Below are 288,358 nucleotides of genomic sequence, written 5' to 3'. Positions count from 1 at the left end.
ATATACAACTCTGAGGTTAATTTCCTTACAGGCATTCCCAGTAGTACAAAGAAATACAACAGAATCAACAAAAAATAAACACTGACAAAAGAAGGCAAACTCTTTAACATAATTCACAAAACAAAATAATAACAAATAAATAAATAATACTGTGAACTGGAATTAGATAGTCCTTGGAAGTGAGTCCATAGGTTGTGGAATCAGTTCAGTTTTGAGGTGGTAAAGTTGTCCACACTGGTTCAAGAGTCTGATGGTTGAAGGGTAATAACTGTTTCTGAACCTAGTGATGTGGAGCCTAAGGCTCATGTACCTCCTATCCAATGGCAGCAGAGAGAAGAGAGCATGGCTTGGATAGCCTTGAAGATGGATGCTGCTTTCTTGTGCCAGTACTCCTTGTAGATGGAGTGGGCTTCTCCTGTAATGGACTGAGCTGTATCCATTATTTTTGTAAACTTTTCCATTCTTGGACATTGGTCTTTCAGTACCAGGCCATGATGCAATAAGTCAGAATATTCTCTGCTGTGCATCTATCGAGGTTTGTCAAATTTTTAGCTGACATGCTGAATCTGTGCAAACTTTCAAGATAGTAAAGAGGCTGCCATGCTTTCTTTGTAATGGCACTTACATGCTGGGCACAAAACAAATCCTGTGAAAAGATAACACCAAGGAATTTGGAGTTACTGACCCTCTCCACTTTTGATCCCCTATTCAGAACTGGCACATGGGCCTAGGGTTTCTTCCTCCTGCAGTCAACAATCAGCTGTTTAGTTCTGCTGAAGTTGTTGATGTGGCACCATTCAACTAGATTTTGAATTTTTGTCCTGTATGGCAATTCATCGCCACCTTTGATTCGGCCAACAACAATGGTGTCATCAGCAAGCTTAAATATGACATAGGAGCTGTACTTAGCCTCACAGTCATAAAGCCAGTAGAGCAGGGGGCTATGCACATAGCCTTGTGGTGCTCCTGCCTTTAAATCCCTCCGCCACAGTGCTGTTGGATAAAAGGTTTTAGCATTTCGGTATTGCAACAATGAATAATATTTTCAGGCTGCATTAACTATTAGTAACATTTTCATCTTGTCTTTAGAGTATTGGGAAACATGCACAAAAATATGCTACACCAGACAGCATTAGTCACACTATCACACCATTAATTGGCACTAATAACTTATGACTGCTAAACTAATGCCAGACAGTTAAAGAAAATGGCTAAACTTTCCCTGGAGATTTGGTTGATTTCCTGCCATAATTTCACAGGAGTTCAGTGGAAACTATGGGAAACAATGAAAATAAGAATTCATTTTCTGATTTTACTTACATTTGAGTAACGAAATGAATGACTACCAGAAAAGAAAGATGTGCGCACCATCTTTCAGTGCCAAAGCATTTATTTTCTATGATGTAGAAAGTGATTGGCTGAGCTAAGTCCAGTTTTTATGACCTGTTCTTAAAAGTGATGGTAAAGTAGCCTCTTGAAAAACTACATTTCAAGTAGTGACAGTACGCTTAATGATCTTGCCCAATGCTTTTCCTGAATGGTGTTGGAGCTCTTATTCCAAGTATCCCATCATACCTCCAAGTTCTGTTCTGCAGATGGTTGAAGTTCTTTGGTGGAGTGGTGAGGAAGAGGTGATAGGAAAGCTGGAGGGTGGGTTAAGTAGGTGTTGTTGGGGATCAGGAAGTAAGCCACTTACTTCAAGGTACTCAAACTCTGGCTGGGTTTTGGAGCCACAGATTTTACACTGTTGTTTTATTTAAGACCTGTAACAAATATGCCCATCCCTCCTTCTCCTGTACATTAATGGTGAAATGTCTACTGAGTCCTTATGGGTGGAGCTGAGAAACAGGAAAGGTATGGCCACATTAGTGGGATTGTATTACAGACCACCCAATAGTCAACGAGACTTGGAAGAGCAAATCTGCAGAGAGATAGCAGGCAACTGCAGGAAACATAAAGTTGTGGTGGTAGGGGATTTTAATTTTCCATACATTGATTGGGACTCCCATACTGTTAGGGGTCTAGATGGTTTAGAGTTTGTAAAATGTGTTCAGGAAAGTTTTCTAAATCAGTATATAGAGGGACCAACTAGAGGGGATGCAATATTGGATCTCCTGTTAGGAAACGAATTAGGGCAAGTGACGGAAGTCTGTGTAGGGGAGCACTTTGGTTCCAGTGATCATAACACCATTAGTTTCAATTTGATCATGGACAAGGATAGATCTAGTCCTAGGGTTGAGGTTCTGAACTGAAAGAAGGCCAAATTTGAAGAAATGAGAAAGGATGTAAAAAGCGTGGATTGGGACAGGTTGTTCTCTGGCAAAGATGTGATTGGTAGGTGGGAAGCCTTCAAAGGGGAAACTTTGAGAGTGCAGAGTTTGTATGTTCCTGTCAGGATTAAAGGCAAATTGAATAGGAATAAAGAACCTTGGTTCTCAAGGGATATTGCAACTCTGAGAAAGAAGAAGAGGGAGTTGTATGAAATGTATAGGAAACAGGGGGTAAATCAGGTGCTTGAGGAGTATAAGAAGTGCAAGAAAATACTTAAGAAAGAAATCAGGAGGGCAAAAAGAAGACATGAGGTTGCCTTGGCAGCCAAAGTGAAGGATAATCCAAAGAGCTTTTACAAGTATATTAAGAGCAAAAGGATTGTAAGGGATAAAATTGGTCCTCTTGAAGATCAGAGTGGTCGGCTATGTGCAGAACCAAAGGAAATGGGGGAGATCTTAAATAGGTTTTTTGCGTCTGTACTTACTAAGGAAGCTGGCATGAAATCTATGGAATTGAGGGAATCAAGTAGTGAGACCATGGAAACTGTACAGATTGAAAAGGAGGAGGTGCTTGCTGTCTTGAGGAAAATTAAAGTGGATAAATCCCCGGGACCTGACAGAGTGTTCCCTCGGACCTTGAAGGAGACTAGTGTTGAAATTGCGGGGGCCCTGGCAGAAATATTTAAACTGTCGCTGTCTACGGGTGAAGTGCCGGAGGATTGGAGAGTGGCTCATGTTGTTCCGTTGTTTAAAAAAGGATCGAAAAGTAATCCGGGAAATTATAGGCCAGTGAGTTTAACGTCAGTAGTAGGTAAGTTAATGGAGGGAGTACTAAGAGACAGAATCGACAAGCATTTGGATAGACAGGGGCTTATTAGGGAGAGTCAACATGGCTTTGTGCGTGGTAGGTCATGTTTAACCAATCTATTGGAGTTTTTCGAGGAGGTTACCAGGAAAGTGGATGAAGGGAAGGCAGTGGATATTGTCTACATGGACTTCAGTAAGGCCTTTGACAAGGTCCCGCATGGGAGGTTAGTTAGGAAAATTCAGTCGCTAGGTATACATGGAGAGGTGGTAAATTGGATTGGACATTGGCTCGATGGAAGAAGCCAGAGAGTGGTGGTAGAAAATTGCTTCTCTGAGTGGAGGCCTGTGACTAGTGGTGTGCCACAGGGATCAGTGCTGGGTCCATTGTTATTTGTCATCTATATCAATCATCTGGATGATAATGTGGTAAATTGGATCAGCAAGTTTGCTGATGATACAAAGATTGGAGGTGTAGTAGGCAGTGAGGAAGGTTTTCAGAGCCTGCAGAGGGACTTGGACCATCTGGAAAAATGGGCCGAAGAATGGCAGATGGAGTTTAATACTGACAAGGGTGAGGTATTGCACGTTGGAAGGACAAACTAACGTAGAACATATAGGGTTAATGGTAAGGCACTGAGGAGTGCAGTGGAACAGAGGGATCTGGGAATACAGATACAAAATTCCCTAAAAGTGTTGTCACAGGTAGATAGGGTCGTAAAGAGAGCTTTTGGTACATTGGCCTTTATTAATCGAAGTATTGAGTATAAGAGCTGGAATGTTATGATGAGGTTGTATAAGGCATTGGTGAGGCCGAATCTGGAGTATTGTGTTCAGTTTTGGTCACCAATTTACAGGAAGGATATAAATAAGGTTGAAAGAGTGCAGAGAAGGTTTACAAGGATGTTGCCGGGACTTGAGAAACTCAGTTACAGACAAAGGTTGAATAGGCTAGGACTTTATTCCCTGGAGCGTGGAAGAATGAGGGGAGATTTGACAGAGGTATATAAAATTATGATGAGTATAGATAGAGTGAATGCAAGCAGGCTTTTTCCACTGAGGCAAGGGGAGAAAAAAACTAGAGGACATGGATTAAGAGTGAGGGGGGAAAAGTTTAAAGGGAACATTAGGGGGGGGGGCTTCTTCACACAGAGAGTGGTGAGAGTATGGAATGAGCTGCCAGACGAGGTGGTAAATGCGGGTTCTTTTTTAACATTTAAGAATAAATTGGACAGATACATGGATGGGAGGTGTATGGAGGGATATGGTCCGTGTGCAGGTCAGTGGGACTAGGCAGAAAATGGCTCGGCACAGCCAAGAAGGGCCAAAGGGCTTGTTTCTGTGCTGTAGTTTCTATAGTTCTATGGTCTAAAGATTCAGTAATTGCAGTGCTTTTAATTTCTAAGAAATGCAGCTATGTTATTAAAACCCATCTATCCATGAGCCTTATGTAGTCTGCCTGTTGCTTGCCACTTATCAAACCAAATCCAAGTCCTTTTAGCAGTGGGGTTAAAACTGCTTAACATTTGAGAAGTTCAATATGAAAAATAAGCATATCAAATTGGCAAACATCCCTACCTCTGAACCTACAGTAAATCATGAAAACAACAGGAAAACTTCACTTTAAAGAAGTTCTCCAGAATAGACCTGGGATGAGATGACTGATCTCCAAAGTCACCTATTTGTATTAAATATGATACCAGTGAGTAGAATGTTTTCCATTGACTTCAATTTACTAAATTTCTTTAATGTCACATATGATGAAATGCTGTCTCAATGTCAATAATAGTCACTTCCACCTAGTTGTTGAATTCAACTTTATGTTTATATTGTTGGACCAAGAAGATAAAGTCATCTGGATCTGTGAGGTATTCGTGGATTCAAACAAGTTTTAATGATCAGGCTATTGGAACATATATAATATTTGATAGCACAATACTCTCCATTACTTAATAATAAAAAGTGGGTTAACTTTTTTATTAAATTGGTTTAAATTAACATTGCTTTTTGTAAATGCCATGCCTGGACAATTTATAACATTTGGAAGTAATTATTTGCTGTGGAATACAGTTTTGCCATTTCTTATGTCACAGGAACTTAATAAATGCTAACTGGAACTGCTCTGAATCCATCCTCTTTGCAGTGGTAGTAAGACTATTATTTAAGTAGGTCCTCACAATGGACACAGGACTTTTTCCACTCACAAACTTTGTGACTGACACTGCTTCTGTCATGGAGATATGATCTGTGACAGGTACATTGATAATATTTGAGATTAAGTGGCCTTTCACTCTTAGCAATTTCATGACTACATATCTGTCATAAACCTGGTCTGCCAACTACGTTTTTCAGTGGTAAAAATCAAGAAAAGGCCGACACATAGTTTTTAGGCTCCTTTGTCTGTGTTCTCTCTTCAACTAACTATCTCCATTCACCCCTGAACCAGATCATATTGTTCACAGCTTTTCTTCATGGCAGTCATGGCCTCATCTTATCAGAGACTGTTCCCTTTGTTCTTTCCATTTTTCCTGACCCTCTCTGTAATTTAAAACAATCTTGTTTTTTTTGTACTTTGACACAGAAGCATTGTCCTCCTTCAAAGAATTTTGTTTTCTTCCTCCACCATTGACGCTGCCCTCACCCGCATCTCCTTCATTTCCCGGACATCTGTATTCACCCATCTTCAAATCACTTTAACAGTGAAAGAGTTCCTCACCCACCACCCCATGAACCTCTGTATCTAACACATAATTCTCCACAAATTCCACTATCTTCAATGGGAACCTACCAGCAAACATATCTTTATCTCCCCCTCCCCAATCCCCCACTTTCCACAGCGATCGCTTTCTCCATGATTCTCTTGTTCATTCCTCACTCCCCACTAATCTCGCTCCTGGCTTATATCTCTGCAAGCGACAGAAATGCTCTACCTGCATATTCACCTCCCTTACCTCCATTCAGGTTCACACCCAGTCACAAGATCACGAGACAAAGGAGCAGAAGTAGGCCATTGGGCCCATCGAGTCTGCTCCGCAGCTCCCCCATGAGCTAAACTATTCACCCATCTAGTTCCAATTTCCGGCTTTTTCCCCATATCCCTTGATACCCTGACTAATTAGACACCTGTCAATCTCCTCCTTAAACACCCTCAATGATCGGGCCTCCACAGCTGTATGTGGCAACGAATTCCACAAATCCACGACCCTCTGGATAAAAAAGTTTCTCCTCATCTCTGTTTTAACTGGGTACCCTCTAATTCTAAGACTATGGCCTCTTGTCCTGGACTCACCCACCAAGGGAAACAACCTTTCCACATCTACTCTGTCCAACCCTTTCAACATTCGAAATGTTCCTATGAGATCCCTTCTCATTCTTCTATACTCTAATGAATACAGTCCAAGAGCCGACAAACGCTCCTCATATGTTAGCCCCTGCATTCCAGGAATCATCCTCGTAAGTCTTCTCTGAACTCTCTCCAACATCAGTACATCCTTTCTAAGATAGGGGGCCCAAAACTGCACACATTATTCCAAATGAGGTCTCACTAATTCCCCATAGAGCCTCATCAACACCTCCTTACTCTTATACACTATTCCTCTTGAAATGAATGCCAACATAGCATTTGCTTTCCTTACCGCTGATCCAACTTGGTGGTTAACCTTTAGGGTATCCTGCACGAGGACCCCCAAGTCCCTTTGCACTTCCGATTTTTGAATTTTCTCCCCATCTAAATAATAATCAGCCCGATTATTTCTTCTTCCAAAATGTACAACCGTACATTTGTCAACATTGTATCTCATTTGCCACTTCTTTTCCCACTCTCCTAAATTGACTAAGTCTCTCTGCAACCTTTCCGTTTCTTCAACATTTCCTGCTCCTCCACCTATCTTGGTGTCATCCGCAAACATAGGCACAAAACCATTTAATCCATTATCCAAATCATCGATATACATCGTAAAAAGAAACAGCCCCAAGTCCAACACCTGCGGAACACCACTAGTAACCGACAACCAATCAGAATAGGATCCCTTTATTCCCACCCTTTGCTTTCTGCCTATCAGCCAATGCTCCACCCATTTCAATAACTTTCCTATAATTCCATGGGCTCTCATCTTATTAAGCAGCCTCATATGCAGAACCTTATCGAAGGCCTTTTGAAAATCCAAATACACAACAGCCACAGCCTCTCCCTTGTCAATCTTATTCGAGATTACCTCAAAAAATTCCAATAGGTTGGTGAGGCAGGATCTTCCCTTCATGAAACCATGCTGGCTTCGGCCTATCTTGTCATGCACCTCGAGGTATTTCATAACCTCGTCCTTGAGGATTGACTCCAATATCTTTCCAACTACCGATGTCAGACTAATAGGTCTGTAATTTTCTTTTTGCTGCCTCCTTCCTTTCTTAAATAGCGGAACTACATTTGCGACCTTCCAGTCCTCCAGAACCATGCCAGAGTCTATTGATTCCTGGAAGATCATTTCCAATGCTTCCACAATCTCCAAAGCCACCTCCTTCAGAACCCTTGGGTGCACCTCATCCGGACCGGGAGACTTATCTATTCTTAGGCCACTTAGCTTCCCAAACACTTTCTCTCTAGTAAACTTGACTGTACCTAATTCTATTCCCTGATACCTCTGGCTATCAGGTATATTGCTCATGTCTTCCACTGTGAAGACTGATGCAAAATACTCATTCAGTTCCTCCGCCATCTCTTTGTTATACATTATAATTTCTCCAGCATCATTTTCAATCGGTCCCGTATCTACCCTTGTCACTCTTTTACTTTTCATATATTTAAAAAAACTTTTAGTATCCTTTTTTATGTTAATTGCCAACTTCCTTTCATAATTCATCTTTTCTTTCCTGATGACTTTCTTAGTTTCCTTCTGTAAGTTTTTAAAAGTCTTCCAGTCCTCATTTTTCCCACTAATTTTTGCTTCCTTGTACGCCGTTTCTTTTGCTTTTTTTTTTGCTTTAACCTCTCTCGTTAGCCACATTTGTGCCATTTTTCCATTCGTGATTTTGTTTTTTCTTGAAATATATTTTTCCTGCATTTACCTTATTTCTTGTAGGAATTTCATCCAATTCTGCTCCGCCGTCCCTCCATTTAGCTTACTTTTCCAATCGACTTGGGCCAGTTCCTCTCTCATACCACTGTAATTTCCCCTGTTCCACTGAAATATCGATACACCTGATACCAGCTTCTCCTTTTCAAATTTGAAACTGAACTCAATCATATTATGATCACTACTTCCAAGGGGTTCCTTTACCTCCAGCTCCCTAATCGCCTCAGGTTCATTACACAGCACCCAATTCAAAACAGCCAGTCCCCTGGTGGGCTTCTGGACAAGCTGCTCCAAAAAGCCATCCTGTAGGCATTCTACAAACTCCCTCTCCTGAGATCCATTACCTTCCTGACTTTCCCAATCCACTTTCATATTAAAATCCCCCATAATTATCTTGACATTTTCCTTCTGACACACTTTTTCTATTTCCAGCTGCAACTTGTAGTCCACATCCCGGCTGCTGTTTGGAGGCCTGTATATAACTGCTGTTAGTGTCTTTTTACCCTTGCCATTTCTTAATTCTACCCATAAGGATTCTACCTCTTCTGATCCTATGTCCCTTCTTTCTATTGATTTGATATTGTTACTTACCATCAGGGCCACGTCATCCCCTTTACCTACCTTCCTATCTTTCCTATACACTGTGTATCTTGGATATTCAGCTCCCAATCACATCCATCATTTAGCCATGACTCGGTGATGGCCACAATGTCATATCTTTTAACCTGCAGCTGTGCAGCAAGGTCATCCACTTTATTTCTAATACTGCGTGCATTTAAGTACAGTACATTTAGATCAGTATCTGTTGCCGATTTTGCTATATTTCTATTTTGCAGCAAATTATCCTGTATATTCACCAGCCTGTCCTTCTTGCCATCTTTGCTGCACAGTATTTTTGACTTATTTCTATTTTCCTCTTCCTCGACCCCAGCACCTTGGTTTCCTTCCCCTTGCCAACTTAGTTTAAACCCTCCCTAACAGCTATATTAAACAATCCTGCCAGGATATTAGTACCTTTTGAGTTCAGCTGTAATCCATCTTTTTTGTATAAGTCATACCCTCCCCAAAATAGATCCCAATGATTCAAGAATTTGAAGCCCTGCCCCCTGCACCAGTTACTTAGCCACACATTCATCTGCTTAATTCTGCTATTCTTACCATCATTAGTGTGCAGCTCAGGCAGCAATCCTGATATTATTACTCTGGAGGTCCGGCTTTTCAATTTTCTTCCTAGCTCCCAGTAATCTTTCTTCAGGACCTCCTCTCTTTTTCTGTCTATGTCATTGGTACCAACATGTACCAAGACTTCCAGCTGCTCGCCGTCTCTCCTCAGAACACTCTAGACTCGGTCTGAGACATCCCGTACCTTGGCACCAGGGAGGCAACACACCATCCGGGTATCCTTGTCTGGCTCGCAGAATCTCTTGTCCGTCCCCCTTACGATGGAATCCCCTATAACTACCGCATTTCTTCTTGCTCTCTTGATTTCGGCACTGGGCAGAATGCCAGAGTCTCGTTCACTGTGGTCCTCCTCTGTCAGGTCTGCCTCTTCAACAGTACCCAAAACGATATACCGATTTCTGAGGGGGACTATCACAGAGGTGCTATCCACTACCTCTCTATAGGTAGTATCTATCACCTCCTCACTTTCCCTAATTAGCCGAAGGTCATCAATTTCCATCCCCAGCTCCTTAACACGGTCCTTCAGGAGCCTCATCTCAGTGCACCTGGTGCAGATGTAATCCTTGGGGAGGCTGGGAGTCTCCCAGGGTCCCTACATCTGGCACTCCAAGCACAACACTAATCCTAGATGCATACCTCTAATGCTACTGTTTGTACTAAATACCAAAAAACTGTAACTTACTCCATTACTATGAGACTCAACGGTCGCAGGAAGCCTCTTCCCGTCTCCGCCAAAACCCGTTGAGCCAAGGCCCTTTCACTCTGCACCCTCTCACTCCGCAGCCCGCTCTGACGCTGCCCACTGGATATGGCGGTTTTCTTTTAAAACTTTTTAAACAGTCCTTTCAGGTGAGGCGACTCTTCACCCGCATATCCGTTAGGGATCTCTATTGTATCTGATGCTCCCAAGGCGGCCTGCTCTAAACTGGTAGGACCCGACGTAAATTGTGGAACTGCTTTATCAAGCTCCTCTGCTCCATCCAAAGAAAAAGTGGAATTTCCCGGTGGCCAACCACTTGAATTCCTATTCCTATTTCTGTTCTCACATCTTGATCCATGGCCTCCTCTTCTGCCACAATAAGGCCACTGTCAGGGTAGAGGAGCAACACCTAATATTCCGTTTGACATCTTCCTCCTTCCTTTCTGGTCCTGAAGGGTTTTGGCCTGAATTATTGACTGTTTATTCATTTTCATGGATGCTGCCTAGCTTGCTGAGTTCCTCCAGCTTTATGTATGTGTTAACCTTAAGTATTAACTCTGTTTGTCTTTCCAGGTGCTGTCTGACCTGCTGTGCATTTCCAGAATTTTTTCTTTACCTACTGTGGTGATGGTTCAGAACCATTGAATGAGAGAGATTTTGAAGACTTCCACCATCTAACACTACATGGTAGGAGAAGTCACTACTAATTCCTGCGCCCACACTTGATAACCCAAGCAAGGCTGCAGGACCGGATGGTGTCAGTACCAGGGTGCTCAAAGCCTGTGCCTCTCAGCTATGTGGAGTACTTCGCCATGTCTTCAACCTGAGCCTGAGGCTCTGGAGAGTTCCTGTACTGTGGAAGACATCCTGCCTCGTCCCTGTGCCGAAGACGACGCACCCCAGCAGCCTCAATGACTACAGACTGGTGGCATTGACCTCCCACATCATGAAGACCCTGGAGAGACTTGTTCTGGAGCTGCTCCGGCCTATGCTCAGGCCACACTTAGATCCCCTCCAGTTCGCTTACCAGCCCCGACTAGGAGTTGAGGATGCCATCGTCTACCTGCTGAACGGTGTCTACGCCCATCTGGACAAGCCAGCAAGCACTGTGAGGGTCATGTTTTTTGACTTCTCCAGTGCGTTCAACACCATCTGCCCTGCTCTACTGGGGGAGAAGCTGACAATGATGCAGGTGGATGCTTCCCTGGTGTCATGGATTCTTGATTACCTGACTGGCAGACCACAGTACGTGCGCTTGCAACACTGTGTGTCCAACAGAGTGATCAGCAGCACTGGGGCTCCACAGGGGACTGTCTTGTCTCCCTTTCTCTTCACCATTTACACCTCAGACTTCAACTACTGCACAGAGTCTTGTCATCTTCAGAAGTTTTCGGATAACTCTGCCATAGTTGTATGCATCAGCAAGGGAGATGAGGCTGAGTACAGGGCTACGGTAGGAAACTTTGTCACATGGTGTGAGCAGAATTATCTGCAGCTTAACGTGAAAAAAACTAAGGAGCTGATGTTAGACCTGAGGAGAGCTAAGGTACCGGTGACCCCTGTTTCCATCCAGGGGGTCAGTGTGGACATGGTGGAGGATTACAAATACCTGGGGATACGAATTGACAATAAACTAGACTGGTCAAAGAACACTGAGGCTGTCTACAAGAAGGGACAGAGCCGTCTCTATTTCCTGAGGAGACTGAGGTCCTTTAACATCTACCGGACAATGCTGAGGATGTTCTATGAGTCTGTGGTGGCCAGTGCTATTATGTTTGCTGTTGTGTGCTGGGGCAGCAGGCTGAGGGTAACAGACACCAACAGAATCAACAAACTCATTCGTAAGGCTAGTGATGTTGTGGGGATGGAACTGGACTCTCTCACATTGGTGTCTGAAAAGAGGATGCTGTCTAAGTTGCGTGCCATCTTGGTCAATGTCTCACATCCACTACATAATGTACTGGGTGGGCACCGGAGTACATTCAGCCAGAGGCTCATTCCACCGAGATGCAGCACAGAGCGTCATAGGAAGTCATTCCTGCCTGCGGCCATCAAACTTTACAACTCCTGCCCTGGCGGGTCAGACACCCTGAGCCAATAGGCTGGTCCTGGACTTATTTCATAATTTACTGGCATAATTTACATATTACTATTTAACTGTTTATGGTTCTATTACTATTTATTATTTATGGTGCAACTGTAACGAAAACCAATTTCCCCCGGGATCAATAAAGTATGACTACTACTATGTATGACTATGATAATATTAGGAGTTTTTGCAGAGTTTAATCTCATTGTTGAAGGCATATATGATCATTCACTCCCAACTATATACTGCTGTGTCAACACCATTGCTATTGGTACAGATACCCTTCAGATGTCATGGCCAAGTTCGTGGAAAATTTTATCCAGATGGTCTTCCTTTGACATGATACTTAGTGCTATTTTTGATGAAGAACTTTGCACTTTGTAACAATTGCTGACCACCCATGAAAATCATCCCCTTCTCACAATTCCTCCGTCTCCGCTGCATCTGCTCTCAGGATGAGGCTTTTCATTCCAGGACAAGGGAGGTGTCCTCCTTTTTTAAAGAAAGGGGCTTCCCTTCCTTCACCATCAACTCTGCTCTCAAATGCACCCCACCCATTTCACGCACATCTGCTCTCACTCCATCCTCCCGCCACTCCACTAGGAATAGGGTTCCCCTGGTCCTCACCTACCACCCCACCAGCCTCCGGGTCCAACATATTATTCTCCGTAACTTCCGCCACCTCCAATGGGATCCCACCACTAAGCACATCTTTCCCTCCCCACCTCTGCTTTCCACAGGGATCGCTCCCTACACGACTCTTTTGTCTATTCATCCCCCCTCCCCATCTCTCCCCACCAATCTCCCACCTGGCACTTATCCTTGTAAGCGGAACAAGTGCGACACATGCCCTTACACTTCCTCCCTCACCACCAAGACAGTCCTTCCAGGTGAGGCGACACTTCACCTGTGAGTTGGCTGGGGTGATATACTGCATCCAGTGCTCCCGCTGTGGCCTTCTATATATTGGTGAGACCTGTCGCAGACTGGGAGATTCTTTCACTGAACACCTACACTCTGTCCGCCAGAGAAAGCAGGACCTCCCAGTGGCCACACCTTTTAATTCCATATCCCATTCCCATTCTGATATGTCTATCCACTGCCTCCTCTACTATCAAGATGAAACCACACTCAGGTTAGAGGAACAACACCTTATAATCTGTTTGGGTAGCCTCCAACCTGAACATTGACTTCTCAAACTTCCGCTAATGCCCCACCTCCCCCTCGTCCTCCAGCCATTATTTATTTATTTATATACACACATTCTTTTTCTCTCTCTCTCCTTTTTCTCCCTCTGTCCCTCTCACTATACCCCTTGCCCATCCTCTGGGCTTCCCCCCTCCTCCTTTCTTTCTCCCCGGACCTCCTGTCCCATGATCCTCTCATAGCCCCTTTGCCAATCACCTGTCCAGCTCTTGGCTCCATCCCTCCCCCTCCCGTCTTCTCCTATCATTCCGGATCTCCCCCTCCCCCTCCCACTTTCAAATCTCTTACTATCTCTTCTGTCAGTTAGTCCTGACGAAGAGTCTCAGCCTGAAACGTCGACTGTACCTCTTCCTAGAGATGCTGCCTGGCCTGCTGCGTTCACCAGCAATTTTTATGTGTGTTGCTATTGTATGTAAAATATTGGAGGAAAACATTCTCTGACTTTGCAGTTTTCAGTTCTACATTTCTATGAGTACAAACACAGGATATTGAGGTTTATAATGCAATAGAAACTTCTGCAAACTATTGAGCACTGAAAACTTTCAAATCTGGGCTACACATGAAATACCTGAAATACATTAACATCCAACAAAGAAGAAACTCCACTATGAATGTCAGTAATACTAATATGAAGCACTCCTCCTACACTTGATAGAAGGATTCACTGAGATCGTGGACCTGCAGTGGTCACACAGAAGCACTTCAAATTCATGAAGGCTGTGATGCTTGGTTCCTAATGGAGCATGCAGTTGCCCTGAAGTTCTGTGACCATTACCCTAATTCCCCACTTCAGAGAAAGATTGGCAGAATACCAGCACAGGCTGATATACAGCTGTTCATTATTTTCTCACAGGCATCTACCAGTTTCCTATAAGTTATGGCCTAAAGTGCAGAACCAGCTCTAGGGAAATCCCCAGATTTCCTTCCATTTCAGAAAAAGCAAGTTACTATTGACTTCTCATTCACTCTGCCATATTGAGGTAAAATGGTTGAGTTTCCAAAGGGATTCTTCTGACCATTGACTAGACCTTAGCAGATGGTCTATCGAGTGGAGTTGCGAGGAGGGTGGTGGGGTCTATGGATTTTCCATTATTGTTCTGATGGATCATCAGATTAAACCTTGCCGAAATCATCTCTAAAGATTATTATTGGAATGGTACCAATTATGAGGTAGTTTGCACAGTTGTTCTAAACTGCAGCACAAAATCAATTCCATGTGCCAATTAGAAGTTTTTCAGAAAATACATCTGAGCCTTCAGGTCTAATCAGTGAGACAAGTGCTCTCACAGTCTGGTTAAAACCAGCGAGGCAGGAGATATGCAGGTTTGTATAATTCTTTTTACATTATTTCCAGATTACAGTTGGCCCTAATATGTTTTAACATCTGTACCGGAACCAGTAATTTATGAAAATATAAACAAAAGATGATTTCTGCTTAAAATTTTCTCTTTGAATTCCTGAATTTCTAAAACTTTTTTTTTGTACTTTGTCATTAGCCTCTTTGAGAATATGGTGTGTTCATTTAGCAGATTAAATTTCACAGTTGTATATTTTGTATCGCTTACATTACCAAAGGTTCAGGGACAATGTAAGTCAGGCAGAGTGATACTTTTTGCTCCAGTCAAACAAAAGCGAAATATCTTAATATGTTGGTGAATAAAAGGGAAATTATCCATATTTACAGATATTTCAAGGCTGGCTGTTAAGACTGTCTTCAATATCAGTTGTGCCTTTTGCACTTGGGAAGCAAACTGCATTTTAGTGCAGTGACATCTGAAACCCAGATAATATGCTTGGCATTGACTGAGACTTGGACTGGCATATAATGATACAAGTGATTTGGGCTATCTTTACCTACTGAGGCAAACTCTCCAGGAATGATGTAGGTAAAGTCTGTTATGGACCACACCTGGTAATGATATACAGAAGGAGAGAGTGTATCCTTGTAAGCGGAACAAGTGCTACACATGCCCTTACACTTCCTCCCTTACCACCATCCAGGGCCCCAAACAGTCCTTCCAGGTGAGGCGACACTTCACCTGTGAGTTGGCTGGGGTGATATACTGCGTCCGGTGCACCCGATGTGGCCTTCTATATATTGGTGAGACCCAATGCAGACTGGGAGATCGTTTTGCTGAACACCTACGCTCTGTCTGCCTGAGAAAGCAGGATCTCCCAGTGGCCACACATTTTAATTCCACATCCCATTCCCATTTTGATATGTCTATCTACGGCCTCCTCTACTGTAAAGATGAAGCCACACTCAGGTTGGAGGAACAACACCTTATATTCCGTCTGGGTAGCCTCCAACCTGATGGCATGAACATTGACTTCCCTAACTTCCGCTAATGCCCCACCTCCCCCTCGTACTCCATCTATTATCTATTTATATACACACATTCTTTCTCTCACTCTCCTTTTTCTCCCTCTGTCCCTCTGACTATACCCCTTGCCCATTCTCTGTTCCCCCCCCCCTTTCCTTCTCCCTGGGCCTCCTGTCCCATGATCCTCTCATATCCCTTTTGCCAATCACCTGTCCGGCTCTTGGCTCCATCCCTCCCCCTCCTGTCTTCTCCTATCATTTTGGATCTCCCCCTCCCCCTCCCACTTTCGAATTTCTTACTAGCTCTTCCGTCAGTTAGTCCTGACGAAGGGTCTTGGCCTGAAACATCAACTGTACCTCTTCCTAGAGATGCTGCCTGGCCTGCTGCGTTCACCAGCAACTTTGATGTGTGTTGCCTGAATTTCCAGCATCTGCAGAATTCCTCGTGTTTGAGTGTGCAATGGTATTGGATTTGCTTTCCGTGAAGTTCTAAACTCAAGCAGAGATCTTAAGCCCTTTCTGAAAAGATAGCTATGGGTACCCTCACCAAAGTGAGATTCTGTAGCCACGTACTTATCAAATGCAAGATCCTCATAGTGAGTTTAGCTGCCAATACAGTACCCACTATTTGAGAGGTGGGTCCTCCCTCCCTACCAAGGAGGATATACTTCTAGATAACAAAGTAATACAGTTCATTTATTTCTAGTAATACACACTTCAATTTAAATAAAATTCTTAAAACACATTTAAAACTCCCTGAATATTTCTATCTAGTGCAAAGTAACTTTATTATCAAAGTACATATATGTCACCATATACAACACTGAGATTCAATAAATACTCAATAAATCCATAATCGAATCAAGGAAAGACTGTACTAACTTGGGCATTCAGCCAAAAGACAACAAACTGTGCAAATAAAAAAGGAAGAAATAATAATGATAAGCATTAAATATCAAAAACATGAGATGAAGAAACCTTGAAAGTGAGTCCATAGGTTGTGGGAATATTTCAGTGACAGGGCAAGAGAAGTTGATTGAAGTTATCCCCTTTGGTTCAAGAGCCTGATGTTGAGGGGAATTAACTGTTCCTGAACCTGGTGGTGTGAGTCCTGAGGCTCTTGTACTTTCTTCTTGATGGCAGCAGCAAGAAGACAGCATGTCCTGAGTGGTTAGGCTCCCTGAAAATAGAAAAACATAATTATGAAATAATTATCATTATAATTGTAAAAGAATTCCAAATTTAAAACTATTTCTAAAACACAAAGGGATTTTCAAAAAAAAAGACATACTGACGAGTTGCAGATGAGCAAGTTCTCCATTGCAGAAATCGAAGGCAGATGAATAAATTCTGGTCGCCCCATCTTTCTTTCGTTCCTTGACTGCTTGACTGCTCTCTAACACTTATACTGTTTTTGCTACTTTGTAGCTTCACATACATGTGATATTTTCAGTTACATTCATCATAGCAGGTGAATGCATTGCTTACTGGCGCCGAAGTGGACCCCATTGTTTTCTCTTGATTGAATAACGGGTCAATGAGGAATCTATTGTCCACTTGTTTATGACAAGAGGCTGAATCCATCAAAACCCACTAGCTACAGACCAATAGCATTTACATCAAATATATGCAAGATAATGGAAAGGATGATAACAGAAAGATTATCATATGAGCTTGAGAAAAGGGAAATGCTGGCAAGTTATCAGTGTGGTTTTAGGAAGGGAAGGAATTCCATGGACTCAGTGATAAGGTTAGAGACTGAAATAAGAGAGCCCCAGGCAAATGAAGAGTCAGTAGTTGCAGTGTTTTTTGACATAGAAAAAGCCTATGATGCGATGTGGAAGGAAGGATTGTTAATTAAACTGCACAAGATGGGGATTGTTTGGAGCGTTTTTAATTGTATAAAAGGTTTTTTGTTTGGTAGAAAAATTCAAGTTTGGATTGGATCAGAATTATCAAATCAGTACATAGTGGGAAATGGCACACCTCAAGGTAGTGTGATTAGCCCATTACTTTTCATCATTATGATCAATGATGTCTTCACGAAGGTACCAGTAGATATAGGTAGGTCACTGTTTGCAGATGATGGGGCCTTGTGGAAAAGAGGCAGGAACATGGAGCATATAATCAGGAAACTACAAGGAGCAATTGATGAAGTGGTGGAGTGGGGTTATGATTGGGGATGTAGATTTTCAGTAGAAAAAACTCAAACTGTATTTTTCACCAGGAAAATAATTGAGGTAGGGAAGAAGTTAAGGATGTATGGGATTGAATTAGAAAGGGTTGGATCATGTAAATTTCTAGGAGTTATATTTGACTCATGATTAACATGGGCTGACCATATCAGGAAAGTTGAGGAGAAATGTAAAAAAGTAATAAATGTGATGAGATGTTTGACTGGTAGGGAATGGGGAGCAAGTTGTTCAGCATTGAAGAGAATGTATTTGGCTTTAGTAAGATCTGTGTTGGACTATGAAAATATAGCATATGGATCAGCATCTAGGTCTCTTATCAAGAAACTGGATGTGATTCAGGCTCAGGCTTTGAGAGTGTGCAGTGGGGCTTTTAACACATCACCAGTATCAACCCTACAGGTAGAAATGGGATTAATGCCTTTGGAACTAAGAAGGATGCAATTGATGGCAAACTACTGCGCTAACTTGCAGGGGCACAGTGATTCTCACCCTGCAAAAGGAGTGTTGCAGGAGTGCTGGGATAGTGGGAGGTTTCAGAGGGATAACTTTAGTCTGGTAGGGAATGATATTGCTAAAGAATATGGAGTGCTTGATCTAAGGATAAGTCCTTTAGTAGTTTATTCAGTTGTAGCTCCATGGAAGATTGTATGGCCTGACATAGACTGGCATTTGTCAGAGGTAAAAAGGAAAGGAAAATATAAAATTGATTTGATAAGTGCATTTAACTGTCATGTGATGGAAGAGTACAGTGATTATACTCAGATTTATACGGATGGTGAAACAGGAGTAACAGGGTTTGGGGTGGCTATACCAGCAAAAGAAATTGGAATCAGCAGAAGAACATCTAATAAGTTAGGGGTGTATACAGTGGAGATGCTGGCAGTGTTGGTTGTGTTGTGATGGGTGGAGAAATCTAGACAAGTCAAATTGTTGCTATGCTCTGATTCATCCTCAGTTCTAGCAAGTTTAAGGTCTTTTCACTCAAACAGTCAGCAAGATGTACTTTATGAAGTCCTTCAGTCAGTCACAAGAATTGCAAATCAGGGAGGTCAGGTAAAATTTCTATGGGTTCCAGCACATGTAGGAGTGAAGGGAATGAGAGGGTGGATGAGTTGGCAAAGAGGGTGTTAAAGAAAGAAAATATAGAAATGCACATTAGTATCAGTAAAGCAGAGGTTGAGTGTGTAATCTGGGAAAAAAATCAACTAAATGTGACAAGAAAGATGGATCAGGGAGAGGAAAGGGAAGCATTTATATCAAATACAAAAAGGTGTTGCAGGTACTAGGGTAGGTAGTGGATACAGAAGAGAGGAAGCTGTGTGGACTAGGTTAAGGCTGGGGCACTGTGCATTAAACAAAACATTGAAAATGATAGGGAAACACCAGACAGGATTGTGTGAGCAATGTCAGGAAGAGGAGTCAGTAGAACATGTAGTTCTGAGTTGCAGGAAGTATAGGATACAGAGATGATGAGAATTAATCTAAGGGAATTGGGGATGCAGGAATTCACATTGAAATGGTTGCTGGGCATGGGTGAGAGAGCACAGGTCAGGGTATTTTTAGCTTTCTTAAGGGATACAGGGATTTTTAATAGGATATGATGGATAAGCAGGAATAGGGTACTAGGATAGCCGAAGATGGGAGGAAGAAGTATAGGTTAGGGTGTGTGTGTGTGTGTGTGTGTGTGTGTGTCTGTGAGATTGGGTGAAGGGATTTAGAATGTAAGTCTATTGCACACTCTGGAGCAGAAGGTGGCAGTAATGCACCATCAAGCTGGGTGCCAACCACCGTAAAACAAGACGGAGAAGAAGCAGAGGACAAGAGGCTGAACAAAGAATATGGTTGGAAGCTTAACTTACTCAAAAACAACTCTTTGACCCCTGGAAGAATCAACTGCTGTGTTAGAAAGCTGAACTTGACTTGTAGGGACAGACAGAAAGTTGAGCTTAGTTTGTAAAGACAGACAGAGCTACAGTGAGAGGAGAGTTGATAGTTATGGGGACAGTCAGGAGATTCTCTAACCTCAGTTGAGACACTTCTCAGTTGAGACCCAGGTGCCAGGGTCTAGCATGTATCTGAGCAAGTAGCAGAAAATTCTCAAGGGGAATGGTAGACAGCCAGATGTCATTGTATGTATGACTTAGGTAGTAAAAGGGATGATGTCCTGCAGAATGAATGTAGGGAGTTAGCAGGATGTTAAAAGCAACTGTACGTTAGTAATCTTTGGATTACTCCTGGTGCTTCACACTATTGAGAGGAGGATAGCACAAATTGATGCATGGCTGAGCAGCTAGTGCAGAGTTTTGAACCAATGGGATTTCTTCTGGGGCAGAGGTGACTTGTGCAAGAGGCAGGGGTTACACCTGGTCTGAACAGGGAGCAACATCCTGGAAGAGAGATTTGTTAGAGCTGCTTGAGAGGGTTTAAATGAGTGTGGCAGGGACTTGGGACCCAAAATAATAGCAAAACTGTTCAGAAAGTTGGAATGAATATGGAAGATAAAGAGAGAAAGTTCAGTGGACAGGATATGAAGGAGCACACCAGAGAATGACAGAAGACTAATGTAAACTGCAAAGTGCAAATGGCCTGACAAGTAAAGCAGATGAACTCAGAGCATGAATGGGTATATATGTATATGGAACTGAGATATTGTTGTTATTACAGAAATGTGACTGAGGGAGGGACAGCATAGAAGTGGGGGTAAGGGGAATATTAGTGAGAACGTCATAACAGTATTTAGGGTGCATATTCCTAAAGTGTCATCCTGAGAGGCTATAAAGGTAGAACTGAGAAATAAGAAGCAGTTGATCACTTTGATGGGATTGAACTATAGTCCCCCAGTTGGCAATTTGAAGTTCTGGAGCAAATATATAGGAAGGTCACACATAGCTCTAAGAATAACAGGGTTGTAAAAATATTGCTTCAAAGAGGAAAAAAAACTATCTTGCTTCAACCGATCTGCGTAAGACATATTCTCTAATCCAGGCAACATCAGTTAAGATTGAGCACTTAAAGATATGATCAAGAAGATGGATGAGGACAACGGGGTAGACATGCATGGATTTTAACAAGGATCTTCACAAAGAACTACATGATAGGCATGGTAGGCTAGTCTGGCTGTATTAAATCACATATGATCAAGATCAAGCAAGCTAATTAGATGCAAAATTGGTTTAATGACAGGAGATAGTAGAAAGTTGTTTGTCAGATTGGAAGATTCATTTTCCACAGTGTTGTGTATTTATTATTTCAGTAATATTTGATTCATATGTAAGGGGGTTTCGTCTTTTATGTTACTGCGTAGGCTAATTAAAATGGCTTTTTTGTTATGTTATACTTGGGAATGCTTCATTGTTATGTTAAACGCTGAGAAAGTTCTTGCGCTGGCAGTTTGTTTTGGGTTAGAGTGTGATAAGAATATGTTACGAACCATTTGGGATAGTTGTTATGTTTTTGGTATATTTGAAGATACTGTGTGCGCGGGGTTTTGGGGGAGAAGGCGGGAGAGAGAGACAGAGGATGGACCAGGTGCTGTGATATCCACTAATGGGGTCGGACCCCGAGCAGGGCGTTCAGCGAGGAGAGGAGATGGAGACGGACTCATGTGAAGCATCTGGTCGACCACTGTTGTTGGTCTCAGGCGGCCGGTTGAGGTGGTCCGAGGGGTTGCAGGGTGAAGAAGAAGGGTCCTGAGCTCCAATTGTTTGTGCACGAAGAGACTGAACTTTCATACGTGCGGCACCTTTTATTTTCCTTTTATATTTGATTCTCTATTAATTATATAGTTCCAGTAATATCTATAAACTGTAAATCATTTAATCATATCTGGTGTATTGTCTGTTATTTGGGCGGGGTAGGGTACATCACACAGCATCCACACAAACTAATTACCCAGTTTGGCGGGGCCGAGGGCTGTTTCCCTAGATGACAGCGAGCCGAGCGACCCTAAGGTTGGCCGGGGGAGGGCTACACATATTGTAAATGTATTGTTTGATTAAGTGTTCTTTGTTTAAATAATTCATTAAATATTATATGTAAAAGTAAATGAAATGCATACATCATAACACCACGACATCATATTTACGCGCCTCACTAAAATAAGGAAGAAGTAGATACATTATCCCTGACTCCATGTTTTTCTTTCGATTAGATATGTGTTTTGGAGATGTAGCACACAGAGATCCGTGATGTTCATTATTACTGTTGTTCATCATTTATATTAACAATTTGGATAAGAACGTAGGCACTATTGTTAATAAGTTTGCAGATAACACTAAAATTGCTGGTAATTGGGCCAATGAGCTGAGGAATGGCAGGTGGAGTTTAATTCAGAGAAATGTGCAGTATTGCACTTTGGTAATGTAAAACAAGGCAGGACTTGCATAGTAAATAGTAGGACTCTGGAGAATGATGTAGTACGAAGGATTAGGGATGCCATAGCTCCTTACAAGTCATGATAAAGGTAGACAGATTGATGAAGAAATCATTTGGCAGGCTTGTTTTCATCTGTCGGAATACAGATGTTTGCTTGCTGTAATGCAGCTGTACAAGAGATTACCAGGCCACATTTAGAGCACTGCATACAGTTTTTGTCACCCTGCTATCGCTAGAATGTCATGAAACTGGAGGAGGGTGCAAACAAGATTTACATCAATGTTATTAAGACTGGAGGACATGGGTTATAGGGAGAGGGTAGATAGATTAAGACCTTACTCTCTGGACTGTATGAGGTTAAGATTAATAAAATTGGGGGGGGGCAGAGGTTTGTATCGAGAGGGGAAAGAATTAAAAGTGACCTTAAGAAATTAGAATTAGAATTAGATTTAGAATTTTATTTCTTACATTCATCTCAAAACATGGAGTAAAAATCTTTGTCGCTTCTCCGTCACAATGTACAAGCAATAAGGAAGGGAAAAGTGTGAGGATATTACCCAAACGCTAAGATTGTATACATACTTGTTTTGTATACATGTATGTACAGTCAGATCTGCAATCAGATCAATGTGTATTGGTCAATCTGATAGCCCAGTGAAAGAAGCTGTTCTGGAGCCTGTTGGTCCTGGTCTTAACTTGCGGTACTGTTTGCCAGATGGAAGCAGCAGAAACAGTTTGTGGTTGGGGTGGCTGGAGTCCCTGATGATCCTCTGCGCCATTTTTACGCACCTGCTTGGATACTTTTGGGAGGTATGACCTTTCAGAGCACAGCAGCAACAGCAAGGCCAGTGGCACTGTGGCCGCCTCTGAGGCTCAGCAGGGAAGGCTAAAGCCAGGCAGAGTGATAGTGATAGGAGACTCGATACTTATGAAGACAGAAAGAGATTCTGTGGCTGCAAAAGAGACACCAGGACAGTGTGTTGCCTCCGAGGTGCTAGCGTTCCGGATGTTTGAGAACAGCTGCAAAATATTCTCAAAGGGGAGGGTGAGCAGCCAAAAGTCATGATGCACATAAGCACCAATGACATAGGTAGAAAGGGGAAAGCGGTCCTGCACGGAAAGTGTAGAGAGTTGGAAAGAGGCTGAGGAGCAGGACCTCTGAGCTCTTAATCTCTGGATTACACAGAATGTCACATGCTAGTCAGGGCAGGAATATGACGTCAGTACAGGTGAATGAATGGCTGAGGAACTGGTGCAGGGTACAGGGTTTTAGGTTCTTGGATGATTTAACCTTCTAGGCAAAGGTTGAGCTGTACTGGAGGGCCAGGTTGCACCAGAACTGGAGGGGAACCAATGTCCTGGCTGGGAGGTTCGCAAGTGCTCCTCAGGAGGGTTTAAACTAACTTGGCAGGAGGATGGGAACCAGAGCACCAGGTCAGAAAGTGGAGAGATGGAGAGGAAGGTAGACATCAAGGTCAACAAAAACAAGCAGAAGCAAACAATAGATATGATGGGATGGATAGTTTGAAGTGTGTGTACTGTTAATGTTGAAAGTATTATGGGTAAAGCTGATGAAAGCTGATGGGAGTTGAACTACTTATCAGGGACAATATCACAGCTGCACTCAGGGGACATATTGGAGGACTTGGTCACTGAGTCTACACGGGTAGAATTCAAAAATAGGAAGGTTGCAATCACTCTGGTGGGATTGAACTACAGACTCTCCAACAGCCACCGGGACTTTGAAGAACAAATATGCAAGTCAATTAAGTAAAGGTGTAAAAACAATAGGGTTCTTGTCATGGGGGACTTCAATTTCCCGAATACAAACTAGGATTTTCTTAATGCAAGAGTTTTAGGTGGAGCAGAATTTGTTAGGTGCATCCAGGAGTGTTTCTTAAATCAATATGCAGATAGTCCAACAAGATGAGGGGCTGTACTGGACCTAACATTGGGTAATGAGCATAGCCTGGTGACTGACTTTTTAGTGGCTGAGCATTTAGGGACCAGTGAGCAAAGTTTTTAAGGTAATTATTGATCAGGATAAGTATGGACCTACTAACAGATTATTAAATTGGAGCAGGGCAAATTATGAGAACATTAGGCTGGAACTATGGAGAGTTAATTGGGAAGGTCAATATCCAACATGTGGAGCATGTTTAAAGAACAACTGCATAGAGTACAGGATAGATACTGTATGTTCCAATCAGATGAAAGTTCAAGGATGCCAAGGTAACAGAACCTTGGATGTCAAGAGAGGTGAAGAATTTAGTCAAGAAGAAAAAGGAAAAGTATGTACATTTTAGGAAGCTAAAATCAAACAGAGCCCTTGAGAATTATAAAGAAACCAGAAAAGAACTCAGTAAGGGAACTAGGAAAATCAGGAAGGACTATGAAAAGTCCTTGGCATGTAAGATTTAAGAGAATCCCAAGGCGTTCTATACATCATCAGGAGCACAGGAGAGGTGGGGACTCAAAGATAAAGGAGGAAACATTTGACTGAATGCAGAGGATGTGGGTGACGTCCTTAATGGATATCTTACATCAGTATTTACCAAGGGGAAGTATATGGAGGATATAGAGATTAATGCCAAGAATATTAAGATGCCAGGGCATATCAAAATAAAGAACGAGCAGGGAGTGTTGGGTCTCATAAAAAGTATTATCATTATTATCATTTACTTTGATTGTGGAACTTAGGCTTGAGAAGTTGAAGCCAAATATATAACAATCTCAGCAAGAAGAGGCTGAGTAAGTGACCCAGGTGAGTGTTAAGCTCAAAGGTTTTGGAGAGAAGGCAATGTTAAGAATAGATAACCTTTGTAAAAAATTGACAGGAAATTTGTTGTCCTTAATTCAATGTAGACAGGATGGCTAAGGCAGTGGAATACTCCTCCTGTGAGATGTGGGATTTCAGGGTACCTGACAGTTTCTCTCATGACTGTCAGGAAGTGCATCTAACTTTAGTTCCTGACTGACAAAGTCAAGGAACTGGAGCTGGAGCTGAGTGTATTCAGGACCATCCAGGAGGCTGAAAACCTCAGCGATGATTTTTTTTACTGACGTGGTCACACCCAAAGTACAGGCTTCAGATAGTAGATGGGTGACCACAAGGAGAAGTTAGTGTTGAGTCTCTTAAAGACTATTATGGTCCCTAAGGCCTGATGGGATATATCCCAGGTTATTGAGAGAGGCAAGTGAACAGATTGCTGATACCTTGACCAATATCTTTAAGTGACAGGCGAGATCCCAGACAACTGGCAAGTAGCTAATGTATTCCATTATTCAAGAAGAGAAACTATAGACCAGTGAGTCTCATGTTAGTGGTACTGGAGAGAATTTTTAGGGATAGGATTTATGACTATGGCCTAATTAAGGAGATCCAGCATGGCTTTGTGGCTCATGGTAAAATCATGTCTTACATGGATTTTAGTAAGGAGCTTGACAAGGTCCTTCATGGGAGCCTTATCCAGATGATTAAGATGCATGAGATCAATAATGAATTGGCCATTTGGATTCAAAAATTATTTGCCCATAGATGACAGAAGGTTGTGGTCGAAGGGTCTTATTCTAGCTGGAGGTTTGTGTTTTGTGGTGTTCTACAGGGATCTGTACTGAGACATCTGCTGTTTGTGATGTATATAAATGCCCTGGATGAAAGTGTAGATGGGTGCACAAAGATTGGTGGTGGTAAGCTTAGCTTTTGACCGGTAAAGAATGCAGTAGTGTTTAGATCAGTTGTAGATATGGGGGGAGAAATAGAAGGCAGAGGTTAACCTAGCCAAATGTGAAGTGTTGCACCTTGGTAGGTCAAATATAAAGAGAAAATATACTGTACTATCTCTTAACAGGGGTTGATGTGCAGAGGGACCTTGGGATCCAAGTTCATAGCTCCCTGAAACTGGCTACACAGGTTGACGGGGTGGTTAAGAGGGCATATGGCATGCTTGCCTTTATTAGTCAAGACATTGAGTTCAAAAGTCAGGAAGTTGTGTTGCAGCTTTATAAAACTCTAGTTAGGTCACATCTGGAGTATTGCATACAGTTCTGGTTGCTCCACTATGGAAAGAATTTTGATGCTTTGGAGAGGGCACAGAAGAGGTTTATCAGGATTGTGCCTGGATTAGAAGGCATGTGCTATAACAAGAGGATAGATAAACTTGGGTTGGTTTCTCTGGAGAGGCAGAAGTTGAGGCGAGATCTGATAGAGGTTTATAAGATTGTGAGAACCATAGATAGAGTAGACAGTATTTTTTATCGAAAGCTTGAAATATCTAAAACCAGAGGCCATGAATTTAAGATGAGGGAGTAATCTCAAAGGAGATATGAGAGTCAAGTTTGTTACACAGAGAGTGGTGGGTGCCTGGGCTGCTGGTGGATGTTTAGATAGGCAAATGTATGTGAGGAAAATGGAAGATAATGGATATTATGTAGACAGAGGAGATTAGTTTAGTTGGCTGTTTGATTATTAATTTATTTGGTTCAACCCAAAATTGTGGGCCAAAGGGCACATTCCTGTACTGTACTATATTCTATGTTCTATGTTTCTTTGATCCAAAGAGAAAAGCCCTAGCTCACTCAATCCATCCTCATGAGACAGTGATCAGTAATCCAGGCAGGGTCTTGATAAGTCTTCTCTGCACCCTCTCTAAATATTCCATATACTTTCTATAATGAGGCAAGCAGAACTGAACACAATATTCCAAGTGTAGTCGAACCAACATTTTATAGAGCTGCAACATTACCTTGCAGCTCTTAAACTCAATCCCCAACTTGCTACACACCATCTAATAAACCTATCAACTCACACGGCATTAATTTGTTTATGTATCATATAATAAAAAAGTGCCATATAATTTCCATGCAGATCTCTCTATATTCCAATAGATTCCTTTAAATAAAAGATGGTGCTAAATAGCGATACCTGACCGTACACAAAAGCAGATAACTAGAGCCCATTCCAGCATTCATTTATTTCAATGAGCACAGAATTTTGAAAGTTTTGTGAGAAAATTTGAATCTCCGCCCTTTCTGCAGTACTAAATTCATCAGGCAACACCTATTTTGTAAGAACTGGAGATGACATTTAACCGGCACCCGCCACCAAGCACTCAAGCGTGAGCAAAGCAATAGCAAAGACACAGACTTGCAGTTACGCCGAAGACTTCGCATTTCACCTGGTATGCGATGCACCACAGGCTTTTTCTCTCTCTCGCTCTCTCTCGCCCTCCCTCCCTCTCCCTCTCCCTCTCCCTCCCCCTTCCCCTCTCCCTCTCCCTCTCCCTCTCCGTTTTCACAGCCGGGAGACAAAGCAAACAACTCGCTGCTTTACGATGTTAAAAATCCTCCACATCGCTTTTTTTTAGCATTCTGCCCAAAGATCACAAATCTCTGTGCACACAGCCGCAGATATTCCGACTGCCCCGACGACACACGGGTCTCCTGCAATGACACTGACACTTGATCCACCCGTCTCCAGGGCTCCGAGATCCTAGGCTTCCAAAGCCAAGCCAAATACTTGGGCTGAGCCCTTGACATGCTGAACAATAATGGCCGGTTATGAAACCCCGAGAACGGGTCCTATTTCCACAAAGAACCGTAGTCAGCATGTAACTCCCGGTCAGGGTCTTGAGAAGAACCCTGAAAGGGAAAATAAAGATATTAAAGTTGGAAGTAGAGCTGTTTCCGAAGATACAAGCAAAGGAGTTACCGTTTAGCGCCATCTTCACTCCGCTCCGCCTTCACGTCTAAACCAATCTTTTCGATATATTTTCAAGCAAGTTACCAGGGAAACTCATGAAGGAAAGGCCATGGATATTGTCTACATGGGCTTTAGCAATGCCTTTGACAAGGTCCCGCATCGAGTTGTTCAAGAAGTTTATGCCCCTTGGCATTCAGGAATTCAGGATGAAGTAGTAAATTGGATTAGAAATTGGCTTCATTGGAGAAGCCAGAGAGTGATAGTAGACGATTGCCTCTCTGACTGGAGCCCTGTGCCTAGTGGAGTGCCACAGGGATAGGTGTTGGGTCTGCTCTTGTTTCTCATCTATAACAATGATCTGGATGATAATAATTGTGTACTTAATATTTCAGTACTATTTGAGTAATATTGTAAATCTATTCTTATATAATATATATAAAAGCATTTGTTTGTTTACATAATTTATTACCGGTTATATGTAAAAATACATGAATAGCATATGTCATCACGCCACCATGTCACAAGTGCTCACCTCATTAAAGGCAAAAATAAAGTCAACTCTTGTCTCCCAGCTATATGTTTTCCTCTTGATTAGTTTATGGAGTTATAAAACATAACAGCGGTGATGAGTAAGTTTTCAAATGAACTGGAGATGACTATCTACCTGATGAAGAACAGTGAAACTTTCAAAAAAAAAAGTACAGCAGGTTTTTTCCTCTGCCAGAGTCGAAGACAATCAAAATGGCAGAAAAGGACCAAATTCATGGGTTCATAAACAATGAGTGCAGGGTGATAATACAAGTTGAGTACCCTTTATCCAAAATGCATGGGTCCAGTAGTGTTTTGGATACTGGATTCTTTTGGACTTTATAATATATAATGAGATAGCTTGGGATCGGCATCACTTCTGACTCTGAATTTATGTGCTACTGGTAAGCAGTCTTTGCCTTACACTTGTTCATCACACATATGTACTTAACAGTAGAAATTATTACATACCATTAATATAATGAAAATATAATGTGTGCAGGGAAACAAAAGCAGTACAGCAGCATTGGGAGAATACCTGAATCAGTTGCTGAACAACAATACCAACGACAGAATTTCTGACTCCACCTATGATACTGTGTTTTGATAAAAAGGTTACAGCATTTGTATTTTTTTTAGGTTTTATGTAAGGTATATAAACAATCGGCAAAGCAGGCTTGTTCTGGTGTTAGATTTTCATCGGTGACACATTAAAAATTTAATATCGTTAAGTAAGGTATAAAAACAACAAGCGTCATAGACTTGTTCTGGTGCTAGGTTTTCATGACTAGCAGACACTTTAAAAATTTAATGCCATACTTTTTCTAAAATTTCTGCAACTAGCCTATGAATATTCACAATTACATTCAATTTTCAGTTCATCATGATAGATCTTTGCTTGATCAGTATACCATTAAGTGGCATATGTTCACTTCAATGCAGACAATACATGATTCAGATCTTCATTTTGCTCTTTATGCAGTGATTTTCTATTTTTCATTCACTTCTGTTCATTACATAGGTGATGTCATATCTCAGAACTGACTGTGATGTGTAGGGACCTGCCCACCGTCTGGCGACCTTCCCAGAGTCTTGTGGAATTTTCAATTTGTGATGTCATGACAGTACTCAAAGAAAATTCAGATTTCAGAGGTTTCCAATTTTGGAATTTCGATAAGGGGTACTGAACCTGTAATAATAAATCTAATCAAACATAAATGGCTGTATACAGAGTCGGCTGGAGACGCAACAACATCAGCGCCGGACCTTGAAGCAGAGGTTCTTGGGTTCGAAACTAGTCGGGTCCACCACCGAGTAGGCTTTCCATCTGTGCCGGGTTGAATGTCAAGAATGCAACAAGACCTTGAAAAAATAAAAGGGAAAATACTGCGAAAATGCCTGTGTGAGGAGTGGTGCGCCACACAGTCTCTTTCTCTCTCTCTCTCGCACCGCGTCTTGTAAAAGCCATGAAAAAGACATTATCATGGACACACGGACGGACACGCAGATGCAGACACAAAGACGCGCATGCACAGACTTGCACGCACGCAGGCACACGCCAAAAAAAAATGGCTGTATACATTGGAAAGATGGACCGAATGGTTAAAGGCCTTAGTAGAGTGGATGTGGAGAGGATGTTTCCTATGGTGGGAGAGTCTAAGACCATAGGACACAGGATCAAAATGGAGGGGTGTCCTTTTAGAATGGAGATGAGGGGGAATTGCTTTATCCAGGGAGTAGTGAATCTGTGGAATTTGATGCCACACAGGAAGCTGTGGAGGTCAAGTCTTTAGGACTTAAGACAGAGGTTGATAGATTCTTGATTGGTCAGGGCATGAAGGGATATGGGGTGAAGGCAGGAGACTGGGGCTGAGAGGAAAAATTGAAGCAGCCATGATGAAATGGCGGAGTAGAATCGATGAACCAAATGACCTAATTCTGCTCCTATATTTTATGGTTTTATTGACCATTTAGATTGCTGAAGCGATAATTTGATTTTGTATACTGAGCAAATGAACAGAATTTTAAATCAAATGAAAAGCAAGTGTCAGTTTTCCTGAGTGCATTAGGTGGAAAGGCATTCAGTTTGATTTGAAGCTTGACTGCTCTGACCAAATCAGCCAGCTGAGCTTTGCTGATATTATGAAAGTCATACAGGAGTATTCGGAACCAAAACCATTGTCGATTGCAGAACATTTTAGGTTTCATAAGCAGAATCAAAAGGAAGCCCATTTCAGCTTACTTGGCTAATTGAAAAAGTTGTCTGAGCATTGTCTGTTCAGTAATGGGCTTAATGATGCACTGAGAGATGGTTTACTTTGTGGAATCTTAGAAGAAATCATTCAAAAAGGGCTCCTAGCTGAAGCAGAACCGATATTTAAATGAGCAGTTGAAATTGCCGTATCAATAGAGACAACAGACAGAGACAGCTGGAAAGACTAAGGACAGAACTGAACCACTCTCCTACACAGTGGAGATGGTGTCTAATGTCATCTGGAGACAACACATGGAAATGTTGATGAGACAGAGTTAATTGTAAGATGAGAAAGGTGTCCAGGTCTGTCTTCAATCCCAGAGTCATCTTCTACAACCACCACGGAGGACGTCTCTGAATCTGAGATTGTTTCACAGCCACAAGTCTCACCTGCTGAGCAGTGACACCCCCTTTGTCGGGAAAGATGTAGTCTCACTAAACAACACACATCAAAGTTGCTGGTGAACGCAGCAGGCCAGGCAGCATCTCTAGGAAGAGGTACAGTCGACGTTTCAGGCCGAGACCCTTCGTCAGGACTAACTGAAGGAAAAGCTAGTAAGAGATTTGAAAGTGGGAGGGGGAGGGGGAGATCCAAAATGATAGGAGAAGACAGGAGGGGGAGGGATGGAGCCAAGAGCTGGACAGGTGATTGGCAAAGGGGATATGAGAGGATCATGGGACAGGAGGTCCAGGGAGAAAGACAAGGGGGTGGGGGGAAAACCCAGAGGATGGGCAAGGGGTATAGTCAGAGGAACAGAGGAAGAAAAAGGAGAGTGAGAGAAAGAATGTGTGTATAAAAATAAATAATGGATGGGGTACGAGGGGGAGGTGGGGCATTAGCGGAAGTTCACCAGCAACTTTGATGTGTGTTGCTTGAACTTCCAGCATCTGCAGAATTCCTGTTGTTTGTAATCTCACTAGAGTGTATATAATATTTGAATACTGTCATTTGATTAAGCATTATTTGTTCATCTAAATAATTCATTACAGATTATAAGTAAAAGTAAGTGAATCGCAAACGTCATTACTCCACCACACCAGGAGTGCACACCTCATAAAAGTAAAAACGAACCAGGCATGCATCTCCCAGCTCCGTGTTTTTCTTTCAATTTGTTTATGGAATCACAAAACATAACAATAATATGCCTAACTGGATCAGCAAATTTGTGGATGACACCAAGATGGGGGATGCAGTGAACAGCAAGAAAGGTTATCAAGGCTTGCAACAGGATCTGGACCAGCTGCAAAAATGGGCAGAAAAATGGCAGGTGGAGTTTAATGCAGACATTTGCAAAGTGTTGCATTTTGGGAAGACAGACCAGGGTAGAACTTACACAGTGCGTGTTTGGTCTCTGAGAGCTGCAGTAGAACAGTGAGATCTGGGTATATAGATCCGTAATTCCTTGAAAGTGACATCACAGGTAGATGGGATCGTAAAGAAAGCTCTTTGCACATCAGCCTTCAAAAATCTTGTATTGAGTACAAGAGTAGGAAAGTTGCATAAGACATTGGTAAGGCCTAATATGGAGTATTGTATGTAGTTCTGATCACTTACTTACAGGAAAGATATCCATAAGATTGAAAGAGTGCGGAGAAAATTTATAGGATGTTGCCCGGGCTTGAGAAACTCAGAACATGGTCGGGGGGTGGGGGGGGCGGGGGGGAGCTTCTTCACTCCAAGAGTGGAGAGAGTGTGGAACAAGCTCCCATTGGAAGTGGTGGATGTGGATTTGATTTCAACATTTAAGACTCATTTGGATATGTGCATGGTATGAGGGGTATAGAGGGTTATAGACCCGGTGCAGGTTGATGGGACTAGGTAGAATAAGAGTTTGACAATGATTAGATAAGCTGAAGGGCCTGTTTCTGTGCTGTAGCATTCTAAGACTCTATGACTATGTTTCTAAAAGAGCATTAATACACACACACACTCATACATACAAACTTTTGTACATATATACATATATATGAAGTAAATTATTAAACAGAGATGAGATCATGGACAGAATGAGAATTGAGGGTTAATGGAAGCAGAATAGATATCGACAGATGTCCTTAACCAAGCATTAGTGCTTATGATAGTGAATTCTGGCCCTATAGGCACAATATTTGTACAGACCTAGAGAATCAGCTGGTGGAATCCTATCTGGGCCTTTTCCTCGACTACCATCAGTCATCATTTTTAGCTACATATCACATAGCACAAATAGGCAATATATAGATGATATATACCTTCCTATTTGTAACCCAAAAATTCCTTATAGCATTCTGTGGACTACTTCCCCAGCTTACCTGAGAATTCTACTTGTGTTCAATGGATTGGCCAAGTCTCTTTCACAGCCACAAAATCTCTTGACATATTTCTTGAAATAGAGATAATTTTATTGCTCATATTTCATAATTTAAAATAAATCCATAAAGATACAGTATTTCTCCTGCTGTGATCTACAACATCGGTAACAACCAGCCCCAATATTTAGACAAAGCATTAAAATTACTAATACTGTATATGCTGTTTACTGGCAGTTTTTATGCTGCACAGATGCTTGAGCTACATCCAACAGTTAATCTTTTATTATTTGTTCAGTGATGCCTACAGAGAAGCTGGTACGTCCTAGATTGCTTCACCGCATATATATACCGTTAAGGAAAGTAAGAAAGATGATAACGAACTTGGATCAGTTCACTATGGACTTCTAGCCATCTGAGACTGTGTTTTGCCATGGTAGTTTTCTCATTATTATTGAAGGTGCTGTCTGGTGGCTTACAAGTACTTAATAAATTATGCAAAGCTCCACTGCTGTAATTTTAATCAGATATTAGATGAAAGTCTGAGCTCTTAAAAAGTAATTTACTCTATTATCACCAAAGGAGCAATGAAATAAATTCTAATGCTGGAAAAAAATTGGCACTGGAGTGTGCAATACATCAAAAAGATTTCTCCTACAATTACAGAAACATGGAATTTGCAGCTAAATAAAAATATGGAAATACTAATGCATTATATTGCGATGATGTACAATGTTAGTTTTAAAAACATTTTTTCCTGTTCATGCTACCTGATAGGCATGGTGTTAATTTTAATCAACAGAACACTGAGCGCCATAAGCTAATGCTTTTAGAATATGTACAGCTGATTGGCTCCACAAAAAGATCAATGGGAGAATTTCCTTCTCATATTCCTCTAGACTGTAGCTCGCTGAAAGAAAATAGATCTCAGATTCAGGCCACAGATGACCATTACTGTCATTGGATGTGGCAGACCTTATATTATGTGACTGCAGCATAGAATGGCTCATTTGTACTACATTTCCATCCTTAAAGACAGACACTAAGAATGATTTATGATAATCAAATGGTAGAAATAATGATTATTTTTGGCAAATATGAATAACTGAGGTCCACTGAATCCTAAGACCCTGCTATATCTTCCTTAACGCCAGACTTAGGTAGAAACCTAATTTTTGTATGAGGCGAGGAGTTAAGACGGCACCAAAGGGTGACTTCTTTAAGCTCATCTGTGAAATAGCTTAAATTGTTCTCTTGAATGTAGCTTGTTTCCTTTCAAGATGATTGGGTCCTGTCAGAGTCCATGATCTATAGCTGCACTCAAACTGCGGTTCTATATGACGTCAGATCCTGCTCCTGGAGCTCGCCAACTGGTTATTTTCGCTATATTCAGGAGTGGCCTAAAAGACTGGTGCCTTTGAGGCCTTTGGGGTGTGGCCTCGTGTGGCTCTGTGGATGAAATGATCTATAGGTCTCCCTCTTCTCTGTCCCTTGTTAACGAGAGAGAGAGAGAGAGCCAACCTGTGGCACGTTGAATTGTCAGGTGAACAATAGTTTTTGTTGCACTGTAGATCATGGTCTCGCTTTGGGTGCTTGCTATTACTCGCTTGGTGGGTGATGCACACCAATGCTTCCTGCTGGAACAAGTAGGGGAGGGTTGATGCTTTGCTGCTGCTTGTGCATGGGAGGGGGTGGTGGGGCTTTGGGGTTCTAATATTTTCTGCCATTCATTCTTTGGGTTTTTTTCCTGTTTTGTGGATGTCTGCATAGAGTAAGAATTTCAGGTTGTATACTTCATTCTCTGATACTAAATGGAACCATTGAACTACCAAAACCATCCACAAGTATGGGTTGTCAGGTATGATCCTGCTTTAGTGCTGTCATCTCATTTGACATCCTAACTTCCTTTCAAAAAGTGACTGCCAAGCTACCTGTTACAGTGGCACATGCATCCTCCTGCCTTCATTGTTCAGTTGCTGGCAGAAGGTCACAAAGCAGTCCAGCAGTGGCTAGACCCCTTTTGAAGTCACTCTACAAGTCATTTCTCCAGTACATTCAGAGAGGAAGAACTGAACTGAAAAATCCATTACTGAAAGTTATGGTATTTGTGGCAAAAGTAAGTCATTTTTAATTACATACCACAAAGACAATGAGAATCATAGAGTCAGAGCAAGATAGCTTGAATACATGACCTTCAGCCCATCAAGTCTGTGCCAAATATGGCACCCACTCAGCTATCACCAATTTCCTTCATTCAGCCCATATCCCTCAAGCCCCATCCCTGCATGTACCTATCCAAGTGCTTCTTAAATTATACTATTGTACTTCCATCAACCACTTCCTCTGGTAGCTTAACCCATATATTCACCACCCGCTGTGTGAAAATATTGTCCCTCAAATCCCTCTTAAATCTTGCCTCTTAGTTTTGGACTCTCCTACCCTGGAGAAAAATCTCCTACCATACCTACCATATCCTACCATCCTGTTGCACTCACATCCATCATCATGAAGTGTTTCGAGAGGCTTGTCATGAGGCACATCAAGTCCCTGCTGCCCACCCCCCCCCCCCACACTGGACCCCCTGCAGTTCGCATGCCATCCCAACCGTTCAACAGACGATGCCATTGCCATCACCCTCCACCTGGCCTTAACCCACCAGGACAAAAAAAGACATGTACTTTCGAACACTGTTCATAGACCAGTTCAGCATTCAACACAATCATTCCTCAGAAACTGATTGGAAAGCTGAGCCTACTGGGCCTGAACACCTCCCTCTGCAACTGGATCCTAGACTTCCTGACTGGGAGACCTCAGTCAGTCCAAATTGGTAGCAGCATCTCCAATACCATCACACTGAGCATGGGGGCCCCCAGGGCTGTGTGCTCAGTCCACTGCTGTTCACTCTGCTGACCCACGACTGTGCTACAACACACAGCTCGAACCACATCATCAAGTTCACCGATGACACAACTGTGGTGGGTCTCATCAGCAAGGGTGAAGACTCAGCATACAGAGAGGAGGTGCAGTGGCTAACGGACTGGTGCAGAGCCAACAACCTGTCTCTGAATGTAAACAAAACAAAAGAGATGGTTGTTGATTTCAGGAGGACACGGAACAACCACTCTCCGCTGAACATCAACTCCTCCGTAGAGATCGTTAAGAGCACCAAATTTCTTGGTGTTCACCTGGTGGAGAATCTCACCTGGTCCCTCAACACCAGCTCCATAGCAAAGAAAGCCAGCAGCGTCTCTACTTTCTGCAAAGGCTGAGAAAAGTCCATCCCCTATCTCCCCCATCCTCACCACATTCTACAGACGTTGTATTGAGAGCATCCTGAGCAGCTGCATCACGGCCTGTTAAGAAATTGTACCGTCTTGGATCGCAAGACCCTGCAGCGGATAGTGAGGTCAGCTGAGAAGATCATCGGGGTCTCTCTTCCCATCATTACAGACAATGACACCACACGCTGCATCCGCAAAGCAAACAGCATTATGAAGGACCCCATGCACCCCACATATAAGCTCTTCTCCATCCTGCCATCTGGAAAAAGGCACTGAAGCATTTGGACTCTCACGACCAGACTAAGTAACAGTTTCTTCCCCCAAGCCATCAGACTCCTCAATACCCAGAGCCTGGACTGATACCAACCTACTATACCCTCTACTGTGCCTACTGTCTTGTTTATTATTTATTGTAGTGCCTGCACTGTTTTGTGCACTTTATGCAGTCCTGGATAGGTCTGTAGTCTCGTGTAGTTTTATGTGTTTTTTCTTACGTAGTTCAGTATAATTTTTGTATTGTTTCACGTAGCACATGGTCCTGGAAAATGTTGTCTCATTTTTACTATGTTCTGTACCAGCAGTTATGGTTGAAATGACAATAAAAAGTGACTTGACTTGACTTAATGAGTGTAATAGAGCAAAGTATAAGATGCATAGTTAGTTGCAGCTGACTAATAAAGGCTTTTTTCACCAGCCTATCTACCTGCAACTAACTATGCATCTTATACTTTGCTCTATTACACTCATTAATGCCTTACTATTCATACTATAAATCCTATGCTAGTTTGACTTTCCAAAATGAATCACCTCACACTTTCCTGTATTGAAATCCATTTGCCACTCTTTGGCCCACTTCCCTAACTGCAATGTATGATAACCTTCTTCACTATCAACAACACTTCCGAATTCTGTGTCATCTGCAAATTTACTATTCAAACATTGTGCATTTTCATCAATATAATTTTATAAATAATGAATAGCAAGGGCCCCAACATTGACCCCTTCAGCACATCACTATTCACTGGCCTCCATTGTGAGAAACAATCTTCAACCACCAATGCTGCTTCCAACCTGCAAGCACCTAACCAGCTCTCCATGGATTCCATGAGATCTGACCTTCTAGATGAGCCTAACCATATGGGACCTTGTCAATGGCTTTACTAAAGCCTAAATAGATAACACCCACTACCTTATCCTCATCTACCCTTTCAGTTAACACTTGAAAAATTCTGAAGGGTTCACCAAGGAAGACTTTCCATGAACAATGCCTTGCTGACTCCTCCTAATCAGATTCTGTGTATCCAAATGCTGATAGATCCTAACTCTCAGAATTCCCTGAGGTAATGCCCCCTCTACTGATGTCAGAACATTACATGGTGGGATATTCGCCACAGAGAAAAGGGAAATGGTAATGGAATAGCTGAAACATGTACAATGTTGTTTTGACTTTCCTGTTCTGAAGGCTCATTGTTGTCTGAACACCCATTTATTTCTTTTTAAGCCAATCAGAAACGATTCACTGAGCTAGTTGCTCGGATGAACGGGTTGGCTTCAATGGAACACTTGAACAGGTTGAGCTGTATGCACCAAGAATTGGAATTGACAATGAAACATAAAATTGTGAAGAGGCTTCAAATGAGAGATACCGAGAAGATACTTCTCTTCATAAAAAAACCTTGAACTAGAAGATATATTTTCAGAACAATGAATCATCCATTACAGAGGGCAATAAAGATGAATTTCATCTCTCAGAGCGTTATGGATCTAATCTAGAGGGTTGAGATGGCTACATTATTGATTATATTCAAGGTCAATCTATATATTTTTGTTCTAATGGGGAATTGAAAGTTCTGGGGAACAACCCAGATCAATATCAGATTACTTAGATCTTCATGAATAGCAGAACAAGTTTTATAAACACAGAAACATGCAGAACTCATCAATTTTATTAACTTCACTACCAACTTCCATTCTGCTCTCTAATTCTTTTGGAGTATTTCCAACACCTCCTTCTGTTTCTCGATCTTCATCTCAAGGGACAAGCTATCTATTGATGTTCACTACAATGCCATTGACTCCAACAGCTGCCTACATTACTCCTCTCTCCAGCCATTCCTTTTCCTCAGTTTATCTGCCTCCACTGTTTCCATTCTTTAAATGAGGCCTTCCATTCCAGGGTGTTTGAGATGTACAATTTTTTTTCAGAAATGGGTCTTCCTATCCCACCTTCCATCACCTTAGTTAATGGAGCTGTCATTTGTACTTCCTCAATTTCCTGTTCTTCTGCAATTACCCCACCTTCCTCCAGACAGATCAGGGATATAGATCCCTTGGTTTTTAGCTTTTACCACAGCAGCCTACACAACCAGCAGATCATTCTTCACAACTCCCACCAGCTTAACATGATTCCATCATGAGCCACGTCTTCCCCTCCCCCACCCCTTTCTGCTTTTGACAGTGACCACTCTCTCTGTGAGTCCTGGTTTGTTTGTCCCTCCCCAGGCACTTTCCCTGCAACTGCAGGAGATGTAACACCTGTCCCTACTCCTCCCCCCTCTTCACCATCTACTGCCCCAAACAGCCCTTCCAGAGTGGCAAAGATTTACATACAACTCCTCCAATCTTATCTATTTCACTTACATCAGTGAGACCAAACACAGACCAGGCAACTGCTTTGCGGAGCACCTGCGTTCAATCCGTAATAGCCCCCTCGTTACTAGCCTCGTTCCTACGGTAATCTGTCTGCTCTCCGTCTGCAATGGTAAGGCTAAATGCAAACTGAAAGAACACAGTCTCATACTCCACTTGGGTGATCAATAGCCCCAGGGCATAAACATTGAATTCTCCAATTTGAGGTAACCTACTCCCCCTCTGTCCCTCTTCCCCTCTCCTAATCTAAGCAGTTCCTCCAATAGTTGTCCCTTATCACCCAGTTTCTTTTCCCTTCTCCACTTTCTTCATCTGCACATCATCTACACATTCCTCCTATTGGGTTCCCCTCTAAACCTTTCTTCCACTATCGACGACATCTTGGTGATGGTGACATCTCAACAAGTGACATTAATCATTCAAGATCCTCACTATCTCGTATATGCCCTGTACGCTACTACATTGGAGAATAAGTACAGGAGCCAGACAGCTTCTTCCCCTCGTTGTCAGATTTATGAATCTTGCATGAACACTACCTTATTATTCATCTTTTGCACCATTTATTTAGTTCTATAACTTATCGTAATGTTTAATGTTTTGCTGCCGCTGAAAAGCAACACATTCATTGACATATATCAATGATAGTAAATTTTATTCTGTTATTTCATGCTGCTGAACCTCTGTTCCTGTGACGTCGCTGCAAACAAGTTTTCATTGTACCCGTACCTCACCATTTGACAATAAATTGTCATGGACTGAAACGAATGATAAAAACATTTATGACAGTTATTTCACATTGACCACAATAGCTGTACAATGGAGATAGTCTTGAAGATATAGTGGAGAAGAAGTCCGCAAGTCCATACTCTGTTTTTATTGATTGATATAATACATGCAAGAGATACTGGAGCCAAATGACTTTTCAGTGTCATCCACGCATTATCCCCAATTGAGAGAGACAAGAAACAAAATCCTCACCAATCTGGACACATTCAGTTGCCAAATCCTGACGAACCCGAAGTGAGAAGTAGTGTAGACATTACCTTCTATGGCATTAACTCATGTACTGTTGGATAAATATCCTCATCCCAGCATCTGATTATAGGTATACATTATCTCCCAATACATTGTTACTAAGTATTTCATCTAAGTGCCCATGTCAGATCCATGTTTTAACTCAGGCTCTTAGTTACCATAGAGATAGCCTTGAAGTTATCCTTGCAGTCATCCTTGCAGTCAGAGAGACAATCCAAGAGCTACTCCATTATCTCATCATACGCTAACACAAAGGTTGTCACTGTCTTGTAGCTTTCTGTGTTGACAGGGATATCTCTAACAGGTTCCATACTGCTGAACCTGCCAGTCTAGCTACATAGAGTGGCACAGGTATCATCGGTTGTGTTAATTTTAATTGGCAGAAATAAAATATATTCCTATTTAACTATATACCTGATAAAATGTATGTTAAACCACATAGTCTATCCACATCTGCCATGTCACACTTCAGAAAGGAAATGATTTTCAGTCATTTTAATAGAGCTGGGTAGCGATACAATAATTTGCAGGTCATTAGGGATAGTAAAACAGACATAAATACAACTTGATAAACAATAGTACAGAATACAAAGTAAAACATGTATAATTTATACAAACTGAATTCACATTAGCATGTGCACAATTATTCATTCCATAATATAAATGACAAAGAAAATAAAAGCATTTCATGCCAATTCACTAAAAAGCTACAGTTATAAACAGACTCTTAAGTTACGGTATTGTTCATTAGACATGAAAAGCTTAAAGGGCCACAGAATTTTGAAAGTACATGATAAACAGATAATGATCAAATTTTAAATCAGCTGCTCAGTGTGTTTGTGCTAACATATAGCAATTGTTAAGGAAATGGAAATGAAGTTTGGAAGATAATGTGTATTAAAGATGGAAGGTTAGCAGGTTAGAATGCATCAATGGAGAGGAATAAATAGTAAACTTCCAGTAAAATGACAGCAGTTCATATGCAGCAGCCTCTCTGGGGCCAACCAAAGATACACTTCACTTTTTATAACGTGTGTTTTTTATGATCGTAAGACCATACTAAACTTCAAGAACAATGGGTACAGCAGATCTACTACATCAGTGATCTGCTCATTGTTTGGAGCAGGTGGCCAGGGTGTCGAAGGTGCCAGCAGACAAGTTCGAGAAGGGGAAGTCAGTGCTCAGCTTGGAGAGGGTGAAGCCAGCACTCAGCTCAGCGCAAGAGGGGCCGACAGATGGGCCGGAGAAGGAGAAGCTGGCAGTTGGGTCGGAGAAGGAGAAGCTGCTGTTGGGGTCAGAGAAGGAGAAGTCACCGGTTGACCAGGAGAAGGAGAAGCCAGCGGATGGGCCGAAGAAGATTGATACAGACTGTGCTGCTACCTGCTACTTGAAGACATCGGAGTTGGTGCACGAAAGAAGCATGCAATGTAACTGAGTGACTGTCTTCAAAGTTTCTCTTCTGATCACAAGACCCTGTTGGACACTGACATTGTAAGGTGTTGCAGGCCTGTTTCCCTTGTTTGGTGGAGAGACAGGTGACAAAGCAGCAGCGTGGCCTCGATTGTAGTGAGAACTAGGGGCTGCAGTTCAGGTGAGTGATGTTGGAGGCAGTGTAGTGTGACGACCGTGCTCAGTTGGGAGCTCGCCTCGTTCTTTGGTGCTGTCCTCTAGTGCTCTGTCAGAGGACTGACAGGCTGGATTGTGGGATCTGTACCATCAACTTGCATGTCGCCCACGGACTTGGACTGTACATGTGTTTTATAGCGTAACTATGTTTTTTTTCTCTCGCTATTTTGAATGTATATTATGTACTTTGGTCCCAGAGGAATGCTGTCTTATTCGACTGTATCCATGTCTGGTTTAAATAATAATTAAACTTGATTTGATTTGATTTGACATTTCGAGCTGAGACTCTTCATCAGAACTGGAAGTAGGCAGAAGATCAGTCAGTATGAATGAAAAAGAAACGTATCATGAGCTACTTTTATATCCTGAAAACATTTAGAAAACAAGTATCTTTAAGTTGTATAGAAGACAGGAGGATGTAAAGAACGATGAGGTTATCTGCAAATAGAGAAATACCAAGAAAGAGATAGAGATTGGTGTTAGCTGAGAATAATGAATGCTCATTAATTGAGATGGTTTAAATAGGAGAGAGGAACAAACCAACTACATGCTAGAACTGTAAGAGACAGAACCTAACAGTTTTACCAATTCTGATAAAAATTCACTAACCCAAAATATTACACAATTTTTTTTCTCCACAATTTTGCCCTGTCCTGCTGATTTTACATTTTATTTCAGTTTGACAGCATCTGCAATTTCTTGCTTGACAAGGATAAGCAGAGTAAGTCACATTCAATTAATGACTCTTTGAAAACAGACGCCAATTCTGACTTAATAGGATAATTAGTCTAGTTTGGTGATGTAATTGTAAATGATATTATTTTCTACATTGTATCTCTCTTGCTTAAATGCATAATGGTGGATTTATGCTCACAATTGAAATCACATAAAGACAGAAATCTGTCGTTTCTAGTAACCGCCTAAAGAGGTTGAAAACAGATTTTAGATGACTGTAATGAAAATATTTTAAAATTCACTCTTACCTGATTCAGCAAAGTCACATACAGTATACATTCACAATCAAACGAGTAACTCTGCATTTGTTAAAACACAAGAAATCACTTTATTAGAATTATATAAAACATGCAATGCAAAAGGGAAACAAATGGTTAATAATGTAGCAGTGCAGAAAACAAACTAATACTTAACATCCACAGAATGAGCTGATCTGCACAATGCCCAAGGGGAACCACAGAGCGAGCAATATCTCACACAGCCTTCTCTCTCTTGCTCTCACCCTTTTGACATACTCTCACCCTTCCCACTGTATTTGTTCCTATCTTCTCCAACTCTTAGCACTAGAGCTTCCCTTGCACAAACAAAGTGCCCCTTTTAGACTCTTCAAGATCCCTACAAAACTCAAAAATAACTCTTATCCCAGTACTTTCCCATAATGAGGCATTAAGGTACTTGCACCTGCACAATGAACTCACCTTCTCTAGACAAATATGTTTTCATCATTATCTATTCTCAATGCTGTAGACTAGTACTCCTTTAACTTTCCCAATACAATCCCACTCCACGTTAAAACCAGACTTTTATTTTAGCATATGCCAAGCAGGAATCACATGTAACTCTTCTCCTACATTCCATCCCTTGATTCTGCATTGGTATATCATATAAAAGATTACAAGAAGCACAAGTTAATTATTAAATTTTAATTGCTAAGCAGTGGGATTATATTGTGAATTTCATATAGGCAATAAACTAAAGTAAACTGCACAAAAGCACAATTAATATTATGATTCATTCACATCCACTCTTTATTCCCCAGTACCATATTTTTATTTTGAATAATGAAATCCTGGTTACAATTAACCATGGTTAAACTTCAAGGATATTTGGAGGGTTTTATTGCATCAGTGGACATCTCCCTCTTCCATAGTAGGTTTTTTTGTGTTTTCTCCGCATGTCCATGTCATTGACAAAATTAATTCCAGCATTCTCATTTTACCAGGAAGAAAATAAAGCATCAGTTGTCACCAGTTTAACAGAGATCTTAAATCATTCTCTTTTGGTCAATATCTCCCTGTTGCTACACACCAGATGGCCTTTCCCTTGCCCTGATACCCAGTATATGTTACTGTCTCTATTTACAACCACCTCTCCCCTCGCAAACCAGAGAGTTCGGAATGTGTACTCATGCTTTCCCTCCCACTATGGGGCCCCTTTCTTCAGTGCCTGTTTGCTCTTCCATTTCCAGGGTACACTTGAACATCCTGGGCATCGGCAATGCTTGGGGTAGAGGTCTGTTGTTCAACTTGTATGAGGCTTGCGATAGTACAGTTAGCCACCCCGTAAGGTGTGAGTTAGCATTACAACTGGTGGGGAATCTCAAGTGAAGGTACATAGTCACAAGATGATGGTGGTTAGGTAAAACTGAGGTGCATAGGAACAACATCCTGCAGAGAATGGTGAACTTCTCAAATTCTTTACCTAAAAAGGTGGTGTAGGCTAGATCACTGGCTACACAACCCTTATTTCAAGATATTTCGAGACAAAGTTGATATACCTTTCCTCCAAGAGGACCACAGTCTTGTTGTAAGTTTTGGAGGTTTGTGCGCCGGAGAGCTATTTTAATTCCTATCCTCATTCCTGTACTGACATGCCAGTCCATGGCCTCCTCTTTTGTCACGATGAGACCACTCCCAGGGTGGAAAAGCAAAACTTCATGCTCTGTCTATGTAGCCTAAACCTGATGGCATAAGACCATAAGACCATAAGACAAAGGAGCAGAAGTTGGCCATTCGGCCCATCGAGTCTGCTCCGCCATTTTATAATGAGCTGATCCATTCTCCCATTTAGTCCCACTGCCCCGCCTTCTCACCATAACCTTTGATGCCCTGGCTACTCAGATACCTATCAATCTCTGCCTTAAATACACCCAATGACTGGGCCTCCACTGCTGCCCGTCTCAACAAATTCCATAGATTCACCACCCTCTGACTGAAAAAATTTCTTTGCATTTCTGCTCTGCATGGGCGCCCTTCAATCCTTAAGTCATGCCCTCTCATAATAGACTCCCCCATCATGGGAAACAACTTTGCCACATCCACTCTCTCCATGCCTTTCAACATTCGAAATGTTTCTATGAGGTCTCCCCTCATTCTTCTAAGCTCCAAGGAATACAGTCCAAGAGCAGACAAATGTTCCTCATATGTTAACCCTCTCATTCCCAGAATCATTCTAGTGAATCTTCTCTGTACCCTCTCCAACGTCAGCACATCCTGTCTTAAATAAGGAGACCAAAACTGCCAAGTGAGGTCTCACCAGCGCCTTATAGAGCCTCAGCATCACATCCCTGCTCCTATACTCTATTCCTCTAGAAATGAATGCCAACATTGCATTCGCCTTCTTCACTACTGACTCAACCTGGAGGTTAACCTTAAGGGTATCCTGCACGAGGACTCCCAAGTCCCGTTGCATCTCAGAACTTTGAATTCTTTCCCCATTTAAATAATAGTCTGCCCGTTTATTTCTTCTGCCAAAGTGCATAACCATACACTTTCCAACATTGTACTTCATCTGCCACTTCTCTGCCCATTCTTCCAATCTATCCAAGTCTCTCTGCAGACTCTCCGTTTCCTCAGCACTACCAGCCCCTCCACCTATCTTCGTATCATCAGCAAACTTAGCCACAAAGCCATCTATTCCATAATCCAAATCGTTGATGTACAATGTAAAAAGAAGCGACCCCAACACGGACCCCTGTGGAATACCACTGGTAACCGGCAGCCAACCAGAATAGGATCCCTTTATTCCCACTCTCTGTTTCCTGCCAATCAGCCAACACTCTATCGACGTATGTAACTTTCCCGTAGTTCCATGGGCTCTTATCTTGTTAAGTAGCCTCATGTGTGGCACCTTGTCAAAGGCCTTCTGAAAATCCAAATATACAACATCCACAGCATCTCCCTTGTCTAGCCTACTGGTAATTTCCTCAAAAAATTGTAATAAGTTTGTCAGCCAGGATTTTCCTTTAAGGAATCCATGCTGAGTTCTGCCTATCTTGTCATATGCCTCCAGGTACTCTGTAACCTCATCCTTGACAATCGACTCCAACAACTTCCCAACCACCGATGTCAAGCTAACAGGTCTATAATTTCCTTCTTGCCTCCTTGCCCCCTTCTTAAATAGCGAAGTGACATTTGCAATCTTCCAGTCCTCCATAACCTTGCCAGAATCTATCGACTTCTGAAAGATCATCGCTAATGCCTCCACAATCTCCACAGCTACTTCCTTCAGAACACGTGGGTGCATTCCATCTGGTCCAGGAGATTTATCTACCTTTAGACTATTCAGCTTCCTGAGTACTTTCTCTGTCGTAATTGTGACTGCGCACACTTCTCTTCCCTGTCACTCTTGAGTGTCTGGTATACTGCTGATGTCTTCCTCAATGAAAACTGATGCAAAATACTCATTCAGTTCCTCTGCCATCTCCTTATCTCCCATTACAATTTCTCCAGCATCATTTTCTATCGGTCCTATATCTACTCTCACCTGTCTTTTACTCTTTATATACTTGAAAAAGCTTTTAGTATCCTCTTTGATATTATTTGCTGGCTTCCTTTCATAGTTAATCTTTTCCCTCTTAATGACCTTCTTAGTTTCCTTTTGTAAGGTTTTAAAAACTTCCCAATCCTCTGTCTTCCCACTAATTTTTGCTTCCTTGTATGCCCTCTCCTTTGCTTTAACTTTGGCTTTGACTTCTCTTGTCAACCACGGTTGCATCCTTTTTCCACTTCAAAATTTCTTCTTTTTTGGAATATACCTGTCTTGCACCTTCCTCATTTCTCGCATAAGCTCCAGTCACTGCTGCTCTGCTGTCTTTCCCACCAGTGTCCCTTTCCAGTCAACTTTGGCCAGTTCCTCTCTCATGCCACTGTTATTTCCTTTACTCCACTGAAATACCGACACATCAGATTTCAGCTTCTCTTTTTCTAATTTCACAGTGAACTCAACCATGTTACGATCACTGCCTCCTAAGGGTTCCTTCACCTCAATCTCTCCAATCACCTCCGGTTCATTACACAATACCCAATCCAGTACAGCTGATCCTCTAGTGGGCTAAACAACAAGCTGTTCTAAAAAGCCATCTCGCAGACATTCTACAAATTCTCTCTCTTGAGATCTAGTGCCGACCTGATTTTCCCAATCCACTTGCATGTTAAAATCCCCCACAATTATCATAACACTGCCCTTCTGACAAGCCTTTTCTATTTCCTGTTGTAATTTGTCGTCCACATCCCTGCAGCTGTTTGGAGGCCTATAAATAACTGCCATCAGGGTCCTTTTACCCCTGCTATTCCTTAGCTCAACCCATAAAGATTCTGCACCTTCCGATCCTATATCACCGCTTTCTAATGATTTAATATCATTTCTTACCAATAAAGCCACGCCTCCCACTCTGCCTACCTTCCTATCCTTCCGATACACCATGTGTCCTTGGATGTTCGGCTCCAGAGACATGCATCCTTTAGCCAGGTCTCAGTGATGGCCACAATATCATACCTGCCAATCTGTAGCTGTACGACAAGATCATCCACCTTATTCCTTATGCTGCGTGCATTTAAGTACAACACCTTAAGACCAGTATTTGATACTTTTTGCTTTGATTTCACTGCAACTTTATTGCACTGCAACTCATCCCAATGGCTACAAATTTGCCCCATCACCTGCCTGTCTTTCCTGACATCTTTACTGCTCACTATCTTAGATTTATTTCTGTTTTCCCCTTCCTCTGCACTGTCATTCCGGTTCCCATCCCCCTGCCAAATTAGTTTAAACCCTCCCTAACAGCTCTATTAAACTTTCCCGCCAGTATATTGGTCCCCTTCGGGTTCAGGTGTAACCTGTCTTTTTTGAACAGGTCATACTTCCCCCAGAAGAGATCCCAATTATCCAAGAATCTGAAGCTCTGCCCCCTACACCAGTCTTTCAGCCACACAGTCATCTGCCTGATCCTACTATTCTTACCCTCGCTAGCACGTGGCACAGCTAGCAATCCCGAGATTACTGCCCTGGAGGTCCTGCTTCTCAGTTTCCTTCCTAAGTCCTAGAAATCTCTCTTCAGGACCTCCTCCTTTGTCCTATCTATGTCATTGGTACCAACATGTACCAAGAAAACTGGCTGCTCACCCTCCCCTTGTGGAATATTCTGGACCCGATCCAAGACATCCCGTACCCTGGCACCTGGGAGGCAACACACCATGAGGGTATCTCTATCAGGCTCACAGAATCTCCTGTCTGTTCCTCTTTTGGATCGGGACTACAGAACATTGTGGGAGCTGAATTCTGAAGGAAGGCAGTTTTTTAAAAACTTCTTCGAGTGCAAGAAGAGCATAAATATTGAATACACTTTCTGTTTTTTTTTCTTCCTCCCCCTTCCCTCATCTTCTATTCCCCACTGTGGTCTGTTACCTCTTCTCCACACCTGCCTATCTCCTCCCCCAGATGTCCCTCCTTCTTCCCTATCTCCCATGGTCCACTCTCCTCTCCTATCAGATTCCTTCTTCTCCAGCCTTTTACCTTTCTCACCTACCTGTCTTCAACTATCATCTTCTAGCTAGTCTTCCTTCTCCTCCCTCCACCTACCTTTTTATTCTGGCATCTTCTCCCTTCCTTTCCAGTCCTGAAGAAGGGTCTTGGCCCAAAATGTCAACTGTTTACATACTCATTTCCACAGATGCTGCCTGACCTGCTGAATTCCTCCAGCATTTTGTATATGTTGCTCTTGCTCAGTTCTCTGGTTGGTACATAGCTTTGCTGCGATATACCAGAGTTGATTAACTGTTCATTTACAATTTGCTGCAGAATATGTGCTAAAAAATAGTATTGGACTTCAGTCTATAGGTTATACAAACATATCCTTCCAGTGTGATTTTCTCTCCTTCTTGTCAGTGGGTGAACATGTGAGTTCATTGGGACCTTATGGTTTGCCACCTTTCACATTGAGCACTTCTGAACCATTGTTTCATCTGATCGCCAGTGACTTTTATGAGTTCAACAGACTGAAACTTATCAAGTTACATCCTCATTCAGCTGTTTTTAACATCACTATTCCATCTGGTCTTTATTATCTCTGGAGATTTGTGATTTTTACCATCTGTACATTTCTTGCAGGATGTCATGCTTTAGTGTTTTGCCTCTTTTCCCAAAGTCTGATAGCTCATAATATGCTTTTCTTTTACTCTTACACATACTGTTCATATCTGCAAGCTTAAAATACCAGCGGGAATTTGGGAATAAACATATTGTATAGTTAGACTTCCTCGGTTTAATGAGTCTCTTTAATTGAAGAGATAAAAAAAGTTATCATCATTATCATTCCGTGTTGATTTGCTTTGACTCAGAACTCCTGACAGTCGTCATGCTAGGTTATTCATTTTTCAAATTTGCTTCCTGTTTTTCTCAGTAAGGCACAAAGTTTGTCACAGCATTCAGAGACTCTGATGCCTCAGCTAAGTAGCAATTCTTCTCCTTTTTCAACTGATACTCAGTTGGAGGAGGTGTTACCTTGAGTCAGAAGCTTGTGAGTTTAAGTGCTACTCCAGGGACTGAGCACAAAAATATAGGTTGAATGTCAAATACAGAACTCTTCAAATACTGCACCACTGGAGGTTGTAGCTTCTGTTGAGAATTAAACTGAGCTGCCAGAGATTTTTATCCCTGTGTCTTAGCCTATATTATCCTTCAATCAGTATCTATGAACAGTTTATCGGTTTGTCATAATAATAGTATTTAGGAGGAATTGATATGTTCATATTAGGTACTATGGAGCCAATTTTACAATGCTTTAAAATTCCAATCTTGTGAAGAATTTACATTCTTGAAATACAGTATGAATCTTCCCTTTTCTAATGTTGGAAGAATCGCTCTATTTCTCCTTGTGAAATTTGGTCTCTAGTAACTAGCATGACAAAGCTGACCAGATACGGATTGTTCCACATATATGATTTTTCCAGAGAAACAGCTGAATGAGGATGTAACTTGATAAATTTCAGTCCGTTGACAGGGACTTATTAGGGAGAGTCAACATGGCTTTGTGCGTGGTAGGTCATGTTTGACCAATCTATTGGAATTTTTCGAGGAGGTTACCAGAAAAGTGGATGAAGGGAAGGCAGTGGATATTGCCTACATGGACTTCAGTAAGGCCTTTGACAAGGTCCCACATGGGAGGTTAGTTAGGAAAATTCAGTCGCTAGGTATACATGGAGAGGTGGTAAATTGGATTAGACATTGGCTCAATGGAAGAAGCCAAAGAGTGGTAATAGAGAATTGCTTCTCTGAGTGGAGGCCTGTGACTAGTGGTGTGCCACAGGGATCAGTGCTGGGTCCATTGTTATTTGTCATCTATATCAATGACCTGGATGATAATGTAGTAAACTGGATCAGCAAATTTGCTGATGATACAAAGATTGGAGGTGTAGTAGACAGTGAGGAAGGTTTTCAGAGCCTGCAGAGGGACTTGGACCAGCTGGAAAAATGGGCTGAAAAATGGCAGATGGAGTTTAATACAGACAAGTGTGAGGTATTGCATGTTGGAAGGACAAACCAAAGTAGAACATACAGGGTTAATGGTAAGGCACTGAGGAGTGCAGTGGAACAGAGGGATCTGGGAATACAGGTACAAAATTCCGTAAAAGTGGCGTCACAGGTTGATAGGGTCATAAAGAGAGCTTTTGGTACATTGGCCTTTATTAATCAAAGTATTGAGTATAAGAGCTGGAATGTTATGATGAGGTTGTATAAGGCATTGGTGAGGCCGAATCTGGAGTATTGTGTTCAGTTTTGGTCACCAAATTACAGGAAAGATATTAATAAGGTTGAAAGAGTGCAGAGAAGGTTTGCAAGGATGTTGCTGGGACTTGAGAAACTCAGTTACAGAGAAAGGTTGAAAAGGTTAGAACTTTATTCCCTGGAGCGTAGAAGAATGAGGAGAGATTTGATAGAGGTATATAAAATTATGATGGGTATAGATAGAGTGAATGCATGCAGGCTTTTTCCACTGAGGCAAGGGGAGAAAAAAAACCAGAGGACATGGGTTAAGGGTGAGGGGGGAAAAGTTTAAAGGGAACATTAGGAGGGGCTTCTTCATGCAGAGAGTGGTGAGAGTATGGAATGAGCTGCCAGACGAGGTGGTAAATGCGGGTTCTTTTTTAACATTTAAGAATAAATTGGACAGATACATGGATGGGAGGTGTATGGAGGGATATGGTCTGTGTGCAGGTCAGTGGGACTCAGCAGAAAATGGTCCGGCACAGCCAAGAAGGGCCAAAAGGCCTGTTTCTGTGCTGTAGTTTTTCTATGGTTTCTATGGTTTCTAAAAATAGTTTAATTCTGTGCTGCTTTAGCACTGCATAAGGAGATAGCAACATTTAGAACATAGAACACAAAACAGTACAGCCACTTTGGCCACAATTCTGTGCTGACTTTTTAACCTACTCCAAGCTCACTCCCATATCGCCATCCATGTGCCTGTCTAAGAGTCTCTTAAGTTTAAGAGAAAGGGAAAGGGTATATTGCAGAAGGTAAAATCTAAAGGAAATTAAAATATAAATTAAATTGAGTAGAAAATACGTGTAGGCATTACCATCAGTAATTCATTAATATCTGTTGATTATAGAGTCAGCACTGTGCTGACTTCATGCTGTCAGGATAGTTACCTGTTTCTGTACACAGCCAGCTTAACCTTATTGTTGATTGGCAGCACATATGATCAGGGGCCTAAAATTCTAACTTAATAGCACATGCGAAACAAGGAATTACACAACGCAGGAGAACACGGGCTTCAAGATCAGAGGTTGCAGGGAGGTCTTGATGGACAAAGAAGTCCTATATGTGCAAGAAGCTGTCTAAATGTGTAGCAAAGAAGGCTACAGGCCAAATGCTGGAAGATGGGATTAAAACTAATAATGGGATAAATTCCTTCTGGTTGATGTTGGAGTGGTGTGACAAATGGCCCTTTCCATGCTGTGTGACTCTGTGATTCCATGAGACTTCCTACCTACTCTCTCAGCTATATTCTGAAAGGGCATGGGAACAAAGAAAGGAAGTCAATGCCAGGAATCGAAACTCCTGGAAACTCTTCCATATTAGGGATAAAAACAGAAAATGGAATATTAAAACTAATCTCTTTCGACTGAATTGCTACATTTCAATTTGCTGCCTTTGCAGGATTTACATATATGTTATCTCCCACAGCTTATTCAGACAAAAAAAGCAATCAATTATTTTTGGTTTCTGTGATACTAATTTTGGATTTTTTAATCTGCTACAACATTGTATATATTCAATTGTTAATCGGATTTATTTCCACCTTGCATCACCTATTGTTGAGTACATCTTTTTAAGAACATTATTGTGGAATTGAGAAGTGATTGCCAACCACATAACAGACTTGGTCCAATATTACATTCCAACACAAAGGCGAATTACCATTGTCTATCTCATTTTGCAACTTGAATATATAAATCCATCTTTTCTGTGATTCGTTAGAGGTAATGATGACTCTTTCCATAAAAGCTACATGTTAACCATATACTACACATACAAAATGAACATAAGAACATAAGAAATAGGAGCAGGAGTAGGCCATCTGGCCCATCGAGCCTGCCCCGCCATTCAATAAGATCATGGCTGATCTGTCCGTAAACTCATCCTCATCTATCTGCCTTTTCCCCATAGCCCTTAATTCCCTTACTATGTAAAAACCTAACTAACTGTTTCTTAAATATATTTAGTGAAGAAGCCTCAACTGCTTCCCTGGGCAGAGAATTCCACAGATTCACCACTCTCTGGGAAAATAGTTTCTCCTCATCTCTGTCCTAAATCTTCTCCCCTGAATTTTGAGACAATGTCCCCTAGTTCTAGTCTCACCTACCAATGGAAACAACTTTCCTACTTCTATCTTATCTACCCCTTTCAAATTTTTTTATGTTTCTATAAGATCCGCTCTCAGTATAGTCCCAGGTGACTCAATCTCGCCTCATAGGTTAACCATTCATCCCTGGAACCAACCTGGTGAACCTCCTCTGCACTGCCTCCAAAGCCAGTATATCCTTCCTCAAGTATGGAGACCAGAAATGCACACAGTACTCCAGGTGTGACCTCACCAGTACCCCGTATAGTTGCAGCATGACCTCCCTGCTCTTGAATTCAATCCCTCTAGCAGTGAAGGCCAAAATTCCATTTGCCTTCTTAATAACCTGTTGTACCTGCAAGCCAATTTTTTGCAATTCATGAACAAGCACTCCCAAGTCCCTCTGCACAACAGCATGCTGCAATCTTTCACCATTTAAATAATAATCTGCTCTTCTATTATTCCTTCCAAAGTGGATTAACTTGCATTTACCAAAGTTGTATTCCATCTGCCAGACCTTGGCCCACTCACTTAACCTATCTATATCCCTCTGCAGACTCTCCACATCCTCTGTACAATTTGCTTTTCCACTCAGTTTAGTGTCATCAGCAAATTTTGCTACCCTCTTCCAAATCATCAATGTAAATGGTAAACAGTTGCAGGCCCAGCACCGACCCCTGCAGCACCCGACTCACCACTGACTGCCAACTGGAGAAACACCCATTTCTACCAACTCTCTGCCTTCTATTGGTTAACCAATCCACTATCCATGCCAATACACTTCCTCCGACTCCATGCATCCGTATCTTATTTATAAGTCTCTTGTGTGGCACCTTATCGAACACCTTCTGGAAATCCAAGTATACGACATCCACCTGTTCCCCTCTATCTACTGCACACATATGTTCTCAAAGAACTCCAGTAAGTTTGTCAAACATGACCTGCCCTTTCTGAATCCATGCTGCGTCTGGCTAATGGAAACACTCCTTTCTAAATGTTTTGCCATTTCTTCCTTAATGACAGCTTCAAGCATTTTCCCGACCACAGATGTTAAGCTAACTAGCCTATAGTTACCCATCTTTTGCCTAGATCCTTTTTTAAAAAGTGCCGTGACATTTGCTGTCTTCTAACCCACTAGGACCTTCCCAGAGTCTAGAGAGTTTTGATAAATGATTACTAACGTGTTTACTATAACCTCCACCAATTCCTTTAACACCTTGGAATGCATCCCATCAGGACCAGGGGACTTATCTACCTTCAGGCCCTCTAGTTTGCTCATCACTATCTCTTTAGTGACAGTGATTTTATTGAGGTCCTCACCTTCCATTTCATCCATAACATCCTTCTTTGGCATAATAGATGTGTCCTCCACCATGAAGACCAACACAAAATAGTCGTTCAATGCCTCAGCCATTTCCTTTTCACTCAATATCAATTTCCCCTTATCGTCTTCCAAGAGACCTACGTTGACTTTAGCCACTCTTTTCCACTTTATATATTTATAAAAACTTTTGCTATCTGTTTTTATGTTTTGTGCTAATTTACTTTCATACTCTATCTTCCCTTCCTTATTTTTTGTTTAGTTGTTCGGAGCACCAGGCCATTGTCTCCCACACCATCACCAATTTTACCCGCTCAGGGGATCTCCCATCCACTGCTACCAACCGTATAGTTCCCACACCCCGCACTTCCCATTTCTACCTCCTACCCAAGATCCACAAACCTGCCTGTCCAGGTAGACCCATTGTCCCAGCTTGCTCCTGCCCCACTGAACTAATTTCTGCATACCTCGACACTGTTTTATCCCCCTTTGTTCAATCCCTTCCTACCTATGTTCGTGACACTTCTCACGCTCTGAAACTTTTCAATGATTTTAAGTTCACTGGCCCCCACTGTTTTATTCTCACCATGGATGTCCAATCCCTATATACTTCCATCCCCCATCAGGAAGGTCTCAAAGCTCTACGCTTTATTTTGGATTCCAGACCTAACCAGTTCCCCTCTACACCACTCTGCTCCGTCTAGTGGAATTAGTCCTTACTCTTAATACTTTCTTCTTTGGCTCCTCCCACTTCCTCCAAACTAAAGGTGTAGCCATGGGCACCCATATCAGTCCCGGCTATGCCTGCATTTTGTTGGTTTTGTGGAACAATCTATGTTCCAAACCTATTCTGGTATCTGTCCTCCACTTTTCCTTCGCTACATCGATGACTGCATTGGCGCTGCTTCCCGCACGCATGCTGAGCTCGTTGACTTCATTAACTTTGCCTCCAACTTTCACCCTGCCCTCAAGTTTACCTGGTCCATTTCTGACACCTCCTTCCCCTTTCTACATCTTTCTGTCTCTGTCTCTGGAGACAGCTTATCCACTGATGTCTACTATAAGCCTACTGACTCTCACAGCTGTCTGGACTATTCCCCTTCTCACCCTGTCACTTGCAAAAATGCCATCCCCTTCTCGCAATTCCTCCGTCTCCACTACATCTGTTCTCAGGATGAGGCTTTTCATTCCAGGATGAAGGAGGTCTCCTCCTTTTTTAAAGAAAGGGGCTTCCTTCCTCCACTGTCAACTCTGCTCTCAAACACATCTCCCCCATTTCACGCACATCTGCTCTCACTCCATCCTCCCGCCACTCCACTAGGAATAGGGTTCCCCTAGTCTTCACCTACCATCCCACCAGCCTCTGGGTCCAACATATAATTCTCCGTAACTTCCGCCACCTCCAATGGGATCCCACTACTAAGCACATCTTTCCCTCCCCCCCCCCCCACTTTCTGCAGGGATCGCTCCCTAAGCGACTCCCTTGTCCGTTCATCCCCCCATCCCTCCCCACCAATCTCCCTCCTGGCACTTATCCTTGTAAGCGGAACAAGTGCTCCACATGCCCTTGCATTTCCTCCCTCACTACCATTCAGGGCCCCAGACAGTCCTTCCAGGTGAGGTGACACTTCACCTGTGAGTCGGCCGGGGTGATATACTGTGTCCGGGGCTCCCGATGCGGCCTTCTATATATTGGCGAGACCCGACGCAGAATGGGAGATCGTTTCGCTGAACACCTACACTCTGTCCGCCAGTGAAAGCAGGATCTCCCAGTGGCCACACATTTTAATTCCACATCCCATTCCCATTCTGATATGTCTATCCACGGCCTCCTCTACTGTAAAGATGAAGCCACACTCAGGTTGGAGGAACAACACCTTATATTCCGTCTGGGTAGCCTCCAACCTAATGGCATGAACATTGACTTCTCAAACTTCCGCTAATGCCCCACCTCCCCTCGTACCCCATCCAATATTTATTTATTTACATACACACATTATTTTCCTGTCTCTCCTTTTTCTCCCTCTGTCCCTCTCACTATACCCCTTGCCCAAATGCTTCACTTCCCCCCCCCTTTTCTTTCTCCTTATGCCTCTTGTCCCATGATCCTCTCATATCCCTTTTGCCATTCAACTGTCCAGTTCTTGGCTCCATCCCTCCCCCTCCTGTCTTTTCCTATCATTTCCTATCACTCCTATCATTTCTAATCTTACCTGTCTCATTGCACAGGACTAGATCTAAGATCACATTTTTCCTTGTAGGTTTACTAACATGCTGCTCAAGAAAGCCATCACGGATGCATTCCATGAAGTCCTCCTCAAGACTTCCTTGACCAACCTGATTCACCCAATCCATGTGGAAGTTAAAATCCCCCATAACAACTGCCATTCCATTCTTATGGGCCTCAGTTATTTCTTGGTTAATCACCTCTGCCACTGCAACATTTTCATTAGGTGGCCTATAGACAATACCCACCAGTGAGTTTTTTCCTTTTACTATTCTTAATCTCTACCCAGACGGACTCAACATTCTGCTCCGTAGATCTTATATCATCTCTCACAATCGCCCTGATCTCATCCCTAATCAAGAGCACCACCCCACCTCCTCTGCCCTCCCGTCTACCTTTCCATATTACCTGATACCCTTGGATATTTAATTCCCAGTCGTCTCCACCTTGCAACCAGGTTTCTATAATGGCTACTAAATCATATGCCTTGGTACGGATCTGTGCCACAAGTTCACTAACCTTGTTTCTAATACTATGGGCATTTAGACAAAGTGCTTTTATACTCATTGTCCTTTTAGAATCTAGTGACCTTTGCGATTTTCACTTTTTACTTTTATGCACTCTATTCTTACTTTTATCTTCACTAACTCTAGCTTTGGTCTCTGCATCACTTCCCTCTTCTTTTCTGTGTGGGTTCCTGTCCCCCTGCCATATTAGTTTAAGGCCTCCTCAACAGCACTAGCAAACAATCTCCCTAGGACATTGATCCCAATGTAGACCATCTGGATGGTACTGGCCCCACCTCCCCCAGAAGCGGTTCCAAAGCCCCAAGAATCTGAAACCCTCCCTCCTGCACCACTGCTCAAGCCACATATTCATTCTAGCTATCCCGCTATTCCAACTCTGGCTAGCACGTGCCATCAGTAATAATCCTGAGATTATTACCTTTGAGGTCCTACTCTTTAATTTATCTCCTAGCTCCTTAAATTCAGTTTGTATGACCTCATTCTGCTTTCTTTCTATATCGTCAGTACCTACATGCACCACGACAGCTGGCTGCTCACCCTGCCCTTTCAGAATGCCCTGCAGCCTCTCCGAGACATCTCTGACCCTTGCACCTGGGAGGCAACACACCATACGGGAGTCCCGTTTGCAGCCACAGAAGCTCCTCTCTATTCCCCTTACCATGGAATCCCCTACCACAACAGCTCTGCCACTCTTTTTCTGGCAGAACCCAGCATGAATTTCATATATATATCTCCATATATACAGTAATTAGACAAATCTTTAGCTATGATGAGAACAGATTCAGTAGCATGCATATGGAGATGCCTTGTGATGTTGAAGACATTTCATTAATATTACTAGTCCAACCATTTTCTTGATAAACATACCTTATTCCGATAGGTCATATCATAAAATAATGTTAAAATACAAACTCTCCACAGTATAACTACAGGCATTCAAATCTGTACAATATTTTCCACATCATACATCTAATCTATGAAAACATGAATCCAGAGAAATGTAGAAATTGTCCATTCATCCCTCACCCCTGTTTCAATATTTAAATAAGATCAGAACTGCTTAAGTATCTCAGTACCACTTTCCTGCACTAAACTTATATCCTTTGTTTCCATTACTATTGACCTCAACATTGAAGACACTCAGTGAATGAGCCTCTAGTATACACTTGAGTAAGAATTTTAAAGGTTCACTATTCTCTTGGTAAAAACATTTCTTCTCAACTTAGTCCAGAAAAGCTAATCCCTTACTTTGAGACTGTGATCATTGGCTATAGGCAAACATCATCCCCATATTTCCTTTATCCAACCATAAGAATTTGCCATCACCTTCTACAAATAAAATTATATTCTTGATATTACCTCACCTGTGCTCAGAGGAACTGAGACAAAATATCCAACCAGAAGAGATTCTGTAGGTGCTAGAAATCCAGAGTAACACACACCAAATGCTGGAGGAGCTCAGCCTGATGAAGGGCCTCGGCCTGGAATGTTGACTGTTTATTTATTTCCATAGATACTGCCTGGCCTGCTGAATTCCTCCAGTATTTTGTGTGTGAGATAAAATGTCTCTGCTCTGTGCTCAAACTTTCCAAATGGAATCTTAGAAATGTAGCACTTGGTTTCCCAATTACTTCGTAAACCTTAATATCAACTTTCAGTGATTTGCAGACAGGCACATCCATGTCTCTCTGAACACCAGCACCTTTCAGTTTCTCACCATTAACAAAATACTCTGCACTTCCACCCTTTTCTTCAAAGTGGATGATCTAACATGATTCCAACACAAAATGCCAGAGGAACTGAGCAGGTCAGGCAGCATCTATAGAAAGCAATAAACAGTCAACACTTCCGGCCGAGACCCTTCTTTAGCCTCTTGTGTTTATAACGTTTCCAAATTAGATTCCATCTGCCGTGCCCTCACCCGTTCACCTAGCCTTCCTTCAGCTCTCGTACCTTCTACACATCCTCCTCACAATCCACACTAACAAACAACATAGTTTCAGTGGCAAATTTGTGTAACACTTGATCCCCTCATCCAAATCAATGATATTGATTGTAAACAGCTGACACTGGCACTGTCCGAAGTTTCCAACGATGATGTAAAACCTGTGCGGGAGGAGTTTTATAGTGAAAAAGCTGTTGCACTGGGACAGTTCCACTCTCTCAGCCTCAAAAACCTTGGTCCAATGGTACGAAAAATCATTACGACTGGAAACGTCCTCAGCTGCAGTGGATAGCCATGACGCCTTCTGTGCCTTATCATGCCCCTTTCTCCCCATGGAGCATTGCAGCACCATCTTCTTGACCATCAGATCCTGTACCTGATCTCATCAGCCCTGTCCACTGGAACTGGTTTTGCATGCCGAGGTAGGCATATCCCTATCTCACCAGGGTTGGAGGTTCCTGGTAACCCTTACCTGGTTTAGCCCACCCGTCAGAGTGGTGTACCAGGGTGCAGTCACTCTCACATGCAAACAGTTACTTGGAACCACAGGTGACAGCTGCGTGGCAAGTGGGGACCAAAGGTGGATGAGCTGCCCCTGGGCAGAGCATGACAAGCCTGCTACTGGAGGTGCTACCCCTCTCTGGAACCCCCATACACCGCAGGATACAGCTGTCTGTGGTAACCCCAGGGTATAGCTTCCCAACTCAAAAATGGCCGATTTTCCCAACTCACTGTCCATTTTTCTGTCCATTATCCAGTCCTTAATAAACATCTGTATATGACCCCAACAGTATGCCCTCCAATTTTGCTTTGTAGTTTTCCTATGGCACTGAATCAAAGCCTCTCTTTCCCACAATGCCGGCTTTCATTAACTTAATATACAACTCGACACACTTCAGTAAAAGTCTTGATTGTGCAACACCTTTTGCACAGCCACTTTACTCACAAAATGTTACATAGCTCTCACTTTTTTATTTGATTATTTAGTAAGGGAAATAGCAATGAAAATCCACCCAGATTAACACATTCAATTTCCTACTTGACTTCACATTTTACTTATTCAGAATTAGCTGCACCACATGCATTGCCATGAAAAAGGGATCTCATTATCAGTGAATGAGCTCTTCAATTTAACCACTTCAAGACCACCATTTGAACAGCAGAACAATATATCTCTGCCTACCATATTTTGTAGAATTGACTTACCTGGGCATGCTTATCCAGTCTCAGAATTTACCAAAAATAAGTTGAGTTACCCACCTGCCCCAAAGGGCAATGCAATATTGCTGAGGGGTGGATTAGTGCTTACCATCGATCCCATCCATACAGATTGGCAACAACATCCCCTCCACAATCATCATCATCACAGGTTCGCCACAAGGTTGTGCGCATAGCTCCCTGTTCTACTCGCTTTATATTTATGACTGTGTGGCTAAGCACAGTTCCAATGCTATATTTAAGTTTGCTCGGAGGAGGGAGATTGAACATTTGGTTGAATGGAGCCACAACAGCAACCTCTCACTCAATGTCGGCAAACCCAGAATGGCTGATTATTGACAACAAGAGGTAGGAACCAGAAGTCCATGAGTCAGTCTTCATTAGAGGATTGGAGGTGGAAAGGTTTGGTAACTTTAAATTCCTCGGCATAATCATATCAGAGGATTTGTCCTGGGACCAGCATGTAAGTGCCATCACAAAGATGGCACAAATTTCCTTGAAGTTTGCGCAGATTCTGCATCTAATCTAAAACTTTGGCAAACTTCTATTGATGCACAGTGGAGAGTATCGTAGTTGCATCACAACCTGCTATGAAAACAACACTGCCGATGATTGGAAAAGCCTACAAAAAGTGGTGGACACAGCACAGGCAAAGTTCTTCCCTCTACTGAGCACATGTACAAGAAGGGCTGCCATCATCATCCAGGCCATGTTTTCATCTCGATGCTGTCGTTGGTAAGGGGATACAGGAACCTTAGGGCCCACATCACCAGGTTCAGGAACAGTTATTACCTTTCAACCATCAGACTCCTGACCAGGAGTGGATAAGTTCACTCACCTTAACTCTGAAGTGATTCCACAACCTATAGACTCACTTTCAAGGAGTCTACAGCTCATCTTCTCTGAACTATTTATTTATTATTTTCATTTGCATAGTTTGTTTGCCCTTGCATATTCACTCTTTGTCAGTCTTTGCATGTAGTTTTTCATCAATTTTATTGTATTTCTCTGTTCTCGTGAGAATGCCTGCAAGAAAATGAATCTCAAGGTAGTATATGGTGATAAGCAAATATATATATACACACACACCTTGATAATAAATTTACTTTGAACTTAATGTTGAGATGCTGTTGTGTTCTTGTAACAGAGGTTTTTTACCTTTTTTTCTGAAGTTGGTTCAATCAACAATGTTGATTTATGTATCATTTAAATTTTGAACAGGTAAATCAGCATCATCTGTAACATTAACCTGTTTTTCACTCTCAACAAGAATTACCTGATTCACAGATTTGTTTCTGTCCTGCACAACTCTATGAATCTGTTTTATAGGATATGGGAGAAAAAGCCCACATAGTAACAGGGGTTACATGCAAACTCCACTCAGAGAGCTCTGGAGATTATGACTGAACCAGAGTCTCTGGAGTCCCGAGGCAGCACCTCTGCAAGCTACACCATTGTGTGAGTAGTGTATATCCCAGATGTCCACAGTTATCATGGATGAAGCATACAGATGGAGAAACAGGCAACAGTGAGCAGCAGTATGGAGAGGGAAGAGGGGTGGGGGGTGGGTAATATTGGGTGAGGGGATAGGGGAGCGTGTTAAGTGGATCAGAAGGAGGGAGAAAGAAGCACAGCGTTGCCTGAAACTGGAATGTTCAATGAACAAACATTAACAATTCATGTTTAAACTACAATATTTGAAGCTTCTTATGTCTCCACTTAACTACTTCCACTCTGCCCACCCCATGTTCCCCACCTGATCCTTTTATCCTCTCTCCTTATCTGTGTCCACTTATCACCAACCTACTATTGTCTTCAACTCCACATCTCCCCTAACCCCACCTGGTTCCATCTGCCTATCTTCTCTCCCTCATCTGGTTCTACTTGTCACACTCTAGACTCTACAACAACCCCCCCCCCACCACCACCAACCCTCTCATCATCCAACTCCTCCTGCTTAACACACTTCCTTCCCTTATTTATCTTTCATTTGTTTCAGCGGTCACCCACTCTCCTCTGAACTCCTCTCTCAGCCCCTGATTTCAACTGTCATTGACTAGCTCTTGTTTCATTCCTCCTTCTCAACTCTTTATGCTGGCTATCCTCCATCTGTAATCCCAGTTCTGATGCTTCTTGACCCAAAATCTCGCAAGTACCTTTACCTCCACAGATCTTGCATGACCCATTGAGTTCCTCCAGCTGTTTTTGCACCAGTCTATCTCATTAAGACCTTGCACCTTATTGTCTGTCTACACTGCAGCAATCTGTTATTGCTTTCCTTTGTACTACCTCAATGCATTGATGTGATGAATTGATCTGTATGGATGAGATGCAGTATCTTGGTACATGTGACAATGCTAATAAACTAGCAAACCAAACATTTCCAGTCTGAGCTGTACCTATGATGAAAACATAAGCTATAGAATCATGTTACTGCAATAAATAGGTAAAGGGCAGTTTTTCTTCTTTATATTTAGTTACAAATGGTTTCCTGAGGAGAGGAAGATCAGATAAGTAAAATCATGCCCCTCGAAAGAAGCTTGACCAATTTTCTCACCCTCCAGGTCCAATTATTGCACTTGACCAAGCAAATATTTGCACTCACAGGGACACAACAGATGCTGGAAATCTAGAGCAACACACAAAAAAGGTCATGTACAGCCTTTAGTCATGCATGTCTGACCTGCAGAAATTGCGACTGGTTTCAGAGTATAATGACAGCAAACACTGAGCATTTCACCACCTCAATATCTGGGTCCTTCTATTTTGATCAAAGAGCCAAGATGATTGTGCTACTCTTGCAGTTGAAAGCAGCCAGCGAAAAAAAAGGTTGTTGAAATAAAGTTATTCTCAATAAAACAACATTCTAAGATCAGTATCGATATAAATATCCCACCCCACATTCAGACCTTTGACGTGACAGTAGACACTGATACCATTATGTTCTAATTGATTTTAGCTGTTTGCCTTATCATGAATTTAATTATTGATTGTCTGTGCATTGGTGTATTGTCTTAACTAGGTAGCGTTGCATGCATAATTTTCAAGTAATGAATTCCAGGTTACATGAGTCCTTTATGTAGAAGTAAATATTCTTTACCATGCTACCTCCATGCATTCAATCATATTTTAATACATCACGGAAAACAAAGTGAAATGCCTGCTTTTCAAGCACAGTGACTACTCTCAGTAATGAAACCTTAGGGAATATTTTGGTTGTTCTGTAGAAGATTATTTAACCACAGATGTTCAGATTTGGAAATGAACACATTCTCATTTTAAAAATAAGAATAGGAATGCAGAGCCTCCTTATCTGAAAATTGTTGATTTTCTTATATGAACCTGCATTTTCTTTTTACCACAGAGTATAAGCATAATTTACCACAGAGATTGGGAAGAAGGTTTTGGCATCTCAATCATCCCTTCTGGTGCTTTAGGGCAATGAGTAGTCTCTGGTAGCAGCTAATATTTCAGTCTATGCTATTATATTGCTATGCAGTTCAATTGTAAAGTTATCCCTAAAGCATATGAGCAGAAAAGTACTTTAACACTACAAACGTAATGGATCAAATCTTAGTCACCAGACTCACTGACCATGGCCCCCAAATGCATACTTTGAAAGTTTTCATGCATAGGGCCTATTTTGTTTGTCCAGAGTATCCAGGAACCCAATGGTTAATCCTGGGTGGTAGCAGGATCTACAGTGGAGCACCGAGCAAGCTCCACCTTCAAGCCATATCTCTGCGCTCTGCTGACTATCAAAGCTGTGAATGAGCTACATTTAAAAATATTTTAAAATCATTGAAGTTGGAGTAGATAAATAAAGTATCAAAAATGTTAAAATATTAATCAAGAATATCCACATTTACCAAAAATATCAAAAACGCCATTAGACAAATTTCTAACTTGTCTAACTTTTTAAAAACAAAGGAAATTATGTTCCCATTTGTTTCATATCTGGACTATAAACTCCATAGTAGTCAATGGGATCCCTTTGAGAAATAGAAACATCCAAGTTCTTTTGTGACCAAAAGACCTCAGGCCAAGAAAGAAGGTGTTGAGTGAAAAAAAGGTTAACTGTTATATAACAAAGTACAGTCATAAGCTATATTTTGCATTCATATTTCCGTAAGTGTACTTCCTACAAAAAACTGTCTCCTACTTTGACTGCTGTATTATTTTAAATTGCAATGGTAGCTTTTTATATTGTTTCAGTACATTTTCCTGGCATGCTTTATTTACTTCATGTTCAGTTTTACCTCACTTACACCTCTGCTGCTAACCCAGACACCAGGTAGCAGGAGGGACTAGGTAGTAACAAAAATGTGCTTCATTCTGATACCAGATCCTCCAGAGGGCAGATCTAAAATGGATAAATAAAATCCAAAACAGACTGCCAACCACTTGGTAGTACAAGGAGTTAATGTGCATTTTCTAACAGTCAGTCCTTTAATGCTCGGCCAACTCTTTTAAGAAATTGATATTAAATGTCAGTTGAGTGAAGAGTGCTTTGATATGTGAGATTACTTGGAAATAAAGCAATTTACATTTCAGAGATCAAGCATATGCTAGACATTTAATCCTACTGAAAATCTATCATAACTATAAAGAAATACTCTGCCAATCTCTTGCAACTTTTTCAATAAGAACTGATTTCTAATCATACCACAGATCCAGACTTATAGTGTTTAAGATGTCACAATTTTCCCTCTATTTTGATATGAATTAATTTATCTATATTTATGTTAGAACATCAAGTGAATAAATGGTGAATTTCTCAACAGTGTCTGAATTAACTTTATATTAAAAATAGTGTATACTCTATACTAGCTGAAATGATCCTGCCTTGTGGTATCAGTGTTAAATCATTATTAGAGGTAATTTTATACAGGTTTGACCACTCTAATGATCATTTGTGTTGAAATAGAGTATGTTGGGAATATAGGAATCTGGACTCATCTGTGAGCAGCTGACATTAGTCAGTCTGACATCTAATGATGTCATAAGTCAAGCAGCAAACATCTCCTCAGTACTAGCATAAACTGGAGCTTTTAGACACAACATACAATTTTCATGTACACTCATAAAAAGTCTAGAGAACAGAATGCTGAGATCAGCAGTGAACAGTCAATTAAAAAGTCGCCACACTGGCTTCAAAGTCTTACACATGGGAATTTATGAGCTTTAACTTCCAATCCTTGAAATAATGGAAGCTATGCAGCTCACTGTCCCTTCATTGTTCACAGACCTTTTATAAACTCACATCAGAGCTGTCTGCTGCGATCTCTGCTCCCTTGATTATTTCCCACTTTGCAACAGTATGCAGCACAGGATTCGATCAAACAGACCATGTTGTCCAAGAGCTGCTGTTACATACAGGTGATCACCACATCCCTTTTCTTTTCTGCAATTTATCGATTTGTCCTGTGGCTGCCATGAGGTGAGTTTCTCCAAATCTGACAATTTTCCCAGTAATCAGCACAACAAAGGATTGGTGATTGACAGATTTACCAGCAGGAATCACATAGCTCTAGTTTTGTTCTCTGTCAATAATTCACCAAAAAAGTGTTTATAACATATTATTGTCCATTTTCAAAATATTTTGCAGTGCATCTGCTTTGTTGTTAGCACGATAAGCAGTATACGATTAACACACCAAAACAGGATAAAGGATAACTTCAACTTCTAGGCACTCCTCTTTGTATACTGGAATTCTACAGCAACCCCCCACCCCACCTCCCTGGCAGCCATCCACAAAAGAGACCAGCAGAATCAACAAAGCTTGCCTAAAACTGTTCCATTTACGCATTTTGGAGTTAGAATCATAGAGTTATACTGTACAGAAACAGGTCTGTTGGCCCAACTCACCCGTAACAACCAAGTTGCTGAATTGAACTAGACTTGCTTGCCTATATTTGGTTCATACATTTCTGCATATTTGTGCAACTGCCTAAATGCCTTTTATCTCCACTTCTACCACTGCCTCTGGTAGCTTGTTCCATATACTGATATCTTCTGTGTGAAATGGCTGCCCTTTGGTCACTTCCAAACATTTCCAGTCTCACTTGGAACCTACGCTTTCTAGTTTTGGACTTCCTTACCCTGGGGAAATTATTTTTCCTGTTCATCTTATCTATGCCCCACCTGATTTGATTATAAGGTCACCCCCAGCCTCCTTCCTTCTAGGGAAATAAATGTCAGCCTGTTCAGACTCTCCTTATACCCTAAGCCCTCTAGCCCTAGTAACATGGCTCTTGCACCCTTTTCAGTTTAATTACATCCTTTGTAGAGCAGGGTGACCTGAACTGTAAGTGGAATTTCAAATAAGACTTCTTGTACAGTCTGATTTCTGGAAAAGGTGGGAGATATTTTCAGTGATCCCAATCAGGATAGTTTGGGGAATCTACCTGTGTTTATCCAGAGGTATTATTTATTCATAAAATGGCAAATGCACCACACAGGGCATTTTTATGTTACAGCAGAAGATACATTACTAACAAAATTCCCACATCAGTGCGACGTAAATTTTCCTTTCACAGACATTAAATGAGTGGTAAGTCAAAGAGCTTTTCCCAAGGTACGAGGCACTTAGTGTACAGAGGAGGGAGCTGAAGTAATAGAGTTCCCATAATGGCAGTCTCAGCCTTTGGTTTGCCACTCAGCGTATAGTCCCTTGCCTTAGAATGTGCCAATTTGTAACATTTGAAGCTTTAAGCCCCTTGCAGAGAGAAACCAATGAGTTTTGCAAATCTAAATGCAGTAGTTGATATTTTCATTAGTGAGCATCTCAGAAATGGCTTGTAGATGAAAGTTCTATAAGACCATAAGACAAAGGAGCAGAAGTCCGCAATTTGGCCCATCGAGTCTGCTCCGCCATTTTATCATGAGCTGATCCACTCTCCCATTTAGTCCCACTCCCCCGCCTTCTCACCATAACCTTTGATGCCCTGGCTACTCAGATACCTTTCAATCTCTTCCTTAAATACACCCAATGACTTGGCCTCCACTGCTGCCCGTGGCAACAAATTCCATAGATTCATCACCCTCTGGCTAAAAAAATTCCTTTGCATCTCTGTTCTGAATGGACGCTCTTCAATCCTTAAGTCATGCCCTCTCATACTAGACTCCCCAACTATGAGAAACAATTTGCAACATCCACTCTATCCATACCTTTCAACATTCGAAATGTTTCTATGAGGTCCCCCCTCATTTTTCTAAACTCCAAGGAATACAGTCCAAGAGCAGACAAATGTTTCTCATATGTTAACCCTCTCATTCCCAGAATCATTCTAGTGAATCTTCTCTGAACCCTCTCCAACACCAGCACATCCTTTCTTAAATAAGGAGCCCAAAACTGCACACAGTATCCGAGTGAGGTCTTTCCAGCGCCTTAGAGCCTCAACATCACATCCCTGCTCCAATACACTATTCCTTTAGAAATGAATGTCAACATTGCATTCGCCTTCTTCACCACCAACTCAACCTGGAGGTTAACCTTAAGGGTATCCTGCACGAGGACTCCCAAGTCCTGTTGCATCTCATAACTTTGAATTCTCTCCCCATCGGGAGGCGGGAGAAGAAGATGGCAGCGCGCCTATGTGTGCTCAGCCTTCCGGTGAAAAATGATATCGTATCTGTTAAGTAAGGGCCGTGGACAATTCTGATTTGATGGAGAATGGACATAGAAGCACAGAGGAATATCTGGAGAAATTTCTGAAACTCCCGTCCGCTGCTGTTGTTACTGTGTGGTCGGGAATCTTTCGGAGAGTAGGTCTCAAAATCCCCGGCCTTGTCTGCTTTTGGCGACCAAGAAGGAAGTCGAATCATTCGGACAGAGATGCCGCTCAATACTTGGTGTCGGAGAGCTGATCAGAGCTCGAAGTTTTCGGATGACTCAGAGTCGGATTGTGGTCGGTATGGCAGGGAGAGTTTTTTCTTCCTTCTCCCGTCTGTGTGAGATGTGGGTCATTTGAGAAACTTTGAACTTTACTGTGCTCATGGACTTCTTCATCAAGTTATGGTATTGTTACACTGTTTGTAACTATATGTTATAATTGTGTGGTTTTGTCAGTTTTTTCAGTCTTGGATTGTCCTGTGTTTTGTGATATCACACCAGAGGAAATAATGTATCATTTCTCAATGCATGCATTACTAAATGACAATAAAAGAGGACTACGTGTCTTCAAAATCATTTAAATAATAGTCTGCCCATTTATTTCTTCTGCCAAAATGCATAACCATACACTGTATTTCATTTGTCACTTCTTTGCCCATTCTTCCAATCTATCCAAGTCTCTCTGCAGACTCTCTGTTTCCTCAGCACTACCGGACCCTTCACCTATCTTTGTATCATCAGCAAACTTAGCTACAAAGCCATCGATTTCATAATCCAAATCGTTGATGTACAATGTAAAAAACAGTGGCCCCAACATGGACCCCTGCGGAACACCACTGGTAACCAGCAGCCAACCAGAATAGGATCCCTTTATTCCCACTCTCTGTTTCCTGCCAATCAGCCAATGCTCTATCCATGTATGTAACTTTCCTGTAATTCCATGGGCTCTTATCTTGTTAAGCAGCCTCATGTGTGGCTCCTTGTCAATGGCTTTCTGAAAATCCAAATATACAACATCCACAGCATCTTCCTTGTCTAGCCTACTTGTAATTTCCTCAAAAAATTGCAATAGGTTTGTCAGGCAGGATTTTCTTTTAAAAAAAAATCATACTGAGTTCTGCCTAGCTTGTCATATGCCTCCAGGTACTCTGTAACCTCATCCTTGACAATCGACTCCAAAAACTTCCCAACCACCGATGTCAAGCTAACAGGTCGATAGTTTCCTTTTTGCTTCCTTGCCCACTTCTTAAATAGCAGAGTGACATTTGCAATCTCCAGTCCTCCAGAACCATGTCAGAGTCTATTGACTCCGCAATCTTCACAGCTACTTAATTCAGAACACGAGGGTGTATTCCATCTGGTCTGGGAGATTTATCCACACTTAGACTATTCAGCTTCCTGAATACTTTCTCTGTCGTAATTGTGACTGCGCACACTTCTCTTCCCCGACACCCTTGAATGTCCGATATACTGCTCCAGCATCACTTTCTATCGGTCCTATATCTACTGTCACCTGTCTTTTACTCTTTATATACTTGAAAAAGCTTTTAGTATCCTCTTTGATATTATTTGCTAGCTTCCTTTCATAGTTCATCTTTTCCCTCTTAATGACCTTCTTAGTTTCCTTTTGTAAGCTTTTGAAAACTTCCCAATCCTCTGTCTACCCACTAATTTTTGCTTCTTTGTCTGTCCTCTCCTTTGCTTTAACTCTGGCTTTGACTTCTCTTGTCCGCCATGGCTGCATCCTTTTTCCATTAGAAAATTCCTTCTTTTTTGGAATATATCTGTCTTGCACCTTCCTCACTTCTCGCATAATCTCCAGCCACTGCTGCTCTGCCGTCCTTCCTGCCAGTGTCCCTTTCCAGTCAGCTCTGGCCAGTTCCTTGCTCATGCCACTGTATAAGTCAAAGACAGTTGTGAATGGACCTTAATATACAATATTGCCTCGCTTTAGAGATTTTTTTTGCTCAAAAACACAATACAAGAGAAGATGAATTATGACTTCATCCACTGCTTCAAAAGCAAAGTATGTTGGCACTAAGTCTCTGCAAATTTCTACAGATGAACCTTGGAAAGCATTCTAACTGGTTGCGTTATTGTTTTGTATGGAGTGGCCACAACACAGGATCGGAAAAAAGTTACAGAGGGATGTAAACTTAGCCAGCTCCATCATGGGCACCAGCCTCTCCACCTTCAAGTATATCTTCAAATGGTGATGCCTGATAAAGTTGGTATCCATCACCAAGAACACCCACCACCCAGGACATGCCTTCTTCTCATTGCTACCATCAGATTTCTGAATGAACAATGAATTCATGAACACTAACTCTCTATTTTTGCTCTATTTTTGTTCTACATGTTTAATTTTATATATTTCTTATTGTAATTTATAGTATACTTTATGTATTGTACTGAACTGCTTGCTACAAAACAACAAATCTCATGACTGTAAAAGCTTTTATAGATATGTAAAAAGGAAAAGACTGGTAAAGACAAATGTAGGTCCCCTACAGACAGAAACAGGTGAATTGATTATGGGGAGCAAGGACATGGCAGATCAATTGAATAATTACTTTGGTTCTGTCTTCACTAAGGAGGACATAAATAATCTTCCAGAAATAGTAGGGGACAGAGGGTCCAGTGAGATGGGGGAACTGAGCGAAATACATGTTAGTAGGGAAGTGGTGTTAGGTAAATTGAAGGGATTAAAGGCAGATAAATCCCCAGGGCCAGATGGTCTGCATCCCAGAGTGCTTAAGGAAGTAGCCCAAGAAATATTGGATGCATTAGTGATAATTTTTCAAAACTCGTTAGATTCTGGACTAGTTCCTGAGGATTGGAGGGTGGCTAATGTAACCCCACTTTTTAAAAAAGGAGGGAGAGAGAAACCGTGGAATTATAGACCGGTTAGCCTGACGTCGGTGGTGGGGAAACTGCTGGAGTCAGTTATCAAAGATGTGATAACAGCACATTTGGAAAGCGGTGAAATCATCGGACAAAGTCAGCATGGATTTGTGAAAGAAAAATCATGTCTGACGAATCTCATAGAATTTTTTGAGGATGTAACTAGTAGAGTGGATAGGGGAGAACCAGTGGATGTGGTATATTTGGATTTTCAAAAGGCTTTTGACAAGGTCCCACACAGGAGATTAGTGTGCAAACTTAAAGCACACGGTATTGGGAGTAAGGTATTGATGTGGATAGAGAATTGGTTAGCAGACAGGAAGCAAAGAGTGGGAATAAATGGGACCTTTTCAGAATGGCAGGCAGTGACTAGTGGGGTACCGCAAGGCTCAGTGCTGGGACCCCAGTTGTTTACAATATATATTAATGACTTGGATGAGGGAATTAAATACAGCATCTCCAAGTTTGCGGATGATACGAAGCTGGGCGGCAGTGTTAGCTGTGAGGAGGATGCTAAGAGGATGCAGGGTGACTTGGATAGGTTGGGTGAGTGGGCAAATTCATGGCAGATGCAATTTAATGTGGATAAATGTGAAGTTATCCACTTTGGTGGCAAAAATAGGAAAACAGATTATTATCTGAATGGTGGCCGATTAGGAAAAGGGGAGGTGCAACGAGACCTGGGTGTCATTATACACCAGTCATTGAAAGTGGGCATGCAGGTACAGCAGGCGGTGAAAAAGGCGAATGGTATGCTGGCATTTATAGCAAGAGGATTCGAGTACAGGAGCAGGGAGGTACTACTGCAGTTGTACAAGGCCTTGGTGAGACCACACCTGGAGTATTGTGTGCAGTTTTGGTCCCCTAATCTGAGGAAGGACATCCTTGCCATAGAGGGAGTACAAAGAAGGTTCACCAGATTGATTCCCGGGATGGCAGGACTTTCATATGAAGAAAGACTGGATGAACTAGGCTTGTACTTGTTGGAATTTAGAAGATTGAGGGGGGATCTGATTGAAACGTATAAAATCCTAAAGGGATTGGACAGGCTAGATGCAAGAAGGTTGTTCCCGATGTTGGGGAAGTCCAGAACGAGGGGTCACAGTTTGAGGATAAAGGCGAAGCCTTTTAGGACTGAGATTAGGAAAAACTTCTTCACACAGAGAGTGGTGAATCTGTGGAATTCTCTGCCACAGGAAACAGTTGAGGCCAGTTCATTGGCTATATTTAAGAGGGAGTTAGATATGGCCCTTGTGGCTAGGGGGATCAGAGTGTATGGAGGGAAGGCTGGTGCAGGGTTCTGAGTTGGATAATCAGCCATGATCATAATAAATGGCGATGCAGGCTCGAAGGGCCGAATGGCCTACTCCTGCACCTATTTTCTATGTTTTCTATGTTTTCTATGACATATGTACTTGATATTAAACCGGATTCTGATCCTGACTGTGAAACAAGATTCTGTCAAGGAAGATCTTTCTTTCTACCAGCCAGGCCAGGTATTGGTGATCCTTTGAAAATGCTAATAATGAAAATTTCTGCCAAATTATATTTGCTGTCCTTTTAGGGAACTGTCTGGCAGAATCCATTACTACCTTTTCTTCTCTGAAGGACTTTGTGGACTTTTTTTGAAGATCATTGCCTGATTGACTTGTGGTCTAAGGTATTCAACTGCATAAATTTTCTATAAGGGACAGATGATGTGCCCTAAAGAAATATTCTTCAGTGACATGGCCTGTCCCATCATCTACAGTACTGGGAAATGATAGAATGGCAGTATGTGAGGTTTGTGTGCCAGGGTGTATGCAGAACTTAATGCTACCATACACAAAAACATCTCCAGAGTGAGAGTCACATTTTCCTGGAAACCTGCAACACAATCCTCTTTCAAGTTCTTTCAGAATGCATGAAGGGAGTTCTGTTCCCACAATCTCACTGGCTCTCCAATCAGGTTTGGACAACAGCAATAACTGCACCAGGCTGCTGTTTATTGATTTCAGTTCAGGTCATCACCATCATCCCTTCAATACAAATCAACAAGCTTCAGAATCTGAGCCTCTGTACCTTCCTCTGCAACTGGATCCTTAACTTCCTCAACAGGCGGCTACAATCAGTACAGATTGGTAATGACATCTCCTCTTCACTGACAATTAACACAACACACCTCAAGGATGTGTGCTTAGCCCACTGCTCTATTCTCTCTTAACTCAGGACTGTGGGGCTAGGCACAGCTCAAAGTGCATCTATGTTTTTGGCAGAACCCCAGACTAGCTGGTTGAGTGATATTACAATAACAAACTTGCACTCAGTATCAGAAAGACTAAGGAATTAATTGTGAACTTCAGGAATGGAAAATATGGAAAATGACACACCTGTCCTCACTGAAGGGTCGCCAGTGGAAAGGGCAAGCAGCTTCAAGTCCCTGGACTCCGAGGATCGAGTCCAAAATTTTGGTGAAATCACAAACTAGGCTATTTTCAACAGGAGTTTGAGGAGATTTAGTATGTCACAAAGACTCTTGGAAACGCCTTAAGATGTACCATGGAGAGCATTCTGTCTTGTTGCATCATTGCCAGATGTGGAGGCTCCAATGTGCTGAACTGAAAGAGGTTTGCAGGGTTGTAAGATGATAAGACCACAAGACATAGGAGCAGATTTAGGCCATTCAGTCTATTTGAATCTGTTCCGCTATTTCATCATGGCTGTTCCATTTTTGCTCCACCATTTCATCATGGCTGATCCATTTTACCAGCGGCCCAGCCAAATCGAGAGCAAGAAATGAGGCAAATCACAGGTTCTTGAGTGAGATTTAAAAAGTAGCTCTCATGGGCTTTCAACATTTTCCAGTGGCCCCATCAAATCACAATTCATTAGCAAGGACAAATAAAAATAAGGCAAGGACAAGTGGAGTGGCCATTGTGTGAGTGGACTAGTGTTGGAGTGGGGAGATTTGGGTAAGGTAAGTATCTGATAAGTTTCTACTTCTTCATTCTTCATCTTTTATTCCTCGCCTGTTCATACATAGATAAAGCAGTGAGGATGGCTCCAGGGGCTGTCTTGTTTTCTTTGTGTGAGATGTGGAAAGTCTGGGAGATCTCCAGCTTCCCAGATAATCACATCTGCACCAGGTGCACCCAGCTGCAGCTCCTCAGAGAATATGTTAAGGAACTGGAGCTGCAGCTCGTTGACCTTTGGTTCATACAGGAACCTGAGGAGGCGATAGACAGGAGATACAGCTGTAGGAGGCAGGATAACTGTTAGGTGAGGGAAGGGGAATAAGCAACCATTGCAGAGTAGCCCTGTGGCCGTTCCCCTCAATAATAAGTATACTGCTTTGGATACTGTTGGGAGGGACAACCTACTGGGGGAAAAAACAGCAATTGGCTCTCTGGCACAGAGTCTGGTGATGTGGCTCATTAGAGAAGGGGAGAAGAAGAGGACTGCAGTAGTGATAGGGGATTCCATAGTTAGAGAAATAGACACAAGATTCTGTGAACATGATAGAGACACCCAGATGGTCTGTTGCCTGCCAAGCGCCAGAGCCAGGTATGACTCTGATTGAGTCCACGTCATTCTAAAGAGGGCGGGTGAGCAGCCAAAAGTCTCAGTACATATTGGTGCCAATGACATAGGTAGAAAAAGGGAAGAAGTCCTGATGAGAGAATTTAGGGAGCTAGATAGAAAGCTGAAAAGCAAGACCTCCAGGGTAGTAATCTCTGAATTGCTGCCTATGCCACGAACCAATGAGAGTAAGAATAGGATGACTTGGCAGATGAATGAGTGGCTGAGGATCTAGAGCAGGTAACAGGGATTCAGATTTCTGGATCATTGGGATCTCTTCTGTACAAAAGGGGCGGATTACACCTAAACTCAAGAGGGACCAATATCCTTGAGGTCAGGTTCTCTGGAGCTGTAAGAGGGTTTAAACTAATTTGGTAGGGGGATGTGAAGCCAAGTGATAAGGCTGAGGATGGGGCAATAGATATTCAAGCAGAGACAGTGTGTAGTGAGACTGTCAGGAAGAACAGGTAGATGATAGGCCAAAATTGCAGTTAGTGCAGTGTAACAGGGAGAGAAAATCATAAAGTATGATGAATATAGGGCTAAAGGTGTTATATTTGAATGCATCCAGTATATGAAATATGGTAGATGATCTTGTATCATAGTTAGAGATTGGCAAGTATGACATTACAGGTATCACTGATTCATGGCTGAAAGAAGGTTATAGTCGGTTGGCTACCCTCCAAGGATATACATAAAGGACAGTGTTACATACACCATGGGTATCTTGTGACTGTCATCGCAGCATGAGGTAATGGTCTTGCAGAGGTCACATGATGTAATTTTCCCGCCAGTGTGAGGTCACATGATGACCTGTTCTCAACAGGTAAAAAGGAGACCCCTAGTGTGACGCAGTTAGTTTGTAGTTTAGTTTTGTGTTAGTTCGTCAGTTACTCCATTATACTGCGTATTTGTCATGACGCAGTTTTGTTTTAAAATGGAGTTTTCCTTTCTATTTTAAGGTGCAAAGATTGGTGCTGGCAGTTTCGCCAATTGCTGCCAGGTTTGTGTGTTGCATCTATAATTTTCCCTTTTCTGTAGTATTGGAGAGTGAAGACTTTATTAAAGGACCGGAACCTGAAGGATCAGAATAAAGTTGGAGTCGTTTGACGGCTTTATAAAGGATCGACCTTATTGAGGATTCATTCATAATATAGTGACCTGTATCCGAGATAATTCCTGCAAGAGCGGGGAAGTTGTGCAGTGTTCACTCGCCAGGTAAAGGTCAGTTCCTTTAAGCCATATTATTTCCTTCGTCGTGAACCTTTTGGAGAATCAGCAGTAACATCACGTCTTCGAAGAAATCCGTTTTCAGAGAAGTCTCTCCTTATTGACTGTGTGAATCACTTGGACTTTCGAATTTACCATTTTAAGACTGGGCTCGAATTTACCACTTTAAGAACTGTTTTTGCATTTACCCTTTTAAGAACTGTTCCAGAGTTGCCATATAGCAGTTAACTTCCAGTTATGTTAGTTATTTGAATACTTTTTGCTATTTGTTAAGCAGAGTTTAATGAATGTTTGTTTGTTTTTATGAAACCTGCCTCAATTGATAATTCATTGTTGCTGGTCACGTGACATAAACTGGGGGCTCATCCGGGATTGTTCCAATTTTGATCTTAAGTGCTTGTTTAATTAACAATCTGATTTGGAAAAGGAAAATACCCGATTCTTTTGTTTGATTGGTCTGTGGGTGGTATTCGGCAGCAATGAATTTTGACGAGTTTATGGCATCGCCGGACCCAGAGTTATTAGCGAAGGCGAAAAAGGGTGATGTATCTGAGATTGCTAGAAGGCTGGATCTTAAAGAAATTACGAAGGTTACAACAAAGCCCATAATTCAGAGAAAAACCGCGGATCACTATATAAATTCGGGACATTTTGATGAAGATGTGTTAGATATATTTCCAATGGGTAAACTGGAGATGCAGTTACATATTGAACAGATAAAGTTAGAGCAATTTAAAGTGGAAGCAGCAGCTAAAAAAAAAGATAAACAGAGGGAGTTTGAGCTAGCAATGGAGAAATTGAAGTCCGAGAATCAGGCTTCTGGTTCTAGGAAACAGTTTGTAGCTAATCGAGAAGTTATTTTGGCTCCTCCATTTAATGGGACAGAGGTAGATAAATATTTCCAACATTTTGAACCATTGCTATGATTTCAGGGTGGCTGAAAGATAAATGGCTAGTGATGTTACAAAGTGTAATTAGAGGTAAGGCACAGCAAGTTTATACAGCTTTAACTGCTGAACGAGCACTTGATTATGATATTGTGAAACAGCATATACTGAAAGAGTATGAACTGGTTTCAGAAGCTTATAGAGAAAGATTCAGAAATTTGAAGAAATCTGTGGACAAAACTTACGTAGAAATTGCCTACGATAAATCTGTGTGTTTTGAGAGATGGGTTTCCTCTAAAAATGTGAATCGGGAGTATAATAAGTTAAAAGAGTTGATTTTATTGGAGGAATTTAAAAGGAGCCTTCCTGTTGAAGTAAGGACATACTGCTACATTGGACACTGCTACATTGCAGGAGTCAGCTAAATTAGCTGATGAGTATGCTTCAATTCATAAGAGTAAATTTTCTCCAGGTAGAACTTTTAAAAGGAAAAATAGCACAGAGTGTCAGGGTAAACCAGAAATTAAATCTGAAGTTAGTGAGAATGGTAAAGATGAAGGGAGACATGTGAAGGAAAGACATTTTGGTCCTATTTGTAATTATTGTGAAACCTGGACATGTAATAGCTAACTGTTTTTGATTGAAAAAGAAAGAGAAGGAAGCAGTCCCAGATGCTTGTGTGCAGCATATTGAAACACCAGTAAATCCACAGAGTTTGATAAATACAAATGAAGTTTTGTTAGAGTCTGACCAAGTTCAGAGGGGATATGAACATTTTATAAAAGAGGGATTTGTATCCTGACAAGAGGGATCCTCTCCTGTGCCAATAAAAATACTCAGGGATACTGGAGCTTCTCAATCATTTATGTTAGACAGTGTTCTAAAGTTTAGTGATGAGTCTGACATTGATGAGGTAAACTATATACGCGGAGTTGGGAGTGCCCTTATGCCGGTACATTTACATAAAGTAAATTTAAGGTCAGGGTTAGTTACGGGTCCTGTTAAAGTAGGGCTGCAACCCAGTTTGCCCATGAATGATGTTTCTTTATTGTTGGGAAATGGTTTAGCAGATGGACAAGTTTTTCCCGAAGGACATTTGACAATTAAGCCTTTTTCTGATGAACCAAAGATGGATTCTAACACGGATTCCTCCTGTGTTGTAACCCGAGCTATGGCTAAAAAGATTAATGTGCAGGATGGGTCTGTTACCCATGACTGTTCAACTTGGGATTCAAATTTTGAGGATGTGTCAGAAACTTTCTTACCTTCATTGTTTGAACAAGATTATTGTAATAAGTCTGACCATGAAGATTTGTCCTTATCTCAGAAGGAGATGATAGCAGAGCAGAGTAGAGACCCTGAGATTATCAAATTAAAGGAACAAGCTCTTCCAGATAGCGAAATTAAGAAGGTGCCAGTAGGATATTATTTTGAAAATGGAGTATTAAAGAGGAAGTGGAGATCACCTACAATTCTTGCAAGTGAGGAATGGGAAGTTAATCACCAGGTAGTAGTTCCTAAAGTTTATCGAAATGAGATTTTAACTATGGCTCATAGTATACCTTTGGGTGGCCATCAAGGTGTAAAGAAAATTATGAATAAGGTTTTTAAACATTTTTACTGGCCCAGTTTTAAGAAAAGATGTAGCAACATTTTGCAGAACGTGTCATACTTGTCAAATTGTGGGTAAACCTAGTCAAGTTACTCCAGTGGCCCCACTGCAACCGATTCCAGCATTTGGTGAGCTGTTTTCCAAAATTATTATAGATTGTGTAGGCCCATTGCCAAAAACTAAAGCTGGACATCAATATTTGCCGACCATCATGTGCACAGTGTCTAGGTTTCCAGAGGCCATACCACTCAGGAATATAATAGCTAAAACTGTAATAAAGGCTCTTATAAAATTCTTTACTTATTTTGGCTTACCTAAGGAAATACAATCTGATCAAGGTAATAATTTTATGTCTGGATTATTTCAGCAGGTAATTTATAAACTGGGAGCAAAACAGATTACCTCATCTGCATATTATCCAGAATCACAAGGAGCCTTGGAGAGGTTCCATTCTACCCTTAAAACTATGATTAGGATATATTATGTGGAACATGAAAATGACTGGCATGAGGGCATACATTTACTACTTTTTGCAGTATGGGAGGCAGTGCAGGAATCATTAGGTTTTAGCCCTTTTGAACTTGTGTTTGGGCATAGAGCTCGAGGACGTTTGGTCTTGTTGAAAGAACTGTGGATTAATAAAGAGGTACACACTGATTTCTTGGATTATGTTTTAAAATTTAAAGAAAGATTACATACAGCTTGTAGCTTAGCTAAGAACAATTTAAAATTGTCTCAGGAGAAACTGAAGACTTGGTATGATAAGGAAGCTAGAATGAGGTTATTTAAGCCTCGAGATAAGGTGTTGGTTCTTTTCCCAGTGCAATTGAACCCATTACAAGCTAAATTTCATGGTCCTTATGAGATTAAATCTAAAGTTAATGATGTGGAATATGTGGTAAAAACCCCAGGTCAAAGAAAGCCAACACAGCTGTGTCATATAAATATGATAAAACCGTATTATGAGAAACAGTCTGCTACTATGACTGTTGTGGTCAGCAATAATGAATCTGATCCCACTGGGAACTTAATGGATGATTCATCTGAAACGCATTTCAAACCCAACATTATTCCTACCAGATTACCAAACTCAAAAATTTTGGAAAATATTGATGAGAAATTAGCTGATTTACAGCCAGAGCAGAGAGAGCAGATGAAACAGTTAATTTTTAAATATAGGGATTTATTTCCAGACGTTTCTAAAAGAACCATAGTAGCTTCACATGATGTAGATCAAAACCCATAAAACAACATCCATATCTGATGGACAGGGAAAAATGTGAACTTGCTGAACAAGAAATTAAGTATATGTTAGAGAATAATATTATTAGACCTTCTAATTTCGAATTGGAGTTCACCATATGTTATGGTGCCTAAGCCAAACAATAGTATTTGGTTTTGTACAGATTGCAGGAAGGTGAATGTTATGACAAAAACTGACGCATATCCAATCCCTAGGGTAGATGATTGTGTGGACAAAGTTGGACAAATAAACTTCCTTACAAAGATTGATTGTTAAAAGGTTATTGGTGTGTTCCACTGATGGATAGAGGTAGAGAGATTTCTGCATCTGTAACCCCATCCGGTTTGTATGAATATAATGTTCTTCCCTTTGGGATGAAATAGGCACCAGGTACTTTCCAGTGGATGATTAATACTGTGATTCATGGGTTAAAAGATACAGGTGCCTATATTGATGATTTAGTTACAGGAAATGATACTTGGAAAGCACATATAACTGTGGTGGAGAAACTATTTGAAAGACATTTAAAAGCTAACTTAAATATTAACTTAGCTAAAAGTGAATTTAGCCACGGTGACCTACCTTGGATATGTTGTGGGTCAAGGAAAATTAGCTCCTGTTCAGGCAATTTTAGAGGTACACACTCCAACTGGAAAAAAAAAATTGTCAGAAGATTCTTGGGAATGGTAGGATATTACCGTAAATTTTGTAAGAATTTTGCTAACATTGCTCTTCCATTAACTAACCTCTTGAAGAAAAATGAAAAGTTTGTTTGGACAGAGCCTTGTCAAGAGGCCTTTGATAAATTGAAAACTATAATCTGTAGTCAACCTGGGCTTAAATTCCCTGACTTTGAAAAACCATTTTCATTAGCTGTAGATGCTAGTGATGAAGCTGCAGGAGCAGTGTTGCTTCAAAGGGATGAGGGTGATAAAGTTGATCGTCCAGTAGCTTACTTTTCCAAGAAATTTAATGCCCATCAAAGAAATTATTCAACTATAGAAAAAGAATTATTATCTCTTGTTTTGGCTTTGCAACATTTTGAAGTGTATGTTGGTACTACTCAGAAACCACTCATAGTTTATACTGATCATAATCCATTAGTGTTTTTGAGTAAAAGATGTTACAGGAGTATAATATTTGATAACTCATATTAAAGGTAAAGAGAACGTGATCGCTGACTGTCTATCTAGATGTTAAATGCACAATGTAAAATTTTTTTATGGAGTGGTATTTTAACATTTGTAACACTCCTACTGTATATTAGTTTGCAAGATGCTATATGATAATACTGTGTATATCGTGTATGTTGCAGGTTTTATACATTTGTATTTTTTTGTGTAAATAGTTGTTAAAATTTTGCTCCTAAAAGACCAAAATTTTTTTTTGGAGGGAGGTGTTACATACCCCATGGGTATCTTGTGACTGTCTTATCAGCATAAGGTAATGGTCTTGTGGCAGTCACGTGATGTAATTTTCCCGACAGTGTGAGGTCACATGATGACCTGTTCTTTACAGGTAAAAAGGAGACCCCTGGTGTGACACAGTTAGTTTTCAGTTTAGTTTTGTGTTAGTTTGTCAGTTACTCCGTTATGCTGCATATTTGTCATGACACAGTTTCGTTTTAAAACAGAGTTTTCCTTTCTATTTTAAGGTGCAAAGATTGGCGCTGGCAGTTTCTCCAATTGCTGCCAGGTTTGTGTGCATCTATAACTTTCCCTTTTCAGCAGTATTGTAGAGTGAAGACTTTATTAAAGGACGGGAGCCTGAATCATTTTGAGAGGACTAGAATAGAAAATCAAGGATATAATGCTAAGGGTTTATAAGACACTGATGAGGCCTCACTTGGAATATTGTGAGCAGTTTTAAGCCCCTTATTGAAGAAAAGATGCACTCCCTTTAGAGAGGGTTCAAAGGAGGTTCACAAGAATGATTCCAGGATTGAAAGGCTTATCATATGAGAAGGCTTGATGGCTCTGGGCCTGTACTCAATGGAATTTAGAAGAGTAAGGGTGGATCTCATTGAAATCCTTCAAATGTTGAAAGGCCTAGATAGAGTGAATGTGGAGAGGGTGCTTCCTATAGTGGGAGAGTCTCAGACAAGGGGGCACAACCTTAGGATAGAGGGAAGTGCATTTAGAACAGCAATGAAGAGGAATTTCTTTAGTCAGACAGCGGTGAATCTGTGAAATTCATTACCACAGGCAGCTGTGGAGACCAGGTCACTGAGTGTAGTTAAGACTGAGGTTGATAGATTCTTGATAAGTCAGGACTTATGAAAGGTAATGGACAGAAATCAGGAGAATGGGCTTTGTAATGTAGTGGATAAGCCATGATTAAATGGTGGAGCAGATTTGATGGCCCATAAGAACTAATTCTGCTTCAATGTCTAATGGTTCATTACTGACTCAACCCCATTCTCCTGCCTTCTCCCGTAGCCTTTGACACCTTATTGATCAAGAAACTATCAACCTCTACTTCAAATATACCCAGTGACTTGGCCTCCATAGCCATCTGTGGCAATGAATTCCACAAATTCACCACCCTGTGGTTAAAGAAATTCCTCCTCATCTCTGTTCTGAAGGAACAACCCTCCATTCTGAGGATGTGCCTCTGGTGCTACACTCCCCCACTATAGGAAACATCCTCTCCACATCCACTCTGTCTAGGCCTTTCAATATTTGATAGGTTTCAAGGAGATCACCTCTTAGTTTTGAAAATTCCAGTGAGTATAAGCCCAGAGCTATCAAACACTCCTCATATGTTAACCCTTTGGTTCTCAGAATCATTTTCATGAACCTCCTGAGGATCCTCTCCAATGCCAGCATATAATTTCTTAGATAAGGGGCCCAAATCTGTTCAGAATTCTCCAAGATCAATCTGTACAATGCCTTATAAAGCTGCAGCTTTACATCCTTGCTTTTATATTCTATTCCTCTCAGAATGAATGTTAACATTGTATTTTCCTTCCCTACTACTGACTCACTTGCAAGTTAATTTTAGGGAATATTGCACGAGAAATCCCAAGTCCTCTTGCACAACTGATATTTGAATTTTCTCCTTATTTATAAAATAGCCTTTGCCTTTATTCCTTCTACCAAAATGCATGATCATGTACTTCCCAAAACTCTATTCCATCTGCCACTTCTTTGCCCATTCTCCAAATCTGTCTGAACCCTCCTTCAGATTCTTTGCTTCGTCAATAAAACTTGCCCCTCCACCTGTCTTGGTCGCATCTTCAAACCTGGCCACAAAACCATTATTCAAATTATTGACATATAGCATGAAAAGTCGTGGTCCCAACATCGACCCCTGTGAAACACCACTAGTCTCTGGCAGCCATCTAGAAAAAGCCCAATTTATTCCAACTCTTTGTCCCCTACCAGTGAGCCACTCTTCACAAGCCTCCCCACTATCGAGGACATCTTCAAAAGCCGGTGCCTCAAGGAGACAACATCTATCATTAAAAACTGTCACCATCTAGGACATGCTCTCTTCTCATTATGACCATCAGGGAGGAGGTACACATACTCAACATTTTAGGAACCACTTTTTCCCGTCCACCAGATTTCTGAATGTTCCATGATCACTAACGTACTATTCCCCTTGTTCACCCTTTATTTATTTTATTTCCCATTGTAACAGATTCATTTTTATATCTACTGTACTGCTGCTGCAAAATAACAAATTTCATGACATATGTCAGTGATGATAAACCGAATTCTGATCCTGACGATTGTAGTTTTAGTTTCACCTTGGCTTCTCTTAACTATGTTTCTAACATTTTATGGTAATAGTCCTATAAAGTGAAGTGGGCATAGCATTAATTGAACCAAGAACAAGGCTCTGTTTCTTTCTCTGATTAACTCTTCCCATCACCAACCAAATGCCCACCCAGCCACACCCTTTGGGGTCACTGACAATTATCAACCTGCAACACAAACAGAAAGTTCAGCAGGTCAGTATTTCAAGCCAATGATCTTCTATGAGGGTGGTAGGTGGAATGCACCTATTTTTCCAGAGGGTTTTTTTATAGTCATAAAATTTGCAAATGCATAATATTGGAATACTTGGACAGCTATTGCCTGTGTAATATTGTTATATGCAATTGTGGCTTCCCTCTCCAAAACCTGCTCTAGGAACTAGATTCAAGACCTTACGTTATCCCTTGTGCTGCATATAGGTGATTATATCCCTGAGTGAATCCATGTTAATACGGGGAACGGGCAATTTTTTTCCAGTTTCCCAACAAGCTACAAGTTCAAGCTCCTTCCCTCATTATCATCTAACTACAGACAAACCTTTTCTAACTCAATGTTCTGCTCCCTGCATGCACTGTGTAATTTAAATGAGTTTATATCTGAAGAGGAGACAGAGCTTCGAGGCATGGCTAGAAATAATCTTGCTTGAAAAATTAAGTGATCTCAATCTGTGGCATGGAAAGTGAAGTTACTGAAGTGAAATGAAGCCATTTGTATAATGATAAAATGCTGGAAACAGCAGGTAAATTCAAGAACACAGCAGCTACAATTTATCACTGGGAACTGTAGCTGGATAGAATTCGATTGACAGCTGTTCAGCAAAACAAGTAGGCAAATTGCTGACATGTCTGTATCTAATCTCTTCCACAGATGAGAAATTCTCATGACCCAGACAACCTCACTAGCTTCAACATTGCTGCTTTCATCTTACACTGTTCTTGGGATTCCAGTAATCTTACACTGAATTCGATTGGAGGAAGAGCAACTTTGTTCATTATAGATTTATGGAAATTAACAACCAGCAATTTATAATTAGTTTGTAGTTTCCATATTTCAATCTCATTGGAGAATATTTCCCTCTACTCTACTCTACTATAATTGAGGTAAAAATGTAAAAAGTTCTGATATGTCCTGTTTCAGCCCTGATCTTCTCCTTTGTGCCATACTCTGTGGTCATTTCCTCAATAGGAAACTTACTCTCTTCTAAAGTTTGATTCTAAGCATTGTTCCAATACAACATTAACACGTCTCAAAATGTTAATACAGATTGATATGTCTTTTAAATATAAGTAGTAATCTGACCTGATATAAGACAATATAGTGAATTTTTTGCAGAACGTTATGACCAGGTTCCATTTCAGTCTGATTGTCCTTGATTATATGCTCCAACTACCTGAGCTCCTCTGAATCAGGTTTGCTTCAGATAATCTGTTTTAACAGTTAAAGGGACAAATCATAATTTATACCTGTTTCCAGGAACAGAATTTTGCTTTTCCTGTGATTCACTCTCAGCAACCTGTGACCTGACTTTGAATCCAAGCAGCATGCATTGATGCTGCTCATATATGGGAAGGATATTGCCTGTGTGTCTCTGCTGGCTGAGGTTTTAACAATTCCTGACCCCCACTCCCATGTCCTATCTGATGGGCTCAGCAAAGGGCTCGAGACACAATGCAAACAAGAAAGAGAAAAACGTCAGTCTTACCTTCAATGGATTAGGTCAGAAAACTTTCTTATTTTCACAGATTAAAATAGTGTTGAAATGTTATGTAAAGCAGTCTTATCCAGTTGGAAATTCTCTGCCCTAACCTTACTTTGGAGAGCCTATCCATCATCCATATGTGAGATGTTCTGCCGAAGGCTTTCTCCTGATCTAGGCTAATTAAATAAGTGTCTATCACAACATCAGCTTCCCAGCACATAAAGCAGAGAAGAACAAGGGTGTCCATTATAGATTAGATCCAAGTACTATAAGAACCTAAGCCTCTCTGTCCCTCAAGCTTTCTAGTTATTCAATATATTTTACTTAGAGATACGTCACAGGTAAGGGCCCCACAGCCCAATGAAGCCACCGTGTTCAATTACATCTAAATAACTAATTTATCTACTAACCCATTTGTCTTTGAAATGTGGTAGGAAACTCGAGCATCCTCAGGAAACCCACATGGTCACAGGAAGAATGTACAAACTGCTTACAGACAGCAGCCGGAATTGAACCCAAGTCGGATCACGATGTAATGCAGCTGTAAGATCAGAGTTTGAGTCCCACACTGTCCAGGCTGACTAAGGGTTTCCTCCAGGAGCTACCATATTCCAGAGATGTATGGTTAGGGTTAGTGAGTTGTGGGCATGCAATGTTGACACCAGAAGCCTGGCATGCTCCTTGCTAATTTAATGCAAATGACACATTTCTCTGTATGTTTCAATGTACATGTGACAAATAAAGCTGATCTCCTAAATTGGAGCAGGGCTAGTTTTGTAGGAATTAGACAGTATCTAGTAGAGCTTTAAAGGGTGGCTGGAGAGAGAGTAAGTAGCCTCAGAGATCAGCAGGTCTTCTGAGGTCTTGAGCCATGGGATATGGGTGGCATTTTTAATGACTATTTCTCATGTTTTCTAAGGAAAAAAACCATGGTTTCTGAAGAGATAATGGAAAAAGTGCAGATGTTTTAGAGAACATTCATATTACCAAGGAGGATGTATTTGCATACTTATAGTACATTAATGTGGATAAGTTCCCCAGTCTTGATCAAGTGCATCCTCTGAGTTCATGGGAGGCTACAGGAAATTACAAAGACCCTTGCAAAGATATCTGCTTTTATTGTTAGTCACTGGTGAAGTTCCCAAAGACTGGAAGCTGGCAAATACTGTTCTGTTGTTTTAAGATGGGTTGCAAGGACAAACAGGCTAGTCAGCCTGACATCGCTTGTGGAAAACTAATGGAGGAAATTGAGGGGGATGATATAACAGCATTCGGACAGCCTGATTAGGAGGAGTCAGTGTGGCTTTGTGTGTGGAAAGTCATGCTTGAAGAACCTTCTTCTCTTTGAAGTGGTAACAAAAACGGTAGATGAGGGCAGGCCAGTGGATGTTGTCTATTTAGACTTCAACAAATTCCTGCATGGTTAAGCTGGTCTGGCAGTTTAGGTCACATGGAATCCAAGGAGAGATAGTTCGATAGATCAAAATTGGTTCAGAGGTAGGTTGTTGAAGGTTACTTCTTGGAATGGACATTGGTGATTTGTGATGTGTAGTAAGGGTGGGTGTTGGGACTCTTGTTCATTAGTTATTTAAATAACTTGTATACAGATGCTCAAGGCTTGATCAATAAGTTTGTGGATGACATAAAATTAGGAATTATTGATAGTACGGAAGATTATCACAGATTAAAGGAAAGCTTGATCAGTTAGCAAAGTGGGTCAAGGAATGACAAATGAATTTCAATAGTGATAAGTGTGAGAAGATGCTCATTGGAAAGTTAAACCAGTGTTGGACTCGTACTATAAATGATAGGGCACTGGGCAGCGTAATGGAACAGAGGGATTTCGGTGTAATGACATAGTTTGTTGAAAGCTATTCAGGGTGGTGCTGACCTTCATCAGTCAAGCATTTGAACACAAGAGTTGGGAAATGTTGTTATTGTTATTCCTTTCCATGCCTTATAGCATATCGGGTGGCAGCCTTGCCACTTGTCTGCTTTTACGAGGGCTAGTTGCTACTTGACACTCAACCCAGCATGCAGAGAGCCAGCCCGATTCAAACCCGGGGCCACATCTCTTGAAGTCCAGTGCAGGTGCCACTACACCACTGGCTGGCTAGAATTGGGAAATGTTGCAGTTATACAAGTCATTCTTGAGATTGCACTTGAATACTATGCACAGTTTTGATCAGTCTTTTATAGGAAATATGTGATTAAACCAGAAAGAGTGCAGGAAAGATCTCCAAGAATGTTACCAGGTCTAGAAGGCCTGACTGGGAGGTTGGATAGGTCTTTTCCTTGGAACATAGGAGAAAAAGGGGTGACTTTATAGAAATGTTTGAAACTACTTTATGAAAGATATAGATAAGCTGGATGGTATTCCCCAGCCTGGAGAGTTCAAAATTAGGGGGAATATATCAGAGGGTGAGAGAGGAAAGCTTTTCATGCAGGGGATGTTGAGTGGATGGAATGTGCTGCCAGAAGAAGCGGATGAGGCAGATATAATATTATCAGTTAAGAACTTGGAGAGTGCATGGAGGGATGAGGCTTAGCAAGATATGGGCTGAATGCAGGTGATTGGGACTAGCTAGGTGGGCACCATGGTTGGCACAGCTTCAGTGGGCTGAGCCTATCTTCACGCTATATTGTTCTGTCTATAGTGTTAGGTTGGACTCACCTTGTGAGTTTCTCCACACACAACTAGTCTCATCACTATCGCATTTTCTTCCAGAATGGCTGAGTTGTGGGTGTCTGGAATGTGTGTTTGCTAAGAAGCTCTGGAAGAGAAGTTTCAGTCATAATCGAGATTCATCCCACCTAGCTGTGTGACACAGGACAGTGCTCCATGGTATGTTTGTGGGGACATGCATTGAGACAAACATGACCTGCTACTGTAACATAACTCAGTGAAAGTTACCTTTAATGTCAAACTTCCTGCTCTTCCATACAAGATGCCATCAATATCTGAATGTGTAGACTGGCACATTCCACTGTCAGATTCAAAACTGACATATGCCAGTGATATTAACATTTTTTGTTAATATCACTGGCATCTGTCATGAAATCTGTTGTTTTGCAACAGCAGTACATTACAATACATAATAATAAAAAAACTATAAATACAATAAAAAATATGTATAAAATACATTAAATAAGTAGTGCAAAAAGAGAGCAAAAGAAAGAGAAAAATATAATGAAGTGGTGTACATAGGTTCACTGCCCATTCAGAAAGCAATGCATTGTGCAAAGGGATGTACTGAAGCTGGGTATAGCCGCCACAAACACTTCGTGGAACGGTCACGATTTAAAGCCTTGCCACCATACCTCACTGCAGGGAAGAAACCCACATGAAATCATTTAACATATTTTTGAAGGAATATATGTAAGTAATAGTTGATACTATTGTTAAAATGTTAATTTTACAAGTAACTAGACTGATATGGCTTGTGTAGGGAATGGCAAATTGGAGTGCCTATACTGTATGTGGTGACATCTATGTACTCTGATGATAAATTTTATTTTGACTTTGTTATAGCTTCAAATTGCAGCAACAATGTATTTTTAAAATAATAATTCTCAGTTAAAAATAATTAGGATGCTTGACTTAGAATAGGTGTATTGTTGTCTTACTGTTTCCTCTGGTTCAATTGCTATTTTCTGTCTTCACAATAAAAGCTGAAGTAGTAGGTTTAAGCTTTGTGACTCTTCACATATTTTATTGCAATCATCAAACTTCTGCTCATATTATTCCAAATGCAGTTGATATGAAACTCTGAAGATTACTGCAAACAATCAATTCATGCTGATCTGTTTCAATCCTACCCAAAAAAACACTTGAATTACTGTATCTACATTCAAAACACCTGTGACTGGGTTAATACAAAGACTGCCACATATGGTGAAACATGAACAAAATGTTATGAAATACTATATTAACATCTCCACAATGTATACAATCCGTTCTTTCAGCAGGAACAAAACTTGGTAGAACAATCATTTTTAATTGGAAAATTTGTCATTGAGTTTTATAGTGCATATTTCTCCCCTCCCGTTGTTATGGTGAAGAACCTCTATGCAGGTATTGTAGAAACAAAACCAACTTGAGAATGAGAGCCCTTACTATTGTTCATTTGGCACTTTGCTGGATAAGCTGGAAGATGTTAACATAATTGACGTGCAGGCTCTTTCCCCACCTCCTCAAGGTTTAGAATGGTTCTTTTTATCTGTATTTCAAACTCCTCTCGCAGTCCTACTCCCACCTAAAGCCAATGATTTAACGGTCTAAGCAGTATGGTTTGATCAGTTTTGCAATACCAGCAAATGCAACCTGTTTAGAACCTGCAACCATCTTAGATTGCAATGTAATTTAAAATGAAATAATTGTTTGAAATACAAATCACTGAATTCTGAAGTGTATTTTTAGATATTATTTTTAGTCTTAACAGTCCAGGTTATGAAGGTAATGTTCTGAGGTTATGATCTATGCCTCTTGGAAAGAGTTTTTCATACATTTTACTAATTAAAAGTTTATTCAATCACACTGAATATCTCAGAAAAGTAACTCTAGTGCCCTCACAAAGCTAGGCAGGAAGTTTAACATCTTCTCAAAAATCATCCAGCCAGAAGCTTTCTTCAGTCCTCTTAATGAGAAAAAACTTGTGAAACTTCAGAAAGTTAAGTAAAACACATATTAAATTCAATGCAGAATCATCATGCACTTGAATATACAAATACTCTTGATTATTCTCATGATCAGAGTTAACCACTGTGTGTACCTACACCTCAGGGACTGAAGCAGTTCAAGAAGGCAGCTCATCACCACATTCTTAAGGGCAACTGGGGATGGGCAATAAATGCTGGCTTAGCTGGTGACACCCACATTACATAAATGACTAAATTTAAAAAAAATAATACACACATGCAACATCCCATGCCTACGCCATGTAGACCAAAGTGAACTCGTGGTGCCATGACAATACAGATAAATGATAAACATAATACTTCCTTCAAACTACATCTACTAAATCAACATTCATAGAACATTCATAGAATAGTGCAGCACAGTACAGGCCCTTCGGCCCACAATGTTGTGCTGACCCTCAAACCCTGCCTCCCATATAGCCCCCCACCTTAAATTCCTCCATATACCTGTCTAGTAGTCTCTTAAACTTCACGAGTGTATCTGCCTCCACCATTGACTCAGGCAGTGCATTCCAGGCACCAACCACTCTCTGAATGAAAAACCTTCCTCTAATATCCCCCTTGAACTTCCCACCCCTTACCTTAAAGCCATGTCCTCTTGTATTGAGCAGTGGTGCCCTGGGGAAGAGGTGCTGGCTATCCACTCTATCTATTCCTCTTATTATCTTGTACACCTTTATCATGTCCCTTCTCATCCTCCTTCTCTCCAAAGAGTAAAGCCTTAGCTCCCTTAATCTCTGATCATAATGCATACTCTGTAAACCAGGCAGCATCCTAGTAAATCTCCTCTGTACCCTTTCCAATGCTTCCACATCTTTCCTATAGTGAGGCGACTAGAACTGGACCCAGTACTCCAATTGTGGCCTAACCAGAGTTTTATAGAGCTGCATCATTACATCGCGACTCTTAAACTCTATCCCTCGACTTATGAAAGCTAACACCCCATAAGCTTTCTTAACTACCCTATCCACCTGTGAGGCAACTTTCAGGGATCTGTGGACATGTAACCCCAGATCCCTCTACTCCTCCACACTACCAAGTATCCTGCCATTTACTTTGTACTCTGCCTTGGAGTTTGTCCTTCCAAAGTGTCCCACCTCACACTTCTCCGGCTTGAACTCCATCTGCCACTTCTCAGCCCACTTCTGCATCCTATCAATGTCTCTCTGCAATCTTTGACAATCCTCTACACTATCTACAACACCACCAACCTTTTTGTCATCTGAAAACTTGCCAACCAACCCTTCTACTCCAACATCCAGGTCGTTAATAAAAATCACGAAAAGTAGGGGTCCCAGAACAGATCCTTGTGGGACACCACTAGTCACAATCCTCCAATCTGAATGTACTCCCTCCACCACAACCCTCTGCCTTCTGCAGGCAAGCCAATTCTGAATCCACCTGGCCAAATTCCCTGGATCCCATGCCTTCTAACTTTCTGAATAAGCCTACCGTGTGGAACCTTGTCAAATGCCTTACTGAAATCCATATAGATCACATCCACTGCACTACTCTCATCTATATGCCTGGTCACCTCCTCAAAGAACTCTATCAGGCTTGTTAGACACGATCTGCCCTTCACAAAGCCATGCTGACTGTCCCTGATCAGACCATGATTCTCTAAATGCCTATAGATCCTATCTCTAAGAACCTTTTCCAATAGCTTTCCCACCACAGACGTAAGGCTCACTGATCTATAATTACCAAGACTATCCCTACTACCTTTTTTGAACAAGAGGACAACATTCGCCTCCCTCCAATCCTCTGGTACCATTCCCGTGGACAACGAAGACATAAAGATACTAGCCAGATGCTCAGTAATCTCTTCCCTCGCTTTGCGGAGCAGCCTGGGGAATATTCCGTCAGGCCCCGGGGACTTATCCGTCCTAATGTATTTTAACAACTCCGACACCTCCTCTCCCTTAATATCAACATGCTCCAGAACATCAACCTCACTCATATTGTCCTCACCATCATCAAGTTCCCTCTCATTGGTGAATACCGAAGAGAAGTATTTATTGAGGACCTCGCTCACTTCCACAGCCTCCAGGCACATCTTCCCACCTTTATCTCTAATCGGTTCTACCTTCACTCCTGTCATCCTTTTTTTCTTCACAGAATTAAAGAATGCCTTGGGGTTTTCCTTTACCCTACTCACCAAGGCCTTCTCATGCCCCCTTCTTGCTCTTCTTAGCTCCTTCTTAAGCTCCTTTCTTGCTTCCCCATATTCCTCAATAGACCCATCTGATCCTTGCTTCCTAAACCTCATGTATGCTGCCTTCTTCCACCTGACTAGATTTTCCACCTCACTTGTCACTCATGGTTCCTTCACCCTACCATTCTTTATCTTCCTCACCGGGACAAATTTATCCCTAACATCCTGCAAGAGATCTCTAAACATCGACCACATGTCCATAGTACATTTCCCTGCAAAAACATCGTCCCAATTCACACCCGCAAGTTCTAGCCTTATGGCCTCATAATTTGCCTTTCCCCAATTAAAAATTTTCCTGTCCTCTCTGATTCTATCCTTTTCCATGATAATGCTAAAGGCCAGGGAGCAGTGGTTACTGTCCCCCAGATGCTCATCCACTGAGAGATCTGTGACCTGACCCGGTTCATTACCTACTACTAGATCTAGTATGGCATTCCCCCTGGTCGGCCTGTCCACATACTGTGATAGGAATCCATCCTGGACACACTTAACAAACTCTGCCCCATCTAAACCCTTGGAACTAATCAGGTGCCAATCAATATTAGGGAAATTAAAGTCACCCATGATAACAACCCTGTTATTTTTGTACCTTTCTAAAATCTGCCTCCCAATCTGCTCCTCTGTATCTCTGCTGCTACCAGGGGGCCTATAGAATACCCCCAACAGAGTAACTGCTCCCTTCTTGTTCCTGACTTCCACCCAGACAGACTCAAAAGAAGATCCTGCTACATTACCCACCCTTTCTGTAGCTGTAATAGTATCCTTGACCAGTAATGCCACCCCTCCTCCCCTTTTCCCCTCTCTCTATCCCTTTTAAAGCACTGAAATCCAGGAATATTGAGAATCCATTCCTGCCCTAGTGCCAGCCAAGTCTCTGTAATGGCCACTACATCATAATTCCATGTACGTATCCAAGCTCTCAGTTCATCACCTTTGTTCCTGATGCTTCTTGCATTGAGGTACACACATTTCAGCCCTTCTACCTTGCTGTCTTTACACCATTTATTCTGCTTCTCTTTCCTCAAAGCCTCTCTGTATGTTAGATCTGGCTTTACTCCATGCACTTCTTTCACTGCTCTATCGCTCTGGGTCCCATCCCTCTTCTAATTAGTTTAAACCCTCCCGAACCATGCTAGCAAACCTACCTGCAAGGATATTGCTCCCCCTCGAGTTCAGGTGCAACCCATCCAATCTGTACAGGTCCTACCTTCCCCAGAAGAGATCCCAATGATCCAAAAATCTAAAACCTTACTCCCTGCACCAACTCCTCAGCCACGCATTCAACTGCCACCTCCTTCAATTCTTACCATCACTGTCACATAGCACTGGCAGCAATCCTGAGAACGCCACCCTTGAGGTCCTGTTCTTCAGCCTTCTGCCTAGTTCCCGAAACTCACACTTCAGGACCTCATCCCTCTTCCTGCCAATGTCATTGGTCCCAACATGTATCACAACTTCTGGTTGCTTTCCCTCTCGTACCAGGATGTCGTGCACCTTGTCAGAGACATCCCGGACCCTGGCCCCCGGGAGGCAACAAACCATACGGGTGTCCTTCTCATGTCCACAAAATCTCCTGTCTGCTCTCCTGACTATAGAGTCTCCAATGACGACAGCTCTCCTCTTTTCCGTCCCACCATTCTGCACCACCGGCTCAGACTCAGTGCCGGAGGACCTGCCACTGTGGCTCACACCTGGTCGGTCGTCCCTGCCAACAGTATCCAGGATGGTATATTTATTATTCAGGGGAATGGCTACAGGGGTGCTCTGCACTACCTGTCTGCTCACCTTTTCTTTCCCCCTCTGACTGTCCAAAATGATAGGAGAAGACAGGAGGGGGAGGGATGGAGCCAAGAGCTGGACAGTTGATTGGCAAAAGGGATATGAGAGGATCATGGGACAGGAGGCCTAGGGAGGAAGAAAAGGGGGGGGGGAACCCAGAGGATGGGCAAGGGGTATAGTGAGAGGGACAGAGGTAGAAAAAGGGGAGAGAGAAAAAGAATGTGTGTTTATAAATAATTAATGGATGTGGTATGAGAGGGAGGTGGGGCATTAGCGGAAGTTTGAGAAGTCAATGTTCATGCCATCAGGTTGGAGGCTACCCAGACGGAATATAAGGTGTTGTTCCTCCAACCTGAGTGTGGCTTCATCTTTACAGTAGAGGAGGCTGTGGATAGACATATCAGAATGGGAATGGGATGTGGAATTAAAATGTGTGGCCACTGGGAGATCCTGCTTTCTCTAGACAGAGCGTAGGTGCTCAGCAAAACGATCTCCCAGTCTGCGTCAGGTCTCGCCAATATATAGAAGGCAATATCGGGAGCACCGGACGCAGTATATCACCCCAGCCGACTCACAGGTGAAGTGTCACCTCACCTGGAAGGACTGTCTGGGGCCCTGAATGGTGGTAAAGGAGGAAGTGTGCTACACATACCCTCTCACTTTCAAATCTCTTACTATCTCTTCTTTCAGTTAGTCCTGACGAAAGGTCTCGGCCGGAAACGTCGACTGTACCTCTTCCTAGAGATGCTGCCTGGCCTGCTGCGTTCAACAACAACTTTGATGTGTTTTGCTTGAATTTCCAGCATCTGCAGATTTCCTCATGTTTACGTCTACTAAATATCCACCAATATTAAAAAAAAACTAAATACTCACAGATATTCCTATTTCAAGGGCAAATGAAGGATGGTTGGAGATAGATGGCTTTCTACCACGTACTTGAAGTCAAAATCCAAACTAACTCATGCAGAAAATTATATAAAACACAGCTTACATACAGGAAGAGACGGCATACAAAATAAACATCACCACAACAGTAATATTGGGTGGCTTTTAAGTGAAAAGCTTTATCACCCACCATAACGGTATAAGTGAACTAGGGTAAAATCACAATCAAGTGTGGGTTGTGTTTTTGAAAACCCAATAACTGATTTGCTGATAATAAATGAGTAATGAGTAACAATGGGAATTTCAGATTCTGCAAACACCACTAGATGTTCTATCTACATTTGAAGTGCATGGTTGTTGTAAATGATAAAATGAAGAATTGGTAAGCAACATGAAGTTATTTAGTTAATGCATCATTTCAACAGTGAAGGTTATTGTATCCATGAATACCAGTCTTTATCCTAAGGAAGAGCAAAAGTTTAAATTACTAAATTGATTGCAAATGAAATTTTCATCAAAAATAATAAATGATTTTTCTTTGTGGTTATCAACAGTAAATTAATTTAAAAAAACAAACAAGATCCAAACTTAAATTAGTTTATTTAAATAGGTTCAAAATTAATCTCATTTTATTGTATGATTTAATGGATGAAAATTTAATGTAAAATGAACCTAGTGTTACATTATTTTACAGTGCATTAAGCATTCACAATTATGCAGATAAAGTGTTTGCAATATAAATGTGTTAAATGAATCTTACTCATAACTGTTATAATACAATTTTATGCCAATTCTCCAGAAAATGGTTGGAACTCTCTGGCCTTAAATAAGATACCATTTGTTCACTTGAGTGCAAATAAATTAATGGGAAATGTAAGAAGATCTTTTTATATGGTGTAAACATTATGTCATTGCAAGACTAAAACCTTGTTAACTTTTTTCAGGATAAATTCAGCTTGTGCTCTAGATGTGCTGTAAATAGAAAAGTGGAGTTTTTAAATGATGAGAGATTGAAAGGTATTCATGTTGTCAGGGATCTGAGTGTCCTTGTGCATGAATTAATGAAAAATAACATGCAGTTATAGGAAGCAATTAGGAAAGAGAACAGGAAGTGAATTGAACTTTAAGCTGGAAGAAAAGATATAATATGATGCTTGAGGAGTAGAGCTACTCATCACATCACCATCAGACCTACAAGAGTGCAGATGTTCTGGTCCAAATTTATAGGCCTACTGTATACCAAATCTGCATCTAAAAAATTAGTCCCTACATAAGGAATATCATAGTAACAGAGGGAAGTCAGAGAATGAATACCAAATGGAAACTTGGTTTGGTGCTCTTGCTGCTTGAGAAGAGATTCAGCTATTTGCTCCTATACTCTAATGTTTAAAAAATACAAAGCAATGAAAGCACACTCAGCAGGTCAAATGCACCAGAGGGGATACAAGTAGAGATAACTTCTTAGGTCCTGGACCCTCCCTCAGAACTAGAAAGGTGATTTTTTTTGTTATTTATTCACTTACAGGATGTGGGCGTTGTTAGATAATCCAGCATTTATTGCCCATCCCTAGTTTCCCTTGAGAAGGTGGTGAAGAGCTGCCTTCTTGAACCTCTGCAGTCCCTAATGTGTGAAAGTGAGAAGACCAAAGTGCTTTAAGTAGCAGAAAGGGTTGGAAACAGAGGCCATATCTATTATATTGTGTAGACAAAAGGTAAAAATTACCTTAAACCATCAGTTAAAGTAAAACAATAATATATATGAAAGGAATTGAAACAGGGAGTTGCAGCCACATCTGCGATCAGAGATACAAAATTCATTATTTTTAATTTTAATATTAAGAATGTCATGCTATTGTCGTACTTTTGATCTTATGATATTCCCTTAGTGTGTAGTGTATTTAAATTATGATTTCATATATGATTTGTAATGCCATAAGTCTACTGTATATCCAAAGAGTTTCATATTGTAGCTTTCACATTGGTTACCATGAGATTTGAATTACTATTCTGAAGGAGTTAGAACTTCTGGATTTTAGAATAGCTTGCCACAGAGCAGAAAACTGTGTAAACCACCTCCTTTGTGAAATAGATACGATGCTGTAACAGAGTGGACAATTTTAATTTCTAAAAAGATGTTTTTGGATTGAATGTAAAAATCTCAATCTCTAAACCAACACCAATTTGCAATGGGCTGAACTGTTCTAGTTTTAAGGGAGACAGGATGTTGAGGAGGGAGGAATTCTAGAGCAATTGGAAGCAGCTAACCAACACATTCTTAGGAAGTTGGTTCTCATCTCAGAATTTATTTCTCATATAGCTTTAAATTAGGTAGCCTGGGTTTCAGAGGCTTCGGGAAACCTGGTGTGTAAAGGAGACAAGGCACTGTGGATGAAGAGCCAAAACCAATATAAGGGCCTGTCCATTCCCAGTCAGTTAAGACAACCTGCTTCCCAGCTGACTGGAACAACACTCCTTTTTTATTGTTACTAATGATCATACTCTGATATTACAAGCCACAGTGCAATCCACCAGACCCTCACATATCCATCTTTGACTTGTATTCCAGCAAAGAAACATCCCCATATTTGGGCTGCTTTTACTGTCTGGGTGGGAGGAACTCAAACCTTGCAATCAAGCTTATTGGAGACAAATTTCCTGCTGGAAGAAAAGCTAAAACATGGTGCTTAAGAAGTAGAGCTAGTCATCAAATCACCAGCAATCCAATATTTGTAAACCTGTCCTGATAGAGATTAGAGCAAATGTCTCCTATAGAAGAATAAAAATGCTATTGCTATGCAAGATTGTGTTTCACCTTGGAATAATGTTCAATTCAAAAATCGACATGGAATGCAGAATTTTGAGAGTGGTCATATCCGTGCCCTTAGCTGATAGAGATTGAGTAAAGCATTGAAATCTCCATGTTATGTTTTCCAATTAAATCAGGCTATTTAAAAAATTTGTTTATGAGCTGATAATTTATCTATCATTCTACTACTATATGAAAACTTATATTTTTAAACACAATTTGGTTTAATAATTTTATTTTATTGTGGTGTATTGGGATGATTTTTAAAATATGCCAGGCTGAACAATATTGGTTTGAAACTGTTAAAATATCAGATGAGACACTACAACCACTGTGCATCAGTGTCGGAGGGAGTGATTGTCTGCAGTGGTGATTAGGATGTCAAACAAGCACACAAGTTAGTCATTGATTATGCTCACCTTCTTGAGAGTTGTTAAAGCTGAATGTATCTGGGCATGTGAAGAGTATTGAGACACAAGGGGCTGCAGATGTATGAACCTAAAGCAAAATATAAACTGCAGAGGAAACTCAGCAGGTCAAACAGCATCTGTAGAACCAAAGAGATGATCTCTATTTTGAGCTGAGCCTCCATATCTGGACTGAGTGTATACAGCAAGGGTTCCCAACCTTTTTTATACCATGGACCCCTACCATTAGCTGAGGTATCTGTAAACATCAGGTTAGGGACCCCTGTTATAGAGGGAAGATGGCCAGTATATAAAAAAAATGAGAGGTGAGAGAGAGAGAATGAACAGTAATAAGTAGAAATACAAGAGGAAGAAGAAATATATTTTGGAAACATGGAACTGGGGTGTTCTCCCTGTGACTGCATGGGTTTCCTCTGGGTGCTCCAGTTTCCTCCCATACTGCAAAGACATGCAGTTCAGTAGGTTAATTGGTCATACGAGTGTATTTGGGCAGTACATGCTCGTTGGCCCAGAAGGCCTGTTACTCTATCTGCGCCTCTAAATAAAATTAACGCACTGTATATTTAAAAGGATAGTCTAAATTAGTATCCTTAGAGACACTAAAATTTTAGCCCTCATTGGACACCACTGTTTTGAAGAAACACATTCCAAAATCTACACACAGTACAAAACAACAAACAACTATCAATGACTATAGTTTAAGCTCATAAATTACTAGAATTTTATTTTATGCACAATAGAAATGAACATATTCCAGATTCAATTTATTGCTATAAAAACATTTGATTGACCATAATTTAATGTATTCTTGGTTCTTAGATTACTAAACAAATTTGTTATTTCTCTGAAAATAAACATTGAAAAAACTACAAATTACAGATAGTAGAAGCAAAAATAAGGATTTATATTATGTTGCAGCTCTCACAACACTTTCAACGCATCCCAAAGTGCTTTACAGCCAATTAGTATCTTTGACATGTTGAATTATAGCAACCACTTTGTCCACAGCAGGCTTCCACAAACAGCAATATGATAATGATCAAATAATCTGTATCACTGATCTTAATTAAGATATTTGCTATGACTCTGAGGACAACCCACTAGCAGAGAGGTACAGAATCTTAAAACCTAAGAGAACAGATGGGGTTATATTTTTAGCAAGTTGTCCTAAAGGCTGCACCCACAAGGTTGCATTTGGATATGTGATTGAATGTTATGCTCAACTTTAAGACCTATGCATTCTTTTCACACTTGACTATTAGGGAATAAGTATTTGGAATATTTCCACTTATAGTTGCCTTAATTTTTCTTTATCTGAGATAAAACTTAAAATTTCTTTCCAATCTTGATTTCTTTGCCAACTATAGTCATAATATGACACTAACCATGCAAATTCATAACTCACTGTTAGATGGAAACAAATGAAATGGAGAGAAATAAATTGCTATTTTTTATAATAGAACCTCCACCTGCTGAGATAAATTGGTATCACAGCATCCTGTCAATCCGTAACTAGCTTTTCATTGTCAACAGTTGCAATCTCTCTTGAAATTTAGGAAAATCTTTGGAGAATACCAACAGAGAAAAGACATGTTGAATTTCCACAAAATGGGATCAAATATCTAATAAAAAGATAGTATTTCATGATTATTTTGTATTACTGGTATTTCTCTTATTTAAAACTCAAGGAGTTCTTGATGCTATATATACACTGAGGACATAAAGAGTGCATTAAATCAATGTCTGCCTTTTTCATTCCATCTATAGAAATGCCTGACTTTATTCTGTGTAAATTCTAGAAGCCCAGATGCTTTAGGGTTCTCCAAACATAACACAGAATGATTTGCAAATATTCTCCTTCAAGTACCTAATCAGGCATTAAATGTCAAATAACATGGGTATTACTCTGCAGCATAGACCAATCAAGGTGTCATTGCACAATTTCTGAGAAAAAAATATTTTCAGCTCTGAGATTTGCAGAGATATGACAAGATTTTCTCATTTCAATGGACTACATTCATGTTTCACAATCCCAAGAATTCAATTGTCTATCAGCCTGCTAACTGACAATATTACTGATAAGACTGATACAAAGAAAAGAAAATAGATATTTGCTGCGTGGTTAAATAGGTACTTAGCCTATTAATTACCAAGCGTTTGTGGCATTTAATGGAAAATTAATGAACACATTGAGTAGCTTCTTAAAAATAAGGACACTCATCATGGAATGCTGTTTGTATTAAATTAAATGGTGTGATTGCTTTAATTAAACAACTAATCAGTTATTTCTTCACCAGACAAATCTTTCCCTCTAGCACTTTCATCTTCATCCTTCCACCTCTATCAATACTTATCATCGAATCTTCACATTGCAAGCACTGGAGATGCAATACCTGCCTTTTTAATCTCCTCCCTTCCCATCATCTAGTGACCAAAACACTCATTTCAAGCAACACAGCAAATTATTTATTCATTTTAAGTTAGTACAGGTGCACATTCCTTTATCCGAAATTCTGAAATCCAAAAAGCTCCGAAAACCGAAGTTTTTTCGCCAACAGCTGACGTGGCAGCACTAGCGGAGGCCGCTAGATGTCAGTTGTGGCTCAGCGCTCGTACTGGTTACACATGCATTTGATGTTCACTGACATTTTGCATTCACTGTTGACCTTGTGTTTAATTTCACTGTGAAAATATCAAAAAGAGCTGCAGATACCCCTATGGGTAACAATGAAAAAAAGAGAAGGAAACATCTATCATTATCAATAACGCAGAAAGTGGAGTTATTGCAGAAGCTTGATTGCGGTGTGTCTGTGTGGCGTTTTACTGAAGAAAATAGTGTCGGAACTACCACTGTATATGATTTAAATAGACAGAGAGTCAAGTTACTTAAGTTTTATAGTGACAGTGACAGTGATGTTCTACCTTATATTCTAATAAGTCATTTACCCTTGATTGTTTGATTCGGTTCGTTTGAAGCTGTATATTTTTATGTTTTATTGAATGTTTTTGTTGGAAATAAATTTTTTTCTTGTCATTGTTCCCTAAACAATACAGTATAACAACTATTTACATTACATTTACATTGTATTAGCTATTATAAGTAATCTAGGGATGATTTAAAGTATCTGGGAGGATGTGTGTAGGTTTGGTGTGCCGCCGGGTCCTAAAGTCCACCGCACTGAGACAAGTTAAATCAGGGACTTGAGCATACGTGTTTTTTGGTATCAGCGGCCGGGGGGGGGGGGGGAGGGTCTGAAAACCGAAAAATTCTCAATTCCGAAATGCAACTGGCCCTAAGGATTTCGGATAAGGGATTGTGGACCCGTAGTCTCTTTCAGGTTAAGTTAACAAAACACAGGTTAGGTGATTATTTTGTTGAATATTTCTGAACATTCACCAGCAGTGAATGGCAAATCAATTAACATGGAATTGGATTATGGCTCAGCTGTTTCAGTCATTCCACAAAATGAGTTTGAACAGCTTTTCTAAGATACTAAACTGAAGCCTGTGGAAATGACATTTGAAACAGTGAAATACAATAATGAACAAGCCACATTGATGTGTGGTAAAATCAGGAGGGCCAGCATGGTGGAGCAAAGTAAATGACTGAGACAGCTACAACTTGATTGGAGATCCATCCACCATTTGCATGCTACATCCCCCTGCAATAGAATCAACTGAAAGTGAATTAAGAAAGCAGTGTTCAAGGATGGTATTGGAAAACTCAAACATATCAATGATAAAATTGTGTTAAATGAAAATGCCACACCCAAGTTTTACAAAGCCCATCCAGTTCCTTATACCTTCTGTGATAAAGTAGCCAAGAAACATCTCCAAAATCTCAAGGTACTTTTAAAAGGACTAGAAGATTATGGGCTCAGAGCATGATGCAGCAAAAGGGATATGAGAGGATCATGAGACAGGAGGCCCAGGGAGAAGGAAAAGGGGGAGGGGTGGAACCCCGAGGATGGGCAAGGGGTATAGTCAGAGGGACAGAGAGAGAGAAAGGGATACGAGAGGATCATGGGACAGGAGGTCCGGGTATCCCTTTTGCCTATCACCTGTCCAGCTCCTGGCTCTATCCCTCCCCCTCCTGTCTTCTCCTATCATTTTGGATCTCCCCCTCCCCCTCCAACTTTCAAATCCCTTACTCACTCTTCCTTCAGTTAGTCCTGACGAAGGGTCTCGGCCTGAAACGTCGACTGCACCTCCTCCTAGAGATGCTGCTTGGCCTGCTGCGTTCACCAGCAACTTTTATGTGTGTAGCACCAATTTGCTGCGTTAGTTTAGTATTCCTCTATGTCTTGTTCATTCAAGTACCTGTTCAGATGCCTCTTAACTGCTTTCATTCTTCCTTCTTCCACCATCTCCTCTGGCAGCTCATTCCAGATATCAGCTACTGTATATTTCTGTGAAAGGTTTATCCCTCAAGTTCCCTTTAAACCCACCCGTCACACCTTAAAGCCATGGGCATTTGTTTTAAATGTTCCTGTCATGGGAAATTCACTCCAACTCTTTACCTCTATCATGTCACCTTTCAGCCTCTTTTGCTCCAGGAAAAACAAACCCACCCTATCCAATGGTGGTGTGATGAAAAGTATGCTTTCCTTATTCATGTATTGAGCATTGCTCACAGGGTGGCATTTATTTATCCACTCCAAAGGCCATTGAGAAAATATTGCCTTATTGACCTGTTAGGGTGCTTGAGGTGATGAGGTCCACAGTGCTATTAAAGGAGGGATTTACTGAATTTTGGCATGGAGTCTATAGATACATGCAGATAAATTTCCAAGTCAGTTTGGTATGTAATGGTTGTGGACTTAGAGAATATGGTGTGCTCAAACATTTGTTGCCCTTGGAGATAGAAATCATGGATATTTCTCATGTGTTTAAGGAAGACATGATAAATTATTATTGTAATTATAATGAAGTGACTCTTTAGGGTGATTACTAGCTATCCTATCAAGTAGGAACTTATGTGGGATAGTGTCAAAATGCAATTGCAGTTTGTTTGCAGCAGGTAAGATCATCACAATGACAACTTTCTTGGAGAATCGCAGGTGTTACTGCTTGGAGACATGCACAACAGACAGATGTTTCTTAAGTATTCTTGGAGAATACACCCCCACCTCCAAGTACAATCAAATTTCCCTTTCCTTCTTATGAATCTTCTGGGTTCTGAGCTGTCTTTTGCCCTCATATACTCTGGCCTATCATGCTGGGGTCCAAATTTCTGAAAGAATCCCCTTTGCTCCAGATTCAAACAAAAAAGACTTGCCTTTTATAAAATAGACTCAGGATTCTTACCTGAAATCATGAACTTCCCTATACATTTCCCAAAAAAGCTAAAAGCCACTGAGTACTCCTTAAAGTACCACAGGGGTTTGAAGGGATCGGTCTTCTTGCTGTTATAGCTTGGTTTCCTATGCATGGTTATACAGTGTGTTAGCTGAATACTTATGGCAAGTTTTGCCAGGCTACTATCTGATCAGTATTATACAAAAAGAACAGCAACAATCAGTGTTAGTAAGACCAAGGAACTGATTGTGGATTTCAGGGAAGGGAAGTCAGATATACACCAGTGCTCATCGAGGGTAAGCAGGTTTAAGTTCCTGAATGTCATTATCTCTGAAGATATATCCTGGGCCCAATATATTGATGCAATCATGAAGGCCAGCTTCTCTATTTCATTATGGGTTTGAGCTTTGGTATGTCACCAAAGACTTTAGCAAATTTCTACAGAGGTACTATGGATAGCAGACTCGACTGGAAAACCAACACCAAGGCCGTTTACAAGAAAGGGATGAGCAAACTCTATTTTCTAAGAAAGCTGAGATCCTTCAATATGGCCAGCAGGATGTTGGAGACCTTTTACCAGTCTGTTGTAGTGAGTGCGGTCTTCTTTGTGGCTTTTTGTTGGGGGAGCAGCATTGGTGCCAGTGATGCAAAAGGAAACATATAAAAGCTACAGCACTATACAGGCCCTTCAGACCACAATGCTGTGCCGAACATGTACTTACTTTAGAAATTACCTAGGATTACCCATAGCCCTCTATTTTTCTAAGCTCCATGTACCTATCCAGGAGCCTCTTAAAAGACCCTATTGTATCTTTATTGTAGAAGACTAAATACACTCATCAAAAAGGCTTGATCCGTCCTTGGCCTCTTTTATTATTATTATTATTGCGTATATTATTATTCTGTACTTTATTACTAGTTAAGTCTGCACATTGCTAAGTGTGTTTTTAAATGTTGCTGCTGTAGCGAAAGAATTTCCCATTCAGGATCAATAAAGTACTTATTGTTATAGCATTCTGAGTGGTTGCATCAGTCTAATTTGGAGATGCCAATGCAGAAGATCAGAAAAAGCTTCATAGGGTTGCAAATTCAGTCAACCTCACCATCGAAGCCATCTTCCACAGATATCCTCAATAAGATAACATCTATCATTTAGGACCCTCACCACCCAGGACTTGTCCTCTTCTCATTACTACCATCAGAGAGGAGGTACAAGAGGCTGAAGACACACACTCACCACTTTAGGAATACCTTCTTCTCCCTTGCCACCCGATTTCTGAATGGTTCATGAACACCACTTATTGCGCTCTTTTTGAACGACCTAATTATTTTTATATTTCTTATAGTAACAGCGTTTTTATGTATTGCACTGTATTACTGCTGCAATAAATTTATGACATATGTCAGTGAAAATCAACCTGATTCTGATTCCAATATAACCATCAGTCTGTACTACTTCCGATATGCAAGTGGGGTAAATGCCTGAATTGTGATCAAAATGGAAGCAAATCAATATACGCAGCATTTGGAGAAAAACACAATTTTATAAATGATATATTTTACAGTAATTATAAAAGTTGTGTTTCATAACTAATCAAAAACAATCATGATCAGTCATGATTTTATCAAAGAACAATACAAATTTGAGAAACCATGTGACTTCCTCCAGCACGTAAGTTCTACATTTGTACGTAGTTCATAATTGGCATTGGTCTGGTACAGTATTTGCATCAGCTATGTTCTTACTGATGCTAGTAAAATTTGTATGATTGTGGTTATTAGACCTTTTGTTTGCAATGAGATTAGCCTAAAAGCTTTGTGATCATGTGTCATGTAGCTTTACATTTAAGATTTTCCAGAGTAAGCATTCTAAATAAATAATACCAAATACAAAAATATAACTCTAATGAGGAAATCTAAATTTAATTGACATATCCGTTTGCATATGTCATTCATTGAAGGTTTATTTGCTGGAGAAAAATAAGTTAATTGAATCCCCTTGTAGTCGACAAATAAAGTATTTTTCAGTATGTGAAGTGAAAGTGGGAAAACAATACAGTAATACACTATGAAAGATCATACCATGTACATTGTTTATAAGACACAGCAGTCTTAAATAATGAAAATAAATAAAGGAAATACTGAAAATAATATTTAGTTTCCTGTTCTACGGCAATATACTTTTTTTAAGAGACACAAGAGGTGGGAAATGGGAGCACAAATAGTGAACTCCAATTGTTAGTGAGAATTAGATGATTAAAGATCCATCCTGTTGTTTCAATCAGGTCGTAGACTTAAACGAAGGACACAGTTTTGTCTTTGATCGTTCATTTCTACTCCAGCTTTGGTTCCATTTTCCAACATCAAATTTTATTCCTCTGTACAAAATGGTTTCTTTGATCACTTTTTCCTATTAGAAATGACAGCAAAATTAATCAAAGTTCTTCATTCTCAAATAGGACAAGTAACCTATCTCTTGTAATATTACTACAGAATTTTACTTGAGCACACAGGACTCATTCCAAACTGCAGTAAATAAATCTGCAGCACACCTTTTTAAAAAATTTAAACACAGGATGAGGGCAATGCTGGCTGGTTCACTCTTTATTCCCATCCCCAATTCCCGTTGTGAACTGTCTTCCTGACCTGCTACATCTATTTGTTGAAGATTCTCAATGTTGCTGTTAGAAATCAGGTACCAGGATATGGATTTCTGTAGTAATGAAGAATTAGCATGTAATGTCCGTCAGTGCAGTTTATGACCTGGAAGGAAATCTGATGGTAGTGGCATGTTGTGCTCGTCTTTCTGAGTGATGGAATACAAGATTTTGAAAGCATCTGTCAAAGAAGTCTTGGTAAGTTGCTGCAATTCTTGGCAGTTATAGTGTATTGATGGCGAGTCAAACAAATGCTTGAATATTTATCAACTGATTACCTTTCCTGTATTGTTCTCCATTTATTTCTGGGACTCTTCATCAGTGTCAAATTAGCTTTGGGAAGTATTTCAGATTGGGTAATTACCCATTTTGCCTTAAGTGGCAAAAAATATTGCAATCAATATGATCCCAGGTGATTTATTTTGTGGAACTCAAGGTAAATGACCAGTTAGGACTCTAGGGTCCTATTATCAACTGAGCACCATATTTACCAGATGGGATCATCAGATGACATTTCCTTCATTGTTTATAAACAGACCAGAATAAAATAATATTTTATCTTTTACTCATCCCACATCTAATTAATGACTTCAAGGTAGCAATGAATCTGAATTTTCATTCTTAATTATTCTTTTCAAATGAAAATAATATCTATATAATTCAGAATCCCTAAAACAATAAGACTGTTCATCCCAAAATTTTAAAAAAAAGCTTTCCAGAATTGACTCATTTTCTTCACTTGTTTAGAAGACAAGAGTTCAATACTACTCCAACAGATCTGACATGTTCTGTTGAGAAGTACCATCTTTCTTGTGAGTGCACATAAATCGTCCCGTGGCATTATTTCAAAGAAGAACAAATAGGTTCTCTTCAGCTTCCTGGACGGCATTTACTACTCAGCCTCTTTCACTGACTCAAAAAATATGGTCATTATCTCATTACTGTTAGTGATACCTTACTTGTTGCTAAGCAGCTGCTGCATTTATTTACCAGAATTCTAAATACCTCATTCGCTCTTATTTGCTGAACTGCTTTATAAGATGCTATCAATGATCATGTGGGTCATTACAGAAATGCATGTTCATTCTTCATTCAATCCTAGATCCAAGTATCTAATTCTTAGAAAAACTTTTGAGTTTAGTTTGTTATTTAAGAACAATTGTTTATGAATTTGCATGTTGGCAAATACAACCAAAATGTAGTTTAATAGTTGGCAATTGGTAACTGGTTTATTGTGTACTGAGAGACAGTGCAAAGCTTTTGGTTGCATGCCATCTAGATAAATCATTCTATACACAAGGACTTTGATGGTCCCAACAGACTCACAGGTGGAGTGTTGCCTCGCCTGGAAGGGCTGTTTGATGCCCTGAATGGTAGTGAAGGATGAGGGGTAGGGGCAGGTGTAGCACTTGTTCTGCTTGCAAGGATAAGTGCTACTGTATCAGGTGCTCCTGGTGTGGCCTCCTGTATATTGGATTGGGATGTAGATTGGGAGACTGCTTCACTGAGCACCTACGCTCCGTCAGCCAGATAAAGCAGGGTCTCCCATTGGCCACCCATTTTAATTCTACTTCCCATTCCCATTTTGACATGTCGGTCCATGACCTTCTGTACTGCCGTGAAGAGGCCACACTCAAGTTGAAGGAGCAACACCTTATATTCCATCTGGGTAGTCTCCAACCTGATGGCATGAACAATTTCTCGAACATCTGGTGATGGCCCCCCACTCTCATTTACCATTCCCCATTCCCATTTCCCTCTCTCACCTTATCTGCTTACCTGCCTATCACCTCTCTCTGGTGGTCCTCCTCCTTCCCTTTCTTCCATGGTCTTTTGTCCAGTCCTATCAGATTCCCCCTTCTATAGTCCTTTATCTCTTTCACCAATCCACTTTCCTCTCTTTACTTCACCACTCCCCCTTCCCGATTTCAAGCAACACCTACAACATTGTAGTTCTTCCTCCTTTCCCCCCATCTTCTTATTCTGACTGCTCATCTTTTTTCTCCAGTCCCGATGAAGAGTCTCGGCCCAAAAGGTCGACTGGTTACTCTTTTCCATTGATGCTGCCTGACCTGCTGAGATCCCCCAACATTTTGTGAGGGTTGCTTGTATTTCCAGCATCTGCAGATTTTCTCTTATTTATATACTTAATTTAACTGTGTTTTTCCTCTATATTTATTTATCGTGTATTTCATTGTACTGCTGCCATAAAGTCTACAAATTTCACAACATTGGGAGGCTTTAATCGTAACTACAATTGCTGTTCAAGTGGACTGCAAAATCATTCATCAACTAGAAGCCCTGGATGAACCATGAAATCAGCAGTCTGCTGAGGGCCAGTTCAGAAGTATCAAGTCTGACGCCCAAGAAAGTTACAAGAGGTCCAGGTACGATTTCTGGAAAGCCAGTGATATTAAACTTGATTCTAATTCTAATTCTGATCCTGAACTGCCACTTTGCCTGTGAGATGGCTTTCCAGAAATTGTACCTGAACCTCTTGTAACCTAATTTCTCTCCTTGGTATTTAAAACCTTTAAAATAGAAAACAATTGGCCTTTGTGATCTCAAAGTTTCCAAGCACACCATTTTGGAGTTCTCACTTCTGCAGATATCACAAACCTGCATCTTCCATTATTTAATTTTGATATGGCAAGGAGTTAGAGAAGAAGAGTCCAATTAGTGAGCCACCTAATTCTCCTTGTGTTGGTTTAGAATGTAGAAAAATATTTAATGAAGATTAAGATTCTAGTCAAGGTGGTGCCTGTGTACAATGCCCCTTTGGTCGACATCTTCTGGATTGATCATAAAACAGTATATTTCAATGCCTTTACGTCTTCTATGTTTGTTTTTCATCTTGAATATAATTCTGGAACTACGGGAGCCTGCAATTTGCAGCTTGGACGTCATCTTGAGGGAATTCACAGAGGCAGCTTGTGGGAACCTAGTGGCAAGAAGGCTGTGAGCTGATGTTTGACTCTATTTCGCTGATTAAAGCAATGAGGGTGATTGAAACGTCAGCTGTCTGGCTTTTTATCGCTGGGGGATCACTCTGCTGCCAGAGAGGGGGGACAGCCTTTTTATTACTGGTGAGATCACTCTGCTACAGAGAGAGAGAATGATGCCCTGATTTTCTGCATTTTGGATGTGGACTTTTTTTTCAGTCTCATGATATTTTTGTACTCTATGTTTTTCACACGATCTTTCTCCATTTTTGTATGAAAGGGAGGGGGATTTGGGGGTTGATATACCCGTTCCATTTTTGTTTGTTTTTTTTGTGTGGGGCGGAGAGATTTGGGGGTGAACATACATGCTGCTGTTCTTTTCTTTCTTGGTTTTGTGGCTATCTGAAGAAGAAGAATTCCGGAGTTGTATACTTTGATAATAAATGAAGCTTTGATTACAATTAGTTTTATTTATCACATATACATCGAAACATCAAAGCATACAGTGAAATCCGTCATTTGCATTGATGACCAACAGTCTGAGCATGTGCTGGGGACAGTCCACAAGTTTGCCAAGCTTCTGGTGACAACATAGCAGGTCCACAACTTACTAAACCTAACCTAAAAAGTCTTTAGGAAATGGGAGGAAACTGGACTGTCCACAGGAATCTCATCCGCTCACAAGAAGAACATACAAACGTCTTAAGATGGCGACAGGAAATGATCCCTGATATTCTGACTGCTGTAAAGCATTTCACTAATCGCTACGCTACCATGCTAACTTTGGTGGATGAATTGGAAGAAGATAAAATTATTTAAAACTGTTTCCCCCAAAACATGCTCTGCGAATTTCTTCTTTGAAACACAGCATTACAGGATACCCATTAATTTCTGATTTTATCATTCCCGCAGTTGTGGGGTGTCTTGCAATTTTTTAACCTCAGGTTTGTAAATGCATTCATAGCGGACTGCATACACCAGGTCAAAGAGAGGACATACAGTCTATTCATTGCCTCCTTTTAAAGATAAAATGGAATTTTGGCACAGCAAAGTTTTACATTAATCTGAGGGTTATAATTTCCCTACATTGTACTTTTAATATTTAACTAATCAAAGGAGGATTGTGTGAGATCCAGAATGCACCCCTGCAACAGACAGAAACTGCAACTCACAATCTAGAGATGTAGCCTCATTAACTGAAGACAATTTAGGCTAAGTATTATAGGACAAGCTTAATTAGAGAGAACATAAAATCAATGCTGAGTTAGCATACCATATGGATAACATTTCTGACTTTGCTATTTAAGGTAATGACCAGAAAATCAGAATTACTTTTATACGATTGAATGTACTTATCTTCATGCACAATTGCCAAATCTGTATCCCTAGCCTATTAGAGCCCCATTTCATTAATCCAGCAATGCAAAACATACCTTCATACAGCCACCTTTATCATACTATAGTATTTCAAAATATTTCTGAGAAAAAGCAAGTTGATGAAAGGACAATGGCGATTACTGAAGGGCTTTGACCCCAAAATGGTCAGTATTTCAGTTAGGTTATGAAAGCCAACAATGGATCTACAAACAAGTTGAGTTCAGCAATAGCAGGAATGAGAGAACGCAGAAGTTATAAGGACAAGGCAAGAATCAGGTGGGATAAGACTACATTTGGATTATAGGTAATGTGTAAGGGAGAGAAGAGGCAATTGAGTGGGGCAGAACTATTGCCAGTGTTTATTTTTGCTTTAATAATGCTCCTATAATAGTTGTAATTATTGACAGAGAAAAGTGAGAACTGATAGCACTGATGTGATCCAACAGGAGCTGGAATTAGATAACTAAACTGATCGTATGGGAGGTACACTTAAATTTTTGTTCTTGAACTTCAGAGAACATACAAAATGGGATCAGGCAGGGACAACATGTTTCATTGCTGGCAAGAACAATTACATTAGTAATGAAGAACTGATTTAGTAGGACTGATATTAATATAAAAATCAATATACTATATATGCTAGAAATCTAAAACAAAAAAATATAAGACAGGAATCAATCAGCAGATTATGTAGCATCTGTGGAAAGAGAAACAATGTTTCAAATCAACAACTCTTCATCAGCACAGAGAAAGAGAGAAATCAACATGCAGAAGGCAAGGCATCGATAGATAAAAACAAGTTTGATGTCAGCATTGCTATTTGAGATAAATCGTTGAAGTGATCTTGTTGATGGGTTATTGAAGGCAGATAATGAGGGAAAACACAAGCAGAGAAATGTTGGAGCTATGAAAATCTGGGAATATTAAGCAAATAATAGAAAGAGAGAGAGGAAATAAGAAAATATTACAGCATAGATGACCTAAGGTTGAATTGACCAGTTCCGAAGCAGAGAGAGTGAGTTAGTTGAGAATGTTGTACTTATTACAAAGTAAGACAGGCTGCAATGTTTTCAGATAGAAAATAAAGGTGCTGTTCTTCAAGCTTATATTGGACGTTGAATCATGAAGAAGATAAGGCAGATAGATCAGAATGGAAATGGGCTAGAGGATTAAAGTAACAGGCAACCACAAGCTTGAGGTCTTTTCTATCATTAGAAAACATGGACTTTTGTAGAAATCAATTTGAAATAGTTTAGGTTGGATCCAGATCCAATACATTTTCCAGAGCCGTCTGACTCCTAGCATTTTGAAGCTTTCAAATTTCTTCTCTGATATCACTTTCTTGTTTCCTTTTACAAAACTGCCTAGCTACTTTCCACAGTTCTAAAATCTGATAGTATTTTGTTCAAGGAATATTGGCACCTTACCTAGGATCCCAAGATTAAGCAACACACATAAAAAATGCTGGTGAACGCAGCAGGCCAGGCAGCAACTATTGGAAGAGGTATAGCATCTATAGATGCTGCCTAGCCTGCTGCATTTACCAGCATTTTTTATGTGTGTTGCTCGAGTTTCCAGTATCTGCAGATTTCTTCGTGTTTGTGATCCCAAGATTAATGTTATTTGAAGTCACAAAACTTAGAAGGTTAAAGTAGGCACGTTAAACATACCAACGTTAGCAGGATTTATAATATTAAATGTGCTAACCCAAGTCAGTCAATGAAACCTTTTGTATTAAATGCATTTACCTTAAACTTTCTCCACTTTTTCTCCTTTTCCAGAAAAACATATCTATTACTGATTTCTTCCTGCATAATCAAAAAAACTCAATTAAAAAATGTCTTTATGAACAAATAATGCAAGGTTTGTAATTAAAACCTAGTTTAATTTTTTATATGTGGTTTTGAAATTTTAAGAAAAACTGTCTCTACTCCAACAATTAATTTAGTGTTAAGAGGATGATAGATTCTAAACTACCAGGGTGTGAGCAATTGAGGAACCACCAATCAGCAAGAGGTGGTGCATAAAAAGAGCTACCTTTCAGTCAGGTCTGCGTTCAGGATCTATAAAGGTAGAGTTTTGTGGTAGTTCCTGTGAGTTGAGGAATGACCAGTCAACAAGAGAGATTCATTAGGAAGGGCCACAGCGCAAGCCGAGCAGCCACTCTTTGAGTGTGCCAGTGTTTAGAGTGGCTTTGGGGTATCAGGCTTGGGTGAAGTAAAGTATTTGGTAGGTTTATCACTTCTGTTCTTATTTGTTCATCCTTATCTGTTAGGGCAGTGTTTTGTACTGTGTGTGGGATGAGGGAAGTCTGAGAGGCCTCGAGTCTCCAAGATAAACACCAGGTGCAACATCTGCAACTCCTGAGAGAACGTATTAAGGAACTGAAGCTGCAGCTCAATGACCTTCAATTCATATAGGAGAACAAGGAGGTGATAGATAGGAACTACAGTGAGGTTCTCACCCCTAGATTGCAAGATACAGTTAACTGGGTGACTGTCAGGAGAAGGAGAGGAAATGCACAGCCAGTGCAGAGTACACCTGTGGCTGTTTCCCTCAATAATAACTAAACAACTTTAGATACTTTGAGAGGGGTGGCTAAATGGGGGAAGCCACTGTGAGCAGGTCTCTGGCAGAACAGCAGAGAGGTAAAGAGGACTGCAGTGTTGATAGGAGATTCCATATTCAGAGGAACAGAGACGAGATTCTGTGGACGCAATAGACACCCGGATGGTATTTTGCCTCCCAAGTGTAGGATCAGGGATGTCTCAGATCGGGTCCATGGCATTCTTAAAGGTGAGGGAAAGCAGTCAGAAGTCTTGGTACATATTGGCATCAATGACAGAGGTAGATAAGGTGAAGAAGTCCTGAAGAGAGATTTTAGGGAGCAAGGTAGAAAGCTGAAAGCAGGACCTCCAGGATAGTAATCTTTAAATTGCTGCCAATGAGGGTAAGAACAGGTTGAACTTTAGGTATTCTACTCCAAGAAAATTAGGTACTGCAGGGCTACTCCATCAGTGAGCTCTTCATTGATTGGAGTAACTGGACTGGTGTCAGCGGCAGAGTCGGCTGAGGTGTTGAAGGGATCGACCAGGATATCGGAGGAACCAGTCAGGATATCGGATATTGCTGATACGTCAGAGGAGAAAGTTTGGGTACGAAAGAGTTGACCTGTCTGTAGACCGTGTTGTCCGCTATGCGAAAGCATCAGAGTTGGTGCGGTATGACCGTGGGAAGTTGTCTCAGACATTTCACTTGCAATCGCGAGACTCTGTTGAACAGTGATAATGTAAGTTGCTACAGGTGTGTAACCCTTTTCTGGTGGCGGGTCAGTCGACACAGGCGCGGTGTTTCCTCAGTGGTAGAAAGAACTAGGCCTCAAGCTGTAGGGTTGCCTCTGCTGCAGACCAGGTGGAGGTGGAGATGCAGAAGCACTACAGCATAGTTGAGTTCAGCTGGGGCCTAGCCTCACCCGTCAATGCTGCCCTCCCACGTTCAAGCGGTGGAATGACAGGCTGGATTGCATGCGTCTGTACACTACTGGGAGACTGTACCATTGCAGGACATTGTCGCACAGGGTCTTGTATTATATATGATTTTTTTTTACAATGAATGTGCCTCTTTGCTAGATATTTTGAATTATGTTACTTGCTATTTTTGAATGTTTGCTTGCTATTTTGAATGATTTCCACCTTGGCCCTGGAGAAACACTGTCTCACTCAGATGTATGGTTTGAATGATAATTAAACTTGATTTGATTTTTTTAAATTTGAGATAAATGAACCCTTAGTGGCAAGTAATCATAATGTGATTGAATTCACCCTGAAATTTGAGAAGGAGAAGATAAAGTCAGATGTATCAGCATTACAGTGGAATAAAGGGAATTACAGAGGCTTGAAAGAGGAGTTGGCCAGAATTGACTGGAAAAGTACACTGGCAGGAATGATAGAACAGCAGCAATGCCTAGAATTTCTGGAAACAATTTGAAAGACACAGGATATGTACATGCCAAAGAGTAAGAAGTATTCTAAAGGCAAGATGACACAACCGTGGCTAACAGAAGTCAAAGCCAACATAGAAGCCAAAAAGAGGGCATACAATAGAGCAAAAAATAGTGTTAAATTAGAGAATTAGGAATGAACAGAAGGCAACTAAAAAGTCATTAAGAAGGAAAGTAAGCTAGCCAATAATACTAAAAGTTTCTTCAGATACAAAAAGTGTAAAGGAGGGGTGAAAGTGGATATCAGACCATTGGAAAAGGATGCTTAAGAGATTGTAATAGTAAACAAGGAAATGGTGGATGAACTGAATAAGCTTTTTTGAATAAGTTTTTTGCATCAGTCTTCACTGAGAAAGACACTAGCAGAATGCTGGAAGTTTGAGAGTGTCAGCAGAGTGTGTGAAGTTGCCATAACTAAGGAAAAGGTTCTAGGGGAAACTGAAAGGTCTGAAAGTAGATAAGTCACCTGGACCAGACAGTGTGCACTCCAGGGTTCTGAAAGAGGTAGCTGAAGAGATTGTGGAGGCGTTAGTAATGATCTTTCAAGAATGTCTAGATTCTGGCATGGGTCGGAATACTGTAAAATTGTATACGTTACTCCACTCATCAAGAGGGAAGAGAGGCAGAAGAAAGGAAATTTTAGGCCAGTTAGTCTGACCTCAGTGGTTGGGAAGATGCTGGAGTCAATTGTTAAGGATGTAGTTTCAGGGTACTTGGAGGCACAATAAAATAGGCCACAGTCATCATATTTTCCTCAAGAGAAAATCCTGCCTGATAAATCATTTGGCATTTTTTGAAGAAATAACAAGCAAGATAGACAAAGGAGAATCAGTTCATGTTGTGCACTTGGACTTTCAGTAAGCCTCTGACAAGATGCCACACTTGAGACTGCTTAACAAGCTATGAGCCCATGGTATTACAGGAAAGATTCTAGCATGGATAAGGCAGTGGCTGATTGGCAGGAGGCAAAGAATAGAAATAAAGGAAGCCTTTTCTGGTTGGTTGCCAGTGACTAGTGGTGTTCCATAGGAGTCTGAGCTAGTACTGATTCTTTTTACATTGCATGTCATTGATTTGGATGACAGAATTGATGGCTTTGTTGCAAAGTTTGCAGACAATATGAAGATAGGTGGAGGGGCAGGTAGTTCTGAGAAAGTAGAGAGGCTACAGAAGGACTTAAACAGATTAGGAAAATGGACAAAGAAGTGGCAGATGGAAAACAGTATCGTGAAATGTATGGTCATGCACTTTGGTAGAAGAAATGAAAGGGTTGACTATTTTCTAAATGGAGATAAAATACAAAAAAAAACTGAGGTGCAAAGGGACTTGAGAGTCCTTGTGCAGGATTCCCTACAGGATAAATTGCAGGTTGAATCCGTTGTGAGGAAGGCAAATTTGATGTTAGCATTCATTTCAAGAGGACCAGAGTATAAAAGCAAGGATATAAAGTTGAGACTTTACAAAACATTGGTGAAGCTTCACCTGGAGTACTGTGAGTAGTTTTGGGCCCCTTATCTTAGAAAGGACATGCTGAAACATGAGATGGTTCAAAGAAGGTTCATAAAAATGATTCCAGGATTGAACAGCTTGTCATATGAAGAGCATTTGATGGCTCTGGGACTGTATTCATTGGAATTCAGCAGAATAAGGGGTGACCTAATTGAAACTTACTGAATGGTGAAAGGCCTTGATAGAATGGATGTAGAGAGGATGCTTTCTATGGGGGAGAGTCTAAGACCAGAGGACACAGCCTCAGAATAGAGGGGCATCCATTTAGAAGAGAGTTGAAGAGCAATTTCTTTAGCCACGGAGTAGTGATTATGTGGAATTCGTTGCCACAGGCAGCTGTGAAAGCCAAGACTTTTTGTATATTTAAGGAAGAGGTTGATAGATTCTTGATTGGTGAGTGCGTTAAATGACACGGGGGGCAGGGGGTGGGAAGGCAGGAGATTGGGGCTGAGGGAGAAAAATTGATCAGCCATGATGAAATCGCAGAACAGACTCGATAGCCCAATTCTGCTCTTATATCTTATGGTCTTAGGATGGTCAACTACAAAGAAAAATCCTCTGAAAAGAGAAATATAATTAATGCTTCAGGTAAAAATCCCTTTCCAATTTTTAATAAACAGAGCAAGGATCCTAAACTGAAAGAAAAAAAAAATAAGAATAATTCCAGTTCTAACTATATCATCCACAAATTTTCAGATGCATCAACTAATGCCGTCTTTTAAAATTCCCAGCTACTGTAACAAGGCTTGCACAATTCATCTTGCAATATCTTATTCTAAACATTTACGGTTCATACTTGTGTCCTATAAACTTATACTCAGGCAATTTCAATTACCAATATCATTTGTCTAGTGTAGTTTAGGAATGAGAAAAAACACTTGCTTGTTGTATGATACTGTTACTGGAGATATTTAGGTGTTTGGCTGATGCACATGTAATTCTAAAGGTTACCCTAAAATAAGACACAAGGTGTACAGGGAAAAACGGTTATTAACTTTTCACTGGGGCTATTATTATTAAAACCACTTTTGTAGATAGATAAAATAAAAATGATCCTAGTTTCTTTTTAATCAAACCTTAAAATCTTTAAGCATTAATTTTATAAGACCATGATACATCAGAGCAGAATTAGACCATTTGGCCCATCAAGTCTGCTCTGCTATTCCATCATGGCTGATTTATTTTCCCCCCTCAACCCTTTTCTCCTGCCTTCTTCACGTAACCTTTGACATTCTTGCTAATAAAGAAGCTATTAACCTCCATTTTAAATATATCCAATGATATATCGATATTGTCATTACATTTTACAATATTTTTAAGTTTGGATTTTTTAATAGCTTTCTTCCATCTCAAAGTTCAAAATAAGTTTAATATCAAAGTATGTATATATTATCATATACTACCTTGAGATTCATATTCTTTCATGCTTTTACAGGGGAAAAAGAAATATAATAGAATTTAATGAGAAACTTTACATAAACAAAGACTGACAAACACCAATGTACAAAAGAAGACAAACTCTGCAAATAAAAATAATACTGAGAACGTGAGTTGTAAGAGTCCGTAAATGAAGTTACCCACACAGATTTAGGAGCCTGATGATTATAGGGTAATGACCTAGCAGTGTAGGATCTAAGACTTTAGTACCTCTGTTCCTTTGATGATGGATGCCACTTTTTTGTGGAAATTATATTGTCAAATTAAAAATATAATTTGCAGACCCAGCGCATGGACATTTAAATTTTTCTGCTGTACCAATTATTCTTTTCATCCATTTTAGTGAGGCCCAATAATGTATTGAAACAATTTCCTACATTTAATATGCAGCTTCACTCACCTGAGTGAGGTTACCCAGGATTGGTTCTGCTGTATGCTGAAGAAGCATTTGAATTACCGAATCAAGTTCTGCATGGAAAAAAAGCAATATGAAAGAAGTTTAAAAATTAATTTTATTAAAATAATATAGATCCTGCAAATGTATAATGAAAACGTTTACATATAAGTAAGTTTCCACCTGCAAAGTAGGAAGCATTCAAAGGTGAAATAAAGGCCCTTACACTCATGTAAAGGTGAATGCCAAGGAAAGCAAATAGAGGGAATCCTGGATGACATGGAATATCAAAGGTTGGTTAAACATAAAAAAGGAAGGATGTAGCAGATATAAAGAAGTAAAGATAGGGAAGATTTATCAAGAGAATCAAAGTGTACGAAGGTGCTTAACAAGGAAATTAGGAAAGCAAGCAACACACACAAACTGCTGGGGTAACTCAACAGGCCAGACAACATGGAAAAGAATAAACCGTTGACGATTCGGGCCGAGACTTTGCATCAAAACTGGAGAAAAAAAAGATGGGAAGTCAGGGTAAGAAGGTGGGGGAAGGGAGGGAGAAATATAAGGTAGTAGGTGATAGGTGAAACTGGGAGGGGGAGGGGTGAAGTAAAGAGCTGGAATGTCAGTTGGTGAAACAGATAAAGGGCTGGAGAAGGGGGAATCTGATAGAAAAGGACAGAAGGCTATGGAAGAAAGGGAAGGGGGAGGTGCACCAGAGGAAGGTGATGGGCAGGTAAGGAGATAATGTGAGAGAGGCAAATGGGAATGGTGACCCAAAGTTCGAGAAATTGATGTTCATGCTATCAGGTTGGAGGCTACCCAGACAGAGTACAAGGTGTTGCTCCTCCACCCTGTGTGTGGCCTCATTGTGGGAGTAGAGGAGGCCATGGACTGACATGTTGGAACGGGAATGGTAAGTCGAATTAAAATGGATGGCCACTTGGAGATCCCACTTTTTCTGGCAGATGGAGCGTAGGTACTCGGTGACGTGGCCTCCCAATTTACGTCAGTCTCATCAATATACAGGAGGCCATACTGAGAGCACCAGATACAATAGATGACACCAAAAGACGCACAAGTGAAGTGTCGCCTCACCTGGAAGGACTGTTTGGGGCCTTGAATGGTAGTGAGGGTGGAGGCGTAGGGGCAGATTTAACACTTTTTCCGTTTGCAAGGATAAGCACCAGGAGGGAGATCAGTGGGGAGGATGAATGGACAAGTCGCGTAGGGAGCAATCCCTATGGAAGGCAGAAAGTGGGGAAGAACGAAAGATGTGCTTGGTGGTGGGATTCTATTGGAGATGGCAGAAGTCATGGAGAATTATGTGCTGGACGTGATGGTTGGTGGGGTGGTAGTGAGGACAAGAGGAACCCTACCCCTGGTGGGGTGGCAGGTGGATGGGGCAAGGTAAACATGCACAAAATGGACAGTGTTGATGGTGGGGGAAAGGAAGCCTCTTCCTTTGAAGGAGGAGGACATCTCCTACATTCTAGAATGAAAAGCCTCATCCTGCAAGAAGCTGCGGTGGAAGTGGAGGAATTGAGAGAAGGAGATGGCATTTTTACAAGTAACAGGATGCAAAGAGGTATAGTCTAAGTAGCTGTGAGAGTCAGTGGGTTTATAAAAGATATCAGTAGATAAGCTGTCTCCAGAGGTAAAGACAGAAAGATCAAGAAAGTGGAGGGAGGTGTTGGAAATAGACCAGGTAAATTTGGTAACAGGCTGGAAGTTGGAGGCAAAGTTGATGTCAACAAGCTCCACATGGGTGCAAGAAGCAGCACCGATGCAGTCAGTGATGTAGCGCAGGAAAAGTTGAGGATTGATGCTACTGCAGGCTTGGAACATAGACTGTTCCATGTAGCTGACAAAAAGGCTGGCATAGCTGGGACCCATGGAAAGCAAAGAAGGGTCACTGATACACAATAGTATCGTAAGGTATTTTCTAATTATTTTAGGAATAGTTAGAGAAAGATTTGTACCTATTAAGAATAACAGGGCAATCTACTGTAAGGCCAGAAGGTGAGGTCCTAAATGAATCCTTAGCTGGAATGGTTGGTCTCTTGTGTCTGGTAAACAGGGATTTATTCAGGCGACAAGCAGGTGGACCAGCAGAGAGGGGAGTCACACACTCATGTGGACTAACAATTGGTAAACGATGGAAAATAAATCAAATGGATCATGTTGATGGGTGTCATCCAAAGGGATCAATGCCTGTGCCCTGGTTATTCACTATCCAGAGAAACAATTTGCCCGAGAATCCAAATCTCATTTGTTTCCCATTGAAGGGTGGAGAGCAGAGCAACAATCATGGAAAAATGACCACAAGAGGGAGGACACTGAAAAGGAAAAGGAATCTGTGGTTTCATCCAACCAATCGAAGACAGCGGAGGGTACTACCATTCCCCAGACACTCAATGGAGGCGGGCATTAAGCTTCATGATCATTTGCACAAACTAATACTGGGTAGTAGATCAAGGTGGGGCAGTGTGGGGGTGCGGAGAATGCACTCTGTCAGTGTACTAGGAAGTGGAAATGATGTTATTTTCAGTGCGTGGTGGGTGGAAGAGAGGAAGAGCACCTTATTTTGCCGTTTTAAAGTTTTATTGTTGTTTTCGTTGTTATGTTGTTCTGTTGAACATGATGGGCATGCTACGTTGGTGCGAAATATGTGGCGATATTGCGGCACTACATCCTTAGCTTGTTAACGCAAGTGACATATTTCACTGGATAGGTTGATATATACATGATAAATAAATTAATCTGAATACTTCCATTGCTATTCACAGAGTGGAAATTGAAATTCTAGTGCAAGTCTCCATAAGCATAGAACCATAGAAACTACAGCACAGAAACAGGCCTTTTGGCCCTTCTTGGCTGTGCCAAACCATTTTCTGCCTAGTCCCACTGACCTGCACACGGACCATATTCCTTCATACACCTCCCATCCATGTATCTGTCCAATTTATTCTTAAATGTTAAAAAAGAACCCGCATTTACCACCTCGTCTGGCAGCTCATTCCATACTCCCACCACTCTCTGTGTGAAGAAGCCCCCGCTAATGTTCCCTTTAAACTTTTCCCTCCTCACCCTTAACCCATGTCCTCTGGTTTTTTTCTCCCCTTGCCTCAGTGGAAAAAGCCTGCTTGCATTCACTCTATCTATACCCATCATAATTTTATATACCTCTATCAAATCTCCCCTCATTCTTCTACGCTCTAGGGAATAAAGTTCTAACCTTTTCAACCTTTCTCTGTAACTGAGTTTCTCAAGTCCCGGCAACATCCTTGTAAACCTTCTCTGCACTCTTTCAACCTTATTTATATCCTTCCTGTAATTTGGTGACCAAAACTGAACACAATACTCCAGATTCGGCCTCACCAATGTCTTATACAACCTCATCATAACATTCCAGCTCTTATACTCAATACTTTGATTAATAAAGGCCAATGTACCAAAAGCTCTCTTTACGACCCTATCTCCCTGTGACGCCACTTTTAGGGAATTTTGTGTCTGTATTCCCAGATCCCTGTGTTCCACTGCACTCCTCAGTGCCTTACCATTAACCCTGTATGTTCTACCTTGGTTTGTCCTTCCAATGTGCAATACCTCACACTTGTCTGTATTAAATTCCATCTGCCATTTTTCAGCCCATTTTTCCAGCTGGTCCAAGTCCCTCTGCAGGCTCTGAAAACCTTCCTCACTGTCTACTACACCTCCAATCTTTGTATCATCAGCAAATTTTCTGATTCAATTTAGCACATTATCATCCAGATCATTGATATAGATGACAAATAACAATGGACCCAGCACTGATCCCTGTGGCACACCACTAGTCACAGGCCTCCACTCGGAGAAGCAATTCTCTACTACCACTCTTTGGCTTCTTCCATTGAGCCAATGTCTAATCCAATTTACCACCTCTCCATGTATACCTAGCGACTGAATTTTCCTAACTAATCTCCCATGGGGGACCTTGTCAAAGGCCTTACTGAAGTGCATGTAGACAATATCCACTGCCTTCCCTTCATCCACTTTCCTGGTAACCTCCTCGAAAAACTCCAATAGATTGGTCAAACATGACCTACCACACAGAAAGCCATGTTGACTCTCCCTAATAAGTCCCTGTCTATCCAAATGCTTGTAGATTCTGTCTCTTAGTACTCACTCCAATAACTTACCTACTACCGATGTTAAATTTACTGGCCTATAATTTCCCGGATTACTTTTCGATCCTTTTTTAAACAACGGAACAACATGAACCACTCTCCAATCCTCCGGCACCTCACCTGTAGACAGCAACATTTTAAATATTTCTGCCAGGGCCCCCGCAATTTCAACACTAGTCTCCTTCAAGGTCCGAGGGAACACCCTGTCAGGTCCCGGGGATTTATCCACTTTAATTTTCCTCAAGACAGCAAGGACCTCCTCCTTTTCGATCTGTACAGTTTCCATGATCTCACTACTTGTTTCCCTTAATTCCATAGACTTCATGCCAGTTTCCTTAGTAAATACAGGCACAAAAAACCTATTTAAGATCTCCCCAATTTCCTTTGGTTCCACACATAGCCGACCACTCTGATCTTCAAGAGGACCAATTTTATCCCTTACAATCCTTTTGCTCTTAATATACCTGTAAAAGCTCTTTGGATTATCCTTCACCTTGACTGCCAAGGCAACCTCATGTCTTCTTTTAGCCCTCCTGATTTCTTTCTTAAGTATTTTCTTGCACTTCTTATACTCCTCAAGCACCTTATTTACTCCCTGCTTCCTATACATGTCATACAACTCCCTCTTCTTCTTTATCAGAGTTGCAATATCCCTTGAGAACCAAGGTTCCTTATTCCTATTCACTTTGCCTTTAATCCTGACAGGAACATACAAATTCTGCATTCTCAAAATTTCTCCTTTGAAGGCTTCCCACTTACCAATCACATCCTTGCCAGAGAACAACCTATCCCAATCCATGCTTTTTAGATCCTTTCTCATTTCTTCAAATTTGACCTTCTTCCAGTTAAGAACCTCAACCCTAGGACCAGATCTATCCTTGTCCATGATCAAGTTGAAACTAATGGTGTTATGATCACTGGAACCAAAGTGCTCCCCTACACAGACTTCTGTCACTTGTCCTAACTCGTTTCCTAACAGGAGATCCAATATTGCATCCCCTCTAGTTGGTCCCTCTATATATTGATTTAGAAAACTCTCCTGAACATATTTTACAAACTCTAAACCATCTAGACCCCTAACAGTATGGGAGTTCCAATCAATATATGGAAAATTAAAATCCCCTACCACCACAACTTTATGTTTCCTGCAGTTGCCCGCTATCTTTCTGCAGATTTGCTCTTCCAATTCTCGTTGACTATTGGGTGGTCTATAATACAATCCCACTAATGTGAAACAATGGAAGTACTCAATACTTTACTGGACTTAAAGGAGATTTATCCCAGGGTGCTGAAGGAGGCAAGTAAAGAGACTGATTATTTATTTCTATCCATATATAATGCCTGATCTGCTGAGTCCTTCCAGCATTTTGACCGTGTGTTACAAGAGATTGCTGGTGTTCTGGCTGAAATTTTTTAATCTTTTCTGATCACAAGTGAGGTGCCAGATGACTAGAAAACTGTTAATGTGATCTGCCTTTTTAACGGCAGCAGAAAAAAAAACCCGAACAATTATGGATTTGTGAGCCCAACATTAGTAGAAGAGAAGTTATTGGAAAAACTTCTGAGGAACAAGATTTACATCTCCTTGGAAAGATAAGGTGAGTCAGAAATAGACAGCATAGCTTTGTTAAAGGTAAGTACTGTCTAACAAACTGATTTAAACTCTTGAGGTAGCTGCAAAGTGTATTAATGAAGACACCTCATTAGATCTGGTTTACTTGGAATTCAGTAAGGTCTTCAACAAGATCCTGAATGGAAGACTGGTCCACAAGATTAGGGACCAGAGAAAGTTGGCAAATTGAATCCAAAATTGGCTTGGCAATAGGAGAGAGTGGGTGATGTTAGAGGGTTGTTTTTTGACTCACTGTCGGTGATGAGTGGTGTTCAATATGGATTGATGCTGGAATCCTTGTTTGTAATATGCAGTATGTGAATGATGTGGATGTAGGCAGCTTTATTAGTAAGCTAGCAGATGCCACTAAAATTGCTGGAGTTGTTGACAGTGTGGATGGCAGCCTTAGACATAGGGTTCAAAGTTCAAAGTAAATTTATGATCAAAGTATATATAAAATCCTGAGATGCATTTTCTTACGGATAAACTCAATAAATCTATAAAAGAATAATGACCATAATAGAAAGGTTTTTTTGATGGTCAAATGACCTGAGAAACAGCAGTTCTTGATAAGTGTGACAATGCATTTTGTGAGTACTAATGTAGCTAAGGTGTGTGCCATGAATGGTATGGTCCTGGGGCATACTGAGGAACAAAGGGATCTTGCTTGCAAGTTCAAAGATTTTTAAGGTTGACAGTATAGTTAGATAGTGAAGTTAAGGAGGAGTATGGGCTGTTGCACATCATTAATCATGGCACTGACTATGAGAGCAAGGAGGCTATGCTCCAACAGTAGTCAGACCTCATGCCGTTGCTCTGGTCACCACATTATAGGAAAGATATGATGGTGCTGGAGAGGATGTGGAGAAGATTAACCAGGATGTTTTCCGAGATGGAACATTTTATGATGAGAGATCGAAGACGCTGAGTTTGCTTCTTCTAGACCACAGGAGATTAAGAAGGGTATTGAGGTTTTTAAATAATGAAAGACTGCATAGGTGAATAAAACTAGAGAACATAGATTTAGGGGTAGGGTAAAAGATTTATCATGAATTTGAAGGGGGTTCCTTTTCACTGAGAGAGTGGTGAGTATTTGGAATGCACTGACAGAGAGGAGATGGAAGTGGCATTTAAGAGGTGACTAAATGATCATTCAAATCACCTGAGCATTGAAGGCTATGGGCCAGATGCTCCAAGATGGGATTAATACATATGGGTCCCACTGGTCTGTTTGGACATGGTGGGCTGAATTAGCCTGTTTCCATGCTCTACGAGTTGTAAATAAATAAATTTCAGAGGACATTTCACTGATATGCAGCTATAAATTTCCAAAACAAGATGATGATTTGTATTAAATAATCTTTGCTATGTACATGAGCAATACAAATAGGAGACATCTGGTCCCATGAATTGCTCCACTATGCTGTAAAGATAATGGCTAATTTTCCACCTGAATGCTGTTTCCCAGCACCATATCCTTGATGTCCAGAAATCTCTCATCTGTGTTTTGAATGATCATAATAACTGGGCTTCTGGTGAAGAGCATTCCAAAGGTTCACCACCCTCTAAGTGAAGAAATATCTTCACACCTCAGTCCTAAAGGGTTAATTCCTTATTCTCAACTGTGCCACCTTGTCTTAGGCTTCTAAGCAATGGAAATAACTTCCCTGCATTTAGCTTGTCAAACGCTTCAAGAATTGTTTCAATGAGATCTCCTCTCATTCTTCTAAACTCCAATAAATCGACCCAATCTCTCTTCATATAACAGCTATCCCAAAAGTCAGTCCAGAGATTATAGAGTTCCAGTCTACTCATTCTCTGTTTGTAAGGCAAACTAATTGAATGAATCTTCATTGCTTTCAATATATGCAAAGTGAACCCTTATTTCAATAAGAATATCAAAACTATCCACAATCTAGCTGGTAGTGTCTTGCCAAAGCAATACATCAGTGTATTCAGTAAATTAAGGTAAAGAGTTTTTGACCATTACCTAACAAATCATGATCTGAAATAACTCCAAGTTCAACTTTCGTTGCTGTGATAATTGAACAGGTGAAGGGTTTTTTAAGAAGAATGCTGATCTCTCCAAAAGATTCATTTTCTCCAAGTTTTCCCATGATAACTTGCTTCAATTCACTTACCTAGCAAGAAAATGATGTAAAAATCAACTTAAATGACACAAAACAAGTGACATTTCAAGCTGAAACTGAGTGAATAAAATGTCAGAAATAAAGCCCAACACTGATAAGACATCCAGGACTGCCAGCCCAAAATACACAGAAATGAGCCTCTATTAGCTCCATTAAAAGAAATTGAAGTTTTATAGAGGTCAGCCAAATTACACATCTGGTGTCCTAACTGGGCTACACTTCAAGCAATACACATCAAAGTTGCTGGTGAACGCAGCAGGCCAGGCAGCATCTCTAGGAAGAGGTACAGTCGACATTTCAGGCCGAGACCCTTCGTGAGTCCCGGAGGAGGAACTCCGCAGGCCAGGCAGCATCTATGGAAAAGACTATAGTCGATGTTTCAGGCCAAGACCCTCCATCAGGACTGGTGGAAAAAAGATGTGAGTCAGAGTTAGAAGGTGGGGGGAAGGTGATAGGTGAAACCTGGAGGGGGAGAGGTGAAGTAACGAGCCGGGAGGTTGATTGGTGAGAGAGGTACAGGGCTGCAGAAGGGGGAATCTAATAGGAGAGGACAGAAGGCCATGGAAGGAAGAAAAAGGGGAGGAATATCAGAGGGAGGCAATAGGCAGGCAAGGAGATAAGGTGAGAGAGGGTAAAGGGGATGGAGAATGAAGAAGGGGTGGGGGGGATCATTACCGTAAGTTCGAGAAATCAATTTTCATGCTATCAGGTTGGAGGCTACCTAGATGGAAGACAAGGTGTTGCTCCTCCAACCGGAGTATGGCCTCATCGCAATAGTAGAGGAGGCCATGGATTGACATGTTGGAATGGGAAGGGATATTCAGTGACTTGGAAATTTTCTTGCATCCATCTCCTGACTTGTGCTTTTCAATAGCCTTTTCCACGAAGTTGATTGGAGTATTCTTTTGTCTTTATGGTGTAATTTTTGCCAGGATACAGACTCAGCAGCAGCTGGACCTTCTAGATACAGGTGTATTTTTACTACAATCAATTGAAAAACCTTGACTGCACACAGTGATCTCAGTTTAACTAATTATGTGACTTCTAAAACCAAATGGCTGCACCAGCCAAGGGGGTGAATACTTACGCAATCAATTATTTTGGTGTCTTATATTTGTAATTAATTTTGATTACTTTGTTAAGATCAGTTTTCACTTTGACATGAAAATGTCTTTTCTGTTGATCGGTGTCAAAAAAAGCCAAATTAAATCCACTGTGACTCAATGTTGTGAAACAATATTTTTTGGGGGGATACTTTTTCTAGGCACTGTATATATGATGTGTAGATATTACTAAAGTGATCTACATTTATTAAAAGCAGAATTATTTACTCTGCACTCTGATCACAGATGTGCTGAGTAAATAAGCAGAACATAGTGGATAAAGATATGCTGGTTAGTGGGGAAATAATAAATAGTGGTCTAGTAAATGTGGTAATGGGAGAAATTGCCCATTTTAACAGGAAAAAAAGTATAATATCCAAATGGAGAGAGAATGCAGAACTCTGAGATGCAGAGGGATCTGGAGATCTGGTATCCTGATGCACACTTTGCAAAAGACTATAATACAAGCACAGCAAGTAATTAGGAAAGCTGCAAAATGTTATAGTTTATTACTAGGGGACTTGAACTCAAAGATGGGGAGGCAGTGCTCAACTTATATAGGGTATTGTGAGACCTCATCTGAAATATTATAAATGGAATTGATTTCCTTATTTGGGTAAACAATGTAAGCAATTCAATACCTGGAAAAAGGGATGTACTATATGAGGAAAGGCCAGAAAACTGAGAGAACTTGAATGGAATTTTCAACATCTTGATGGGTAAAATGAAGAATATGTTTCCAGGGAACACTGTTGAAACATATATGGGTCATCATTAAATAATTGATGAAGTAGTTTTCTTTCCCCTCTTTGAGAGAGTCAACAGTCTTCAGAATTCTGGTTCTCAAGTGGTGATGGAAATAGAACCCTTGAATACTTTTAAGGCAGAGTGAAATAGATTCTTGATTGGTGAGGCTGTGGAAGTTATAACAGGTTGAAAGGAATGCAGGGTTGAGATATAATCATTTCAGTCATGATCTCATTAAAGAGCAGAGCTGGGGTTGAGTAATCTATTCTTGCTCCTAATTCATATATTGCTTTATTTGAATTTAACTAAAATGTTCTGTTTCACTGTGTGCACTATAAAACTTTGCTGTTGCATCTTAACAATCTATCATATTTAACTTTCTTGACCAGAAGAGGCAAGATGACCAGGCTCTGAAGAACTATATACCTGTAGTTGATACATTAGATACATCCAAAGCTGAGGTATTAATATGCGTAATTCCTACTAAATCCAGCCATTGTGCTAAATTAAAAATTGGAGGCTGATTTAAACTATCAATAGAAAATCTAACAGTTGTTCAAGATGTCATGATTGATTCTTTAGACCATATTTTGGCCCAAGCATGGGAACTTACAATCATTCCTAAGCAATGTAACATCATGGGATAAATCTACCAAGGCGTGACAACAAAAAAAAGTTACTGTTAAGGCATCAAGCTGATTGCTATAACAGGAAATCAGTTTGCTCACAACCTTACAAGATTATGACTACTTCGGAAGAAATCTAAAGGGAAAGAATTTCACTACAACAGATGCAAAATGCTGGAGGAATTCAGCAGGTCGAGCAGCATCTATGGAAAATAGTAAACAGTCAACATTTCAGGTCAAGACCTTTCTTCAGGACTTGCATTTTAATTACCATAACTTCTGTTTTCATTTCACTTAAGTTAATTTGTATCCAGATTTTTTCTGGCATATCTTTTTACAATAGTAAAAAAAATTGCTGTAGGAACTCAGTGAGTCAAGCAGCATCAATGGCTGGAAATGAGTAGTTGACGTTTCTGACTCGAAGCACAGCTTCAATTCGAAATGTCATCAATTGCTTTCCTCCTACAGATGTTGCCTGACCAACTGCGTTCACCCAGCAGATTGTTTGTTGCTCCAGAGTACAGTTTCTACAGTCTCTTCTGTCTTCCTGGGTTTGCATGCATTTGATTCCTGTAATATTTGGAAATACTAAGTGAAATAATTACAGATCTTACAATGTATATCCATTACATAGAGTGAATAATAATAATAATAAAATGCACTCGAGTTTGTATACCCGACTTAATAAATTACAATTTATCAAATGTTTTACCGTTTTTCCAAGTGGAATGTTCACCAGGCCTTCTATGTCTTTGAAAATGTTGCACTGGCCAGACTTTATGTATCCTACAAGTGAACTGATTTCACCTTCTTTTACTATAACTGAAAGTAAAGGTAAAAGATAAGAGTATTAAGCAGTTCAGATACTTTATTTTCCAGCAGGTAGAATTATTACTAAAAGATATATGAAACAATAGTGCAGAATCTTCAAATCCGCAAGAAAGGTAAAAAGTGTTGGAGGTACTTTTTAAGATCAGGTGGCACTTGTAGGAGACAGAGTTAACAACCTTACAAGTCAATGACCTCTCATCATTACTCATTCAAAGTCAAACTTGAAATATTCACTGTTTCTTTCTCCACAACTGCAACTCCACCTACTGATAATGAAAAGTCTTTTCTGTTCTATTTATACCTGGAGAGTTTTTTTTAATTGCCTTTAGCTCTATGAACTATTTTCATGAAACTTCAGGTAACTGGGGAAAAATATACTGGTTCCAATGTGTCCGAAATAACTGGAATCCACTGTTTTACATGCTTATAAAAAGATGAGTTTGTAAAATTAGCTTTAAATATTTAATCAATTGTTATAATTATCTGAAGAGATTAATAATTTTAATATATTGTGAATAATTTTGCATGCTTCACCAGCAGTTTAATTTAATATTTGTTTTAATACTGAGAACTATCATTTAAAATAAGTGAGTTAACATTTCAGTCCTCCCCAGGATGTGAATTTCTAACTGTGGTACAGTCTGTACATATGAAACAAGTATTTGGAGACCAATGACATAGATTTGCCAGGTGCTGCAGGTCTGAAGGCATCTTCCTACCACTGGGATTTTGACTTGTGGACACATTTCCAATTTGCAAACTGTGTGGAGTTACAAACAGTTCACAGAAATGGAACTTCGCCCTAACCTGGGAGGACCTGTACATTGACAGATAAAATTATAAATCCATAGCCATGCATGAGCATAAATACTAAAATTTTATGGATGCACAGGTAATGTGGCACCAACAGGTTTAAAGGTTGCATGAAAGAACCTGAAGATAGAGACTTTTCACTCCAATGCAAAATCTTGGTGAGTAGAATGATAAGCACAACTAAGTGGCCACCCAGGGCTTAGTGAAGTGTGGAGCAACCAGGTGTATTGCCATCCTCATTAATGCATTCCACAATTTTTAAAGGGGAGGTGACCACTGAACCCAACCAAGCATTACTGGAATTACTGCACAATATGTAGAGTACAGGAAATGATGATAGAATAGAAATGGGAAAATGCATTCTGCTTCATTCACTGTAGGTTTTCACTGCAGTTTCACATTTGAGCAATATGTTCATGATGTGCTATTCTCAACCAAATGAGAGTAATTTATAAAAGCAGTCACTTTATCAGTGGGTGGAGAAGAATTCCTGCCTGCTGTTAAATCATGGACTCCTGTGCAAACTGAACAAAGTACCAGTGCATAATTGATCTGATTTGACACTGCAAGCACTAAATCATGATTACAATGAGACTAATGTCACAATCCGGTTACTCCACATATGTGATGGTAGGATATCTGCCTGAGCTACAGTCCATTAATTGCACCATAAATGTGCAAGGCTACATCACACTCAAAAATTTGAAACAAATCAACACCTTTATCATCCTTACAATGAGTGCTACAGGACCAAATTACAGGTTTCTTCAAACTAATAAATCAAAAGTAAGAAAAGGAGGTTACCTCAGGGACCAAAGACCTATATGGGGCCAAGGAAATATGTGATGTCACTGTGATAAAAACCTTCATCGCACATGGTTATAAAAAGCCATGGATGACAACAGAGGTGCGTTCACTACTGCAGGCCCGTGACACAGCCTACAGATCGGGGGGACAGGAGTGCGCTTTGCTCAGCCAGGTCTGCGCTTTCACTAGGGATCAGAAAAGCGAAAAGGGCCTATGCGGGCAAAATACATGGACACTTCTGTGACACAGGTGACACCAGACGGATGTGGCAGGGAATTAAAGCTCTGACAGACTACAAGATCAGGCAGAAAACTGACGACAGCGACACTTCTCTACCAGACAGGCTTAACAATTTCTTTGCCCGCTTCGAAGCATCAAACACTACAGCAAGGGGGAGAGCCAGTCCCTTTTTACCATCTGACCAGCCGGCTCCAATCATTGATCCAGAGCAAACACGGAGGACCCTTGCCAGGGTCGACCCAAGAAAGCAGGAGGTCCCAACAACAACCCTGGATGTGTGCTCAAGGAATGTGCTGATGTATTAGCAGATGTCCTGACAGACACTTTCAACATCTCCCTTAGTCAAGCCATTGTCCCCAGATGTTTCAAAACCTCCACAATCATCTCTGTAGCAAAGAAATCAGTTGTAGCCTGTCTGAATGATTACCATCCCGTTGCCCTGACCCCCATAGTGATGAAATGTTTTGACTGGTTTGTCAAGCCTCATATCACAGCCAGCCTCCCTTCATCGCTGGAACCTCTACAGTTTGCTTATTGTCCAAATCGCTCTGCGGAGGACTCAGTATCCACCACACTGCACACAGTTCTCTCTCACTTGGACAACAAAGACACTTATGCCAGAATCCTGTACATTGATTTCAGTTCAGCGTTCAATACCATCATCCTGCAGAGACTAGTGGAGAAACTGTCGCTGCTTAGCCTTAGCACTGCGATGTGTCGCTCGATTCTGGATTTCTTGACAGAGAGACCACAGTCAGTCCATGTTGGCAGGAACATCTCTGACTCCATCACACTGAGCACTGGATCTCCACAAGGCTGTGTGCTTAGCCCATTGCTGTTTACACTGCTAACACATGACTGTGCAGCCAGATTCAAGGAGAACCTGATCATTAAATTTGCTGACAATACCACAGTGGTGGAGTTCATCAGCAAAAATGATGAAACAATGTACAGGGAGGAGGTCAAACACCTAGAGAGCTGGTGCAGGGATAACAACTTGATGCTTAATGTCACCAAAACCAAGGAGATGATCATCGATTTCAGACAATCTCAGCCTGAGCACACACCCCTCAGCATCAGCAGCTCTACAGTGGAGAGAGTGGAAAACATCAAGTTCCTTGGGGTGCAGATCTCGGACAATCTCACCTGGTCCAGGAACACCACTGGGATTGTGAAATGGGCCCAGCAGAGATTGCACTTTCTGAGGAAGCTTAAACAAGCATCACTCCCCACTAACATTTTAACTACATTCTACAGAGGCATGGTTGAGAGTGTGCTGACCTTTTGCATCACAACCTGGTACTGCAGCTGCAGTGCTGTGGACAAAAAAGCCTTGCAGAGGGTGGTTAGGGGAGCAGAGAAGGTTATTGGGGTCTCCCTACCTTCTGTCCAAGACCTCTTTCAGAGTCGATGCCTCCAGAAGACATGGTACATCATTAAAGACCCCTCACACCCTCTCCATGAACTGTTTGTTCTTCTGCCATCAGGCAAACGTTACCGGAGCACCAAAACTAAAACCACAAGGCTACTAAACAGCTTCCTCCCACAGGCAGTCAGACTGCTAAATAGCTGCTCCACCTGACTCTGCTTTGGACACTTTTAACTTGTACTGGACACTTATAACTGATTTTAACTGACATGTGGCTGTTGTGTTTTACTATTTATTGTTATGTTTATTATTTAGTGTTGCGTTTGTTATGTTATGATTACACTGCCCCTGAGAAACGCTGTCTCATTCTGCCTTGCAGAGCTGATGTATGGTTAGAATAACAATAAAGTTTTTTGAATCTTGAATCTTGAATCTTGAAGATAGAAGTAGAAAAGTTGTTTCCACTGGTAGGTGAGACTAGAACTAGGGGACATTGCCTCAAGATCCGGGGAGAAGATTTAGGATGGAGATGAGGAGAAACTGTTTTTCCCAGAGAGTGGTGAATCTGTGGAATTCTCTACCCAGGGAAGCAGTTGAGGCTTCTTCACTGAATATAGTTAAGATACAGTTATATAGATTTTTGCATAGTAGGGGAATTAAAAGTTATGAGGAAAAGGCGGGTAGATGGAGCTGAGTTTACGGACAGATCATCCATGATCTTATTGAATAGCGGGGCAGGCTCGATGGGCCAGATGGCCTACTCCTGCTCCTATTTCTTATGTTCTTATGAGATGGGAGCACGGTTTTGTACAAGGGAGACTATACCTCATAAATGTAACTGAGTATTTAAGAGGTAAACTGAAAAAATTGATTAAGACGCCACAGTAGATGAGGTTGACATAGATTTCACTAAGGTTTTTGCCAAGGTAGGCCAGTCCAGAAGTGTGCTGCAAAATGGATCCAAAATTGTGAAAAGGGGCTGAGTGTTTTCTTGACAAGAAGTCTCTAATAGTAGCATTCTGCAAATATCGATGCTGGATCTTTGTTATAGAATTACAGAGTACTACATCACCAAAACAAGCACACCTACTCTGTGCCAAACTGTTATTCTGCCTAGTCCCATTGACCTGCACCTGGTCCATATCCCTCCATGCCTCTCCCATCCAAACATTTGCATCCACCACTTCTGCTAGCAGATCATTCCACTCTCGCACCACCCTCTGAGTGAAGAAGATCAGGTTCACCTTAAATATTTCAACTTTCATCTCTAAAACCTGTTTGCATTTGCTCTGTCTATATCCCTCATAACTCTGTATACCTCTATCAAATCTCCCCTCAGTCTCCTATGCTCCAGGGAATAAAGTCCTTCAATCATTCCATATAACTCCAGATCCTCCAAATCAAGAATCATCCTTGTAAATTTTCAATATTGCTTGTAATATGTACAGATTACTTGGATAAGAATGTAAATTGTCTGCTTAGTAAGTTTGCAGATGACACAAATTGATGGAGTGATAGATAGCAAAGAAGATTGAATTAGGATAAAGCAAAACATAGATCAGCAGGAGAATTAGTAGAGCATAGCAAGTTGAATATAATCTGGACAAGTGTGAGGTAATGTACTTTGGGAAGTCAAATTCTGGTAGAACATATAGCAAGATCCTTAGGCATGTTAATGCAGAGATGCACTTTGGAATACAGTTCATAGTGGTGACACAGGGCAGCGAAGAAGGCTTTTGGTATGTCTGCCTTCGTAGGCTGAGGCATTGAGTTAGGATGTCACTTTTCAGCTGTACAGAAGTCTGGCTAGACTGCACTTGGAAAGTATTGTATACAGTTTTGATGCCTATATATTAGAATACATGTAGTAGCAACAGAGGGTGAAGAAGAGATTCACCAGGATGTTGCCTAGAATGGAAGGCTGTACAAATAAGTAGAGACTGGATAGGCTGGGTTATTCTCATTGGAATATAGGAAGCTGAGTCTGACTTTATGGAGATGTATAATATTATAAGTGGCATAGATAGCATAGATAGTCAAAATATTTTCTTCCCGGGGAAAAGGGTCTAGAACTGAAGAACACAAGTTTAATATAAGAGTGGAAAAATTTCAAGAAGATCTGGGTGGCATGTTTTACCACACATTACGTGGTAGTTACTTGGAATGAGATGTCAGAGGAGTAGCAGAGGCAGATACAATGACAACATTTAAAGGGGTTTTGGACAGATTCTTAGATTGTTAAAGCATAGTTAGATACAGGCCTCACAAAGACAAATGGGATTTAATTCAGTTGAATGCACTTGTCTCAAATAAATATATTGTATATTAAACAATTAAAGACACCTACCATAATCTTTTGGAAAATTCTTCCACTTGATTAACTCAATCAGTTTATGAAGAGACAGTTTTGGCCATTGCTGATAAAATGGACATGCTTGGACCAGCTCTTCTTTCAATGCATAATTATGCACCAATATTTCCTTCAATATAGGTAGAAGAAAATTTGAGTCTTACCAACTTTGTTATTCAGATAGCTAACTTAGAAAACACATTTGTAGCCCAACAATTGTCAGTGAGTGAAACATTCACCTTTTTCACATTTTCATATTGTCCGACGGATATTTTGACAAGTTCACAGTTGGCCTGCGTAAGTACTGACAAAACCCTGTGAGCGGTGTCATTTGGAATAGGTATCAAAGAACCAAAGCTGTCTCCAAAAGACAACTAGAAATAAAAATAAGAATTAATACTCTTCTGAATTATTGATTCAAATCTAAATAATTTGGGCTTCACCACATTGATTAATCTAGGTTTACATTTTCAACTGGAAATAAACATCATCATAGATATATACCTCTTGCTATTGCTGAATACTCATAGAGCCATAGAACCATAGAACATCATAGAGAGTTACCATAATCATCAATAATCAAATCTGTTTCAAGCCACTCAAAGAGCATAACTTTCCAATTTCAGTATGGTGAACAATTCTATTAACTCAAGAGATACTGCAGATGCTGGAAATCTCAGTGCTGGAGGAACTGAGCATCTATGAAGGGCAATAAACAAGTCAACATTTCAGGACAAGACCCTGCATCTAGACTGGAAAGGAAAGGGGAAGAAGTCAGAATAAGGTGGAAGAAGGGACAGAGTACAAGCTTCAACTGATAGGTGAAACCAGGTGAGTGGGTGGAGAAGGGGGGGGTGGAATGAAGTGAGAAGCTGGGAAGTGATAGGTGGAAGAGGTAAAGTGCTGAAGAAGGAGGAATCTGATAGGAGAGGAGAGTGGACAATGGAGAAGGGGAAGGAGGAGGTGTTTCAAAGAGGAGATAAAGGACTGATGAGGAGAAGGGTGAGAGGCAGGACCAAAATAAGGAATTGAAAAAAAAAGAAGGGTATGGGAAGAGAACTTACCAAAAGTTAGAGAAAGCAATATTCATGTCATCAGGTTCAGCTGCACAGACGGAATATACGGTGTTGCTCCTCCAACCTGAATGTGGCCACATTGCGGCAATAGAGGAGGCCATGGAACAACATGTTGGGGTGGGAATGGGACGTTGAATTGAAATGGGTAGCCACCGGGAAATCCCACCTTTTGTGGTAGGCGGAACAAATGTGCTTGACAAGGTCGTTCCCTCAATCTACATTAGGTCTCAGAGATGTACAGGGAGCCACACCAGGAGCACCAGATACAGCAGGTGTCCCCAACAGACTCACGGATGAAGTGACACCTCAGCTAGGAGGACTTTGAAATCCTGAATGATGCTGAGGGAGGCGGTTTAGGGGCAGGTGGAGCGCTTGTGCTTGCGGGGATAAGTGCCCGGAAGGCATGACTGGACAAGGGAGACAAGTACAGAGTGATCCCCATGGAAAACCCGTGGGGGGGGGGTGGAGATACGCTTAGTGGTAGAATCCTATTGCAGATGGCAGAAGTTATGAAGAATGATGTGTTTGATGCCGACTTTTGTAAGGTGGTAGGTAACCATTCTATTTCTAGAAATCAAGAAAAGGCCCCATAAATTTTGTCTTCATGCCATAAAAGTCTGCAAATCGAAAAAATGTCAGCTGAGCTGAACTATTCTGGATCTGATGATCTAAAGTTGTACATTAAGATTTGTGAATACTTCAACATATCAGTTACTAACAACTATTGTAGGCCTTACGATATCCTACTATAGCATCACTCACTGTACAACAATCTGCATTAATTAATATTCCTTCTAAACAAATGGCGTCAGTCAAAATTCCTACTGCACCACAACATCAAACATTTATTACCACTGTAAAACCCATCGCAGATATGCTTATGGAGCAAGAACTCATCTTCCAATCTGGGAGGCATTTTGAAGTTTTCACCTTAGATAGTTTACACATTCTATTTCAAAGTCAAAGAATATGTATTATCAAAGTGTGTGTATATCAGCATACACTGTACTACCTTAAATTCCTTTAAGTAGATGGGTCAAATCCCATAAGCCTATTCAAAATAACTCAGACAAATCTTGTCCCGACTTTTAAGACCCGTTTTTCTGTTAGTGGTCCATACTGAATATTAACTATATCTCTATTATTCAACTTCACAGACAAATCTTCACTAGAATATTGCAGGGGACTAAATCATCCACGCACACTCCAGATACATAATTTCTTATCATTCAATTGTTACACAAATTCTTCCACATCTATTCATTTATTTCTAAAACATGACATCAATTGGATGTTTCTCCATCTTCAACAATTCTAAAAGTTTCTAATCAAATCAGCTCATGAATGTCTGAAAAGTCAGTTTTAATGTGAAACCTTGTTACATGTTCAGCTGATATTTCTTTATATAATGTTTCCCCTTCATAATTCTTTGAAATCTACTATTTCATTTTCTCAACGTGCTATTTTTACAGCATAAAATAGCTGCTTGGTTGAAGTTGAGGTTCTGCTGGTCGTTAATGCTTAAAACAAACCTGCAGCAACTAATGGCAGTTTAATAGCACTCATTGTTTCGTACCTCATGCCACTAGTGAAAACAATAAATCCTTGCTCTATGAATCCCTTTAAATAACTCAGAGTTCTCTTAAATACATGGGATGATTGTTTTGTCTATGTAGATGTGTTGGTGACGTGTGTCACTGTATTATTTTCCAATGCATATACCTACAGAATGAATAAATACTCACAAAAGAAATCAATGATCTTAGCATGATTTACCAATGACATACCTGAGAGTGTAAGGTCTTAATATTTATAATAACAGGATTTTCATATATGTATCTTGGCACTTGTAATGCCAGTACACTTTCCCCCCCTCATTTGCTCCCAGCACAGGCATGCGTGGGAAAAAGTATTGATTCAGTCAACGTTTTTTCCATGCAGATAGCTTTTATTGAGCTTAGCAGCAAACGGTATCAATCTTTATCATTTCATCCTTAACAGAAGAACCACTAGAAATATCATTTACCTAAGATACATGTTTAATGTTGCATTTGTCACACATTTGTTTAAATCAGTTGCAGCTGTAGTTAATTTGGTCTTAGAAGCCTGAAGTATCCTTAATTATAGCAGATTCATAAACTTAGGATTGGATGCTTATTGTAGCATATATACTGTATATTACATACTTCTTAGCCAAGCAATTTAATTTTATCATATTAGCAACACATTAGGGGAACTGGGATTGTAAGAAATTTAGAACAGTTTTATCTTGTCATTGCTAATTTTAATTTATTCGAGATATATTTCTGAAATTTTGTAGAATTTGGGAATTTCATTATAGTCATTTTCAGTAGCTATGATGAAGAGAAAGACTTCAGTCCATTTATTTCTCTTAATTTGACTTGTATATATATCTCATTTGTTATTTTGATTTAATACCACTCTTCAATTGTAGTACATATGTTTGCCTTCAACTCATATAAAAAAATCCTTGTAGGAACCTTGTATGAACCTTGTATGATCCTTGTCGGAACCGTGTGCTTGCAACACTGTGTGTCCGACAGACTGATCAGCAGCACTGGGGCTGCACAGGGGACTGTCTTGTCTCCCTTTCTCTTCGCTATTTACACCTCGGACTTCAAGTACTGCACAGAATCTTGTCATCTTCAGAAGTTTTCCGATGACTCTGCCATAGTTGGATGCATCAGCAAGGGAGATGAGGTTGAGTACAGGACTACGGTAGGAAACTTTGTCACATGGTGTGAGCAGAATTATCTGCAGCTTAATGTGAAAGAGACTAACGAGCTGGTGGTAGACCTCAGGAGAGCTAAGGTACCAGTGACCCCTGTTTCCATCCAGGGGGTCAGTGTGGACATGGTGGAGGATTACAAGTACCTGGGGACACGAATTGACAATAAACTGGACTGGTCAAAGAACACTAAGGCTGTCTACAAGAAGGGTCAGAGCCATCTCTATTTCCTGAGGAGACTGAGGTCCTTTAACATCTGCTGGACGATGCTGAGGATGTTCTACGAGTCTGCGGTGGCCAGTGCTATCATGTTTGCTGTTGTGTGCTGGGGCAACAGGCTGAGGGTGGCAGACACCAACAGAATCAACAAACTCATTCGTAAGGCCAGTGATGTTGTGGGGATGGAACTGGACTCTCTCATGGTGCTGTCTGAAAAGAGGATGCTGTCTAAGTTGCATGCCATTTTGGTCAATGTCTCCCATCCACTACATAATGGACTGGGTGGGCACAGGAGTACTTTCAGCCAGAGGCTCATTCCACCAAGATGCAGCACAGAGCGTCATAGGAAGTCATTCCTGCCTGTGGCCATCAAACTTTACAACTCCTCGCTTGGAGGGTTAGACACCCTGAGCCAATAGGCTGGTCCTGGACTTATTTCATAATTTACTGGCATAATTTACATATTACGATTTAACTATTTATGGTTCTATTACTATTTATTATCTATGGAGCAACCGTAACGAAAACCAATTTCTCCCAGGATTAATAAAGTATGACTATGACTATGACTATTTGTATCTATTTTCTGTCTGTCCATATTGAATTTAGTGTTGTGTGTTTATTATGGATAATTTGTCATGTGAGTGGGGGTGTGGTAGAAGCATATTAAGATAGTTACATATTACGCTTTGTCTTAGTTTAGTCTTGTTGAGTGTTAGAGGCAACCAGGTAATGATTTTTTTTGTTGACTAATTAATTTTGTTTATTTCATTACTTTGCTAATTATGTTTAATTACTCTAAATGAATGCTTATTATTCTTATTTCATTATATTATATTAAGATTGTTCGACTTTGCTGGTTTCGTAATAAAGGATTGAATGTACTTTTTTTTCAACTTAGTACTCAGTTATTTGGAAGCCCATCATACAGTGTCAGCCCCCATACTCAGCTTCACAGCAGTTTTGGTTTTTTTCAAGTAACTGCTCCAATCGTCATGGAGAAATCTAGTATTGTTAGCTAAAATCTTCCATTTGTGATTCTTCTTCAGGGTTTCTGCCAATAAAGTTGCAAGGAAATAATATAACTCCTTCTTTCATCCTACATCCTATGTGAGCTTTCTCCATTAGTTCCCTTGGGTTTCCTAATTTCAGTTTCTCTTATTTCCTCTACATTTCAAACCTCTTCCAATGTTCATTCTGGTTTCTTTTACTTTCTCACTCCTTTTCTAGTTTAACTGATCATTCATCTTTCTATTTATCCATTTTGTCAGAATATTGGTGTCCTCTTTTTCATCTGTTGTTTTTCCTTCCAGAAATCCCATTTCCTTGGAAATGATCCTTTGTAGACAAATTTAAATTGTTTCCTGGTTACTCTTCTTTTGCTACATGATGATGTACATAAGTGCAAACATTGTTCTGCGTAATATAATATAATTCAACAACTGAAGTTTGTGTAACCATGATTTGGATGTGTCATCATAGTATGATGTACAACTAACATTATTTCGGAATATAAGCTCCAGTTCTGCCGGCGATACATTGGAGGAGAGATGCAACATTATACACAGAAGTATGATAAAAGTGTTGGGACAATGGTGTGGTCTTGTTTAACACTAGTCTTTTCTTCATTGATAATGGTTCTACTGCAAAATCTTTGAAAGGATAAGAAAACCAACATCACCATCTTTTCCAACCCAAAAGCACCAATGCCTTGGCCCTAGTTACACTAAGTCAGCTATATTTGACAGCCCACGTCTTTCGCACGCTCAATATCACTTCCAAAGCAGACACCCTTTTCCAGGTTCTCGCATTTAAATAGATTACCAAGTCGACCGAGGAAATTTTTGGGATGTGGTCCTTGAAAAATGCAACATCTCCACTGAAATTTGGGAGTATGTGGCCAATAAAAGCTCAAAGCAGAGAACTATTCATTGGAACAACACACATCAAAGTTGCTGGTGAACACAGCAGACCAGACAGCATCTCTAGGAAGAGGTGCAGTCGACGTTTCAGGCCGAGACCCTTCGTCAGGACTAACTGAAGGAAGAGTGAGTAAGGGAAACGTCGACTGCACCTCTTCCTACAGATGCTGCCTGGCCTGCTGCATTCACCAGCAACTTTGATGTGTGTTGCTTGAATTTCCAGCATCTGCAGAATTCCTGTTGTTAACTATTCATTGGAATGCTTACAATATCGGAAGCACATAGAAGCAGATAGGGCACAAAACCTCACAAGCTACCAACTTACCTATCACCAGTACCTTCCCCATCCGTGGAAGAGCCTGTAGGTCTACAACAGTCATGTTAGCCAGCTCAGAATTTCACAAAACCAGAGTGGAAGCAAGTCATCTTTGATCCCGAAAGAATATAAGTATTATTCTCCATTATTTTATATTCTGTAGTCTTAGATACAACTGACCATATCCTTCTCTTCAAATGTCCCTTCATTGTTCATCACAATGGTTAATATCTTTGCTTGGTTCCATTCCTAACTCTATAGCACCATCTCTTGACACTAATCAGATGGATACAATGAAAAACATATCTACTCATTTTATTCCAGAACTACCTGTAATTCATTGTTACATGCCTGGAGTCTGTTAATAAAGAAGTAGAAATTTCCTTCTATTATTTATTGTGAACACTGAAGTTACTTTCTTTAAACACAACTGTAGGTGCCATGCACCAATTCTCTAACTGCATTGTATTCTGTGTTGCACGTTTATTATGAATGGGGGTGTGGTAAAAGTGAAGGGAATAAGTCACGTATTCATGCTTTTTTCATCACAGTTTGTAGCTGCTGTTAATAGATAGATATCGTATCTCTTACTGACTGTTCAACAACACTCAAATATGCTTTGCTTACACTAGGGTGCATGTAAGTTTCATCACTTCAAGATTATATGCCCTGACGAAGGGTCTCGGACCGAAACGTCGACTGTACCTCTTCCTAGAGATGCTGCCTCGCCTGCTGCATTGACCAGCAACTTTGATGTGTGTTGCTTATATGTTTGCCAATTGCTAATAAAAGATCAATCACTGAAGCAATCATTATAGGAGTGAGGGCATGTCATGCAAGTATAACAAATCTGTATGATCGCTAGTAGTGGCAACTGTTTTGGTTTTGGTTTGCTACAACAACCACAAATTTCCAACTGAGCTACCAACTTCACATTTATCCTGACCACTGTTTAAGCCTGAACCAATCTGTTTGCAATTTTGGTATTTTGTCTGAAGCTGAAATATGCTTCAAACAAAAATAAAAACCATAAATTAGCAGGTGCAGGCCATTTGGCCCATCAGAACTGCTGTGTCATTTAATTAGATTTTTTGACTGTAACCTCAACTTTACATACCTATGCGGCCATGATTTTCTTTCACCCTCTTTATAATCTATCAATTTCTGCCATAAAATAATTCAAATGCTATGCTCCCATTAACCTTTGAAGAAGAGTTCCAAAGTCTCACAAACATCTATCAGAAACAAAAAATCACCTCATCCCAGTGTTCTACTTGCCCCGGTTACATGAATGGACTCTGAGGACAGAAGAGCTATTAATGTTGCCCAATTACTTAAAAAGAGGAAAAAGATTCACCCAATAATGACAAGTCATTTATTTTAACTCACTGTAAAGTTATTGAAATCCATTTTAGGAGGAGCACATCTTTCAATATTAAAAAGAGAAACCAATCAGGGATGGTCAGCATGGCCTAGTTGATGGAATCACCTGTCAACTGAATCTTTTGAGGAGACAGCAAGAAGGGTCAATGTGGGCAATGGTTTGGGTGCAGTCTCTATGGATTTTAGCAAGGCTTTTGACATTTTTGGACTGCCTGCCATGACAGGCAAGTAAAAAAAAAACATGGGACTCAATAAACAGTGCCAAATTGGATCGAACAATGGCTTATTGACAGCAGGCAAGCATAATACTTGATGTGTGATTTTGTGATGGAAGCCTGCAGTGCAGCTCATAGGATTCAGTAACTAGTCACTTGCTTTTGCGATACATTACTTATTTAGACCTTAATATAAGGGGCATGATAAAGATATTAACAGATGTTATAAAAATTGTCCGTATGGTTGACAGAGAGGAGAAAACTTCAAATATGGATGGTTCTGGTTGGTTCAATAAGTCCTGCTGAAGGGTCTCAGCCCAAAACATTGTTTGCATTCTTCTCCATAGATGCTGTCTGGCCTGCCGAGTTCTTCCAGCATTTTGTGTGTGTTGCTTGGATTTCCAGAATTTGCAGCTTTCCTCGTGTTTGTGATACGACTACTATGTACAGTTCTATTCACAGTCCTGGAGAACTATGATTGCAGTGAATAGGAGGCAGAAAAAAAAATTTCTTTAAAACGCAGACAGTGAAGACAAACATCATTGAAATGTATAAAATTATTTGGGGGTTATGGTGCTGGATGGAGTAAATAGGAAACTCTTAGTGTATTTCCTATATAACAGAAGAGTCCTAAAACCAGAGGGAAAAGGTTTAAGTAATTAAAAGGATTAGATAAGATATGAGGTTTCTAAATCACAGACAGCAATAATAAACCAATAAAATCAAGAGTGGATTACATTGCAATAGAAAAGTCAGCATTACATGACCTAATTTATCAGCTATAATATCTCATTGTTCCCTGGGTAGCATAATAATTTCTGTGTATTTAACAGATGTTGCTCACAGTAATATTGTTGGAGTGGCTAGTGTTAAAGTGGTTATTTGAGAGTTTAGATCTTCGAGGCTTCAGCGAGGAGAGCCTTGAGTAAGAGAAGGGGAAAAAAAGCTGTCGATGGATTCATTTTTTCCAGTTTATTTATTGGTTCCTTCTTTATATTTGCACAGTAGGGATACCAGGCAGGATAGCTGAAGGCTCCTTTTGTGGGATGTAGGAAAGCAAGGAGACCTCCAGTGTCCCTGAAGACTTCAACAGCAAAAATTGCATTCAGCTGCAGCTTCTAACACTCCACATTATGGAGCTGAAGCTGGAATTGGATGAACTCTGGATCATTTGGGAGGCTGAGGGAGTGATAGATATGACATATAGAGAGGTAGTTATACCCAAGGTGCAGGACACTGGGTGACAGTCAGGAAGGGGGTAAACAGCCAATGCAGAGTACCCTTGTGATCATCCTTCTCAACAACAGGTATACCACTTTGGATACTGTTGGGGGGCTGGGGCATGAACTAGCAAATGAAAGTCACAGTGGTCTGGTCTCTGGCACTGAGTCTAGCTTTGTGACGCAGAAGGGAAGGTTAGAGAAGAGACGAGCTGTGGTGATAGGGGATTCATTAGTTAGGAGAACAGAAAGGAGGCTCTGTTGATAACGATGAGATTCCTGGGCAGCATGTTGCCTCTTGGGTGCCAGGCCCAATATATCTCGGATCGAGTCCTCAGCATTCATAAGTGAGAGGCTGAGCAGCCAGAAGTTGTGGTCTATGTAAATACCAATGATATAGGTAGAAAGGGGCAAAGCGAAATGATGATGGCGCTAAACAGTGACTCCTTTGCTTACATCTTCGGAAACAGCTCCATATTTTTTCTCTTTCAGGGTTTTTTTTTTGAAGACCCTGACCTGGAGTTACAAGCTGACTATGGTTCTTTGCAGGAATGGGACCCACTCTCGGGGTTTCACAACTGGCCATTGTTCACACGCTAAGGGCTTGGCGTAAGAGTTTGGCTTGACTTTGGAGGCCTAGAATCTCAGGGCTCTGGAGACGGGCGGATTGAAGGTTGGTGTCATGGCAGGAGATCTGTGCGTCATTGGGAAAGTCGGAATATCTACTCTGCATGCCAGAGACCCGAGACCTTTGGGCACAGAGCTCGGAAAAAGCAACGTAACAGACCTTTAACATCGTAAACCAGCGACTTGTCTGTTATGTCTCCCTGCTCACTGTGAAACGGAGACATCTCTTTCTCCCTTATTAGGGAGAGAGAGCCTATAGTATGTTGAATAACAGGTAAAATGCAAAGTCTTTGGGGTAACTGTAAGTCTGTGTCTTTGCTGTTGCTTTGCTCACGCTTGAGTGCTCAGTGGCGGGTACCGATGCTTTTTTTTGCTGGTAGGAAGAAGGGAAATCGTTGCTTGTTGCCACTTACATGTGGGAGGGAGGGAAGCTGGGAGGGGTTTGGGGTTCTAACATTTAACTGTCGTTCATTCTTGGAGCGCTCCTCCGTTTTTGTTTATGTTTGCTGTCACGTACCCCGTGACGGGGATAAAGAAACCAGCAGAAATAGAAAACCACTTTGGAGTCTCGTATTGCTAACAACTAATAATATTTATTAGTAACTACGCAATACAGTAATATCAATGTAAATAAATCACACAGGTTAGCAATGATTATATATAAAAGTAAGTGTGGAATATATATGTATGAAAAAACCAAGCTTCTTTAAGTCTAGGGATAAAAAGATACAGTCTTACGATGTTGAATAAAGTTCAGTTCAGTTCAGTTTGTGGTACTTAGTTGAGTAGTGATGGAGAGAGAGAGAGAGAGAGAGAGAAAAAAAGAGTGAATTGAGTCTTCACGTGAGCTGATGCCGTTGATCTTCTCGTCGTCCTTCGAAATCCTTTACAAGTCACCGACTGTGACTTTAACCAGGGAGACCAGTTTTCCTGTGGTGGAGCTATCACCCCGGCAAGGGTGGACATATAGACAACTCCCCACCAGTCAACCCCTTCTCCTACGTTGGAATAGCAATTTGGATCAATCCGCCTGATTGATCCTCCAAAACCCACTTTTCCTGCAGGCACAATAATGTTCATTCAGTGTCCGGATCATGTGTCTGAGGTCTGTATTATCTGACCTCCTATTTATCTCACCAGGCTGAGCATCACCTGTCATTCAAACAGTCCCTCCTTCCTTTGTCTGTAAAGGAAATGCACAAGCAGGCAACAAGTCCTTGAAGAAATATCAACAACCTGCTGAAAATCATAACATCGAGTGTCCATTAAATAACACCGCCTTTGGTCACCATAGCAACTTACGAGCTGCTCGGTGCTGTCTACAACTCCAAACTCAGTAAAAATCCAAAGTTACTTCCAATGACTTAAAGTGACAGTCCAACCGTTAATCTTCATCTCTCTCTCTCCTTTCCAAACAAACCATCAATGATGAATGTCTCTCTCTGTTTCTCTTCAAACAGTTAAAAGGGGCACTCCTGAATCCCCTCACATTGCAAACAGAAAGCATTTCAGGATGTATATTGCATACATTTCTCTGACATTAAATGTACCTTTGAAACCTTGAAGAGTAATGAGGATCGGCAAAGTGAGTCCATGGAGTTAGGTGCTAAGTTAAAGAACAGGACCTCCAGGGTTTTGATCTCAGGATTGTGACCCATGTCATGACGAATGAGGCCAGAAATAGGAAGATCATGCAGTTTAATCTGCGGCTAAAATGTTGGTGTGGAAGGGAAGGCATTAGATTTTGGATTATTGGGCTCTCTTGCAGAGAAGGTGGGAATTGTACAGATCAGAAGGTTTGCACCTAAAATGAAAGAGAACTAATATCCTAGTGGGAAGGTTTGCTTGTGCTGCATGGGGGTTGGAGTTAAACTAGAGTTGTAGGACCATGGGAACTAGAGTTCCAGAATAGATGGTGGAGAGGTTATGGAGACAGATGCTGTTAAGACCTCAGACAAAGTCAGGAATCAAAACTTTGAGCCACAGTGTGACGAATGTTCTGAGCTGCGTATATTTCAATGTAAGAATTGGAGGAAAGGCAGATAAGCCAAGGGCATGGATCAACACATGGAATTATGATATTGTAGCCATTAGTGAAACTTGGTTGCAGGAGGGGCAGGACTGGCAGCTCAATATTCCGGTGTTCCGCTGTATTAGACGCTACAGAGTGGGAGGGATTGGAGTGGGAAGGGTGGCGTTGCTAGTCAGGGAAAATGTCATGACAGCGCTCAGTCAGGACAGATGACAGAACTCGTCTAGTGAGGCTTTATGTGGGGAATTGACGAATAAGAAGGGCGTGACCACATTATACTTTATTGCCTCCAAACAACTGATACTAGAACATACAATCATCACAGCGATATTTGATTCTGCACTTCCCACTCCCTGGATTACAAATATTAAATATTAAAAATAGTAAAAATTAGTAAATATTAAAAATTTAAATTATAAATCATAAATAGAAAATAGAAAAATGGCAAGTAAGGCAGTGCAAAAAAAACGAGAGGCAGGTCCGGATATTTGGAGGGTACGGCCTAGATCCGGGTCAGGATCCGTTCAGCAGTCATATCACAGTTGGAAAAAAGCTGTTCCCAAATCTGGCCGTACGAGTCTTCAAGCTCCTGAGCCTTCTCCCGAAGGGAAGAGGGACAAAAGGTTAAGGGCTACATTATAGACCACCCAACAGTCTGCAGGACTTAGAGGAACAAATTTGTAGAGAGATCACAGACTGTCGCAAGAAACATAAGGTTGTTATAGTTGGTGATTTTAACTTTTCACATATTGACTGGGACTCCCGTACTAAAAGGACTAGATGGGCTAGAGTTTATCAAATATGTTCAGGAAAGTTTCCTTAATCAGTACATAGAAGTCCCAATGAGAGTTTGTGCGATACTTGATCTACTATTAGAGAATGAGGAAGGCAGGTGACAGAAGTTTGTGTAGGGAACACTTTGCACCTAGTGGCTATAATAGTATTAGCTTCAAAGTAAATATAGAAAAATATATTTCTAGTCCACAGGTTGAGATTCTAAATTGCAGTAAGGCCAATTTTGATGGTATCAGAAAGGATCTGGCAAGGGTAGATTGGGACAGGCTGTTTTCCAGCAAAGGTGTACTTGGTAAGTGGGAGGCCTTCAAAAATGAAATTTTGAGAGTTAGAAGCTTGGATGTGCCTGTCAGAATAAAAGGTAAAGATAGAAAGTTTAGGGAACCTTGGGTTTCAAGAGATATTGTGGTTCTGGTTAAGAAAAAAAATGAAGTGCATCGCAGGCATAGGCAGTCCCAAACAAATGAGTTATGGAAACTTATGGAGTATAAAAAATGCAAGAGAACGCTTCAGAAAGAAACCAGGAGTGTTAAAAGAAGGCATGACGTTGCCCAGTCAGACAAGGTGAAGGAGAAGTCTAAGGACTTCTACAGCTATATTAAGAGTAAAACAATTACAAGGGACAAAATTGGTCTCCTGGAAGATCAGAACTGTCATCTATACGTGGAGCCAAAAGAGATGGGGCAGATCTTAAATGGACTTCTTTTGCATCTGTATTTACTCGGAAGGCAGACACAAAGCCTATAGAAGTGAGGTAATGCAGCGGCCAGATCATAGACCCTATACAGATTACAGAAGAAGGATGTTCACTGTTTTGAAGCAAATTAGGGTGGATAAATCCTCAAGGCCTGTCAAGATGTTCCCTCAGACCCTATGGGAGGCAAGTGCAGAAACTGCAGGGCCATAGCAGAGATAATCAGATCATCCTGTGAGGACAATATGAGTGAGGTTGATGTTCTGGAGCATGTTGATATTAAGGGAGAGGAGGTGTTGGAGTTGTTAAAATACATTAGGACAGATAAGTCCTCGGGGCCTAATGGAATATTCCCCAGGCTGCTCCACGAGGCGAGAAAAGAGATTGCTGAGCCTCTGGTTAGGATTTTTATGTCCTCGTTGTCCACGGGAATGGTACCAGAGGATTGGAGGGAGGCAAATGTTGTTCCCTTGTTCAAAAAAGGTAGTAGGGGTAGTCCGGGTAATTATAGACCAGTGAGCCTTACGTCTGTGGTGGGAAAGCTGTTGGAAAAGATTCTTAGAGATAGGATCTATAGGCATTTAGAGAATCATGGTCTGATCAGGGACAGTCAGCATGGCTTTGTGAAGGGCAGATCATGTCTAACAAGCCTGATAGAGTTCTTTGAGGAGGTCACCAGGCATATAGATGAGGGTAGTGCAGTAGATGTGATCTATATGGATTTTAGTAAGGCATTTGACAAGGTTCCACACGGTAGGCTTATTCAGAAAGTTAGAAGGCATGGGATCCAGGGAAGTTTGGCCAGGTGGATTCAGAATGGGCTTGCCTGCAGAAGGCAGAGGGTGGTGGTGGAGGGAGTACATTCAGATTGGAGGATTGTGACTAGTGGTGTCCCACAAGGATCTGTTCTGGGACCTCTACTTTTCGTGATTTTTATTAACCACCTGGATGTGGTTTTAGAAGGGTGGGTTGGCAAGTTTGCAGATGACACAAAGGTTGGTGGTGTTGTAGATAGTGTAGAGGATTGTCGAAGATTGCAGAGAGACATTGATAGCATGCAGAAGTGGGCTGAGAAGTGGCAGATGGAGTTCAACCCAGAGAAGTATGAGGTGGTACACTTTGGAAGGACAAACTCCAAGGCAAAGTACAAAGTAAATGGCAAGATACTTGGTAGTGTGGAGGAGCAGAGGGATCTGGGGGTACATATCCACAGATCCCTGAAAGTTGCCTCACAGGTGGATAGGGTAGTTAAGAAAGCTTATGGGGTGTTAGCTTTCATAAGTCGAGGGATAGAGTTTAAGAGTCACGATGTAATGATGCAGCTCTATAAAACTCTGGTTAGGCCACACTTGGAGTACTGTGTCCAGTTCTGGTCACCTCACTATAGGAAGGATGTGGAAGCATTGGAAAGGGTACAGAGGAGATTTACCAGGATGCTGCCAGGACTTCAACTTGACCATCAGCCAGAAGAAAACCAACGTGTTGGGCCAAGGCGTTGAGCACCCCCCTGCCATTACCATCAACAACTACGAGCTGGAGGTAGTTCACGAGTTTACATACCTTGGCTCCACCATCACAGACAGCCTCTTCCTAGACCCTGAAATCAACAGATGGATTGGATGAGCAGCCTCAACATTCGCCAGGCTGACAAAGAGAGTCTGGGAGAATAGAAAGCTGACGATGCACACCAAGGTTGCAGTCTACAGTGTCTGCATCCTCAGCACACTGCTTTATGGCAGTGAGACCTGGTGCCTCTTCTACAGACAAGAGCGGCGTCTCAACGCCTTCCACCTTCGCAGCCTGAGACGCATCCTGGACATCACGTGGACTGACCGAGTCACCAACAATGAGGTCCTGGCCCGCGCCCAGATACCCAGCCCCTTCACTCTGCTCCAACAACGCCGTCTCCGCTGGCTGGGCCACGTACACTGCATGTCAGATGGGAGGATCCCGAAAGACCTGCTGTACGGGGAACTGGCCTCCGGCAAGAGAGCACAAGGGCGGCCCCATCTTCGTTTCAAAGAAGTTTGCAAGAGAGACATGAAGTCGAGAGGTGGGAGGACATCGCAAGCGATCACTCTCACTGGAGGCTGGAACTACGCAGAGGTCTGAAAAGAGGAGAAGAGAAGCTGAGGCTTGCTGCTGACGAAAAGCACACTCGTCAGAAAAACAGCACCAAGACAACACTGGAGGAGAGCGCCTTCAAGTGCAGTCGCTGCAGCCGAGACTGTCACTCCCGCGTGGGCCTCTACAGCCACAAAAGACGCTGCTCTAACACAGACTGAAGCAAGACTTTCCAGGCACAGATCCGTGGCCTCGCGAGACTAATGGATGCCACCACATAATTTGGAGTACTGTGTGCAATTTTGATCACCTATCTACAGGAAATATGTAAATAAGGTTGAAAGTGTAAGAGAAAATTTACAAGGATAGAATGAATAGGTTAGGACTTTACTCTTTGGAACATAGAAGATTGAGGGGAGGTTTGATAGTGGTATACAAAGTTATGAGGGCTACAGATCAGGTTATAGAGCAAGAAGGCTATATCTGCTGAGGTTGGGTGAGACTATAACTAGAGGTCATGGGTTAAGGGTGAAGGTGAAATGTTTAAGGGAAATTGAAGGGAAACTTCTTCATTCAGAGGGTGGTGAGAATGTGGAACAAGCTGCCAGCGCAAGTGGTGCATGCAAGCTCAATTTCAACATTTAAGCGAAGTTTAGATAGGTACATGGATGGAAGGGGTATGGGAGGCTATGGTCCGGGTGCAAATCGTTGGGTCTTGGCAATTTAAATGGTTTGGCACAGACTAGATGTTCCAAAGGGCTTGTTTCTGTGTTGTACGTTGCTATGACTCTATGACTCTAAACGATAGTGTTGAATTGTGCCGTTTGTGGCCATTGGTTCTGAACCAATCAGGTGTTCAAATGCTCAAAATGAAATACATTTAGACCTGCTCAACTCTGCAGTGCATTCAAAAATAATGACAGATTTGGGAGTTGAACCTATCAACTTGCTCAATTACCTCATGGGCCAATGTTGCTGTGATTCTGCAGCACAATAGCAAGGAATCACCAATTGGATCCTTTGTCCACACATAGCATAGGACCTGAAACTGTAGAAATTTTATTGGGGAATGTTGGTCTGCAAATCAGGAGGCAAAATATATGTATTTTTAAAGACATGCAGAACAAATCTTTCTGGTCCAATGGACTGCAACCTATAGCAACCCATCTATGTAACCCTGATCTAATCACAAGACAATTTACGATGACTAATTAACCTAGTACTCTGTCCATCCATGCACTCACAGGAAGGATGTACAAACTTCTTACAGACTGCATTGGCATTGAAGTCCAAACTCCAACATCCTGAGATGTAAGAGCGTTGCGCTAATCACCACACTACCGCAGATCCCCAAGTAAAACTGTTATTTTAGTTTACTTTAACACTTATAATTATGTTGTAATGTTTTATGTGTTTAATCAATTACATTTCATTTTAATAGTTTATAAGTTTTTATTTTTATTCATTATCATTTCATTTTTAATAGTTAGATACCACTGAAGTTAGAAATGTCTCAGAATGTTAGAGTATTGTAAATCACGTTCAATTATAATCCTAGCTCTGTCTTTTGAAATAATCTCTACTGTATTAGAATACTCATTTCGAATTCTCTCCCCATCTAAATAATAGTCTACCCATTTATTTCTTCCACCAAAGTGCATGACTATACATTTTCCAACATTCTATTTCATTTGTCACTTCTTTGCCCATTCCCCTAAACTATCTAAGTCTCTCTGCAGGCTCTGTTTCCTCAACACTACCTGCTCCTCCACCTACCTCTGTATCATCGGCAAATTTAGCCATTAATCCATTAATCCCGTAGTCCAAACCATTGACTTACATCATAAAAAGCAGTGGTCCCAACACCGACCCCTGTGGAACTCCACTGGTAACCAGCAGCCAGCCAGAACAGGATCTCTTTATTCCCACTCTGTTTTCTGCCGATCAGCCAATGCTTCACACATGTTAGTAACTCCCTTGTAATTCCATAGGCTCTTATCTTGCTAAGCAGCTCGTCTGTGGCACCTTGTCAAAGACCTTCTGAAAATCCAAGTACACCACATCTACTACATTTCCTTTGTCTACTCTGCTTGTAATTTTCTCAAAAAATTGCGGTAGGTTAGTCAGGCAGGATTTTCCTTTCAGGAAACCATGCTGGCTTTGACCTATCTTGTCATGTGCCTCAGCTATTCCGGAATCTCATCCCTAACAATCGATTCCAACAACTTCCCAACCATTGATGTCAGGCTGACAGGTCTATAGTTTCCTTTCTACTGCCTCTGACCCTTCTTAAATAGCGGAATAACATTTGCAATTTTCCAGTCATCCAGTAGAATGTCAGAATCTATCAATTCTTGAAAGATTTGCTTTTAGTAATTGTGCACATATGCAGTGAATTGAATTGTATAAACCATTGAAACTGATACAGCTGTAGCATCTGCAAAATTCACAGAGCAATTCAAACTTTTCTATGTATCCAGTTTTCTTGCATCATCAAGAAAGTATGTAAATTCTTTTATTATTGGATTTTATCTAGCTAAAGTATACATAATATAACAAGTGCATACCAATTTTATTGTTGGATCAAGCCAAGAATGTAGATCTTTAGAGTTTACTGTGTTTCCAAGCATTTCATAGGGCTTGGCACAGCCTTTTAGGATCACATAGAATGCTTGGTATCCAAATACTGCACAAAATAAAATGATGTTGTTAAAAATAAGGTTTTTTAAACTTGGCAAAATAATTTTGCAGAGAAAATTGAAGAAAAACTTAACATTTCTCAAATATAATGATATTAGGAGTTAAACTGAACTCACAAGGAAATATTTCTTGATAAAAAAAATACAGCAAAATCTTCAGATCTCCAAGCCATTCCTTAGAAATACATCTTGATTGGGCACTGTTGAATCTCTGTTATTTTTCTGTTCCTTAAGGTTCTTCCAGGCATCAAGAATGGTGAGGAATTTTAATTTTTAATAATCAATTATTTTAAAGTTTAAACAAAGATACAGACATTTGAAACTAAGTGAAGAGCAAAGCAGAAATTCAGCAGATCCAATAAGAAGAAAAGAAAAAAAGATGGCTCCTCAGAAAAATCCATCATCTTTATAATCCAGGCAACAGAAATTCCTTAGATAAGAATAAACCAATCAATGGTTGCACAATTACATCACGTGGGTAATATGCTAACACTTAGCCAATGAAAATGGTGATAAACCATTATGTAACTACTATACTGCTTTCTGCCAATAATTGGGGACAAACACTACATCCTGTGGAAAATAACATGAGTTTGTTCAAAAAAAGAACAAATTATGATTGAATTATGACTTTAGTCTTACATCAATTCATCTAAAATCTTATAAAAATACTAAAATCCAGTGGATTCCAATAGTACTAAGGTATTATGTCTCTTTTCACCTATGTACTGAGTTCCTAAAGTCAAAGAAATACCTCATCATGACAATGACTTCGCCAATAATCTTGCTGATTGGAATGAGCAAAGTTCCCACCATAAATTACTATTTGTTGCTGCACCTAAGATAACAAAAAAAGCCTTCCTGCCCAATGTGTCAGATGTCAGATCTCTCAGTGGGAAAGCATTTTGGAGATAGTGAACATAGTTCTATCTCCTTTACAATAGTATTGGAGAGAGATAGGAACAGACAAGTTAGAAAAGGGTTTAATTGAAGTAAGGGGAATTATGAGGCTATCAGGCAGGCTTAAATTGGGAACAGATGTTCTCAGGGAAAGGTACAGAAGAAATGAGGCAAATGTTCGGGGAATATTTGTGTGGAGTTCTGCATAGGTACATTCCAATGAGACAGGGAAGTTATGGTAGGGTGCAGGAACCGTGGTGTACAAAGGCTGTTGTAAATCTAGTCAAGAAGAAAAGAAAGCTTATGAAAGGTTCAGAGAGCTAGGTAATGTTAGAGATCTAGAAGATTATAAGGCTAACAGGAAAGAACTTAAGAAGGAAATTAGGAGAGCCAGAAGGAGCCATGAGAAGGCCTTGGCGGGCAGGATTAAGGAAAACCCCAAAGCATTCTACAAGTATGTGAAGAGCAAGAGGATAAGGTGTGAAAGAATAGGACCAAAAAGGATGGAGGTCTTGCTTTGCCTAATCTAAGAATGTATTATTGGGCTGTTAATGTGCGATATATGTCTTTTTGGTCATACTGGATTGATAAGAGTGATCGGCCAATTTGGGTACACCTGGAACTGAAAATTGTGAAATAGTTTTATTCAACCTCATTATTGGGAGCTCCTTTACCTATGCAATTAGTTAAAGTTGTTAATTTAAACCAATATCCTGTGATTAAGTATTCTTTACAAATTTGGCTCCAATTCCGCAATTTTTTTAATCTTAAAAAATTTAAACTTTGTAGTTTAATTTACCGAAATTACTTTTTTAAGCCTTCTTTGAGTGATCCAATTTTTTTACTTTGGAAAAATAAAGGTATTAATTCTTTTTTGGATTTATTTAAAGAAGATAGATTGATGTCTTTTGAATAATTAAATGATAAATATTCTCTTTCATACTCACACTTTCTGCAATACCTTCAAGTTAGACATCTTTTACAAAAATATTTAAGTAATTTTCTTTACATATTGGAGGCTGGCCTGTTAGATACTATTATGAGTATGAATCTTTTCATTAAGGGTTCTATTGCAAGAATTTATAATTTATTATTACAATGGGATAAGTGTCCTTTACCTAAGATAAAACAGGATTGGGAAAAGGAACTTAATTTGACTTTTATGACGGATATTGAAGTTGGTTAACTCTTCTTCAATTTGTGTGAGCCATTCATTGATTTCAATTTAAAATTGTGCATCGTTTGACAAAGGAGAGACTTTTTTAAATCTTTCCTAATGTTGATAGTCATTGTGATAGATGTAAAACTGAGATAGCTACGCTGACACATATGTTTTGGTCTTGTTCTATATTGGAACAGTTCTCGAAGTCGGTTTTCTGAACAATTTCTAAAGCACTTAAAATTAATTTACAACCTAATAAATTAACTGTGCTTTTTGGAATAGTTCTTCAAAATATTCATGGTATTTCTGTGCCTGCCCAACATGTTATTACATTTGTTACATTGATAGCTAGGAGGGCCATTTTGTTGAAGTGGAAGGATACATCAGCTCCCACTTTGTCACAATGGTTCTCTCAAGTGATGCTATGTCTTAGTTTGGAGAAAATTAGAAGTCGAACCTTTGAACCTTTATTTGATTTTGAGAAAAGATGGGGCTCATTTGCTCGTTATTATCATTTGAGTTAATTGATATAATTTTTCCACGATCTAATTGTAAATTTTTTAGTATATTTTCTTTTCTTGCTGGCGGTTTGATGTTTATTTTTAGAAGCGTTTTGTATGATGCATGACTCCGGGGTTGTACACCTAATGGGTTCTTTTTTTCTCTCACTTTTCTGCTTAGTAGGTTTTTTTGTTATCACAAAATTTTTTTTTCAATCTTTAAGATAATGTTTCTTTTGAGGCATTGTAAGTGTTGTTGCTTCAATGTACTCATGTTATTTTTCCTGTATAATATAACAATAAAAAGATTTGAAAAGAAAGAAAGAATAGGACCTATCAAGTATGACAGTGGGAAAGTGTGTATGGAACTGGAGGAAATAGCACAGGTACTTAATGAATACTTTACTTCAGTATTCACTATGGAAAAGGATCTTGGTGATTGTAGTGATGACTTGCAGCGGACTGAAAAGCTTGAGCATGTAGGTATTAAGAAAGAGGATGTGCTGGAGCTTTTGGAAAGCATCAAGTTGGATAAATCGCCGGGACCGGATGAGATGTACCCCAGGCTACTGTGGGAGGTGAGGGAAGAGATTGCTGAGCTTCTGGTGATGAACTTTGCATCATCAATGGGGATGAGAGAGGTTCCGGAGTATTGGAGGGTTGCGGGTGTTGTCCCCTTATTCAAGAAAGGAAGTAGAGATAGCCCAGGAAATTATAGACCAGTGCATCTTACCTCAGTGATTGGTAATTTGATGGAGAAGATCCTGAGAGGCAGGATTTATGAACATTTGGAGAGGCATAATATGATTAGGAATAGTCAGCATGGCTTTGTCAAGGGCAGGTCGTGCCTTATGAACCTGATTGTATTTTTTGAGGATGTGACTAAACACATTGATGAAGGAAGAGCAGTAGATGTAGTGTACATGGATTTCAGCAAGGCATTTGATAAGGTACCCCATGCAAGGCTTATTGAGAAAGTATGTAGGCATGGGATCCAAGGGGACATTGCTCTGTGGATCCAGAACCAGCTTGTTCACAGAAGGCTAAGAGTGGTTGTAGACGGGTCACATTCTGCATGGAGGTCGGTGACCAGTGGTGTGCCTCAGGGGTCTGTTCTGGGACCCCTGCTCTTTGTGATATTTATAAATGACCTGGATGAGGAAGTGGAGGAATGGGTTAGTAAGTTAGCTGATGATGCAAAGGTTGGGGGTGTTGTGGATAGTGTGGAGGGTTGTCAGAGGTTACAGCGGGACATTGATAGGATGCAAAACTGGGCTGAGAAGTGGCAGATGGAGTTCAACCCAGATAATTGTGAAGTGGTTCATTTTGGTAGGTCAAATATGATGGCAGAATATAGTATTAATGGTAAGGCTCTCGGCAGTGTGGAGGATCAGAGGGATCTTAGGGTCCAAGTCCATAGGATGCTCAAAGCAGCTGTGCAGGTTGACTCTGTAGTTAAGAAGGCATACAGTGTATTGGCCTTCATCAATCGTGGAATTGAATTTAGGAGCCAAGAGGTAATGTTGCAGCTATGTAGGACCCTGGTCAGACCCCAGTTGAAATACTGTGCTTATTTCTGGTTGCCTCACTACAGGAAGGATGTGGAAACCATAGAAAGGGTGCAGATGAGATTTACAAGGATGTTTCCTGGATTGGGGACCATGCCTTATGAAAATAGGTTGAGTGAACTCGACCTTTACTCCTTGGAGCGATGGACGATGAGAGGTGACCTGATAGAGGTGTATAAGATGATGAGAGGTGTTTATCGTGTGGATAGTCAGAGGCTTTTTCCCAGGGAATAAAATGGCTGTTACAAGAGAACACAGGTTTAAGGTGCTTGGGAGGAGGTGCAGAGGAGATGTCAGGAGTAAGTTTTTTTACGCAGAGAGTGGTGAGTGCGTGAAATGGGCTGCCAGCAATGGCGGTGGAGGCAGATATGATAGGGTCTTTTAAGAGACTCCTGGACAGATACATGGAGCTTAGAAAAATTGAGGGCTATGGGTAACCCTAGTAATTTCTAAGGTAGGGACATGTTTGGCACAACTTTGTGAGCCCTGAAGGGCCTGTATTGTGCTGTAGGTTTTCTAATGTATTACAGAGATGCTATGGAAGTACAAGGGCATAGTTTCTCTCCTGATTCTATCATGTTTTGTAAAATGATGGATTATTAAATATTGTTACACGCTTGGAATTTATTACATTGCTGGAAAACTAATGATAAATTTGATTAATATTTTTGGAAACAAGAGATGCCAGAAATCTAAACAAGACACACAAAATGCTGGAGGAACTCAACAGGCCAGGAGGCATCTATGGAAAAGAGAATAGTCGATGCTTCAGGCTGAGACCCTTCATCAGGACTGGAGAAAAAAGACTGGAGTCAGGGTAAAAAGGCGGGGAAAGGGGAGGAAGAAACACAAGGTGATAGGTGAAACCAGGAGGTGGGGAAGAGTGAAGCAAAGAGCTGGGAAGTCGATTAGTGAAAGAGATACGTGGCTGGAGAAGGGGGAATCTGATAGTAGATGACAGAGGGGCATGGAAGAAAAAAAGTGGGAGGAGCACCAGAGGGAGGTGATGGGCAGGTAAGGTGAGAGAGGAAAATAGGAGTGGGGGCATAGTGAATGAGCGGGGAGGAGGGGCATCACCAGGGGCATCACCTTATATTCCAGCTGGGTAGCCTCCAATCAAGATGGCATGAACATCGATTTTCAAACTTCCGGTAATCCCCACACCCTCCTGCTTCCTCACCATTCCCCATTCCCCTCTCTCACCTTATTGCATTACCTGTCTATCATCTCCCTCTGGTGGTCCTCCCCCTCTTCTTTCTTCCATGGCCTTCTGTCATCTCTGATCAGATTCCCCCTTCTCCAGCCCTGTATCTCTTTCATCAATCAAATTTCCAGCTCTTTATTTCTCCCCTCCACCACCCCCCTTCCAGTTTTCACCTATCACCTTCTGTTTCTTTCTCCCCTCTCCCCCACCTTCTTAATCTGACTCCAGTCTTTTCTTCTCCAGTCCTGATGAATGGTCTTGGCCCTAAATGTTGGTTGTAAGCAAGGAAATAATGCTGACCCTTTTTTAAGACAACAGTCATGCCACATTTAGAGAATCATCAACAGTTTTGCCCATATCTCATAAAGGATTGTCATTTGAGAGAGTCCAGAGAAGGTTCACGAGGATAATTCCGGGAATGAAGGGGTTAACATATGAAAAATGTTTGGCAACTTTGGGCCTGCACTCATTGGAATTTAGAAGAATGCAGGGGAGGGGGGGTGAAATTGAAAGGACTAGATATGGTGGACGTGGGGAGGATGTTTCCTACGGTGTGGGTATCCAGAACTAGAGGGCATAGCCTCAAAATTGAGGGGAGACCCTTTAGAACAGAGGTAAGGAGGAATTTATTTTAGCCAGAGAGTAGTAAATCTATGGAATGCTCTGCCACAGACTGGTGGAAACCAAGTCCGTGCGTATATTTAGGCAGAAGTTGATCGTTTCCTGACCGGTCAGGGCATCAAAAGATATGGCGAGAAGGCAGTCGTATGGGTTGAGTGGGATCTGGGATCCACCATGATGGAATAGTGGAGCAGACTCAATGGGCTGAATGGCCTAATTCTGCTTCTATGTCTTATGGTCTTACTTTTTTTCCATAGATGCTGCGTGGCCTGCTGAGTTCCCCCAGTATTTTGTGTCTTGCTTAATATTTTTGGAAGAAGGTTTAGCTACTTATATAAACTCCAATTCAAATGAAGCAAGCAACATTGACAATCCATACTTGCAGGAACAATTTTGAAATTAGTAACAAATGTCGAGTTCCCACAAACTATTTGTACTTGGGTACAAAAGTGAATTTTCTGATAAAAATCAGGGAATTTTAGGAATCAGAATAGCATACAGATTAATGCTATCTGTTAGATCCAGGAGAGGAATACATAGCATGTTTACTTTTGATAGAGTTGAATGCAATGAGCAACAGCAACTAATGAGTTTGCTGCTTATATATTGGCAGATAAAAGCTGTTAGAGAAAAATCAGTTTAATTTTATACTGCATATTACTTCTGCTATAGAAAGCTCTGCCATAGGCTTTAAGGAGCCCTGAATGCTGAAGGCTGTACCAGGCAATAAGCTTGTGTACAATGGCTCTGTATACAGTTAAGTCCTATTCAAATTTATACTAGAGATTTAAGCTGACTGACCAGCCTCCAAGCTTCAAAACCTGCCTTGATAGAGTACTGGTCTATAATCCAAAGTTCATACGGCTGCCATGTGAGGATAACTTCAGCAGATTCTTCTGCCCTAGCTATTTTCAAATGAAATGATCATGTTTCTTATTTAAAATGAGAGGAAGGATAGTAGATTAGAGTACCCACTTGTAAGGTTACTGACTTTCACTTTGCTCACTCATTTCTATATTTAAGATTTATTTTATAGCATCTGTCTTGTTCCCTGCTTCGGTCATAAAAACGAAAGTAAGTGAATGCAACCCTGAATAATTTGAAACATTTGCATTTATACTTAATGTAATTGGAACAAAAAGACCACACATTAAAATAGTCAATTCAAACATATTATATCTAATCAACATTCCAGCAAAGTACAACAGATATACCTATGCAACCTCTGTCCCATGATTCCATGATTATCCGTCCACTTAGATCTTTCAGCTCTGGGTCTGTAAACTGTGTGTTGATTGCTGGAAATAATCTCAGTATTTTATAAATAAACAGATGCTCGGAGCGTGTTCTGTAATAGGGACTGAAAGAAATTGAAAAGCATTTGTAAAACAATATTCTGATTTGTCCGATATTCCAAATCAACAGCATTCTTGCTTTATCTCCTTGGTTTATTTTATAGATTACCTAGAGAATCTTAAGATGCATTTGTACTCCTGTCATATCTATGACTAAACATATTTTCTTCTATCAATTATAGAAATATCTCTAATCATTTGCAGGATCAGACTGCTTTTCCCCTGAGATTATCCTTAACTTAAATGCTTGGGTTCAGATATTTCAATAATAGGCACAAGTTATGAAGAAGTGGAGGCTAAACTGGATACCCCTGCTGATCATGTGTTGGAATCATAATTTGCCAGAGTAAACAAGACACGACGTTCACTCCTCTTGCCAGCTATCCTGATTTCAGTGCTCAGTTAACAACAGCTATGTTGTTGATTGCTTAGTACATCAGTACACGGCTAATTTCATGAAAGGCAAATCTTAACTGATTAAAGCTAGCATCCACTTCTTAAAGGACAGCTGTACTAGGGTGGTGTAACACACTGTAAGGTTTCACTGCTAAGGCTAATGTAATGGCCTCTATGCAATCTTCCACTGTTAAGGTAATGGTTTCTCTGTAGCAGCAATGTTTGGGTTATGACTAGAGATAACAGGACTTTGGAATTCAGTGGCTATCCAATGGGAGAAATGTTGTTTTTTCTTGTGTGTCTGGGAGCCAGGTTTTTCGCAGTCTTTCTACAAGGAGTGATGAAGAGGGAAGACACGTGTGGAGAGAACTAGTAGACCACCAGACAGAGTGGACTGGGATCTGAGGGTCCAAAGGTCAGCAATGCTCAGAGGAGACCAATGGTGGAAGAATGACTACTGAGTGAGCTCCAATGTAATTTTGACTTTGACTTGGACCCTTTGTTTTGTTTATTTTCAATACTAACCCTATATTCAGATTAAGATTCATAAATGCTATCATTTAATTGCATATGGGGTACTGTCTGATATTTTGCATTGTGGGTTTGTAACTGGGGGTACGTTACACAGCATCCACACAAACGTGATTACCCAGATTGGCGGGGCCGAAAGCTGATTCCCCTAGACAAACACGAGCTGAGTGAGCCTGAGGGTCACAGTGGCAATAAGTTTGAAAGTCACCTTTGAACCTGTAGAAATGTCACACAAGTTGTAACAGAGGAAGCTGTAAAATTTTCAGATGCTACAGTGGACACAGACTGGTGGAGTATCTTCTACCAGCAGGGACCTGGAGACCATCCACACATTGCAAAGATAGCAGGAGTAGATAGCTATGAAAGCGTGCCAGCCATGTTGTCAATAAAGAGGCTCAAAAAGTTCAATGACCTCAGAGTACAGTCAACGCCATTCAGTTATCATCAAATATCTTCTTCCATTAACTGCAACTCTAGGTTCACATTTTGCTTAGCAAACCACATAACCAACATTGACCTACTGATTATCTCTTTCAATTAGGATTTGGGTTTAACAGCCATGCACTTCATTACACTGACATGTACATTTACCACTACACTAAGACTCACACATCTCAACTTGCAGTCAAAGACCAGTTGCTTCGAACTATGGTAGAAGCATCATAGAAACATAGAAAATAGGTGGAGTAGGCCATTCGGCCCTTCGAGCCTGCAGCGCCATTTATTATGATCATGGCTGATCATCCAACTCAGAACCCTGCACCAGCCTTCCCTCCATACCCCGATCCCCGTAGCCACAAGGCCCATATCTAACTCCCTCTTAAATATAGCCAATGAACTGGCCTCAACTGTTTCCTGTGGCAGAGAATTCCACAGATTCATCACTCTCTGTGTGAAGAAGTTTTTCCTCATCTCGGTCCTAAAAGGCTTCCCCTTTATCCTCAAACTGTGACCCCTCGTTCTGGACTTCCCCAACATCGGGAACAATCCCCCTGCATCTAGCCTGTCCAATCCCTTTAGGATTTTATACGTTTCAATCAGATCCCCCCTCAATCTTCTAAATTCCAACGAGTACAAGCCTAGTTCATCCAGTCTTTCTTCATATGAAAGTACTGCCATCCCAGGAATCAATCTGGTGAACCTTCTTTGTACTCCCTCTATGGCAAGGATGTCTTTCCTCAGATTAGGGGACCAAAACTGCACACAATACTCCAGGTGTGGTCTCACCAAGGCTTGTACAACTGCAGTAGTACCTCCCTACTCCTGTACTCGAATCCTCTCGCTATAAATGCCAGCATACCATTTGCCTTTTTCACCACCTGCTGTACCTGCATGCCCACTTTCAATGACTGGTGTATAATAACACCCAGGTCTCGTTGCACCTCCCCTTTTCCTAATCGGCCACCATTCAGATAATAATCTGTTTTCCTATTTTTGCCACCAAAGTGGATAACTTCACATTTATCCACATTAAATTGCATCTGCCATGAATTTGCCCACTCACCCAACCTATCCAAGTCACCCTGCGTCCTCTTAGCATCCTCCTCACAGCTAACACTGCCGCCCAGCTTCGTGTCATCCGCAAACTTGGAGATGCTGCATTTAATTCCCTCATCCAAGTCATTAATATATATTGTAAACAACTGGGGTCCCAGCACTGAGCCTTGCGGTACCCCACTAGTCACTGCCTGCCATTCTGAAAAGGTCCCATTTATTCCTACTCTTTGCTTCCTGTCTGCTAACCAATTCTCTATCCACATCAATACCTTACCCCCAATACCGTGTGCTTTAAGTTTGCACACTAATCTCCTGTGTGGGACCTTGTCAAAAGCCTTTTGAAAATCCAAATATACCACATCCACTGGTTCTCCCCTATCCACTCTACTAGTTACATCCTCAAAAAATTCTATGAGATTCGTCAGACATGATTTTCCTTTCACATCATGTAATATCATTCAATAATTTATTTTCCTCTTCTTCTAAAGAAATAGTGTGTAATCAGCATAAGCATTATCAAATTAGAAAGTTTACAAGAAATTCATAATACTGAAAAAAAGAATGATTATCATAAATGAAGCAGCCATGACTAGTGTCCTTGGCCAGCAAAAGGGCTGAAACTAGTGAAAATCAATTATTTACTTACCTAAACATGTACCCTACTTCTCACTCCTAGATGGATTAAGCAGCTATCTCACTTTTAAAAAATCTCCCCTTACACTATGCCTTTCCCCTTTCAAGTAGCCAAGCATTGCCACTTAGCCAGATGGCAATAAGGGAGTACGATGATATCAAGATACAAAATCTCCTGATATGAAACTCATTATTATCAACTCGTATTGATATATATTTTATGCTTTATTGTCATCAAACAATTGGTACTAGAACGTACAATCATCACAGTGATATTTGATTCTGCGCTTCACACTCCCTGGATTACAAATATTAAATATTAAAGATATTAAAATAGTTTAAATTATTAAATATTAAAAATTTAAATTATAAATCATAAATAGAAAATAGAAAAATGGGAAGTAAGGTAGTGCAAAAAAACCGAGAGGCAGGTCCGGATATTTGGAGGGTACGGCCCTGAATCCTGACATTGGTCAGGAGTCACCATACAGTGACCTATGTGTATGAGTGACCTGAAACAACAGCAGGGTGAATAAATATTATTATCACAGATTCATAGAAATGTACAGCACAGAAATGGACCCTATTGACCCACCTCATCCATTCAGTTCAAAGTTCAAAGTGAATTCATTATCAAAGTACATATATGTTACCATATACAATCCTGAGATGCATTTTCTTGTGGGCAATCACAGAAAATACAAAGAAACACAATGGATTTAATGAAGGACCATACCCAACAAGAAAAACAAACAACTAATTGAGCAAGTAGAAAAAGAGAAATAATAATAATAAATAAAAATGCAATAAATATCAAGAACATGAGTTGAAGAGTCCACAAGAGAGCCCATAGGTTGTGGGAATATTCAGTGATGGGGTGAGTAAGCTGAATGAAGTTATCCTCTCTAGTTCAAGAGGGTAACAACTGTTCCTGAACATAGGATCTGTTGGGTCTTGAGGCTGCTGCACCTCCTTCCTGATGGCAACAGCAAGAAAAGAGCATAGCCTTAACCTGAGAAAAAGACTGATCTTATCAATGTCTCTCATGATTTGATAAACCTCTTATAAGGTCACCCTATAAGCCTCCTTCATCTCAGGAATAAAACAGTTTCAGCCTAACCAGTCTCTCTTTGTAGCTCAAATGCTCTAGATCTGGCTACATCCTTATGAATCTTCTTTATACCCTCTCTAGCTTAATTACATCCTTCCTAATAGTATGGTGATCAGAACTGCATATAATATTCCAGATATAGTCTCACCAATGTCCTATACAGCTGTAACATGATGCCCTAATTCTTATATTCAATGCCCTTCCTTCCAATACTGCGTGATGTCCTGACCATTTCCAGCATTTCTTGCCTTTGTAATCACTCTAATTTGTATTTCACAACTCATATGATTTTGCTTTGCTTTCTCACTTACTACTTCATTAATTTATCAAGCAGACAATTCTGCAAACAGCATTAATCTCAGCAATCCAAGGGTGAAGCCTTCTACAGATAATACATTTGCCCTACCATCACATCTCACTCTCTCTGCAACACAAAAAAAAATCATTTTATTTGGAAAAGAGTACAGTCAACATCTCAGGCCGAGATCCTTCAGCAGGAATGGAGAAAAAAAGATGAGGAGTAGAGTTAAAAGGTGGGGGTAGTGGGATAAGAAACACAAGGTGATAGGTGAAATGGGGGAGTGAAATAAAGAGCTGGGAAGTTGATTGGTGAAAGAGATACAGGGCTGGAGAACAGGAAATCTAATAGGAGAGATCAGTAGGCCATGAAAGAAAGAAAAAGGGGGAGGAGCCCCAGAGGCAGGCAAGGAGATAAGGTAAGGGGGGGGAAAAAGGGATGGGGAGGTTTGTGAAATCAATGTTCGTGCTATCAGGTTGGAGTCCACCCAGATGGAATACAAGGTTTTACTCCTCCAACCCGGATGTGGCCTCATCGTAACAGTTAAGCAGGCCATGGATGGCCATGTCAGAATGGTAATGGGAAGTGGAATTAAAATGGGCAGCCACTGGGGGATCCCGCTTCTAACTCTGACTCCTCATCTTTTTTTCTCCAGTCCTGCTGAAAGGTCTCATACAGAAATGTGACTGTACTCTTTTCCATAGATGCTACCTGGCCTGTTGAGTTCCTTCAGCATTTTGTGTGTGTTGTTTTGGATTTCCAGCATCTGCAGATTTTCTCTTGTTTATAATTATGTTTACTCATTTTCCCAAATCTGATAAAAGATCTTTGACGTCACATATTGTGTTACTTCTCCCATTGATGATGCCGAACCCTTTGAATACTTCCAGCATTTTTGTTTTCATTTTCTATTTCAGATTAGCAGCATCTGCAGAAAGTCTTACAACTGCAGAGGATATGTTACATACCTACATCATATAAGCAAGTGTTACTCTGTAAATATAAGTTACAGTCTGTGTGTAAGAAAGAGAAAAAGAGTAAGAGAATGTCTGTGTATTGTATATTTGTTTGTGTGCAAGTGAGTGACAGATGTGGAATGAAGGAGAGTATATGTCAATGATAGAGTGTGAGATAGGGAGACTATTAACAGAGTTAAAACAGAAAACTGCAAATGCAATGAAGCTGTGCTTTCACATAGTGAGTGTGGTCATGACACTTTGCACCTCTCAAATAGTCTCTATGCTCCGCTAACATTCTCTCTCTCTTTCCAAAGCTTTGATATCCTTTCTAGAGCATGAATGAACCAGTATTTTATAATAAAATGTTTATCATAATTTCCCAGTTTTTATAATCTAGTATGCAAATGCTCATATAATATCAAACTATGTTTACATTATACAACCTGAAATTTGTCGTCTTCACAGCTATCCACAAAACAAAGAAACCCCCCATCGAATGATAGAAACATTGATGCCCCAAAACACCCCTCTTTGCACAAGCAACAGCAAAAGCATTGCCCCACTCCTCCCTAAACCGCGCTAGCAGAAGCACCAACCCCCCTTCAACACCCCCACAACCTCCACCATGCAAACAGCAGAAGTATCCAAAAGATGTTACAATCTCCAAGCACACTCCCCACCCCATTTCGAGGACCGACAAGCTCGAGAGACAGAGAGACACTGACTTCCAACCTCCCAGCCCCAAGAGCACACACCTTCCAGGTCACTCTCAGAGAGAGCGAAGTGTCAGACTGCACAGTCAGTCCAAAAACCGCACTGCTTGTGAAGAACCATAGTTTGAACTGTAGTTCACGGACTCTAAAAGAACCACAACTACCTTGAAAAGAAAAGAAGGACATAAGAGAAGTAAACTGTTACATGGATGAATTCAGAAAAGTTGTCTGGGTTTGCTGGGTCTGCAGGATCCAATGGCACCAGTTTCTATGAATTGCCTTTTGAGGCTGAGGAGGTCCACCTTATCATCAATCACTTTAGTACACTTCTACAGATACATTGCTGAAAGTATCCTGACTGTTTTCATCGTGGTCTAGTAACGCAATTTGAATGCACAGGAACATAAGAAGCTGCAGAGATTAATGGATTCTGCCTAATACCTGACAGGCACATCCCTCACTACCATTGATGGTATATCTACAGGAGGTGCTGCCTCAAGAAGGCAACGTTAATCATCAAATATCCCCACCGGCCAAGCCATGCATCCTTTTGCAGCTTCTAATCAGGCAGGAGGTACAAAATCCTGAAGTCACACACCACCTGGTTCAAGAACAGCTACTTCCCTTCAATCACTTGATTCTTGAACCAACTGGCAAAACCCTAATCGCTATAATTTAGTGACACTGAGCATTTTGACCAATTAACTTTTGTTCTAATTGCTTTCTTGTAATAAAAATGTATAATTTATGCTTTTTTTTAAAATGAATGCTGCTGATATGATGTTATATGTCTGTGACGCTGCTTCAAGCAAGTTTTTCATTACACCTGTGCATACATACAATTGTGAATATGTCAATAAACTCGGCCATGACTTTGTCCTGCTCTCTTGAAAGAATTGTCTATTTACATTCACAGGTCCATCTGTACTTGCATCCTTTCAAAATGTTATTATCTAATTAATATTTTCACTTGTCATAAATACTAAATGTTGATAAACAAAATAAAAGCAAAATAATGCAGGTGCTGACTGAACTGAAATAAAACAGAAAATTAGTAAATTTGCTGATGACACAAAGGTTGGGGGTGTTGTGGATAGTGTGGAGGGCTGTCAGAGGTTACAGCGGGACATTGATAGGATGCAAAACTGGGCTGAGAAGTGGAAGATAGAGTTCAACCCAGATAAATGTGAGGTGGTTCATTTTGGTAGGTCAAATATGATGGCAGAATATAGTATTAATGGCAAGGCAAGACTCTTGGCAGTATGGAGGATCAGAGGGATCTTGGGTCCGAGTCTATAGAACACTCAAACATGCTATGCAAGTTGAATCTGTGGTTAAGAAAGCACACGGAGCATTGGTCTTCATCAATTGTGAGATTGAGTTTAAGAGCTGAGAGGTAATGTTGCAGCTGTATAGGACCCTGGTCAGATCCCACTTGGAGTACTGTGCTCAATTCAGGACACCTCACTACAGGAAGGACATGGAAACCATAGAAAAGGTGCAGAGGAGATTTACAAGGAAGTTGCCTGGATTGGGGAGCATGCCTTATGAGAATAGGTTGAGTGAACTCAGCCTTTTTTCCTTGGAGTGACAAAGGATGAGAGGTGACCTGATAGAGGTGTACAAGATAATCAGAGGCATTGATAGTGTGGATAGTCAGAGGCTTTTTCCCAGGGCTGAGAGGGCATAGTTTTAAGGTGCTTGGGAGTAGGTACAGAGGTGTCAGAGGTAATCTTTTTTTTTTAAACGCAGAGTGTGGTGAGTGCGTAGAATGGGCTGCCAGTGGTGGTGGTGGAGGCGGAAATGATAGGGTCTGGATGGCTATATGGAACTTAGAAAAATAGAGGATTACAGGTAAGCCTAGGTAGTTCTAAGGTAAGGACATGTTCAGCATAGCTTTGTGGGCCGAAGGGCCTGTATTGTGCTGTAGGTTTTCTATGTTTCTAGAAAATACTGCAAAAACTTAGCTGGTGAAGCATCATCTGTGGAAGGTCTGCCTGACCTGCTGAGTATTTCTAGCATTTCCTGTTTGATTTCAAAAAAGAGCTTTTAGCACTCCTATGCATTAAATTTTATAAGCCTCCCCATTTGAAAGGTATATCAGTTGTCCTAAGTTTATTACCATCATTAGCTAAGGGCAGCATGGTAGCATCAGGGTGGCACAGTAGTAAAGCAGCTCATGTAATTCTTTATATGGTGCCAGCAGCCAGGGTTCCATTGCTGCCGTTATCTGTAAGGAGTTTGTACTATCTCCCTGTGACCACATGGCTTTCCTCTGGGTGCTCTGGTTTCCTTACACGTTCCAAAGATGAACAGGTTCATAAGCGTTAGCATGTTGTGAGGATGGAAGCACAGTGACACTTGCAAGCTGCCCCCAGCATATTCTTGGATCAGGTAGGTCATTGATGCAAACAACACATTTCACCCTATGTTTTGTTGTTTAAATGTACATGTGACAAAGCTAATTATCTCTATCTTTATCTTTACCATCTTAAACATTGTTTGTTATTTTTCAAAATTTTGTGTCATTATAACCAAAAGTACTTACTTTAAATGAAACAGTTTAATAATACTGAATATATTCTTATGCTTCACTCTAGTTTGGTGAACACTCCTGTCTGCTTTCCGTTCCCAAGTCATTCTTGTAAAAAATGCTGTCACCTCTTACTTAATCCCAAGGTCATTATTTTTGCCAATTGCTCTACTGGCTGCCACTTTAAAACACATATCAAATAATAATTTACACTTGTCACCACATCTACTACTTAAAATCAATCATCCATTAGACATGAATTGTCTTTACTTGATCTTTCCAAACATTAATTTATTATCCTGCAGTTTTCCAAGAGACAATTAATTTTGTTGTGGGTTATTACAACCCTTAACATTTACACTTCACAGATCTCAAGTTGTCCAATCTGTAACTGCCTTCATACTTTAATCAGTTCCTCGGGACGCACAAATCCCCACTTGAGTGCTAAAACTGCCGGTGAGTCCTGTTAGTGTGCTGTCTGATGCTGCAGACAATTTGAATGGCAAAGTCATCCTTCAAACGTCAATGAATCCCAGTCATTAAAATGTCACACCTCACACAAGCAGTGGCCAAGGACATAGTCTGCAGGATTCTTACCATGAGTTAAAAGGATTGTTGGTGCATATGAATCAGTTCCAAATTTTGTATGTTACTGTCAATAGCATCTGTGTTTGCATAATGGATTAAATCCTGTTAGTTGGATTTTACTCACAAAATCCAGTCATTATAAAGTTTACATATGCATTGTCTACAGTTAAATTATTTAATTAGTCTAAACTGAATTGAAACTCAGATTACAGGCATGAATAACGATATATAAATTTACTACAACAGCAATCTTGTGTAATTTAAAAGCAATAAAGACTATTGTTTTTGAAATCCTTCAATACTTTGATAAAGGCATCTATGAACTTAACTTGCTATTTTCTCCCCTAATAATTATGTTCCTGTTCTTGAACTTGTTCATAAAGAATCATAAGTAGGTGGGGTTAGTTTCAAGCTTTGCACAAAAGTTTATCGTCATGTGCTATGTTATATGGCTCATTCGATCATGGTCTCGTGGCCATGATTGTTCTTAGCAAGTTTTTCTACAGAAGTGGCTTGTGGGCAATGTCTTTACTATGTTATGTGCCAGCAGCAGCAGATCAAACTCAGTTTTTAATGTTAAACAACTATATTTTCAGTGTCTACCCAAAATACAAACAATTAAGCAAATTAAACAAAAATTAACAGTGCTATGCATTTGTAGCTCACAAACGGTGTCAGGTTTGGGAACAGTTCTTCTTAAATCTTACTCAAACACAGTCCCAGAAATGGCAATCCAGATGACTCCAGAAATCCACGGAAACAGGTGAGGGAAAGAAACTTGTAAATCCACACTAAGATGACACCAGGTGGCGATCACAGAAAATTCCAGAGGATCCACACTGGGAAAACAAGATAGCAGTCACAGCAGATTCCAGACATTGAGTAGCATTCCAAAATCCACCTAGGGATATCACAAGGTGACAGTCACGAAATATTTCCTAAACACAAGTGGTCAACTCTTCAACTATCTCCACCCAGCTCGCTCTCCTGCTGGTAGCTCGCAGTCCGCTGTTCCTTCTCTGCTGAATGTCCCAGAAACCTGTTTGCATTTTGTTATAATGATGTCATCCACCAACCTTGTTCAGGTGCTTAAAATGACGCTCACAGTAAAAAAAATGTTGACACGTAACAAGATGGGTGACCGCAGCCATTATCAATACTCTTCAGATTGTCTGTCAGTAATTTCATAACCAGCACTTGTGATATGCACCAGCTACTCATACGACCATCCACCACGTGCTCCCAAGGTTTCATGTGACCCTGATCGGGGGGGGGGGGGGGGGGGGAGGGACTAAGCAAGTGCTAGACCTTGCTCAAGGGTGACCTGCAGAATAGAGAAGGAGAACTTGCATCTCCTTTGGTAGAGATTTTTCTCCACCACACCACCCAAGAAGTTACCAAAATTACCATTGATAAATCTAGCAGCAACAGCAATGTGTAATCTTGGAAAAAACTTATGATAACACTCTACATATAATTAACATCAAAGTTAGTTTTCTACAAACCAATGGCAATTTTTCTAGTGCAAGAATAACATAAGTTTCTAACAAAGAACTATACTAACAATCTCTAAATTTTAAAGAATAACCTATCCATTTTCATCTAAAAGCACAAAAGCTTCTGATTGCAATTAACTGAAAGTCAGTCAGCCCTTCTTTGACACTAAAGTCATTGGGTTCAACAGGAAGGTGAGAACTTCAGCTAGACGCCTCCAACATTTAAACTACAAACTTGCCAGAAAGTTTAAGGTTGAATATCAATTTCTCCTTCCAGTAAATGAATCTCCTCCACCCCCATTGTTCAAAATTTTTAGTCCTTTTAAAGCGCCAGATGTTTTTGAATTTCTCAGAAACATTCAGTGCGTTTTTTTTAAAGAAACATGATTTCAATATTTGAGGCTAAAACTTAAATGACTGTTAAGTTATGGCTTAATTAACTGTCAATTATTTTCTCCCATTTTGATTTTGTGAAAAGGATGAGGCTCAACCTTCCTTTATGTCATTAGACTCCTGTCTAATGCTTTGCTAGCGAGAACATTCTCAAGCTCCGCTGGGGGGAGACATAGAAATTAATGCAATACTTTTTCAGCAAGGTCAGTGACAAGTGCTATTAGCTTACAAAACCCACCTTAATGTACTACATTCCAGTTAAAAATGAAAACATCATGGAAATAAGAAGTCTCATTTATTTTAGTTAGACTGCCTTTTAAGACAATATGAGATACCACAGATAAATTAGCTGGTGCTTTAACATGATGACATTATTTATTTATGAAACTAATTAAACTGAAAGAATATGAAGAGTTTCGCAGATCATATGTCACCTTGCAAAAACAGCTGTGAATAGAATTTAATGAGCTATATGTAATTTGTCATATTTCGGCATTTTAGCACTCCCAATCATGCTAAGATGTAACAATATGATTTGTGTACTGAAGGTCCTGCTTATATAATATCTAAGATAATCTGCATAATTATAGTAGTCATCCTGACACCCTTAATAAGTCATTGCAAGTAATATAGAACCAGTAAAGCGAAAATTTGGTGGACAAGTACAGATGGTATGGAAGCAGGTGCATACATTCTAAGAAAAAGTAATTTTCAGCACCAACCCAGACTTGGTTGCTTCACTAAGGAACATTAGGTGGCACAGAAGAAAACTGTTGAACAGAACTAAGAGATTATTAGTGCAAGGGGGTGATCAATGAAAATATCATTTAAGGTGACAGGTGTTTCCCACAAGACTTTGCATTTCATCAGATCTAACACTACCACTTCAAGAAAGATATTGGTAAGTTGCAGATGCACTTTGCAGGAATTAAGATCAAATTCCATACACTGGATGAATGCTTGCAGCTACTTTGTCAATACTTTCCAGTGCACTGTTCAGCAAAGATTTTTTACAATGCAAGTTTTAAAGAACTTTGGAGCCCTTCAAACAAACCAGCAGGATGGTAGCTAACTATGATGCTTTGACAGCACATCACATAGCAGCAACAGGAGGTGGAAAGGAGCAGGTCTGAAAAATCAAAAGGCACTACGAATGTAACAAAGGTTACACTAACATACTGATCATGCCATTGGCCTAATAACACGGAAGACTGAACTAACGATCTGGGACATAATTTCAAATCCCACTACAATAAATGGGGAATTTAAATACTGGAAATTTTTAAAAAATACATTTGTACTAAACAACACACATCAAAGTTGCTGGTGAACGCAGCAGGCCAGGCAGCATCTCTGGGAAGAGGTACAGTCGATGTTTCAGGCCGAGACCCATCGTCAGGACTAACTGGAAGAAGAGCTAGTAAGCGATTTGAAAGTGGGAGAGGGAGGGGGAGATCCAAAATGATAGGAGAAGACAGGAGGGGGAGGGATGGAGCCAAGAGCTGGACAGGTGATTGGCAAAAGGGATATGTGAGAATTATGGGACAAGAGGCCCAGGGAGAAAGAAAAGGGGGAGCAGGGGAAAAACCCAGAGGATAGAAAGGAGTATAGTGAGAGGGACAGAGGGAGAAAAAGGAGAAAGAGAAAAAGAATGTGTGTATATAAATAAATAACGGACGGGGTACGAGGGGGAGGTGGGGCATTAGCGGAAGTTTGAGAAGTCGCTCTGTCCCCCAGAGAAAGCAGGATCTCCCAGTGGCCACACATTTTAATTCCACCTCCCATTCCCATTCTGATATGTCTATCCACGGCCTCCTCTACTGTAAAGATGAAGCCACACTCAGGTTGGAGGAACAACACCTTATATTCCGTCTGGGTAGCCTCCAACTTGCTGGCATGAACATTGACTTCTCAAACTTCCGCTAATGCCCCACCTCCCCCTCGTACCCCATCCGTTATTTGTGGAATTTGTTGGCACATGCAGCTGTGGAGTCAGGTCGTTAAGTGTATTTAAGGCAGAGATTGATAGGTTCTTGATTGGACATGACATCAAAGGTTACAGGGGAGAAGGCCGGTAACTGGGGTTGAGGAGGAGATTAAAAAAAAATGATCAGCCATGATTGAATAGCGGACCAGACTCGATGGGCCAGACGGCCTAAACACTGGCATTAGACAATTGTATACACAAGACATAGCAATTTTAAAGATGAATGTTATATTTTATTTTGGTTGTGATAAACAAATTGCTGTAGATCATATCAGAAAGGTAGCACATTGTATAAGATTTTGCAAAGGAATATTACTAACCAACTTAAAATATTTCTTGATATTAGATTAAGTTGCAGACTTTACGCTAACATTCAATTATTAGCAATCATAATCGAGTTCAACAACATATTTAAAAGTGAGAAACAGAAAACAGTTACTGAGATTTTAGATCAAAGCAAGATTTCAATAGGATGAAACAAAAACAGCCATGGTAAACTATAGTTCAAGTTTATTACCATTCAACTGTACACGTGTATATAGCTAAATGTTCTTCTAGGACCAAGGTGCAAAACACAGTACATATATCACATACCGCACATAAAATATTAACACATCAAAATTAACAGATAAAAAATATTCGGTAGATGCACAGTACAGGTTGACATAAAGTAGTCATCCAACATACAGTTAAATATACAACAGTATAATGTTATCTGCGCTGTCATAAGCAACGTGTACTGGGTGGTAGCTGAGTGTTCAGAAATTTCACAGCCTGTGGAATGAAGCTGTTACTGATCCTAATAATCCTTGTTCATAAATTATGGTATCTTCTGCCTGATGGTAGAAGGTCAAAGAGACTGTGGGATGGATGGGAAGGGTACTTTACAATGCTCCACACTCTGCAAATGCAGTACTTCTGGTATATGTCCTGGATTGCAGGTTGTGGGGGGGGGGGGGGGGGGCGGTGGAATAGAGACCCTGATGATTCTTTCAGCAGTCCTCACAATCCCTTGCAGGGTCTTGCAATCAGATACCTTGCAATTCCCAGAAAGGCAGATATACGTAACAGAGATACTGTTAGTATACCGTTGATCAAAGACCCCTGGTGTGAAGACCTGTTGTACCTTCTGAGTTAGGTTCTCCCCCTTTGATCCTCAGCTGGCACTTAGCTCTCACCTGTGGCTCCAAGTAAGCTGTTTGCATGCGACAGCGGCCATTCCCCAAACAACAGTATCAACAGGTCGCCCAAACCAGGTAAGTTTAGCTGTCAGGGGTTTTTTTTGACCCCTTGGTGACCTAGGACTTATCTACCCAAAGCAAGTGAAGATTGGATTCAGCGGACTGTGCAGAGGAAACCACCAGCGGGTTCAACAGGCAGGAAGATATTTCCCAGCATGTGTTGTGGAGCGCGAAGAGCACAGCAAGACATATAGATTGCCCTGGTCATCCACTGCATCCTGACCCATATCCAGTCATCTTGACTCTCGTCTTGCCACTGAATCCAGATAGACTAGCTTGAGAGTGAGGTTGTCGGCTCTCCCTCATTTTAATCAAACTCACGCAAAAATCACGACATCTAAAAAGGATGTCAATGGTCCTTATTGCTCACGCTGGACTCACATATACACACTCCGATGGTGCTCCAGAAGAACGTGGTTAAAATGGGGATGCAATCGCCTCAGGAAATAGAAGTGCTACTGTGCTCTGTTGACTAAAGAGCTGGTGTTGAGAGATCAGGTGAAATCTCCAAGATGTGCACTCCAAGAAACTTGATGCTCCTGACCCTCTCCACAGAGGAACCATTGATGTGTAGTATATGTGGTCAGCCTGCACCTTCCTGAAGTCCACAGCCATCTCTTCAGTCTAGTCCACATTGAGATTTATGTTGTTGCGTTCACACCAGACCATAAGCTACCGGCTCATCATTCTTGCTGATGAGGCCAACTACTATTGTGACATCAGCAAACGTAAAGATGTTCTTACAGCTGGATGTAGCAATATAGTCATGCATCAGCAGTGTGAACAGCAGTGGGCTGAGCACACAGCTCTGGAAGGTGCCAATGCTCAGTGTGATGGAGCTAGGCATGTTGTTGCCATCATGGACTGTCTGAGGTCTCTCCATCAAGAAGCCCAAGAACCAGATATAGAGGGAGGTGTTGAGACCCAACAAGACAGTTTAAACGTAGAAACATAGAAATCCTACAGCACAGAACAGGCCCTTCAGCCCACAATGCTGTGCCAAACATGTACTTACTTTAGAAATTACCTAGGGTTACCTACAGCCCTCTTTTTTTCTGAGTTCCATGTACCTATCCAAGAGTCTCTTAAAAGACCCTATTGTATCTGCCTGCACCACCGTCGACAGCAGCCCATTCCATGCACTCACCATTCTGTATAAAAAAAACTTACCCCTGACATCTCCTCTGTACCTACGTTCAAGCACCTTAAAACTGCCCTCTTGTGCTGGCCATTTTAGCCCTAGGAAAAAGCCTCTGACTATCGACACAATCAATGCCTCTCATCATCTTATACACCTCTATCAGATCACCTCTCATCCTCCGTTGCTCCAAGGAGACAAGGCCAAGTTTACTCAACCTATTCTCATAACATCCTTGTAAATCTCCTCTACACCCTTTCTACAGCTTGTACATCCTTCCTGTAGTGAGGTGACCAGAACTGTGCACAGTACTCCAGGTAGGGTCTGACCAGGTTCCTACATAGCTGTAACATCATCTCTCAGCTCTTGAACTCAATCCCACGGTTGATGAAGGCCAATACACCGTATGCTTTCTTAATCACACAGCCAACCTTCACAGCAGCTTTGAGTGTCCTATGGACCAGGACCCCAAGATCCCTCTGATCCTCCACATTGCCAAGAGTCTTACCATTAATACTATATTCTGCCATCATATTTGACCTACCAAAATGAACCACCTCACACTTATCTGGGTTGAACTCCATCTGCCACTTCTCAGCCCAGTTTTGCATCCTATCAATGTCCCGCTGCAACCTCTGACAGCCCTCCACACTATCCACAACACCCCGAACCTTTGTGTCAAATTAACTAACCCATCCATCCACTTCCTCATCCAGGTCATTTATAAAAATCATGAAGAGAAGGGGTCGTAGAACAGAACCCTGAGACGCACCACTGGTCACCAACCTCCATGCAGAATATGACCCGTCTACAACCTCTCTTTGCCTTCTGTGGGCAGCCAATTCTGGATCCACAAAGCAAGGTCCCCTTGCAACCCATGCCTCCTTACTTTCTCAATAAGCCTTGCATGGGGTACCTTATCAAATGTGTTGCTGAAATCCATATACACTACATTTGCCTTCGTCAATATGTTTAGTCACATCCTCAAAAAATTCAATCAGTCTCATAAGGCACAACCTGCCTTTGACAAAGCCATACTGACTATTCCTAATCATATTATGCCTTTCCAAATGTTCATAAATCCTGCCTCTCAGGAGCTTCTCCATCAACTTACCAACCACTGAAGTAGGACTCATTGGTCTATAATTTCATGGGCTATTTCTACTCCCTTTCTTGAATAAGGGAACAACATCTGCAACCCTCCAATCCTCCGTACCTCTCCCATCCCCACTGATGATGCAAAGATCAGTAATCCCCTCCCTCGCTTCCCACAGTAGCCGGGGGTATATCTCGTCCAGTTTACCCATCACTTCTGAGGAATGATCATACTGAACGCTAAACTCAAGTTAATAAATAGCATTCTGATGAAGGAGACACCATTTTTCAGGTAGGGCAGAACTGAGTAGACCGGTGCAACGAATTGGGCAATGTGTGTATCAGGTCTACAGATAAATTACACTGTTTCTAACAGAGAATTTATTACCTGCCACAAAGTCATAAGAATCATATAGGATGGAAACAAGTCTCTCTAATTCAGGGGTTCCCAACCTGGAGTTCATGGGCCCCTCAGTTAATAGTAGGGGTCCAATGTATAAAAAAAATTGTGAATGCCTGCTCTAAACCTTCCCTATTCATATACCACATCCCATAGCTTTTTAAATGCTATTAATGCCTGCCTCAACCACTTCCTCTAACAGCTCATTCCATGTACAAGTTCCAGCTGGATGAAAACGTTGCCGCTCAGGGGTTCTTTTTAAATCTATCTTGTCTTACCTTAAACCTATGCCCTCTGGTTTTTAGTTCCCCAACCCTGGGAAAAAGACTCCGTGTATTCACCCTACCTATGCCCCTCATGACTTTATACACCTCTATAAGATGAGGTCTCATTCTCCTACACTCCAATCAATAATGTCCTAGCCTATCCAACCCCTCTCTATAACTCAGTTTCTCCAGTTTTGGCAATATCCTTGTAAATCTTTTCTGCACTCTTTCCATCTTAATGGCATCTTTCCTAAAACAAATATATCATCTACACTTCTCTACACATTAAAAATATACTTTTCTTGTTCCATTTCTCATCACATCATAAATTCATTTTATAGTTGTGTATGACAAGTGGTGGTGACAAGATGAGGAACACATTCAATTTTCATAAAAACTATTTGTAAGGCTTTGGAATCCCAATACTTCTGCACTTGCCATTTATATGAAGATAGTATGATGTATTTCTGACTTAAAGGTATTAAATCATAATGCCATTGTGATTATCTGACAACACTTGTATTTCGAAGCAATTGATCAACGCAAATCCATTGATATTTTGTCAGGTAAGGGACTACAACATTTAATTTAACATGATCCTCAACCAGAAGTCTGCCATGTCAGCCAATTTACACTCTATGTATGCTGCCCACAAGATTTAAGGATGATAAACACTAGGAAGAATATGTTAATATTATAAAATAGGGTAATCTATATGTTGCACACCTTTCATAATTGTCCATTCCATGACATCAATGCAAATATGGTTAACAGCCAGCCTGATTCTATTTTAATTGCTAGCATTATATACATAACAATGCAGAATACTTCCTTGAAACACAAGGATCACACATAGAAAGCTTTTAATATATTATTTGTCAATATTCCAGAAGCATCAATAATGCAATAGGGTCCTTGACTAATTAAACAATGGATTCTAGGAACAGCAATAATTTTTTTCTAGAATCTTAGCCAAGAACTAGTTTCATGATTCCTGTATCCTGGAGGAAATAGTACCAAAGTACATACAATTCTGTTGTCAAGGACCAGACCTTCAGTGTTTTCTACACTTGTGTTAATTTGATTACAGTTGCAGACCCCAGTTAGTTTAAAGTGGCAACATCTCCTCCATAATCTCTATCAGCACAAGTTAATCACAAGGCTGTGTGCTTATCTCCTGGCTCTACTTGCTTTACCCTTATGACTGTGTGGCTCAGCAAAGTTCCAATGCCTTGTTCAAGTTTATTGATGACGCCACTGCTATTGGCCAACTCAAAGGTGGTGACAAATTAGCATATAGGAGGGAGATTGAAATCTGGCACCCACCACAACAACCTCTTATTCTATGTCAGCAAAACCAAGGAGCTGATTATTGTCTTCAGGAGGAGGAAACTGGAGAACCATGAGTCAATCCTCATTGAGGGATCAGAGGTGGAGAGAATAAGTAACTTCAAATTTATCAGTCTTACTATTTCAGAGGATCTGTCCTGAGCCCAGCATGCAAGTGCAATTGTGAAGAAAGCGCAGCAGAGCCTCTACTTCCTTAGAAGTTTTGCGAAGATTTAGAATGATACCTAAAACTGTAACTAACTTCTACTGATACATGATGGAGAGTACATTGACTGGGTGCATCACAGCCTAGTAATGGAAACAGCAATGCTCTTGAACAGAAAATCCTTTGTGCATCATGCACAAAGCCCTCCACACCACTGAGCACATCTGCATGGAGAGTTGCAACAGGAAAGCGACATCCATCAACAAGGAATCCATAACCCAGGTCACGTTCTCTTCTTGCTATCAGGAAGTTGTTACAAGAGCATCAGGACTCACATCATCAGGTTCAGGAACAGTTATTACCATCAAAGCTCTTGAATCAGAGGGGATAACATAACTCAGCTTCCCTTGTGAACTGTTCTCACAACCTTTGGACTCACTATCTCATGTTCTCAATACTTCTTTATTATATCTCAAATTTTCTTTTGTATTTGCACAGTTTGTTGTGTGTTGCACATTGGTTGTTTGCCCTGTTGGGCACAGTCTTTCATTGATTCTATTATGTTTATTGGATTGATTGAGCAAGAAAATGAATCTCAGAATTATATATGGTGACATATATGCACTTTGATAATAAAGTTACGTTAAAGTTTGATTCACAAACTGTTTACATTTTGAATAAAAGAGTATATAACTTTCCATGTAACAGATACCTTTGGAAGAGCATAACTTTTAAGCATGTAGATTATAAATCTTTATTCTACAAAGGAAAACTAAGATAGCATAATGTACCTTATGAAAATTCAATACTGTTCAACATATAGTTGAACTTGGTAGATTTTGAATCTATCAAAGTAGTCTTTAATTACATCCAATGGTCCATTCATTTGCTTAAGTACTGTTAGAAAAAAGGCATATTTCTTGCTTCCTTTAATGTGGAAACAATCAATTAGCTTTTTCCTTTGCTATATCAAGACTTCCCTGATCATATCATGAAAATCATTAGTTATAAACCAAAATAATGCACGTTCTTTACACATTAGAATGTTGCTGGTCACTGCCGCAAGTCAAAGACTCAGAAGTACCAAGCTTCTCTAGAGGAAACACCTGATGTGATTTTCTTGAGGAAGCACAAATGATCACATAAATACTACACTGGCCAGAGCAAAAGTGCAGCAAAGCAAACAATAAAGTTACTGATAATCCCTTAGCTAACTGAGTAGCGTAATTGCTCAAGAATCACCTATACTTAAGAGCAACTTGACACGTAAGCTTATTTGCCTTAAGATAGAATGACATATAAAACCATAAAGTAAAATTTTAGAATTCAAGGAGTAAGGGAACTCATATGACTCTACTTCTTCTGCTTAAACAGTCAAATCATACTGAATTGGAAGGCAGAAGTCCAGTCTTGCAAGCCAGCTGGAAAACTGCACACTGGATATAGCATAATACATGAAAATAATTAACTCAAGCTAAAATTAATGTGCTTTTTAGCAACTAACTGTCAAATTATTCAAGTATAAATTTGCTTTAAGTGACTGTTTTCCTTAACTGCTGTAGACAAGCCAAACCATCTGTATGTCTCTGGCATTAGTTACAAATGAGAACACAGGTAAACCTTCTGTAATAATTAGCTGTAATAACATTTACGTAAAATTAATTGTTGAATATAAATTTATTGTATTCAATTTTTAAAATAATATTTACAGGACTCCTCTTGGTTATCTCAAATCACTCACAGATCTCAAAATGTGGAGGCCATATGTATGCATCTAACATGGAAGCCAAGTCAGTCCAATGGTCATACTGCATACTAATAAACTTTAATGTTGCTAGCCACTTTAAAAGCACTAATTTTATAGTTGTGGGACTACAGAAATATAGAGGCTAACGTAACAACAAAAAGCACTGGAAGTATTCACCAGGTCGGGTAGCATGCGTGGAGAGAAGCTTAAAATTTCAGATCATTGATTTTACATTTCGTCATTGAAGCTACATATCTGTGATGACTAAAAAGCTATGTGGAACGAGGAGTCAATGAGTATCTAATCCAGAAGTGGGCTGAGCAAACACCAACAATTTTTTTTATGCAGCCAAGAGGAACTTTTTTCCCTCTGTTCACAAAGTACATTTCTGCCTCTTCTTAATTCAGACAAGCAGCATATTAGAGTTTTAGATCAGACCGGGGCATTAACCAGAAATGTTTGTGATAATTCTGGTCCTTAAAAGCATAGGTTTGGTCAAGTGAGATTTTAAACAGTAAATATTATCAATCTCATATTAGAAAACATTGTCTAAAAAGGATAAATTTACTGCAGTCCACTTTTAATTATTTCTGGGACTAGAGGGAAGCATCTCAATGGATGTAAAAACGCAGATAATGTAAGAATCATTGAAACAGAGCAATTTAGTTCTCATTGTTTATTAAAAGATGTATTTGAGCTATTTTACAGTGGTACCTTTTATTCTAGCTACTCAAGAACTCTAGCAATCCCATCATGATCATAACCATACATTTCCCATTAGAGTAATTTATAGACACATTTACTAGACAAGACTTTTTTTTTTAAAGAATTGAACATTCCGGCACAAATAAGCTTCAAAACTTAGGAAACCTCATCACTTTCTAAAGCACTATTACTGTAGTTAGATATACTTACTATATTATTAATACACTACTGTCATTAATGAATTCTTATAATATCCTCTAAAGCAGCAGTTCTTAACCTAGGGTCCATAGACAGATTCCAGGTCGTCCATGAACATGGATGGGAACAAATTTACATCTTTATTTTCACTAACTTCCAACTGAAACTTAGCATTTCCTTCAATTATGAATGTAGCCCGCAAACTACAGTAGTATTAGCAGTACCTGTGACCTTGTCACCAGTAGAAATCGCAGATATTTTCAAATCAAAATACAGTTGTTACAAATATCGCAAACTATCATTTATGGCATCCTCATCACTACTTTGTAATTATAGTTATTAGAACCGCCCCCCATTAAATTTTAAATGATCGCAGTCTTTCTGTCTGCAGATGCTCACGTGACATAGTTGGCCAACTGCCAGGCAGCCCTGTGACTGGATGTCCAATATGACATGCATGTTACTTTGTCAAAGACCACCTCACAGTTTAATGTTCTTATTCAAGTAACAACAGACGCCACACTGATATGTCTTTAAAAATATTTAATTTCAACTTGTCTATATTTTAAGTATATAGTCTTGTTATTTAATGGATGAATAAAGAAGCACATATATTACTATATCACAAATTTGCTTTTTTATGCTTTTATAAGTGTATTTCAATACAATTAGTTTCTTTTGTAATCCTATGTATTTTATTTTATATATTTAAATACATTACTCTGAGAAGGGGTCTATAGACTTCACCAGATTGCCAAAGGGGTCCATGGCATAAAAAAGGTTAAGACCCCCTGATCTAAAGGAAGGCTAGTAAGCCTGAAAGTTTAAGTGATTAAAAACTACACAAGCCTTTGAAACACTTCATGATTAACCTGCAAGCCAATAAATTAACCTGATTCATTACATCGTACTCAATTTAAAGATTCTGAATCTTAGATAGAACTTCAAATCTGTTTCGCTGATTTTCTGACCTGATACTTATCTTCCATTTCCAGGTAACTTTACTAAAATAAATACTAAATATGTATTTTTCATTGCATTGGCACAGATACAAAGACAGAAAATGCTAAGAAAATTCATCAGGTCAGGCAGCATCTGTAGAAAAAGAAACACATTTTACACATCCAAGTCAATGACCTTTCACAAGGGTCTGGAAAAGTTTGACATTAAAATGTTTTCATTTGCAGCAGGAAGGATACAGATGACAGAGACAATATCTATTATATAGTGGAAGCCAAAAGAGACAAATGCTGCTGGAACAAGCTGAGAGAAGACATTGCACGTTTGGTATTTGCAGCTGGTTTGTCAAGAAGAGAAGTAAATTAAAGGAAATGAGGAGAGAGGTTAAAACAGAAGAGGAGTTTAAAAAAATATTGCTGCAACTGTAAGAAGCAAGAGATTGCAGTTTCTGGAAATCAGAAATATTAAAAAAGTGCTGAGAATGCTTATTAGATCAGACGGTATCTGTGCAGAATTGGAAAAATAAAGAAAATAAAGATAGCATTACAAGTAATAACCTTTCATCTGTACTAGCCAATTCTAAGACAAACTGGAATAGCTGGTTACATTAAGATGTTGAATTTAATGTTGAGTCATAAGGACTATGTAGCCAAATTAAATAATGAGAAGTTCTTCTTCAAGTTTATCATGAGCTTCAATGGCATAGGGTAAGGTGCCAAAAACAGAGATCAGAATGGGAAATGGAATAAAGAATTTAGGTACTCAGTGTAGTTTGGAAACAGTCAGCTGGAATAAACAGTTAATTATCCTGTTTGATGACTTTTCATCACAACTGGTCTTCAACCTCAATCGTTAACTAAGACCAAATACAGCAAACGCAATTGGAAATAGTAACAGTGAATCACAGCCAACACTTTGAAGGTTCTTTATTTCCCTGAACGGTGGAAAGGGAAGAAGCAAAAAGGCACGAGCTGCATCTCCCGTGGATGAACATGCCACAAAAAAAGAAAGTGGACATTGGAGATTTAAAAAAAAACTAGAACTGTTCATTTGGAATATTGAAAGGGGTGTGCAGCTGTGTTCTGTGATGTCATCATGTTGAAGGCTGTCAAAATGACTAAGGTTGATCATTGAAGGTAGAGATGGAAGGCGAGAATAAAGGGAATCATGTTCTTGCTACCTGGTAGGGGATGGAAGAGGAGGGACCGGACACCCATTATAAGAATAAACTAGATGGGCCCAGGTAATTGTAAATTGTCAAAGTTGGAGGGGTTAACAGTAATAAACTGCTGTTTCTTCTAGCTGATTTCAAAGCAGCTGATATATTTACATTAGGTCTAACTTGCCATGGGTTTCAGTGGACAAATTTCTAAGCTTCAGTTGGAAAATTTGCGTGGATCTGTGTTACTCATCTGGATATCAGCTAGGAAAGAATCAGCAGAATATAGATGACTGGAGGCCACAATTTAATTGCAGTGCAAGGCTGAACTTCAGCCTACGCTCAGGCCAAGTTTCTGCTTGGTTAGATACTTAAAAACACTCAATTAGATATTTAAAACGCTCCCAGCTTGCTGTGAAAATCTGTAATAAACAAAAGGAAATATTACTTAAATGGAGTAGAAATTCTGGTTATGTAAGCAGAAGATCTGAGTCATTATACAGTCCTTAAAAAGTCTTCACACTACAAATCTATCCATGTTTTAGATTCTTGAACAGTATTTTGGCAGTTAATGACAATAGCCAATCCTGCAACATATTAGTATTATTAGTTCACTGTGAGACCATGCAGTTGCATACACTGATAACAACAGCTTTAAAGACACTCACACACAACCTGTTTTTGCAGGTTCAGGACAGTTTGAAATATTGGTTTTGTATAGAAGCTGGAACTTGAAAACAGAAGAAACTTAATTTGGTGCCACAAAAGACCACAGTATAGTGGATCTGTCCCTTACAGGTTGAGTGACCTGGGATAAATGCTGACCTTTAGTGTTGTCTGGAGTTTGTACATTCTCCCTGTGATTATGTGAGTTTCTTCCAGATGCTCCAGTTTCCTGGCATATTCCAAGACTTGCATACTGGTATGTTAATTATCCCCCCTAAATTGCCTTTTATGTGTAGTAGAGTGCTGGAACTAAGTGTGAGTTGATAAGAACGTGAAGAGAATAAAACGGGATTGGTGTAAATGGGTGCTTGATGGTTGATGTGGTCCAGTGGGTAATTTCTATACTACATGACTATGATGACAATTACAGATGGCTAATCTTTTCCACTAGTGCAGCACTTCCATGTATTATGCAAGTTTCCTCACACCTCTTTCCTTTGCATCCTGTGCTAGCTTTTTATTTTGTTTGTACAGTAGGAATGAGGTATGCATATTTCTAATGCTCATTTTTTGCTAACTGTTTCATTAGAAGTGTGGGCAGTAATGCCCTTTCATTACATGAGCAATGCTATCATAGTCTGGCAGAGGCTAGAGAGTAGCTCTCAGACACCTTTTAGTGCCTGCCTGAACCATAACTCCACAAACACACACCAGCTAATCATCTCCCATATCATCACAGATCTCATCATATCAGCCTCTAGTGTATCACCCTGCACTGCCCACTTTTATCTCTAACCCATGATCCACAAACAGGACTGTCCTAGTAGGCCCAACGTTTCTCTCTGCTCCAAGTCCTGATGGAGGATCTCAATCCTCCACAGATGCCACTCAACCCAATGAATTCCTCAGCAGTTTGTTTTCTGCCCTAGATTCCAGCATCTGTAACCTTTTGAGTCCCATTTTTGTGTTTTCCATTTTCCACTTGCACTGAGATTATTATTTTAAATGATGGCAAAGTAGATAATTATTGTCCAAATATTTATCCATTTCAATTTACAGCATCAAATATTTAGATACTTTGTTATTTTACCAAGATTAAAAAGTGACCTATTGGTGAGGATTTAATTTGACTGAATGCTCGCATGAAACACATAAACTTTATGGTCTGTGCCTTCAATAAGTTAAACTGCTGGCATTACAATTTTATCACATCAGTTTTAATGTATGTCTAAACATTTTCAAGTTCATAAAGTAAATTTTATTAGGACTTTGTCATTGTAATATCTGATAAATGATAATTTTGTCAAGAAACTAGGTTACTGTAATCTATTCATAAATATAGGTATTGCCCTGTACTGAACTGTCTTATGTACTTGAAGTAGGAAATAGAAACCTCAGCTTCTACTTCCATCTTACCATCTTAATTAGTTTTTACAATATCGTACTTCAAAAATTATATAGGTTTTGTACTATTGTACTTCTGCACAAATATCTACTTTCAATTTAATGGATATTTCATTTTTTGAACAATTGTATAAAGCTCTATTTTCTTCCACTTTGATCATTTCTTTTCTTGTAATATATTGAATAATTCAATGTCCTGATATTCAGATTGGCAGTTATAATAAATCTCCAGCATACAAAATTCTACATATTTTATCACTGCACATCTCACCAACCACCCATATACTCCCATACAAAAGCTAAGCCAGAAACTTCAATGTTTCCAGGGTCTTAATCCAGGTCTTAACTATTAATAAAAAGGAAAGAAGATTCCAATTTTACAGTAATGAAGCAAAGTTTACCAATTTTCAAGTAAGCAGAGGATCAATTGTTTGAAAATTTAAGTAATTTTGTAAATCCTACAATTTTGACTGAACATGCGGTAAATGCAGGTTGATTGAAAAACAATCTACTTAATATCCATTTCTGTATAATCACTTTCAATAATCTTTCTTGTCTCATATCAGTAACTAAACTAACTCTCTTTAAAACATTCAATATATTTGAGTGTGTTAGTATATTTTCTTCAATATTTTCTACATTTAAACAATAGCTATAATGGCAACAAAATATTTAAGTGAAATGCTTTGGGACAAACTTTATGTGAAAAGTCAAACATAAGTGCAACTTTTTTGTTTTGTTTCACTGTAATCATACATAATTAATGAACAAAATCAAAGTACAATTTAATAGGTTGGCATTTTTTTGTTCACTTATTCTTTAAAAACTTTCAAAACCTTTAAAATTTTCTAGTTTGTGACTTAATTCCCAAGCAAACACAATTATAAGGCTAAAGTACCAGTTCATCAGAACTAAATTTCTGCATTTAGAACTGAACTAAAATCCTGCATCAATAAAATCATTCTCCCTTCACCTCCTCAGAAAAATATAACTATTCAAACCCTTTGATGTGTGCAGATTGACAATGTATTTCTTAGATTATCAACAAAATGGAAGCAATTTTCAGGTTTCCTGTGAGTATCCAGCTGAGCAAATTTAGAGCAGGTCAGTAATTCGATAGGAAAGCACTAGGAATAATATCTGATGTCATCAGCTTGTCAACCAGGAAAGCAAATGATTCATTAGAAGAGTGAATTCAATAAGGATACTAGCCACACTGTTAATTCTAACTGAACAAAGCACCTGCTATTTCCATTTAGCATGTTACCAACCAAGGCATAAGTAGAGTAAGAAGACTGGGTTCAAATACCATTCTAGAGGCATGAAGAAAGCAAGATGTAGAATTGATTTTGCTGTATTACCTCAGAGGTGATGTATTTTAGATCATGACCCAGCTTTTTTTACTCTCAGGTGATCGTAAGTTTTTAGATTACTATCTGAAGTGCAGGGAATTCAGCGCCACTATCTTTGACAATATTTAAACATCAACCAACATTGGCTGTGGTCCACAAAAAAAAAGCAAATTACCTTGAGCAATCTCTCAAGCTATTTTTATAGCAAAGTTCCAGCTCAGATATCTTCAGTGAGAATCTATGTTACAAACAATTCATTATGGTGTGAGGTTGTTGGCTGGGGACGGTGGAGACCTCAGGAGAAGGTTCAGATGCATCATTCAATTGGCCGTTCTAGCTTAAGATACAACAAACTTGGCCAAAGCATTTGCAGTCATAAATTGGGCTCTCCCAACACAGATAATACAGGTATTTCAGAAACTTGCCTTATACCTTTGTTCATTAGTTATCTTCGAGCAATCACAACTGGATATGGTGGGACTGTAGAACTTTATTTTGATTCATTAAACATGGGATTTCAAAAGCACCGTCTATGGCAAGTATGTAGTCAGATACTATAGCTTCACTAAGTTAGCAGTCTGATATCACTTCTAGCATTTTACAATCCTCAATAAACCAGGAATCCCTTGTCAAAGGTTGCCAAGCTTAATGGCAATAACAAGATGTACTGTATATGTTAATTTGAGGGGTTACAGATAAAGGAAGAATCTGATTCTGCTGCTGTTGCTATTGGCATACAGCCTTCTTGGATTCCCAGTTTTGTGCTGTTTTTTTTTCTAAATCTATCGTACTTAATACGATATTATGAAGTGACAGCACAGTTTGGACTATCTCTACAAGAGTTGTGCAAAGATGATTTTATTCAATTGTCCTGCTCCAGTTGCTCTGTAAAAGGTACCAGAGTAGCATACTGGTCAGCACGATGTTATTACCACTTGGGGCATCGAAATTCAGAGTTCAATCCCAGCACCTTCAGTTTATACACCCTCCACTTAGAATTCATGCGTTGCCTCTGGGTGCTCCAGTTTCCTCCCACAATCCCAAAGACATAACAGTAGGTTATTGTAAATTGTCCAACGATTAGTCTAAAGTTAAATTGGCAGGTTGCTGGCAAAGCAGCTTGAAGGGCCAAAACTGCACTGTATTCAAGCCAGATTAAGCTAGTGCGGGGCCTGTAGCATATGTTATAAAGGGGCCCTAAATTTTAAAAATGCACATAAGTATTAAAACTTAAATTATTTACTTGCATAGGAAAGTAATTCAATTTTTTCATTTGCTATACAGCCAGATAATATGACAAATGTCTGACACTTCAATAGTAGTATTACTTACATGTAGATATTAATTTCAAATGTCAAAAGTAACAAAACTACGATTTAAAGTTAGATTTTCTAGATTTAGCATGAGCAAATTTGTTGATGATACTGGAAATATCTATTTCACGCAGAAGTTCATGTTCAATGCTCACTAGAGTGAGATTGTTCAATCTGTTTTGACCCATGGTGCTCCTTAGTTCATTTTTAATCCTTTTCAGTTTTGAAAATGAGCGTTCCCACTGCAGGTGGTAACCATGAGTGACAAATAGATGTGCAAGGCATTTTCTACATTTGGAAAACATGACTCCAAAGAATTGTCAGTTATCAAACGGTACAACTGTAACTCAAAAAGGTCTTGTTTGGCGCCAATATGAGAGGCCAGATCAGTTTTCAACAGTTCAGTAAACTGCACAAATTCTTCATCAAGATTTTCTTCCAGATTTTCCAGATATGATTTAATAAGATTTGATGACTTCTTTACGATCTCTTCAGGTGTAAACGATTGTAAATAATGAAGGAATCCAAAAACACCTTTTTGACAGGGCAGAAAGCAAGCTGTCAATAATGGCAAGAAATGTTTGAATGGGACCCGGAGCGACAGAGCAGTGAAAGAAGTTCTAACATATAGAGAGGATTTGAGGAAAGAGAAGCAGAATAAAGGGTGTAAAGGTAGTAAGGTAGAAGGGCTAAAGTGTGTGTACCTCAATGCAAGAAGCATCAGGAACAAAGGTGATGTACTGAGAGCTTGGATACATACATGGAATTATGATGTAGTGGCCATTACAGAGATTTGGCTGGCACCAGGGCAGAAATGGATTCTCAATATTCCTGGATTTCAGTGATTTAAAAGGGATGGGGGGGGGGAGGGGGGGAGGGGGGGAGGGGTGGCATTACTGCTATTACAGCTACAGAAAGAGTGGGTAATGTAGCAGGATCCTCTTTTGAGTCAGTATGGGTGGAAGTCAGGAACAGGAAGGAAGCAGTTACTCTATTGGGGGTATTCTACAGGCCCCCTGGTAGCAGCAGAGATACAGAGGAGCAGATTGGGAGGCAGATTTTGTAACGTTGCAAAAATAACAGGGTTGTTATCATGGGTGACTTTAACTTCCCTAATATTGATTGGCACCTGTTTAGTTCCAAGGGTTTAGATGGGGCAGAATTTGTTGAGTACGACGGATTCCTGTCACAGTATGTTGACAGGCTGACGAGAGGGAATGCCATACTAGATCCAGTACTAGGTAACGAACTGGGTCAGGTCACAGATCTCTCAGTGGATGAGCATCTGGGGGACAGTGACCACCGCTCCCTGGCCTTTAGCATTATCATGGAAAGGGATAGAAACAGAGAGGACAGGAAAAATTTTAATTGGGGAAGGGCAAATTATGAGGCTATAAGGCTAGAACCTGCATGTGTGAATTGGGATGAAGTTTTTACAGGGAAATGTACTATGGACATGTGGTCGATGTTTAGAGATCTCTTGCAGGATGTTAGGGATAAATTTGTCCCAGTGAGGAAGATAAAGAATGGTAGGGTGAAGGAACCATGGGTGACAAGTGAGGTGGAAAATCTAGTCAGGTGGAAGAAGGCAACATACATGAGGTTTAGGAAGCAAGGATCAGATGGGTCTATTGAGGAATATAGTGAAGCAAGAAAGGAGCTTACAAAGAGGATGAGAAGAGCAAGAAGGGGGCATGAGAAGGCCTTGGCGAGTAGGGTAAAGGAAAACCCCAAGGCATTCTTCAATTATGTGAAGAACAAAAGGATGACAGGAGTGAAGGTAGGACCAATTAGAGATAAAGGTGGGAAGATGTGCCTCAATGAATACTTCTCTTCGGTATTCACCAATGAGAGAGAACGATGACGATGAGGACAATAAGAGTGAGGTTGATGTTCTGGAGCATGTTGATATTAAGGCAGAGGAGGTACTGGACTTGTTAAAATACATTAGGACGGATAAGCCCCCGGGGCCTGACGGAATATTTCCAAGGCTGCTCCACGAGGCGAGGGAAGAGATTGCTGAGCCTCTGGCTAGGATCTTTATGTCTTCGTTGTCCACGGGAATGGTACCGGACGATTGGAGGGATGCGAATATTTTCCCTTGTTCAAAAAAGGTAGTAAGGATAGTCCGGGTAATTATAGACCAGTGAGCCTTACATCTGTGGTGGGAAAGCTGTTGGAAAAGATTCTTGGAGATAGGATCTACGGGCATTTAGGGAACTATAGTCTGATCAGGGACAGTCAGCATGGCTTTGTGAAGGGCAGATTGTGTCTAACAAGCCTGATAGAGTTCTTTGAGGAGCTGACCAGGCATATAGATGAGGGTAGTGCAGTGGATGTGATCTATATGGATTTTAGTAAGGCATTTGACAAGGTTCCACACAGTAGGCTTATTCAGAGAATCAGAAGGCATGAGATACAGGGAAGTTTGGCCAGGTGAATTCAGAATCGACTTGCCTGCAGAAGGCAGAGGGTTGTGGTGGAGGGAGTACATTCAGATTGGAGGATTGTGACTAGTGGTGTCCCACAAGGATCTGTTCTGGGACCTCTATTTTTCGTGATTCTTATTAACGACATGGATGTGGGGGTAGAAGGGTGGGTTGGCAAGTTTGCAGATGACACAAAGGTTGGTGGTGTTGTAGATAGTGTAGAGGATTGTCAAAGATTGCAGAGAGACATTGATAGGATGCAGAAGTGGGCTGAGAAGTGGCAGATGGAGTTCAAGCCGGAGAAGTGTGAGGTGGGACACTTTGGAAGGACAAACTCCAAGGCAGAGTACAAAGTAAATGGCAGGATACTTGGTAGTGTGGAGGAGTAGAGGGATCTGGGGGTGCATGTCCACAGATCCCTAAAAGTTGCCTCACAGGTAGATAGGGTAGTTACGAAAGCTTATGGGGTGCTAGCTTTCATAAGTCGAGGGATAGAGTTTAAGAGTCGCAAGGTAATGATGCAGCTCTATAAAACTCTGGTTAGGCCACACTTGGAGGACTGTGTCCACTTATAGTCGCCTCACTATAGGAAGGATGTGGAGGCATTGAAAAAGGTACAGAGGAGGTTTACCAAGATGCTGCCTGGTTTAGAGTATGGATTATGATCAGAGATTAAGGGAGCTAGGGCTTTACTCTTTGGAGAGAAGGAAGATAAGAGGAGACATGATAGAGGTGTACAAGATAATAAGTGGAATAGATAGAGTGGATAGCCAGCGCCTCTTCCCCAGGACACCACTGCTCAATACAAGAGGACATGGCTTTAAGGTAAGGGGTGGGAAGTTCAAGGGGGATATTAGAGGAAGGTTTTTTACTCAGAGAGTGGTTGGTGCGTGGAATGCACTGCCTGAGTCAGTGGTGGAGGCAGATACAGTAGTGAAGTTTAAGAGACTACTGGACAGGTATATGGAGGAATGTAAGGTGGGGGGGTTATATGGGAGGCAGGGTTTGAGGGTCGGCGCAACATTGTGGGACGAAGGGCCTGTAATGTGCTGTACTATTCTATGTTCTATTTTTTTTAAACTTCTGAGAAGGCGTTTGAGATTCAACAAGTGGATCAATAGTGCTGCAACCACTATCATCATACACGCGATTTTGTTTGTGTTTTCTTCGAGTTTGCTGTTGATAATCTTCACACTTAGTCAGATCCTTAGCTTTTTGCTCAATGTCTGAAAAAATAGACCGCATACCTTGAATATATCTATGCAAGGATTCATAGAGTGCACAAGCTGTGTTCAAGTCTTGGCCAGAAGATTGCAAAGAAGCACTGGTCATTTGAAATCGCTGTAATACTTGATCCCACAATATGACCATTATTCCTGTTTCCAATTTTATCATGGTTGAAAGTAGTCCACAAGCCTGTTGTCGACACCCTGCCTTCTGATCATTGTTATTTGAATTGTCATCCAAGACTTGTTTTATTGCAGAAAGGCTGTGTAAAAGTGCTTTTGTTGCATCTGCACGAGCTGACCACCTAGGATCTGCAGACATCCCACCTCTCCCGGAAGTTCCAGGAATCTCCCACATATTGATAGGGGCTCCCTGACACCCGCAAATTATATACAAAATCCAGGAAATCGATTTTTTTGAGAGGGAAAGCGAGAGCGGGAGCGAGAGCGAGCATCCTGATTGGTCTTTCTTTGTGCTAAGTAGACCTATCAATTTTCTCTGTGGGCGGGCTTTACAGTTGACGTCCATCAGTTCAGTTTTGTGTCCTGCACCACCATGTCAGAGTGCTTCAAAAAAAAAATAAATAAAACACACTTCACCCCAGACTACACTGAAGTGTACCCCTGCCCAATAGGGGTCAAAAATAATGACAGTGTTGCTCACTGCACTGTTTGCAACAGTGACTTTTCTATTGCCCATGGTGGGTTAAATGACTAAAAGACACGTTGAGGTGAGTTTAACAACTGTTATTCATTCATTAGCATAGCTAACATTATTTAAACTAGCTGGCTAGCTGCTGAGGAGCTACTCTATTGATGTCCTACGTGATGAGGCCAAACTCCCTGTAGACTTGCTTAAAGTTGAAATAGGTTAAAAAAATGACTCCATGATAATATATTATAAGTACATATTTTAATGTCACATTTTCTGCATATACCCAACTTGGTTACAGATTAGACAAAATCACTAAACAAAGTATTACATAAGACAATATAATAAGGATACACCTTATGCTTTTATTTCTTTTAGGGACCACAACATATTAGGAAGGCTAATCACAGGGAAGGCTGCTCAAGTATTTCACAGTTCTTTTCAACAGAAAACCAAAGTCTGACAGAGAAGGTCACTAGAGCTGAGGTATACTTTACATCTTTCATCGTTGAGCATAACCTGCCATTCCAGGTGTGTGTGTAAGCACACAGGCAAGCGATTCAGGAAAATGCTTCCTGATTCAGAAATAACAAAAAATTATGCCTGCTTATCAACCAAGACAGCAGCAATTGTGAACATGGCACTAGAACCTGAATGTTCAGAGGATCTATACAAGTTCATCCGGACAGAAAAAAGGCCATACAGTAATTTGGTTGACGACAGCAACGATATCATGTGTGAGAAGGAATGTGCCATTTTAGCCAGGTACTATAATGAAACATAGGATAAGGTAACAGTTTGATTTGTAGACATGCTAGTGTGCAATGATGAAAACATATTCAACTGCATTGCATCATCCATCCATCCATGTGTAGGATTTAGCAGTGACAACTGCAAAGTGATGATTGGCAAAAACAACTCTGTCTTATCAAGAGTAAAAGCACAGGCCCCTCATTTACAGCGCTGGCTGTCTAAGTCACTTGGTCAACATTTGTGCCAAAACTGCTGCTAAGATGCTCTCAGTGTCATGTGAAGAACTGCTCATTGACATCTACTACTACTTTGAGAAAAGTTCCAAACGAAGAGAAGACCTAAACCAGTTTAAAGTTCTGCAATGTTGCCCAGCAAAGAGTATAAAAGCATTGTCCTACACGCTGGCTTTCCTTAGGAAAAGGTTCGCACCATCTGCTCCACCAATGGCCAGCCTTTATTTCACATTTTGAGTCAAAGAGTGAGAATCAGAAGTCATCTCATATTCAGAAGAGGCAGAAAGACCCCCGAATGAAAATATACACATACTTTCTCCATAATGTCACACAATGTTTTGACAAATTCAATTTGATTTTTCAAAACAAGGCACCAAACTCTTCAAGCAGATTTATTAGACCATAAGACAAAGGAGCAGAAGTCGGCCATTCGGCCCATCAAGTCTGCTCCGCCATTTCATCATGAGCTGATCCATTCTCCCATTTAGTCCCACTCCGCCGCCTCCTCACCATAACCTTTGATGCCCTGGCTATTCAGATACCTATCAATCTCTGCCTTAAATACACCCAATGACTTGGGCTCCACTGCTGCCCGTAGCAACAAATTCCATAGATTCACCACCCTCTGGCTAAAAAAATTTCTTCGCATTTCTGTTTTGAATGGGCGCCCTTCAATCCTTAAGTCATGCCCTCTCGTACTAGACTCCCCCATCATGGGAAACAACTTTGCCACATCCACTCTGTCCATGCCTTTCAACATTCAAAATGTTTCTATGAGGTCTCCCCTCATTCTTCTAAACTCCAAGGAATACAATCCAAGAGCGGACAAACGTTCCTCATATGTTAACCCTCTCATTCCTGGAATCATTCTAGTGAATCTTCTCTGTACCCTCTCCAACGTCAGCACATCCTTTCTTAAATAAGGAGACCAAAACTGCCCACAATACTCCAAGTGAGGTCTCACCAGCACCTTATAGAGCCTCAACATCACATCCCTGCTCCTATACTCTATTCCTCTAGAAATGAATGCCAACATTGCATTCGCCTTCTTCACAACCGACTCAACCTGGAGGTTAACATTAAGGGTATCCTATACGAGGACTTCCAAGTCCCGTTGCATCTCAGAACTTTGAATTCTTTCCCCATTTAAATAATAGTCTGCCCATTTATTTCTTCTGCCAAAGTGCATAACCATACACTTTCCAACATTGTATTTCATTTGCCACTTCTTTGTCCATTCTTCCAATCTATCCAAGTCTCTCTGCAGACTCTCTTTCCTCAGCACTACCAGCCCCTCCACCTATCTTTGTATCGTCAACAAACTTAGCCACAAAGCCATCTATTCCATAATCCAAATCGTTGATGTACAATGTAAAAAGAAGCGGCCCCAACACGGACCCCTGGAGAACACCACTGGTAACCGGCAGCCAACCAGAATAGGATCCCTTTATTCCCACTCTCTGTTTCCTGCCAATCAGCCAAAGTTCTATCCACGTATGTAACTTTCCCGTAAATCCATGTGTAGCCCCCCGGCCCGTCTCAGGGTCGTTGGGCTCACTGTTGTCTAGGGAAACAGCCCTCGGCCCCGCCAAACTGGGTGATCAGTTTCTGTGGATGCTGTGTGATGTACCCCACCCCGCCCAGTTTATAGATATTACTGGAACTATATAATTAATAGAGAATAAAATATCAAAGGAAAATAAAAGGTGCCACACTTATCAAAGTTCAATCTCTTCGTGCACAAACAGTTGGAGCTCAGGACCCTTCTTCTTCACCCTGCGACCCCTCGGACCACCTCGACCGGCCGCCTGGGACCAACAACGGTGGTCGACCAGATGCTCCACACGAGTCCGTCTCCGTCTCCTCTCCTCGCCGAACGCCTCACTCAGGGTCCGACCCCGTTAGCGGACTCACAGCACCTGGTCCATCCTCTGTCTCTCTCTCTCCCACCTTCTGCCTCAAAACCCCGCGCATACAATGTCTTCAGATACACCAAAAACATTACAACTATCCTAATTGGTTCGTAACATCTCCTTATCACAGTCTAACCCAAAACAAGCTGTTAGCACAAGAACTTTCTCAGCGTTTAACATAACAAAGAAGCATTCCCAAGTATAACATAACAAAGAAGCCATTTTAATTAGCCTACGCAGTAACATAAAAGATGAAACCCCCTTACACTCTCCCCCCGCCAAACAAAGTCATGTCCTCATGACTTCTAAATAACTCGCCAACCAGTCCTGCAGACACACAACACACACATACACAGATACACACAGTGACTGTGCTCCCCAAACAGTGGACCTTATGCCCGTCCCACGGGCGCTACATAGGCCAACCTATCAGGGAGCTTCCTAATCCTCCGAGACCTCCGTACCCGCTCACCTAAACCCTAAAGGCTCAAACACTACTAGGGATACCTCGGGCCTGCCTGCCAACTCCTCTCTCACTCAGGCCACCATTACAACTCGGAGTCCCCTGGCCCGTGTCCAGGGCCCCGCTTCTTTTCCTTCCTGGTCCTGCCACAACTCAGACTGCCCACAGCTAGCCCTCCCCACTACACCTGACTCAGTGGGAGAAGGGCCAAACATCTATTCCTCAATCACAGGGAAGTTAGCGAAAGGCAATAGGTACCACATGTCCAGCACATCATCCTTCGAATCCGTATTCTTCCTCATTCCCTCGATCGGTAGCTGCTGTTTAGGTTTCTCCAAACTGAAACATTTAGCCGGGACTACCCCTTCAACCTCCTGCAGTCGATACGTCAGCTTCTTTGGGGACTCCAACTCTCGCCACAGCCTCAGCAGCTCTGACTTAGGGTTCTTGGGCCATCTCAATCTGGGACACAGTTACCCCACCAGCTTCTCCCACCCTGACCTGAAAAGCAGCAGTTAAAGGATGTTCAGCCTCCAGTTTTTTCTTCCTAATGACGTCTTCCAGGTCAATGTTCAGTTTTCCCACTTCATTTAAACTGTTGATAGTCATCTTCAGGTTCCTTTCAAGTGTCCACCTCCCTTTTCCGAGATCTGTCCTCCATTTCTTCACCTCCTCGGGAGTGTAGTCAAACTCCCCTCCTGGGCTCTCGGTTTTCTGTTGGCCTTAGTCCGAACACTTCATTGATCTTCCCCAACTTGTAAGTCTTCCAATCTTTTCTGAATCGACGTCTTGAGTTTCTGCTGATCCCTTCGCAGGTGGGTCATTGTTTCTTCTCACTGGATTAATTCATCAGTAGATGACCGCAGTGTCGGCTCGGAATTCCGTTGCTCCTTCTCCACGTTGACGAGCGTGAAGTACGAGTCTGCAATGGTCATCCCACAAGTGCAGCACTCAGTCTCCGGCCGGCATTTCTGAGCACTCAGTTCAGCAGTGCAAATTCCCTCTCTCCCGTGTCTTATTTCAGATTGATGACCTGGGTTTCCATCCCCAGGTCCACCACCGTCTGTTCCAACACCAGGAAGTTCAACTGGTATAGAAACATAGAAAACATAGAAAATAGGTGCAGAAGTAGGCTATTCTGCCCTTCAAGCGTGCACCGCCATTTATTATGATCATGGCTGATCATCCAACTCAGAACACCGCCCCAGTCTTCCCTCCATACCCCCTGACCCCCGTAGCCACAAGGGCCATATCTAACTCCCTCTTAAATATAGCCAATGAACTGGCCTCAACTGTTTCCTGTGGCAGAGAATTCCACAGATTCACCACTCTCTGTGTGAAGAAGTTTTTCTTAATCTCAGTCCTAAAAGGCTTCCCCTCTATCCTCAAACTGTGACCCCTCGTTCTGGACTTTCCCAACATCGGGAACAATCTTCCTGTATCTAGCCTGTCCAATCCCTTTAGGATCTTATACGCTTCAATCAGATCCCCCCTCAATCTTCTAAATTTCAACGAGTACAAGCCCAGTTCGTCCAGTCTTTCTTCATATGAAAGTCCTGCCATCCCAGGAATCAATCTGGTGAACCTTCTCTGTACTCCCTCTATGGCAAGGATGTCTTTCCTCAGATTAGGGGACCAAAACTGCACACAATACTCTAGGTGTGGTCTCACCAAGGCCTTGTACAACTGCAGTAGTACCTCCCTGCTCCTGTACTCAAATCCTCTCGCTATAAATGCCAGCATACCATTTGCCTTTTTCACCACCTGCTGTACCTGCATGCACACTTTCAATGACTGGTGTATAATGACACCCAGGCCTCGTTGCACCTCCCCTTTTCCTAATCGGCCACCATTCAGATAATAATCTGTTTTCCTATTTTTGCCACCAAAGTGGATAACTTCACATTTATCCACATTAAATTGCATCTGCCATGAATTTGCCCACTCACCCAACCTATCCAAGTCACCCTGCATCCTCTTAGCATCCTCCTCACAGCTAACACTGCCACCCAGCTTCACCCAGGTCATTTTTCTCACATTGCACCAAACTCCTCTGGCCAAAAACTCCTCCACATTTGACACTTCGCTTCTGTCGCCCGGGCTCAGCCACTCACCTCGCCTCATAGTCCCCCCAGGCAAATCCAAGCTCTAGGCAGTCATCCACATACGCCAAAACTCCACACACCTTCACTTCCCCCATGGTCTTCCTCATGCCCCGCGGGAAGGATGCAGGGGCTCCGGATATGCCCCTGGGCATCTTTTCGGATCGGAAGAATCCTAGGGAACTAATAACGTCCGTCGTTGGCTCAACAGCTGCACTCCTCAGGATCTGGCAACATCCACTCCTCAGATCCAGCACATTAAACCACATCACATAATCCACACACACGCTGCCTTCATCTTCCACACCGCCAGGGTCCCATTGCCGCGACCTCTCTCTCACTGAGGTGTCTTCAGCGGTCAACTCCCCTCCCTCGTGGTAGTTCAGAGCATCTACTAAGAGGGTCTCACCCTCAGCTACTTTCCCCAGGCCATACCACCCCTGGGTCTCGTTTAAATTCAGTACCGGCTCAAGGCTGCTACACACGTCCTCAGAAGCAACTCAACATGCTGGGTGCCCAGACAATGCCTCCATGAACTCCAGGGTCATTAACCAATCATCGTCTTCCGGATAACTACTGCCACTAGTACCCAAAGTTTCCGGTGCCCTTGCGGTTGTCAAGGGTAAATGCTTCAGACACCGGTTGTAAAACGAACTGTACAACAACTTGACCTGCGCCTCGGGGTCGAGGATGGCTTTAGCATAGCTTCCCTCTATCCATAACGACACCCTGGGGCGTGGTCCCTCTAAGCCTTCAGGAATAGGGTCTTTTCCTTTCGGAAGTTCATTGGTACATTGCTGGGAACGTGCTTCCCCAGAGACCCCAAGCCGTTCCCCCAGTGAGCCTCCACCAAGTTTCCCGACATCTCTCTGATCAGCTGAACAACTGGAGGAGCTGATCCCCTGAAATGATCCCCCTGGCACTGCAAGCAATTTAGCTGCCCTCCTAGCCAGAGAAGACACACTGAAAACTTTCCCCCCTTCTTTCAAGTAACTGATAGCTGTCACTATGGTGTAAGTGAACCTGACAGCTCTAACACCGTCACCAGCTCGCCTACTTAAACTTTCAACCAATCCCTGTCGCTCTATCTCAACCAAGCACTGCCACTCATCTAACAACTGAGAGATCCGCTCCGCCCACGTCTCGCATGCCTCCGCCTCTCTTGGGGTGGACACTATCCCAAGCGCCAGGCAAAGCCTGCCAGAGCTAGAACATTTATTCGCAGACACTACCTCCAAATCAGACCACTCTTTCCTCTCTCTCCCAACAGCATGAACAGCCCCAAGTTCCACCTCCAACTCGTCAATGCTAGTCTGCACTCGAACAAAGACCCCACCCACCACGCATACAGCAATAACCAGCAAATAACCCACAGAGACACACATTACTGATTTAAACAGGGCACCCACACAGCATACCAGTAGATCCAATCCCGGACAAAAGCCCACACAATGTAGCCCCCCTGGCCCTCCTCAGGGTCGCTCGGCTCACTGTCATCTAGGGAAACAGCCTCGGCCCCGCCAAACTGGGTAACTAGTTTGTGCGGATGCTGTGTGATGTACCCCACCTCGCCCAAATAACAGACAATACACCAGGTATGATTAAATTATTTACAATTTATAGATATTACTGGAACTATATAATTAATAGAGAATAAAATATCAAAGGAAAATAAAAGGCACCACACTTATCAAAGTTCAATCTCTTCGGCACAAACTGTTGGATCTCAGGACCCTTCTTCTTCACCGTGCGACCCCTCGGACCACTTCGACCGGCCACCTGGGACCAACAATGGTGGTCGACCAGACGCTCCACGTGAGTCCGTCTCCATCTCCTCTCCTTGCTGAATGCCCCACTCGGGGTCTGACCCCGTTAGCGGACTCACAGCACCTGGTCCATCCTCCTACTCTCTCTCTTGCCTTCTGCCCCAAAATCCTGCGCATACAATATCTTCAGATACACCAAAAACATTACAACTATCCCAATTGGTTCGTAACAATTCCTTATCACAGTCTAACCCAAAACAAGCAGCTAGTGCAAGAACTTTCTCAGTGTTTAACATAACAAAGAAGCATTCCCAAGTATAACATAACAAAGAAGCCATTTTAATTAGCCTACGCAGTAACATAAAAGACAAAACCCCCTTACACATGGGCTCTTATCTTGTTAAGCAGCCTCATGTGTGGCACCTTGTCAAAGGCCTTCTGAAAATCTAAATATACAACATCCACTGCATCTCCCTTGTATAGCCTACTCGTAATTTCCTCAAAAATTTGTAATAGGTTTGTCAGGCAGGATTTTCCTTTGAAGAATCCATGCTGAGTTCTGCCTATCTTGTCATATGCCTCCAGGTACTCTGTAACCTCATCCTTGACAATCAACTCCAATAACTTCCCAACCACCGATGTCAAGCTAACAGGTCTATAATTTTCTTTTCGCTTCCTTGCCCCCTTCTTAAATAGCAGAGTGACATTTGCAATCTTCCAGTCCTCCGGAACCATGCCAGAATCTGTCAATTTTTGAAAGATCATCGCTAATGCCTCCGCAATCTCCACAGCTACTTCCTTCAGAACATGAGGGTGCACTCCATCCAGTCCGGGAGATTTATCTACCTTTAGACTATTCAGTTTCCTGAGTACTTTCTCTGTCGTAATTGTGACTGCGCACACTTCTCTTTCCTGCCACCCTTGAGAGTCTGGTATACTGCTGATGTCTTCCTCAGTGAAGACTGATGCAAAATACTCGTAGAGTTCTTCTGCCATCTCCTTATCTCCCATTACAATTTCTCCAGCATCATTTATTGTGCCAAAGGTACTGAGAGAACAGAATATTCAGGAGATAGATGTGAGCAACCCTGAAATTCACCGTCCAGATGAAGAGCGAAGAGCTTTTTACTGGGTACCTGGCAAGGAGGCAGTTGCTAAGTGAGGAAGCACAAGAGATCCCCCCGTACAAGACAAAGCAGTTCTTCAAATATGCCAGAGCATTCTGTGTCAGGTGCTTTCAAAAAATCTTGGAGAAGTTCCCAATGAGAGACCAAAGCTTGAAAAATCTGTCAGTGGTCAATACAGAGAGCCAAAATGAGGTGAATCCAGACCAGATTTTGACTTTGGCAGACAGATTTCCAAAAGTGATTAAGGCAGATGCAAGATAACAGCTCCAATTGGAAGTCCTGGATTATGTCTCAATTAACCCTGAAGGACTGGTGCTAAGCTACAAGAGTTTGCCAGTTGATGAGTTCTGGGGGAAGCTGTCCAAAATAAAATCTGTGAGCACAGGGCAGTTGAGATTCAAAGCGCCCTGCCAGTTGATGAAGCTGCTTATGGTGCTGCCAAATTCTAATTGTGATGTGGAAAGGGCATTCAGCATAGTGCATCACATTAAGACAGAATTCAGAAGTCAGCTGCCTCACAAAACACTTGTGAATCTGATGTCTTGCAAAATTAACAAATTCATTGACACAGACTGCAATGAGCTTGAGACCTCCAGCAAAATGCTCAAATCTGTCAAGCAAGCCACATCCCAGTACAAGGAACTGTAAATATATACATGAAAATAGTTTCAATATGTGATCAAATAAATTGTTGTGTTCTTTCATAATCAAATGTCCTGTATACACGCACCCTTGGAGGTCAACCGGTGGGGGGGGGGGGGAGAGAGCAGAGAATATGGGGTTGCGGGGGGGGGCGGGGGTGCTACCTCTCTGAAATGGGTTTTTGCAGGGTGGGATGTCTGTATCTGACATTCTTTTCACAATGGGCAAATAAGAACCACCATCAGATAATGCAGCAGAAAGGAGATCCCACCTATAAATAGAAGCAGAAAAAATTGTGTACAGGCTATCTACAAATTGAAAGAAAATTAATGCTTCTTGACAACATTCAGCAGCATATTTTTCAACCAAATTTAGTGAATGTGCAAAACATGGAATGTAATCCGCAAACTCATTCAGCTCTTTAATTCATGCTTGTAAGCCACTATACTTTCCACTCATGTTGCTGGCATTGTCATAACTTTGACCACGGCAGTCTTTTGTATCAATGTAATTTTCCTTTAAAAAGTCAAGTAAACTTTGAGCGAGCTGTTCAACACTATGACCTTCTATATCCAAAAACTTCAGAGATCTTTCAACTAGTCCAGATGGCAAAATATAGCGCTCAAAGTCAGCTGGTCCACATTAGATATACCTGGAGTAGAATCCAATGAAACAGAATAATACTTGTATTTCTTCACTTCACCAATAATGTGATCCAGTATGCTGAATCCAATCAGATTGATGAATTCATCACATGTTGTTTTAGATAGGTATGATTTATGTCCCCTTCCTTGGTTTGCATGAGCATTTATACCACAACACAGCAAGGAGCCAATACACACCTGCACACACGTATTGTACCATGCAGCATGCAGCTCCCCTGACATGAAAATAACAGCGTTGACAGATCGTCGTTGTTGTGGCGTGGATGAAATCACGGAGTGTTGCGTTACTGGTAGGTACAAGGCAGTTTCTTTATTCGACAAAACAAGGTTACAGCAGGCAGAGACCCCTGGTGGAACAGGTCTAACCACCTTGTGATTAAGGCTTGATATTTATTTGCTAAACACAAAGGACAGTTCATAGTTAGAAGTATAGACAATTCTTTGAAGTTTTCACATCTTTTGATTAAATTCATTCTACCGGCGCCAGTATGCCTAATCTGGCATTCATGGCCCTTAGGAATGCAAGTTAAAATCCATAATATATTATTTGGTATGTTACGTGCTAACATAGAGGACAATACATATTTAAAAAGCATAGATATGGTGTCTTTGCAACTACCTGTAAACTTAGCATTCTTGTCTCAGAGGCGCCAGAGATGCATTGTTACAAATGAAACTGGGTTCACAGCTTTTAGGAAACGCATTGTTATGAACTCAATCCACACTACTTTGTTAAGGAACAGAAGACTGATGGCTGAAGTAATTTACTTAAGTGTAAATGAATCGTCTACCCAAAACTCACTCTTAACAGTCATGAGAATACAGTGAGATGCTGATTTCACCAGACTGTAGCTTGCAAGCATTTAGTGCGGGGCCCTCAAAAATGTGGGGCCCGTAGCATATGCTACTTTTGCTACTAGGTTAATCCAGCCCTGACTGTTTTTCTAAATAAAATAAAAGTAAGTTTGATAAGATCATGTTAAATAAGGTTTTTTTTGTTTAACTTGATTTTCTCATTATCTGCTGCAAATCCAATCTGGCAGATATGCTCTTCAGAATTTACCCAACTTGACCAGTAATAGCATCACTGAGCAATAGTGAAATCCATTACTGACAGCACAAAATTTACCCTTATACTGCAAACCCTGACAGCCACTTCCTCCTACATGTATGCTACTTCAAAACTACCTATCAAGTTAATTGAAAATGAGTCTGTTATGCAGACCAAATTGACAGATCAATTGATTCAATTTGCTTTTCACATGTTTAGTTCCTGTACCTAGGCTGATAACTTAGTCCATTCAGTTTTTTTTCCCTGTTATGTTTTGATGAAGCAATCCAATACAACTGATCGGTTTCTAGGTCATTTCAGAGGGCAGGTAAGAATATACCACATTCTGTAGGGTCTGGAGTCACATACAGGCTGAACTAAATAAAGTGTTTCTTTCCTATATGAGTATCAATGAACCAGAATGGTAAATGGTTTTTATTCTTGATATTAACTTTACAACTTCATAAATAGTTTCAGTTAACTAACTGAATAAATTAACTACAATTACCCAGATGATGTGGTGTGATTTGAACTCAAGTTTTCAGAATATTAGTCCAGATCTTTGGATGACTGATCCAGTACCGGTATGTCACTGTTTCCTATATAAAAGTGATCCCTCATATGATGCATACTGATACTGTCATCTTTGACAAATAACTGATTTGATATAGTTACAAGAATATTCTACAATATAACTAAATCATGTATTGTGCATGTAATTAGCATTGTCAATAAGCATCCTTCTATTGAGTTCTGAAGAGTTCATTATTAAGCAAATCACAAGTTAATAACAGAAAATGTCAAAAAGACTCAGCATGTCAACCAGCATCTGTGGCAAGAGAAAGCAAGAGGAAAGGATGAGTGTCAACATTTGACTTGCTGAATAGTTTCAGCTTTTTCTGCATTTGTTTCAGATTTTCAGCAACTTCTATTTTTTTTATATTTCAATAATTTTGACAGTTGTCATGATTTCATTGTATAATACTAACCTTATCATTCCAAAGGCTGTCTAAACAAAATGCGTAAGTCTCACAACATGTGTCCATAATACAATTGCTGGTACTAGCACAATTATATGAACTGGATAAGTCTAAAAATCTTTTAATTAACACAACACTGTCTATTAGTCTATGTCCCAAACCTAACAATTTCATAATGCTTAAGGGACAAATAAATTGTTGCAGAGTGAGTAATAAAAACTGCAGCCCATATGGTATACTTTCAATTAAATGTTTTGAGGTGCCATTAGAAAGTGAAAAAGAAGCAAACATATTTGGTTTGGACAAGAGGTAAATGCTGATAAAAATGACACCTTCAGCATCCAAAGGATACGGAAACACATGAAGTAATATACAAATAGTATCAGAAAATTTACCAAGGTAAAACTAACCTGTGTTATACTGCAAATAAGTAAAGCTTGCAAAGCACTATTGATTTCTTCTCATTGTTATGCAAGCCACACACAAGCATTCAGCAAAGAACAATTCCAAGTGTCAATTGCATGCCTACACTGAAGCTGGACAGACTTACTGAATATTTAAAATAGTAAATGTTTTGCATGAACATTTGAAAAGATGATCACATAAGGGAAATTTACCATAAAACTAACTTGGCAAATAAATACAAATAAACTCTCTCACAAATTGGATTCAAAATGAGTAAGAATCAAATGGTCATTAGCAGTTTCCAACAGTTCTGCACAACTTCTTTGTTTGTTGCAAAATTTAAAAAGGGTTGAACAAAAGGGAAAATTCAAAATCTGACTTGGAGAGGCTCTCTTTAATTTTAGTCAATAACAATAGATTATATTGGCACATGGTTCACAGTACCATTTCACCAAACTGAGTCTATTGATCGCCTAATGTTGAAGACTGGCATTAAAGTTGTTAACCTTCTCTTCACTCAGTCACTAAGATATTTGCCGGTGTTAAGGTATACCATATACACATTTGTAACTTTGGAATATTGAGCAGTGCACTTCAGCTAAAATTCTGATATATATTCTACCATTTATAATATCCCAAAGGAAAAGACGCAGACAATTAATTGTACAACCTCAGAATAGGGCCTGAGGTGCTAACCATCATTTATTCCACCCACAGTAAGTACTAGCAAATCAATCATTCCTAAAATTCACTTAAATAATGCACACAATTATCAAAAGGTGCATGTATCAGAACATGAGAAAATTAAAAATCATAAGACATAGGAGCAGAAATAAGTCATTCAGCCCATCGAGTTTGCTTCACTGTTCCAATATGGCTGATTTTTTATAATTCTCAACCCCATTTTCCTGCCTTCTCCCTGTAACGTTTGTCCCCTTACTGCTCAAGAACCTATCATACTCTACTTTAAATATACCCAATGACTTGGCCTCCACAGCAATCTGTAGTGTGACGAAAGACCAAGTTATCAGAAGATTGATGCTGATGAGAAAGATGAGAGACAAAAGGGAGAAGCGTTCAAAATGTTAACGAGAAACGAGAGAGATTAACGGAAAGAAACACAGTTCCGAGTATTGACAGACCGGTTGCTTTGAACCTGAACTGTTTGAAGTTTGATGGACAGGCTATACCCCAGCAGGGGGATAAAAGGAAGAGCTTCACTAAGGCAAGACAGACACCACAAGATCACGAGATAATGAGATCCTGGAAGAGCGATGTGCCCCCACAAGTTGGTGGGAGTTTGGAGGTCTGGTCACGGGACCGACCATAGACGCACAGGGTGAAAAGGTACGATCGGCGGGAACCTAGTGTGTGTGTCCACCCTTGCCTGGGTGCCGGATTCACCGCAGAAGAACGAACGTATCCGGAACGGAGGGGTCACAGTCGGTGACCTCAGAAAACATTAAAAGGGCTCACGCCGAAAGCTAACTGCGAGGAACATCAAAGGTCTGTGAATTGAAATTTGCATTCGCTCGCTCTCTCTCTCTCTCCCCCAATGGCACAACAGCGATTACTGCGGACTGTACTCAGCTGAACTGAACTCTGCATCACTTGAGACTGATCATTTTACCCCTAGACTGCGATAGAGCTTGATTGATTCCTATTATCCTAGTTCTGTATACATGCGTGTTTTATCATTGCTAACCTGTTGCATTTATAACCTTACGATTAGAGGACTGTGTTACTTATTTCTTTAATAAAACTTTCTTAGTTCTAGTAATCCAAACTCCAACTAAGTGGTCCATTTCTGCTGGTTTGGCAACCCAGTTACGGGTACGTAACATAAGTGGGGTTCTCGTCCGCGATTTTGAACGCTAAATTTGGGACGGGGTAAATTGATTGGGTTAAAATTCCCGAAAGAAAGAAAGGGCAAACAGCAGAAATGGAGATTGAGGAATTTCTAAAGGCGCCGACCTTGGAGGCATTAGAGGATGCCAGGAAATCAGAATTGGCAGCTGTGGCCAAACGGTTGAATCTTTTTAAGGGGAAGTCGACAATGAGGAGAGCAGAGATGCACAGAGCTATCATAGAGCATTATGTATCTAAAGGTGTGTTTCCCCAAGGGGAGCTGGAGGTGGTATGTATAGGAAAACCTGGTGGAGAAGCAGTACAGCTGCAGATTGAAAAATTGGGACTCGAGCACGAGTTCCGGGTAAAACAGCTGGAGCGAGAAGAGAAGCAGTTAGAACGCGAAGAGAGAATGAAACAGTTGGAGTGAGAAGAGAAGCAGTTAGAACGCAAAGAGAGAATGAAACAGTTGGAGCGAGAAGAGAAGCAGTTAGAACGCGAAGAGAGAATGAAACAGTTGGAGCAAGAAGAGAGGGACAGGCAGTTAGAACGAGAAGCAAGAGAGAAACAGAGGGAAAGGGAATTTGAGCTGGAGAAGTTAAAGATGACGATAGCACAGGGGCCCATGCCGAACCAAGGTGGAGGGTTCAGTGCGACCCAGGAGGTTAGGCTGGTTCCCCCATTTGAGGAGACCGATGTTGGTCGGTACTTTCTCCATTTTGAAAAAGTTGCTGCAAGTCACGACTGGCTGAGGGATAAGTGGGCTGTTTTGCTTCAGAGTGTACTTAAAGGAAAAGCCCAACAAGCTTACTCGGCCTTGTCCGCAGAAGATGCCCAGAGGTATGATGTGGTGAAAGAGGCCATACTCAGGATTTATGAGTTGGTCCCGGAGGCATACCGGCAGAGGTTCCGGAATGCGAGGAAGCAGTGGGGCCACACGTATTTAGGGTTTGCCCGTGAGATGCAGATGTATTGTGAGCGTTGGTGCGCCTCGAAAGGGGTCAATGGGGATTATGACAGACTGCTACAGCTAATCCTGATTGAGCAGTTTAAAGGTTGTGTCCCTGAAGGTATGAGACCCTACCTAGATGAGAAAGAGGCAGACACCTTAGCCGCAACTGCTAAGTTAGCGGATGGGTACGCATTGACACATAAAATGAAGTTTACCCCGAGTAAAGGCTACCAGAAGGGTAGTCAGGACAGTGGAGAGAGTCTGCCAGAAAAGTCAGAAAGTAAGCCGGGGACTAGTGAGAAGGATAAGGTAGACCGGGAGCAGTTTGGTAGGAAGTCTCCTGGGGTCGTATGCTATAATTGTGGGAAAGCCAGACACTTTGCGTCCAGGTGCTTTGCCCCAAAGAAGGAGACGGGGAAAGGAAAAACGACGGTTCCGACTGGCTGTATTGAGCTGGTAAACAAACTGCTACGGGAGAAGAGGTCTGATAAAGTTCAGGAAGGGCGCGAGAGGTTTATCTCCGCCGGATTGGTGTCGGTGAAGGAGGGGTTAAATCCAGTTCCAGTACGGATCTGGAGAGACACTGGAGCTTGTCAGTCATTGATATTAAAGAGTGTGTTAGACTTTAGTTCAGAGACTCAGACTGGGGAGGTCAGGGTGATAAAAGGCATTGGGAAAGGGACTGAAGCAGTACCTTTGCACCAGATACACCTAAGAAGCGACTTGGCCTCCGAACCGGTCACGATTGGGGTGAGGCCCGAACTACCAATGGAAGACGTGGAGGTCTTACTCGGTAATGACCTCGCCGGCGCAGAGGTGTACCCAGCAGTAAGATTGACAAGCCAGCCTGCCAGGATTGAGGCCCCGCCCATGGACTCACAGGTTTATCCCGTTTGCGCAGTGACTTGGTGCATGTCCAGAAAGGCTGCCGAAGTGAATATAGATTTGGCTGAGAGGTTTTTACCAGCCTTGTCTCAGAAGGGGTTAGAAAGTGAGGCGCAGCGTAGTGAAACGGAAGTTAAGGTAGACTTATCATTAGCAAGGAAGGAATTTGTAGAGGCACAGGAGTGAGACGAGGAGCTGGTGGTTTTGGCAGAGACAGCTCTCTCTGAAGCAGAATTAAAAAGGGAGCCAGTAGGCTATTATGTGAAGGAGGGAGTACTAAGGAGGAAATGGAGACCAAGTACCGTGCCCGCAGATGAGGAATGAGGGGTGATGGTACCGAAAATTTATGGGGATGACATTCTTAACCTGGCCCACAAGATACCCCTCGGTGGACATTTTGGGGTGAGGAAAACAGTCAGTGGAATCATGAAAGAGTTTTACTGACCACCCAGGAGGAAGGATGCTATTGACTATTGTAGACGTGAGCTAACACAATTACAGGCTATTGATATGCTAACAGCTTGCGACGATAGGCAAACAAACCTAGTCGGTGTTATCACGAAAATTAATGAGGCTAGGGTGCCAACTGATAAGGGGAAACCCCATTTTAAAAAGGTAAGTGTGGTGCCAACCAGATGAGAGAACTCTATTGTTTTGGCCAACTTTGCTGATGAGTTCTCTCACTTAACCCCCGAACAAAGCGAGCTGCTGCCAATAAAGCTAATTAAACGGCACACACACGTATGTCCGGATATCCCGAGACGATGCAAAGAGCCGGGACATGGTGTTGTTGTCACACCAGGTCAGCCTAGTGAGCAACACCCCTATAGGATGATTAATTCAGTGACAAAAGGGCTAAAGAACGCAGAAGTGTATATTGGCGATTTAGTGGTCTGGAGTGACACGTGGGAGGAGCTCTTTAAAAAGCTGCTTGAAGCCAGCCTGACAGTGAACCTCGCAAAAAGTGAATTCGGCCACGGAAAGATCACTTATCTGGGATTTGTGGGAAGACAGGGGCAGCAGGCACCGATGCAGGCTAAGGTGCGGGCTATCTCTGAAGTCCCCACCCCGACAGACAAGAGAGCCCCGCGAAGGTTCTTGGAGATGGTGGGGTACTATCGGAAGTTTTGCAAAAAAAAACTTTGCGGATATTACCCTCCCTCTTACTAAGCTCTTGCCAAAGAATGCTAAGCTGGTATGGGACGACCCTTGTTATCTTTGCCCGGGATGAAAACCACTGAGAAGTTACACTGATCACAACCCATTAGTGTTTTTGGCCACTATGAAGTTTGCTAAATTGGAGCCTGGTCTTAGAGGATTATTAAAATAACACATATAAAAGGAACGGAAAGGTGATGGCTGACTGTCTGTCAAGGTGTTAACAACTTAAAGTTCTCTGTATTAGCCAAATAGCTGATGACCATGTATATTTGTGTGTATCTAATAATGTATTCATGCCTATAATTTTTACCCCCGGTAAAAATCCTTTGAAGGATAGGGGTGTGACGAAAGACCAAGTTATCAGAAGATTGATGCTGATGAGAGAGATAAGAGAGACAAAAGGGAGAAGCGTTCAAACTGTTAACGAGAGACGAGAGAGATTAACGGAAAGAGACACAGTTCCGAGTATTGACAGACAGGTTGCTTTGAACCTGAACTGTTTGAAGTTTGATGGACAGGCGATACCCCAGCAGGGGGATAAAAGGAACAGGTTCGCTAAGGCAAGACAGACACCATGAGATCACGAGATAACGAGACCCGGGAAGTGCGGTGTGCTCCCACAAGTTGGTGGGAGTTTGGAGGTCTGGTCACGGGACCGACCATTGACGCACAGGGTGAAAAGGTACAATCGGCGGGAACCTGGTGTGTGTGTCCGCCCTTGCCTGGGTGCCGGGTTCACTGCGGAAGAACAAACGTATCCGGAATGGAGGGGTCACAGTCGGTGATCTCAGAAGACATTAAAAGGGCTCGCGCCGAAAGCTAACTGCAAGGAACATCAAAGGTCTGTGAATCGAAATTTGCATTCGCTCGCGCTCTCTCTCTCTAACGGCACAACAGCGATTACTGCGAACTGTACTCAGCTGAACTGAACTCTGCGTCACTTGAGACTGATCATTTTACCCCTAGACTGCGATAGAGCTTGATTGATTCCTATTATCCTAGTTCTGTGTACGTGCGTGTTTTATCATTGCTAACCTGTTGCATTTATAACCTTACGATTAGAGGACTGTGTTACTTATTTCTTTAATAAAACTTTCTTATTCCAGTAATCCAGACTAAGTGGTCCATTTCTGCTGGTTTGGCAACCCAGTTACGGGGTACGTAACAGTGGCAATAAACTCTACAGATTCACAACCTTCTGGCTAAAAGATTTACTCCTCACTTCCATTCTAAATGGACATTCCTCTATTCAGAGGCTGTGCCTTCTGGTCCTAGACTCCTTCACTACAAGAAACATCCTCTCCACATCCACTCTATCTAGGCCTTTCACCAATTGATAGATTTCACTGAGATACTCCCTCATTCTTCTCAATTAAGACGATAAAGACATTGAAGCAGATTTACGCCATCTGGCCCATCTAGTCTGCTCCACCATTCAATCATGGTTGAATCTTCTTTTTCCTCCTCCTCAACCCCAGTTCCCAGACTTTGATGCCATGTCCAATCAAGAACCTATCAATCTCTGCCTTAAATACATTCAACGACCTGGCCTCCACAGCTGCATGTGGCAACATATTCCTCAAATTCACCACCTTTTGGCTGCATCTCTGTTTTGAAAGGGCATCCCTCTATCCTGAGGCTGTGCCCTCTTATAGACAATAGGTGCAGGAGTCTGCCATTCGGCCCTTCGAGCCAGCACCGCCATTCACTGTGATCATGGCTGATCATCCACTATCAGTATCCAGTTCCTGTCTTATCCCCATAACCTTCGATTCCGCTATCTTTAAGAGATTTATCCATCTTTCTTGAAAGCATCCAGAGACTTGGCCTCCACAGCCTTCTGGAGCAGAGCATTCCATACAACCACCACTCTCTGGGTGAAAAAGTTTTTCCTCAACTCCGTTCTAAATGGCCTACCCCTTATTCTTAAACTGTGGCCTCTGGTTCTGGACTCACCCATCAGCGGGAACATGCTTCCTGCCTCCAGCATGTCCAATCCCTTATATGTTTCAATAAGATCCCCTCTCAACCTTCTAAATTCCAGAGTATACAAGCCCAGTTGTTTCAATCTTTCAACATATGACAGTCCCGCCATCCCAGGAATTAACCTTGTGAACCTACGCTGCACTCCCTCAATAGCAAGAATGTCCTTCCTCAAATTTGGAGACCAAAACTGCACACAGAACTCCAGGTGTGGTCTCACCAGGGCCCTGCCTCTTTGCTCTTGTACTCAATTCCCCTTGTTATGAAGGCCAGCATGCTATTAGCTTTCTTCACAGCCTGCTGTACTTGCCTGCTTGCTTTCAGTGACTGATGTACAAGAACACCTAGATCTCGTTATACTTCCCCCTTTCCCAACTTGACTCCTTTTAGATAATAATCTGCCTTCCTGCTCTTACCACCAAAGTGGATAACCTCACATTTATCCACATTAAACTGCATCTGCCCACTCACCCAGCCTGTCCAAGTCACCCTGCATTCTCATAACATCCTCCTCACATTTCACACTGCCACCCAGCTTTGTGTCATCGGCAAATTTGCTAATGTTACTTTTAACTCCCTCATCTAAATCATTAATATATATTGTGAACAGCTGCCTTCCCAGCACTGAACCCTGCGGTACCCCACTGGTCACCGCCTGCCATTCCAAAAGGGACCCGTTAATCGCTACTCTTTGTTTTCAGTCAGCTAGCCAATTTTCAATCCATGTCAGTACCCTGCCCCCAATACCATGTGCCCTAATTTTGCCCACTAATCTCCTATGTGGGACTTGAACCAAGGCTTTCTGAAAGTCCAGGTACACTACATCCACTGGCTCTCCCTTGTCCATTTTCACAGTTACATCCTCAAAAAATTCCAGAAGATTAGTCAAGCACGATTTCCCCTTCATAAATCCATGCTGACTCAGACTGATCCTGTTTCTGCTATCCAGATGTGTCGTAATTTCATCTTTTATAATTGACTCCAACATCTTTCCCACCACCAACTTCAGGCTAACCGGTCTATAATTCCCTGTTTTCTCTCTTCCTCCCTTCTTGAAGAGAGGGACAACATTAACCACCCTCCAATCCACAGGAACTGATCCTGAACCTATAGAACATTGGAAAATGATTACCAATGCGTCCACGATTTCTAAAGCCACCTCCTTAAGTATCCTGGGATGCAGACCATCAGGTCCCAGGGATTTATCAGCCTTCAGACCCAACAGTCTATCCAACACCATTTCCTCCCTAATATAAATTTCCTTCAGTTCATCCATTACTCTAGGTCCTTTGGCCACTATTATATCTGGGAGATTGTTTGTGTCTTCCCTAGTGAAGACAGATCCAAAGTACTTGTTCAACTTGTCTGCCATTTCCTTGTTCCCCATAATAAATTCACCCGTTTCTGTCTTCAAGGGCCCAATTTTGGTCTTAACTAATTTTTTTCCTTTTCACATAACTAAAGAAGCTTTTACTATCCTCCTTTATATTCTTGGCTAGTTTACCTTCGTACCTCATTTTTTCTCCACGTATTGCCTTTTTAGTTACCTTCTGTTGCTCTTTAAAAGTTTCCCAATCCTCCGGCTTCCCACTCGTCTTTGCTATGTTATACTTCTTCTCTTTTATTTTTATACTGTCCATTACTTCCCTTGTCAGCCACGGCCTCCCCTTACTCCCCTTAAGATCTTGCTTCCTCTTTGGAACGAACTGATCCTGCACCTTCCCCATTACTCCTAGAAACACTTGCCATTGCTGTTCCACTGTCATTCCTGCTAGGTTATTGTTCCATTGAACTTTGGCCAGCTCCTCCCTCATAGCACCATAGTTCCCTTTGATCAACTGTAATACTGACACTTCCGAGTTTCCCTTCTCCCTCTCAAATTGTAGATTAAAACTTAACATATTATGGTCATTACCTCCTAATGGCTTCTTTACCTCGAGGTCCCTGATCAAATCTGGATCATTGCACAACACTAAATCTAGAATTGCATTCTCTCTGGTAGGCCCCAGTACAAGCTGTTCTAAGAATCCATCTCAGAGGGACTCCACAAATTCCCTTTCTTGGGGTCCAGTACCAACCTGATTTCTCCACTCTACCTGCATGTTGAAATCCCCCATGACAACTGTAGCATTACCTTTGCGACATGCCAATTTTAAATCTTGATTCAACTGACACCCGACATCCAGACTACTGTTTGGGGGCCTGTAGATAACTCCCATTAGGGTCTTTCTACCCTTAGAATTTCTCAGTTCTATCCCTACTGACTCTACGTCTCCTGATTTTATATCCCCCCTGGCAAGGGACTGAATATCATTTTTCACCAACAGAGCCACCCCACCCTCTCTGCCCATCAGTCTGTCCTTTTGATAGGACGTATACCCTTGAATATTCATTTCCCAGGCCCTGTCCACTTGAAGCCATGTCTCTGTTATTCCCACATCATATTTACCAATTTCCAACTGTGCCTCAAGCTCATCTACTTTATTTCTTATACTCTGTGCATTCATATATAATACTTTTAATTCATTCCTCCCCTCACCTCCCATATCAATTCCTATTTCACTTGGCCATACTGTACGATCCCCTCTTGAGCTTTCTGCTCTGTTGATTCTGCTGTCTTTCTTAACTTTTCTTATTCTCACTTCCCCTTTATCTCCATCCTTATATTTCCAGTTCATCCCCTCCCCCCCCCCCCCCCCCACTACTTAGCTTAAACACACCCATGTTGCAGAGGCAAACCTGCCTGCCAGAATGCTGGTGCCCTACTTATTAAGGTGCAACCTGTCCCTTTTGTACAATTCATCCTTACTCCAAAACATACCCCAATGGTCCAAGAATACAAATCCTTGCTTCCTGCACCAGTTCCTCAGCCACACATTCAGATCCATTATCTCCCTGTTCTTGCCCACTCCAGGACGAGGAACTGGAAGCAAACCGGAGATAACCACCCTGGAAGTCCTGCTTTTCAGCCTTCTTCTGAGTTCTCTGAAGTCACGCCGTAGAATGTCTTTCCTTTTCTTCCCCACGTCATTTGTGCCGACATGCACCACCACTTCCGGATGTTCACCTTCACTCTTGAGGATTCCCTGCAATCGGTCCGTGACATCCTGGATCCCGGCACCAGGGAAGCAACACACCATCCTTAAATCTCGCCTGTTGCCACAGAAACCCCTTGCTGTACCTCTCACTATGGAGTCCCCTACTACCACGGCTCTGCCTGACATCTGTCTCCTCGGCTTTGCTTCAGCACCAATTGTTGACTTGCAGACCTGACCACCTCTCAGGCTGGCATTATCTTCTGTCCCGACAGCTTCCATGAGGGTGAACCTGTTTACGAGAGGCACATCCCCCGGGGTCTCCTGTACTTCAAGCATCCTTTCCTTGCTCATCGTTGCCCCTTCTCTCTTCCGGTATCCTCGGTGTAACGACATCACTGTAGGTCCTGTCCAGAAAAGTCTCGTTTTCCCGGATGAACCTAAGGTCATCCAGTTTCCTCTCCAGTGCTGCAACACGGTCCTTCAGAAGCTGAGTCTGGACACATTGTCCAAGACTCTCCCACCATGGGAAACATCATTTCCACATCTACTCTGTCCAAGCCTTTCAACATTCAAAAGGTTTCAATGAGATCCCCCCGACACTTATGAATTCCAGCGAGTACAGACCCATCAAACGTTCCTCGTATGATACCCGTTTCATTCCTGGAGTCATCCTTGTGAACCTCCTCTGGACCCTCTCCAATGCCAGCATTTCTTTTCTAAGATGAGGGGCCCAAAACTGTTCACAATACTCAAGGTGAGGCCTCACCAGTGCCTTATAAAGCCTCAGCATCACATCCTTGCTCTTGTATTCTAGCCAAATGAAATGAAAGCTAACATGGCATTTGCCTTCCTCACTACCAACGCAACCTGCAAGTTAACCTTTAGGGCATTCTGCACAAAGACTCCCAAGTCCCTTTGCACCTCAGATATTTGGATCTTCTCCCCATTTAGAAAATAGTCCGCACATTTATTTCTACTACCAAAGTACATGACCATGCATTTCCCGATGTTGCATTTCATTTGCCACTTTCTTGCCCATTCTCCTTATCTGTCCAAGTCATTCTGCATCCTACCTGTTTCCTTAACACTATCTGCCCCTCCACCAATCTTTGTATCATCTGCAAACTTGGCAACAAAGCCATCTGTTCCATCATCTAAATCATTTATATACAGAATAAAAAGAAGTTGTCCCAACACTGACCCCTGCGGTACACCACTAGTCACTGGCAGCCAACCAGAAAAGGATCCTTTTATTCCCACTCACTGCCTCCTACCAATCAGCCAATGCTCTAACCAGGTTAGTAACTTTCTTGTATTACCATGGGTTCTTAATGTGGTAAGCAGCCTCATGTGTGGCACCTTATCAAAGACCTTCTGAAAGTCCAAATATACAACATCCACTATATCCCCTTTATCTAACCTACTTGTAATCTTCTCAAAGAACTCCAACAGGTTCATCAGGCAGGGTTTTCCCTGAAGGAAATTATGCTGACTTTGTACTATCCTGTCCTGTGTCACCAGGTAATCCATCACTTCATCCTTAACAATTGACTCTAACATCTTCACAACCACTGAGGTCAGGCTAACTGGTCTATAATTTCCTTTCTGCTGCCTTCCTCCTTTCTTAAAGAGTGGAGTAATATTTGCAATTTTCCAGTCCTCTGGCACTATGCCAGAGTCCAGTGATTTTTGAAATTCATTTCTATTGCGACCACAATCTCTAACACTACCTCTTTCAGAACCCTAGGATGCAGTTCCTCTGGTCTGTGTGACTTACGTACCTTTAGGTCGTTTAGTTTTTTGAGCACCTTCTCTCTTGTAATAGTAATTGCACCCACCTCCCTTCCTTCTCACACTAAAACATCAGGCATACTGCTGCTGTCTTCCACAGTGAAGGCTGATACAAAATACTCATTTAGTTCATCAGCCATCTTGTCTCCTGTTATTACCCGTAAGTTTTTAAAAACTTCCTAATCCTCTATCTTCCCACTAATTTTTGCTTTGTTGTTTTGCTCCTTTTGCTTCTACAATAGCTTTGACTTCCCTTGTCAGCCATGGTTGTACTATTTTACCATCTGAGTATTTCTTCATTTTTGGAATACAGGTGTGCCCCACTTTACTCAAGTTTGCTTTATGCCACTTCGCTTTTACGAAAGACCTACATTAGTACCTGTTTTCGCTAACCGAAAGAAATCCGAAGAGGATTTTCGCTCTTATGAAAAAAGGCACCCGCTTTAAACTTGTGTTTACCCTGAGAAAGACTACCATGACCGTGAAGCCTTGTGCAGGCAGGTGTGCGCACATGCGTGTACGTCCCAATTTTTTTTTTCTACAAATCGGTTTTTGGCTAAATCTTCCCGATTCTGATAAGTGAAACTCCACTGTACATACATTATTTCTACTTTATATAGAAAAAAGGCACCCACTTTAAACTTGTGTTTACCCCAAGAAAGACTACCATGACCGTAAAGCCTTGTGTTTAGGTTTTATGTGCTATTTGGTATGATTTGGTAAGTTATTTTTTGGGTCTGGTAACGCTCAAGAATGCTTCCCATATAAATTTTTTCTTTGGCGTGTGCCTGCATGCATGCAAGCCTGTGCATGTGCGCCTGCGTGTCTGTGTGTGCGTCCATGATGATGGATTTTTCATGGCTTTTTCCAAGGCGCAGAGCGAGAGAGAGAGACTGTGTGGCGCACCACTCCTCACAGACATTTTTGCAGTATTTTCCCTTTGTTTTTTTAATGAGGTCGAGTTGCGTTCTCAATACTCAACCGAGCACGGATGGAAAGCGTGCTCGGGGGCGGACCCGACTAGTTTCGAACCCGGGAACCTCCACTCCCAGGTCCAGCGCCGAGGTCATTGCGCCAACAGCCAGTCTGTTTCTCATATAAATTAATGGTAATTGCTTCTTCGCTTTACGCTATTTCAGCTTACGAAAGGTTTCACAGGAATGCTCTACTTTCGGATAGCGGGGGAAACCTGTACATATGTCCTGCACCTTCCTCACCTTTTCCCAGAAATGCACACCATTACTGCTCTGCTGACATCCCTGCCAGCAGCTCCTTCCAATTTACCTTGGCCAACTCCTCTCTCATACCACCATAATTTCACTTACTCCACTGAAGCACTACTACAGTAGACTTTACTTTCTCCCTATCAAATTTCAAATTGAACTCGATCATAATTAAACTGAAGTCCAGTATGTAGAGATCCAGAGCCATCAAACATTCATCATACATTAACTGTTGCATTCACAAAATTATTCCCACAATCCTCTCTGAACCCTCTCCAATCAGTGCCAGATTAACCTAGTAGCAAAGGTAGCATATTCCACGGGCCCTGTGTTTTCAAGGGCCCCACACTAAATGCTTGCAAGCTGCAGTCTGGTGAAATTGGCATCTCACCGTATTCTCACGACGATCTGGCAACGCTGTTCTTTTCATGTCGGGGAAGCTGCCTGCTGCATAGTATGTGTGTGCAGGCACGTGTTGGCTCCTTGCTGTGTCATGGTGACCTTTGTGCTATCTCCCACGCTCCCAAGCCGCTGCAGCGTGCGCTGTTACGCCACTGGAGGGTGTGCCGCCGCGGTGAGCCTGTGACAAGGGATGTGCGACTCAACAGTTTTATGTGATCCAGTTCATGATTCCTGATTTTAGGTAGTCCGAACCAGCTCAGGAACATAAAAGATCAGATTAGACCGTGAGTTTCAACCTGTATTTCCCAATTGAAATGAGTTTCAATAAGCAACTAAACAGATAAATTTTAGAACACTATTCCTAGTTGGTTGTTGAGTGCATGTGATCCACACGCGCTCATAGCCACAACAGTCACATAAATTTGTTATTGTTCACTAGTCTTTGTTGATACCGCTACTTAGCTTTTGTAACATAAACTATTTGTTTTTAAATGCATATTTCATTTTCTTTTCCATTGCAGATCGCAATGAGCAATAGAGCCAGAGATATTGGACGTCATTATGCTTCTGGAAGTGCAAAACGTAAAGTGAAGGAAGAAAAATAACGAAGAGACCAACTTATGATATCAAAAACACGTGAGTTGACAGAATATTTTGATGTTCATGGAGATGGCGATGGTGCTATAATGGCTGAAGCTGGAAATATAGGAACAACTAGTTCTAGTGCGGCAGAAGGCACGATACAGCAACAGCCAGCATCCATTGGATGCGAAAGAACAAGTGAAAAGAACAAGTACTCTAATGATATTGGTGAATGGCTAAACAATCTAGATGATTGTGATCGTGAATATTGGATAGCCAAGGGAAGTGATGAATGTCAACATGCTAAGGGTGACTTCCCTTCATCCATGCGATTGTATGACAACGAAAAGAAACCTCGGCACTGTCAGAAGTCTTATTTTACAATTGTTCATAAACCTACAAACAAGCAACATGCAAGAAATTGGTTATGCTATTCAATGCGGAGAGACTGAAGGACCAGCCGCAGGAAAGATTAGACCACCCTCACCCCCGAATGGGGTATGAACTCAGAGGAGGAGGGAAATGGGGGTGTGGTATATTCTGTCTTTTGCAAAATCCCCACTGATTGAGGAAAAGATTCCCAAACCTTCTCACGCTGAGTCAGGTGAAATCATGGGGACTATCTGTGGACAGATTGGGTTTCAGCAGGACGAAGCGGAGCTCAGCCATGTGGCAGAGGGATCAGAGTTGTAGGACGGCACAAGTGATAGGCCGGGGAAGGTCTCGCCATATAGACCAGAAGTATCCCAAGGATTGTCTGAAACTGAATGAGTAGATGATGGGGTAAGGAGGTCTCAAAGAATCAGGAGACCCCCCAAATAGGCTGGCCTACGTAGCCCCAGGTGAACGGAGTGCTACAGCAATCCCCCTAGTGAGATATGTCACTACCCTTTACAAAAGGATTGGAGGTTCTGACATCACAAAATTCCTTTGAAAACGGTGTTATTAATGATGAGATGACAAATTATTCCAAAGTCATGAGGACATGACTATTTTGGTGGGGGGGGGGCAGTGTGGGGAAAGAGTGTAATGCCCTGGTTCATATTTATTACTGTTATTCTGTTCTCTATTTCATTTTGTGCCGTTCTGTGCGAGCTGCCTGTTTTCCACTTAAGTTTCGGTTACTGTTGAAGATAAGATATAGAAGAATTGTGTGCCATCCAATTAGGATATTCAAATTAAGGGGAGGTTTCTCTAGTGAAGGACACTAAGGTTGGGCTTGGGGCTTTGGTTAGGGAGTGATGAAGAGGGAAGACACCAGAGAGAAGAGGTCGTAGGATTCGACTGAGAGTGGGGCCGTGATTCGATGAAGCCTGGGGTGATCAATGGAGGATCGGTGACAGGGAAACCATGAGCTGCAACTTGGGCACATTAGGCGGTTTCATTAAAGTGGTCCCTTTTCTTTTTTTTTGTCGTCCTTTCTTTACTAACCCTTTAGTCAAATTAAGAAATATAAAGCTAAATCTTTTAATTGTATGCAGTGTACTGTCTGTTATTTCATGGCACTCATTTGTACCAGGGTAACAAATTACACAGCATCCACACGAACAGGGGGTTTTGAAGTGGGGCTTGCGCCTCAATCTCACATGTTTGACAGGGCCGGAAATTGTCTTCCCTAGACTTCCGCAGCAGAGGAAACCAGAGTGTTTCACTAGTATCATCCTTGTAATACCATGGGTTCTTATCTTATTAGGCAGCCTCATGTGCGATACCTTGTCAAAGGCCTTCTGAAAATCCAAGTATTCAACAGCCACTGACTCCCCTTTGTCTGTCCTGCTTGTTATTTCCTCAAAGAATTCCAACAGATTTGTTCGGCAAGATCTCCCCTTAAGGAAACCACGCAGACTTTGGCCCATTTTATCATGTGCTTCCAAGCACCCCAAAACTTCAATCGTAATAATGGATTCCAACATCTTGCCAACCACTGAAGTCAAGCAAACTGGCCTATAATTTCTTTTCTTAGAACCATAGAACACTACAGCACAGAAAATAGGCCATTCTAGAGTGGGTATTGAGCAATGAGGAAGGGTTAGTTAGAAATCTTGTCGTGTGAGACCCCTTGGGTAAGACCGACCATAATATGGTGGAATTCTTCATTAAGATGGAGAGTGACATAGTTAATTCAGTAATAAAGGTTCTGAACTTAAAGAAGGGTAACTTTGAAGGTATGAGACGTGAATTAGCTAAGATAGACTGGCAAATGATACTTAAAAGAGTTGACAGTGGATATGCAATGGCAAGCATTTAAAGATCGCATGGATGAACTACAACAATTGTTCATCCCAGTTTGGCAAAAGAATAAACCAGGGAAGGTAGTGCACCCGTGGCTGACGAGGGAAATTAGGGATAGTATCAATTCCAAAGAAGAAACATACAAATTAGCCAGAAAAAGTGGCTCACCTGAGGACTGGGAGAAACTCAGAGTCCAGCAGAGGAGGACAAAGGGCTTAATTAGGAAGGGGAAAAAAGATTATGAAAGAAAGCTGGCAGGGAACATAAAAACTGACTGTAAAAGCTTTTATAGATATGCGAAAAGAAAAAGATTGGTTAAGACAAATGTAGGTCCCTTACAGTCAGAAACAGGTGAATTGATCATGGGGAACAAGGACATGGCAGACCAATTGAATAACTACCCACATCAAAGTTGCTGGTGAACGCAGCAGGCCAGGCAGCATCTCTAGGAAGAGGTACAGTCAACGTTTCAGGCCGAGACCCTTCATCACGAAGGGTCTCGGCCTGAAACATCGACTGTACCTCTTCCTAGAGATGCTGACTGGCCTGCTGCGTTCACCAGCAACTTTGATGTGTGTTGCTTAAATTTCCAGCATCTGCAGAATTCCTGTTGTTCGCAATTGAATAATTACTTTGGTTCTGTCTTCGCTAAGGAGGACATAAATAATCTTCCAGAAATGGTAGGGGACCGAGGGTCTAGTGAAATGGACGAACTGAGGGAAATACATGTTAGTAGGGAAGTGGTGTTAGGTAAATTGAAGGGATTAAAGGCAGATAAATCCCCAGGGCCAGACGGTCTGCATTCCAGAGTGCTTAAGGAAGTGGCCCAAGAAATAGTGGATGCATTAGTGATAATTTTTCAAAACTCTTTAGATTCTGGATTAGTTCCTGAGGATTGGAGGGTGGCTAATGTAACCCCACTTTTTAAAAAAGGAGGGAGAGAGAAACCAGGGAATTATAGACCGGTAAGCCTGACATCAGTGGTGGGGAAAATGCTAGAGTCAGTTATCAATGTTATGATAACAGCACATTTGGAAAGCAGTGAAATCATCGGACAAAGTCAGCATGGATTTGTGAAAGGAAAATCATGTCTGACGAATCTCATAGAATTTTTTGAGGGTGTAACTAGTAGAGTGGATAGGGGAGAACCAGTGGATGTGGTATATTTGGATTTTCAAAAGGCTTTTGACAAGGTCCCACACAGGAGATTAGTGTGCAAACTTAAAGCACACGGTATTGGGGGTAAGGTATTGATGTGGATAGAGAATTGGTTAGCAGACAGGAAGCAAAGAGTGGGAATAAACAGGACCTTTTCAGAATGGCAGGCAGTGACTAGTGGGGTACCGCAAGGCTCAATGCTGGGACCCCAATGACTTAGACGAGGGAATTAAATGCTGCATCTCCAAGTTTGCAGATGACACGAAGCTGGGCGGCAGTGATAGCTGTGAAGAGGATGCTAAGAGGATGCAAGGTGACTTGGATAGGTTAGGTGAGTGGGCAGGTTCATGGCAGATGCAATTTAATGTGGATAAATGTGAGGTTATCCACTTTGGTGGCAAGAACAGGAAAACAGATTATTATCTGAATGGTGGCCAATTAGGAAAAGGGGAGGTGCAACGAGACCTGGGTGTTATTATACACCAGTCATTGAAAGTGGGCATGCAGGTACAGCAGGCGGTGAAAAAGGCGAATGGTATGCTGGCATTCATAGCGAGAGGATTCGAGTACAGGAGCAGGGAGGTACTACTGCAGTTGTACAAGGCCTTGGTGAGACCACACCTGGAGTATTGTGTGCAGTTTTGGTCGCCTAGTCTGAGGAAAGACATCCTTGCCATAGAGGGAGTACAAAGAAGGTTCACCAGATTGATTCCTGGGATGGCAGAACTTTCATATGAAGAAAGACTGGATCGACTAGGCTTGAACTCTCTGGAATTTAGAAGATTGAGGCGGGGGGGGGGATCTGATTGAAACATATAAAATTCTAAAGGGATTGGACAGGCTAGATGCAGGAAGATTGTTCCCGATGTTGGGGAAGTCCAGAACGAGGGGTCACAGTTTGAGGATAAAGGGGAAGCCTTTTAGGACCGAGATGAGGAAAAACCTCTTCACACAGAGAGTGGTGAATCTGTGGAATTCTCTGCCACAGGAAACAGTTGAGGCTAGTTCATTGGCTATATCTAAGAGAGAGTTAGATATGGCCCTTGTGGCTAAAGGGATCAGAGGGTATGGAGAGAAGGCAGGTACAGGGTTCTGAGTTGGATGATCAGCCATGATCGTACTGAATGGCAGTGCAGGCTCGAAGGGCCGAATGGCCTACTCCTGCAACTATTTTCTATGTTTCTATGCCCTTCTAGACTGTGCCAAAACTTTCTGCCTCCCTCCCTTCTTAAACAGTAGAGTGACATTTTTCCAGTCTTCTGGAATCATGTCAGAATCTAGTGATTCTTGAAATATCATTACCAATGCCTTACAGTCTCTTCAGCTACCTCTTTCAGAACTTTGGGGTGTAGTTCATCTGGTCCAAGTGACTTACATATTTCAGACCTTTCAGCTTCCCAACTACACTCACTTCAGTCCCTGACTCTCCCAAATTTCTGTCATACTGTTAGTGTCTTCCACCAGATTATTCTGTTCATCCAGCATTTCTTTGTTCTCCCATTTCTACCTCTCCAGTGTAATTTTTCAGCAGATCGATATCCACTCTCAGATTAAACCTTACCATTGAACCAAGACTCCACCACCATCCTCCGGAAGCGTCAAACAAGAGGGAGAGAGATCGATTCAACACAGATACCTTCCACTGGGAGCAGTGAGCATGAACAAGAGGGGGACCAGTCACACACAAGCACCCGGATTGAAATCCTCCATGATTATTATAACATTGCTCTGTTTATATACCATTTCTATCTCCCATTTTAATTTGTACCACACATCCTGGCTACTGTACAGAAGTCTGTATATAACTCCCATCAGGGTCTTCTTACCCTTACAGTTTCTTAGTTGTACCCACAAGAATTCTACATCTTTCAATCCTATGTCACCCCTTTCTCAGGATTTGATTGCATTTGATTTCACCCTACCTCATCTGCCTGTCTTTTCGATACAATGTGTATCCTTGGATGTTAAGCTCCCAACCATGATCTTCTTTCAGCCACGACTCAGTGAAGTCCATACGTCATATTTGTCAATCTCTAACTGCATTGCAAGCTCAGCATTCAAATATAACATCCTCAGTTCTGTTTTCATCGCCATTTTTGATTTTTCTCCCATGTTACTCTTCAACTATTCCCATTGATTGCAATTTTGCCCTATCATCTGCCTGTCTGTCCTCACATTCTCACTATACATTGCAATGACTGTATACCATCTGCCAGTTCTTATAGTTTCTATCCCCAGAGTGACAGGGCTGAGGAGGGGGCAGTTGGTATACAAGTAGATGCGGTGTATAATAAGACTGTAAGGAAGGACAGGCAGATGAAAAGAGTTAATAGATAGAAGTCACAACTGTTCTGGAGAACCAATTCTGGTCATTTTGAAGGTGTACAATAAAAAAAATCCACTTCTGGAATTCTAGACTCAGGAATCACTATAGTTTCTAAAGTGCATGCCTGAATACAATGAATGACAATTTACAAGACCAGTGCTTCAGAGCCTCAAATTTTATAAACTGTAATCTCAGTTACAATATTTCTTGTAGATTGTCACATTACTGTTAAGCATTGGTTTGCAAGACAATGCTGTCCTTCTCATTTTTAACATCCTGGAAATATCAATTTGATAGCACAATAATCTAAGCCCTAAAGTTAGTGAACATGGTTATACAATGTCTATAGTGATTACAGACCTAGAACACGTATGAAATTATTCTGCATAGAAATAGCATCACATTTCATCCCATTTTACCCAAATTAAAAGAGATACCCCAGGACACAAATAGATTATGTATTATAACAGCATAAAATAGTCTGCAATAACGACTGACAGTCATTAACAATTTTGTTACGTGTACTTGTATCATTTAATACTACACTGAACTTTCTGTGCAAGCTTATTGGCAAACTGATGCACACATTTAACAATTTCTTTAAAATCATAAGACATTGAAATGCAAGATAGCCTTTATGTGAAATAGAGTGGCACAGATCTACAAATAAGTCAATCAAGTTGCATTTTCACTACATTATTGTTTGATTTACATGTATTTTCTATGGAATGAAATATTAAATAGGGAATAAAAAAGTTACTTTTGTACGTTTTAAAACTTAATTCTTCACATGGGACACAGACACAATTTCATAAAATAATGGCTTGTTGTACTGGTTTACCTAAAATCAGAAAAACTGCTAATTTGTTTGTTTTCCTAATAATACTTACAGCTTACTAAGTATTCCAGTTAGGATTTTAACTTGTTTTTGGAAATGATGTGGCACACCATCCTGCTTGGACTGTAGTTTTTTCAGATGATTATCATCTTTTGCTGACTCATTTCTATTTGATCTTTTGCTCAATGTGCTGTTTAAAATAAAAGGCAAGAATAAATCTTTGCATTTGAAATGTTGCCAGAGGTTAAATCTGTTTACTTTGTAGATACATTTTTGTAGGTGGCAAAAATCACAGTACATCAAAACTGCATTAGACATCTCAAGACCAATGCATAATCTAGAGTCAGTTCAGTGCAGTTCTGGAGAACCACTGTATGGTCAGAGCTACTATTTTTCAAGTGAAATATTGAAGTCTTTTACACTTACCAGCCCTGTACTTTCTATTGCTGAAAGCAGCAAATATATCTGGAAATTGGGTATTAAATTGCTGCACACAACATTAATGCTGTCAGGTTTTTTTTCTCACTAAGATTGTGAATTTGGACAAGAAGGCCTTTACATAAAGGACTAAGTTGTTTTTCACTCAAATTATGCAATAAAATGGAACCCATGCTGCAGTTCAGCCCAATTAAGTAGACCTGCAGCAAACATGCAGAGCCTTGGTGAGGCCACATCTTAAGTATAATGTAGAGTTATACAATAGACAACAGGTGCAGGAGTAGGCCATTCGGCCCTTTGAGCCAGCACCACCATTGACTGTGATCATGGCTGATCATCCACTATCAGTATCCAGTTCCTGTCTTATCCCCATAACCTTTGATTCCGCTATCCTTAAGAGATTTATCCATCTCTTTCTTGAAAGCACCCAGAGACTTGGCCTCCACAGCCTTCTGGAGCAGAGCATTCCATATATCCACCACTCTCTAGGTGAAAAAGTTTTTCTTCAACTCCGTTCTAAATGGCCTACCCCTAATTCTTAAACTGTGGCCTCTGGTTCTGGACTCACCCATCAGCAGGAACATGCTTCCTGCCTCCAGCATGTCCAATTCCTTATATGTTTCAATAAGATCCCCTCTCAGCCTTCTAAATTCCAGAGTATACAAGCCTAGTTGTTTCAATCTTTCAACATATGACAGTCCCGCCATCCCAGGAATTAACCTTGTGAACCTCCGCTGCACTCCCTCAATAGCAAGAAAGTCCTTCCTCAAATCTGGAGACCAAAACTGCACACAGAACTCCAGGTGTGGTCTCACCAGGGCCCTGTACAGCTGCAGAAGGACCTCTGTGCTCTTACACTCAATTCCCCTTGTTATGAAGGCTAGCATGCCATTAGCTTTTTTCACTGCCTGCTGTACTTGCATGCTTGCTTTCAGTGACTGATGTACAAGAACACCTAGATCTTGTTGTGCTTCCCCTTTTCCTAATTTGACTCCATTTAGATAATAATCTGCCTTCCCGTTCTTACCACCAAAGTGGATAACCTCACATTTATCCACATTAAACTGCATCTGCCCACTCACCCAGCCTGTCCAAGTCACCCTGCATTCTCATAACATCCTCCTCACATTCCACACTGCCACCCAGCTTTGTGTCATCTGCAAATTTGCTAATGTTACTTTTAATTCCCTCATCTAAATCATTAATATATATTGTAAACAGCTGCGGTCCCAGCACTGAAGCCTGCGGTACCCCACTGGTCACCGCCTGCCATTCCAAAAGGGACCCGTTAATCGCTACTCTTTGTTTTCAGTCAGCCAGCCAATTTTCAATCCATGTCAGTCCTCTGCCCCCAATACCATGTGCCCTAATTTTGCCCACTAATCTCCTATGTGGGACTTTATCAAAGGCTTTCTGAAAGTCCAGGTACACTACATCCACTGGCTCTCCCTTGTCCATTTTCACAGTTACATCCTCAAAAAATTCCAGAAGATTAGTCAAGCACGATTTCCCCTTCATAAATCCATGCTGACTCGGTCCAATCCTTTTACTACTATTCAGATGCGTCATAATTTCATCTTTTATAATTGACTCCAGCATCTTTTCCACCACCGACGTCAGGCTAACCGGTCTATAATTCCCTGTTTTCTCTCTTCCTCCCTTCTTGAAGAGAGGGACAACATTAGCCACTCTCCAACCCACAGGAACTGATCCTGAATCTATAGAACATTAGAAAATGATTACCAACTCGTCCATGATTTCTAAAGCCACCTCCTTAAGTATCCTGGGATGCAGACCATCAGGTCCCAGGGACTTATCAGCCTTTAGACCCAACAGTCTATCCAACACCAATTCCTGCCTAATATAAATTTCCTTCAGTTCATCCATTACCCTAGGTCTTTTGGCCACTATTACATCTGGGAGATTGTTTGTGTCTTCCCTAGTGTCTTCCCTATCATATTATGGTCACTACCTCCTAATGGCTCCTTTACCTCGAGGTCCCTGATCAAATCCGGTTCATTGCACAACACTAAATCTAGAATTGCGTTCTCTCTGGTAGGCTCCAGTACAAGCTGGTCTAAGAATCCATCTCGGAGGAACTCCACAAACTCCCTTTCTTGGGGTCCAGCACCAACCTGATTCCTCCAGTCTACCTGCATGTTGAAGCCCTTTCTGTACCTCTCACTATGGAGTCCCCCACTACCACGGCTCTGCCTGACGTCTGTCTCCTCGGGTTTGCCTCAGCGCCAATTGTTGACTCGCAGACCCGTCCGCCTCTCAGACTGGTACTGCCTTCTGTCCCGACAGCTTCCAAGAGGGAGAACCTGTTTACGAGAAGCACATCTCCCGGGGTCTCCTGTACTTCAAGCATCCTTTCCTTGCTCATCGTCGTCCTCCTACTCTCTTCCTGTATCCTGGGTGTAACGTCCTCACTGTAGGTCCTGTCCAGAAAACTCTCGTTCTCCCGGATTAACCTAATGTCATCCAGTTGCCTCTCCAGTGCTGCAACACGGTGCTTCAGAAGCTGAATCTGGACACATTTTCCGCAGGTGTAGGATCCAGAGGCACCATCAGTGTCCCTGACCTCCCACATCATGCACGCAGCACACTGAATCAGCCCAGCGGTCATCTCTTCTCCACTTCTCACCCTCTCCGACTGTGGTGTCGTCTCTTCCCTCAACCTCTTCGCCGAAGACTCCTGAGCCAAAGACTTGCACTTATCTCACAAGGCATCTCACAAGGCACTTCCCTCGACAGGGCCGCTCCCCGACAGGCCACTCCCCTAGAGCGAGCCTTGCTTATATTACCTGATAATTTCAGTAATTAGCTTCACCTGCCTCGCCTCCTCTGACCTTGAAGGTCTGGTCAGCTCGCTGCTCACAACCTGCTTTTTAAATCAGCCGCTCCTTCTCAGCCAATCCCCGAGAAGGGGAGTTTTAGTCCCCTTCCCGATAAAATAGCAATGTAAAGAGAAGATTCACTACTCTAGTTATAGGGATGGTAGATTTACCATGGAAAGATTGACTGAGTATAATTAGACTATATTCTCTGGCGCCTAGCAAAATGAAAGACCATCCTAATGAAATTTACAAAATACTTACAAGATTCAAAAGATGGATGCAAGGAAAATGCCACAGAATTTAGAACCAGGGTTTAATCTCACAATAAAGGGTAAGCCATTCAGGACTAGGATGAGGAGTTATCTTTTCATGCAGCAGGTAGTGAGTCGACAGTATTTATTTACTCAAAAAGCTGTTGGAGCTCAGTCACTGAGTTATTTGAAAACAGGTTTCTAGACATCAAAGGAATATTGGGATAGTGCAAGAAAACAGTGTTGAGGTAGTAATTCAATCATGATCTCACTGAATGGTTCACAGGCAAAACAACCCAATGCACTTCCTATGTTCTTAATACTAGAAAAAAAAAACTGTGCACCAATCCCTTAACTGAGTCAATTTAGAGACACACATACCAGCAAACACACATAGCAGCATTGACTGTAAAGTTACATGGGTGAAGGAACAAGCTCCTCAATTTATTGTACACTATTGACATGCACTCTTTAAATTCAACTGATACAAGGAGGAATGTCTTGTACTGCAAGGAAGCCAGGAAACAATGTAGGGTTACTGCAGAATGAGTTAACTAGTCTGACTGCAGCAATAATTCTCATACCAAGGAGAAATATAATGAGAAGTTTAATGATTTGCCATATTTTATTTCGATTATGAGGACACGCAGTCCTCTTCTATTGTCATTTAGTAATGCATGCATTAAGAAATGATACAATGTTCCTCCAGAATGATATCACAGGAAACAAGACAAACCAAGACTGAAAAACTGACAAAAGCCACATAATCATAACATATAGTTACAACAGTGCAAAGCAATACCGTAATTTGATAAAGAACAGACCATGGGAACAGTAAAAAAAAGTCTCAAAGTCTCTCGAAAGTTCCATCATCTCACACAGATGGTAGAAAGAAGAAAAACTCTCCCTGCCATGAGCTTCCAACGCCGCAAACTTGCCAATGCAGCACCCTGGAAGCATCCGACCACAGCCGACTCGAGTCTGTCCGAAAACTTCAATCCTCCGACCAGCCCTCTGACACCGAGCACCATCTCTGCCAAGCGCTCCGACCCCAGCCCCAGCAACAGGCAATAGGCAAAGCCGAGGACTGGGGCCTTCCCCTCCGGAGATTCTCAATTGCACAGTAGCAGCGGCAGCGAAACAGACATTTCAGAAGTTTCTCCAGATGTTCTTCCATGCTTCTCACATCTGTCTCCATCAAATCAGGATTGTGCACGGCTCCTACTTACAAATACGATATCATTTTGGAGTGGCCGCACACGCTGCATCGCACCGCCATCTTCTCCTCCCCTCTCGGCACTCTTTTTAAAAAAAAAAGGAACCCCAGTGACAACCACTTCAAAACCTTTGCTCTCAAGGGCCACTCACCCTTGCATCACACAACTAATCCAGTACCAGCACTATGATCCACACTCAGAGGTCAGGTTTAAAAAAAAATGCATTATGCCTACTAACATCCTTTAACCTCTCCATTAAGGCAAAAGGCACCTGGAGTAGATAGAAGCCCAAACACAATTGTATCTCAACAATCAGGAACTTTGCCAACTGAGATAAGGACAGTGTCTGTTGAACGCCAACGATCTGGATTTGGAGGATTTTCTCTTCATGAGAAAGGTTACCATTACTGAGCACATAGTCATAGTCATACTTTATTGATCCCGGGGGAATTTGGTTTTCGTTACAGTTGTACCATAAATAATAAATATTAATAGAAATAGTAATAGTAATATCACTATTGGTAAATAGTAATAGTCATAGAAATAATAATAATAGAATAGTAATAGAAAATAGTAATAAATAGTTAAATAGTAATATGTAAATTATGCCAGTAAATTATGAAATAAGTCCAGGACCAGCCTATCGGCTCAGGGTGTCTGACCGTCCAAGGGAGGAGTTGTAAAGTTTGATGGCCACAGGCAGGAATGACTTCCTATGACGCTCTGTGCTGCATCTCGGAGGAATGAGCCTCTGGCTGAATGTACTCCTGTGCCCACCCAGTACATTATGTAGTGGATGGGAGACATTGACCAAGATGGCATGCAACTTAGACAGCATCCTTTTTTCAGACAGCACCGTGAGAGAGTCCAGTTCCATCCCCACAACATCACTGGCGTTACGGATGAGTTTGTTGATTCTGTTGGTGTCTGCCACCCTCAGCCTGCTGCCCCAGCACACAACAGCAAACATGATAGCACTGGCCACCACAGACTCGTAGAACGTCCTCAGCATCGTCCAGCAGATGTTAAAGGACCTCAGTCCCCTCAGGAAATAGAGACAGCTCTGACCCTTCTTGTAGACAGCCTCAGTGTTCTTAAACCAGTCCAGTTTATTGTCAATTCGTATCCCCAGGTATTTGTAATCCTCCACCATGTCCACACTGACCCCCTGGATGGAAACAGGGGTCACCGGTACCTTAGCTCTCCTCAGGTCTACCACCAGCTCCTTAGTCTTTTTCACATTAAGCTGCAGATAATTCTGCTCACACCATGTGACAAAGTTTCCTACCGTAGCCCTGTACTCAACCTCATCTCCCTTGCTGATGCATCCAACTATGGCAAGAGTCATCCGAAAGCTTCCGAAGATGATAAGACTCTGTGCAGTAGTTGAAGTCCGAGGTGTAGATGGGGAAGAGAAATGGAGACAAGACAGTCCCCTGTGGAGCCCCAGTGCTGCTGATCACTCTGTCAGACACACAGTGTTGCAAGCACACGTACTGTGGTCTGCCAGTCAGGTAATCAAGAATCCATGATACCAGGGAAGCATCCACCTGCATCGCTGTCAGCTTCTCCCCCAGCAGAGCAGAGCGGATGGTGTTGAATGCACTGAAGTCAAAAAACATGACCCTCACAGTGCTCGCTGGCTTGTCCAGGTGGGCGTAGACATGGTTCAGCAGGTAGACGATGGCATCCTCAACTCCTAGTCAGGGCTGGTAAGCGAACTGGAGGGGATCTAAGTGTGGCCTAACCATAGGCCAGAGCAGCTCCAGAACAAGTCTCTCCAGGGTCTTCATGATGTGGGAGGTCAATGCCACCGGTCTGTAGTCATTGAGGCCACTGGGGCCCGGCGTCTTCGGCACAGGGTCGAGGCAGGACATCTTCCACAGTACAGGAACCCTCCAGAGCCTCAGGCTCATGTTGAATACATGGCAAAGTACTCCACATAGCTGAGGGGCACAGGCTTTGAGCACCCTGGTACTGACACCATCCGGTCCTGCAGCCTTGCTTGGGTTGAGACATTTCAGCTGTCTTCTCACCTGGTCAGCCGTGAAGCCCACCGTGGTGGTTTCGTGTGGGGGAGGGGTATAGTCATGAGAGCAGGGTGGGGGACTGTGAGGAGGGGTAGGAGGGGAGAGTGGAATATGTGTTGGTTGAGAGCCGACAACAGCTGGCTCATGTGGGGGATGGGCAGGGGTCACAATGTCAAATCTGTTAAAGAACAGGTTAAGTTCGTTGGCCTCGTCCACACTGCCTTCAGCTCCTCTGTTGCTAGTTTGCCGGAACCCAGTGATGGTCCTCATCCCCCTCCAGACCTCTCTCATGTTGTTCTGCTGGAGTTTCCACTCAAGCTTCCTCCTGTACCTGTCTTTAGCCTCCTTGATCCTGGCTTCCAGGTCCCTCTGTATTGCCCTAAGCTCCTCCCCATTTCCATTTCTAAATGCCCTCTTTTTAGCATTCAGGATGTCCTTAATGTCCTTTGTCACCCATGGCTTGTTATTTGAATAACAAAGGACAGTTCTTGTCGGAACACTGCAGTCCACACAGAAGTTAATGTGATCAGTGATGCATTCTGTGAGCCCATCAATCTCCTCTCCATGTGGCTCACAGAGTGCCTGCCAGTTTGTCACCTTAAAACGACCCTGGAGTGCCTCATAAGCCTCCTCCAACCATTTCCTCACTGTCCTCGAGGTTGCAGGTTTACTCTTCACCAGAGGCACATAGCAGGGTTTTAGATGATCATTTAGATGATCAAGGTTTTAGTTGTGATCTGACCTTCCCAGTGGGGGGGAAAGGAGAGGAGCTGTATGCATCCTTAATGTTAGCATACATCAAATCCAGAGTCCTCTCCCCTCTGGTTGTACAGCTCACATACTGCCTGAAGTTGGACAGTGCTCTAGCCATGGTAACCTGGTTGAAGTCACCCGAGATAGTAATGAGGGTACTCGGGTGCTGGGTTTGTAATCTGGCTATGATGGTGTAAATGATGTTACACGCCGACGTCGGGTTGGCAGAGGGAGGGATGTACACAATAACCACAATTGCATGCAAGGTTTCCCTTGGCAAATAATATGGCCGGAGTCCAACAGCAAAAAGTTCAATATCCAGGCTACAGACACGTTCCTTGATCATAATATGCCCAGGATTGCACCATCTGTTATTTACCAGAACCGCCAGCCCCATAAATGCAGTCAATGGTTTCCTAAGCTGATAAGAAGCTGATATGATTTACAAACCTTAGTGCCCAAGTTTCTACTACCTCACTAAAATCAAAGTTGAATGCAAATTGAGAAATATGGTACAGATCTGCTCATGCTGCTTTGAATGACCCTATGGCAGGAAAGTTGACAGTCAAGATGACTGCAATCCTGACAGCAAAAAAGGTATTTGAATGCCTGGCTTTGAAAACCTCACCCAGTGAAAGTTATAGATAGGAAACTATATTTCTAAAGATTCTCTGGGAATATGATCTTCTGTGATGGACACTGTTGTGCATTCTGGGAGAATATTCTCAATACAAGTGGTTTAACCGATGGTCGCAATATTGATTTTTCTGTTAATAGTTAGCATGCATTGGTGTGACTGCTGAGGTTCCCTGTTGTTATACAATCAAATGGATTGCTTTCACTCACTGTGGAGTGCAGAGTTGATGAGCATTGGAAGGTGCTTCAGTGGCCTAGTCTAATTTCTGAAAACAATCAACCACATATCCAAATATCTACCTATGACTCACAAAAAGTGTTAAAAATGGTTCAGCTGTAATGCAAAGGTCAATAACTGCAAAAAAAAAAACAATTTATGAGTGAAGACATAAATGGTAGTGACACATAGTGATAATCTCATCAGTTGTATAGGTCATGAACAAAAATAATTTTCTGTGCAAGGGCAAATAGCACATGCAGGTATCCAGCTTGAATTTGCAATGGGTTCTTGTTCTAATTCTAATGATATTTACCTCAATCTCTTAAATTCATGCATCAAGTGTTCATCTGTTCTGCTTACATCCGAACAGCAGGTACAGAGCACTCAAGTGTAAAACACTTCATGTGTTATTTGCACAAAACAAAATGGATGCTAACAGGTCCAAGTTTTAGACAATAATGTACAACATAGGAATAATATAATATAGTTTGTTATGCACCTATACCTCTAAGCCACGATGTTACTTTTGACAAAGCTCATAGACAAAACATGTAAGAAGACAATGATCAGCAAGTTTCTAACACACTGCAAATAACTGACATTACCGAGTCATAGCTGATTTACATTGTTATAAGTGAAATTGCAAATTTAATTATATCTTGAACTATTTTCTCATTTCAGTAGTTCTAAAATCATTGGAAAAAGAGGCCTGGAGGCCCTAAGTAATATTAGGAGATAGCACTAATCTGTATTACTTCAATTTTTTTTTAAATGATAAAATCATCTTTTTGTCGCTGCTTATTACATTTTTACATTTCTCACCTTGCTAATTCAGGAATCTTGGGTAACACAGCTTTTGGTTGAATAAATATATTTCTATATTGCTGTAGGAATTCCTTGTGAGCTTCAGGTGTACTTCTGGAGTTATCCCTAAAAATGAATAAAATACTGGTTTATTTGGAAGTTTCATTAATTCTATCAAAAACAAATAAAACAGACTTCAATTTTCAAATCAGTAAACAAGTAAAACAATCTTGCTAAAGTATCAGTGATGTATTGTAAAGGAATTAAAAGAAAACAAGACACTACCATGTTGTGAAACACAACAAATTAACAACTTTGACTTAAAAAAAAAACATAAAGTAGACACAAGAGAGACTGAGGCAAAAAGCAAACTCCTGGAGGAATTCACTGGGTCAAGCAGCATCTCTGGAAAAGGTTTTTGTTTCCTAAACCACCGTTCCTATGTGATTATAGCAGCTGCTGCCTCTTGTGTCTCCACTTACCACATTCCAGCCTCTGATTCCACCTCCAACTCAGCACCCCCAAACCTGGCTCCATCTGTTTTTTAAACATAGCAAATTCTGCAAATGCTGGAAATATTGATGCAGCCCAAAACATCAACTATTTATTCCCCTTTATGGATGCTGTCTAACTTGCCGAGTTCCTCAAATATATTGTGTGAATTGCTTTCCATGTTTTTTTTTTCCAATCTCTCAATCTGTCATTAACTATCACCCACCAGCTACCAACTTCCCAAATCTATTCCATCCTCTCCACCACCTAGCCCCATCTCCCTTCTCACCTGGTTCCATCTATCTCTTGCTGTTCACTACCACACCCCACCCTCTCACCTCTTTATATGGTTATCTCCCCTCTCACCTCCCAGTTCAGATAGAGGGCTGTTACCTGAAACATTGACTATTCCTCTGCTTTCACAGATTCTGTTTGAGCTTCTCCAGCGGTTTTGTTTTGCTCTGCTCAGATTACATCTGTGGTCTCTTGTGTCTCCACTCACTGAAAGACGTTATATCACAATACAGCTTTCCCCCACTATCCGAAGGTAGAGCGTTCCTATGAAACGGTTCATAAGCCGGAATGTCGTAAAGCGAAGCAATTACCATTTATTTATATGGGAAAAATCTGTGAGCGTTCGCAGACCCAAAAATAACCTACCAAATCATGCCAAATAACACATAAGACCTAAAATAACAGTTAACATATAGTAAAAGCAGGAATGATATGATAAATACACAGCCTATATAAATTAGAAATACTTCTCTACAACGATTGCCTGCACTGTTCTCCGTAGCGAAAATCTTACGCAAGCGCTCTTGGCAGAAACACAGTGCAAGCGCCATCGGCAGAAAATCTCACACAAGCGCTCTCAAGTAACCTTTAAGCTTATGAAGCTGCCAAACCATACCAAATAACATGTAAAAATACACAGCCGATATAAAGTAGAAATAATGTATATACAGTGTAGTATCACTTACCGAAATTGGGACAGCGCCGAGCATACTGATGATGGTGTGTTAGGCTGAGTCGTCAGAGGTTGGGGAGGTGCAGTGGCCCCCACCCTCCGGGCAGCGACCCGATACATTGCCGCGAAGCATGCAGGGGTACAGCAGTGGCCGGGATGCATCCAGCACATCTTTAAGAAAAAAGCCGAAATAAACAAGCTAATTAATTAGGTGCCGCCCAGCACGTAAATGTCGGCCCAGATCAGAGGCGATGCAAGTGGCAATCGCCTCTGATCTGGACCGACATTTACATGCCGGGCAACACCTAATTAATTAGCTTGTTTATTTCAGCTTTTTTCTTAAAGACGTGCTGGGTGCCTCCTGGCTACTGCTGCGTTCTCCGCGAATCGGTATCTGTCGGCGGCCCGGGGGTTGGGACCACTGTGGTGTCATCTCATCGTTGATCAGGGCAGGCAGGTCATCTTCTTCTATGTCTGCCCGCCTCAGTGTCGAAGGTCGAGATTCATTGTCTGCTATGGCTGATGTGGAAGGCTTGAAAAACGACATTATGCCTGACTGCTAGCCTCGCACATTTTTCTATCTAACAGTTCTTTGTAAACCATCTTGCAAATATGCCCTAAACTGATATACCCTTTCAAAATTAAAGTCATACTTTATCATTGCAGCGAAAATCTCACACAGTTGCTTCACGTTCAGTTCCTGGACGACTTCACTTTCGCTACTGCATTCGGTTTTGATTGTTATCCTTTCCTCTACCAATTGCATCAGCTCTTCATCTATCAGTTCTCAGTCATGGGATGCCAAAACCTCTTCAACATCATCTTCGTCATCTTCCACAAGCCAAACTCACTTTGTCCTTACTTCGTTCATCACGATTGAAAAGCTTAATTATGTCTAGTTTTACGCTAAGTGTAACACCCTTGCGAGCTCTTTCAGGCTTTTCCGAAACCTTAGAACTCATCTTGCAAACAGCTGCTCACAGGCTCATGTTTAAGCAATGCCGGCGAGAATGCAGTTCCAAATCCGGCAGAGAGCCGCTGCTTGGGGCACATGCTGATTTTTTATCGCGCAGTTTTTTCTCGCACGCTGCTTTTTTCGTAACAGTGAAAACACCTTCTGTTAGCAAAACAGGGAACTAATGTAGGTCTTTCGTAACAGTGAGGTTTCGTAAAGCGAACATTCAAAAAGCAGGGACACCTGTAGACATACACTTCCTCTCACATTTCTGGTGAAATCTATTTCATTTTAGTTATTTATTAATGTCCACAAGACAATCAGGTATAGGAGCAGAGTTAGACCATTTAGCCCATCATGTCTGTTCCACCATTCCATCATAGATGAATTACTATCCTTCTCAAATCCATTTTCCTGGCTTCTTCTTGTGACCTTTTACACCCTGGCTAATCAAGAACCTACCAACCTCCACTTTAAATATACTTTATGACTTGGTCTCCACAGCCATCCGTGGCAATGAATTCCACAGATTCACCACCCTCCGGCAAAAGAAATTACTCCTCATCTCAATTCTAAATTAACAACCATCTATTCTGAGGCTGAGTCATCTGGTCCTACACTTACCCACTATAAGAAACTTACACTGCACACCAACTCTATCTAGGCCTTTCAATATTCAAAAGGTTGCAATAAGATTCCCCCATCATTCTTCTAAATTCCAGTGAGTTTGAGGCCAAAGCCATCAAACACTCCTCGTACATTAACCCTTTCATCCCCAGAATCATTCTCATGTACCTCCTCTGGACCTCCCCATTGCCAGCACATCTTTTCTTACATAAGAAACTGCTCACAATACTCCATATGCATTATAAAGTCTCAACATGACAACCATGCTCTTATATTCTAGTCCTCTCAAAGTGAATGCAAACTTTGTATTTCCATTCCTTACCACTGATTCAACCTGTAAATTAACCTTTAGGAAATTATGCACAAAGTCTTCCAAGTCCTTTTGTACCTCTGATTTTTGAATTTTCTCCCCACTTAGAAAATAGTCTATGCCTTTATTCCTTCCACAAAAGTACATGACCATACACTTCCCTGCAGTATGTTCCATCTTAACCCATTCTCCCAATCTGTCCAAGCCATTCTTCAGACTCCCTGCTACCTCAGCACTACCTGCTTCTCCGTCTATCTTTGTACTGCCTGCAAACTTGGCCACATAGCTATTAATTCTGTTATCCAAATAATTGACATATAATGTGAAAAGCAGTCTCAACACCGAATCATGCGGAAAGACACTAATCACCAACAGCCAACCAGAAAAGGCCATTGCCCCCTACCAGTTCGCCAATCCATGTTAGACATACCAGGTAGGTTAATTGGTCACTGTAAATTCTCCTGTGATTAGGTTAGGGTCAAAAGGGTTTGGCACAGGTTTGCCTCAGAGCCAGAGAGGCCTACTCAACACTGTATCGTTAAATAAATATAAAAAAAACACCGACCCCAGGGGAACCACTTGTCACCAACAGACAATATGAAAAGGCCACTCTTTGCCTCCTGGCAGTCAGCCAATCTTCTATCTATGCTAGCATCTTTCCTGTAATACCATGGCTCTTATCTTGTTAAGCAGCCTTATGTGCAGTACTCTGTCACTGGCCTTCTGAAAATCCAAGCATACAACATCCAGACACTCTTTTGCCTATCCTACCCGTTATTTTTTCAAAGAATTCCAATTACCCCTTATGGAAATCATGTCAACTTTAGCAGATTTTATCATGTGTCTCCAAGTACCCCAAAACCTCAGCCTTAATAATCAACTCCAACATCTTCCCAACCACTGAAATCAGACTAACTGGCCTATAATTCTCTTTCTTCTGCCTCCCTCCCTTCTTAAAGAGTGGAGTGGCATTTGCAATTTTCCAGTCTTCTGGAACCATTCCAGAACCTAGTGATCCTGGAAACATAATTACTAATGCCTCCATAATCTCTTCAGCTACCCTTCCAGAACCCTGCAGTGTACTCCATCTGGTCCAAGTGACTTAGCTATCTTCAGACCTTTCCGTTTTCCAAGGATCCTCTCGAGTGGTGGGGTGGAGATACATCTCTCTACCAAAAGAGGTGCAAGGCACTCCTTCCCTCTGCTAGCCCGCAAGTCATCCTTGGGCAAGGAAAAGCTTAGCCCCCCCACTCCCCCACTGATCACGATCACATGAAGCCACGAAAGCAGGTAGTGGATGGTCACATGAGTAGCTGTTGCATATAACCTGAGATCAAAGTACGTAATCTGTATTTCAGAATCAGATTTCATTTCACGAGCATATGTCGTGAATTTTTTTATTTTACAGCAGCAGTTCATTGCAGTACATTATAAAAAACTATAAATAAAAATATATATATTTGCACCTATATAAATATATATAGGGGTGTGTGTGTGTATGTATGTGTGTATATACATACATATATACACACACACATATATATATATATATACACACACACACACACACACACACACACACATACATACACAGACATATATGAAAAAATAACTACTATAAAAAGAGAGGAATTGTGGTGTTGTGGTGTAGACCTGCTGTGGTGATAGGGAAATTGCAGTGGGTCCAGGTCCTTGCTTAGGCAAGAGCTGGTTCTAGCCAAAAACAACTCCTCAAAATTCTTCATCACTGTAGATGTGAGTGCTACTGGATGACAGTCATTAAGGCAGCTCACCCTGCTCTTCTTGGGCACTGGTGAAGCAGGTAGGAACTTCTGACTATAGTGATGAGAGATTGCAAAATGTCTTTGAACGCACTCACCAGTTGGTTGGCACAGGCTTTCAGAGCCCTCCCAGGTACACCATTTCAGCTTGATGCTTTGCAAGGGTTCACCCTCTTGTAAGATGTTCTGATGTCAGCCTCTGAGACAGAGATGACAGGGTCACCTGAGACTGCAGATATCCTCATAGCTCCCTTTAGGAGTTTTTTGTAAAAGGTGGTGAACTCATCTGAGAGTGAAGCACCATGGTCATTCATGTCGTTAGGCTTCACTTTGAAGCATGGTCTGCAAATCCTGTCAGAATTAATGTGCAAACAATTCTACCACTAATATCAATCGGAATTATTGTTTTGCTCTTAAGATAGCCCTCCGCAAGTCATACCTGGCCTTTTTGTACAGTCTTGTATCACCTGACTTGAATGCTTGAGACCCAGCCCTCAGCAGACTACGAATCTCCTGGTTCATCCACTGCTATTGATTCAGGTATGTACGTTACGCTCTCATAGCACTCAGTCATCCACAAAGGTTTTAATGAAGTCACTGACACCTGTGGCATATTCAATAAGACTCAGAAATTAATCCCAAAAACTCTGCAGGCGATCCTCCACCTCCATTGCCCATACTTTCTTGTCCTCCCTACTGGTGCTGCAGTCTTCAGTCTCTGCCTACACTCGGAGAGCCTTCTGTAGGTTGTACCTAGACTTCTTGTATAACTCTGCATCACTGGTCTTGAATGCCACAGATCCAGCCCTCAGCAGACAATGAATATCCTCGTTCATCCACCACTTTTGGTTTAAGTATCTCCGGTATGGTTCTCAAAGGTGCAAACTCATCCACACAGATCTTGATGAAGTCAGTGACAACTGTGGCATACTCATTCAGATTTGAAGATGAATTGCTGAATATTGTCCAGTTCACCAGTCTTGTAAGCTCTCATCCACCTCGCTGGATCATACCTTCTTGGTCCTCATCACTAGTGCTGTGGTCATTAGTCTCTGCCTATACACTGGGAATAGAAGTACAGCCGGGGACTGGACTTTCCAAAGTATGTGTGTGGGATGGCACAGTAAGTGTTCTTGATGGTGGTACAACAGTGTGTTGGCTCCTCTGGTTTCACAGGAGAAATGCTGGTGTTTATTGTTCACAGACTTCTTTGAGCTGGACTGGTTGAAATCCCCCACAATAAAAGGGTGAACTGCTTTGTGCCTGCTGATAACCAAGCATTGCTCCTCTAGTGCCTGCCTGACATTGGCCTGAGATGGAATGTACATCGCTTCCAGGATGATGGTGGGAAAACTCCCTCAGCAGATAAAATGGATAACACAACAGTAGTTGGCCTCATCAACAATGGTGATGAGTCTGAATATAGAGAGGAAGTGATGCAGCTAGTGGACTGGTGTGAGAATAACAACCCAAGTTTGAACATGGAGACCAAGGAAATTATTGTTGACTTTAGCAAGCTGCAAATTAGCCACCTCCCTCTACACATAAGTGGCTTCTCTACAAGTGCACCAAGTTCCTGGGAGTTCACAACATGGACAACTTCACCTGGTTCCTTAATATCACCTCCCTGAATAAGAAGCACCTCCACTTCTTCAGGAGATTGAGTCCAGCAAGATGGCAGAGGTTGGGGGTGGGGGGGTGGGGGGGTGGGGGGAAGCACCTTAGCTGAATTTTACAGAAACATTATTGAGTGTATCCTGACAAGTTGCATCTCCATCTGGTATGGGCGCAGCAGAGCATTGGACTGGAAGTTCCTACAAAGGACACGAAAATAGCCAAGGGAATCACAGAAGTCTCCTTACCACCTATTGGGGACATTTATCAGGAGCACGGCATATGCAGGGCCCTTAGTGTTATCAAGGATCCCACCCATGCATCCAGTATCCTCTTTGACTTTCTACCATCAGGCAAGAAACTCCGATGCATAAAGACAAGAACAGTTAAGATGAGAAACAGCTTCTTCGCTCAAGCCATTTAGGATTCTGAACTTCTTTCTGCATCAGCATTCAAAGTATCATCTGATAATTTGCACTGTACCCTACAATATTTAATTTATGCACTTTGCTTTGCTAATCTATGCATAATCCAGTTGTAGATTTAATTCTTACTTTCCTGGGTTATTGTGTGTCATATATGTGTTATATGTACTACTGTGCCTTACACCCTGGTCCAGAGAAATAATATCTCATTTGGCGGTATATATGTATATGGTTAAATAACAAAAAAATTGACTTGATATTTGACCACCATATATTCCAGGTAGGGTTTGCAGGACTGAGACAGAACCACCACATCTATGCACCACAATGAATTAATCATAAAGCATATGCTACCTCCTCTGCTTTTAAAAGACGGAGTTGTTCAGTCATTGTGGAGAATGGTGAAGTTATCAAGCTGCAGCACTGCATCCAAAATGGCGGCATTAGCCATGTTTCTGTGAAGCAAAGTACACAACAGTCCCTGATGTCCCTCCGGTATAGCAATCTTGCTATGTCTTAATTCCCCCCAGCCCCCCTCCCCCGAGACTGTACATTCATCAGCAGGATAGTCAGAGCTCAGGTCTTAAGTCTCTGCTTTTCAATTGTATTTGTACCTTCAGCACCTCCATTTTCTCAAAGGGGGGATGCATTCACGACCCGAGTCTGAAGTCCTGAATCTGTCGATTTTAAGTATTGGTAGAGTTTTTAAGCTTCTTAATAAATGATGTTGCTTACTGAAGTGCCTACTGTCATGACTGTGGATTTCAGCTGTAGTAGCCCTGAATGGGAATCATCAAATACTCCCATCAAAGCTTCACTAAAAGAGCAGCTTATCGGCGCCATCTTCAGAACATTTTACACATTCAAATTAAATTAAAAGATGCCTATTTATAAATAAGATTTTCATTGTGGAGGGATAACTCTGAATCACAGGAAACGTATACAAATAAGTATCGTTAATGCAACAGAACAATGCATTTCACAGAAGTGTTATAAAACAAAGTTTGGTACTAAATCACATCGGAAAATGTAACAAGCAGATCGAGTACTTGGACAAATAGAGGTTTTAAAGAGTACCAGAAAACTTAGTGCAGCTGATAACACAACATCCAGTTGGGGGCACGGGTGCAAGCTAAAATAAGCTTAAAAGCTAAGAAATATGGTTGCACAGCTGGAACTAACAGAAAAGAATGCACTGAAGGATTTGAAAATGAGAATAAAAAGATGCATGAGCTAAGACGGCTGGGTAAATAGGAAAAGATTTAATTTGGAATAATGTTATGAAATTTTAGGTGGCCTCAAATTTATCATGATTGAAAGAAGTCTGGAGTAGTGGAGCATCTTCGAGATTAGAAGTAGAATGGAACAGTCTAATAAAGAGGAAACAAAAACATAGATGGAAAATGTCAAGAGCATCAGTACATCATTCCAGGACACCATAATTCAGACTTAAGTAGATCAGCTTAGTTACGTATTCTAGTGGCTCAAATAGTCAGTGTTTTAATCTCATTTAGAATGCCATCAGTTTACGTACAGTTAACTCAAAAAAATAAACTTGCCTATAACTTAGGAAAGGCACAAACATTTGTGTGCTACAAATCGAAATTCTATTAAAAACAAAATACAAATGAAAATTGGCAACTTATAATGTGGTTCATAAAATACTTGATTGCAATTCCAACCTTCTCGGAGTAAAAAATATAATACACAAAAGATCCCAAATTTGCAAAGAACCATCTACCAAAATGCAACACGTTGAGATATTACTTGAGATTTTTTTCAACCTCATTTAAACAGCCACACAAGTCCAAAGGCCATACCTACAAAAGCAGAGTGTCCACTTTAAGTAAGTTCCAGGCAAGCTCTCAGAACACAAACTGGTGAGTCCTCTTTAAGGTATTTACTTATTTTACTCTTTTGACCCTGTCTTCATCAATATAGTGGTGCAATATTTCATTATCCAAGTCCAACAAACTCATAAAACACCGACTGAACAATCTCATCTACAAACCATCTAATCATACCACCATCTATCCACTGTGCAAAGGAAAGATCTTCATCCGTACAAGGGAAATTGAGTAGCACTCAATACCTTGAGAGCTATAGAATTTCCAAACAGTATTCTCATTACCAAAATGGTTGTTGGTTGTTATCAATGACATTTGACATATCAGCAGGAACCAAGGAACTTGATAGTTAATACAGTGTTTGAAGAAAGGCAAGCAGTGTTCTGTGGAAGCATACTTGTCTAGTTACCCAGATCAACATTCAGAAATATTCAAAATCATTCTGATAACTGCTATACTTTCCTATGAAGATCTTTAGCAGCGCACAAAATAGAATCAATTCAATACTACTACATTGAATACCTGTTCTGTAGACCACTGATGTTGCATAATTTCCACAAATTATCATAATCTATTCCTGAAAAATAGTTCATTCCTGAAAAGGAAAAAAAAAGCAAATTTTAATTTTAAAATCATTCACAGTTTTGGTCCTAGTAAGATAATTTGCACAACACTGTAATTCTATTTTTGTATATTAACTACAAATGTATTTTAAACAAAGTTCCAAAAGCAACAGAATATAATTTGTCTTTGAGTCACTGAAGTCAGTTTTAGTTCCTTCAGATCTTCTAGGAGTTAATAAAATAGTCCAGTGATTGTTTTGGTTTGAATTCAGCAAATAACAAATGTCCTATGTCTATGATTCTAATACGTTGAGTGTGACAGAATTTGCAAACAGCAGTTCCCATGACTAAAACAGTTGATGGCTGTTACCAGTAAAAATTTAACATGCTTCTGCAGGGAAATTTGATAGCTAACATAATGTTTGAAGATAGGCAAGCATTCCCCACCCCTCCCCCAGAATTGTTATTACATATCAATTTTAGGAAGGAAAGCTAAATGACTTAATTAATTATTCTTCAATGTAATTAGCCACACAAACTTTCAGAATCATTCTGTTATACTTCCCTATGAGAATCTTTAAGCAGTTTACCAAGCTGAATCAAATCAATTCTACTATTTTGAATGGTAACAGTTTGGTGAATAAGTGATGCTGGTTTTATAAAATATTAGCCGTGCTTCAGCAGCAGAGGATCTAAAATTGCTATTTAAGTTTACTTTAAGTTGTCTTCTTGAAACATTATCGCCCTTCTTGAGAAGCTATTCCCATAGTATTTTTCAGTAGGGATCTCCTGCATTTAGAGCAAGCAGCTATGAAGTTCTAGCAATTTATTTCCAAATTAGTATGGCATGCAACTTAAATGGAACGTTGCAGGTGACAGTGTAAAATTCAGCTATTGCCCCACTTGGTTAAAAAGGTTGAGCGTTTTAAAGGTACTTGTAGATTAGTTTGCCCAAGTGATTGTAGCCTGCCTTGTAGATGAAACATGCTGCAGTCATAATGTACCGGTGGTGGAAAATGAATGTATTAACTCAAGAAATATTTAAGTTGTTTTAAGGCTTTCTCTTGAATTTAATGCTTAAGCTACTAAGCTGCTGTGAGACATTGCGCTAGCTCAGAACGTGAGCCATTAAGTACATGATTCTATGTTAAACTGAAAACTGTCACAGTTAGTGCTCCTCTCTAGCCGCTGCCTCACCCCTGAACATGAAAACCAAGGGCAACATTACCAGCACGCCCTACCTCAGGGAACGGGCAATGCGTGCCATCAGTCTCAGGCTGGTTATCACCCCAGCTCCGACACTAACATTATCAGCGTTCTTACCGGGAGTCAGAGCCAACCGGCTCGAACTACTACCGCAAGCACCCGAACCAGCTCTTCTCTTCCATCTAACTGCGGGCCCTGGTTGCTGCCGGTCTCCACAGCAACGGCACCGCGTCGGGTACGTAACGCAACCAAGTCTCGCGGGCAGACGAACGTCTTCCTCAAGTCAAGGTTCTAAATCAAGGTTTAGGTAGGACATTTTAATCTTCAGTAACACTGGGGTTACCCAAGCATGTGCAGGCACATGTATATATTGCTAGGATGCCTAAGGCTTGCACAGTACTGTATTTGTCGAAGTAGAGCGAACAGTTAATTTGTAAATCCGACGGGAAGTTGGGAATGGCGAGGGATGTGTGACTGGTGACAGAGAAATTGTGCAGGCATACCTAGCCCTGAGTCACCAAGTATGACTATGACTATGTATCCCGCGCTCTCCCCTCTCCCTTCCTCAACCATGATTCCCTTCTCTTTGCCCTCTTCCCACTCTCAGCCCACAATAGAGACCAGTATCAGAATCAGGTTTATCATCACTCACATATGCCATGATATTTTTGCAGCAGTGTAGTGCAATACATAAAATTACTACAGTACTATGCAGAATTCTTAGGTATCCTAGATATAGGTAGGTGCGCGTGTGTGCGCGCGCGCACGTGCGCTTAAGACTTTTGCACAGTATCGTATATTATAACAACTTCAGGTTTGCTTTATCATTCCAACGCGTCACTTATTATATTAAGCCACAAAGCTCACATCTTGGGACAAATACTACATCAAGTATGGGATGAATTCTCAGATTCACCACACAGGTTTATAGTCTTTGAATTGTAAACGCGAAGCTCAGCTTCTTCATGGGTTGTGACTTCTGGTGTCTCAGAACAGCTTATTTTATATGAAGCCTCCAGTCTTCTGAAGGTTTTCTTCGTTCTTAGCCCAACTCAGAACTCTCATGATTCTGGAATTACTCATTATGGCTCATCCAAGAGCTGAGAAAGCAAAACACGCCTTCTTTCCTTTTCAAGTTATAGTTCTTAATTGATAAAATAATGCATATTTGTACTTTTCTTGTGATTTCCAGGCACACTTACTTTGTTTCTACGTGGGTCGCCACGGTTGCGGCAGTTAGCATGACACTATACAACTCGCGACGTCGGAGTTCAATTCCGCAGGTCAGATCACATTATTGGAGTATTAACGTATTATCCTTTATAGTAGTAAACTATCACAAATCACCTCATACAAGAACTGTGAAAAAAAGAGAAAAAAATGGCATCAAGGCCAATTAAGGAGATGCTGGTGCAACAGACTAAAAGTGTGATCATAAACCTAGTCGCTAATGTAGTAGAAGAATTATATAGTATTGATTGCTTTAAATAATAAACTGCATCAAGCCTGTGCTGCTTTAAATTTGGTAATATATGTGCAAACACGACACTAGCCAGTGTGAGATATGCTCTAAAGTTGTGCCTGTCTCTGTGGAAAAAGCAATATCAGACTCTGATACAGTCTATAGTTCCCAACTTCAAAAGGGCAGCAATTATAACAGAATCTAAGAAGACAGGGGTGAGCTGCCTTAATTACTATTGTCCAGTAGCACTTAAATCCACAGTGGTGACGTGCTTTGAGAGGTTGGTTATGGTTAGCCCTGTCTTAGCAAGGACTTGGGCTCTCTGCAATTTGTATGTCGCCATATTGTCTATGATAGACTCCATTTTTAGCCTTGGATCACCTGGATAATATAATGTTAGGATGATGGTTGTTGACTGCAGCTCAGCATTTAACAGTCATTCCCACAGTTCTGATCAAAAAACTCCAGTCCCCTGGTCCTCTGTATTTCCTTCTGTAACTGGATCCTCAACTTCCTAACCTGTAGGCCACAATCGCTGCCAAACGGAAACAACATCTCCACCTCGCTGGCAATCAACACTGGCACACTTCAGCCCACCGCTCTACTCTCTCTACACCCATGACTACGTGGTTAGGCACAGGTCAAAAGGCATCTATAAATTTGCTGATGATACAACCATTGTTGGCAGAACTTCAGATGGTGATGAGAGGATGTACAGGAGTGAGATATAGCAGCTAGTTGAGTGGTCTCACAACAACAACTTTGCATTCAGTGACTGTAAAACCCAAGAACTGATCTCAGACTTCTGAATGCGTAAAGCAAGGGAACACACAATAGTCCTCATCAAGGGATCAGATGTGGAAAGCGTGAGTAATTTCAAGTTCCTGGGTGTCAACATTTCTAAGGATCTATCCTCGGCCCAACAAATTGATGTAATTACAAACGCGGCATAACTGTGACTATATTGAATTAGGAGTTTAAGGAAAATTGGTATGTCACTAAAAACACAATTTTTTTTCTTCAGATGTACTGTAGAGAGCTTTATAACTAGTTGCATCACCATCTGGTATGGGGGGGGGGGGGAGAGAAGAGAACTACTGCACAGGATCGAAGTAAGCTGCAAAGGGTTGTAAACTTAGTCAACTCCATTGTGAGCACTAGCCTCCGTAGTACCCAGAACATCTTCAAGCAGTGATACCTCAAAAAGGCAGTGTTCATCATCAAGGTCCCCACCACCCAGGTCATACCTTCTCCTCATTGCCATCATCAGGAAAGAGGTACAGAAGCCTGAAGACACACACTCGACAAAGAGGAAAAGCTTCTTCCCATCTGCCATCACACTTCTGAATGGACATTGAACACATGGACACTACCTCACTACTTTTTTTGCACTACTTATTTAACAATTTAATAGACATGTGATTACTGTAACTCAGTTTTTTTCTCTATTGTTATGTATTGCTCCCAAAAGTCAACAAACTTCATGACATATACCGATGATATTAATTCTGATTCTGTAGTCCTGACTCTATAGACTTTTGTTTCCTGAGTTGAGGATGCAATTAAGACTCAATTATATTCGTATTTCTAGATTCATAAATAGGTTAATCTAGATAAAGGTGAGTGATTTCCTTTCCTGAAGGAAGATTAGTGATCTAGTTAGCTTGTTACAAAAAGCTGCTAATTATATGGATATATTATGATTGGAAACATAGAAAACATATAGCACAATACAAGTCCATTGGCCCACAAAGCTGTGCTGAACATGTCCCTACCTTAGAACTACCTAGGCCTTACTCATAGCCCTCTATTTTTCTAAGCTCCATATAGCCATCTGGGAGTCTCTTAAAAGACCCTACCATTTCCACCTCCACCACCACTGCTGGCAGCCCATTCCACGTACTCACCACTCTCTGCATAAAAAACTTACCCCTGACATCTCCTCTGTATCTACTTCCAAGCACCTTAAAACTATGCCCTCTCATACTAGCCATTTCAGCCCTGTGGAAAAGCCTCTGACTATCCACACGATTAATGCCTCTCATTATCTTGTACACCTCTATCAGGTCACCTCTCATTCTCTGTCGCTCCAAGGAGAAAAAGCCGAGTTCACTCAACCTATTCTCATAAGGCATGCTCCCCAATCCAGGCAACATCCTTGTAAATCTCTTCTGCACCAGTTCTATGGTTTCCACGTCCTTCCAGTAGTGAGGCAACCAGAGTTGAGCACAGTACTCCAAGTGGGGCCTGACCAGGGTCCTATATAGCTGCAACATTACCTCTCGCCTCTTAAACTCAATCCTACGATTGATGAAGGCCAATGCACCATATGCCTTCTTAACCACAGAGTCAACCTGTGCAGCGGCTTTGAGTGTCCTATGGACTCGGACCCCAAGATCCCTTTGATCCTCCATACTGCCAAAAGTCTTGCCATTAATACGATATTCTACCATCATATTTCACCTACCAAAATGAACCACCTCGCACTTATCTGGGTTGAACTCCATCTGCCATTTCTCAGCCCAGTTTTGCATCCTATGAATGTTCTGTTGTAACCTCTGACAGCCCTCCACACTATCCACAACACCCTCAACCTTTGTGTCATCATCAAATTTACTAACCCATCCCTCCACTTCCTTATCCAGGTCATTTATAAAAATCACAAAGAGTAGGGGTCCCAGAACAGATCCCTGAGGCACACCACTGGTCACCAGCCTCCATGCAGAATATGACCCATCTACAACCACTCTTTGCCTTCTGTGGGCAAGCCAGTTCTGGATCCACAAAGCAACATCCCCTTGGATCCTATGCCTCCTTACTTTCTTAATAACCCTTGCATGAGGTACCTTATGAAATGCCTTATTAAAATCCATATGCACTACATCTACTACTCTACCTTCAGCAATGTGTTTAGTTATATCCTCAAAAAAATTCAATCAGGTTTGTAAGGCACAACCTGCCTTTGACAAATCTATGCTGACTATTCCTAATTATGACAACTATTTTTAATTCTATATCAATTGAACTTAATTCCCCATTTACTATAGTGGGATTTGCATTCCTACCTCTGGATCAATGGCCCTAAATTCTGGTTGCTAGGTTAGTTTAACCATTCTGCTAAATAGTCAAGATTTTCAAACAATAACTTTTCTCAAGACTGAAAACAATTGAAGAAAGAATTAACATTTATTATAAGCTGACTTTGAAATCAAGTTATGATTGGATCTCATTGAGCACAGGTGGAAAGAATTGGACCACAGAGAACAATCTGATGCTTTCTCACAGAATGATCAGCTTGAGCAGATAATGGATGATTTAAAGTACTTGATCAGCAGGGATTAAATTATAGAATCAGGACTGCACTCTGGGGAAATGAGTACTATCTGAGACAGAGTTCTCCCTAGAAAAGTACATACAAACCTTCAAAGCAAACCAAAACAAGCCTTGAAATATTGAATGGCTAATAGTTGTAAGCATGTAATGAAGCACAAGACAAAAGAGGAAATAAGAAAAAAATATAAGCAAAGTCAATTGGAAGATCATTCTGGCAAAATGTGTGCAATGCTGAAGATACCATAACTCCATAGAGAAAGCAAAATGAGATGTGCTGAGGCTGGATGCAGCATAACAGTTGAAAAGTTTTACTTAATTAAATATCCTTGTTGTTGTTTTGAACTAATTTTTAAAAGAAAAACTGAGACATGGAAGAACACATTCAAAAATGAAAAAGAAGTAGAGACTTGATATTCATGTCCTTCCGTGTGGTGATTATTCTGGCCCTATAATTGCATATCTTTTTGGATATTTGCCTCTCTATATCCATTACTTAAAATGAGAGCATTCTGACCACTTATATACGATTAATAATTTGGAAGAGAGGACCAAGTATAATGTACCTAGATTTAATGATGACACTAAATTGAACAGAAAAGCAAATTGCACAGATGATGCAGAGAGTCTGTACAGAGAGATATAGATAGGGTCAGTGAGTAAGAAAGGGTGTGCCAGATGGGCTACAATGTTGATAAATGTGAAGTCACACAATTTGGAAGAAAAAATGAAAGATCAGGTAATTTAAGTGGTGCAAGATTGCAGTATGCTGTTGGGCAAGAGGGACTTGAAAATACTTGTGCATGAATCGCAAAAAGTTGGTTTGCAAATGCAACAGAGTATCAAGAAGGCAAATGGAATGTTAGCCTTCATTGTGAGATACATTGAATGTATGAGTAACATACACAAAATGCTGCCTCTATGGAGAGAAATAAATAACATTTCAGGCCGAGACACTTGATTAGGATTGGAAAAGAATGAGGAAGAAGGAATAAGGAGGTGAGGGCAAGAGACATAGTACAATCAGTCAGATGACAGGTAAAACCAGGTGAAGGGGGAAGGCAGGTGTGTGGGAGGGGGGATGAAGCAAGAAGCTGGGAGGTGATAGGTGGAAAAGTAAAGGGTGAAGAAGGAAGTATCTAATAGGAAAGAGGAGTGCACCATGGCAGCAATGGAAGGAGGAGAGACACCTGAGGGAGATGATAGACAGGTGAGGAGAAGAAAAAGGGGAGCCGGAAATTGGGAATGGAAAAGAGAGAATGGGGAGGGTGGAGAAATTACCAGAAGTTAGAGAAATCAACGTTCAGGCCATCAGGTTACAGGCTACCCGACAAAATATGAAGTGTTGTTCCTTCAATCTGTAGGTGGTCTCATCTTTGCAATAGATGAGAATGTTGGAATGGAAAGTTTTCAAAGGTATAAAAGGTACAATTTAATGTCAGAGAAATGTATACAATATACATCCTGAATTGCTTTTTCTTCGCAACCATCCATGAAAACAGAGGAGTACCCCAAAGAATGAACGACAGTCAAATGTTAGAACCCCAAAGTGCCCCCAGCTCCCCTCCCTCCCACGTGTAAGCGGCAGCAAAGCAACTATACCCCCCCTCCCCCCACCGGCAAAAGAAAAGCATCGGTACCCGCCAGCGAGCACTGAAGCGTGAGCAAAGCGACAGTAAAGGCACAGACTTGCAGTTACCCCAAAGACTATATTGTTCACCTGGCATTCTACATACCATAGGCTCTCTCTCTCCCCAATAAGGGAGAAAGAGATGTCTCTATTTTCATAGCGAGTGGGGAGACATAACAAACAACTCGCTGGTTTATGATGTTAAAAGTCCACCAGCTTGCTTTTCTTTTGAGCTCTGTGCCCAAGGATCATGAATCTCTGGGCATACAGCCGCAGGTATTCCAACTGCCCGACGACTCACAGGTCTCCTCAACCCTCAATCGGCCCACTCCAGAGGCCCGAAAGCCATCTACCAAAGCCAAGCTGAATACTTAGGCTTAGCCCTTGGTGTGCCGTACAACAGCCAGTCCTGAAACCCCGAGAGTAGGTCCCATTCCCACAAAGAACCGTAGTCAGCATGTAACTCCAGGTCAGGATTTCAAAAGAACCCTGAAAGGGAAAAATAAAGATGTTAAAGATGGAAATAGAGCTGTTTCCAAAGATGCAAGCAAAGGAGCCGGCGTTTAGCGCCATCATCACTCCGCTCCGCCTTCTTGAATGGGACGTAGCATTAAAATTGTTGGCCACCGGGAAATTCTACCAATTAGATTCGATTTGATTCATTATTCCGGGGTCAAAGTGCAAAACAGTACCAACAGTCACGCACGGCACGAAGCATACATAGCACATACAAGATAGCAAGCACATGAAGGAAAACAGCCACACAAAAAAAAGTGCAGGCCCTGAATCCCTGTATGCCATGTGTTGCAAACTGAGCAAAGCGCCCAACAAAGCAATTCCCCAATTTGTGTTGAGTCTCACTGAAGTTGAGAAGTTATGAGGGAATATGTTGCCTTATGGATAAAAATATTAAACAATAGGATCTCCAATGTTTTATTATAACATTATTAGCCTATTTCTTCTCTTATTCAGTCTATGAAGGGGGACCTGCTATTCAGTTAGATTTTTGCATTTTTGAATGTCAATTTCAGTACCTATTATAGGTTCCTAATACAATATGCAAATATGAATTATTTTCCTATCCAGGAGTGCAGATAGGAATTTAAATGTTACATTTTTAAGGGTTAATTACTCATGCATTATTAATAAATTCACATACAGGAATCTTTAATATGCATCATAATTATTAGATAGTCTTTTCTGAGCATGAATCTCAAACCTTCATATCCTCCTATTTTCGTGGAACTGCTGATAAATACATATTAAAAATACTTTCCTTAAATGTTGTCCAGGTTGAAGCATATGTGTAGTGTTAAAGGGATACTTCATTGTCAGAGAATTGAGACTTCACAAGCTCTGTTAAATGATATGCTTTTAAATGGAAAACAAATCAATTTTCTAGAATAGAAGTGCTTCCTCTCAATCACAATTATCCATTCATCCACCCCGTTGTTAACCTCACATCTCCTTTCCTAGAGCATGGCTTTGTGTTGCTGCAAGAATACTTCAACTAAATTTATGTCCCTTGGCCATGTAAACATACTAATTCAATTTTTTGTGCAGCAAATAATGCTACTGTTCCCCAACTGATACTAAGAAAAAGGTGATTAACTTGGAATTAAACACATAGTTGTTTAGAGTATAAATTACAATAAATTAATGCTGAGAATAGAACTAACTCTTTCAGTTGAAAGCCAATTGGTATTAGGCTACATTTGATGCTAGTTTCCCAGTAAGCTTGTTATTGTGCAGGAATACTCAGAAATGAAAAAAAATACTGAAATAATCAGAATCTCAGTTTTAACGAAGCTCTATGTGTTGCATAATCAAATATTTATCAAGGATTAACATTTCCAAAGGTATTGTAAATTATATCTTCTTAAAAAGCTTTTCCTCTTTAAGTATGGTGAAATACAATTTAAATTGCTATTTATTAGAAATTGCACAGACGTCCTTGATTTGCATAGGTTTCAGTGACACTGGATCCTGTGCAGACATCACTAGCAATACACTAACTTAGTTAATTTATCACTATGTTAAATCATGCAACTAAGTTAAAATCTTGTAATTCAGTTTTTCATGTGCAATGTTCTTTTATGTCACTTATCAGTGCTTACCATTTTGTGTCAAATACAACCAAAAATATTGTTTTTTATTGATTTAAAATCAACCTATGATCTGAAATCATCTGTTCCACATGGCTAATTAATCAATAAAACCTTTTGTTACACATTTTATCACAAAGTGTCTATGGGGTTTTGCACTGGAACTAGGGAAATTAAGAATGCACCATGTTGTTTAGAGTTTCATTGGAAACCAGTATAGGAAAGTGTAAATCAGAGTCTGAATCAGATTTATCATCATTGAAGTACCTCCTGTACCTAACGAAGGGGCCACCAATGTATGTCCGTGGTCTTCTGTTGCTGTAGACCATCCACCTTCCTGTCAGCTTGAACCAATCTGGCCATTCTCCTCTGATCTCTCTCATTCACAAGGCATTTTCACCGACAAAACTCTCATTCACTGAATGTTATTTGTTTCTTTGTAAACTCTGGAGACTGTTGTACATGAAAGTCATAGGAGATCAGCAGCTTCTGAGATACTCAAACAACCCTATCTGGCACCAACAATCATTCCATGGTAAGAGTCTCTTAGATCACTTTTCGTTCTCTTTCTGATGTTTGGTCTGAACAATAACTGAACCTCTAGACCGTATCTGCATGCTTTTATGCATTGAGTTGCTGCCACATGATTGGCTGATTAGATATTTGCATTAACAAGTAGGTGTACCTAATAAAGTGGCCACTGAATGTATATTGTGATATTTGTTGTTTTGTGGCAGCAGTACAGTGTAAGACATTACAATTACTCTAAGTTACATAAATATATAGTGTAAAAGAGTAGTGTTTAGTGTTCATGGACTATTCAGAACTCTGATGCCAGAGGTGAAAAAGATGTTCCAAAAACTTTAAGTGTGGTCTTCAGTCCCTTGTACCTCTTCCCTGATGTTAGCAATGAGAATACTGGCTAGTGAGGCTCCTTAATGATGGATGCCACCTTCCTGAGGCCCACCTCTGGAAGATGTCCTCAATGGTGGGAAAATTTGTGCACATGATAGAGCTAGTTGAGTCTAAAACCGTCTGCAACCTCTTATGATCATGATATGTGTACTCCCAAATTCACTTTTCTGAAGTCCACAAGCAGTTCCTTGGTCTTGCTGATGTTGAGTGCAAGGTTGTTGTTGTGACAGCACTCAAGCAGCTGATCTATCTCATTCTTGTACACCTCCTTGTCTCCATCTGAGATTCTGCCAACAACAGTGGAGTTATTGGTGAATTTGAGTTATGCCTAGCCACAGAGTTATGAATATAGAGAGAGTAAAACAGTGGGCTAAGCGGAGTTACGAATGTAGGGAGAGTAGAACAATGGGCTAAGCATGCACCCTTGAGGTGCACCTGTGTTAATTGTTAACAAAGAGGAGATTTTAATGTTTTGTAACTCCAAAACATAAAACTAATTCAAAGCAAAAAGACAGAGGTGAGAATAACATACAGCAGCATTCCCCAACCACCAGGCCGCAAAGCATGTGCTACTGGGCCTTGAGGAAACAATATGATTTGGCGAAATGAGTCAGCTGCACCTTCCCTCATTCCCTGTCAAGCCCACTGTTGAGCCATTGCGCACGCGAGGTCATTACTCGCGCGTCATCCATGTCAGCGCGGGAAGGAGATCAACTCCTTGAGCTTGCAAATGACGGCGGGCTGGAAAGTATGTTTGACATAACATCTCTGCCGGCATTCTGGATCAAAGTTACGGCTAAGTATCCTGAGATAGCCACAAATGCACTGAAAACGTTGCTTCCATTTCCAACATTTTTCTGCAAAGCGGAGTTTTCTGCAATGAATGCTGCGAAAACTAAATTGTGTAATAGACAGGACATAAGGAACCCCCTTCGAGTATCGCTGTCTCCCATCACTAAGCCCAGGGCTCCCACTGATTCAGCGATATTGGTGTGTTGCGATGATTCTATATGTTCATACGGGGAAAATATGTGCTGTGTGTTTAATATCCAAATGTTACTTAAATGTTATGATGCTATTGACTTACTTATATAACCATATAACAATTACAGCGTGGAAACAGACCATCTCGGCCCTTCTAGTCCGTGCCGAACGCTACTCTCACCTAGTCCCACCGACCTGCACTCAGCCCATAACCCTACATTCCTTTCCTGTCCATATACCTATCCAATTTTTCTTTAAATGATAATATCGAACCTGCCTCTGCCACTTCTACTGGAAGTTCATTCAACACTTACTTCAAGCTCCCCTGATAATTGACATCACTATATTCATGCAAGGAAAATATGTGCTGTGTGTTTAATATTAAATCCGTTAGATAAACCCTTTTAGAAATGAAATTGAGTGTATTAGCCACTTATCACCGATATTCTGGTCGAGATTAATTCCACCCCCCCCCCCCCCCGCCCCGTCGCCGAACAGAATTGGCAAAAATGATTTGCAGGGGGAAAAGAATCGGCAGGTACAGGCATGCACAGGTCACGCATGCGCACTGGTGCCCGCGCAAGGCTTCATGGTCACTGTAGTCTTCCTCTGGGTAAACACAACTTATATGAGTGCTACGCTTGTCCGTTGGCAGCCTACCGCACCCCCCTCCCCTCGATCGGCCGGTCCGCAAGAATATTGTCAATGTTAAACCGGTCCGCAGTACAAAAAAGGTTGGGGACCCCTGACATACAGTACTTTGCAAAAGTCTTAGACACCCTAGCTAATATATGTGCCTAAGAAATTTGCACAGTACTGTACCTTAGTTTCATCTTTACTTTAAGCAAAGCATGTATGTATGACATGGTAGTGTCATATTGTATGCAATTCACTTATTCTTACATAAAACCCATAAAGAATGCTTAATCAAACAATGTATTTACAATATTATTCAAATGCTACTGAAATACTAAAAACACAACAGAGATGTTTTAACTAGTCTGTTCTGACTGTGGTCTCCTGATGAGGAAGCCAGTTGCACAGAGGCCCAGGTTTTGAAACTTGTGGATTAGTAGTGAGGGGACAGTGGTAGTGAATTCTGAGCTGTACTAAATAAACATCAGCCTGATATATGTTTTGTTGTCCAGGTGCTCTGAATCTGAGTGGATAGTCAGTGAGATTGCATCGCTGTAGACCTCTGCAGCTTCTGCAACTTTATTAAATATTAGTTAGGCCACAACAGGACTGAAAGAAGCTACAGAAAGTTGTAAAACTAGTCAGCTCCTTCTTGGATACTATCCTCCATATTATCCAAGACATCTTCAAGGAGTGGTGCCTCAGAAAGGCAGCGTCTATTATTAAGGACTCCCATCACCCAGGACTTGCCCTCTTTTCATTGTTACAGTCAGGAAGGAGGTACAGAAGCCTGAAGGCACACACTCCGCGACTCCAGAATAGCTTCTTCCTTCTGCCATCTGATTTCTAAATGGACATTGAACCCATGAACATTACCTCACTTCTTTTATTTTTTTCATTTTGCACTACTATTTTTAATTTAACTATTTAATATACATATATACTTACTGTAATTCATTTTTTCTATATTTATCATATATTGCATTGTACTGCTGCTGATAAATTAACAAATTTCTCAATATATGCCAGTAATATTAAACCTGATTCTGATTCTAACCTGTTGTGACAGTAGGCAAACTACAAAGGTGTAAGTCTTTGCTCAAGAAAGAGTAAGTTCTAGCCTTGACCAACCTCTCAAAGCACTTCACCACAGTAGATGTGGATGCTACTGGGCAATAGTTGCTAAAGCAGCTCACCTTGCTCTTCTTGAATGCCAGTATGATTAATGCCCTTTTGAAGCCGGTAGGAACCCCTGACAGTAGCAGTGAGAGATTGAAGAATGGGTAGCATCTAAACCAATCAACTTATTGGATTGTCCTGACGAAGGGTCTTGGCCGGAAACATCGACTGTACCTCTTCCTAGAGATGCTGCCTGGGTGGCTGCGTTCACCAGCAACTTTTATGTGTGTTGCTTGAAATTCCAGCATCTGCAGATTTCCTCGTGTTTGCAATTTATTGGATCCTTACTTATTGGACTAGAAATGTATCACTTTGTAAAACAAGTCATATCAGGCTAGCCACATGATATTACATTCCATTACAAACATTGGAATATGAAAGTAAAACATATTCACTTCACTATGTCATACTTTGTACTCTTGCTGAGAAAGGTTATATACACCAAAAATCAAACTAGAGTGGACATGCATGCTGTATGCTTTAATCCTATGGATGAGCTTAATAGGTAGTTAAGAACTGTAAGTGAATCTGTGTTATGCATCAAGGAACAAGGAATATTTCATCTTCAATACATGGCAGGGATTTTGCTAGAGATTGAGATGTTCTTCCCAACATGGCCAACTTCATCAACCTGTCTGTAGAAGTATGGGGTAAAAATCTACATTCTCAGTTGCCGCTACTATTGCAGTTTATTGGTCTTTGATATCCACCACAGCTTGACTCTACACACTTGTCAAACACTGAGAGACTAAAGAAAGGGAAAGGTGTTGCTGTAGCGATGTGCTACACACAGAGCTAGAAATAACGACACGCAGTCTGTAAGTTGCACTCGAGATTAGTTTATTCAAACTTAGCGGCACTGGCTTTTACGTAGTTCCGTTCCCGCCCTCTCCGGGCGGAAATGACATCAGAGGTGCATTAGAAAAGTCTCTTCCCGCGCGTGGGCTTTCTCTCCTTGCTGGTGAAGAAGAAGGCCCAGTGCCATTTTAGGGCTGGCCTCTCTGCCGACGCGCACGCCATTTTGTGAGCCGGTTCACCTGTATAGAAAGTGGGTCGTCACATTGCCATCTATTCCTCGAAGTGTTCTCATGCATCCATTAAACTAATGCTGATTTATTTAGACATTATATTACTGCACAATCCCCATATCCCTTAACATTCCAGAAATGTGTGCTTTAACAAATAATGATTGAGTGCTCCAGCTCATTGTGATAGAGAAAAATTACTAGTCTCAGATTGAAGAAATTTCTTCCCTTTTGGCCTTCAATAGCCTACCATATATTCTGACTTTGTGACCGCCTGGTTCTACACTCTTTAGCCACGAAAGCATCCTCTCTATTTGCAGTCTACTGTAAGTTATCATAAATTTCAATGAGATTTCCTCTCTTAAGAGAATGCAGGTCTGGTCTACTGGATTTCTTCTCATGGCAGAAAACCTGCCATCCCTGGAATCAGTTTCATGAAACTCCTCTACATTCCCTGTATATGAAGTCTATATTTTTTTTAAGTAAGGAAACCAAAACTGTGTAATATTCCAGAAACAGTCTTGCTAAGTCCCCTTATAAATACAATAAGACATCTTTATTCCAGTGCTCAAATTATCTCATAGTAAAAGCCAACATACCATTAGTTTTCCTAATTGATCGCTGCATATGCATTCAAAAATGGTCTGCTTTTCTGTTTTGTGTATTGAACTTATCATTTTTCAATATTATCATGTATCTGCTATGTTCTTGCCCTCTCAACTCAGCTTTCCTATATCTTTTTCAAACATTTTTATTTCATTCTCCTTGCTCACATTTCCACTTAATAATGCAATTTCAGTTCAAGATAATGTCAGGCTTGTCATAAGATGTTAAGTAAATCAGTGCCATAAAGTCAGTGGCACCATATACCATAGGGAAGCATTCAATCTTGAATCCAGTAAGAAAGAATACAATGACTAACTCTGTTCTCAGTACTACCATCACTTCTGAGGAGAAATTTTACCCAGTCTGTATGCATCTATTTTCTGTACAGCCTCTGTTATCAAAATTGTCTTCAATATCAACCAATTTCCTAAAAATTTGAAACATCGTACCAGTGTGCAAAAGTACATCACCATACATTTCAATGTAAAACCATGGCATAAACTATTAAATAATTGTTCATAATCCACTAAATAAAACAGGTTGACAGTGACCATCATAAATTCTGATTAACATCATGCAGAGCTTTGCAAAGATAAAAGGGATCCTACTAATCCTGGGCTTCACCATGTAACTCCAAAATGGCAGCAGTGTAGTCAAATTATCATTGCATACTGGCATCATGATCTGCCATCTCTGCATGCCATCAGCAGCTGTTAAATGTACATTAGCAAATCCTTTAACAAATGGTACACAGAGTAAATTTTTACCACCTGTGGTGCTTCTGTTGTTCTATGTCGAAGCACACAAGATGAGATGCCTTAGATGCCGGTGTCATAGAAATTATCCAGTGCATTTTAAATTTATAATTAAGACCCATCCATGCCTAGGACTTTCGAATTAAAAAAAATAATTGGTTAACAAGCTTGCATCACTAATGGAAAAATGTTAATATGAAATTCACGAATGTTAAATTGAACAGTTCACAATGCCTATTGTTATTGTTTTAAGTCTCTTATGGGAAGTGCATTTCAATGGCAAAGCTGATACTCATTGCTCATCTTAATGAAAATATCATGAGTCACTTGGGTGGAGCTGATGGACCTTGAACCACTATGGTCATGATGAAGATACTTATTCATTGCTGGCAGAAATTTCAGAGCCTATTTTCAAATCATGTTGGTGTTTGCCTTGAAGGAAATCTGCTGCAATGTGATAATAACAAGATAAAATGACACAGACAGAAGTATTTTCAGAGCTTAAAGATCAGCAAACTGTTTTGACAGCTTAATCAACTCAGAAAGCATCCTATTTCTTAATGTTAGGGGATGAGTTGACTATCATTAACCTTTAGCCTATCTGTCTTTGGCACACCATCACCTAGAAATTACTCAATGGGCAGTACCACAAAATTTCATGGGAACTGTAGCTACTGCTATAGTGTACCTTCAGTACTATCAGCATTTGATGAACTTCTGATGTCTGATTCTTCTTTAATTCTGAAGAAAAAAAAAACACATCTACTTCAGAAACCAATTACGATGTGATTTAAAATATTTTTGAAATTGCATGCAAATTATTTGAATACAAACAGATCAACACAATATTTTAATCAGAGGTCAAAAATAATAAAAATAAGAAGCAATTCACATAGTTCAAAAACAGATTGAAAATAAATTTGCTGCTAGAAAAAATGTGATGCAGAATCCCATGGAATACGAAAGTTCAACCTTGCACAGATGGAAGAGTTTTGTAGAATGTGAGAGACTACTGTATGCCTTCATATGCTGTAGTTATTTCAAAAGTACATGAAGGACATAGTTCATGGTTCAAGGATCATTTTATTGTCAAAGTATGCATGTAAAATACAACTCTGATATTTGCCTTCTCCAGATAGCCATGAAATACACAGGAAAAAGGAAAAGAAACAAAACTCGCAGACCCCAGAATCACCCACCCATCCCCACAGCAAAAGATGGTGACAATAATAATCCTCTGGAGCAGCATGTAATCCAGATGTCACGATTCATTTAAAACAATTTGACTGCTTCAGCATGAGATAGAGACATATATAATTTTGAATTATTCTGATATTGCATAGGTATATAGAACTATTTCTGAAACTGCCACAGAATAAATTACACTTGATAACATAATTGAATAGTTTGCTGAGATTTAATAGAAATAGGATATGCTTTTACAGAATAATTTTCTAATTTAAGTAATTTCCCTCACAGAACCCTGACTCAATAAAAACATTCAGCTTTCCCTCCAAAATATATTAGAAAATCAAGTTCATGTTCACGTTTAATTGTCATTCAAACTTTAATGAACATCCATGAGTACAGCCAAGTGAAACATCATTTACTCTGAGTCCAAGATGCAAAACACAGTACCAACAGTCATACATAGCACAAGGTATATGTAGCACATATAAGAAGCAAGCATATATAAGATAGTAGTAAAATACAATCACACAAAAAAAATATAGCCCAGGTCCCTGAGTCCACGAATGATGTAGCAACCTGCAGTTGAATACAGTACAGCTTCTCTTCTCCTGGGCAACACCGGCTCCAGCGTAGACCCCACGACACACTGCCGCACTTCGGTGAAGCGCCCAACTCTAACGCCTCCCCCAGGTAGTTGCAAACAGGCAATACTGCAACTTGAGGCCCAGTCTTCACTACGAATGAGGCCACGCAGCTCCCCCTGCCATCCACCCCTGCTGTACGCCAATAAACCAACTGAATTGGACTTGCAACATTCCACACCACCAATGCCCAACAGAGTCTTGCAAGCACAGGAAAAGTGATTAAGGTGATCACTAACATGAGAAAATCTGCAGACGCTGGAAATCCAAAGCAACACACACAAAATGCTGGAGGACCTCAGCAGGTCAGGCAGCATCTATGGAAAGGAGTAAACAGTTTGATATTTTGGCCCAACACCCTTCATCAGGACAGGAAAGGAAAGGAGAAGTTAGAGTAAGAAGGTGGGGGGAATGGAAGGAAGAATTGAGCTCTGACTGGTGACCAATCGAGGTATCAGAAGTTTGCAAGCAGGGGATTTCACTCAAGTCCACTGACCAAGTCGAGAAAGGCAGCAGTGGATCTCGGCAGTGTAACTGAGCTCTGACGAGCAACCAATCTGGACATCAGAAGTTTGAGAGGAGGAGATTTCACTCAGGTCCAGTGCCCGATTTTTAAAGAAAAAGTCAGCAACGGATCACAGCAGTGTAATTGAGCTCTGACCAGTGACCAATCCGCATTCAGCATTGATTAGCAAGAGGAAATTAAAGGAAAGCAGGGGAAAGCGCAATGGCCATTGTCACAGCGGCTATACCCTGAGTGGACAGAGTCAGAGTGGTGATCTCGAGGTTTTTGTTCTTCGAGGATTCTGCAAAGAGAGATTTCAGTCAGAGAAATCGAAGAAAAGAAAAGCTCTAGATAAAGTTTTTCTTTTCCTTCCTTTCTTTATATCTGCTCAGCTAGGACAGTAGGGATGCCAGACAGGATAGTGGAATGCTCCTTTTGCAGGATGTGGGAAGGCAAGAAGACCCCCAGTGTCCCAAACAATGACAACTGCGAGAAGTGCATCCAGCTACAGCTTCTGACAATCTGTGTTAAGGAGTTGAAGCTGAAACTGGATGAAGTCCAGACCATTTGAGAGGCTGAACGGGTGATAGATAGGACATATAGAGAGGTAGTCACAGCCCAGATGCAGAACGCGGGAAACCAGGTGACTCTCAGAAAAGGGAAAGGAGTTAAGGAGTCAGTGCAGAGTACACCCGTGGCCATCCCCTCAACAATAGATATACCACTTTGGATATTTTTGGGGGTGTTGAGCTAGCAGAGGAAAGACACAGTGTAATGCACACAAAAAGCTGGAGGAACTCAGCAGGCCAGGTAGCATTTATGGCGAAATCCCTTTGGCAGGACTTGAGAAAAAAAACTGAGGAGTAGATTTAAAAGGTGGGGGAGGGGAGAGAGAACTACCAGGTAATAGGTGAAACCTGGAGAGAGAAGGATAAAGTAAAGAGCTGGGAGGTTGATTGGTGAAATGAGGTGAGAGAAGAAAAAGGGTATGGGAAATGGATAAGTGGGCATTACCCGAAGTTTGAGAAGTGGTTGTTCATGCCATCAGGTTGGACGCTACCCAAACAGAATGTAAGGTGTTGTTCCTCCAACCTAAGTGTGGCCTTATCACGACAGTGGAGGAGGCCATGGATGGGCATATCGGAATGGGAACGGGAAGTGGAATTAAAATAGGTGGCCACTGGGAGATCCCGCTTCTTCAGGCAGATGGAGCGTAGGTGCTTGGTGAAGCGGTCTCCCAGTCTACATCAGGTCTCATCGCTATACAGGAGGCCACACCGGGAGCACCAAACACAGTATATGACCCCACAGACTCACAGGTGACGTGTCATCTCACCTGGAAGGACTGTTTAGACCCCTGGATAGTAGTGAGGGAGGAGGTATAGGGATAGGTGTAGCACTTGTTCTGCTTGCAAGGATAAATGCCAGGATGGATGAATGGACAAGGGAGTTGTGTAGGGAGTGATCCTTATGGAAAGCAGAAAGTGGGGGGGGGGGAGAGAAAGGTGTGCGTGGTTGACTGAGTTCCTCCAGTGTTTTGTATGTGTTGCTCAGATTTCCAGCATCTGCAGATTTTCTCTTGTTTGTGGAAAGACACTGTGGTCAGGTCTCTGGGCAGAAGAGGCACTCTGTGATAGGGGATTTATTAGTTAGGGGAACGGAAAGAAGGTTCTGTGGGTGAGAACGAAATTCCCAGATCGTATGTTGCTTTCCAGGAGCCAGGGTCTGGGACAACTTGGAACGAGTCCACAGCATTCTTAAGTGGGAGGGTGAATAGCCTGAGCCATGGTCCATGTACCAATGACATGGGTTGGACGAGCGACGAAGTTCTGCATAGGGAGCTCAGGGAGTTAGGTGCTAAGTTAAAAGGCAGGACCTCCACGGTTGTGATCTCAGGACTGCTACCCCTGCTTTATGCTAGTGAGGCCAGAACTAGGAAGATTATATAGTTTAACACAAGGGTAAAGAGTTGGTGTGGGGATGGGGAGAAGTATCGTAGGATTTTCAGATCATTTGTCTCTCTTCCAGGGAAGGCTGGACTTTTACCAAAGGGATGCTTTCCACCTGAACTGGAGGAGGACTAATATCCTAGTAGGTAAGTTTGTTAATGCTGCGCAGTGGGGTTTAAACTAGTTGCAGGGAGATTAGAACCAGAGTACCAGACTATTTAGTGGAGAGATTGTGGAGGCAAATCTTGGTAAGATCTCAGAAAAGCATCCAGAATCAAAATGTGTATAGCAGGTATAGGTAAGTAGGAACAAATGCAGTGCTCATGGAGTACAAGAAATGCAAGAGAACACTTAAAAGAGAAATCAGGAAGGCTAAAAGAAGGAAGAAGTTGCCCTAGCAAACAAGGTGACAGGAGAATCCTAAAGGATTCTACAGATATGTTAAGAACTAAAGGATTGCAAGGGACAAGACTGATCCTGTAGAAGATCAGAATGGTAATCCATGTGTGGAGCCAAAAGAGATGGGGGAGATCATAAATGAATTCTTTGCATCTGTATCTACTTGGGAGATGGATACAGAGTCCATAGACGTGAAGCAAAGCAGCATCAACGTAATAGATCCTGTACAGATTACAGAGGAGGAGGTGTTTGTTACACCAAGGCAAAGCAGGATGAATAAATCCCCAGGGCCTGACAAGGTGTTCCCTTGGTCCTTGCGGGAAGCAAGTGCAGAAGTTGCTGCGGTTCCAGTAGTGTTAATTAAAACATCCTTAGTGACAGGATAAGTACCAGAGGGTAGGAGGATAGCTAATATTGTTTCACCGTTTAAAAAAGGCTCTAAAAAGAAACCAGGAAATTATAGGCCAGTGAGTCTGACATCAGTTGTGGGAAATTTATTGGACAGTATTCTAGGGACTGGATATATAAATATGTGGAAAGACAAGGACTGATTAAGGATAGTCAGCATGGCTTCATGCATGGCAGGTCGTGTCGAACCATTCATATAGAGTTTTTCGAGGAAGTGACCAGGAAAGTAGATGAAGGCAAGGCAGTGGATATTGTCTACATGGATTTTAGTAAAGCATTTGATAAGATCCCACATGGGAGGGTGGTCAAGAAGTTTTAGAAGCACGGCATTCAGAATGAGGTAGTAGACTGGATTAGACATTGATTTTCTGGGAGAAGCTAGAAATTGATAGTAGAGGGTTGCCTCTCTGAATGGAGGACTATGTGCCGCAGGGATCGGTGCTGGTTCCTTTGTTTGTCTGGATGATAATGTGATTAACTGAATCAGCAAATTTGTGGATGACGCCAAGAATGGGGGTATACTGAACAGTGAAAGCTATTATGGTTTGCAGAGGGATCTCCATCAGCTGGAAAAATGAGATGAAGAATGGCAGAAGGAATTTAATGCAGACAAGTGCAAAGTTTTGCTCTTCGGTAGGACCAACCAGGGTAGGTCTTACACAGTGAATGGTAGGCACTGAGGAGTGTGGTAGAACAAAGGGATCTGGGAATACAGCTCCACTAACTCATTGAAAGTGACGTCACAAGTAGATTGGGTCGTATAGAAAGCCTTTGACACCTTGGCCTTCATAAATCAATGTATTGAGTACAGAAAATGGGATGTTATTTTGAAGGTTGAGAGAGTGCAGAGAAATTTTACAAGGATATTGCTGGGTCTGGAGGACCTGAGTTGTAAGAAAAGATTAAATAGGTTAGGTCTGTATTCTTTAGGATGTAGAAGTTTGAGAGGAGATTTGATAGAGGTGTGCAAAATTATGAGGAGTATAGATAGGATAAATGCAAGCAGACTTTTTCCACTGAGGTTAGGTGAGACTACAACCAGAGGTCATGGGTTATGGGTGAAAGGTTAGAAGTTTAAGGGGAACATGAGGGGAAACTTCTTCAATCAGAGGATTGTGAGAGTGTGGAATGAGCTGGTAGCACAAGTGGTCCATGTGAATTCGATTTCAACATTTGAGAGAAATTTGGATAGGTACATGGATAGCAGGAATATGGAGGGCTATGGTCCCAGTACAGGTCAATGGGAGTTGGTAGTTTAAAAGGCCAAAAGCCCTGTTCCTCTACTATAGTTCTCCATGACTCTACAAGGGTAGGTGATAGGTGAAACTGGAAGAGGGGGAGGGGTTGAAGTAAAGAGTTGGGAAATTAATTGGTGAAAGAGATAAAGGCTGGAGAAGGGAGAATGTGATAGGAGAGGATAGAAGAAAGGAAAGGAGGAAGTGCACCAGAAGGAGATGATGGCAGATAAGGACGTAAGGTGAGAGGGGGAAACAGGAATAGGGAATGATGAAGGAGGGGTCGTGGGGCAATTACCTGAAGTTCGAGAAATTGATATCCATGTCATCAGTTTGGAGGCTACACCTACGGAATATAAGGTTTTGCTCCTCCAACCTGAGTGTGGCCTCATCACAGCAGCAGAGGAGGCCATGAGCTCTCATGTTGGAATAGGAATGGGAAATAGAATTGAAATGGGTGGCCACAAAGAGATCCCGCTTTTCCTGGCAGATGGAGCATAGGTGCTTGGTGAAGTGGTCTCCCAATCTACATCTGATCTCACTGATATACAAGAGGCCACACTAGAAGCACAGGACACAGTATGTGACCTGAACAGACTGGCAGGTGAAGTGCCGTTTCACCTGGAAGGACTGTTTTTGGCCCTGAATTGTAGCGAGTGAGGAGGTGCAGGGGCAGGTGTGGCACCTCTTCCACTAGCAAGGATGCCAGGAGGAAGATCAATGGGGAGGGACGAGTAGAGAAGGGAGTCATGTAGGGAGTGATCCCTATGGAAAGTGGGGGTGGGGAGCGAGAGATGTGCTTGGTGGTGGGACCTTGTTAGAGATTATGGAAGTTATGGGGGGTTAGGTGCCAGATGTGGAGGCTGGTGGGATAGTAGCTGAGGATGAGAAGAACCCTATTCCTGGCGTGGCAGGAGGAAGGGATGAGGGCAGATGTGTGTGAAGTGGAAGAGATGCACTTGAGGGCAGCATTGATGGTGGAAGAAGGGAAGCCCCTTTCTTTGAAGAAGGAGTGTTCTGAAATTTGTTCTGAAATGAAAAACCTCATCCTCATCAGTAGATTAGACTGCTTCCAAAGATGGAGACAGAGATCGAGAAAGAAGAGAGAGGTGTCATAAATGGACCAAGTAATTTGAGGGCGGGGTTGAAATTGGATGCAAAGTCGATGAAGTCTACAAGCTAAGTATGGATGCAGGAAGCAGCACCAATGTAGTCATCGATGTAACGTAGGAGAAGTTGGCAAGCGATGCTGGTGCAGAAGTGGAACATGGACTGTTTCATGTAGCTGACAAAAGGCTAGACAGAGCTAGGACCCAAGCAAGTGCCCATAGCTACACCTTTGGTTTGAGGGAAGTGGGAGGAGCCAAAACAGAAATTATTGATGGTGAGGGCCTATTCTACCAGACAGGGGAGAATGGTGGTGGAAGGGAACTGGCTGGGTATGTTGCCCAGAAACAAGTGAAAAGCTTTAAGGCTCTCCTGATGGGGAATGGAGGTGTATAGGGACCAGACATCCGTAATGAAAATGAGATGACCATGGCCAGTGATCTTAAGATCATTGAAAAGATCAAGAGCTTGTGAAGTGTCATGGATATTGGTAGGAAGGGACCGAACCGGGGGGGTTAAAGCAGAGTCGAGGTATGCCAACGCATATTTGGTGGGGCAGAAACTGGCAGAGACAATGGGTCTAACTGGACAGGCAGATTTATGGATCTTGGGTAGGAGGTAGAAATGGGAGGTGTGGGCTAAGGGAACTATGAGGTTGGTGGCAGCGGATGGGAGATCTTCAGGGTTGATAAGGTCAGTGATAGTGTATGTGACAATGGCCTGGTGCTCCTTAGTGGGGTCCTGTTCAAGGGGTAAGTAAGAGGAGGTGTCTGAAAGTTGCTGCCTAGCCTCAGCAAGGTAGAGGTCAGTCTGCCAGACTACTACAGCATGCCCCTTATCAGCGGGCTTGACGTTCAGGTTGGGATTAGTGCAGAGAGCGTGGAGAGCAGTGCATTCAAAGGGATCGAGGTTAGAATTGGAGTGTTAAATTCGAGACAGTTGATGTCTCATCAGCAGTTAGCAATAAAAAGATCCAGAACAGGCAGAAGACCAATGCGGGGTGTCCATGAAGAGGAGGAGGGTTGAAGATAGGAAAGGGGGTCATCAGTGCCGACTGGGGAGGTCTTGCCAAAGAAGTAGGCACGGAGATGCTGGCGACGAAAGAAGAGCTCGGTGTCATGACGAGCATGGAACTCACTGAGGTTTGGGCGCAGGGGACAAAGGTAATCTCCTTACTGAAGGCAGAACATTCTGCCTCAGAGAGGAGAAGGTGTTAGACTAAATAGTATATTCATACAATTCCTTTCATATTCTTCCAAAATGCTTCATGGTCAACATTATACTGTTGACAAATATGACAGCCAAGTTGAGCAAAGCACAAATAGAATAAATGAAAAATTAATCCACTTAAGCTCCTTTTGCAAATACTTTTCAGAGATTTTCTTTTTACCTCCCCAAACAGACAGATAAAACATAAGTTGAGAAATACTGGAAGCCCCTACAGCTCTTTGTTCTTGTTCTACCACGAAGCTTCAACTTAAATTTTCTACCTTTGTTCCGTACCCATAATACATTCACTTAATATAAAACTATAACCCAGAAATTTGAACATTTTATTCAACTGAGTATCTACATTTTACCCTGCTCTAGCATTGAAAATTTGCTTTCAAATTTTACTGTTAAATGTCCTATTGCTAGTTTAAGACTATACTCCTTATTTTTTCTATAGTCCAATCAGAAGAGCATAACAATTTTTGAAAATCATTTTATTGACTTTAATGAATACATGCAAAGCAATTTTCATGTACAAACTTTGTACTTCAATCTATTACTCTCTGTCATCCTAAATTCAGTCCTTCCAATAACACAGGATGTAGTATTGCACAAATATTTCAGCCTTTTGTGCTCACATCCTGAAGCAGAGACAGAATTGGTGATTGACTGCCAAAGAAGAAGAAGATCTCTATTGAAACTACGTTGATCATTTATGCTAAATTATTACAAAAATATAATTTGGGTTCCTGGACTATGTTCTGGCTAACTGAATTGTGGCTGAAGGTTTTGAACAGATGTACTTTCACTCATTAGGAGTTAGATTCTGATTTATAATTGAATTCTTTGAGGAACTTTATTATCTTCAAATTGAATTTATCATACTTAAGTAGATGCCAATGGCTATTATGATGTTTAAGCAGAATGCCAATATTTTGCATAACATCAGAAACAACAATGATCATCAACAGTCTGGGCTATATGAACAAAATAAAATACTTAATGAACCATTGCTTTTGGATACCTCTTCATCTGGAAACTGAATGATACCAATTTTGTTTGTAGCAGCCAACTGACTGCCTGAATAAAAACAAAAATAATACCATTTCTGGCTTGGATTAACTGATTTAAGCTCCTGAAGGGGATTCACTCGCCTCAGCACTGACCTGGCCCTGCGGTTGTGGACCCATTTTCAGGGACTCTGCAGTTCATGTTCCATGTATTTTGTCTACTTTTATTTACTGTTTGCACAATTTGTTCTCATTTGCACATTGTATATGTGGAGGTCTTTGTTGTGTGTGGTTGTTCCATGAAATCTATTATGATTCTTTGTTTAGTGAGTGCCTGCAAGAAGATGATTCTCAGGGTTGTAGATAGTATGGTGGTGTGGTTGTCCACCGTGTCCGACGATGACAAGAGACCTGTGTGGGAGAGATTTAAAAGTGAAAAAGCCATTGCACTGGGGCATTTCCACTCCCTAGACCTCAGAAATTTGGGTCTTGCACTTTGAACTTTGATTTTCAACTACTTTCAATTCTACTTCTCTTATCAAAGTGAAAACTTCAGAATATAAACCAAAACATTTGATATTGCATGGGGCTCAGGGGCTTGGTCCTATAATGTGAACCTAGAATGTCGATCTATAGCATTGGACAGACAGATACCTGCACACTAATACACCTTCCACCTCTAGATTTCAATATACCTTGGTAGGTTTCATTGAATCACCATCAATGCTACGGATGTTCCTAACTAAATAGAAATTATATGGTTATCCAGTTTTCTTTATTTTAACATAAGATTTGAAGATTGCTAGTGATTTTTAATTTAGATCATAATGATGAAATACTCACGAGTCCTGTGATGTGGAACGTTCCAGGATATTGTGCTTGTGGGAGTGTAATATTTCCAAGTCAGACTGGTATATCACTTGGAGAGGAATTTTTAGATGGTAGTGTTGTTATGTGCTTATTTATTGGGTGGTTGAGTGGTAATGGGAATAGTTTAGGCCAATACTTCTGAAGAAGCCTTGGCACCTTGTTGCAATACCTCTATTGGATGGTGTACATTCTAGCTATGCTGCACCAGGATGAAAGGAATATATGTTTAAGACAGTAAATAGTACTGGATGTGGCCATGAATCTAACTGTTAATGGAGCTTCACCTTGATAGGCATCACACACTTGAATTGAGGTGTGTTGGTAATGGAAGGTCTTCAGGTAGTCAGGAGGTTGATATTGCATTGGCGCGTGGCCAAGTGTTTAAGGCGTTCGTCTAGTGATTTGAAGGTCACTAATTCAAGCCTTGACTGAGGCAGCATGTGTGTCCTTGAGCAAGGCACTTAACCACACATTGCTCTGTGATGACACCAGTGCCAAGCTGTATGAGTCCTAATCCCCTTCCCTTGGACAACTTTGGTGGCGTGGAGAGGGGAGACTTGCAGCATGGGCAACTGTTGGTCTTCCATACAACCTTGCCCAGGCCTGCACCCAGGAAACCTTCCAAGGTGCAAATCCATGTTCTCATGAGACTAATGGATGCTATTTTGTTCACATTTGAGCCAACCTGTCACAAAGTCTGGAACTGATTTCTCCTGGTGGAACCCAAACTCGGCATCAGTTAGCAAATTGAAAGCCCCATCACTGACGCATTCTATTCTTTTGCTAGTAACAGGAACTGATACAATGGTAATTAGCTCAGTTGAATCTATATTGTGGTTAGGGCACAACTTGGTAATTTCTTCTTTGGTAGAAGGCACTGGAAGAACCTCGCTATGGGAACAAATGTATTCAGGGAACTGCATAATGGAAATGTGGAGGTTGTTTAGGGAGGACTTGTCTGGGGTTCTCGATAGGTTTGTTCCATTGAGGCAGGGAAAGGATGGTAGGGTGAAGGAATCATGGTTGACAAACGATATGGAACATCTAGTCAGGAGGAAGAAAGAAGCATACTTAAGGTTTAGAAAGCAAGGATCAGACAGGGCTCTAGAGAGTTACAAGGTAGCCAGGAATGACTTTAAGAATGGGTGTTCTACATGTATGTGAAGAACAGGAAGATGACTAGACTGAGGATGAGACCAATCAGGGATAAAAGAAGAAATGTGCTTGGAATCAGAGGAGGTAGGGGATGTCATTAATGGATACCTTGGTTCAGTATTCACCAGTGAGATCGAGTTTGATGTATGTGAGGACAGTGTAAAATAGGCTGATATGCTGGAACACATGAGGTTGAGAAATAGGATGTGCTGGAATCCTTGAAAAACATTAGGATAGATAAGTCCCTGAGTCCGGATGGGACATAACCCCACCTACTACAGGAAGTGAGGGAAGAAGTTGCTGTGCCTTTGGCATCAACCTTTGCGTCCTCACTGACCACAGGCATAGTGCCAGAAGATTGGAGGGTGGCAAATGTTATTCCTTTATTCAAGTAATATAATAGGGATAATCCTGGGAATTATAGACCAGTGAGTATCCGAGCAGGTGGAGTTCATCAGCCTTGTATGGTAACCCACCTAGGAGAAAAAAAAGTACTGATTTTTAATCTCCACTGTCTAGTGGCCATACCTACCCATGAGAAAGACTTCGGGAGTAAACCCCAAGGAAGAAGTCTGGAGCCAGGATCCCTAAGGCAGTTTGATGTTGTTTACATCTTCACTCTGGCATCCTCTGCAACGACACTGGTGCCAAGTTGTATTGGCACTTGTCCGTCCCTTGGACTGCATCAGTGACGTGGGGTGGGGGAGAATCCACTGCATGGGCAACATCTGAAGGTTCTTCAAACCTGCCCTCCCAGGCTTGCACCCTAGAGGGGACACAGTCCACCAGAGACGCAAACCCTGGGATTGACAGCTGCCTACTGCTACTACTGAGTTTTACATATGTGGCAGGCAAACTTTTGAAGAGGATTCTTAGAGACTGAATCTATGAGCATTTGGAGAAACATAGTCTGATAGTCATCATGGCTTTGCAAGAGGCAGGTCAAAAGTTCAAAGTAAATTTATTATCAAAGTACATACAGTATATGTCACCATATATTGTACTACCTTGAAATTCATTTTTTGCAGGCATTCACAGTAGAATGGACAAATAGAACAGAATCAATAAAAAACTACACACCAAGACTGTCAAACAACCAACGTGGAAGAGGAGACAAACTATGCAAATAAGATAATTAAATAGATAATACTGAGAACATGAGTTGTAGAGTTCTAGCAAATGAGTCCATAGGTTGTGGACTCAGTTCAGAGTGGAGCTGAGTGAAACTATTCATGCTGGTTCAGAAGCCTGACAGTTGAAGGACAATAACTGTTCCTGAACATGATAGTGTGTAACCTAAGGCTCCTGTACCTCCTTCCCAATGCTTCATAAGCCGGAATGAATTCTTTGAAAATGTGACAAGACAAAGGCATGAAGGTAAAGCAATGGATAAGTTTATATATATTTTAGTATGGCATTCCCGTAGTATGCTTATTCAGAAAATTAGGAGGCACAGGATCCAGTGAAACTTGATGCATGGAAGCCCATTCTGTAAAAGGACTGGATGGTTTAGAGTTTGTCAAATGTGTGCAAGATAGTTTTTTGCAGCAATACATAGAGGTACCAACTAGAGAAGGGGCAGTGTTGGATCTCCTGTTAGGGAATGAGATAGGTCAGGTGACAGAGGTTTGTATTGAGGAGCACTTTGGGTCCAGTGATCACAATACCATTAGTTTCAATTTAATTATGGAGAAGGATAGGACTGGACCCAGGGTTGAGATTTTTGATTGGAGAAGGCTAACTTTGAGGAGAAGTGAAAGGATTTAGAAGGAGTGGATTGGGAAAATTTGTTTTATGGGACGGATGTAATAGAGAAATTGAGGTCATTTAAAGGTGAAATTTTGAGTGTACAGAAACTTTATGTTCCTGTTAGGTTGAAAGGAAAGGTTGAAAGTTTGAGAGAGCCATGGTTTTCAAGGGATATGGGAAACTTGGTTCGGAAAAAGAGAGAGATCTACAATAAGTATAGGCAGCTTAGAGTAAATGAGGTGATTGAGGAATATAAAGAATGTAAAAAGAATCTTAAGAAAGAAATTAGGCAAGCTAAAAGATATGAGGTTGCTTTGGCAAGTAAGGTGAAAATAAGTCCCGAGGGTTTCTACCGTTATATTAATAGCAAAAGGATAGAGGGATAAAATTGGTCCCTTAGAGAACCAGAGTGGACGGCTATGTGTGGAGCCAAAAGAGATGGGAGAGATTTTGAACAATTTCTTTTCTTCGGTATTCACTAAGGAGAAGAATATTGAATTGTGTAAGGTAAGGGAAACAAGTAGGGTAGTTATAGAAACTATGATGATTAAAGAAGAGGAAGTATTGGCACTTTTAAGGAATATAAAAGTGGATAAGTCTCCAGGTCCTGACAGGATATTCCCTAGGACCTTGAGGGAAGTTAGTGTGGAAATAGCAGGGGCTCTGACAGAAATATTTCAAATGTCATTAGAAACGGAGATGGTGCCAGAGGATTGGTGTATTGCTCATGTGGTTCCATTGTTTAAAAAGGGTCCTAAGAGTAAACCTAGCAATTATCGGCCTGTGAGTTTGACGTCAGTGGTGGGTAAATTGATGGGAAGTATTCTTAGAGATGATATATATAATTGTCTGGATGGACAGGGTCTGATTAGAAACAGTCAACATGGATTTGTGCGTGGAAGGTCATGTTTGACAAATCTTATTGAATTTTTTGAAGAGGTTACTAGGAAAGTTGACGAGGGTAAAGCGGTGGATGTTGTCTATATGGACTTCAGTAAGGCTTTTGACAAGGTTCCACACGGAAGGTTAGTTAGGAAGGTTCAATCGTTAGGTATTAATATTGAAGTAGTAAAATGGATTCAGCAGTGGCTGGATGGGAGATGCCAGAGAGTAGTGGTGGATAACTGTTTGTCAGATTGGAGGCCGGTGACTAGTGGTGTGCCTCAGGGATCTGTACTGGGTCCAATGTTCTTTGTCATATATATTAATAATCTGGATGATGGGGTGGTAAATTGGATTAGTAAGTATGCAGATGATAGATAGGTGGAGTTGTGGATAATGAAGTAGGTTTTCAAAGCTTGCAGAGAGATTTAGGCAAGTTAGAAGAGTGTGCTGAAAGATGGCAGATGGAGTTTAATGCTGATAAATGTGAGGTGCTACATTTTGGTAGGACTAATCAAAATAGGACATACATGGTAAATGGTAGAGCATTGAAGAATGCAGTAGAACAGAGGGATCTAGGAATAATGGTACTACGTTCCCTGAAGGTGGAATCTCATGTGGATAGGGTGGTGAAGAAAGCTTTTGGTATGCTGGCCTTTATAAATCAGAGCATTGAGTATAGGAGTTGGGGTGTAATGTTGAAATTGTACAAGGCATTGGTAAGGCCAAACTTGGCGTATTGCATACAGTTCTGGTCACCAAATTATAGGAAAGGTGTCAACAAAATTGAGAGAGTACAGAGAAGATTTACTGGAATGTTACCTGGGTTTCATCTCCTAAATTACAGAGAAAGCTTGAACAAGTTGAGTCTTTATTCTTTGGAGCATAGAAGGTTGAGGGGGGACTTGATAGAGGTATTTAAAATTATGAGGGGGATAGAGTTGACGTGGATAGGCTTTTTCCATTGAGAGTGAGGGAGATTCAAACAAGAGGACATGAGTTGAAAGTTAAAGGGCAAAAGTATAGGGGTAACATGAGGGGGAACTTCTTTACTCAGAGAGTGGTAGCTGTGTGGAACGAGCTTCCAGCAGAAGTGGTTGAGGCAGGTTCGATGTTGTCATTTGGTTAAATTGAATAGCTATATAGACAGGAGAGGAATGGAGGATTATGGGCTGAGTGCATGTCGGTGGGACTAGGTGAGAGTAAGAGTTCGGCATGGACTAGAAGGGCTGAGATGGCCTGTTTCCGTGCTGTAATTGTTATATGGTTATATTCACAATTGACTTGCCTACACAGAGGATGGTGGTAGATGGAGTGTTTTCTGCATGGAGGTCAGAGACCAGTCAGGGATCTGTTCTGCAATCCTTGCTTTTTGTGATTTTTATGTAGCCCCCCTGGCCAGCCTCAGGGTCGCTCAGCTCACTGTCGTCTAGGGAAGCAGCCCTTGGCCCGCCAAACTGGGTAATTCGTTTGTGTAGTTGCTGTGTGATGTACCCCACCCCACCCAAATAACAGACAATACGCCAGATACGATTAAATGATTCACAGTTTATAGATATTACTGGAAATATATAATTAATAGAGAACAAAATATAAAAGGAAAATAAAAGGTGCCACACTTTTCAAAGTTCAATCTCTTCGTGCACAAACGGTTAGAGCTCAGGACCCTTCTTCTTCACCCTGCGACCCCTCGGACCACCTCGACCTGCCGCCTGGGACCAACGGTGGTCGACCAGATGCTCCACAAGAGTCCGTCTCCGTCTCCTCTCCTTGCTGAACACCCTGCTCGGGTCTGACACCGTTAGCGGACTCACAGCACATGGTCCATCCTCTGTCTGTCTCTCTCCCGCCTTCTCCCCCAAAATCCTGCGCATACAATATCTTACAGACACACAAAAAGCATAACAACTATCCCAATTGGTTCGTAACATCTTATCAGTAACGTGACCCAAACAAACTGCTAGCGGGAGGACTTTCTCAGCAGTTAACATAAAGAAGCCCTTTCAATTATAACATAACAAAGAAGCCATTTTACTTAGACTACGCAGTGACAAAAAAAACCCTTACATTTACAAATGGCTTAGATGAGGAAACAGAAGGGGGATGGGTTAGTAAGTTTGCAAATGACACGATGGTTGGTAATGTTGTGAATAGTGTAGAAGGTTGTCTAAGGTTACAGTGGTTAATTAATGGGATGTAGAGCTTGAATGAGAAATAGCAGATGGAGTTCAGTCCAGAAAAGTTGGAAGTGATACACTTTGGAAAGTTGAACATGAAAGCAGAGCACAGGGTTAATGGCAGGATTCCTAACATTGGGGATGAACAGAGGGATTTAGGTGTCTACATCCATGTATCCCTCAAAGCTGATGTGCAAGTTGTTAGAGTGGTTAAGAAGGCATATGGTGTATTGACTTTCCTTAGTCAGGGGATAGAGTTAATGTTGCAGCTCTATAAAAGTCTGGTGAGACTACTTTTGGAGCACTGTGTTCAGTTCTGATCACCTCATTATTGGAAGGATGTAGAAGCATCAGAGAGGGTGCAGAGAAGATTTACCAGTAAGCTGCCTGAATTATAGACCCTGTCTTATGAGTATAGATAGAGTAAACTAAGGCTTTTCTCTTTGGAGCGAAGGAGGATGGGAGGTAAGTTGTTCGAGGTGCATAAAATGATAAGAGGCATAGATAGAGTGAACAGCCAGAGACTTTTTCCCAGGGTGTCAATGGCTAATGTGAGGGAGATCATTTTAAGGAGATTGGAGGAAAGTATAGAATGGTGGAGGTAAGTTTTCTGACACAAAAGGTGGTGGGTGCATGGAACGTACTTCTAGAGGTGGTGGTAGAGGCAGACACATTCAGGTCATTTTAAATACTTAGATAGGCATATGGATGAAAGAAAAATGAGGACTATGTGGGAGAATAGTTAGATTGATCTTAGAGTAGGTTAATAGGACAGCGCAATATTGTGGGCCTAAGAGCCTGTACTGTGCTGTAATGTTCTACGTTTTATGGTGTGGCAAATTCAAGATCACACAGGTTTTACCTGTTTCAGGATGAATTGACCGAGGATTTGTATCTGTGATTGTGAAGACTTGAGGAGGAGATCCTACAATATGGGAACAATTTAATCGCATTATGTGTTAACATTTGAATAGGGGATATTGCTGTTTGGTAAATGAATGAGTTGAATATATGTTAAAATATCAAAATTGGGAATCTTTTCTTCAAAGTAATAAATAGATTTAAATGATTACCCAAAACCCCAGGTGATATTGATGTCTGTATTGCTCACGACTATCTCCCAATGCAGGTTTTATCCAGGTTTTCTTCAGGGCATTTTATTCTGTTGGCTAGCTGACACTTGTGCTACCTGACTTATTTGGAATAAATATCTGCCTAAGGAGTCAGAGAATTGGGCAGCTCTAGGATGAACAAGCTTTAATTAGTCACAATATAGCAATTCAGTATACCTGATGTTGCCTTGAGAAAATATTATGTGCTATAAGACAGAAGAGATTCTGCAGATGCTGAAAATCCAAAACAAACAAACAAACAAACAAAAACACAAACACACACACACGGAAGAACTCAGCAGGCCAGGCAGCATCAATGGAAATGAATATACAGTCAACATCTCAGGCTGAGACCATAAGACAAAGGAGCAGAAGTAGGCCATTCGGCCCATCGAGTCTGCTCCGCCATTTTATCATGAGCTGATCCATTTTATCCTATTTAGTCCCACTGCCCGGCCTTCTCACCATAACCTTTGATGCCTTGGCTACTCAGATACCTATCAATCTCTGCCTTAAATACACCCAATGACTTGGCCTCCACTGCTGCCCGTGGCAACAAATTCCATAGATTCACCACCCTCTGACTAAAAAAATTTCTTTGCATTTCTGTTCTGAAAGGGCGCCCTTCAATCCTGAAGTCATGCCCTCTCATACTAGACTCCCCCATCATGGGAAACAACTTTGCCACATCCACTCTGTCCATGCCTTTTAACATTCGAAATGTTTCTATGAGGTCTCCCCTCATTCTTCTAAACTCCAAGGAATACAGTCCAAGAGCGGACAAACGTTCCTCATATGTTAACCCTCTCATTCCCGGAATCATTCTAGTGAATCTTCTCTGTAGCCTCTCCAACGTCAGCACATCCTTTCTTAAATAAGGAGACCAAAACTGCCCACAGTACTCCAAGTGAGGTCTCACCAGCGCCTTATAGAGCCTCAACATCACATCCCTGCTCCTATATTCTATTCCTCTAGAAATGAATGCCAACATTGCATTCGCCTTCTTCACTACCGACTCAACCTGGAGGTTAACTTTAAGGGAATCCTGTACGAGGACTCCCAAGTCCTGTTGTATCTCAGAACTTTGAATTCTTTCCCCATTTAAAGAATAGTCTGCCCGTTTATTTTTTTCTGCCAAGGTGCATAACCATACACTTTCCAACATTGTACTTCATTTGCCACTTCTCTGCCCATTCTTCCAATCTATCCAAGTCTCTCTGCAGACTCTCCGTTTCCTCAGCACTACCAGCCCCTCCACCTATCTTCGTATCGTCAGCAAACTTAGCCACAAAGCCATCTATTCCATAATCCAAATCGTTAATGTACAATGTAAAAAGAAGCGGCCCCAACACTGATCCCTGTGGATCACCACTGGTAACTGGCAGCCAACCAGAATAGGATCCCTTTATTCCCACTCTCTGTTTCCTGCCAATCAGCCAACGCTCTATCCATGTATGTAACTTTCCTGTAATTCCATGGGCTCTTATCTTGTTAAGCAGCCTCATGTGTGGCACCTTGTCAAAGGCTTTCTGAAAATCCAAATATACAACATCCACTGCATCTCCCTTGTCTAGCCTACTGGTAATTTCCTCAAAAAATTGTAATAGGTTTGTCAGGCAGGATTTTCCTTTAAGGAATCCATGCTGAGTTCTGCCTATCTTGTCATATGCCTCCAAGTACTCTGTAGCTCACCCTTGACAATCGACTCCAACAACTTCCCAACCACCGACGTCAAGCTAACAGGTCTATAATTTCCTTTTTGCTTCCTTGCCCCCTTCTTAAATAGCAGAGTGACATTTGCAATCTTCCAGTCTTCCGGAACCATGCCAGAATCTATCGACTTTTGAAAGATCATCGCTAATGCCTCCGCAATCTCCACAGCTACTTCCTTCAGAACACGAGGGTGCATTCCATCTGGTCCAGGAGATTTATCGACCTTTAGCCTATTCAGCTTCCTGAGTACTTTCTTTGTCGTAATTGTGACTGCGCACACTTCTCTTCCCTGCCACCCTTGAGTGTCCAGTATCCTGCTGTCTTCCTCAGTGAAGACTGATGCAAAATACTTGTTCAGTTCCTCTGCCATCTCCTCATCTCCCATTACAATTTCTTCAGTATCATTTTCTATCGGTCCTATATCTACTCTCACCTGTCTTTTACTCTTTATATACTTGAAAAAGCTTTTAGTATCCTCTTTGATATTATTTGCTAGTTTCCTTTCATAGTTAATCTTTTCTCTCTTAATGACCTTCTTGGTTTCCTTTGGTAAGGTTTTAAAGACTTCCCAATCCTCTGTCTTCCCACTAATTTTTGCTTCCTTGTATGCCCTCTCCTTAGCTTTAACTTTGGCTTTGACTTCTCTTGTCAACCACGGTTGCATCCTTTTTCCACTCGAAAATTTCTTCTTTTTTGGAATATACCTGTCTTGCACATTCCTCATTTCTCGCATAAACTCCAGCCACTGCTGCTCTGCCATCTTTCCCGCCAGTATCTCTTTCCAGTCAACTTTGGCCAGTTCCTCTCTCATGCCACTGTAGTTTCCTTTACTCCACTGAAACACCGACACATCAGATTTCGGGTTCTCTTTTTCTAATTTCACAGTGAACTCAATCATGTTATGATCACTGTCTCCAAAGGGTTCCTTCACCTCAATCTCTCCAATCACCTCCGGTTCATTACACAATACCCAATCCAGTACAGCCGATCCCCTAGTGGGCTCAACAACAAGCCGTTCTAAAAAGCCATCTCGCAGACATTCTACAAATTCTCTCTCTTGAGATCCAGTGCCGACCTGATTTTTCCAATCTACTCGCATGTTAAATTCCCCCACAATTATCATAACACTGCCCTTCTGACAAGCCTTTTCTATTTCCAGTTGTAATTTGTAGTCCACATCCCTGCAGCTGTTTGGAGGCCTATAAATAACTGCCATCAGGGTCCTTTTACCCCTGCTATTCCTTAGCTCAACCCATAAAGATTCTGCACCTTCCGATCCTATGTCACCTCTTTCTAATGATTTAATATCATTTCTTACCAATAAAGCCACGCCTTCCCCTCTGCCTACCTTCCTATCCTTCCGATACACCGTGTATCCTTGGACGTTCAGCTCCCAGAGACATGCATCCTTTAGCCAGGTCTCAGTGATGGCCACAATATCATACCTGCCAATCTGTAGCTGTACAACAAGATCATCCACCTTATTTCTTATGCTGCGTACATTTAAGTACAACACCTTAAGACCAGTATTTCATACATTTTGCTTTGATTTCACTGCAACTTTATTGCACTGCAACTCATCCCAATGGCTACACATTTGCCCCATCACCTGAGACACTTCTTCAGGACTGGAAAGGAAAGGGGAAGATGCCAGAAATAAGAAGGTGGGAAGAAGGGGAAGAGGACAAGCTAGAAGGTGATAGGTGAAGCCAGGTGGATGGGGGAGGGGGGATGCAGTAAGAAGCTGGGAGATGATAAGTGGACAAGCTCACAGGAATGATATGTACCTGTGGTTGTAAGTCTGGGTGATCGCATGGTTGAAGAGTCAGAAGGCAGCAGAGATCAGAGGGGAAACTGTGAGAGAGATTCTCACTGAACTCCTGTTGAAGATTTAAACTTCTCAGCATATGCATGCCATAAAGATATCTTGCAGCAGAGCAGCATGTCATAAATATAAGAGTTCCTGCAGATGCTGGAAATCCAGAGCAACACACTCAGATTGCCGGAGGAACTCAGCAGATCAGGCAGCATCTCTGGAAATTAATAAACAGTCGACATTTCAGGCTGAGACCCTTCATCAGGACTGGAAAGAAAGGGGGAAGATAGCAGAACAAGAAGGTGGGGAGAAAGGGAGGAGGACAAGCTAGAAGTTGATAGGTAAAGCCAGGTGAGTGGGGCAGGGGCGATGTAGTGAGAAGCTGGGAGGTGAACAACATAATAGATTCATTGAAATGATTAAATAAAATCTCTTGTAAGTCGGTTTTAAAAAATAATCATTAGATAATACTATGTGCTGAAAATTAATTTTGATTTTATATTTATCCAAAATTCATACATCACTGTTATGATGATTTGCCTGAAGATTTAAGTAAATTGTCTTCTTTCTTGCTCTGAACTAAACAGATTGCTGAGTACTTAATAAGATAATAACTGGACTGCCTAGTTAATCTCCTTACTTAACTACAAATCACAATGCATAATTAAGCAGATTGCTTTCCGTATGTGTCCTGATTCTTTCTATATTTAATATTACAATTAAAATGGTATTTTATCAGAAATATTAATATAATTAAAATATTTGCATCATTGGAAATTAATTTGCACATAAAATTATGTTATGGAACACCAAACATAGAACAGTGCAACACAAACAGGCCATTTGGTCCATAATATCAGTGCTGACTGTATTGTCCCATCCCATCCAATTGCCCGCGGTCTGTATCACTCAATCTCCTTGCCTGTCTAAATAGCTCTGGTTGCTTTTGTATCTGCTTCCACTTCATCCCCTGGCTACTTAAAGCTATGCCCTCTAGAACTTGATATTTCCACTTTGGTAAAATAATACTATATACCCTATCTATGTTCTCATAATTTTATATGCACCTATCAGTTTTGAATTGGATTGACTTTATTATTTACATCCTTCATATACATGAGTAAAAATATTTTCATTATGTCTCCATCTAAATGTGCAATGTGCAATTATAGTAATTTATAATAAATATTATGTAGAACAGGATAGTCAATATAACATAGAAATATGGTTGCATCAGCATGAATTAAGCAGGCTGATGGCCTGGTGGAAGAAGCTGTCCTGGAGCCTATTGGTCCTGGCTTTTATGCTATGGTACCATTTCCCAGATGGCAGCAGCTGGAACAGTTTGTGAGTGGGGTGACTCGGGTCTCCAATGATCCTTCTTTTTACACACCTGTCTTTCATCCTCTAAAGCTTCAGAATAAACAATCAAAGTCTTTCCAGATTCCTTGTAGCTAATATTCTTTATTCCAGGGAGCTTTCTGGTAAACATCTTTTGCATCGTCTCCAAAGCCTTCACAACCTGAAACGAACACCAAGTACACGACCAATGAACATAACTATGCTGTTTGCTTATTTATCACTTCGCCTACTTATGTTGACCCTTCAGGGAGCTATGACTTGCACCTCAGGATTCCTCTGTGATCCCAAAAGTCCTCTTACATTTGACCTTCCACAGTGCAGCATATCGTACTTGTCTCAAGTAAATGCCATCTGCCACTTCTCTGCCCATATTTCCAACTGAAATATATCATAAGACCATAAGATATAAGTACAGAAGTAAGAGAATGCAGTCTGCTCTACCTTTTAAACATGGCTGAACCAATTTTCTTCTCAGCCCCCATTTCCTGCTTTCTCTAAAAATCTATCAACTTCCACCTTAAATATACATAAAGAGTTGGCCTCCACAGCTGCCTGTTGCAAAGAATTCCACAGATTCACCATTCTCTGGCTAAAGAAATTCCTTCTCATCTCCGTTTTAAAAGGACAGTCCTCTATTCTGAGGCTTTGTCCTCTGGTTTTAGACTCTCCCACCATGAAAACCATCCTCTCCACATCCACTATCAAGGCCTTTCACCATTCAATAAGTTCCAATGAGGTCAGCCCTCATTCTTCTGAATTCTAGTGAATACAGCCCCAGAGCCATCAAATGCTCTTGGTATGACAAGTGATTCAATCCTGGAACCATTTTTGTGAACCTCCTTGGGACCCTCTCCAGTTTCTGTATATCCTTTCTAAGGAGCCCAAAACTGCTCACAATACTCCAAGTGAAGCCTCACCAGTGCTTTATAAAGTCTCAGCATTATACCCTGCTATATCCTCTGCGACCTTCTTCACTACCCTTAACTCCACTACTTTGTGTGTCATCCATTTTAAGATGCATTTATGATTTCAATAATCTCCCAATTTCAAATTTATTTGGTTTATTTTAGCTTTCTGAAGCTCTTAATAATTGATACCTAAGAAGCCATGGTTGAGGTTTTTTACTTCCAATCATAAGTTGTGCCATCAGCCATCTGAGTTTTGGAATATCATATTTAGTCTATTCTAGTAATAACCAAGCATTAATGCCTTTGCATTTCCGATCAGATATCAGAATCCTGGTTGATTTATGCTCTTCCTAAGACATGGCACTAAAGCCAATTATAATCATCACCATCATTATGTGCCATGTCGCATGACATGGGCCATCATGGTTTTTGACTATGATTGTTCTTACATAAGAACACAAGAAATAGGAGCAGGAGCAGGAGTAGGCCATCTAGCCCATCAAGCCTGCTCTGCCATTAAATAAGATCATGGTTGATCTGGCCATGGACTCATCTCCACCTACCTGCCTTTTCCCCATCACGCTTAATTCTCCAACTATGCAAATCTATCCAACCTTGTCTTAAATATATTTACTGAGGTAGTCTCCACTGCTTAATTGGGCAGAAAATCCCACACATTCACTATACTCTGGGAAAAGCAGTTCCACCTCATCTCCATCCTAAATCTACTCCCCCGAATCTTGTGGGATGTCTCCTAATTCTAGTCTCACCTACCAGTGGAAACAACTTTCCTGCCTCTCTCTTATATACCCCTTTCATAATGTTATATGTTTCTATAAGATCTCCTGTCATTCTTCAAAATTCCAGAAAGTACAATCCCAGGCAATTCAACCCCTCCTCAAATTTGTCTACAGAAATATTTTGCCATTGCCTTCTTCTGGGCAGTATCTTTGCAAGACTGGTGATCCCCAACTATTATCAGTACTCTTCAGAGATTATCCACCTGGCATCAGTGGTTGCATAACCAGGACTTGTGATATGCACCAGCTGCTCATGCCCCATGGCTTCACTTGACCCTGATCGGGGAGCTAAGCAGGTGATACACCTTGCCCAGTGGTGGCCTGCAGGCTAGCAGTGGGAAGGAGCACCTTACACCTCCTTTGATAGAGACATATCTCCGCCCTGCAACCCACCAATTATAATAACACTCCTATTCAGAAAAGAAATCATAATAAGTAATTGAGGAAGTAACGTTAAGTATATTTATTAAATTGTAAATTAGTTAAGAGAAATCTGCATGTTCTCATGAAAGGAAAAAAGTGCCTTCCAAATGTGTTAGTGAATTCTGAGGAAATCTCAACCAGAGTTATAGAAGGGAGCCAGTAGATGTACCAGACTCGCAGATGCCATTCAACAGGATAACATACTAAGAGAAAAGCCCTTCATTGGTCGGGGTCGACTATGGATGTTGCATCCCAGCCGTCTATGTGATATGCAAGCCAGTACTCAAACCAGGGCACTGTGATGTGGAGAGCAAACTGTTACAGATGTGGTAGGGTCCTTGGGATGGCAGGACTTTCATATGATGAAAGACTGGATCAACTACGCTTATACTATCTGGAATTTAGAAGATTGAGGGGAATCTTATTGAAACATATAAAATCCTAAGGACAGGCTAGATGCAGGAAGATTGTTCCCAATGTTGGGAAAGTCCAGAACGAGGGGTCACAGTTTGAGGATAAAGGGGAAGCCTTTTAGGACCGAGATGAGGAAAAAATACTTCACACAGAGAGTGGTGAATCTGTGGAATTCTCTGCCACAGGAAACAGTTGAGGCCAGTTCATTGGCTATATTTAAGAGGGAGTTAGATATGGCCCTTGTGGCTAAAGGGATCAGAGGGTATGGAGGGAAGGCTGGTGCAGGGTTCTGGGTTGGATGATCAGCCATGATCATACTGAATGGCGGTGCAGGCTCCAAGGGCCCAATGGCCTACTCCTGCACCTATTTTCTATGTTTCAATATTTCTCTCCATGCAGTTGATGAATCCAAAACAACAACAGGGATCAATACAGTTTGGCACCAGCAGCATCACAAGCGTTGCCAGTCAGTGATAAATTCAACATAGGACTGCCTTAGGGACTTCAGCTCTGGATTTTTCCTTAGGGTTTACACCCAAAGCTGGGTATAGCTGGAAGTCAGCGGAGGTTGGGTATCAGAGTTTTCGTTTTCCTAGCAGATGAGGTGCATCTGCCCAATACAATTGATTTTAAGGCACCAGAATCCTGCCTTTGCCCATTCTACTGTCAGTAGAAACATTTCTGCTGGGTTTAGTAGCTAAGCTGCACATGAAAGCCAGGAGCTGAACTTGGTTGTTAGAGGCTATTTGAGACTCACACCATTTAATAGGTAGTGGGAGTTCAGCCCTACTACCACACCCTGGCTAAAACAACCTTAAAGGAACTGATGACTCACAAAAGGATAAATGACAACACGAGGACTCATGGAGATGGAGGTAATATGTATACAGTCACGAATAGAGGATTGGCTAAAAGGCAGGAAGCAGTTAGCAGGCATAAGGGGTTCATTTTCAAGTTAGTAACCTGTATCCAGTGGGGTAATGCAAGAATTAAAGACTTGAAAAAAGGAAGCAAAAGTAAAAGGCCATTTCTGCAGACTATACAAAATTAGATGGGAAGCTGAGTTGTGATGGGGAAATGTATTCCTTTTGTAAGGAAGAACAGAACAACAGATTTTATTTAAATGAGGAATTCTGCTGAAAGCCACATGATAACCAAGCACTCATGCCTTTGCATCTCTAGCAGTAATTGGAGACCAATCAGATATCATGTTTTAGGGGTGTATGTGCACAAGACACAAAACCAGTACACAACTGTAATACGTTGTAGAAAAGTCTAAATATAATATTTAACTCAAGAAAGTTGGAGTAGAAAAACAGACAATTCTTATGGCAGCTGTACAAGGTGCCACTGAACCCGTGTCTAAAGTCCTGCAACAGTTTTTGGCCTCCCGTTAAAGATAGTTGGCAATTCAGAAAGCATTTATAGGAATGTTATGGCACATTTGACTTATGAGGAAAGGTTAAACAAGTTGTGACTCTACTCATTGGACTTTAGAAGGGTAGATCATCTTACTAAAACATAGAAGATCCCTGCAGACAACACACATCAAGGTTGCTGGTGAACGCAGCAGGCCAGGCAGCATCTCTAGGAAGAGGTACAGTCGACGTTTCAGGCCGAGACCCTTCGTCAGGACTAACTGAAGGATCCCTGCAGAGTAAAATCCAGAACGGAGACTCCATTTCAGAATAAAGAGGTGCATCTTTATCACTGAGGTAAGGAAGAACTTCTTTTCTCAGAGGTTTGTGTCCTTGAAACTCTTTGTTACAAAGAATTGTGGATCAAAGAATTGAAGGCTCAGAGACCTTAGCCTTCACTCTACCTTGTATAGCTGGATCCTGGACCTCCTGTCAGATCGCTAGCAGGTGGTAAGAGTGGGCTTCCTCAACTCTACCCCTCTGACCCTCAACACAGGTGTCCCTCAGGGCTGTGTACTAAAGACCCTCCTATACTCTGTATACCCACGACAGTGTTGCCACCCACAGCTCCAATCTGCTAATTAAATTTGCTGATGACACCACACTGATAGACCTAATCTCAAATAATAATGAGGCAGCCTACAGAGAGGAAGACATCACTCTGACACAGTGGTGTCAAGAAAGCAACCTGTCCCTCAACTTTGCAAAAACAAAGCAGCTGGTTGTAGACTACAGGAGTAATGGAGACAGGCTAACCCCTGTAGACATCAATGGATCTGGGCTGAGAGAGTAAACAGCAAGTTCCTTGGCATAAACATCACTGAGGATTTCACATGGTCTGTACATACCAGCTGTGTGGTGAAAAAGGCACAACAGAGCCTCTTTCACCTCAGATTGTTGAAGAAGTTTGGTATGCCCCCCCCCCACAAATTCTAAGAACTTTCTGTTGGGGCACAAGTGAGAGTATCCTGACTGGCTGCATCACTGCCTGGTAGGGGAACTGTACCTCCCTCAATCACAGGACTCTGCAGAGAGTGTTGCAGACAACCCAGTGCATCTGTTGATGCAAACTTCTCACTATTCAGGACATTTACAAATACAGGTGCGTAAAAAGAGCCCAAAGGATGATTGGAGACCTGAGTCACCCCAACCACAAACTGTTTCAGCTGCTACCATCCAGGAAACAGTACCACAGCATAAGAGACAGGACATAGGCTCTGGGACAGCTTCTTCCACCAGGCCGTCAGACTGCTTAATTCATGCTGATGCAACTGTATTTCTATGTTATATTAACTATCCTGTTGTACATAATATTATAAATTACTATAGTTGCACATTGCATATTTGAACAGAGACGTAATGTAAAGATTTTTACACCTCATGTATATGAAGGATGTAAGTAATGACGTCAATTCAAATAGAAGAATGAATAGGGAAGGGAGAAATGAGGAAAAGGAGGAAGGGAGAGAAGAAGGAATGAAAGTAAGTTGCTGTATTTCTACAGATATTCTTTAAATGCAGACTGCATAGATATCTGTGGTAAGAGCAGATGAAGTAACTTGAATTTTGGGGGTAATCTTGTTTTTAAAGACTGGAGAGGTCTATTCTCATGACTTCTTTAACAGATCACATGATTTTGTTGTTTTTAAATTTCTTTAAGTAGATCCCTTGGTCTCTCATGACATGCTGAGTGAATGTTAGCTAAACAGAAGTCACTGCTGGTCAACCAAGAGGGAAGTAACAACACAAAATGCTGGAGGAACTCAGCAGGTCAGGCAGCATCTATGGAGGGGAATGAGCTGTCACCATTTCAGGCTGAGACCCTTCATCTGGATTAGAAAGGAAGGGGGCAGAAGCCAGAACAAAACGACGGAGAAGGAGAAAGAGTTCAAGCTGGCAGGTGTTAGGTGAAACCAGGTGATTGGCAAGGTGCAAACAACAAGAATTCTGCAGGTACTGGAAATTCAAGCAATACACATCAAAGTTGCTGGTGAACGCAGCAGGCCAGGCAGCATCTGTAGGAAGAGGTACAGTTGACGTTTCATGCCGAGACCCTTCGTCAGGACTAACTGAAGGAAGAGTGAGTAAGACATTTGAAAGTTGGAGGGGGGAGGGGGAGATCCAAAATGATAGGAGAAGACAGGAGGGGGAGGGATGGAGCCAAGAGCTGGACAGGTGATTGGCAAAAGGGATATGAGAGGATCATGGGACAAGAGGTCCGGGAAGAAAGACAGGGGGGGGGGTACCCAGAGGATAGGCAAGGAGTATATTCAGAGGGACAGAGGGAGAAAAAGGAGAGTGAGAGAAAGAATGTGTATAAAAATAAATAATGGATGGGGTACGGGGGGAGGTGGGGCATTAGCGGAAGTTAGAGAAGTCGATGTTCATGCCATCAGGTTGGAGGCTACCCAGACGGAATATAAGGTGTTGTTCCTCCAACCTGAGTGTGGCTTCATCTTTACAGTAGAGGAGGCCGTGGATAGACATGTCAGAATGGGAATGGGATGTGGAATTAAAATGTGTGGCCACTGGGAGATCCTGCTTTCTCTGGCAGACAGAGCGTAGGTGTTCAGCAAAGCATGAACCTCCCTGTCTGCATCGGGTCTCGCCAATATATAAAAGGCCACATCAGGAGCGCCGGACGCAGTATATCACCCCAGCCAACTCACAGGTGAAGTGTCGCCTCACCTGGAAGGACTGTTTAGGGCCCTGAATGGTGGTGAGGGAGGAAGTGTAAGGGCATGTGTAGCACTTGTTCCGCTTACACGGATAAGTGCCAGGAGGGAGATCAGTGGGGAGGGATGGGGGGACGAATGGACAAGGGAGTCGTGTAGGAAGCGATCCCTGCGGAAAACAGAGAGAGGGGGGAGGGAAAGATGTGCTTAGTGGTGGCTGCGTTCACCAGCAACTTTGATGTGTGTTGATTGGCAAGGTGTATGGGAGGTGAAGGGGAATGAAGTAAGAGGCTAGGAGGGGACAGATGGAAGAGATAATGGGCTGACGAAGAAGGAATCTGAGGACAGTGTCCATGGAAAAAGGGAAGGAAGAGGGGAACCAGAGGGGGGTGATGGGCAAGTGAAGAGAAGGGGCTGAGTGGGTAACCTGTATGGGGAGTGCAAAAAGAGAAGGTGGGGGGAGAAATTACTGGAAGTTGGAGAGATCTATGTTCATGCCATGAGGCTGGAGACCATCCAGGTGGAATATGAGGTTTTACTCTAACAAACCTCATCATGGCAGTGAAGGAGGACATGGACAGACATGTTAGAATGAAATGGTCAGCCACTGGAAGATCCTGCCTTTTGTGGTGGACAGAGCAAAGGTGCTCAATGAAGCAATCCCACAGACTGTGTCAGAACTCACCAATGTAGAGTAGGTAGTACTGGGAGCACCAGGTACAATAAATGACCCCAGTAGACTCACAGGTAAAATATTGCCTCACCTAGAAGGGCTGTT

The 288,358-nt window shown here is 41.3% G+C and overlaps 1 protein-coding gene across 1 annotated transcript; it reads right to left on the bottom strand.

Annotated features, from left to right (window-relative positions):
* Positions 1-103,870: 103,870 nt before the first annotated feature.
* cnbd1 (cyclic nucleotide binding domain containing 1) lies at positions 103,871-244,032 on the bottom strand. Its single transcript, XM_072256663.1, has 13 exons — positions 243,940-244,032; positions 242,576-242,648; positions 233,054-233,161; positions 223,899-224,036; positions 158,606-158,751; positions 151,305-151,423; positions 133,665-133,799; positions 133,423-133,555; positions 127,728-127,837; positions 124,380-124,530; positions 116,618-116,685; positions 111,020-111,079; positions 103,871-104,705 (listed from the first exon to the last, which is right to left on the bottom strand). Exons 2-13 carry the CDS (start codon positions 242,644-242,646, stop codon positions 104,577-104,579), a joined length of 1,368 nt encoding a protein of 455 aa, XP_072112764.1. The 5' UTR covers positions 242,647-242,648; positions 243,940-244,032; the 3' UTR covers positions 103,871-104,576.
* Positions 244,033-288,358: the final 44,326 nt, after the last annotated feature.

This window comes from Mobula birostris, chromosome 1, assembly GCF_030028105.1.
Source record: "Mobula birostris isolate sMobBir1 chromosome 1, sMobBir1.hap1, whole genome shotgun sequence".
NCBI classification, from domain to species: Eukaryota; Metazoa; Chordata; class Chondrichthyes; order Myliobatiformes; family Myliobatidae; genus Mobula; species Mobula birostris.
This window is presented reverse-complemented; position numbering and strand designations above follow the sequence as displayed.

Excerpts from the sequence above, each read along its gene's own strand:
- cnbd1 (XM_072256663.1), bottom strand. The coding sequence starts at position 242,646 with ATGAACTATTTTTCAGGAATAGATTATGATAATTTGTGGAAATTATGC. Across the intron at positions 233,162-242,575 it reads ATCAGTGGTCTACAGAACAG|GGATAACTCCAGAAGTACAC; the intron begins GTATTCAATGTA and ends ATTCATTTTTAG. Across the intron at positions 116,686-124,379 it reads TTCAGATCATGATTTGTTAG|AACTTGATTCGGTAATTCAA; the intron begins GTAATGGTCAAA and ends TTTTCCATGCAG.